Raw genomic sequence first — 242,072 nt, forward strand, 5'->3', positions numbered from 1 at the left:
AGTGACATGACCCTAGTTTGGTATGTTATTATATTTTGATCAGAGGTAGCTTGGTGGTAGTGGATCGAATGTTTAAAAAAACGTGCAAAACGTAAGAATGATTGGAAGGGGCAAATAAAAATAGAGTGGCTTCGACTCTCACCTTACAAGTTACACTTGCTTTTAAATAAGGATAACAATTAATATGTATGTCTACTGTTTTGACTTAAATCCCAGGCCTGGAATTCCACGGAGGCCTCAGCATCTTGCCCCTGGTCTTGCTTGGCCTTGATGCTCCTTCAACAGTTTACAAGACTTTAAGATTTTACAATGGAAGTGCCCTTTGCAAAATAAAAACGGCCTTGCCCTCTCAAAGATGAAATTCCAGGCCTGAAATCCAGTAGCAATAAAACTCTCTCCATTAATTTTGATAATCATGTTTCTGTCATTTTAACAAAATTTCTCAAAATCACCATCAATGTGTTTTATCCAATAACTATACAATATTTTTCGTGATGTGTTGTCTTCTGCCAGTCGCGCATAACAAAAACAAGATGATGTTTGTGTTTAAAATGTTGTGAATCCAAAATGCTGAAACCTCGTTAATTAAATCGCGGAGACAGATTATTGTTGAAAGATAAATACTGATTGGTCGGGAACCGGCTCCAAAAGTTCAAATTATAACTCTGATCCCCATAAAGCATATCGGGTACCAGGGGTCGATTTCACAAAGATTTAGGACCAGTCCTAACTTAGAGCTAGTCCTAGGAGACATACAAATTGCATGGTTAGTCCTAAGTTAGGACGAGTAACTGGTCCTAACTCGAGATAAGACTAGTCCTAACTCTTTGTGAAATCCACCACAGATTGGCTCACCCAGCCTTTCGAGTGCTTTTTGTTTCCCCCGATCGATGTAGAAGACAAAAACCAAGAGTTGCCTTCACTGGTACCCTTTCGTACATATATGGGGGTTTTGGGGGTTTTGGGTTGTTTTTTGTTTTTTTTTCGCCGGGACTGCATTCTCACAACTTTGGTTTGTCGAGGATCAAGCATACACGACCCGATATATTATGTAGTTGTGTTCGATAAACTAATCGATACCGATTCAAAAATCTTGCTGGGTGGAACGAGAGGAACTTGAAAATATATTATGTAGTTGCGTTCGATAAACTAATCGATACGGATTCAAAAAAAACTTGCCGGGTGGAAAGAGAGGAGCTTGAAAATAAGTGTTACTGTTTGTTTCTGATGTCAGTATTATTTTGGGGATACTGCTTTTTTTTACTGATGTTTTTTTTAAGGGAAAGATGTTTGTGAAGGAAATGTGATCTTTGCGCCTTTCTGTTATATGCATGCACGGTAAGCAATTTTTCCTGTACATCAAAATTGCCATCCTCAAAAAATGTCCAGATGATTTGTTTATGGCTTCTTCTTTTTTTAAATCGATTTGGAAGAACAATTTCCCCGTTGAAAACCACTTCGGACAGTAGCAATTTTGGTGTACAGAAAAAAAAAATTGCGCACTGTAGCGTGTTTTGTGGATGAACTGGCTTGGCTTGTACCGCGTTCGCATTTTGCCACGTTCGTGCAGTAAATAAAAAAAAATTAAAAAAAATTACGTTCTCATGATTTGCCACCTCCAAATTCTGGTTGGGCACACGATGGGTGATAGATCCAATGCAGATGTATTTTTTACATTTCAATATGATGATTGGAGATACAAAGCAAACCAAAGACAATTGCACTCGGTGTTTACTGCTGAGTTACGGCCAAAAACATTCACTGATCAACCGCCTCTTCCTGCCAAATTTTCGGGAAATCAAAAACATGACATGGTATTTCTGATGATATCCCTTCTCTGCTTGCAATCTTTGTGCATACTTGCATATAGACTGTTATCATGCGCGGGAAAAGGAACTCGACATTAAAAAAAACTGATTTCAGAACTGGTAGCCATCTTGTTTGGACCTGTTCAACTTTAACCATTACCCAAAGCGAGGGCAGGGGAGGCGAATTAGTCTGATCCCTTTCATGCGAATGAGAACCAGTGTTATTGCACACAAGAAACACCACCGAATGGCAAACGACACAAGCATGTACCAGGGCCCAATGTCATGGCTCTGCTTACCGTAAGCACAGAGTCGGCGCTTACAGAAGCAGGGAATTCTGTGCTGTCGGCAAGCACAAGGGTGAGCGGCGAATTTTGGCTTCTGCGCGCGCGGACTCCACGTTACTATAGAGGCATTCTACGCTTACAAGGCTAGCGCAGAAATTCGGCGCTTGCACGTAAGCGGAAACTATCGTGATCGTAAGCGCCGAATTCGGCAGTAAGCAGAGCCATAAAATTGGGCATTGGTCAGTCGATGTAATGTTAATCAATAGAAAGTAGCTGTGCTTTACGTCAAATTGCGCGATTGATGTATACAAAAAAAATATTAACTATATAAAGTACTAAATATTGCAAGTATTTTGCTGTACAATAATTAGTTCAATTCGGAAGGAAATACATGTATACGTATGACCTGTGTTCAGACTCAGGGGATTCGAAATATGATGTCACGACAAAAATATAGCGACTGTTTTATGAAGACAATTAAAAAAATAAAAAAAATAAAAAAGACGGTAAGTAATCCATTACTACCACAAAATGAACTGACAACCTTCGCTGGTTACTCGCGGTAGATAAGTCATTTACGAGAACGATTCAAAAATTGGGCTGGAACAATGACTTTCTAAGTCACAATTGTTAATTATTGTCAATTGTTAATTGCCATAATACGCATTCATTCAGAAAAATGTGTATGGGTGTTCATTGTCTCTAAGCCGGCCTCAGGTCGACCTACGATGTTCTTGCGCCCGCAACAAACCGTCGGCAACGCGTAGACAAAATATGCTCAGGTCACAACAACTGATAAATCATTGCAGTTGTGCTCAGGTTCTAAATAAACGCTGACTGAAAATTTCCCGATGGTCTTAGCTCAGGAGCAGTGTGATCCTGAAAAGTCAGTCGCCGACTGTTTTTTTTTTTTTGACGCAAGGTCGACCTGAGGCCGGCTTAACGTAGCTAAGCAAAAGTTTGCCCTAATCATGTAATAGCATTTGTTTCTATAGTCTGATTTCAAATTTAAGCGGTAACTTGGTATACACGTCATTGTTCCAGACAATATTGAAATCTAGAATGCCAAAAATTGGTGTTCGTATTGGTGTTCGTTTCACAAAGTACGTATTGGGCGATGAATTTCCAATGATTTAAGCCAAAGATTTTTTTTTCTTCTTCTTTTTCATGTTAAAAAAAAAATCAATGTGAAGTTAAAAGCATCTGGTCGGAAAGCGTAGCCGGGCACCAGCGAACAATTGACACAGGAAACGGACTTACTTTTGAATACGATTATGATCTTCAACTGAATACGCTGATGAAAGTATATATTTGCATATATGCAAATATATGCAAATGTATGCGCGTATGAAGTTGTTTATTACTGGATGCTGCAGCCATGTGACGTATGACGTGCTTTGTCGGTCGGCTTTGTACTCTATACTTAGTACTTTCTTACAATAATGAAATAAATATAACAATAATTTATCATTGTTACAAAAAATTCGACTATGTGAAAAGAATGAATAATATTATTGGTAATTATTGTTAACTATCGGTGTACTAATAGGGTACATGTAAAACCAAATAAAAAAAGACAATGTGCTTTGTCATACTACGCAACTGTTAAAGTGTTGAAGGTGTCTTATTGTCTCACATTTATATAAATCGTTGTTATGTCCTCATTAATTTAAAAAAGCCTGTATGATAAAGTTAGAAACATTTCAATATGCAAACTATGTACAGTGATTATAAATTAAAGATAATATACGTGATTGGTAAGGACAACAAAAACACAATTGTTTAATTATTTTAATTTGAAAACTTTAATTGACAGGTCTAGAGACCTAGAAGCATTTGTGGTTTGTTTAAAACAAATAACATATATTCAAGAAAAACTTTATCTGCCAAAGCTGAACGAAAAAAAGCAACAGGTGATTAACTGATTTTGGTTTTTAAAACCAATATTGAAGGAAAATGTGTTTGCATGCTGACTGAAACAAAGGGTTTAGCCCAAATTTCACAGGTTTGGTGTTTCATGTATAATGGCTGATCACACAAAACATGAACACTGCCTTCGACTATTTTGTTAGCTCTGCCAACTTGATCATACAACAGAAATTGTATTCTTCCCATGTAAAATCTTATTTCCGATTTGTTTTGCCCCTCAGAAAGCAGCAAAGTTTTGATTAAAGGCATTGGACACTATTGGTAATTGCTCAATGTAATTATTAGCATAAAACCTTACTTGGTAACGAGTAATGGGGAGAGGTTGATAGTATAAAACATTGTGAGAAACGGCTCCCTCTGGAGTGATGTAGTTTTCGAGAAAGAAGTAATTTATCCACGAATTTGATTTCGAGACCTCAGTTTTAGAATTTGAGGTCTCGAAATCAAGCATCTGAAAGCACACAACTTTGTGTGACCAAGTGTTTGTTTTTTCTTTCATTAATATCTAGCAACTTCGACGACCAATTGAGCTCAAATTTTCACATGTTTGCTATGTTATGCATAATGTTGAGATACACCAAGTGAGAAGACTGGTCTTTAGCAATTACCAATAGTGTCCAGTGTCTTTAAATAGCCCAAAAGTGTATTGAAGCCTCGAACGTGTGTCATGTGATGGTCAGCACTTGTACTCAACAACATTTTCTTATATTTTTGTCTAAAGGCCAAAGTTTTATGCCTGATACAGTCCCCTGTAATACAAGACTTTATAAAACCTGTTCTTCTGTCAAGTCTTGTGGGTTGATGGTGTGGGTTGACGGGCTGATGGGTGAGTTAATGAATTACCATACATTAGTGGCATCCATCCGTGAATAGCAATGGGTGGTCCTCCGGTAGGAGCAACACTAGCACATTACTAAAACAATAGTCTGACAACAACAACAGCCGTAGGGGATTACTGAACCCATAATTGAATTAACACCAAGTCTGGAGAACAAGACTGTCGCTAGCAGAGACACTTCCCAAGTGGGTTGGGAGCTCCCCCCCCCCCTCCCCCGAGCTCTTGCCCTCCACTCTCCCTTCCCCCTCCCCTCCCCAAGCGAGATTAAGCATACGATTCGTTGCATTAAAACGAATAGTCCAACCCTAAACGTCACGTGTGTGACGGTCAGTGTTGTACGTCTCCTCACTGGTCTAGGTCTCCACTCGGACCCACTGGCCGTTTTTTTTTCTGGACTTGATGCCCCCCCCCCACTTCTTAGTCTTGAAGTTGGTCTTGGTTTCGGTCTTAGCTCCATGGTCTTACACATGCTGGTTTGGGTATTGGTCTAACCATGGAGCTATATGGTCGAACCTCCATGGTCTAAGGGGGTGCACCCCTTAGTGACTACACCACTGGAAACGGTCAAGATGCTTGTCTGACAGTACTGACGTATATCTGCTTCTTCAAAAGCAAGGAGGTACCTATGCTGACCCGTATGGTCTCTCACAATGGGTGCGTTCGATTAGCTTCCCTTGGTTTACCCCGCGGTTCTCACTCGGCTGAGCCCCTGACAAGAGCTAAACGAACGACCACCCACCGTTCTTGCAGTGACGTCATGTACCTGATGGGAGCCAGCCCAAAGTGACCCACTCGACCACAGGGCATTGGGGGTTGACCCGGGTGAGCCCTTGGAATGACGTCAAAGCTATTATAATGCACCAGCGGGGGAAGACCGGGGTCGACCAAGGGAAGCTAAACGAACGCACCCTATGCTTTCTAGCTGTATCATCGTAACTATTTGATCTCTAAAACCTTCTTTCTGCTTCTGGTCTATCTATCAATACTTGATCGACACTTATGTGTATTCATAGTGTGCTTGGAATCTTCAATTTTTAGATGATTTTAGGGGGTGCTTTTGTGACAAGCACGGGACCATTGGGGGTACACTCCGCCCCCCCCCCCCATATCGTGCATGCAAGAAGTCAATTTTGGCCCAGGATCACCATGCATTAAAACCCTGTGAGCGAATAATAGTGCATTGACGGATCGCTGAACTCTTCCCTTCCCCTCTCGCCATTCCCCATTCCTCACCTGTGCAGACCATTAATTTGAACAAGTTTATTGCAACAATATTGACACAAAATAGTCGTAAATAAAACACGAACAATTTCTCGTGAGTATAATTTCACACGCCCACACTCTGCAGTGATTTTCTGTCTGTGACACGAGGTGATTAATTGGCAAAATGGTGTGTGAAACTTTGCGCCGCACGGGTCAACCACATGGAGGAGACAATGTGGTTGATAAAACATTAATTAATATGAATCATTTTCACCTTTATCGCACATTCTTGTCAGATATTTCAGTCAGAAGGGCTATGATTCAACAGCAGTAATATGTCTTGATAACAATAATAACCCACAATACAATTTACCCTATGTACAGTTGTCAGTTACTGTATTGGCCGACAAAGGTAGCAAAGGGTAACGAAAAGACCATCGATGTTCCGAAATACCACGACGTGTCGGTCCCCGAAATACCACTATACACAAAAAGGAATACATAAGTACCAACAGTGTTTCAAAAACCCATTGCGGTACTCAGCAACACTCCAAAAGCACTGATTAAAGTGCCCTCGCAAAGCTGATCATAACTACCCCTGTCGACCCGACAAAACTACGACCATAATACCCAGACGTTGACCCTACCCTGTCCAAATTATATTTACAGTTTTGGTGTTGGTCTCAAGTCAACAGTGTTGGGGCGTCACTTAATGAGACAGCGCCATCATTTTGATCTATCATTTTTCATTATCAGGTGAGATGATCCCAGGGCTACCCCCCAGACCAGACTGTCTTGTAAGAATCGCAGACACAATTGAAAGCAAATGAGGATATAAAAGACTTAAGATCCAATAGCCTACAAGTTTATGGCTGTTGGGTAAAGACATCTAATGATATTCCAAGACGCTGTGCTATTGTTGTACTAAATGCACAACAACGCATCCCTATTGTTCGGACGCTGACCCCAAATGATCCGACATCTTAATACTGTTCAAGTCTAGATAAGGTTGAGGGTTGAGTAAACGTCTTCAGGTTATGTCTCCAGGTTGCGTCTCCAGGACTAGAGGAGTGAAGGCACCCGATCGCAAATATTCAGAGTTCTTGGAATAATTATACTATACCATGACTATACTTTATCACCGGATTAGTTCGGATTTTATATGAGTTTTCGATCTGGATTGGGATGAAGCTGTGCACCGCTAACGAAGTCACATCTGATTCTATTCAATTCTATGTAAATCAATTTATTTTGCTAACGTTGCAGAAATTGAAAAGTTCACATTTAGACACACATTTGTAACGCCTGTAAGCACAAAAAACCTGCTAAGCAAATAACGAATATTGCTTTATCAGGAGAAAGGTACCGGCCAAACTCTGCATTGCAACTTTGCATTGTTGTGGCGTAGAGCCTGGTGCCCAATCAATTTTTGCTTTTCTTTATAGCAAAGAAATTTGCCAAGCAGTATTTTCTGCTTAACAGCTTTGTGAAAAAGGGTAACTGGTGACTACCCCATACTCCGACACCCCTATGTTCCGACAACACCCTCGTGATTTACATGTTTTAGGTCTGGTTTCTATTGGTAATTGACATAGAAAAGCACACTGACTTCTGGCTAGAAGAAGTCTTTTATTATTTTAGTGAGAAATTACCTCTTGCTCAAAAACTACGCTACTTCATAGGGAGCCGTTTCTCACAATGTTTTATACTATCAACAGCTCTCCAATGCCCGTTAACAGGTCAGTTTTTAAGTTAATTACTTGTTTTGAGTAATTACCAAACGTAAACGTGCACCTTTCCTTTAAACATAAACACAGAAGAGTTTCCGATGATGCTCTATATTCCCATTTTCAAAAAAAAAATAAAAAGGGCGATTTACACGCAAGGTTTATGGGTTTAAAGGCAGTGGACACTATTGGTAATTACTCAAAATAATTATTGGCATAAAGCCTTTCTTGGTGACGAGTAATGGGGAGAGGTTGATGGTATAAAACAGTGTGTGAAACGGCTCCCTCTGAAGTGCCATAGTTTTTGAGAAAGAAGTAATTTTCCACGAATTTGATTTCGAGACCTCAGATTTAGAACTTGAGGTCTCGAAATCAACCATCTAAACGTACACAACTTCGTGTGACAAGGGTTATTTTTCTTTCATTATTATCTCGCAACTTCGATGACCGATTGAGCTCAAATTTTTACAGGTTTGTTATTTTATGCATATTTTATGTTGAGATACACCAACTGTGAAGGCTAGTCTTTGACAATTACCAATAGTGTCCACTGCCTTTAAGGTAAGTTAAGGAGAATAGGGGTGTCTGAACATAGGGATGCAACCAAATTTCTTGATGTCCACGACTTCTGGTTTCATAAGAGCACCCCATCTACCCGTCTGGCAGTTGCCACCGGGCTCAGGGGTAAAATCACCCCGTGTTCGGTGGAGCGTGAACGGCACACCGGGCCGGGTGGGGTAGGTATGTGAAATGACCCCTGTACTCGGACGAGTGTCATCGAATTATACCGGGGGCGTGGTGGGCAGCCTCTGAAGTTCGTTTTCCCGTGGATTGTATGACAGTAAAGTTAGTTCGATATTGGATATTGGACATTCACATAGGTTTCTATAGCGAATATCAATGTTGCTTTTTCGGTATTGGAATGTCCAATATAGGTTTGTATAGCGAATATCAATGTTTTTTTTCGGTATTGGAATGTCAAATATTCAACATTTTTGTAAAAGGTAGACGATCACTGTACAAACCTACGTGAATGTCCAAAGTCCAATATCAACGGAGGCTCGTTTTTTTACCGAGATTTCGATAGAAGTTTTTTTTTTTTTTTTTTATTCAGTGGTTTTACTTGCTATACAGAAAATAAACAAAACAACAACTCCAAAAACACAAGAGGGGCAAATATGCACAAAGGACAAACAAAACAAAAGAACAACTGACTACTCGACGACAATATTGGCGTTCAAATTGCAGTTGATTAATTCATGCAGTACCTGCATCTGAGCAAATCAAAACGTATTTTTCATAAAAGTTTATCAACTATGGAAGTTTGCATATAAAATAGGGATAGAACAGAACTGGGGGACTTGCAATGCATAAGACTGTGAGTTCAAATCATACCAAGCTAATCACCGATTTCGCAACGGCTAGGATAGCATACATTATCGTCTATTATATAGTTACTGAATCACAATTTCTTGATTCGAGCAATTCCCAGTGTTTGTATGAAGGATTGCCTGTTGCAAGCTTGTTGTTCGGTTTCCCTATAGTGGGTCTTTGCTGAGATCCCTCGAAGGGAAGATAATAGGTTAATAAACAAACAAACAAACAAACAAATAAACATTAAATAAACATACATACAATCCAAACCCTGTTTATTTTCGACAATTGCGTAAGTTTGAACTCCTTGGTGTTTCTCTGCTTAAAGGCAGTGGACACTATTGGTAATTACTATAAATAATTGTTAGCATATAACCATACTTGGCCGACGAGTAATGGGGAGAGGTTGATGGTATAAAACCTTTGTGAGAAACGGCTCCCTCTAAAGTAATTTAGTTTTCCTCTAATTTGATTTCGAGACCTCAGATTTAGAAATTGAGGTCTCGAAATCAAACATCTGGAAGCAAACGCTTTCGTGTGACAAGGGTGTTTTTTCTGTCATTATTATCTCGCAACGTCGACGACCAATTATGAGCTCAAACTTTCACAAGTTTGTTGTTTTATGATTATGTTGAGATACACCAAGTGAGAAGACTGGTCTTTGACAAGGTGTCCAGTGTCTTTAAAGGATTGATGTACCCTTTGTAGAGCAAGATTTGTACCATGATGTCTCAGTGTGAATGAAGATGCAATATCATTTACATGTAGAAGTTTCATCTTAATTAGTCATCAAGTTTTTTAAGGGAAAAATGTAAAAATCACCGAGCAATCTTCTCATGAGTGTCGCGTGAATCCGTTGGCCATACTTAAACAAAGTTCGTCTAACCAACACACACACACTTTTGTCGTGAAATTGTTTTACTCATTAAGTTCTCAACTCCTACAGCACATAATAGCAAGTAGTATTTTAAAGCAGTCGCACAACATCGGTATTAAAACAGTATTATCCAAGGCCCACACTTCGTGTATCAACACTCATATATTTTATATATATATATAAAAAAACTGTGAAAATTTAGGCTCAATCGGTCATCGGAGTCGGGAGATAATAACGGAACCCCCCCCCCCCTTGTTTCCGCACGTTTCGCCGTGTCATGACATGTGTTTTAAATAAATCCGTTTTTCTCGATATCGGAAATTAATAATATTGTTTAAATGTTTTCTCAAAAAGTAAAGCATTTCACGGAATAATATTTCAAGAGAAGTCTTTCACCATTACCTTTTGTAAAACCCTGTAAGTTATTTGTAAATCTGTGCACTTTAAATTTGTGTTCTGTTCAGAAAGTGTCCAATGGCTTTAAGGGAAGCTTTATACCATCACTAAAAACCGTGTAAGTTTGTATTTTGTGTCGTACATTAAAAAACGCGTAAACCCTTCCAAGGTTGTGAAAATCCAGTGAATTTTCCAACTGAGCGGCTTCTAATTGTGTGGCTCTGTTATACGACCGGTTGTTGGTTTTTCCTCGGCATAATATTATGATGTGGATTACGGCCAGAATGATGACTCATAAATATTTATGATTATGAACCTTGAACGTCACCTCAGCAAACTCCATGCACTCTTGTTTTCTCCCTTTTCCCTCGTATACAAAAGGTTGACTCGCCAGGCAAACAAGTCCACAACTTTTCATATAGAGTTCGGAAAATGAAAGAAGTCGTTCCATGTGTCAGAAAATTCTAAACTTACATAAAATTGTTCTGTGAATGCCCGCACGGGTCGTATGTGGTTTTGCTATAGACACACAGGATGACCGCATCATAAGTTTATGACTTTTTTGATCTTTTCTGTTTGAAGTCAACCGACTGATTTTCACACACACTGGATACAAAAAAGAGAGGAATAAAAAGTGCCGGGAAACACAAAAGGCAGTCATTTCGTTTTGATGGGCAACAAGCGACGTGGTGTTGACTGAAATGTTATACGGGCGGATGGCGGGGGTATATACCACTCTGTGCAATGATTTTGGCATAGGAGTATGTGAACAACGTGTCCTCTGTTGCCCACGTTTTCATAAAACGAAATTTACTTGCAATTATTTTTTGAGATCATTATTTAAAGGCATGGATACTTTTGGTATTTACTCAAATAAATATAATGCTCACTTGGTAACGAGCAGTGGAGAGCTGTTGTTGTATAAAAACAGTGAGAAACGGCTCCATCTGAAACAATCTTTTTTTGAGAGCAGTCTGTTTTCTTTCTTTCAAATAATAATGAAAGGGTTCAGGCTGAAGCATTTTTGTTAGGCCGTTATAATTACTTCGTACAAGCCATTGGACCATTTCGGTAAGCAGTATTGCCAAAGGGCCCACACTTCGTGTATCACAACTTATATTTAAAATAACAAACCTCTGAAAATTTAAGCTTAATCGGTCATCGGAGTCGGGAGAAAATAACGGGAGAAAACCCACCCTTGTTTCCGCACGTTTCGCCGTGTCATGACATGTGGTTATCCTTAATTCTCGATATCGAGAATTGATAATTGTTGTAATGTTTTCTCAAAAAGTAAAGCATTTAATGGAATAATATTTCAAGAGAAGTCTTTCACCATTACCTTTTGTAAACCCTATAAGTTATTTGTAAATCGGTGATTTTTTTTTTCTGTTCCGAAAGTGTATAATGGCTTTAAAGGCAGTGGACACTATTGGTAATTACTCAAAATAATGATAAGCATAACACCTTACTTGGTGATGAGTAATGGGGAGAGGTTGATGGTATAAAACAATTGAGGTCTCGGAATCAACCATCTAAAAGCACACAACTTCGTGGGGACCGCCTCTCACAATGTTTTATACTATCAACAGTTCTCCATTGCCCAATACCCAGTTAAAACTTTTATGTCAATATCTATTTTGAGTAATTACCAACAGTGTCCAGTGCCTTTAAAAATATACATTTTGGGAACATCGACTGGTGACTGGAGACTTCGTTGGGTTTGTCAACATAATAATTCTCAACTTGACAGACTTGCATGTGAAGAAACCTGCACGGGTCAGGGACGTCAATCCGTCTTGAAAGGTGGGGGGGACATAACATTTACGGCGTGGGGTCCGGGGCCCGCTTTAGGGCCCCAGGAATTCTTTTAGGCCGTAGATGCTCTCTGGTGCAATCTAGGGAGTCTGAGGGGTGATGTTCCCCCCCCTCTCAGATGTTGAAATGTAATGCCTATTTCAAGCTATGATGCACCTATTTTTGCTATCATGGTTATTGCACCTAAAAAACAACTCAATTATAGCTTCGTAATATCCATATTGTTTCTGCATTATAATGCTCAGACGGCAGTTCATCCCTGGTGGGTATTAAAGATGGAGCCTGCTATAAAGCGGAACGCGAAGCCTTTTATGGCCTTGGGTCCGGGCCTAAGGGCTCGGAAATCTTTTGCATTCTAGATGCTCTGAGGTGCAATCTTAGGCCAATAAGAGGCATACAGAACGGAACAGAACATCTGTAAAATGTGAGCAGCAGTAGAACCTTTTGAGTTAACAGCATCTTCAGGTACGGATCTATGAACCTTGTTTTAGGGGGAAAATCTGTGAGAGAGTGAGCACGCGAGTGTGAAACCTTTACGGCATGGGTCCGGGCCCGCTCAATGGCCCGGGAAAATTGTGCATTCTAGATGCTCTGTAGTGCAATCTTTAGGCCAATAAGAGGCTTACAGAATGGAACAGAATATCTGTAAAATGTGAGCAGCTGTAGAATCTTTTTGGTTAACAGCATCTTCAGGTGTTGATCTATGACACAAATTTTTGGGGGCAAGTCTGCCAAAGAGTGAGCACGCAAATGTGAAACCTTTACGGCATGGGTCCGGGCCCGCTTAAGGGCCCGGGAAAATTTTGTATTTTTAGATTTTTTTTGTGGGAATATTGTGTTCCAGAGCTCCACAGTTCTAGAGTGCAAAACATGTGTTTCATGATAAAGGTGGTCAAAAGACACGGGGAACCGTTGATACTGTGTCCCCCACCCTTCGAAAATGGGGTGGAGGTTCACGTTCCTTCAACTCTTTCAGGGGGAGGTGCAAATCTGTCAACGATGGACCATTCGTGTGGGAAGCCTTTACGTCGTGAGGTGCGGGCCCGATTAAGAAGGGCCCGGGGAAATTTTGCATTTTAGATGCTCTGTGATGCAATCTAGTGCCAATTTTAAGGGGGGGGGGACATTTGATATAGTGTCCCCCACCCTTCAAAAAAGTGTGTCATCCTTTGCCCACAGGATTACGCCCATAGGGACACCGGGTTTCGTCTTACACAGTGCAAAACTTGGGCTTCATGATAAAGGTGGTCAAAAAGGTGGGGGGACATATGATATTGTGTCCCCAACCCTCCAAAAGGTGGGGGGACATGTCCCCCTGCCCCCCCCCCCCTGATTGACGCCCATGGCACGGGTGCAGTCCATGTTATCATAAATAATTAGGGATTAAGAATGATAACCAGCAGATTGTTGAATTGATGAGGTTATCAAATCGATCACTATCTTGCTGCATAGACAATCCGTAGCCCTGGACCCAATTTCATAGAGCTGCTTACACGAAGAAAATAGTGCTTAAAGGCAGTGGACACTATTGGTATTAGTTGTCAAAGACTAGCCTCCACAGTTGGTGTATCTCAACAAACGCATAAAATCACAAACCTGTGAAAATTTGAGCTCAATCGGTCATCGAACTTGCGAGATAATAATGAAAGAAAAAACACCCCTGTCACACAAAGTTGTGTGCATTTAGATGGTTGATTTCGAGACCTCAAGTTCTAAATCTGAGGCCTCGAAATCAAAATTCGTGCAAAATAACCTCTTTCTCGAAAACTATGACACTTCAGAGGGAGCCGTTTCTCACAATGTTTTATACCCTCAACGTCTCCCCGTTACTCGTCACCAAGAAAGGTTTGATTCTAATAATTATTTTGAGTAATTACCAATAGTGTCCACTGCCTTTAACAATCATCTACTAAGCAGAAATGGACAGGATACCAGTCGTAAACTGTATTATGAGACGTGGAGGATTGGCTGGTAACCCATTTTTTGACAGGAATAATTTGGCGTACTTAGCAACTGTTTATGGCATTTTTAAGCGGCTTATCAAACAGGGCCAATATGTAAGCTTTTGGTCAGGACTATAAGAGCAATGTTTTTATCACGACGTTTATTAAATTAACAATGAAAGTCTGGCACATAATTGTGTTCTTTCGATGCAAGATAAAACCTACAGTCTAACTTGAATACAGCTCAGAGCAGGCCCCTGGAGTTTCTTAACCCGACGGTTACCCCCAAACAACAATGAAATTCCCCAAAACTGCTGAGCTGGTCCAATTGCAAATATTGGCCCCATTTCATTGCTTAAGCCACGGAGATAGAAATGCTTAAACACAAACAATTAGATAAGCACAACAAAATTATGCTTACCAGAATTAGGTTACCAGCCAAATACTATGGACACATGTACAATTGTGACTGGTATCCTGTTGATTTCTGCTAAGCAGCTCTGTGACCCAGTCGAGAGCTGATGGTGTTGCAACTGACATGCATGTAAAAGGGAAAATTACACCATTAACAACTATAGCAACTAAGGCATCTCCTGTAAATTAAAATCCTAATGGAATCTAAACCAGATCTGTTTTGTTCCCCCCCCCCTTTTTTTTGGGGGGGGGGCCTATACGCGTAGTCTTTACCTTTTGTAGGATGGTCTCATTTGCAGAGTGGCGTAAACCAGACATTTCCATTGGGGTGGGGGTGCAACAATTTTGGGGGTCCATTTCATGTACATGAATCCATGGAGGAATTGATGTATCGAACCTTTGTGCATTTCTAAAATCGAATCTCGGAGCAGGGGCAAGATGGGCAAGAGTTCTGGGGTGGGGGGGGGGGGCACCCTCCTCTGGTCATTCACACCCTTTCCTCGTTGAGAGGGTATGGGTAAATGGAACAGGTTGTTATAAATCTGTAATAAGATTTGCAATTCATCAGAATTCGAGATTGACAGTGTCTTTTCCGGTTGATTTGACAGGCAGCGGTGCAATTTCTTCGACTCACGGAAACAACGGCTTACTGGGCCCCCTTCACCACAGTGTGAAAAGCCCGTGCTCGGAAGCCCAATTTGCTGAGAACGTCACTGGTGTTTGGTTGCGGGTGCTAACTTGATCATTCTGCCCCTCCCTTGGTTTTGGCTTTTCGATGCGTGAGAAAACTTGTGGAAAACTTCGGGTTTTTTTCTTCTTCTTTTTTTTGAAAGAATGTAATTTAAACACTTTATTCCAGAAATATTATTGCAAAAAAAAAAAAATAAATGATCTTTGTGTCAATGTTAGACCTAAACTGACCATGGACCATGTTGTCGAAATATAGAGGTTAAAATTGTCAGTCTTTACTCACCCGATACATGGCGTCGGTTGGAGACATTGGACACGTTGTGTAATGGTCAAAAGACCAGTATTCTTACGTGGTGTATCCCAACATAAATAAAACGCATAAAAACAATTAATCTGTGGTGTGGCAATTTGCACTCAATCGGTCATGGAAGTTGCAAGAGAATAATGAAAGAAAAAAACATTCTTGTTGAACAAAATTGTGTGCTTTAAAAAAAAACATAATAAAAAGCTTCAGGCCATGTGCCTCCTGCTTTACCCATCATTAATAACATTGTAGACGAAGTATGAATTAAAAGATACTTTTCTTTTTAAAAACTTACGCGTCACGACGTTTCGACCGAGCAGAGTCATTCTCAAAATGCTCCAAGATAGACTCTACTGTGTGGGTCGAAACGTCAGGCCACTCTACTATTTGCGTGTTACATTTATATTGGTCAGTTGGTCAGTGGTTGGTAAGCAGTTTCAACAGCAAATCCTATTCAAAATTTGTCTTTTTTTATTGAAAAAGAAATAAATTAGTCTGTCTTGCCACCATCCAACGTGAGGACCATGATTAACTGACGAATACCCAACAAGGTGTTAGCAACGGAGACTTTAGCAAACACCAAACTACCCAATATAATACAGTGGGTGGAGATTTTCTTGATTGGATGTGTTGTGTGGTGTGGTTAATTAACACATTGCTGGGTGATTTGGGTCACGTCACCACCGGATCTTGGGATTGTCCCCGTGTCAAAAACTTAAATCTCTCTTCCCTATAGAATGAATTCAAGTTTACTATATTGATTCACAAAATGGTCTAAAAATAGTCTAAATCTTGATTGATTGGATGTCATGGGTGTGGTTAATTAGCACATTGTTGATGATTATATGTCACCATCGGAGCTTTGGGCTATCCCAGTGGTCTGATGCGAGTCCAGGGTGTCTGGGCCAAATCTCGTAAAGCTCAAGAACTTGCTAAGCACAGAAAAGTATTGCTTACCTTATAACAAGATGGAGGATTTGAAACTTTGCATAGTGGAAGTATAACGAGGTTTGCGGTAGCACCATGTGTATATCTCTTTCAAACAGGTTCACCGGCGAAAATTACATAACGTATACGTTGATGTGTGAGTACTGGTGCCCCGCTGAGATTTTGCTTTGTCAAGCAGATATATTTTCTGCTTAACAGCTTTATGAAATTGTGACTTACTCATAAAGGCGCAGTGATGGTCAGATCCAAAAAATAGTTATGAGTTCTGATTTGTACTGATGATATTTGTATTTACCGTTTCATTTGGTGCTTGATATTGGCATGGAGTACCCCCCCCCCTTCTATTCTGTGGCTTTAATGTGTTCTTGAAATATGCAGTAACCCTTTGAGGAGGACCCCCGCTGCCACAAATCGGGCATGGTATCGTTTTGTTTTCTCTTTCTAATTTCTTCTTTTTTGTTGGGTACCCAATAGCCACCGTCACTTATAATTTGTGGACCTACCACCTACTTTCATAGAGCACACGCTTTAAGAAGAACATTTGGGAATAGGTTCACTGATAATGGTATCCATTTGAATAGTTATATTAAAAGCAGTGGACACTATTGGTAATTACTCAAAATAATTATAAGCATAAAACCTTTCTTGGTGACGAGTAATGGGGAGAGGTTGATGGTATAAAACATTGTGAGAAACGGCTTCTCTGAAGTGAAGTAGTTTTCGAGAAAGAAGTAATTTTCTACGAATTTGATTTCGAGACCTCAGATTTTAGAACTTGAGGTCTCGAAATTAACCATCTAAACGCACACAACTTCGTGTGACAAGGGTGTTTTTTTCTTTCATTATTATTTTGCAAGTTCGATGACCGATTGAGCTCAAACTTTCACAGGTTTGTTATTTTATGCATATGTTGAGATACACCAACTGTGAAGGCTAGTCTTTGACAATATTACCAATAGTGTCCGCCGCATTTAATAAACATTACATCTTTGACAGGGGTCTTGATGTAAGCTACACATCTTTCGATGTCAGTTTTGTGTATACTTTTGTATAACCCTGACAGCTCCTGTTCAACTTGTAATCCTCGTGTAAATATCTAAAATACTTTAAATAAATAAGTAAATAAATAATAATAAGAAGAAGAAGAATCTAAAACTAAGGCATGTGTTGATGCTGGATTGTATAGTTTTATTTTTTATATAAATGCCGGTGGTTCGTCGTAAAAGTTGTATTCCCTTTTATCTTTATTTTCTTGAATCATCCCCCCCCCCCCCTGGAAATTGTTACCATTATTCAGAAAATCAACATTTATTATTATAGTCGTTAGACTTGTTGTTAAGTGACGGAGAATGTTAAAAACCAATAAGAAATCAAACGTTATGATAATGAATAATAGACGCGGGTCGCGTTTTAACTTTGAAAAGATGTGGTAAGTTCCAAAAGGGGGTTTGCTCTGCCCTATTCTTACATTATGAACACTCAGCTATGTCTCTCAGCTATGTCTCTCAGCTATGTCTCTCCACAAGGATGAGAACACATAAAAGACCACCTTTCATTACCTCAGACCATGCTCAGACCATTCCCCATATAGGTCTTCAACAATGACTTTAAGAGTTTGCATTCTCCCAAACTGATCACCATTCATGTAGTCCCGACACCACACCGACCTTTGAACTATGCCGGTGAGGTAAGGCTGGCGGCGCGGGCAATGTCACTGAAGTTGCCCGCCCACAGACAATAGAGCACGACCCTTACATTGAGATCATAGTCCGCCGACTAAAGGCACCGTGCCGACATCGTGTTGTCTATCTACACACAAAACTTTACAAACTTTACACGCGCGTGCTGGATTTGGTTGACTTTTATTGGTTTGACGCGCTGGTCAGTTTGGGGGGTTGGTGACTGAACACAGGCCTGTCATTTCCGCCGAGTTCTATTGTTGACTTTGACTTTAATCTCTTGTCACGTTACCGAAGCTGGGCTAAAGTTATATTCCCTTACTACCAACCCACGCTACCAGTTCTCATCTGCTCTCTGCAAAGACAAGACGTCCTCTCTTTCTTAGTTTTTACTTCTCTAGATACTGAATTTTAAGAATCATGGTTTCATCCACGAAGAATCCGGAGCCTAAGGTAGCAGTGAAGGCTGAGCTTCATGGGGACGTGGGAGCCATTAGCCGGACCCGTAAGTCGACTAAGGGGAAGCAACGCCCTACCTACCGTCGTCGTGTCAAGCCCCCGTACTCGTATGCTGAGCTGATCACCATGGCCATCAAGGTAAAGAGTCAATCTCAATTTTAAATTTTAACTCTTTATGTTGCTTTATATAAACTATATTGGAAATTGTAGTTGATTGTTTAAATGAGAACGACCATAAACTGAGGCCTTCGGAGTCTTTCAGAGGTAAAATCAGTTTATGAGAGAAGCGAGCCATCCAAATTGTGTGTTCAAAAACAACGACTCGCAGCAAAACGGCACTCTTCTTTAAGTTTTGATATTTTTACCGAAACACAATTGTTTTACCCATGCCAATTATTTGCCAGTTCAGTTAAAAATGTTCCACGGTTCGGGGTTTCTTCGCTGTCCGCTAAAAACCAGTACAAATCATTGTTGTGCCTGACACTTTCCCTTTTTTTTTATTATGTTTAATAATATGAATGGTATTTGTTTTATACAAAAGTTGATGACAATAAAAGTTGTACAAACTTATATGAGAAATGATACAATTTGGAGTAGAATAATATCGGTTTAAAAGTAAATGGTAAGCAGACAAAACCTTCGGGCATTGTGGATACAAGTGTGTTTTTTCTTTAATTTTTCCTTGCCCTTTCAGTTGTCATAATTATGCATATTTCAGCTGCTCTTTGACAACTTTTACACTATTCTGCATGTCCGTGTCTGTGTCTGTATTTAACTAATTTTTTTTCTCACGATCTTTTCTCTGCAGTCCTCCCGCGAAGGTATGATGACTCTACGAGAGATCGTGGACCACATGTCCAGTTCCTACGAGTGTTTCCGCGGCACCTACATCGGCTGGAAGAACAGCGTTCGTCACAACCTCTCCGCCAACGACAGTTTCGTCAAGGTACTCCGGAACACCCAGAGACCGTACGGGAAGGACAACTTCTGGACAGTTCGATGCCCGAACTGCATGACTGGTTCAGACCACGAAGCTCCATGTTCAGACTGCGAGCATCCCACCGACAGCGCATCATCATCACCCCCGGGAACTTCACCGCCACACCCGGCGGGCTACGACACCCCGTCACCGGCACGGTCATCCCCAGACCCATCTACTACTGGCGACTGCCCCGTCTTCCGCTCCGCTGAAGTACCCCATTGGCCTAGCCCGACACCGGGATGCACGCCGAAGATGGAGCCCCTCGTCTCCCACCATATGGACAGCCAGAACTTCGATGATTGGACCCAGCTAGATGGTCTCTTCAGACCTGATACAGACTTCGATCTGGCCCTCTATAAAGATGGACTGGACTTTGCCGATTCCCATCAGGTAAGAATTACTTTTGAAATTATCCATCTTCAAAAGTTTAATTTCGTTTTGCTGCTGACTGACACCATGGATAACTTTTCCTCCATGCTTACACGCGGCTTACATGTACTCGAATTAATTCAAATACCTTTCTAATATTTGTTTTTGTTAAACCCAAATTCACTCCTGGAATCCCTTGTTGTCTGACAAGTTCACTTTTCAACAAAAAGCAACGTTGACACAAATGGAAAAAAAAAATTAAACAATAGTAGGTTGTTATTCAGAAAACCATTGATGCATGTTTGTGTCGAACAGTTTTGTTTATAAGCCATCATGGTTTTTTTTTTCAATAACCAATGTCTTTGCTTCTCTTTTCCACAATACTAAACCACTTCTCTTTCACATTCAAATTAATCATATAAATTTTAAATTCTCTTTCAGGCGTTTGAGTCCATCCCGGTTACACCCCACCACCAGCAGAGTCCAGACCTACCCCATCATCCATTCATCAAGACCGAGCCATCGAGTCCCCAACCCTGCTCATCACCCGATGTCCATCCCTTCAACAACCACCACGACGCCGGGGCAAACGTCTACCAACGCGGCATCCCATCTCTTCACATGACCCACTTCCCGTACTTCCAAACCAGGGAGAGAAGCTTCAAGAAGTCCGAGTGTCGCATCAGTGGGAACTTATCGTCACGCAGCGCCAGGCCCCAGAGGTCCGGCGGTGTGGCCGGCCACTGCTTCAGGGAGGCTACCGGGAGGCAGCCACGAGGAGACGGCTTCGGTCTTGGGTCCATTGTCGCCTCGGCCATCCGTGGGAGTCTGAGCTTGGATTTGGACGAGTCGGCCCTTCAGGCTATCGAGAGATCGGTGCGACTTCTTGACCAACCAAGATCCACCGATTTCTTTTATGTCTCACCCGCTGAACTGTCCACGAAGTGTGACTATAGTTTTTAGTGTCACATAGAAACTTACCACGAACTTTTTGCTGATTGTTTCCCTAACTGCTCTTCGTTGCCGAACTCATTATTTCATCACCTTTAAGGCATTGGACACGAATGGACACCCTTGTTAATTGTCTTAGACCAGTATTTTCACTTGGTGCACCCCAACATGCATAAAGAAACAAACCTATGAAAATTTGGACGCAATTGGTCCTTGAAGTTGCAAGAGAACATTAAAAAAAACATCCTTTTGATAATACAAATTTGATTACACCTAATATTCGGCAATTATTTTAAGCCAATAGTGTCCCATGCCTTTAAGAATTTTTATTTTGTTGCGGATTTTGTTTTTGCAGAAATCATTATTTTTATTGATTGTAGGATTGTAAAATATTTTGAAGAAATCATAAATTTTATGTATTTTGAGGATTGTAATTTGTTTTCTTTTCGAATCGAGGATTGTTATTTTTTTTTTGCTGAAATCATAACTTTTACCATTTGATGATTGTACATGTAACTGAGTCGATTTTAAAGTACAACAAATCAGTCCCGCTGCTTCCACAACTATTTATTATTTTCCTTACCTGTTAACTTGCCTTGAACTCAAAGTATTTATTACAGGATAGTTCACTTCAAAAGAGTTCACTTCAATTCAAAAGAAAACATTTCAATGGTTCTCAAACGAACTTTAAGACCAACATTAGAGGGTTTTAATCCAAACCAAATTGTATAAAAGCTTGATTTCTTATTTTGTTATATTTAAAGATAAATTATTCTATTCATATTTTTGATAATTGTTCTAGTAAGCTTCTTGATATTATTGGAGGATGATTGCAATAAATATACTCTTTCTTTCAAAAATACGACGATGTGTTATATCTTTAAAACTGGCTTCCTAAAATAAGTTCATAATGTTATACTTTAACATGGGGAGGGGCTGGGTAAAAACCTCGACAAAAATGTTCTCAAATTGGCTTTTGTTACACTTTTTATCATGTTATGATAATTGTTGATAATATATTGGGGGCGCCCTTTCCTAAATCTGGGGAAGTTCTTTCAGCAACAACACTTTCGGCCGAACACAAATGTGACCATCCACCACCAATGGGCTGTAAAGTTGACACTTTTACTGTTATGGGCTCAATGCATTTTTGGAGAGAGTGTGTAATCAGCTTCAAAATGATACCATCCACATTTAAATCAGACTTTTCTTGACGAAGTTATGATTTCTCAAAGCCACCTACTTTTTTATTCAGATTTCTCAAAGATTTCTTGAAAACCCAAACAATTTAATAGGCTCTGCAATGTACAAGTGCAACTTTACAGCCTATTGGTGGTGGATGGTCACAAATAGGGTGGGGACGGAGTGACGCCAGTAGACAGTGTATATAGAGAGTTGCGATAAGATGGCGTTCAGCTATCCGTGACCAAAGAAAACTGTGCTTGGGAAGTGGATAATTACTTGAAGCAAATGAAAACCTGAAGCAAATTGGTTTTGGGAAATTAGCACAGTTTTAGGGGGTGTGGGTGGTCTGGGATACAGCAACAATTCCAATCGGTTGACCTGCCAAAATCTTAAAAGAAATCGGAAGTTCAGTTGTCAGACAATGTGGTTTTTTGGTTTTCTTAATGCTGAGGGCCTTTAACTGATAATTTGTTTAGTTTTTTTGAAAAACTATTTTAGCAGCGTTGATTGCGATTGAATTTTATTATGTGTGCGTTCGTTTAGCTTCCCTGGGTCGACCCCGGTGTGTGTCGGGTTTTTTTTTCAGGACGAACGTGTGCAGATAATAACCCACGTTCGTCCTAGAAAAAAAAAAACCCACACACCGGGGTAGACCCAGGGGAGCTAAACGTGGTGCGCCCTTCTAAAGGACTTACATACCGCCCTCTTTGTGTCGGCACATGGTCCGTAGCCTGTCATGTAGTCTGGTCCCTCGAAGTGTGGCGTCAGATGTTTAGAATACCTACCTGTCTTCTTGGCCATGTTTCAGTTCAAAGGGCAGATGTTGTTGACGACTGCATGTGGATGCCTAACATTCACACACACGTTGCCAGGCTTCTAATTACCATGTACTAAATTTTCTTCTGCAAAAGATGAAGTCATCTATTTTGGTAAGTTGAAGACATTAATTGGGGTTTGTTTTGTCAAAGAAATGGAACCAAGATGCTTGTAGGAATGATCAAAGAAACATGTGGCTCGGCTACTTGTGTGGTTCTTTTTGTGCTAGTTTACATTATCGCGCCATTGACGCAAATCGGCAACAATCGTGTGCATCGCTCTTGAGGGCGCCACACAAGTGCTCTGGGCAGAGAGACGTATTTAGCTCTGTCTGTGGGCAATGCACAGCTCTGGCTCTGGCTCAACCGCACTTAAACTCCCATACTACCAATGTTAAAATGCTAATTAAACAAATTAAATCTCAGCCTCTTGAAAGCCAATCAGATATATTTTTCAGACAATTAGACTTTAGATATCTCTTCAAATTTTTCCAGGTCAGCAGTTTGGAATGTTTGCTAATTACCCCCCCCCCCCCCCAATTTTTCCAAAGTGGAAATTGAATTCATGAGGCAATCCCCCATTTCCGAGTCAAATAGGACCAATTTTAAAGCCCAAGTTCGTCAAAGCTCCTCAAAAGTTTAAACACAGAATCCCAAGGTTGTGACAGGTTTTTCAGGGATGAGATTGACTGTTCAGACTTTTGGCTGAATTCGGCCTGGTGAAGAAGATCAGACACTATTTTTTTCCACAAACAAAGAAATCCTGTTCAGTGGTCTACGTCTCTAGTGCTTTGGATAATGTTTCGATAAGCTCCTTGGAATCTATTATCCCGGGGGGGGGGGGTGGTTAACGGTATCAAAGTTTCAGATTTTTCCGTTAGTAATGACTCTCACCCCTGGTTTTTATAAATACACAATAAATACTGATTGCATGAACCCCAACAAGTTATTATTCGAAGGTCAATTTGGGTCTAACAAAAATATTAACCTTAGCGCATAAATGTTTTGTGGTTCACCATTCTTTGAGGGAACACCAACAGATTGTGGGGGCAGGTTCTTGAAATGTTTGTGCCCCCGCCCCCCCCCCCAACCCCCAGCTACGTCGCTGTGCGGCTCCTTTGTTGCAGGAGATAATGTGTGCCCCCCCCCCCATTTCACTTTTCCATTTAAGTTGATACAGTTTGTTTTGCGTTTAAAGGTGCTTCGCGAATACTGGCAGCAAATCAAAAGTTTTGTTTTGTGGGGGAACACATTTTCGGGGGTGTTTTTTACTGAGGTAATAAGCAAAAAATCAACACAGCTGACTTGCATAATGTAAAAGAAATACCCCCGAAATAATGGTCAAAAATATGTTTGTTCTCTAAAAAAAATAATAATAATAGTAATAATAATTTTTTTTTAAATAACAGACAAACAGATCCATAAAAGTACAAAAGATGGAGTCATCTATTTGGTAAATTAAAGCATTCTTTTGATTTTATTTTGTTCAAGATATGGAACCAAGATGCTTGCAGGAATGATTGAGTGAACCGTGCGGCTCGGCTAAATGTGTGGGTCTTTTTGAGCTAGTTTACATTATCGCGCCATTGACGCAAATCGGCAACAATCGTGTGCATCGCTCTTGAGGGCGCCACACAAGTGCTCTGGGCAGAGAGACGTATTTAGCTCTGTCTCTGGGCAATACACAGCTCTGGCTCTGGCTGCATCCGCACTTAAACTCCCATACTACCAATGTTAAAATGCTAATTAAACAAATTAAATCTCAGCCTCTTGAAAGCCAATCAGATATATTTTCAGACAATTAGACTTCAAATATCTCTTCAAATTTTTCCAGGTCAGCAGTTTGGAATGTTTGCTAATTACCCCCCCCCCATTTTTCCAAAGTGGAGATTGAATTCATGAGGCAATCCCCCATTTCCGAGTCAAAACAGGACCAACTTTAAAGCCCAAATTCGTCAAAGCTCCTCAAAACAGATCCATAAAAGTACACGCTTGTATGCTTCGTTTTTGAAAGGGTAAGGGCACTAAAACTTGTTTTCTCTACTGGAGCATTTCAAAGGCACACAGACAATAACAAAGGGGTTATATGGAGGCAGTCGCCTGCCTTCGTGAAGTATCAGAGCCCTGAATGTTCACACAGGGACTCGTGACAAGAATATTTCATCACAGGGCAGTAGCTTTACGTTATTGTGATTGCATAAAGCATGTGGCTATTTCAAATTCCAAAGGGCCCGACCATTCTTTAATCAAAGCCACTGTACTTCTGGAAATTGTCAAATCATCAAATGAAAGATAGAAGGGGCATAGCAAAATAATAATATAGTCAATTTGCAGAGAGCATAGCACGCAGTTTTGTAATTAAGTTTGCGTTCCACTGTTTAATTTCGAAACGGTGATTGTCTCAACAAATCAAAATGCAATCATACATAAAAATGCATCTACGGAGTTAATAAAAATATGGATTGAAAACGAGTTTCGTTCTGACCCCTGTCGGTCGAAGAGAATTCTGTGGTTTTTAAAAGTTATTGCTGGAGATAACAATTCCGAAAGTTCTTCACAAAGTATGGCCATTTTGAAGTTTTCGCGGTGTGCCATTTAAAAAAAAAAATTATGTAGCAAACCTTTTTATCTTGCATGATTTTAAACACAGTTTTAAACGTCTTTTGCGCAGGACAGTTTGGGAGCAAACTTTGAACACTGTGCGATCTTTGTCGCTCACATCCACAATTCTCACCACTTGTTGTGAAATATACTACATGAAGTTAAAGATAGTTTACGTCCAGAGGTTTAAAAGGGTAAGTCCGAAGTAGTGTTCTACTAGGTCTTAACTTCTGTCTGAAGTGAATTGCCGACAAAAAAAAACAGGTCTGCTCACGAACTGTACATTTCTTGCGACAAAGCGCAAAACAAAATTAAAACAAATTTAAAGACACTGGACACTATTGGTAATTGTCAAAGGTGTTTCTCAACATATGCATAAAATAACAAACCTGTGAAACTTTTACCTCAATATTGGTCGAAGTTGCGAGATAATAATGAAAGAAAAAACTCACTCGTCACACGAAGTTGTGTGCTTTCAGATGCTTTATTTTTGAGACCTCAAAATCTAATTCTGAGGTCTCGAAATCAAACTCGTGGAAAATTACTTCTTACTCGAAATATTTGTTACTTCAGAGGGAGTCGTTTCTCGCAATGTTATATACTATCAACAGCTCCCCATTACTCGTTACCAAGTAATGTTTTATGCTAACCACTATTTTGAGTAATTACCAATAGTCTCCACTGCCTTTAAAGAAGCCTTATGGCAAACAAAACCAAAGATTAAAAGGCACAGATTGTAATTCCTAAATGAGTAGTAAACACACATTCACCTCTTCTCAATATTGAAAATAAACATTTATTATATTCACTCCAGATAACGTATCATAATATTACATTAAACTCGATGTTCTGTTTTTACAAAAATTCAGCTGACACTGTGGTGAAAATTTATAGACCCGCTGTAATAAGTCTCTGTAGACAACGATAAAGACAGAGCAAGAAAAAGACACTTTGTGTGATATTCATGTATACGTTTGCACGATATAGAGTAATCATGAATAGACGTTAAAGCCATTGGACACTTTCGGAACAGAAAAAAAAGTTCACTGATTTACAAAAAAGTACAGGGTTTACAGAAGGTAATAGTGAAAGACTTCTCTTGAAATGTTATTACATAAAATGCTTTACTTTTTCAGAAAACATTAAAACAATATTATCAATTCTCGATATCGAGAATTACGGATTCAGTTTAAACACATGTCATGACACGGCGAAACGTGCGGAAACAAAGGTGGGATTTCCCGTTATTTTCTCCCGACTCCGATGACTGATTGAGCCAAAAATTTTACAGGTTTGTTATTTTATATTTAAGTTGTGATACACGAAGTGTGGGCATTATTGGACAATACTGTTTACCGAAAGTGTTGTACGAGTTACTCATTCTAACTTAGGACTAACTCTAGTCCCAACTCTTTGTGAAATCGACCCCTGGACACTATTGGTAATTACTCAAAATAACAATCTTACTTGGTTAACGAGCAATGGAGAGCTGTTGATAGTTTAAAGCATTGTGGTAAACGGCTCCCTCTGAAGCAATGTAGTTTTTGAGAAAGAGGTATTTGAACATTTTCATCAAAAACATAATGTGTTAAAGGTTGCAGGGGAGCGTGGGCACAGTACAGCAAATTGAAAAATGATTAAAAACTGTGCGGGTGTTGTCAATTCAAGTACGTTGGTAATTGTCGGAAGTTTTTCCTGTCGCAAGAACCCGGAGAAACATATTCAAACTTTCACGGCCTATTACCTGCTAAATATATCCTTCAACACAATCAATTAGTGTGTGCACGCAAGGGAACATTGGTAAAGTGTCCATGTCTTTCTTTAAAGCCATTGGACCCTTTCGGTACAGGACAAAAAAAATTCACAGATTTACAAATAATTTACAGAAGGTAGTGGTGAAATACTTCTCTAGAAATATTATTCCATGAAATGCTTTACTTTTTGAGAAAACATTAAAACAATATCAATTCTCGATAGCGAGAATTACGGATTTATTTTAAACACATGTCATGACACGGCGAAACGTGCGGTTTTCCCCGTTATTTTCTCCCGACTCCGTGACCGATTGGGCCTAAATTTTCACAGGTTTGTTATTTTATATATAAGGGACACGTTCCCTTTGATCGGGGAAGTTGGTGTATGAAAAGCGCTTGAAACCGTTTGTTCTAAAATGCATATGGTTAGAAAAGTAGTTTTAAAAGTAGAATACAATGATGCATAAGTATGCCTCGAAACTGCACGGTTTTCCTTTTACTTTGCGGACTATAACACGGTCGACCATTGTCTGGAGTCAAAACTTTAACTCCACAAAAAAACGTGCCGTTTTAGTTTTCGACGTAAACGGAGAACCACGCAATTTCGAAGCATATTTGTGTGGATTTTGTAATTTACATCTGTTTAACCATAATGCATTAAATAACAAACAGTTACACACGATTTCCATAGACCAAATCGCCCGCTCCAAGGCAACGCGTTCCTTTAAATACAATGCATAGTTACGATCAAACTCTTGTTGATGGTTGTTGAGTATTCTGTGTGACACGGGTAACGAAAAAGGTTTTCTCGAATGCTCCTATAAGAGTCTTGATTGTTTTCAAGTTTGATCGATTGTTACAACAACAAAAGTTGACAAGAGAGAAATAAATATCAACCGGTTGTACGAGCGAGCCAGCACTCGATGTAGGTCGGAATGATAAGCGCTCGTTTACATTTAAAGGCACTGGACACGTTTGGTTATCACTCAAAATAATTATCATCATAAAACCTTTCTTGACTACGAGTAGTTGGGAGAGGTTGGTAGTATAAAACATTGTGAGAAACAGCTCCCTCTGAAGTGACGTAGTTTTCGAGAAAGAAGTAATTTTCCACGAATTTGATTTCGAGACCTCAAGTTTAGAACTTGAGGTCTCGAAATCAAGCATCAGAAAGCACCCAACACCGTGTGACAATAGTTTTTTTTTCATTATTATCACACAACTTCTACGACCGATTGAGCTCAATTTTTCACAGGTTTGCATTTTATGCATATGTTGAGATACACTAAGTGAGAAGACTGGTCTTTGACATTTACCAATAGTGTCCACTGTCTTTAAAGGCACTGGACACGTTTGGTAATTGTCAAAGACGAGTATTCTCACTTTGTGTATCCCAACACATGCAAATACAATAACAAATCTGTGATGTTTTATACTATCAACAGCTCTCCGTTGCTCGTTAACCAATGAAGTTGTTATGTCAAAAATTATTTTTGGAGTGATAACCACTAGTTTCCAGTGCCTTTGAAGGCACTGGACACGTTTGTCAAGAACGAGTATTATCACTTGGTGTCCCAACATATGCATAAACAAATGTGTGAAAATTTTGACTCATTTGGTCATCGAAGTTTCAGGAGAACAATGAAAGGAAAAAACACCCTTGTTGCACAAACTTGTGTGCTGTCAGATACCTAAAAAGGGTTGAAGCCTTTTAATATTTGAGTGAGAAACTACCTCCTTCTCAAAAACTATACGTTACTTATAAGGGAGCTGTTTTTCACATTAAAACTATCAACAGCTCTCCATTGCTCGTTATTACCGAGTACGTTTTTATGCTACCAACTACTTTGAGTAATTACCAATGGTGTAGAAGAAGACACACTGAGCATTCAAAATGTAGAAGTCGGGTTACTATTTTGCAACAACAATGTTTGTATAAAAATGACCATTTAAAGGCAGTGGCATGGACACTATTGGTAATTACTCAAAATAATTATAAGCATAAAACCTTACTTGGTAGCGAGTATAGGGAGAGGTTGATAGTATAAAACATTGTGAGAACGGCTCCCTCTGAAGTGCCATAGTTTTCTCAACATATTTTTGCTTAAAACAACAAACCTGTGAAAATTTGAGCTCAATTGGGCGTCGAAGTTGCGAAAAAATAATGAAAGAAACAAACACCACTGTCACACGAAGCCGGTGCTTTCAGATGCTTGATTTTTAGACCTCAAAATTTAATTCTGAGGTCTCGAAATCAAATTCGTGAAAAATTACTTCTTTCTTGAAAACTACATTACTTCAGAGGGAACCGTTTCTCACAATGTAGTAACAGCTCTCCGTTAATCGTTACCAAGTAAGGGTTTATGCTCATAACTAATTTAAGTAATTACCAATAGTGTCCACTGCCTTTAAATAGTATAACATGAAAGGGCGAGGCGACACGTATACAACTTGCACCTCATTTTGAATCATTGGAAAATATTGCGTTCCTTCTTTTTTCTTTTTCTTTGTTTCCTTCTTCTTTTCTAAATGACGTCGTGGTGTTGACTTTCATGAATCTTCCATTCGAACAGGCTCTCGTTTAAATAAGATCCGTCACAGGAAATTAAAAAAACAAATCATCAAATACCGATTCCATTTCGAAACGAACACATGATAACAATCTCATTTATCATATATTTTAACGAGTGCGTGTTTCAAATTAGTTAATTATAATTTGTCTGTGATGTTCAGAGGACAATGCAATATCTATAAGAAATTGATATTACAACGACGAATATCAAATCAATCAGACCTCTTTACCATTAGTAGCTTGTTAAAAACCTTCCCTCGGTGTATACTCTTTATAAATAACATGTTTTGTACAATCCCACGAAAGCTCAATGGTGTGCCCGAAATTTACATTAAAATTGTTGTTTTAATTAAAAGTGGTTTTCTACAAAGCTGTTTTAACGTCATGGTTAAGTTTGTTTCCCCGACCGCGTACGTTCACCTCACAAACGCGTACGTACGAACGTTTGTTTTACTTTTCTTTTCCGTGCTAAGCAATCATCTGTTCCTCGCTGACAAAGTTGTACAAAATTGGTTAAACAAAATGTGCGTAATATCCGTATAGTGAAGCGTAGGTACGGGTTTTGGACGCTTTGAAATAAAATTCAACTTGTACCCTTTATAACAGCTTGGTAGTTTTCTGTATAGGTCTAATCCTTGCTCAAGGCAGTCGCATTATTCACTCCGAAAAAGACGCCTTTGTAATCCCACCGGTATACACTGTGCGTGGTGCGTGTAATCACACCGCACGACCTACCCGTATACACACTGTCACATCGTACGATTACTGTGCACAAGTCATCCGCACTCGTACCACTAACCGCATGCCGCGGCCTAACGGCCGACGCATGCGGATGTGTATGGGCCGTCGTGTCGTGCGATATGTGTTACGCACAGTGTATCCGGGTAGGTTTTGTACAGAGCGGCGGTTTTTTTTTTGGAGTGATAATTCGACTGCCTTGAGCAAAGCTTTATAGGCCTAATGAAATGTCAAGGTAATAACTCAGCCGAGATCTTGGCACCAATTCCTTCCTCGCCATTCCAGACTGGACTTCCCCGTTAATCAGAGACTGAATAGAGTATCCGAGCTACCGTAATATCAACGCATCTCAGTTTGATAAAGTGGAGAATCAAATAAGTCACTTTTTATGAAACCAGAAAACATAATTTGCAAATCTTAGTGATTTATCGGGCACGACACTCAGTGTAAAAACTAAACTATTACGTGTTTGGTCCTGAAATTTGCTGAAAATGTTAATAAATGAGTTCAACAAGAAAGTCTATTTTTTTTTTAAAGGTTACACAATTTTGTATTTTGTTGACATGTTCATATTTTTTTTCTTCAAAATCACCTTTATTACCCCCATGACAATCTTGTCGTCTCACCTATATTAGTTATTATTATTTATATCAGGCTTCCAGAGGCAAAAATATATCAGCGTATTGAACGCTGTGTCAGTAAAAGTTCCCGGATGGAGCAATATTGCTTCAATATTGCTCCATCCGGGCATTTTAACACTTGCACGCGCATCACACGCGGCGACTGATGCAACGCTCACCATGTTGGGTAAGTTCATAGAGCAATATATATAGCTCTATGGGTAAGTTAGATTTACGTGTATTAACGCCGCGTCGCCTAAAATGCGCACTTTTACTGCATAACGCACAGCATAGTATACAAATATTGACTGCTTCGAGTGCTATGGTTAAAACTATGACTCCCGAGGTGATCCCCGGAGCGTTCTATTTTCCCAAGGCGAAGCCGAGGGAAAATAGACCGCTACGGGGATCACCGAGGGAGTCATAGTTTTTAACCATTGCACTAATAAAAGCAGTCAATGTTTGTTTTATAACACCCCAAACATTTCAATCTGAATACTGTACTATTATTATTAAGTTACAGACCTGAATGCTACAATCCACGGACGACGCGAATACAGATTGCAAACACTTTTACTGTGCTGCATGTAGTGTCGTGCAATCCGAAATGGTTACAGACTATTAATTTATCATCCTCGTACACCCAACGGACGTCTGGGTACTGCACGCCGTGTGCTAGTCTTCGGACTAGCGCATGGCAAACCGACGCACTATCACACGGCCGTCGTCTAGCAAAACTAAGACATGTCATGTGACGCGCTCTAAACCAATGAGCAGGCAGAATACTTGCAAAGGGAGTTATAAAGTTATATATAAAAACGCACAGTGAAATGGCCCACAGTATGACGCATTCAAGATTTTCAATAGCATTGAAATAGAAACAAAACATAATAAAATTGAATTGAAAATCTGGAATCAGGTGAGCCAAAATAGTGTTGCTTTGATCAAGTCCTCAGCCTGATATAAATAATAATAATAATATTGGATTGATTTTTTCGGGGGATACAAGAATATATTGCACGAGCTATGACAATATTGCACGAGTCAAAGACGAGTGCAATATTGTCATAGCTCGTGCAATATATTCCTTTATCCCCCTCAAAGCCATCCAATATTATATAATTATTACATTTAATCGTCACATGGATACAAACACGAAGCCCTTTTGAGGTATGGCGGACGTGATAGGAGTGTACTGTTTGGTTTGGGTGTATACACACAAATTTACCCAAACATTTAATGGTGTAGCACTGTGTCCGCCATATCTCAAAAAGGCTTATTGGTGGGGTTTTTCCTTCAAGTTCTACCCCACCAAGTGTGTGAAAGCAGTGTACGACACCGGTGTGTAAAAGCACTGTACAATTTAAAAAAACAAAATTAAATGTTAAAACCTTTGTTTCCCAAAAATATTCTTGTGCATTCCATTGACTTTCTGGCAGGCAAGATAACAGTACACTGTATGTGAAACCTTTTGCATTTTTGGTCATCACTTTCACATAAATTCAAAAGTTAAGCAAAATAACAGGTGAACTAGATTTTAATGTGCCCCTTAATACACACCATAGTTAATTAAACCCAGATGCAATCTCCACTGTGCAATTGCTCCACAAACTTTAAGGAATTTATCTCTTCATCTATCTTCATCCTATGTAATAATATTGGGCTGCTTTAAAAAAAAACATTGCAGGGAAACCTAGCTTTGATTCAAGTCCAGACACGTGTCATCGTCAGAATTGTTTTGTGATGCTCTGCATTCCCCAACCGTACCCCCAACCGAGCGCGTACTGCTACATACGGCTTGTTTCGTAATTGCCGCCATGCTTATGGCCCATTTAATTACACGAGAACGGGACTTGAATCAAGTCTAAGGCCCAAGTCACACGAGCCAATTTACAGGCAATCCGTTCCAAGCAATCTCTATGAAGAAAAGGCATTCACATTTGAATTTTACACATTTTTTTTCTTGGGGATCATTGTTTGAAAAATGACCCATGTGTTGTCAAAGTAGTCCGTGCATTTAGTTGCCTCCAGGTTGCCTGTGAAAGTTGCCTCGTGTGACAAGGCCCTAAGGAAACCAGGGGTCGATTTCACAAAGAGTTAGGACTAGTCCTAACTTAGGAATAGTCCTAGGAGATATACAAATTGCATGGATAGTCTTAAGTTAGGACGAGTAACTTGTCCTAACTCGTGATAAGACTAGTCCTAACTCTTTGTGAAATCCACCACAGCCGTCGAGTTCACAAAACTCTTCCTAACTTATGATTAATCTTATGACTTAGGAAGAGTCCCAACCCTCCACTGAAGCATGCAGACCTTAAGATTAATTCGTTACTCGTCCTAACTCGAGAAAAGACTAGTCCTAAATCTTTGTGAAATCCACCACAGGCCCTGTTGTTCTATTGCAAATGTGATATCGCATGTCACTTGGTCTATGTGACATCACGAACTGAGTGTTTATACCAATACAAATTTACTCATCCACGCTCTCACGATATTACTCACAGTATTTAAACAATTTTAAATCCAAATCACAAATAATTCAAGGTGCAATAAATATTTGACAAAAGTAAACTGTTTATAGTTATAAATATAATTTGTTTATCTGAACTTATCAAACAATGGGAGACTTTTGGGACGCTTGGTGGCAGCAGACTGTCTTTTTCCCTCTTCTTTCCTTCTCAGCGCCTTGTATCCTTTGGCAATTTGGCGCTTTATAAATACTGTTTTTATATTATCAGGTAAAATCCATTGTTCTCGATCATGTGCGCACGGTCAGGACTACGTAAACAATGGAAATTTACCTGGTAAGTCTGCTGCCACATGGCGTCCCAAAGTCTCCCATTGTTAGGAGTGTAACAATTAACTAGTTTAAAATTTGAAGTAACTCACACACTATCCCTGTTACATATATCACATGACATATACAGCTGTTAAAAGTAAACTGTTTATAGTTATAAATATAATTTGTTTATCTGAACTTATCAAACAATGGGAGACTTTTGGGACGCTTGGTGGCAGCAGACTGTCTTTTTCCCTCTTCTTTCCTTCTCAGCGCCTTGTATCCTTTGGCAATTTGGCGCTTTATAAATACTGTTTTTATATTATCAGGTAAAATCCATTGTTCTCGATCATGTGCGCACGGTCAGGACTACGTAAACAATGGAAATTTACCCGGTAAGTCTGCTGCCACATAGCGTCCCAAAGTCTCCCATTGTTAGGAGTGTAACAATTAACTAGTTTAAAATTTGAAGTAACTCACACACTATCCCTGTTACATATATCACATGACATATACAGCTGTTAATAATATTATTTTACATAATATATAATAATTCTTGAAACCTCACCATGCAATGCCTCAAATCGTAATAATGCTGAAGTGCATTTTTATCGGACCTTTTTAAGAAGTCCCAATTTAATTTGTGCGTTTGAATACAATGTGTCAATCCGAGGGATGGCAACTATATGAACTGAAGTGTGGACCTGAAAGGCAGTGGACACTATTGGTAATTGTCAAAGACTAGCCTTCACAGTTGGTGTATCTCAACATATGCATCAAAATAACAAACCTGTAAAAATTTGAGCTCAATCGGTCATCGAAGTTGAATGAAAGAAAAATAACCCTTGTCACACAAAGTTGTGTGCGATTAGATGCTTGATTTCGAGACCTCAAGTTCTAAATCTGAGGTCTCAAAATCAAATTCGTGGAAAATTACTTCTTTCTCGAAACCTATGGCACTTCAGAGGGAACCGTTTCACACAATGTTTATATTATCAACCGCTCCCCCAAGGTTTTATGCCAATAATCATTTTGAGTAATTACCAATAGTGTCCACTGCCTTTAAAACAAAAGAAGTACATCACCCAAGAAAGGGTTTTTAAACACTATAAAATTATGGGCTTACATACACGTCGACACGGTGTTTTTACAAGTGTTGAAGAGAATATTTTTCTGAAGTGCACATAACAAAAAGAAGATTTTACGTACATAAATAATTATTACTAAATCGTACATACGTATATTCACTAGTGTGCGTGTCTTTTCGTTTTTTTTATGACAGTGTATTTTTTAATACGTAAACGTGTATAGTGACAAAAACATTAATACGTGCGAATTGGTACGTACGGAATAGTAACCCGTAAATTTAGAACATGTTCCCTATGTATGGAATAGCTTCCTTTTCCTCTTCCCTTGTTTTATTTGTTTTGCCTGAAAAAGACTTCCACAGTCTTTCGTGTGTACTATATGTTAAAAAAATTAATACTGTGTGGTCGAAAAAGTTTTACGTAAAAAATTGATCACTGTATGTGTTGTCATCTTCATACCGAACTTGATTATAAAAGAGTCAATAACCAGATTAAATAATTATTTTACAGTAATTTCAAACTTCTCCAAAACCCTGTCGTCCGTACTTATTATATAACCAACGTCACTTGTTTACGTCACTTCTGTGAACACAATGTTAATATCAGTGCGAAAATACAACGTGTATCAAAGTCTCTTTCTGTAAGTTTGATGTAAAACTAACGTGTTTCGCGTGCCTAGTCTTGCCTCGTGGCGTTGCTATTATTATTATCCATCATATAGGTTATATATACCCCAAGGTTTCTAAGTAAGATGCTGGTAATTTGATCTAGTGCAATCAGACGTTACCATAAGAGCTCCTTGAGAAAACCAATTTCTCGATATCATGTGGTCAATTTAACGTCTGCAACCGTGAAAGTGTCCCAGTGCACCATGTTTTTACTTCCCGTATGATTACATTGTTAAGAGCTTAACTTCGAAAACGCCCGTGCGAGAGGTGGATGTCTCAAGTCAGACTATATAGGCCTTTGTGCATATAAATGGCAAGAGGGTAGTCAGCCGTGATACTTCACAGAGGCAACGAACATGCCTTGGCGCCCTTGCCCTTTCAAACACGAGAAGTGGATGTCTCAGTCAGACTATAGGCATTTAGTGCATACATGCAAGAGAGTGGTCACGGAGCCAAGTGCAACGAACACGCCTTGGTGCCCTGCCCTTTAGCAAACGAGAGGTGAATGTCCCAGTCAGACTGTAGGCTCTAGTGCATACGTGCAAGAGGGTGAACAGACCTGATAGTACTTCACGGAGGCAACGAAGGCGATTGCCTCCATGCTCCCTGGTAATTGCCTTGGTGCCCTAAAAATGTTCCAGTTGAAACACACAATTTCCTCGTATGACCGGCCCTTACCGAGGAGAAAATGCACTGGTGCCCTCTTGCCCTTTCAAAATCGAAGTGTACGTGCCTGTGTGTGGTGCAAAGCAGTTCAGCTCGAAAGTTTTGTCGCCTGTTCATACCATAGGCCTCAAGTGGTTTCCGTAATAAGTGGATACAAAAGATATCAGTGCAAAAAAATGAAAGATTTGTAGTGTCACTATCCTATGTGTACAAGTGAGCTCATAGCCACGTTGAAGAACATTGTATACTCCCTGGTTCTACCGGTTCATTTGTTGAGGGTGCAGGTGATGGTTTCGGTCTGTTGTTCACAACATATGCATCAGACGATCTCTCAGCTCCACTTCTTCTTGATATACTCTGCTGGCGACGAGGGTCCGGTTGGTTGAACCTGCATTTGACGATTGATATCGCCAGCGTTTTAATGTGCCTCCGGTATGAAGGCCCCCCAAGGGTGTACACAAACGGGTTCACGCTGCTGTTCATAAACAACAGGACGTTGGCGGCGGTGTGCAGTTCGGTGTAGAGCGCGTCAGTCGGTTCGACCTCGGGGTCAAAGGCCATCCAGAGGTGAACAACGTGGACCGGCAACCAGCAGAGGACGTACAGGATGATGACGAAGAGGATACTGTTCACACTGCGCCTGCGCCGTATGCTGCTCCGTGGCCCCGCGGCTAGCATCTTTCGGCCCATCGTGGCGTAGCAGAAGATAATGATGGCTAAAGGGATGCAGTACAGGGAGGCCGTCTCGAAGGCGAAGAAATACTGCTCCCCGCTGGAGAGGTAGAACTCAGAACACGAACCCGATGCTGTCGGGCCAGCGACAAGGGCGACGGGAACCTGTATTAAGAAAGAAACTGGGGAAAAAGAACAAAGATCGTTGCTGTAAACGCAGTTGAGGTTTTCTTCATATTAACCAAGTCCACTTTAGCAAACACATTCTATGTTTTATACATCCAGGCCATGTGGAGGCATATTTTGTTCTTTCCTTTGTCCTTGTAGTTAAGGACCTCCATAAGACTTTGTATACAAAATTCATTGTGGAGCACCCAAGTCCTTAGAATTCCCCAGTGGAGACCTTAATTGTTTTCCCTTTTCTGTTTTGTTCTCGATCTCCATGAGGTAGTGAATATGAAATCACACACATAAGTGTAGCCTCCATGCAACTATCAGATAAGCGTTTCGCTGTCGAGAGAAATTCCCATTGCAAGTCGCAATACAGCGCGCCCCCAAGAGTTTTCCCGAGCGAGATCATCTTCAACAATTATTCAGATTAGACTGGGTTCCTGTCTTTATCCACAAGGATGGAGACAGGCTTGTGGTCTTACGTGCCCATTGATTTCATTTGATACAATTATTTCATTGGATAAACGTGCTTAAACGTTAGCTTTCCAAATCTGTGTTATGATTGGTCTGCTCCAAAGTGACGTGTAATGTCGGAGACAAAATGTGAACTGAAAACCTCCTTATCCCACGGAGTGGCAAGATTGTGCCTCAAATCGATTGAATTACATTTAGCGTTTTTGGTTTTTTTTTTTACATTCTAATGTGTGCCTAACGGTGACGAGGTTTGGTGATCGTCCCTCATACGGTTGACCTGTGTCACCTTGCACTCTGTGGTCACGTCACGGTTTTGAGGACCACTTTGACTTCAGGGTTCGCGTTTCATGTGATGGGAAGGCATAACAAGTCCCGGGAGGAAGTTACTCTCGAACGCTCCCCTCAAGAAAAACACTCACCGGAAGATGTTTGAATTCCTCTTGAAACTATTCTCACTTTAGCGCAACGAGATTTGTTTTCCCTCTCTCTCTCTCTTTCTTTTCGGGGTGGGGGGGGGGGCGGGACGCCTTCGTGGCGAGGGTTATTGCTCTGAGATGAACCCCAGGGCATTTGATGACGTCTTCCTATCCCCACCTCAAGGGACGGGACAAGATTGGAATGGTTAATATCCTTCTGAAATTTCACCTCAATGTGAAAGTGTTAAAGATGGTGTTAAATGAGTTGTGGAGCTGACAAGTATTCGCAAGCAGTGTTCATGTTTTGTGTGATCAACCAACAAATAACAAATTGTGAAAATTGTGGATTAACCTGTTGTGTGAGTCATGCAGGGGAAGCTAGTGAAAACCCATGCACAGTTTCCAGCATGTAGGCCTAATTGTCATTGGCTGTAACCAAAGTCCGCTGTTTGCTTTTTTTTGTTAGCGTTTTAAAAAAAAATTCCAATTTGACTCCATTTTAAATACAAATATCACATAAATGGTTCCATGTATGAACCCCATTATCAGTTAGCCTTCAAAGATGTTTTTATCAATTACCATTCTGGTTTCCATATTTTTTGGAAAACTGTGACGTCTATCTTTAAAAGAGAAATTGTCACTGAATGATAACTTGTCTACTTTTCGCGTATCACGTAAAATTAATCAGTTGCCAATTGTCTGTGGCCTCATTTCACAAATATGTGATAAATGGGTCCCAGTTTAGTAGGTCGCGTGCCTGTTCGGGTTTGTTTTTTGCACTTTGTATTTTGATGTCTGTGTGTTAAAGGGTGTATGTAACTTTTGTAGGACAAAAAACACAATGTCCACAGATTTACACTAAACTTACACAGTTTGAAGATGATGATAGTAGAAAGCTTCCCTGAAAATATTTTGTGCTGAGGTGCTGTAGTTTTTTGGAAATGAGTAAAACAATGTCATGAAAACAATTTTCGTCTCATGAGACGAAAATTATTTTAAGCATTTACAAACGTATTTTTATGACATTGTTTTACTAATTTCTCAAAAACTACAGCACCTCAGTAAGTAATATTTTGAAGGGAAGCTTTCCACTATCATTATCTTCAAACCTTACAAACCGTATTTGGAGAGGTTGGGTGTATAAAACATTGTGAGAAGTGGCTCCCTGTGAAGTAATGTAGTTTTCGAGGAAGAAGTAATTTTCTTGAGGTCTCGAAACCAAGCATACGAAAGCACACAACTTCGCGTGACAAGAGTGTTTTTCTTTCATTATTATTTCGCAACTTCGATGACCGATTGAGCTGAAAGTTTCACAGGTTTGTTATTTTATGCATATGTTGAGATACACCAAGTGAGTAGACTGGTCTTTGACAATTACCAATAGTGTTCATTGTCTTTAAATGTAATAAACCATTAACCAGTTTCACGTAATAAATGCACTGGGCACCTTTGGTAATTGTCAAAGACCAGTATTTGCACTAGGTGTATCCCAACATTTAATAAGCAGAAAATAACATGGCCACTGAAGTTGCAAGAAGATAGTGAAAGAAAAAACACCATTGATGCACAAATTCGGTGTGCTTTCAGATTCGTACATGAGAAAGGCTGCAGGCCTGAACTTTTGTTCAGATCCAAATATTTGAAGGAGAAAGTACCATGGTTGATAGGTCACCAAACTAACTCTCTCGTATGGTGCTTTGTTTCCGTAGGTATCTTCAGGCCTGATTCTTCACGGAGGCAACGGAGGGGAATGCCTCTATGCCCCTGACCATCATTGCCTTGGTGTCCTTGAAATGCCCCAGTAGAAATGTACAATTTCTTCATATAGGATGCTCTTTTACCAAGAAAAAGAAACAACCTTGGTGCCCTTGCCCTTTCAAAATCGCAGTATACAGGCCTGTATCTTCAAACCCTTTTTAATTTTGTTGTTTTGTATTTCATTTTGCACTTTTCTCACCATCACGGGAACCATAACATACACGCATTCTCTCTGGTCAACGCATTTCATCGGATCACTCTTATTAAAATGGTAATAATGACAGTTGGATGAAATACCACAGATACCTGACATCTGGTATTCCTCGGTGAATGACACTGATTTGTAGAAAACTATACAATGACAGTAGATTCTGAGACTCAACATAGATGTGCTTGTGTTTGGGACTTGTTGACATATTGTGCGTTTTTTTTTAAGTCCCTGGACAACTTTGGTAGTTGTCAAGTATTCTCAATTGGTGTATCCGAACACACGCATAAAGTAACAAATCTGTGAAAATTTTGACTCGATTGGTCGTCGAAATCGCAGGAGAATAATGAAAGAAAAACAAAAAAAACACCCATGTTGAACCAATGTGTGTGCTTTCCTATGCCTATAATATTATCAACAGCTCTCCATTGCTCGTTACCGAGTAAGTACTCATTTAGAGTAATAACCAAATAGCGTATACAGCGCTATTCAATCTTTGGTAGTTACCGATAGATACCCAGTGCCTTTAAAGGCGCATATAACAGAAGTTAGTGTTGTTTGTTTTTATTTTATTTCTATTTTTTTTTTTTAAGACAGTGGACACTATTGGTAATTGTCAAAGACCAGTCTTCTACTTGGTGTATCTAAACATAATGCGTAAAATAACAAACCTGTGAAAATTTTAGCTCAATCGGTCGTTGAAGTTGCGAGATGTGAATGAAATAAAAAAAATACCCTTGTCACGCGAAGTTGTGTGCTTTCAGATGCTTGATTTCGAGACCTCGAATTCTAAACTTGAGGTCTCGAAATCAAATTCGTGGAAAATGACTTCTTTCTTGAAAACTACGTCACTTTAGAGGGAGCCGTTTCTAACAATGTTTTATACCACCCACCTCTCCCCATTACTCGTCACCAAATAAGGTTTTATGCTGATAATGTGTTTGAGTAACTACCAATAGTGTCCACTGCCTTTGAGCTCATTTTCACAACGTTGACGATTGTAAGACTCATACATTGGTTATTATAGAAAGTGGCCTGTCTTTATTCAAAACTGCCCAGTCGGGGAACGGGCATTTTGTTTGTAGACCCATGTATCACGGGTGCGTAATTTGATTACCGCAATCAAATTAAGGCCTGATTGAACACGACCATGCACCCTTTCTTCGTTGACTTTGCTTAACCACACTATCGGATGAAATGTCACAGTTTTGTTATAGTCACCCACGTGTGTTTGTTTGAAAACGAGAATGGGATTGAAATAACACAAAAAACATGTGGACAGCATTTTCCCCTTAAAGACACTGGACAATATATTGGTAATTGTCAAAGACCAGTCTTCTCACTTGGTGTATCTCAAGTTTTTCTCGAAAAACTACCCTTTTAGGGAGCAGTTTCTCACATTGTTTTATATCAACAGCTCTCCATGTTTGCTCGTTTACCAAGTAAATTATTTTGTGCAAACAAGGGTGTTTTTTTCTTTCACTATTCTCTTGCAACTTATATTGCCAATTGGGTCAAAATTTTCGCAGATGTATCATGCATAATTATGTTGGGTAACACCAAGTAAGAATACTGGTCTTTTATTACCAAACGTGTCCAGTGCCTTTAAAGCCATTATACACTTTCGGTAAACAGTATTGTCCAAGTCCCACACTTCGTGTATCACAACTTATATATAAAACAACAAACCTGTGAAAATTTAGGCTCAATCGGTCATCGGAGTCGGGAGAAAATAACGGGAAAACCCACTCTTGTTTCCGCGCGTTTCGCCGTGTCATGACATGTGTTTAAAATAAATCCGTAATTCTCGCTAACGAGAATTTATATTGTTTTACTGTTTTCTCAAAAAGTAAAGCATTTCATGGACTAATATTTCAAGAGAAGTCTTTCACCATTACCTTCTGTAAACCCTGTAAATTATTTGTAAACTTTTTTTCTTTTTTTTTCTGTACCGAAAGGGTCCAATGGCTTTAAGTGCCGTGGGCTTGCAATACTTATTATATTGTGCAGGAGGACCGTAACGTTCGTTTGTTAATGTTCCGATCAATATTAACTCAACCATCTGTACTTGCCACAGGTGAACAAAGTACAAATAAAATAAAGTACACAATGTCTCGTTGCTTCTCGAAACTAACATAATTATGTTTTATGATTGATGACTTTCGAGTATAGCTTTTATAAAATATTGATGTTTATTATACTATGTGATAGAAAAGTGTAACAATGAACTCCTTGTATAAAACCATAAACCTTCCTGATATCCCATCCGTGTCGAAGAGATATCAATTATATACGTCCCCATTGAAAGTATTTCTTTTATGAATTTGCTCCCCTTTAAAAAAAAATGGACACTACTGGTCATTGTAAAAGACTTGCCCGCTAAGTCTGTGTATCTCAACATTATGCACAAAGTAATTTGAACTCAATTGGTCGTCGAAGTTACGCGATCATAATGGAAGAAAAATCACCCTTGTCACAAGAAGTTGTGTGCTTTCAGATGCTTGATTTCGAGACCTCAAAATCTAATTCTTAGGACTCGAAATCAAATTCAAACGTTTTAGTGGAAAATTACTTCTCTGTCACAATTTTGTATAACATCAACAGCTCTCCATTGCTTATTATCAGGTAGGTTTTCATGCTAACAATTATTTGTAGGTGTACATTTCCTTAAAGGCAGTGGACACTATTGGTAATTACTCAAAGTAATTATTAGCACAAAACCTTACTTGTTATCGAGTAATGGGGAGAGGTTGATAGTATAAAGCATTGTGAGAAACGGCTCCTTCTGAAGTGACGTAGTTTTCGAGACAGAAGTAATTTGATTTTGAGACCTCAAGTTTAGAATTAAAATTGAGGTCTCGAAATCAAGCATCTGAAAGCACACAACTTCGTGTGACAAGGGTGTTTTTACTTCATTCTTATCTCAAAACTTCGACGACCAATTGAGCTCAAATTTTCACAGGTTTGTTATTTTATGCATTATTTGTTTAGATACACTAAGTGAGAAGACTGGTCTTTTACAATTAACAATAGTGTCCACTGTCTTTAAGCTGTGAAAAGAGCCGGTTTGGTCTCCAGACGTTTCGAACATATTATACTCTGCTCGTCTTCAGTAGAAAACGCTCACTTTGAAAAAATAAAATATAAAAAAAATAAAAAAAATAAGAGACTTAAACCAGGAGCAAACTTCTTGAGAAGTATTTCAATAGTAACAACTACAATTTCTTGAAATAAATGTCCGAAACACACAAAAAGAATTAAATTGTCGAATCGCATCTTTTAAAGGAAAAAAGGCGCGAAATAACTTTGTTTTTTAATGTGTCTCAAAAAATGCCACCATGTATTTTTTTTTTCCCAATTACCTGTATCTTATGTGGACTATGGTTTGGAATGAACGTACACACAACCTTTTAAAAAAAACTGCGAGAAGCCAATGAGCTCAGGCCGAAGAACTGTTTCTTACCTTTGAAAATGGTTACAACTTTATGTGGGCCACTTCTGCTGAATTTGTTTTTGACCTTTAATGAAACATTGGGGTGAGTTCACTCTTACGGACACAAGGGACCGTGTGACAAATTGGACTCGGCCAAGCCCCATGGAAGCGTCTATAAAACAAGCCCATTTCAATATGTAGGCCTACTGGGTGTTTTTTTTTTGCAAATCAGTGAAGCACTTGCGTTTAAATTGCCAAACTGCTTTTTTCTCTGATGTGGGTGTCCAGGGAACATATATTAATCTGTCAAGACCATAATTAGAACACGAGTCGTGTCCCCCGAACCTAATTACACCTGTAACATAAAACGCCTTCCACTTGCGCCCTATTCGTATCACGATAGGAATATTTTTGTTAACGCATTTACATCGCGTACTAGCTGGAAAACTTGTTGGGATGGCGTCATGTTTTAGAAAATACCTTTTCTCGTCATGTCAAAATTTGTGGTGTATTTTTGGATTCTCAAAGCACGACGGCTTGAAGAGTTTGCTGCACAGCGCTGGAAAAGACGTCGGACCGGACCACTTTGCAAACTGACCACATCGTTAGTTGTTTTGCTGCATCAAGCAGCAATACTAGTCGACATTGCCGAAAGATTGCAAGTAATTTTTTTTTCTCGAAACGTACAAACTTACGACTAGGACTTGCATGTACTTACACGTACGTGTGTTCGATGTTAGATCGATTGACGTCACAAAAGGGGGTGGGCGGAGTCACCCCAAAACAACTTTATCTACTTTTTTTAAACATATAAATCGTTACAAACAATTACTCAAAAAAAAATGTATGTAGATGTTGGGATACACCAAGTGAGAATAATTATCTTTTGATAAATTACACAACGGGTTCAGTGCCTTTAAGGGTCAGAACCTCCGATAATCTCATACTGGTATTTAACTATATTTACCAAACGTGTTCAGTGCATTTAAGAACCTCCTATACAGACGCTGCACACAAAATTCCTTATGGAGCACGGCCTTCAGAATTTTCCAATGAAGACCTTCTTCGTTCTATTTTCTGTGTTGTTCTCGGTCTCCGAAAGGTAGAAAATAATATGAAATCATTTTTTTTTTGCCATGTACACCCGTCAATAAAGACACCTACACCAAGCCCTTTTAATGGGTGAAAGAGGCTAACGAGATTAAATGGTCAAGCGTATCGAGAACACGAACTTCTCCTCAAGGATTTCTCGAGAGAAAATAAAAAAATGTTTTTGTTGCGCTTCTTTTGATGATGCGAATGATCCAGTCTTGGGTGTCCGGGGAAGTAATTCATATGAAAATATTTATCTGCTGAATTTGACACCAAGTCAACTCAATAAATACCGTTGAGCTTTTACGTGATTTTTTTTTTCAATGTAGTCCTTAGGATTTTGCTCACAGGAAAATGTTAGCCTAACGTTTGAACCCCAATAGCATGCAGATTCTTTTTTGAAGGCTAAATGACAGCGCAGAACACATGACATTTTCTTAGAATCTTTCCCGTTATACAGCAAGTAGCCTACTTTGTCATGTATTTTTATCACGACCCTGAAAATTCAAACTCTGTAACCACCTATACATTGGCCAATCCATTACTTCAAAACCATAACATTTACCAGGAGGATTTTGGTGTGATGGGAATACGTAATTTGTTTGTTTGAATGATCTTCCCATCAAAGGGAACTCGGCAAACTCCCACAAGGGATATAAACACCAAGCTGGCAATAGCCAATCTCTCTCACAAACATTGGTTTAACGTCTATATGATTATGAATTACACAAATCAAGAAATTGTGATTCATTAATTAGACGGATATATATATTTATTCTAGTCATATGAAATGAGCGGTTAGCCGGGGGATTCGAACCCACAACCTTGTAATTGCAATTCCTGCAGTCTGACCACGGTGACATAAGGTGACCACGGTGACCTATGTGACCATGGTGACCACGCTTCATCCATGGCGTTTGCGAACGCGGGAATAACTTCTAGTTATTGCGAATAAACTGTTGCCGTCCCAGTTGCGCATGATCGGCTCGCGAAGGATTTCCAAGCAATTTGCGCGCTGATTTTGAAGGAATGTTTTGTCGCTATATACATGCACTGCAAATAAACTACAAATACTCAGATGTTAAAATTGACACCATTTTGTTGTCACAAAATCAAACGTTATTTAAACTTATTTCTTCCAACATTATTACAATTGTGTTATTTAAACACCTTCTGATGTGAATGTTGATTATCCCTTGGGTATCTATTATGTGCCAACACCTATGGTGTCAACCAGCCCCCCCCCCCACCCCCTAGTTACTTGGCATGTGTAAACTACGGCGGCGTGCCGTCCAAGGTTGCAACTTTTCTGTTAAGTTTACTCAGCTTCCTAGTTGCATTGCGGTCTATTTTGGCCACTGGGGCTGGTTGTATAAATCCATGCGAGTGTTTTTCTTAGCTCAAGTATTGACCATCTTGCAGAGCTTAAAGTGGTTCTCGATCTGCCATGCTGATACACGTGCAGCAAAATCCATTAAGGACCTGTTTTTCTTCTAGATTCTTGATAGAAACCTCGTCAATAAACTAGATACGAACGGTCAACTCATTGGTCAGGCAGCCTTCCAAGTGGCAATCCGGGTCGTTTCCGGGCAGGCAAGACACTACACTGTCCATAAGGGAAATCATCCATTTTGTGTCATAACTTACACCTAAATTCCGGAAATTCCTGAGTAAAAATGCAAAGGCCTTTTTAAAAACCACGGCTTCGGTTTGGATTCGGCATCAGGCTCCATTCTCTCGATGTCTGAAGCTCATGAGCGTGTACGCAAAGTATGCGCAATTAATTGTCAAAACAAACGCGGGCCAAGCTACCCTGAGCCGAATCTGGAGACGAAACCGTGGTTTCGAAAAGGGCCTCAGATGTACTGCAAAAACGTGGGTGTTAAAACTGAAACCAACGGTATTGTCACATACAAACTGTGAAACTTGAGGTTGTTGTCTTCTCTTTTTGTAACAGGGGTTGCGAAAAGATTGTCGTGTGTTCTTTTTGCTGGCAGTCAACAAAATAATCGTTGTTGTGTAAATAATTTATGATCTGCATTCGGGAGGATTAGGGAGCACTATAGTTGTTTCAGTGATCCAGATTGTTAATCTCCATCTTGTTGGGGTTGGCTGTTAGGGTGTTTTAATTTGTCCGTTTGTCCCTTTGTATTTATAGGCACATTTTTGAATTCTTAGTAATCTTTTTCTCCTGTCTCAAAGGGCCCAAAATTATCAGCTGTGCTGGATGGGTCACCCCCGTTTAAATGTTTTTTTTTTAAATTTATACCATAAAAAAAACAAATTAGATGAGATTTAGGCAATACAATGTACATACAAAGCCTGCAGAGTTTGCTAAAGGATAAAAGTGGTAACATTTCCAATGCCCCTCCCCTTTGGGTTTCCAACAACATGCACTGGAATATTTCAAAAGTACATAACATAACACCTGAATCGTGATTACACAAGGACCTCAGGTGTTGTACCTGGTTCCAAGCTGCACGACATGGATCCATGACAACTGGCAACCAATATTTTTTAACCGAATAGTGCTTTTATCTTTACCGAAGGGCATTTAAAAACACTTGACAAATGCTTTTTCAAACAGTATCAGTGCATGCAACTGAGGCCGGGACCTTAAAGGGGCGCATCGCCATCAGATTTGGGCGCTTTTTGGGCCGTACAAAGATTTATTTAGACATGAGTATGGTTTGAAAGATATTTGAATTGTAGAATGTAATTATACGCATAATATCCATTTAAACTCGGTGTTTTTTTTTTTTTGTTTTTTTTTTGGGGGGGGAGGTGGTGTATTTTCATGATAATAACAGGTATAATGTTTGATAAAATGTTGAACCAAATTTTGGACTCCGCACAAAATCATTGGAGGACTGTAGGTTGTATTTCTAAGAGGCAAACTATATGTTTAAGAATCACTACTCACTAATTAAAACACACTGTGGGCGTTTTTGTGCAGGAACAACTCTTACAAGGGATAAGGAGCAATTCCAAACAGCTACATGTTGAGATGTTAAAAGGCAGTATGCCCCTTTAACACCAATCCAATTTTACCGACCTACTATGGCATGGTTTATCTGGTTGACGCGTGTTCTATTGCACGGTCTCAATGTTAAAGGCACTGACTGGACACCTTTGGAGACCCTTCCCGCAAAATATGTAAATTGCACATAGCGCGTGCGCACTAACGTTTTGATTGGCAAAAAATGAGGGAAAATCGCACTGTTTTGTACACGGCTAATGCATAGATATAGAATTAAATAACTAGATCGGCCGCGCGTACATACGCGCCATTACCTGTGTAGAAAATAAAATTGTTCGCCATGGACGCGGTAAAAATTTTACGTTCGAAAGGCGACGCGCAAAAATGAACACGAGAGATAGGCCTTTGACGCGTTAAATGTCACGTGCTGACGGCAAAAAGTCACGTGCTGACGGCAACGCACAGCAAATGTACACGGGAGATAGGCAATGACAGCCCCCATGCCAGAACCCGCGTATGTACGCGCGGCCGATCTAGTTATTATATTATATATCTATGGGCTAATGGCTGCGTGGCGCAGACGCGATTGCGCGTCTGCCTAGTGCACAACCATTGATCTCCATTGTCTTCAGTATAATCGAGATCAATGTGCACAACTCTATGGTGTTTGCCAACCAACAGGGTCTGTACGCATGCGTGAATGTAATTAGCATTATTTCATGGGAAGGGTCCATTGTCAAAGCCCAGTATTCTCACTTGGTGTATCCAAACATATGCATCTAAATATAAATCTGTGAAAGGTTGGGCTCAATTGCATCGAAGTTGCAAGAGAATAATGAAAGTACAAACACCTTCATTGCATAAAATGTGTGTGCTTTCAGAAGCATAATAAAAAGCTTCAGCTGAAGTCAGTGAGAAATTACCTCTTTCTCAAAAAAACACGTTATTTCCGAGGGAGCCGTTTCTCACAATGTTTTATACTCTCAACAGCTCTCCAGTGGTTCTTATTAATTAGTAAGGTTTTTTGCGAACAGTTATTTTTGAGTAATTACCAATAGTAGTGTCCAGTGCCTTTAAATGAAAATTTAACTGAAATTTGACATTTGCTTCGATATCGTCCACAGGTGCAGCCTCCACACGTCTACAAGAATGGGCGACCTTGAAGTATATTCAAGTTGCCGAGAAAGAGAATAAATATGTAAGTTTTAACTTTTTTTTTTATATCAGCAATTCACCGAGAACGCCTCGGCAAATTGGCCAAAACGTGGTCAATGACAAAATTAATTGTATGTAGCAAGTCTATTTTGATTGTCAACATTGCTGTTGCATCTCGGAATGGATAGCTGGACAAATTAGAGTTTTAATTGATGCGCATGACATTTGAAACCGTCATTTTGATTCCACCTTGACTTTATGTAAATTTGCACAACATTAGATTCGGTTCAATTCATCTTTAGCCGTGCGACATCGGAATTCAATTTAGAAGAGTAGACACAATAGTAGATTTGTGCGAACGGTGCTGCGAATTTGAATGATGTTCCGGGGCCAGATCATTAAATTTATGAGCAGTTGCCTATTGGGTTTTTTTTAATCGCTTGACAACAACGAACAGTTGCTGTTTGCACATATGGTGAAAATGAATGGGTGTTTTGAGGAGCTTTCAATGGCACGGTGCAATGTGAACTAATGTCCCCTCGTTTGCTGACAAATTACCGGAAACGATACACGTTAACAATATATCTTTTAGTGAAAGTAGTTGAAAGCACTTTCATTCACTTGGCGTAACGAGTTGATCACCTGCATTAAATAAAATATAATTATGTGTAAATATTTCATTAAAGTTCTTTAGAAGATACAACAAGTGGTAGTTACCTAGCCATATTCCGGCGAACATTTTCAGTATTGTCTTTGGAGACCGTCTGCTTAGTGACTTTATAGGGTGAACGATGAGCTGGTAACGGTCGTAGGATAGAAATGCGAGGGTCAAGCTCGTTACTTCAGCGGTAACCTGCAAATGAAGAAAACATTTGCAAAACAATTACATCATTAATGAAGATACATTCGGATGGGTCGTAAAGCCGTTGGTCCCGTGTGATGTGTTACGCACAACGAACGTAAAATAACCCGGTATACACTTATCGAGAAGAGATCGATGGAGTTCGCCCGGTGTTCCTGGTTTGATTGGCACCATATTGCACCACAGCACATTGTGAACAATTACATGGTGCTATATGTATGGACCTCTCGTAATTCAAACGTGGTCTCGTAATTCAAACGTAGTCTCGCATACCTTGCAGGAAAACACTGAAGTGTTGAAGTACCTTGAGCGTCACTGAGAGAAATGGAGTGTTAAAATTATACGAAATTTAAAAATGTTTGCAGAAATTAGTGGTATTTTCACACTCTTTGTTGTATAAACGGTTGTTTTTCATATTGTATCTGTAAACAATTACATGTAAACTATTTAACAACAGCCAAATGTCAACTTGAAAAAAAAAATGAGAAAATAAAATAATAAAAAATGCAGGGATAGGTCTCGTATTTATTCATAACCCATGGGGTGCACAAACCTGTCGTAAAAACGGAGCAAAATTAACGTCGGCGCCACGAACGCTCATAAATACAGCGCCCTATAGGTTTGCATCACAGTTAATATCCTCATGAATTAGAGACACGTCGTGTACAAATAGAAAGTGGTCTCTTTAGGGAAAACAGTATGACCACTTTGGCTGGCGTTTGAATGAGTCTTTGGAATTTTTAGAAATTATTATTATACAGTTCTTGTAACGAAACCAATAACACCCTAAAACATTAACTTATTAATAAACACTGTAGCTCATAAGCCTGAGGAAACTAGACAAGTGCGCTTGCTATTTTTATGTGAACCAGAAACACGGGGTTTAAGCCTTGCCATGAGAAGTTCTGGGTTCTTTTACGTGCACTGACAATCCTAGCACACGGCACCTGCGGCTAAATGCCCTATCCGAAGGACACAACAGTTATGGTAGTATATCTTGCTAAAAGGATACAAGTGTCATGACCGGAACCCACATTTTACTGACCAGACACTCTCTAAATGCAAAGGAGTGAAAAAGCACTCTTTGAAGAGCCATTATGAGGGGCAACTCTTTTTCGAGTGGTCCTCCACTCTTTGAGATTAAAGTTTGCATCTTTCTGAGTGATTTTTTACTCTGTCCTGGAGTGAAACCCCTCTAAAAGAGTGAAATAACCACCACTTTTTTTAAAGAACCATATGGGGGACAACTCGAAATGTAAAGAGTGGTGTTCTTCACTCTTGTACATAGATAGCACATAATAGTCCGGTACTCTTATCCGCTCGGGCACACATGCCTCTTAAATAAGACACCGATGGAGAAAGACCAATTACAAAATATTATAAAATTTGATTTTTTGATCTTGATTAACATGGCAATATTATTTCTTTTGGTTCAACCAAAACAAATATTATGTTTTATTGATAATTTAGTTTATGCGATGGAGCTTTGCATGGGGTATTATTAGATCGAAGGGTTTTGCTTCGGTAAACGCCATTTTGCAAAAAGTTAAACCTCTTCGTCTCTGCTATGATTTATTTGTTGGTACTATCAAATTGTCTTTCTAACTATAATTTTCTTTCTTTTTTCCCTCATCCGCGCCGCTCGTGCCATCATGCTGATGGATAATAAATCGTTATCTAGTCGCAAGGTCATAATGTCAGCTCAGTCTTAGACTTGCCCTTGAATAACTTTGAATTGTAATGGTTGACGTGTCTGGGTTTTTAATCAATACACCACGCGGTGTTTGTTCTGACTTTGTTAGCTCGCCACAAAACGCATGATTAATTTCAAATATAGGCGGTAAACCCCGCTCGTGGTTGGACATGTATGATAGAGTATTGATCTGTTCTCCAATCGGATTCGTCTTAATTACGGGTGTGCCCACAAAGAATTCGTGTTTTTCTGACAATCTTTCTTGCAAACAAGACAAGCCTCACACCCCTCCCCCATGAGCAACACAAATAATGTGACTTGCAAGCCGAATTTTGACTACGGCAAAGTAAATACAGTGCTATAGTGGTTCCAGTAGAACTGTTGTTGCTATGTCGTCTCAGACGTTTGATGGAAAAGAATCGATCTTGGGAAATGTATTATCAACACGCCTTGCGTAAGCCCTGCATAGAGACCACGTGACCCTTATTTACATACACTACACTTACATATTCTTGTGTAAGTTTGTTTCTCGTTTCTCTTGTCGCTGTTCTCTGTTTGATGTCGGTGTGTTTTTGTGTGTGTGTGTGTGTGTGTGTGTGGTTTTTTTACGGCTGAACAAGTTTTGTGTCCAATTTCTCCATTTCAACAGTTGAAAAAGACAGTGCTAATGAAAATAACCATATTATGGTTCTACGAGAGTCCTTTGGCAAAGAATCCAGGATTAAAATTTATTGGGACGAATGAATGGGCCTTTGCATAAATGGAAATGCATTAATATAATTTAGTCCTAAATGCTATTAAAAAATGTAATCATCAAATTTAAACTGGGTCAATGCGGTTTGGGAAAAATAATCACGTATTTATGACTCGACGTTAATGGCACGAATTATTCACATCATTTTGCCTCTTCTATTGGTAGCCTGTTAAGTGCTGTGAGTGTATTTAGTCGTCCCCGCAATGCGATGCTTAGCCAGACCGGACGACGCGGTGCGCAGCCCCTGGGAACGAGGCCTGGGCTTGTTGTGACCAATATTGTTTAAGATTGTAATCTTTTTAAGGACACATTTAAGACGAAAACTCAGATTAAGAAATGATAACGGTTGGCCTAAATAGTCCTTGACTTTTATAATTATGCGCATTTATCCTGCATTTATATGCGCATTTTAAGGCAATGTCATGTTTAGTTGAACCGACCAGATAGCGAAACAAATGCAGTTCACTTTTGAAGGAATCCTTTAAAGGGAAGGTATACACGTTTGGTAATTACTCAAAACAAATACTAACTTACAAACTGACTCGGTGACGAGCATTGGAGAGCTGTTGGTAGTGTAAAACATTGTGGGAAACGACTCCCTCTGACGTAGCATACATTTTGAGAATGAGGTAATTTCTCACTAAAATAAAAGACGTCTACTAACACTGAGAAGTCTTTTATTCCTATCTAAAAGCACACACCAAGGGTGATTTTTCTCTCATCATTTTCTCGCAACTTCGATGACCAATTTCGCTCAAATTTCCACAGACTTGTAATTGTATGCTTATGTTGAGATACACCAAGTAAGAAGACTGGTGTTTGACAATTACCAAACGTGTATCTTCCCTTTAAATAGGAGTTTTAATGATTAATCTATTAGAGCAGTTCAAGTGCACTATAAGGCACTATAGGCAATCGCATCCGATTGCCTATAGTGCCTTAGTGCACTTGAACTGCTCTAATAGAAATGAACAATTTCCTCGTAGGGTGCCCTTTACCTTTGTTGGAATAAAAATAATTTAATAATAATTGGTTTCTCAAAATGCCGGTACCGTATAATTATGTTCAATAAATGATTCCATATTCTTTTTGTTTCTTTATCCATTTACACCAGTGGGTGTGTGTGTGTGTGTGTAAATTCAGTACTTATCCCAGTTCTGTTAAACAAATTAACAGGCATATATTACTTGGTGGGATTCGAACCCACGACCCTTGTCATACCAACTAGACCACCTAGATTGCCAGGTAGCTAAAGGCTGATCGAAGCTTATGTTTTAGCAGCGGGTACTTCAAACGATTTAAAGACACTGGACACTATTGGTAGTTGTCAAAGACCAGTCTTCTCACTTAGTGTATCTCAACGTGTGCGTAAAATAACAAACCTGTGAAAATTTGAGCTCAATTAATGGTCGTCAAAGTTGCAAGATAACTATGAAAGAAAAAAACACCCTTGTCACACGAAGTTGTGTGCTTTCAGATGCATGTTTTCGAGACCTCAAAATCTAATTCTGAGGTCTTGAAATCAAATTCGTGGAAAATTACTTTTTTTCTCGAAAACTACGTCATTTCAGAGGGAGCTGTTTCTCACAATGTTTTATACTATCAACAGCTCTCCATTACTCGTCACCATTAAAGGTTGTATGCTAATAATTATTTTGAGTAATTACCAATAGTGTCCACTGCCGTCAACAGACTATAGGCCTGAAGCCATTTTTATGCACCTGAAACCACACGTTTGTGCAACAACCCTTGGGTGTTTTTCCTTTATTTTTTGCTTGTAACTTCGATGACCAATTGAGCCAAAATTAATGTTCACAGGTTTGTTATTTTATGCAAATGTGAGGATACTGGTCTATGACAGTTGCCAATAGTGTACATAAAAACTATATTTTAATTCAAAGTGAGCCGTTTCTCACAATGTTTTGTAATATCAATAGCTCTCCGTCGCTCGTTAAACCGAGTAAGTGCTGATGCTACCAATTATTTTGAGTTATTACCAATAGTTGTCCAGCCGTCGATTTCACCAAACTCTTCCTAACTTAAGATTAATCTTAGGACTTAGGATGAGTTGAGTCCCGCATCCAAATACGTAGGACGCATTGAACCCATCCTAAGTTAGGACGGGTTACTCGTCCTAAGTCGAGTTAGGATTCATCCTAGAGTTTCGTGAAATCGGCTGCAGTGCCTTTAACAAGCAGGTAAAGTTCATTATTATTTTCGGGTTCATATCTGTTGATGGAACTAAGAACTAGATCTGTCTGCTTTGGTCAGCTCACGTTTGTCAAGATCACACCTGCCTTGTGGAATCAACTCCCACTTGATATTCGATAAGGAATGACATGACTGAAAAATGAACATTCTTTATCCTCGATGCAAATTTAACATCTATTAAACCATGACATCTCTAAAACATAATGTTTGCATATGCGGCTGGGGTGTCACGCTTTAAAATTTACCCAGACGAATCAACTCAACAAAATCGGAAACATTGTTTGTGAGTAGCTAGTACAACCCAAGAACGTTCACATTGGGGGAGTGTGAGTGCAAATAAAGAAAACCGTCTTAATTCAACGTATTTGAAGCGAATACTATTTGAAATACGAAGTGTTCTTCTGTGTACACACTACATCCGTGACCATTCCTTGGTTGTTGCAAGACTTGGCTGCAGATCTGGATCAGGCCAGGTTTGAAATGCTTTCTAGTTCGTGCTTGAGAGTGAAGTGGCACACCAACGTAACACTCCAAAGTATGTTATTGATGGGGTGATAAGGGAGACGTGAATTAATGTTTTGGTCAAATCATTTTCCTTCGACATTCACCGTCATCCTCCCTCTCTACACTAGAAAATAACCTCTCGGTCAGAATGGAAACCGAACCTTTCCGCCCCAGCCGTCGATTTTTACAAAGAGTTAGGACTCGTCTTATCTCGAGTTAGGACGAGTAACTCGTCCTAACTTAGGATTAATCTTAAGGTCTGCATGCTACAGTGCAGGGTTAGGACACGTCCTAAGTCATAAGATTAATCTCATTAGTTAGGAAGAGTTTTGTGAAATCGACGGCAGTGTTTAACGGGGCCTGTGGTCGATTTTAAGAAAGATAGTCCTAACTTAGGACTATAGTCCTCTGACTCTTTGCCATTTGGGGGGTCATTAAAAACGTAAGACTATAGTCCTAAGTTAGGTCAGGAAACTCGTCCTAACCCTTAGTTAGGACAAGTAACTCGTCCTAACTAACGAGCAACTCGTCCTCACTCAAGATAGTATTAGTCTATAAGCTGTATATATATATATAACCACCTTGGTTCATTTCTTGGTCAGTATCTTTCATAATCCGTTTTAAAATGCCCCGCAAATGGTTTAAGTTCACGTAAAACCCGGGTCAAGATCCCTTTGATACCACTTACCGTCAGCCTGACCCCATCGGGTCAGGCCCACTGGTGGTACCCGGAATCCGAGTTAAATTTTGACACACTCGAGTTTTCCATATGTCATAGTTTCAGTCTGGAAGAGCCCATTGATGGTGCTTAGCTCATGTAACCACCCCACCCCATCTTCCACTGAAACATTATATTTATGCCACACGGTCTAGAAATTAGCACCCATCACACTGCTTAAATCGATCGTGGCAAACAAATTAAGCACGTTCACGGCCGTGTATAAATTATCGGGCAGGACATTAACCCGATTGGTCCCTGTTCTCACACTATTAGAAACTATATGGCCAGCACTGACCTGAATTATGGTTTTATTACCTTTGCACGAACATCAAGATACATTGTGATGCAAAGGGGGGGAACCCCGAATATGCACTCAGAAAAAGAATGGTAAAAAAAAGTTATGTTAAATGTGTTAAGTGAAAAAATACTTAACATAAGTAAAAATTAATGAAAAATTTAAACAAAATGTTTGTGTAAATAAAAAACTACTCAAATAGTTAGTAAAACTAATAGTTTACATAACTTAGCAACTTTAAACACATATTATGCAAATTTTACTGAACTGGTTGTAAAAGTTTACATGGTGTTTAGTAAACCACGATATTTTACTCAAGTATTGTGCAAAATACGCAGCGTGTGACTTGTCTGCTGGGGTCGCGCTCTGCAGTACCACAGTGTAACCACACACAACGTAACGAAATGGATCTCATGAAAAAAAAACCTTCTTGAGTGGAACTTCCCTCATTTAGTTGAGACGTTTGAAGGTAAGTACTATAACATATTTCTGTATTGATGTTATTATCTGTAGTGATATACTATACACGACTCGTTAGCACGAGTTAGCACAGATAAAGGGACAGTTGAACGTCATATTTTGACTGACAACACTTTTGAACAGTGACTTGAATATCACAAATACATACGTAGGTCTGATCAATGGTCCCCGTATTGTGCACATAGTACACGTACAGCATGCATCGTTGAAGACCATTGTACACATGTACATCGCCACTGTGTTAAAGCACCACCACTGCATACAGCCACGGTGCATCAGGCCAATGATTGGGCTAACTTTAATCTCTCATTTGTTCAGAAGAACAATCAAATAACTTTTCAACATTTTGTCTTTACAAGATACTGACAAATGATACAACTGACTTAAAATGCAAATTCTGGGAGAGGGGAATCGCACAAACACATCTACCCTTTGTTTATTTTAACCTGTTAAAGGAATTATTCAAGAAATCTCCCCCCCCCCCCACACAAAAAAAAAAGGACGAAAGAAAAAGAACAAAAAGAAAAATCAGATAAAGATCAAGAAAAATCAAAGTTTTCAGGTAGCCTACTGTTATGTGGGATTGCATTATAGCACCAAAATTATCTCTCCTCCTGGGATCCTATCACCTTATTCCAGAACTGCAAGTCTCCATCATTGAACCTTTTGTTGATTTGTTTATTTTTTAAGCCCCTATGTATTTGTTTATTTATTTTATTTTATTTCAATTTGTATTTGTACTTTTTTAAATTTATGTGCATGTACATCATGTACAAATTGTATTGCACATACATTGCAGTACTGGAACGTTGTCTCTATTGATCTATAAGTGTTGTAATATGATAATTAAACCACTATTGATATAAAATAATGGTTTAATCTGACATTGTGTGTACCCCATCCTTAAGACAATCAGATTAAATCATTATTTTACAGCAAAATTGGTTTAATTGTAATATTACAATACTTTAAGTTCATTACAGACAATATACACGTGTCATACAATTTGTACGGCACCCCCATTGAAATTTAACCTATTGTGTTTAATATTATTCCCCTTTATGCAGGAAAACACAAGTTTGGACCAGTATTTGAAAGACATCAACAGGGACACCAGATCGCAACCATGCTGATATTAGGTGGGTCTGCACTGGCTCCACAGCAAGTGTTCGTAATTTTTGAGCAAATGCATTTGAACAGTCATCCCTTGTGAAAGCACTGGATGTGTGTTTCAAAACACATTTTGTCTTCGACTTGAGCTACCAGGAGGAGTGTTCTGGCGTTTGGGAGTTCATTGAATTGGTTGTGTTTGAACTCAAAGGCGGTGTGAAGAGCAGCACTATTCGAGAGTTCAGGGCTTACTGTTCATCTCATGATGCATCTGATTAATGTTGACCATTCCATAAGCATTGTAGTTAAAGAAGTTCTTGCACAAAATGTTTGCAAATACGTATCAAAATCATAAGAGATGTGATAGTTGTGATAGTTTGGATTTATGGAACAACCTTACAGTTTAAATAGGAACTCAAAGGTCAAATTCAAATTTGTATTCAACACCCTTCCAGTTTTGTCAAATTTGTCAAAATGTCAAATTCAACGCCGTTTTGATTGCTTGCGACAATGAGGATAAACCAATAATTCCCCATACAAATTGTTCAAACCCAAAATTGAATTTTTACCTTGGAGTTCTTCTTTAAGCTGTGTTAGCCTGGAAGTATTTATTCTGACCTTGCCAATTAATGTAATTTGACCATTCCAGAAGCATTGTAGTTAACCCTCTAGTCCCTGCACCGCCCGAGTTTCTGAAAACCAATTTTTCAAGATTCTTGCAGTAAATAACTGGAATCGTAGTTCAATTTTTAAAAAAGATAGCTTAATATTTATGCACAATTTTTTACCCTTTCGGTAATGTTTGTATAAAAGTACAAGCTCCCATTGGGAACAATAATTGGCTCTCGAATATTTTTTTGGAAGGATAAAATGGACACAATAGCTTTTCAAGGCTTTAATCTGACTCAATGCTCAAACTAATTAAATGCGAAGGCGTTAGTTTTCGACAATATCAATATTAATGATGAATAAATACAGTTTCCTTTGTGTTTACTAATTGGTATGAGCTAAATTATTTCATCGTCATTAGCTTCGATGAAATAATTTAGCTCATACTAATTAGTAAGCACAAAGGAAACTGTATTTATTCATCATTAATGATTGATGATATTGTCGAAAACTAACGCCTTCGCATTTAATTAGTATGAGCATTGAGCCAGATAAAAGCCTTGAAAAGCTATTGTGTCCATTTTATCCTTACAAAAAAATATTCGAGAGCTGATTATTGTTCCCAATGGGAGCTTGTACTTTTATACAAACATTACCAAAAGGGTAAAAAATTGTGCATAAATATTAAGCTATCTGTTAAAAATTGAACTACGATTCCAGTTGTTTACTGCAAGAATCTTGAAAAATTGGTTTTCAGAAACTCGGGTGGTGCAGTGAATGTTTGCAAATACGTATCAAAATCATAAGAGATGTGATAGTTGTGATAGTTTGGATTTATGGAACAACCTTACAGTTTAAATAGGAACTCAAAGGTCAAATTCAAATTTGTATTCAATACCCTTCCAGTTTTGTCAAATTTGTCAAAATGTCAAATTCAACACCGTTTTGATTGCTTAGCGACAATTAGGATAAACCAATAATTCCCCATACAAATTGTTCAAACCCAAAATTGAATTTGACCTTGGAGTTCTTCTTTAAGCTGTGTTAGCCTGGAAGTATTTATTCTGACCTTGCCAATTAATGTAATTTGACCATTCCAGAAGCATTGTAGTTAAAGAAGTTCTTGCACAAATTGTTTGCAATAAAGTATCAAAATCATAAGAGATGTGATAGTTGTGATAGTTTTGATTTATGGAACAACCTTACAGTTTAAACTGTGTTAGCCTGGAAGTATTTATTCTGACCTTGCCAATTAGGTAGATTTTTTGTAATTTTTTAAATTCACTGAAATTGTTGACTGATTATGAAACATACAGAAAACCCCATTTTGCACATGTGATGTTTTGGATTGTTAATATTATTACCATTAAATTTTTATTAAAAAGTTGTTATCTTGAAATTCATGTTGTAGTCGCCAAGTCTCAGTATTTATGATGTGTCCATTTATTACAGCCCTAAACTCCATGAAATAACACTTTGCTAGTATTCAACACAAGCATTGTGTATATTATTACCAGTTTTAAAGGCACACAGTTTACATTAAAAATCGGTAAAATCTATACTTCAAAATTGAGTAATTATTTTACATGAGTGGATTTATACCCAGCAATTCAGTAAAAAAAAATACCCAATATTGATGTAAAGTTTTACACAACTATTTACATTGTAAAGCGGTAAAGTCTTACGTCACAATTAAGTAATATTTTACATGAGTGGGTTTACCCAACAATTCAGTAAAGAAAACTACCCAATATTTATGTAAACTTTTACACAGCTATTAAGCAAGATATTACCCAACGCCTGTTGGGTAAAGTTTTACCTAATAGTTATGGTGTTCGCCCACTACATCTAAAACAGGTAATATTTTACACAAGTTGTGTAATCTTTCCTCTGTGTGTGGATCTAAATCTATAGTCAACAGGAGAAAAATGACTACTTGCTTGACTCGCTTGTTGTCAATATGATGCGAATTCTGCAGCAAGTTGACACGAACTACTTTAAGCTGACGAAGCATAGGAGTCAAAATATCCATGTTCCGGGTCAGCAGATTGACCCAGGAATGGATCAGCTGCCCTTGAGCTTCTCTCACGAAGGGCCACAAGTTCTTGTAAAGGGCAACTTTTATGGGGAAAATTCCGTCTTGACCTAAATTGTATATCTAACTATACCAACACAGATGAACCTTCTCGCTAAAATGTAAACTTGGATTGGAACCTTGCAGAGGGCACCACGGCAAGTATTGTGGGAGTTTAATTCGAGGCCTGGGTCAGGACCCATCAGGGATTCGGCATTCGGGTCAAGTCTGACACTGGATTTTTGTATTTATGTTGAGGTTTTGTTAATGAAATCTTGACAGGTTTTACGTTTTGTAAGGGGAGAGGAAGATATGACTCTTCTAAAGAAAAGAAAACAAATTATGCATAGTTGTTTCCCTTTAAAATGTACGCTCGCAAAACAGTAAGGGTGATGGCATCAGTTTTAATTTATAGTCTACGGCACGTTTGTTGAAAAAGACAAATGTCCTCAATTTGCCTCTGCTCTTTTTGCTCATTATTTGATGCCAGCCATAGGCCTACGATCAATTATGTTGAAAGGAACACGTTGCCTTGGATCGGACGAGTTGGTCTATAAAAAGCGTTTGCAACCGTTTTTTATTAAATGCGTATAATATTGGAAAGATGTCTTAAAAGTAGAATCCAATGATCCACACAAATTTGCCTCACAATTACGTGGTTTTACGTGGTTTCCCTTTTACTGTGCGAACTAACACGGTCGGCCATTTATGGGAGTCAAAAATTTGACTCCCATAAATGGCCGACCGTGTTAGTCGACGAGGTAAAAGGAAAACCGTTTAATTTCGAGGCATGTTTGTGTGGATCATTGTATTCTACTTTTAAAACATCTTTCCAACCATATGCATTTCACTACAAACGGTTCCAAACGCTTTTTATAGACCAACTCGTCCTATCCAAGGCAACGTGTTCCTTTAAGAGAGTCGTGTCTGGAAATTGATACATGCTCTTGTTTTAGTTGCAATCAAAACATTTTTATGGTTTGCAAAACGTTACCGGTGCAGTTTTCCAAAATGCGGGACGAGTGTTTATACCCGTTTTTACGTAGCCTCATGCGTGACTTTTGTGTCATTTGCGTCCATGTACAAAATTGATTGTTTAACGACACTGGACACTACAGGTGATCATTCAAAAATAATTGTTAGCAAAACGTACTTGGTAACGAGCAATGGAGAGCTGTCAACGGTATAAAACCTTGTGAATTCTCACTCGCGTATAATTATTTAAATGAGTCAAAATGATTACAGATTTTGTATATTATGCATTTGTTTTCATGTTGGGATACACCAAGTGAGAATATTGGTATTTGACAGTTACCAAAGGTGTCCAGTTCCCAATAATCATGTTTGTGTTTGTGTGGGTTTTTTTTCTTCTTCTTTTTGTATTATTGGTTGGGTTGTCTTTACAGGCAGTGAACACTATTGGTAATTACTAAAAATAGCTATCAGCATAAAACCTCACTTGGTAACGAGTAATGGGGAGAGGTTGATAGTATAAAACATTGTGAGAAACGGCTCCCTCTGAACTGACGTAGTTTTCGAGAAAGAAGTAATTTTCCACGAATTTGATTTCAAGACCTCAAGTTTAGAATTTGAGGTCTCGAAATTTAAGCATCTAAAAGCACACAACTTCGTGTGGCAAGGGTGTTTTTTCGTTCATAGTTATCTCGCAACTTCGACGACCAATTGAGCTCAAATTGTCACAGGTTTGTTATTTTATGCATATGTTGAGATGCACCAAGTGAGAAGACTAGTCTTTGACAATTACCAATAGTGTCCACTGTCTTTAAATATACCAATTTATATAAGAGGTAACTTTTATCTGATATGCAATGTTGTGTCCTACAAAAATCTGTTTCACTATTTGATTCATGTTTCAAACTAACTCACATCAGAAACCTGCAGACAACATTTTATGTCTTTAAATGTACTGTACACCTTTGGTAATCATCAAAACCAGTGTATCCCAGCATTATGCATATACAATGAAAAATCTGTGAATATTTTGACTCAATTGGTGATCGAAAATGCAAGAGAGAATATTGAAAGAAACAATACCCTAGTTGCACAAATCTGTGCGCTTTCAGATGCCTAAAAGGGCATAAAGTCTTGTATTAGATTCAAATGATTTTGTCGGAAATTACCTCTTTCTTAGAAACTACGATTATTTCAGAGGGAACCGTTTCTCGCATTGTTATATCTAGCGATTGCCCTGAGGTTATTTCATTTGCTATGCTTCATGTCCAACACAATGTTGGTTTCGCAATTTAATTAAACATCGGGAGTGAACATAGGGCTGAACAAGATCGGGACACCATGACTTAATTTCGAATTAACCCACATCGAAACAGAAAGGTGCGGAAAATCTTTGACAAAACAGATTAAACCGAGATTTGTTTGTCATGTATCGATTGAATTCACACAATTTTGATATAGTGCGTGTTTAGTGGACAGGACGTCCCACAGGATTGGAACGACTAATACGACTAATACCCCCCCCCCCCCCCCCCCCACCGACCCTGCCAGAAAGATAAATAAATAGATACAACAACGGGTGTTATTATTATTCCAATCGGATGACAGTGACGTCATTTTATGACGTCAATGGGTCATTTACTCTTCACGGAAATATTTTCAAAATTGAAAAACGTTCTTGTGAGGCCGAGTAAAACAAAATAAAGTTGATCGTCTGGATTTTTCTCAAAAACAGGAGGAGGATGCCTTTTTATTATTATTTTGTATTTCTTTCAAAGTTGGCCGCCAAGCAATTTATTTTTAAACTGGCCACAAATTCTTCTAATTTATGTAGTTACACGTTCTTAAAAGATTTAAAAAAATTATTTTTACAAAAATATGTATTTAACAAAAAAAAATTGAAAAAGGTTTCGGCCTCAAAGTAGGGGACAATCAACTCAAAACAATTGCTATCATAATAAGTAAATAACGACCAATGGAGAGCTGTTGATAGTTATATAAAACATTCTGAGAAACGGCTCCCTCTAATAAAACGCATAATTTTTGAGAAAGTATTAATTTCTCACTTAAATAATTATTTGAATTGAAAAAAGACCTCAGCTGAGGTCTTGAATTTAAGCATGTGAAAGCACACAACTTGTGCCGCAAGGTTTTTATTTTTTATTTTAATATTCTCTCGCAACTTCGATGACCAATTGATTCCAAATTTTAAGTCTATGCATGGTTTGTAATTTTATGCATAGCTCTGTTGGGATAAACCATACTGGTGTGAGAATAATTGGTATTTGACAATTACCGAAGGTGTCCAGCAGCCGATTTCACGAAACGCTAGGATTAATCCTATCTCGAGTTAGGACGAGTAACCCGTCCTAACTTAGGATGGGTTCATTGCGTGTTAACGTCTACGGCTACGGAACTTAATGGCAGTGGACACTATTGGTAACTACTCAAAGTAATTATTGGCATAAAACCTTACTTGGTAACGGATAATGGGGAGAGGTTGATGGTATAAAACATTGTGAGAAACAGCTCCCTCTGAAGTAACGTAGTTTTCGAGAAAAAAGTAAATTTCCACAAATTTGATTTCGAGACATCAGATTTAGAATTTTGAGGTCTCGAAATCAAAAATCTGAAAGCACACAACTTCGTGTGACAAGGGTGTATTTTCTTTTAATATTATCACGCAACTTCGACGACCAATTGAGCTGCTCAAAGTTTCACAGGTTTAGTATTTTATGCAATTGTTGAGATACACCAAGTGAGAAGACTTGTCTTTGACAATTACCAATAGTGTTTGGTGAAAGAGTTGTGACAGTGCCTTCAATCAATCAGAGCCTTGGGCTATAGAGTGGGAGTCTTAAGCCGAGGTTTGGAAAAGGCCTTTGGTCTCGGCATGCCCTGAGTAGAATACGGCTCACCTTTTACATCATTCATGGTAACTGCATGTACTCATGTAACCCAACCTGTAACCATAAACCGTTGCTCTGCGTTGCAATCAAGTCTAGTTCCAGGCAACTTGATGTTCGTAAATTAAATTAGACAGTGGAGCTTACACATTTGATTTTTTTAGGCATTGCATGTCGATGTATCAAAGGCCTATATTAAGTTTGGTTTATGGTATAACACCATATGCCTAGCCTATATCTCTTTTGCTGTGTGGATTATGTTCTTTTGGGAACTCGTCTTGTCATGTATTCTACTGCCGCGGAATATATTTTTCAGATATCGTGAAACATCTCACAATTCATTGAAAAGAGCTGGCCTGCCTAGCTGGGCGGAAAATTGGCCAGGACTGCTAGTTCGCTTGTGTAGTGGATCGAATAGTGATTTGTCGTTATTAACTTCAATGTCGCGGAGTGAATTCTTAATTGGTCTCAATGTTGCAACTAGCACGGTCTAGTCTCGTGTTTTTTTAATCCCCGGACAGAATTGACTCGAATTCTCCGATTTAGTTTCGGATTATATTAATTTCAGGAACGGGACGATACGGTCAAGTCATTGACTTAATTGGTAGCATTTTGTGCAATCATGAAATTTTGATTGTTTTTTTGCTTGTTTACTGTCTTGCTCAAACCATATAAAGGAAATGAGAAGTGTTCTTAATCGCAGTTATCGATTTGTGTATTCCGTCCATCTTGTTATTTCAATCTCGGGCAATGACACGTCTTATGAGTAAAGAAGGCCCACAGCCCGTATTGTATCCCCAGACTTTAATGTAATCTGTCTCGCTCGTTCATATGACTTAACCCGTCAGATGCAAGGAGCTCGATTTCACAAAATAATCCGAAGTGCGAATCAATCTTAACTACTGTTAAAGTCACTGACACTATTGGTATAATTACTCAAAATAATTAAATCCCTATTTGGAGAGCTGTTGATAGGTGGTGCTGAGAATACGGGTCTTTAATTATTACTAAAGGTGTCCATGATCCCCAGTGCCTTTAATTGCTATTAATGCTCACTGTGAATAGAGATGTATGTACTATAATTTACCTGTAGATGTTTCAGCTCTTTTAGTAGTCAAGTTTTTGAGAAAGCGAACATCACAGAGCAATGTTTTCAGGAGAGTCGCGTAAGTACGGTTGTACATGCTAAGACAATGTTCGTCCTTTGAGACGAAATTTGTTTCGTGACATTGTTTTTACCAAATTCTCAAAAACTACAGCACCTCATCAGTAAGTAGTAGGGCCTACTTCAAACCGTGTAAGTTTAATGTAAATCTGTAGATATGATGTTTTGGTCCCACAAAAAGTATCCAAACCCTTTAACAACCCAGCCTATGGATGACCAATGGGAGACTTTCTGGGACGATAGAGGGCAGCAGACTTACCGGGTAAATCCATTGTTCTCAGAATTATGCGCATGTTCAGAACTACGTAAACAATGGAAATTTACCCGGTATGTCTGCTGCCACCTAGTGTTGGAAAGTCTCCTATTGTGCTCGTGTCATAGCACCGAGACGACTCTGACTCCATAACCGACACGGATTTAATTGGACACGATTTTTTTTTTCTCTTAAAATTAATTTCTATGCTTTAACTATTGGGGCAATAACACATACAAAAATTAACTTATTATTAACGCACTGGTGGTTATTAATTCGTGACATATACTCCAATATTTAAAACTTCCAGGGTTTCTTCGCATAACAATACTCATATTTGTATGGGTTTTTTTTCGACCCAGTTTTTACTTCTTCTACTATTTCCTTTTTGTAGTTGCCAATCGTACCATTGTATTCAATTGTGCTGTAAATGTTCCAAATTGTATAAGAAAAGTAACCTGAATTATTAAGTGTGTCCAGACGAGTTTGGCTAGCAAAAATTTCACAAAGTAAATAATTTGATTTGTGAACACACATAAGATCCACGCCTTTTTATCGGAACAATTGCAAGAGCTCTGGTTTTCCGCATGGGACAAAAAAAGAAGAAAACAACTTTTGGTGTTAATGCAGTATAGTTTTCAACAAAGGGATAAACCATTTTTATAAGTGTTCTTTCAATATCATCGTAAAAAGCAAATGCACTTAATAAAACGACAATCTTGAGAAGATTTGTATCAAACTATTGCTCTTGCGAGATAGACAACTGGGGCTGTACTCACCTTTAAAGACACTAGACACTTTTGGTAATGGTCAAAGACTAGTCTTTACTGTTAGTGTATCTCAACATATGCATAAAATAACAAACCTGTGAAAATCTTAGCTCAATCGGTCGAAGTTGCGAGATAATAATGAAAGAAAAAAAAACACCCTTGTCGCACCATGGTCACACAAAGTTGTGTGCTTTCATGCTTGATTTCGAGACCTCAAATTCAAAACCTGTGGTCTCGAAATCAAATTTGTGGAAAATTACCTCTTTCTCGTAACCTACGTCACTTCAGATGGAGCTGTTTCTCACACTATCAACCTCTCCCCATTACTCGAAATCAAGAAAGGTTTTATAATAATAAATATTTTGAGTAATTACCAATAGTGTCCACTGCATTTAAAAGTTTTGACATTTACACTTAAAGTTTTAAACTGTAGCTGGCAGTGTAAAATAATTAATTAGTTAGTTACTAGTGAATTAACCATTTTAATGTTTCTTATGGTGTCTCTTCATATCATAGCAAACAAGCAAGAACAAATTTCACTTGTCCCTGACACTTTGTTCAGCCTGCACAAGTTTCACTTGTCCCTGACACTTTGTTCAGCCTGCACAGGTGCGGACCATTGGTTTCGCAAGCGTGCGGATACAGATCCAGATACGATAATAGTACCCGTCACATCAGCGGCGTGTTGAAGTTTGTTTAGCAAACTATAGGTATATTTGACTTGAGTGAGTACCGTCGCATTCATCATTAGTGTCTTTCTGACCTACATGGACATTAGAGACCCCGTGTTTTATACACTGCATTTTCGCATCGTTTTGCTTGCAAATGACTAACAATTTTCTATTTATATCAATCACGATACCAGTGAAAGCAAGTCCGTGGGAAATGTTTTTGATCTGGGACAAAAATACAACTAAAAGTCTGCAGAACAGTATCCGTTTTTGTACGATGTGTATGAGCTCCCGTATCCGTTGCTGGCGTGTCTGCAAAATATACGCGTCACGTGAACACACAAAGTGTTGACGTATCGGTATCTGTATTTGTATCCGTACACTTGCGAAACCTCGTTTTGACCACAATGCGTTTGTTAAAAAATCCCTTGGCTTGTGGTCAAGTATGCCTACACTAGCTTCAAGATATGATTTATTTTTAAGGGGTGCAATTTTTGTTTAATTTATTTTATAATATACAGAAGCTCAGGTAAAGAAACAACTTCTAGCGGATGTGCAAAATTAATATAATTTAAAACAAATGGTTAATTTGTTGGCCTTTTTATTGCTGCAAATAGTGCGTTGTCTCTATAACTGTTGGCTACATACAGCATTTGTTTCAATGATATAATTAAACGCATGGAAAGTTGCACTTCAGAACTTCAAGTCATAACACATTATCTGCAATATTAATTGAAAACAATTTCGCTCATCCAGTTACCTTAATGATTCACAGAAGGCCGCGAAGCCAATTAAATAGAAATAACTCATTGGTTAATTAGTTTTCAATGACTATTTTTTATCGTTATGTCTGCCGTTCAGCTTTCGAGAAAGACGCTTCTTGAGTCGATACGTCAGGCCATTGAAGGCACTGGGCAATGTTGGTAACTATACTCCAAATAGAAACTTACTTGGAGGGCTGTTGGTGGTATAAAACATTGTGGGAAACAGCTCCCTCAGAAAAAAAAACCGTAGTTTTTTGAGAAAGAACAAACTTCCCACTCAAATGTTTGAATCTAAGAAAAGACCGAAGCCCTCTTTTCGCTCGATTGAGTCCAAATTTAAGCAGTTTGCAACATCTATATTATTATTCTATTTAATTTCAGATAGTCTTTCTTGTAATGAAGTTTTTCGAACATGTCTCGCAATGCGTTGATTAATTGAGCTATTATTAACGGTGGTCATCAAAATCAATGGCCCTTCGCTTTCTCTCAAATAAGCCAACGACAGGCGTCAGAGCGCAGCAGAACACGTTTAAGGCACTAGCGGACACCTTCGGTTATTGTCAAGACGATCATTCTCACTTGAGATATACCAACATATTATGCATAAAATAACAAACCTGTGAAGATTTTGACTCAATTAGTCATTGAAATTACAAGAGAATAGTGAAAGAAAACACACTCTTGTTGTACAACAGCTCCCCATTGCTCGTTTAAAGGAACACGTTGCCTTGGATCGGACGAGTTGGTCTATGAAAAGCGTTTGAAACCGTTTGTTATGAAATGCAAATGGTTAGAAAGATGATTTAAAAGTAGAATATAATGATCCACACAAGTATCACTCAAAATTGCACGGTTTTCATTTTACGTCGCGAACTAACACGGTCGGCCATTTATGGGAGTCCATAAATGGTCGACCGTGTTTGTCGACGAGGTAAAACGAAAACCACGCAATTTCGAGGCATATTTGTGTAGATCATTGTATTCTACTTTTACAACATCTTTCTAACCATATCGATTTTATAACAAACGGTTAAAAAACGCTTTGCAAAGACCAACTCGACCGATTCAAGGCAACGTGTTCCTTTAACAAGTTTGTATGGCCAACAATTATGGAGTAAATTAATTTGGAGTAATTACCAATAGTACAGTGTCATGCATGCTAACATTTATTTTGAGTAATTACCAATAGTACAGTGTATTCAAGCATGAGCTGATGAATGTAGTTGTTAAAATAAATGCACACGTGTGGGTGTCACGTTTTCACTGACCTAGTTATCCATTTAGCCACTGTACCGCCCAGCCGCATATATAGCGATACACTGTATGCGGTACGAGGAAACCTCGCTAGCTTGTGTTTGTAGAAAAAAAGGAACATCAAAAGAAAACTCGATAGTCATTAGTAGGTCTACGCATTTGTTAATATATCTAGTTGTTATAGATCGTTATTAATTCTCCCTTCACAGTTGACTTGTCGAAGCTAATGATGATGATATAATTTAGCTCTTACGAAAAATAAAACGCTCATCAGTAAACAGGAAACTGTTCATATGATGATATTGTCGAAAATTAATGCCTTCGCATTTAATCAGTATGAGCATTGAGCCAGACAAAAGCCTTGAAAAGCTATTGTGTTATGTGTTATGTGTTAGGGTAACTGCTACCTCGTTCCCAGGGGTGATCGATCTCGCCGCGCCATTTTTCCCAACATGCTCGATCTAATTCATCCCGAGAGGTTATAAGTGACGAGGGTATCGATACGGCGCGCTGCCCATGGTTTAGGTTGGTGTTATACCGTTATGGATAGTTTTTTTTTTTTTTTTTTTTTTTTTTTTGATTAGTAGGGTTAGTGTTAAGGAGGTTCCGGTATATGGTTAGGATGTGGTTTATACTGTAAGGGATGGGTTTAAGCCGTGTTAGGGTGCTTGCGTTAGGTTTATGTATAAGTTAGGTTAAATGGTTACGGATATAGTTATGATTATAAGTAGGGTTTAGTAGGGTTTATGTGAGGGATATTTAAATGTATGTGTCATTCAGTAAGGATGTTTGGGTGATGGGTTTGGAGAGATGTTACCGCATGTCTCGTATTCTAGATTACTGGTTCTGTAGAAATTTACCTTCGTCTTCCGGGCAAGTCCCGGTCTTTGCTCTTACTAATAATATTATCAGCAGGACCAGCAGTGTGAACATGCCTTCAGCTATAGGTTTTCATTGATCCTTGTTTAATTGGAACGGAACATAATAATAACTCCGGGATATTTTTTCTGGAGTTTTCTCTCACGTAGCTCACGTGAATGAACTATTTTTGCGATCATCGTGTTTTGATACCACCATACAGTAAATAGTCACCGTCTGGATAAACCAATGGTCTTACTGTTGACGGTACCACGCTGTAAAAACAACCATTGCTCATTTCAAGCTCTTACGTGTCAGACTATATAGCCTGAATAAATGACGTCACACTTCGAGGCTCGTCGTGATTTAAAGGAACACGTTGCCTTGGATCGGACGAGTTGGTCTTCGAAAAGCGTTTGTAACTCTTTGTTATAAAATGCATAATGGGTAGAAAGATGTTGTAAAAGTAGAATACAATGATCCACACAAACATGCCGCTAAATTGCCCGGGCTTTCTTTTACCTCGTCGACAAACACGGTCGGCCATTTGTGGGAGTCAAATTGTTGACTCCCTTGACTCCTATAAATGGCCGACCGTGTATAGTTCGCACAGTACAAGGAAAACAACGCAATTTCGAGGCAAATTTGTGTGGATCATTGTATTCTACTTTTAAAACATCTTTCCAACCATATGCGTTTTATAAAAAACGGTTAAAATCGCTTTTTATAGACCAATTCGTCCGATCCAAGGCAGGTGTTCCTTTAACGAAAATCGAAACTATGAACAAACCAAATTACACAGTCTCATCAGGCTTTCAATAAAAAAAAAGGCATTAAACCAGTCTAGTTGTATGAAGCGGGTCTGTTTTTATCCCTATATGATCGAGATTACAATCATTCAAGGCTGGGTTAGAATGAGAATGCGTGTATAAATAGTTTCATTGTGTACGATGTACAGAAGATTAATCAGTGTACAACATGAAGTCAAACTACTCTGACTGATTGATACATCTCCTATAATTTACTTACATATTGCAGGTATATTGGGATATTGCATCCTAGACTAGCCGAGAAGTTTGTCCCCATAGTATCCGCAGCAGTAGGCAAGCCGTCCAGGAGCAAAAGGGTCAGGTCAGTCAGAGCTAGGTTAGCGAACGAGTAGTTGATGACGGTGTGCATGTCCTTGTAGCAGAACACGATAAACATGACCAGCGCGTTTCCGAAAATTCCCACCGCTGACACCACCGATATGAGCACCGTTAAGAGCACCATGACCAATTGGCCGAATACCTCGTCGGATATATGCATGGTAGTGTTGTGTGTGACGTTAGGCAGCATACTCTTAAGCCCGTGTGTGGCCAGCGTGCATACATGGAGTACCCTTTTATTGGCCGGTTGAAGCAGACACCCTTGTGCTCACTTGACGACCTGGAAATGCCTGTCTCCAATTGATCAAACTGGAGAGAAAAAGCATATTTACAATATTATATGTTGTTTTATTATTATTATTACAACACGAACCAAGTGGAGACACTCTCGGTCGTCCCCCGTCCCCCGTTCCCCCCCCCCCTCCCCGTACTGTTTAACCAATAACTGACGCGTGTCAACCTATTTCTGTGGTAACCTATTTTCATGGTCCCCTATTTTCTTGGGTACCCTATTTTCATGGTAACCTTTTGTTGTTTTAGAATTACAACACGAACCAAGTGGATACACTCTCGGTGGTCTTCATCTCCAATAATATTTCACAACTGATAACTTAATTTAGTGGTACCCTTATTTCGGGGTACCCTATTTTCGCGGTTAACCAATTTTCGTGGTACCATATTTCCGTGATAACCTTTATTATAATTACAAAGCAGGTCGAAGTCTGTGTTGACCAGAAAGCAACTTGGTCCTGAGAGTTACAGATGCCATACCTTCTGAAATTCTTGTTGTATATACAGGAACTGTGGCATTTTAGGGTTGGTTTCATGTTTTCACGGTGTAATAGGCGCCACAGGTTTTGAACAACAAATGCTCTATGTTATTTATAGTGTCTAGTTGGTATGACATCGCTCTAGAAATACAAAGGTCGTGTGTTCGAATCCCAACCGAGAAGTATGCCTGTGATTTGTTAACTCGGGAAAGTATGCCTACTAAGTATACAGTTCTATTTTATACATCGTTGTATGGGTAAAACCAAAATGCTATTCTTTATCCCCAATGCAAAATTTACCATCTATTGGGATCTATTTCAACACAAACCAAGTGCGAAAAAGGCGATTCTGTTGAACAAATATTTGACGCTCGGTAAATCTCAGTTAGGAAAGACTATCATACCAAGACTCTGGTCTTAGGCTACATTGTAAACGGGACGGTAATTTTTATAACCATCGTGACATGTGCTTTAAAGCGATGGACACTATTTGTTAATACTCAAATAATTGTTAGCATAACAAATTTGGTAACGAGCAACGGAGAGATGTTGATAGTATCAACCATTGTGAGAAACCTTTCTCTGAATTAGTAACGCAGGTTTTGAGATAGAGCTACTATTTCTCACACAAATTTAGGAGACTTCAGGCCTGAAGCCAATATGATAGACATCTGAAGACACACAATTGCGCAGCGAGGGTGTTGTTTCTGTCAACGTTCCCTTGCAACTGCATTGACCAATTCAGTCAAAATTTACACAGGTTTGTTATTTTATGCATATGTTGGGATACACCAAATTGCGAATACTGGTCTTGGACAATTACCAAAGGTGTCAAGTTCCTATAATGGTGACTAGTAGTCTAATGTTGATCCATCTTAATTACAAAGCGGGTTGATGTATCTTGTTGATAAGAAGACAACTTTCTCCACGGGTTGCAAATGCTTATACCTATCTGTCCTGCTGTAGATACAGATACGGATTCCGGAAGCCTCATCAAGTTTCCCTTGGAGATGTAAAATTATCTAGACTGGGTCGGTGTGGTCAATATGGTGGGTAATTGAGCGACGAGCTAATTTAAACTGGTTGCTGGCTGTTGAAGATCAAACACGAAACGGAGGTCGATGACGGGGCAGCAGCAGCAGAGCGGACTGGAACAAACTCGGTTTGATTACGCGGTGCTTTAAAACATTCCGTCATCAGCAAGGAAGCGAGTATATGTATATACGCCTAGCGCGGTCTGTATTTCCCGTCAATAAATGTCACCAGTGAATTGACCAATGATTAAACGAGTGTAATTTTACCTGAAGTTTCTTTGTGCAACGGTGTAACCGAACCGCCGATTGGACCGGTTATCCTGGCGTGTTTATTATTCGAGTGAATTGACCAATGATGGAACATGTATATTTTACTTTGACTACTTCCTCCGCTTCAAATCGATATAACAGAACCGCTGATTGGACAGTTAATCCTGGCACTCAGATTATACAAGTGAATTGACCAATGAAATAACAGGTGCAATTTACTTGAGTCTTCCTCATTAAAAGCGATACAATCAAACCGCTGATTGGACAACCCGGCACGGTTATTCTTCAAGTAAATTAACCATTGCTGGAGCGGGTACAACCTTACTTCCCGCTCATTTAAGTCGATATAACCAACCCCCTGATTGGGCAAGTAGTCCTGGCATGGCTTTTATTCAAGTATATTGACCTATAATGGACGAGTGTAGTTTACTTGACATCGTTCTCACTCAAATCGATATAACCGACCGCTGATTGGACAGGTTATCCTGACATGGTCATTATTCAAATGAACTGACCGGTGATGTAACGGGTTTAATTTACTTTCATTACGTTTTCCTCATTCAAATCGATCTGAACCGAGCCGCTGATTGGACAGGTTGTCGTAGCGTGTTAAATTATTCAAGTGAATTGACCAATGATGGAACGGGTGTATTTTACTTTGACTATACGTCCTCCGATTTTAATTGATATAACAGAACCGCTGAGTGGACAGGTAATCATGGCACTAGTATTATTCAAGTGAATTGACCAATGAAAGATCATCAGGTGTCGTCCTCTATCAAAGTTATATAACCAAACCGCTGATTGGACAACCCGGCACGGTTTAATTCTTGAAGTAAATTGACCAATGCTGGAGCGGGTACAAACCTTACTTCCTCCTCATTAAAATCGATATAACCAACCCGCCGATTGGACAAAAATATTCCTGGCATGGTTAATACAAGTGAATTGACCAATGGCGGGGATGGATACAATACCCTTCTTCCTCCTCATCATTCAAATCGATATAGCCGAAGCGCTGGTTGGACAGTTTCTGGTATAGAACTCAATTTTGTGGATATAACATTTCGGGAACGAATGGAATTTTGTTCGCAATGTGTTTTGTTCGTGCAGTATCACTTTCGTTTAATTTCAAGCCTATTTATCATTGTATAAGCATACAGCGACCGTGAGGGAAGGAACCTAATGCATTGAAGCCATGATCAAAAGCAATATATTTCCTTGGGGGATACCAGACTGAGTTAACACAAATATCTTTATTGAAGATGATGTATCATGATCTTCAGATGCCTTCTGTAACTTTGTATGTGTGTTCTCTGAACACTTTATATGTCATTGAGTATCGACTCGTGAAAGGTCTGACGTGATTTTCCGACCAATATAGGAGCTCAAGGGTTTTGATATACCTTTTGTAGGTCAAGTTTGGCCATGACATGAATCCCTTCTTACTATTAAAGGCAGTGGACACTATTGGTTTAAACCAAAAAATCTATTAGCATAAAACCTTACTTTTTAACGAGTAATGGGGAGAGGTTAATATTATAAAACATTGAAACGGCTCCCTCTGAAGTAACATATATATTTTTCGATAAAAAAGTAATTTCACCACGGATTTGATTTCGAGACCTCAGATTTAGAATTTGAGGTCTCGAAATCAATCATCTGAAAGCACACAATTTCCTGTTACAAGGTTGTTTTTTCTCTCATTATTATCTCGCAACTTCGACGACCGTTGAGCTCAAATTTTCACAGGTTTGTTATTGTATGCACATGTTGAGATACTCAGAGTGAGAAGACTGTCCAGTGTCTTTAAAAGAAGATGTATGTAATACACATTTTCGTAGTTTCGTCTATAGTTTCAGCTTCATTTATACTCGTCAATTTGTTTGGAATCCACAGAGCAATTTTCTAGGGAGAGTCGCGTTAACCCGCTGACATGCTAAACAATTAATGTTCGTCTCCTGAGACGAAAATTGTTTGTGTGAGGGAAGCTTTCAATCAGTACCTTCAAACAGTGTAAGTTTGATGTAAATCTGAGGACACTCAGTTTTGTATCAACCTCTCCCCATTACTCGTTACCAAGTTACTCATTTTTGAGTAATTACCAATAGTGTCCACTGCCTTTAACTTAGGATTAATCTTTAAGACGCAATGAACCCATCCTACGTTAAGACAAAAGTATCCCAACCCTTTAATAGAATGTGTTTTTGAAAATGGTTTTTACCACACTTCAGGGATTGATGTACCAACATACGAAAGGAAGTCAAACATTATTTTAAAAATCGATGTTTGTTTTTCGCCGTTTGTCACGTTTTTTTTTAAATGAGAAAATAATATCCATTGACAAATACTGCCGGGACACTTCAAAAGCAAACTGTCGTTATTAAGTTCGCTGTACTTTCTATTATTCACTGCCGTCACATTTTAACTTTTTTTCAGCTATTAATTACAATGAGAATACCAACAACAAGCTCTTGAATTACCGGGAGTATTTTATTCCGAAATAGTTTCAGAGTAGAACTAGAATACTTTAGTGAGAAATTACATCATTGGTAATTGTCATGCCTAATAAAAGGCTTCACTATTTTAATATTTTGAATGAGAAATTACCTCTATCTCAAAAGCTCATTTACTTCAGATGGATTCTTTTCTCACAATATATTTTGCCATCCTCAGCTCTGCTCTGCGCAGCGTTGCTCGGTAGCAAGTAAGTATGTTATGTAATATTTTGAGTAATTACCAAAAGTGTCCAGTGTGTTTAACGCAAAGCTGCACGTCACACCTGACGGGACCAATATCATATCGAGCAACTTATGAAGAAAATGTTGCTTATTAAAGGAACACGTTGCCTTGGATCGGTCGAGTTGGTTGTTTGTAACCGTTTGTTATAAAATGCATATGGTTAGAAAGGTGATTTGAAGTAGAATACAATGATCCACACACATTTGCCTCAATATTGCGTGGTTTTCCTTTTACTTTGCGAACTAACACTGTCGGCCATTTATGGGAGTCAAAAATTTGACTCCCATAATTAATGGCCGACAGTGTTAGTCGGCGAGGTAAAAGGAAAACCACGCAATTTCGAGTGATACTTGTGTGGATCATTATATTCTACTTTTAAAATATCTTTCTAATCATATGCATTTTATAACAAACGGTCCCAAACGCTTTTCAAAGACCAACTCGACCGATCCAAGGCAACGTGTTCCTTTAAAGGCAGTGGACACTATCGGTAATTGCTCAAAATATTTATTAGCATAAAACCTTTCTTGGTGACGAGTATTGGGGAGAGGTTGATGGTTTAAAACATTGTGAGAAACGGCTTCCTCTGAAGTGCCAAAGTTTTCGAGAAAGAAGTAATTTTCCACGAATTTGATTTCGAGTCCTCAGGTTAACTTGAGGTCTCGAAATCAACCATCTAAACGCACACAACTTCGTGTGACAAGGGTGTTTTTTTTTTCTTTCATTATTATCTCGCAAGTTCGATGACCGATTGAGCTCAAATTTCCACAGGTTTGTTATTTTGTGCATTGTTGAGATACACCACTGTCTTAATGTTCTGCCTGTCTAAAGCAAGCGTGAGAATACAGTCACAGATGAAATGATGTTAACTTTTTTTCTGTCGTGCATAAATTTGTTGTGCTTAGCATAGTTCTATGAAATTGGGCCCCTGTGTGTCATGAACAATGTTTTTTATTTTCTCGTACTGTACCCGTAACTTTGCTGGAATTATTGGGCGGTAAGTCTATACAGGAACTAAACCTTAACTTGTTTTTATCATTTATTCCTTATGGTTTTGTAGGTCAGATTTTTTATTTATTTTATTTATTAATATAATTTATTGTTTTTATTCCAGTGTTTTGTTTTGCTTGATTTGTTTTATTTAAATGTGAGACGTTAAAGTTTGTTTTAAAATGTGAAAGGGTTCGGGGTTGTGACACAAGACTTATCATTTTAGTCAACTGTACTTTGTGAAGTAAGTTAGTGATTAATTACAATTCTTTGCGCGGGGTCCCCATCAGATCTTCATGTCTGCAGACCCAGCTGGCCAAGATCATTAATTTTAACACTGATTAAGTTGTTTGTTTTAAAAGCAATGTAAAACTACTGAACACTACTGATATTTGAGACCTGTGATTTAAAGGGAACAAAATCTGGGTCATTCAATGCACTACTTTGTTATTCATTTATAGATTTTATTATGTTGCCAGTCAATAGTTAAAAATCGAAGTTTCGGGTAGGTGGGTCAAACCACTTTCGTAAAGAAAATTGTTTGACCTTGACTTATCTGATCAGCCCTGAAGCTCATAATATGCCACCCACGAGCAAAGTCACATCAATTTCCTCGAAGGCCTTTTATTTTTCTGAGGGTTTTTAGTCCATTGTATGTTTTTTTTTCAATTGTTGTCCCTTCCTCTTATCGCTGCGGTGTTTTGTTGTGGGTGTAGTTTTTTGTTTTCAATTGTCTGGTTTTGCTTGTGTTTTAGTGATTTCTATTGTGTGATTCTAAAATGTTTCAGTGTAATCTCCTTTTTATATTGTATAATTATATTTGTATCGTTGGCAGGGGTCTGGTTTTACACATCTTTTGATGACAGTTTTATACTTTTGTTTTAACCTTGACAGCCCCTGTACAACTTGTAACTATTGTGTATGTCTAAAGATTAAAAAAAAAAAAAAATAAATAAATAAATAAATAAATTAAAATAACTGGGTTACTCATTATGCGGCCAACTCGTCCTTTCTTCATCAGTGAATGACAGATTGTTAGTGTAACACTGCGCCAGTTATTAATAATAATAATACAAAATACAAAAAGTTAAATTTCTTTCTATATATGAAGTTCTGCTGGATAAACTGAATGCATGTTCCATTGTCATTCATGCCAGTTAATACTTAATTTCTTCCTTCAGCTCGATCGTGAAACACACTATAGCTATTCATGTGACATGTTTCGGCGGTTTGTAGTGTATCAGAACATGAGAGAAGCGAGGATGTCCATTCTATAGCCTTTTAAGATTTTTAAGATATGGTTGACATCTATATAGGAGAGCTATGTTTGTTTTCGGTGTAATACAAACAAATTAACTCAAACCTAACCGTGTCATATCTCAAGATGGCTTTTGTTTTAATGCAAGTTTGCCCCAAAGCAAGGATAAAAGCCACTCTGGGTAAAGGGCTACAAGGAAGAGAACATAGAAATGCAGAAACTCAGTGGAGCTGAAGGTAGGAATTGCTATTCCTCTTAAAAGATGGCAGATCATAGGGTGAAGCCGGGAAATAGGCAAGGAGTTCCAAAGAGATGGATATATTCTGAGGGGCTGAGATTCCGATGTGCAGTAGAGGGGTGATGATTGGTCTGTCCGGAAATGATTGGGTGGTTTTTTTTTTTTAGACTGTAACCATCAGCAGGGTCTTCCCAAGAGTAATATAGTTACACCAGATTCCGTGTTCCGGAGGCAGGACCCATTTCCGAGACAAGCTGACCCGTAATGTGGTTAACTTTTAATTTTTACTTTGATTATGCATCAGTTTGATCAATTTCTTCGACTTTTTGACTCCGGGTCATGTATAGACCAAGAAAAGAGCCATGGCAGGGCAGACGGGACCCGTATATGTGTGTCAGAGGTGTAGAGTACAGGTGCCATTATACGAAATATAAAGTTATACAAAAAGAGTGGCTATAACCATCACCCAATCTGTCGACTTTTTTTTATCATTAACAGTCAGTTCAGGTAAATATATTTTGACATGTGCTCACGGTAAAAAAATTATGTTTGTTTATACTTTAAGCTCTTATTTACAGCTTCACCCCACCAAAATTATTTGAAAAAAAAACTTGTTTATCACTACAAAGTATCATCCTTGGCCATTTTTGAACGTGTAGTTGGTGCAGCCATTAATTTTGAACGTGTTCTATTAAGAGATTTGCATCGGGGGTAAAGATTTTTTTTTTCGATGTGTGTTAGCACTGTATGCTCAGTACTTTCCCGAGTCCTGTGAAAAAAAACATCAAAAGGCATGTTACTTGGGTGGGATTCAAACCCACGACCCTTGCAATTCTAGAGCAGTGGTAGTTTTAGATGCTCACCTTCAGCTTTTAGTTTCTCATTGTCCGACCCACTTTATTTTTCAAATCGTATTTTTAAAATCACATAGGTGATGGCTTTTAGCAAACTAAAACAAGATTCATCAGCACACCCATTTTGAGGCTTACTGTAGATTGGTACACCGTAAACACCACGGTGTGTTTGACATGGGTGTTGTCACATAATATATTATATCGTAACAATAATCAACATTTACAACAAAAGAGTTCTAACAAAGAGTGCTAATTATCACTACTATTACTTATCTCTGCCAACACAATTACGTTGGGGTTTACTGTGTTAATACAACATAAAACAAAATTCTGGTGTTAAATGTGATTCTCTCTTGTGTATCTATAAAGTAATAACTATTGCTCATTTATTTTGAAAGTTCGATGATTGTACTTCATATTTAAATTTATTCTTTTTGAAAAGGCAAGACTTTGTACAAGCTTAGGCTTCTTGTCTGAACTCCCCCATACTATAATTAAGTTCCCATCACCGTAAACAAACATCCGTACAATTTACGGCACTTTACCTGGCAGCTATAGGGTGCCAGGTAAAGTGCCGTAAATTTCACGGTGGAAGTTTTGTAAATTGTCCCCTGAAGGAGGTAGTTTACCAAACTTCCACTGGGAAGTTTACGACACTTTACCTGGCACCCATAGCTGCCAGGACTCGGTGCCGTACATTTGACGGATATTTGTTTACAGTGTAGTTTTCCTTGATATTGTACTGCATAATGGTATGGAAATAGAGCTGAACATGAGCATGAATGTGACGACAGCACCCATGGTGTTAATTTGAACACCCAAGTATCTGCTGTTAACTTTCTGGAAGAGGCTCTGTAAAACGTAGATTGAGGGCACTGATGCGTTTGTTTAAAATGTTCCCCGTGCTCATTTTGTTTTTTTTTACAACCCACTGTATTTTCCAAATCGATTTTCCTCTCGTGACATTTTGCGAAACCTTGAACAGTCCGCTTCACCAGGCTACACTGAAATGGCGGCAAACAAGCTAAGCATATTTAATCTTACCTGCTTAGTAGGCTTTAGCGTCCGCTCCTGGTTAACCAATAGTATTTCCAAGGCCCAACTGGCTGGGCGAGATACCTGCATTCGTGCACGTCTTACACATCCATCAACTCGTTCACATTATCGCAAGAGGTTTTTAGATCACTTTAATCGAAGTCGCATCTCACAGTTTAATATTTCCTCAGCTTGCTAGCTTATAGATGGTGTTGAGCTTTCTCCTCTTCCCCGCCAAGAATGTATTGCATGTAAAGGTCCACCACTCGGGACTAAATCCAAGACTTGAGTATACGTTCTAGATTGATTCCTGACGTGTAACCCGTCTACTGCTGCTGTGTGGTGGGTCTGACGCATATTTTATAGCCAGCCAATTCGCAGCTATAGAAACTTCTCAAACGGACCCGCGCGTAGTTGCAACCCTCCGTGATGTGGGATTGGATGGGTGGTGCGCACTCCGTGACGTCATCACGACAATCACCAATGTAATGGCATTACCATGGTGCCTCCACTTTTACCATGTATTGAAAATGAAATACGCACATGTAAACGATTCTAGCAACTGAATGCCTTTCGAAGTACAGTTAAAGACACGGGACACTATACTAAAAAAAATACACATTGTGAGAAACTCTGAAGTAACGTAGTTTTTGAGAAAGAGGTAATTTCTCACTCAAATAATAATAAGAGACTTCAGCTGAAGCTTTTTATTATGCATCTGAAAGCACACAAAGTGATGCAACAAGTGTGTTTTTCTTTCATTATTCTCTTGCAACTTCGATGACCAATTGAGCCCAAATTTTAGTTTGTAAATATTCTATGCATAAATATGTTTGGATGGATGAACCAAGCGAGATTGGTCTTTGACAATTCCCAAACGTGTCCAGTTAAAAGTCCACATTGCAAAATGACATTTTGTGTTTTACTCACATCAACAGTTATAATTTATCACAACAATAATCACGACATGACAGTTAAAATCCGTCTATAAATCATTGTACAGTTATGATTCACCATGTGTGTGTTAACGACCATATCTGTCATCATACCGTCGATTATACAGTTGTACTACAACAACAACAAAATCGAAACTTTTTAAAAATTGACTTTGTTTAAATGTCTGGAATCCTGACTCTCGCTTGGGTCGGTGAGCTGTGGTTTCCGGTAGACATATCCCGTATAGTATAGGGACATGCCAGCACGAATATGGAGCCTTTTGGACACAGATTATTATAGGCCTTCATCGTGGGTGACAGACATTTTGTTCTTCTTCTTTTCAATTCAAATCTATCAAACCGAGGTTGGAAGGATAAAAAATGATCAGGCCCCGTTTTTGTTGAATGTGATCGGTTATCCTGTAGTTTTAATAAATTTTGTTTCATTGTAAAACATGACTTAAAGGGAAGGTGGGCCTATTTATTTTTGAAACATTTTACTTCGAAGTAACGCGGTTATCCGTGAAAATATATCAGTTTTTATGTCCCAACATCATTTGAATCCGAGAAGCTTTACCATAGTAACGCTCCACATATTGTGTATTCCTATTAAGAGATTATTCTTCCTGCGTTGATGTCATAATGCTCAGATTTTCGGAGATATCTCAAAAAATGCGACCACCTTTTGAAATTTTCATATGCTAGTTTATTGTAAACTATCGACTAGTTTAAAAAACAAAAGAATCTGATAAACTCTACCTGTATCCTAAAGCATTGGAACTACTTTTTGAAGCACAGTTCATTTTGAGCCTCATAAACAATTTCGCATCTTTTTCATTTCAAGATAAGCTTCTATAAACACGGCATTAAAGGTAATGGTTGGGCATAACTAACAAACCTGCCATTTTGTTGGGAAATACATCTGTTCACACTTTATTTCGATCCATGTCAAAGTATTTTTGTTACTTGTTCCGTCGGCTGGCTAGACGCTGAGACCAATTAATAGAAAGTCAGTTTGTATATCGATTGCCCTTCAGCAGCGGTGGCATGCACTTTAATAATTTATTTATTTATTTATACATATATATTTATTTTTTATCAATTTATGTACCCTTTTTAGTGGTCTTTCTCTTTCTAACCACGTCAATAATTTGAAATCCCCCAAAACATCACGTTTTACTTAGAAATGACATCGTCTCCATTTCCTCGAGAATGAATCTGGCGGCGACATCATGAAACATAATCACACTTCATAATCATTGTATCGAGTAGGGATCAAGTAATCGACTCACCAAAAACCATTTTTTTTGTGAGTGTGTCGAAATACCTGGATATACGTCTCAAGCCGTACTCGACACCCATACGACAAAAAGTAGTAATTGCAAAGGAAGTGTGACGTCACAAAACTGTTATTAAGGGTTTCCAGTTTCAACACAGACTTGCGTCGGAGGCATTTCAAGTCACGAGTTTGGTCAATTTATTGACACCCGAGCAATAACATCGCTACGGGCGAAATTGTTTTGAGGGGTTTTCAAGGTGACAAAAATTTATGGTCATCAAATTTCTCTTCCCCGATTGTTTTTCTTTGGAAATCGACTGTTGATGATAAATTGTAAATGCGGAATGGAAACGATTTTAACATATAGTGCCATTAGGACAAGTGTAGTTATCCCCTCTGGAAAGTATTGCCATGGTGACTACGGAAGATGGGAAGAGGACACTTTTGTAAGACAGTGAACTCGTGTCATTGAACCTATTCTTAATCTATTTTCCAAGTTAGTTTTTAAGACAGTGCACTAAATCAACACTGAAAATTGGACACGTTCGATTATAGCTTCCCCGGGTCGACCCCGCGGTGCCCATTCGGTCGGGTGAGCCCCTGACAAGAGCTAATTGAACGATCGCACTCGCCCTCTCGTGGTGACGTCATGCAACTCGGGCCAGCCCCCAGTGACCAGTTCCACAAGCAGGGCCCTTGGAGCTGACCCGGGTGAGCTCCTGAAATGACATCAAAGCTATTCGAACGTACCGGGGCAGACCGGGGTCAACCCAGGGAAGCTAATCGAGCGCACCCACCGATTCCCCACATCGAAACTGTGTGCAAACTACTTCTGACAGCGCCCTCTTTTGATGAAATATTCTCCTTCAGCCAATGTTAAAATCACATGGGGACATGCAGAATCTTCGGCGGCGGACAAAGTTCCCTGCTTGAACACCGGAAATTTCTTCCTCAACAGGCACCAAGGAAAATTAATAATAAGTGAGAACGCGAAAACAATTATTATTATTTTTGTTTTCCTTATGATTGGAGAAAGGATAGGCCAAGTTAGCCCTTTCCCAAAAATGTATACACCAAGACATCAATGCGTTTAGATTTTGGTAGGTCTGACGTGGGATATTAGATGACGTTAAGTAGGCCTTCATGAGTGAAAATAGTTGTCTGCCTATCACCAAAATACCGTCTTCTAGACCCATCCCTCCCCCTTTAGATGTGTGGAATAGCCCAGTTTAGGATACCAATGAATAAGACTCCCCCATCAGGTCATTGCACTTTGGATAAAAAGATTATGATAGTCCTTGGAGGATTGGTTGGTATCTCCCGTGAGGTTATGAGCCACGTCACACACAATATGCAAAATATCATAAAAGGTGGGTGAAAATCGATCAAACACCCACCTAGCCCCCCTCAGTGTGAAATCCATACAACATAAATAGCGACCTCTGTTGTCATACATCTTCAATTTTGCTGTCTTAGCCTAAAAAAGACAGTGGCACGCATGCTTGGATCGGGCGAGTTAGTCCATTCATTTGAAAGCGTTTTGAAACCTTCAGTTTTCCCCAAAGATGTTTTAAAGGCAGTGGACACTATTGGTAACTACTCAAAATAATTATTGCCATAAAACCTCACTTGGTAATGTGTAATGTAGAGAGGTTGATGGTATAAAACATTGTGAGAAACGGCTCCCTCTGAAGTGACAGTGATAGTTTTCGAGAAAGAAGTATTTTTCCACGAATTTGATTTCGAGACCTCAAGTTTAGAATTTGAGGTTTCGAAATCAACCATCTAAAAGCACACAACTTCGTGTGACAAGGGTGTTTTTTCTTTCATTACTTTCTCGCAACTTCGACGACCGATTGAGCTCAAATTTTCACAGGTGTGTTATTTTATGTATATTTTGAGATACACCAAGTGAGACGGCTGGTCTTTGACCATTTTACCAATAGTGTCCACTGTCTTTAAAAATAGAATACAACGATCCACAAAATATGACTCGAACTTGTATGGTTTTCTTATACGTCGTAAATGAACACGGCCCACCATTTAGTGGAGTCGTAGAGGAAACATTAGGTTTCCCCGTCCATGGTGGAGTCAAGTTTTTGACTCCTCAAAATGGCCGACCGTGTTGTTAATTCGCAAAGTAAAATGAAAACAGTTTTTTCAAAGGTATGTTTGTGTAGATCTGTATATTCTACTTGTAAAATATATTTCTAACCATATTTTTTATATAGGTTTCATAACAAACAAATTCAAACGCTTGTCATAAACCAACTCGAAGGCACCGTACGTGTCCCTTTACTCCGTTGCTATTATTAAGCTCCTGTGCTTGGTAAATTGAGGGCGTTTTTTCAATTAAAGGCAGTGAAGACCGCAGAATTAGATTTTGTGGTCTCGAAATCAAGCATCTGAAAGCACACAACTTCGTGTGATAAGGGTTTTTTTTTTTTTCATTATTAGTATCTTTTAACTTCGACGACCGATTGAGCTCAAAATTTCACAGGTTTGTTATTTTGTGCATATGTTGAGATACACCATGGATACACCAAGTGAGAAGACTGGTCTTTGACAATTACCAATAGTTTCTAGTGTCTTTAAAAGTTTCAGCCTCTTTTTACACTTCGTCACATTATATAAAACAGCTCATCTCCAAACTGATTTGCCATGGGAAGGGCCGACCTTGCATTGAAGGTGGAGATTGCCACTTGTTCCATCAACGTCGCTGAAAACAACACCCTTTTAAGTCATGATTCAAGTGCACTGAAATTCCATTCACCGATTTATAACTTTTATTTCGTGTGAGTATATAGTTTAATAAAATGGAACTTTATTTCAGAATTTTCGCATTAGCTACGTTATAGAAAATGTGTCAAGTCACTTTATGTTAATATTATTCCATAATTTAAATTTTATTCAAAATGTACCTGGCCTATTAAAACATAAACCAATTCAAGGTCGGTACCTTTAGTTCAACACCTTGCATCCTTTATCAAATTTAACGTTTGTTTGCATTATATAGTTTTCTTAGACGTATGACCTAAAATGATAATTATTTGTTGTCTACTATTCCATATTTTTCAAACGTACCAGGGTCTGAAATTTTATTTCAAAATTTTGGCATCATCGATGATAAAAAATCCCATAGTTTTCTAAACTATGCAATTTTCATATGGCAATATAATGTGTTTCTGTCTAATAAAGCTGTAACAAAAAACATATCTGCCAGGCCCTTTTGGTTTAAAAACTCATCGTTTCAAATATGCAATTTTAAAATGGTATTTGCGGTTTTCTATAGTGTTAGCTAATAATGTTGCATTAAAAATATAGTTCAATCATTTTACATTTACATCAACTAGTCTATATGTAAATCTATCTTTAAAATAATTAATACCATTACTGATTTCAGAGGTAGAAGCAACAAGTAGGGAATGCTATTTCGGCGAATGATACTTTAAGTACAATACACAATACGTAAGCTAACAATATTGCATTAAAACTATAGTCCAACTATTTTATATGCATGCTCATCTAGTGTGTAAATCTATCCTTGAAAAAGTAATCCCGTTTCTGCGGAGGTGGATAGAACCATTAGGAATGCTATTTCGGCAATATCACTTAGTACAACGCACAATTAATATACAAATGTACTGATGACATCTGCTAGTCAGTACTGAAATTTGCATTTATATTTTGTTCACATATATAATAATAAAAGCTTCCGATCCAAACCGGACCTTCGTCAGAGGCATAGGCCTATACAAGCAAAAACAAAAACTGATCCACTTTTAGCACAAACAAAAAAAAACGCACAGAAAAATTATAGCCTTTTAGTTTGATCTTTGTTAAGATTGTCTGTGTGAATAATGTGCCTAGTGCTCATACTCATGTACCTCATGGAGACCGATGACAAAACACGGACTGGGGTGCTCTTTAACCAATCTTTATGTGTGAGAAGTCTATGGGAATAAATAGAGCTATATATATTGACTAGAGAGTAACACCCCGTTATACAGGCACTATAGCTCTATGGGGACAATACAATAGAATTACAGGGATAGAAGTCTTCAAAGGGAATATTGTATACATTTTTGAGTGTGTCTTCATTTTGTGTGTATTTTTTTTAAATCTTGCTTTTTTCGTTGTATGGTTTGCTGATATGATTGTTTTATTTCGTCCTTTGTCCTAGTTACTAGTATGTAATTGTTAGTAACTAATTCCTGTATGTTTTTTTCCCTATTGATGTAGTTTAAACTAAATGAGGCACCAAATGATTAGCTGTGCTGGATTGCATACCGTCATTGTACATTAGTCACAGGTGAGGGTTGTAAGTCTAAGAAAGTGAAGTTCTATATTGTGAGTTTAAGATGATGAAGTTCTATTTGTAAGTCTAAGATAGTGGGGGTCTTTTTTGTAAGTCTAAGATGGTGAAGTTCTATTTATAAGTCTAAGACAGTGAGGGTCTATTTTTGTGAGTTTAAGATGGTAAAGGTCTATTTGTAAGTCTAAGATGGTGAGGGTCTATTTTGTAAGTCTAAGATGGTGTTCAAAGTTCCATTTGTAAGTCTAAGATGGTGAAGTTCTATATTTTATAAAGTCTAATATGGTGAAAGTCTATAGTCAAAGACAAGTGATGGTGAAGTTCTATTTGTAAGTCTAAGATGGTGAAATTCTATACTTTATGGTGAAAGTCTATAGTGTACAGTATGTCTAAGATGGTGAAGTTCTATAAGATGATGAAGTTCTATATTGTGAGTCTAAGATGGTGAAGATCTATGTTGTGAGTCTAAGATGGTGACGTTCTATAAGATGATGAAGTTCTATATTGTGAGTCTAAGATGGTGAAAGAACTATTTGTAAATCTAAGATGGTGGGGGTCTATTTACCAGTAAGTCTAAGATGGCGGAGTTCCATATTTTGAGTATAAGTTCTATATTGTAAATTTAAGATGGTGAAGTTCTTTATTGTAAGTCTAAGATGGTGAAGTTCTATTTGTAAGTCTAAGATGGTGAAGTTCTATATTGCAAGTCTTATATAGCGAAAGTCTATAGTATAAGTCTAAGATGGTGAAGTTATATACTGTAAGTCTATAGGGCTAAGGTGCTGATAGTTCTAGGTATTGTAAATCTAAGAAGGTGAAGGCATATTGTAAGTCAAGTAAACAATTTTAATATTTCAGGATGATAACCTTTATTTGGAGTCTAACCCTCAATCATCAGGCATGAGTCTCTTTTCATAAAGGGTCTGATAGAAAGGACGAGCTTCTTCAATTGCATCAAGAACAATCTGTGGGAGTTGAGAGAGATCTGCAGACTTGGGCTCTCCGGTAATCCAACCAGTACTCTTCAGGGCAGCCTCATAAGCTCCATTTGCTTTGTGAATCGTCAGCAGTGACTGAGAATTATGCCATGGGATCTCTTCAATGGGTTCCCACTTCAGAAGGGACTCTCGGAACGGGAGCCCCACCGCCTTGCAGAATAAACGCAGCATCTTTTCGGGGTCACGCTGGAGGTCATCTGCGTCCAGGATCACCAAATGCTGCCCAAGGACCTTCTCGATATGGTCTGCTAGGGCCACTAAATCGCCGAAAGCGTACCCATCAAAATTGGCGAAGATTTTATACGTTTGGAGATACTCTTCGGGGGAAAAATTGGTCTTTGCAGCCAGCTTCACACCCGATGCGATTGTCTTCTCTGGGTTGCGAATGATGAAAGCATGGGTGAAGCCGTCTGGAAGTTGATCGTAGTGACCAAACATTCCAGCCGCGTGGTCTTTGATAAACACAAGATCCTTGTTGGGGTAGTCAGCCTCCATCTGGGATTTCACATTCTCAAAGGTCAGCGATTCCTCCACGGGAAACGGTAGCTCGACTCCCATTTTTCGATCTGGACCGAAGGCGCATGCACCGGTATACATCTCATTGAAGACTTCAACGTTTCCATAGTTACCGAAGCTCATCACCATGGCTGTGGAGAGGGAGCGAGCACAGGTCCACAACGCAAGACGTTTCGGTTTTGAATCGGCCATGGTGAAACTGGCTCTCAGGAGTCGCAGGTTTCTGGAGGACTGCAAAGACAAGAAGGAGGCTAATTTAAGACAGAAAAAACCACTGAAGTCATTGTAATATCTCTGTAATGTGTTATTGTAATTTGTTGGGTTAATAATAATAATAATAATAATAATAATAATAATCATTTATATAGCGCCATCTATCTAGACAACTAATCCGAGGTGCTGGAGAGGAAAATAAATCGAAACAAAGAGGTGGTGAGCTTTGAAAAAATCTCACGCAATCTCTAGACTTGGCATCTCTGATGGGGGGGGGTTCCGTGGCTAAGATGCAGAAGAATACTTTTTAAAAATAATCATCCCCAACTGATCTAAACATTGAGTCTAATTTATCTTCCAGCTCCAAGTCTGTCAATAAACATCATTTCCTTCACCAGGCTGCCCTGCCCTGCCCTGCCTAGAGCCCTCCCCAGGCTTTTTTATCAAGTGCATTTTATATTATTGTATTAAACTGGAATTTATGAAAGAAATCAAACCAAAGTACCAGTACTCTAAGTCTAATGAAACTTGTTTTACTGTGTTAGTTATGCCCACACGTACCCCCCCCCAAAAAAAAAAATATATATAAAAAAAAATTAATACATGTATAACATAAAAATAAACAAATAAATAAATCAATAATTATCATCATCATGAGGTTTTTTACCTCGATTGTCTTCTACAAATAACTGCCCAGTTAGTTTCATGCTGATGCCTTTCAAAATGACGGGAATAATTCCCAACATTACATTGTGGTCCCGTCTCCACACCTAATGCATGGCCGATGGACAGACAGTGACATAATCCCAATAACGGCCCAATTTAACTTGGCACTCCTTCCTACATGCATGGTTGAATTTAATGGTTCCGGCCTAGCCCCATCCTTGACCCCAACACCCATCTAGCGTTATGCCGATGTACGGTGTGAACAATTGTTGCTCTATCCATGGAGGCTCCATCCTAGTTGTTGCAACTAGCTAGCTCCACCCATCTATGGAGGTAGAGTAGAGATCCATCCATGGTTGGATTTTTCATTTGCAACGCAACACAAAAAGGGGTTCCGAGTCGGTGCATTGAACCCAATAGTAAATGGTGCTAGGGAGGTTGACCCGACCCCATCCCATATACAGATTGATTGTGCTAATCATATCCCTACCTCGATCAGAAGGAACTGGAATTTTCTGGAGTTATCTGGCTTCTGCTTGATGTCTGGCTTTTTGTTGATGATCGAAAGTGGCTTTCGCCCTCTGTTGGATGGATTCTGTCAGTGTCATCACGCGTGTGATGTGCTATCTAGACTGTAGAGATCCCATGGAGCTTGAGAACCACAATTTTGACGATACCATTATGATTGGTGGGGGAGTCAATTTTCAGTTGTATATTTTTTAAGTTGAAAATTAACATTTTTAGAAGAAAACATTGTTTTAATATCTTATTTATTAAGTAAATCTTTGTGTCTTGATTTGATATAATGCAATTAAATGTTAATTACAATTATGTTCAAGGTTGGACCCCTCTAAACTAAAGCGTTTTACACACGCTTCTACCAACCTAGCTGTTTTGAACTGGTCCAACTCATGAAAAATGTAAACAAAATCTCAATCCGGTGCGAGCCGGCCATGCGCCAGCACTAACTGGAACTAAATAAAATCTCCTTCTAGTCTCTTGTGACCATCAATTTTCATTAGAATGCATTATCATAATAAATGATGATGTAAACATTAGAATACGAGACGATGAGGGACGTATTAGGTTGCATTTGATGTAAGGTTGCGGCTCCACTCGCCGGCTAATTTTCGAGCAAGTTGGATTTTACTTTTAGGCCTACTGAATACTTTCGGCTCTTGCAATCACAAACGTGGTGGGTAAGTTTGTCTATCTATATTTGTTTTGTTCAGTGTACGTTCAGGGCGTTTGTGTATTTATTATCACTTTTATCACCAGCAGTTTCTATCGCAATTTGCATTGTACTTAATACCGTCTGCACGGGAACGACAGTTGTCTGTCTCGACTCGAGTCCCAAGTCTAGACTGGGGCGTTTCTCTCCCTCGGGGATGGACTTTAGATGAGCTTATTAGAAAATGCATTAGCTCTACACGTTGTGCACAGTTCTTGGCCACACAATTTGTGTCTCACAAGTGGGGCTTGGATCTGGATAAGCCTCAAGTCATGGCATAAATAGAAAATAGGGCTATTTCAACAACTGGGGCCGGCTCTGTACTAATTTTCTAATTTTCTAAATTGAAGTTTTGACTTTTTGCATTTTCGACCACAATAATTATAGACCTTTATGAAGTTCTGTATTGTGTTCGAAAGGGCAATGTCAAAAAAAAAAAAGACGGGGGGGGGGGGCAATCTACATTAGTCATTAACAGATTCGTGGCTGTTGGCAAAGGACCTCGCAGGCTGATGGGTCCTTTATCACTGCCACAAGGCCATGATCCTGCATGGTTTGAAACGGCGTGGCCATTGAAGATCGATATTCTTGACTTTTTTTTGCATTCATAAATGCGCTTTTTTTTTTAAAGCATTATTAATAGGAAATCTGTCAAATTTTCTGTAAATTTTCAATTCCTGTCACTCAGTGTTATTTCTTTAGATAGGCTCCTTTTTGCTACATCGGGTAGTGTGTATAATTGATTTTGTTTTATTTAAATGCATTGTGCAACACAAAGCTAGCACGCCACGCCTATAGTTTTAAACACTTCTCATCGTGTTTATATCGCATATTGAAAGGCAGTGGACACTATTGGTAATTACTCTAAATAATTATTTAGCATAAAACCTCACTTGGTAACGAGTAATGGGGAGAGGTTGATAGTATGAAATGTTGTGAGAAACAGCTCCCTCTGAAGTGACGTAGTTTTCGAGAAAGAAGTTATTTTCCATGAATTTGATTTCGAGACCTCAGATGTAGAATTTGAGGTCACGAAATCAAGCATCTGAAAGCACACAACTTCGTGTGACCAGGATGTTTTTTCTGTCATTATTATCTTGCAACTTTGCAACCGATTGAGCTCAAAGTTTCACAGGTTTGTTATTTTATGCACATGTTGAGGTACACCAAGGGATAAGACTGTCTTTGGCAATTTAAGCATGACCACATATAAAAAATATTTATGGCAGTAATTTTTACTTCTACCATGGCAGAAGGCCATGCTTTTACTGCAACCTAGTTTATGGCTTTCACTGCACCTGCACCATTTGAAACTATTTATTTTTTTTTGTGGTTTTAAACTGCAAATATGTGTTACTTCAAACTTACAATAATTGCTAGATTTTCTAAAAAACTTTAAGAAATTAAATAGACTATATTTAAAGTTTTCTTTTTAAAACTATCTTATTTATGACAGATCTATTTGGAGTGCGCACCTTTGAACAGTTGGTCAACATTGACTTATCACGATGGCGCCTAAACGTATTGCTATTTGGAGTCACCCGAGGTCACTTTCTACTGCCTTGGTGATGAGCCTCGGCAACTACGGAAAAGTGGAAGTCTTCAATGAGTTTTATGGCGGCGCTTATGCCTTTGGCCCTGAAAAGAAAGTGTCTTCCCCGCCCCCGCTACCGATTCCACCTGAGAAGGACCTGACCTACGATGCTGTCAAAGCGTTGCTTGAGACCGACTATCCCGATCAGGAGCTCATCATCTTCAAGGACCATGCAGCCGCTCTGGATAAGAAATACGACAAACTCCCTCAGGGTTTCGTCCACACGTTTATCATCCGAGACCCGACGAAGATGTTTCTCTCAAACCAGAAGATGGCCGAGAAGAGCGGCATGACGATTGAAATGTTCATCAAGTTCTCCGAGACGATGTTCGGGAAGAGTCACGGATACGAAGCTATGGTGGATCTGGTCAAGTACATCGAGGAGACGCTCAAGCAAAAAGTGGTGATTGTAGACGCTGATGACCTCCAGAGCAACCCCAAGAATGTGCTAGGAACCTTCTGTAAGGCTGTAGACATTCCATTTAGAGATACTCTGTTGAGCTGGAAGCCGATCGCCGAGATCCCCTGGCACATCCCGAAGGCACTACTGGCCTTTAACAAAGCGACCGGTGCGTATGAAAGTGCACTGAAGAGCACAGGATGGCTACCCCCTGACCCTAACACCGTGGATCTTACCAACATTCCAAAGGTCCTGTTTGATGCAATAGAGGTGGCCCTCCCGTTTTATGAAACGCTGCATGCCAAGCGACTGAACTGGACTTAATTTTTCATATTGTTGAAATAATTTCTTTGTCAATCGTTGCGAAACACGTCTTCTTAACTGAAAATGCAAACTAGTACAATTTGTTTTACTTTCTATTCACATCAAAAATGGCTTACTCCATTAGCCTTTATTCTGTTGTAATGTTGTTCAAGTGCATGATTTAGCAACGTTGTAGGTGTGTTTGTTCTTCATGACCAATTTCACAGAGAGCTGATAAGCTCTAAGTGTTAAGTAGGATTTGAAACTTTGTATTGTGGAAATACGATATGGAAACGGTTTGCGGTAACACCGTGTAATGATTATCTCTAAATGAGTTTGGGTGGTTCTGAAAAGAACTAAATTAGGTTTCAACTCTAGTTTTGATCAGTATGCTCTGATCGTCTTCTGGAGAATTTATCAGCTTGCTATCAATGTTCCTCATAAGATTACAATAGGATGATCTGGCCATAATCTAGATACCTGGCCAAAGTACTGTGTTGTTAAGTCTTTGTGATCAGTCCACACTTAGTTACAGCTTAGCAAATAAATGGGTAGAGTAATTGTACATGTATAAGAAACATGTAATAGGGCCTACTCTCTGTGGAATTCACAGCTCTGTGGAATTCAGGAGTAGGCCCCATTGGTTTGGTGTAGTGTAGACTCGAGTGTCTGTGATAATATTAACTTCAACTCATCAAATTTTAAAGTGTTTTATTTTAGTTTGTTTGCAAAACACTTCAGGACCACAAGCAAGTTTTTTTTTTCCAATAGCCACCTTGGAAAATTTCTGGAAAACAGGGTCTATAGTTTGGATTCAAGTCTGCCATGTTTTGTTAAACCTTTCTGCAAGTGGTGATGCAGCTTTTCATGCAGTAAAAACCAGGCTGGTGTGTAAGAGATTACACATAGGTAGACACATTCAACCAGGGGACTTGTAAACAAACGAGGACAATGGAAGCTTATTGCAAAAAAAAAACACAGCATAACAAAAGAGGGACAGCAGAAGGTCCACCATTGCAGGCGTACACACTTCTGTGTGGGTATTTCTTTTTCAATTTGTCAAAACAGTGTGTAAAAAAGTTAACTAAACTATCTATCTATCTAGTGTTTTTTTTTATTTTGTTGTAATTAATGCATTGAGTGCCTACTGTATTGTATGTTGCGCTTTATAAGCATTATTATATTATTTTTATTATATAAAGTGTTATAAATGTACCCATAATTTGACACGCGCTCTTTTTGTACAGAATTAAAATCCTCTAAATATTTCATGCGATTCTCAGAACACAATTAAAACACAAAAATGTATGTGGTGGGGGGGGGGGGGGGGGGGGGGGGTTAAACCATGGGTAACCTATTGTGTTTTCATTTTGTTCTGGAAATCTCAGGAATTCTTAAGATGATATTAGGGGGGTACTTCTGTAAAAAGAGAAATTAATAGTGTCCTAAAGTATCGAAACATTTATAATAATCTTCGTACTATCAAGCACAATGTTTTGTTTTTAAAATAACAAATAGTTTTCAAAGATATAGAATATTTATTTAATATATGTGTTGTAAAAGGAAATATTTGTAAGTTAGTTTACTTGCCTCTTCAATTGCAAACAATTTTGTAGTTCTTGTAGATTTTTATTTTAAAATATTTTTATCTATATTTTAATAATTTATTTGCCGAAAAATCAAAACATCCTCTAAAGTTCTTTCATTGCAGTTAATGTTAAGATCATAACTAAATTATCACATTGTTGAATGTAATCATGACAAAATAAAATAGTGTTCCTATAATCATTTGACTGAATTCAAGTGACTTGTAGAGTTTTTAAATTTCTTATATGTATTGAAAAAATAAATATTTGTAAGTTAGTTAACTTGCCTATTAAAGACAGTGGACACTATTGGTAATTACCCAAAATAATTATTAGCATAAAACCTTTTTTGGTGATGAGTAATTGGGAGAGGTTGATGGTATAAAACATTGTGAGAAACGGCTCCCTCTGAAGTGCCGTAGTTTTCGAGAAAGAAATAAATTTTCACGATTTCGATTTTGAGACCTCAGATTTAGAACTTGAGGTCTCGAAATCAACCATCTAAATGCACACAACTTCGTGTGACGGGTGTTTTTTACCTTCATTGTTATCTCGCAAGTTCGATGACCGATTGAGCTCAAATTTTCACAGGTTTGTTACTTTATGCATATTATGTTGAAACATTGTTGGAAGTAAACATGACAAAATAAAATAGTGTGCCTAAACATGTGACTGAATTCAATCGTGTCTTTTGAAGTTGTTAAATTGCTTGTCCGTGCCACCCTACTGCCCTTGTATTTGTTTATTTTTGAGAAAGTGTACGTTTTACACGGAGGTAGTTCCATGATTTTTATTAACCAATATTTTGAAAAAGGCTGTTTAGTTTGGACTAGTGGGCCGGTTGCACTTCACAAAATAGACAAATATTTTGTACACAAAACTGATGACAATGTATGTATATGCCCTCCATTATTTCTGAATAACAATTTTTGTTGAGGATAGTTTGATTCATTGCTCGGTAATTATGACAAGTTTACACAGTCTGGGGGTTCATTGCTTCACTTTCGAGGAGACTTCTTGAAAGGCTTGGCCGATGGTCTGATGGGATGTAGAGAAGTGCTTAATGAAAACCGGGTTTTGACATATATTTAGGAGTGTGTTACTTTATGGGTCCAAATGGTTGACCTTTGAAAAATTAAAAAGAAATCAAAAGTTCAGTTCTCCAAAAATATACGTTGTTTTTCAATGGGCTGAGAGACTTTAACAATTGCTTTTAAGCATGTTTGAATATTTTGATGTGGAGTTTGCATCATCTGTGTCTGTATTTTTACCAGAGGTGAGTCTGCCGCCACCTATCGACAGAGTAGAGACAACTGATAAAGTGATGGGTTGATGATAAAAACAACAGTCGGTGGGTTGTTGACTTGTACATAGTAGTAGCAAAAACTACAATTTATGCGCTGTTGACACGTTGTGTCAGAAGCTGTGAGATCGCTTTGTTGTGATTTAGACCTTCTACTTCATTCCTCCACGGTTTAAACATGTTTTTATTTCAGTTGGCTTGATTTACTGGGGACGGATCCAACACATACAACTTTTTACAAGTTCGATCAAGGAATTGAAGGAAGCAGCCATGTTTGATCAACTCAGACAGAAGTTTCATCATGTCCAGCAAGATCTGTCAGCAGGGTAATTAGGCCTTTACATAATAAGCATATACTTTTTACAATACTGTTGTCACACTGGGCTAGTACAGACCATGTACATACTAGGTGATATTCTGTGTACGGGACCTTCTGTACATTTTGTATAAGAATCCTACCTTCATGCTCAAAGTCAAACAGGGCACCACAGCAAATTAATTAGGACAAAATTGCTGTGCGAGCATGCTGTGATGTGGGTTATTTTTAAAGGCAGTGTCACTATATGGATTGGAAAAGTTTCCGTATGGCGCCACCACTTTTTCATTCGAAATAAAATAATATAGTATCTAATTTACCTGATTGATATATCCCTTTTTGTAAAAATGAGTGAAAAAGTGGTGGCGCCATACGGAAAGTTATCCTATGGATTAGTATTAAAAATTGCTCAAAATAGTTGTTAGTTTTGTTAGCACAAAAACTTCCTGGGTAACGAGTAATGGAGAGCTGTTGATAGTGTAAAACATTGTGAGGCTCCCTCTGTCTCTGAACGTTTTCAAGATCTGAGTAGAGCAAGTAATTTTCCACGAATTTGATATCGAGACCAGGCATGGGTATGATCAGCTCAGTCGGAGCATGGTCGGAGCTAGAATCAGAATTTGAGGTCTCAAATTCAAAAGCATCTGAAAGCACACAACTTGTGGCAAGGATGTTTTTTCTTTCATTATTATCTCGCAACTTCAACAACCAATTGAGCTCAAATTTTCACAATCACACGTTTGTTATTTTATGCATTTAGTATAGATTCACCAAGTGAGAAGACTGGTCTTTGACAATTACCAATAGTGTCCACTGTCTTTAACTTAAACATATAAGTACTAAGGCCTGATACCTAGTTCAGTAATTTTCAACATGTTGAAGTGAATAAATTTCTAACATCATTTCTTCTATATCATTTTACAGGTTGAAGACCCTGAGCACCCGAGCGAAGGAAGTCAAAATACCTCGAAGGTATGACCAGACAATTTTTGTCCCTTTCATCAGAAGAATCACTGATTTTGTATTTGTGCCGAACGTTTCCCATCCAATATGAGTTTCCAGCCAGGGGTCCATTTCATAGCTCCATGTTCACAAAGAGTTAGGACTAGTCCTAACTTAGGACTATTCCTAGGAGGTATAGGGCCTACAAAATGTATGGCTCATCTTAAGTTAAGTCGAGTAACTCGTCCTAACTCATCCTAAGTTAGGTAGAGTAACTCGTCCCAGTCTCAAGCAAATTTAGACCACAGCCCCAGGCCAGTAATTTTAGCATCAGGCCAGTAACTCATGACAGGAATAGTCCAGCTGTCTTTCGTTTTTGTTTTAAATTAGGCCTAAATGTCGACTTTCAGCTTGATGATGATAAATCTCTTTTCAAGTTTCAGCTCTTTTGAGTATTGAAATAATTTTTACCGTTGTAAATGCAAACGAGATTTAGTCTTTAGTGCCCGGTCAAATTAAAACTGTGTAGGTACTTTTGTTTTTTCTCTTTTAAATTTTTGTATAGTAAAAGAATATCTGGTCCATTCCAGTAAACAAATTCTGTGAAAAGCACAACCTAGAATCATCTTTTAAAGATCAGTTGTCAGTTTTGCCTTGTTTGTAACGTGACACACTTTGCTCATCAAGTAAGATTGCTTTGCAGTTGTATCAATCTTAACACTTAGTTGTGAAATCAAGCCTTAATGTGAAGGGGTACACAGATTACTGTTATATAAAATCTGTGTCTATTTTTACTAAGTTTGATTTTGACTGTACTCTTAAAACACCATATGGCCCCAGGTTATGAAAGGTTTGTTTCGAATGCCCTTTTAAGTTCTTCTTTTCATTTCCATTTTAAAACAGGGAAGAATTGTCAGCTTTGAAGAAAGATAAGTGAGTATGATTCGACGTCCGATATTTTGATTTCAAAACTTCATGTTAACTTAAGCCTGTTTCATACTTCCTGCAAATGCGAATGCGATGCGAGTTTGACGTATATATGACATCACAACTCTTCTCTTGCAGCGGTATTCGCAAGTGAGTTGAGCAAAGTTAAACTGCTGCAGAGTATTTGTTGCGAATTTGTGACGTCAACATTCGCTTCGCATTCGCAGGAAGTATGAACCTGGGGCCAATTTCGCAAAGCATTAAAATTCATCGCAAGACAAACTGTCAGTATTACTATAGTGATTTGTATTGTGACATCACACTTTACATAGCAACTACGATTGATTTGCAGTTACGATCAATCTTAGTTCTGTGAAATCGGCCCCAGGCTTTACTTCATGTAACCATTCTAATGCTTTCTTTGGGACCACTGTTATTCATCTAACATCCTAGTATTGATGGCTAGACTCGATTGCAGACCTCCATGGTTCACTTAATATTCGTTTTTCTCTCTCTCAATTCATGTAACTAGGAACCTACATAAATAAAATAATAAAACCAGCTCTTATAGCGCAATTCCAAAAAATGATCAATGCGCTTTACACACAAAACAATAGCAAAGTTGTGCTTCTAAAATAGATCCCTCTGCACTGTCTCATTGTTTGCATCTAGTTCTTGAAATCTATAGGCCTAAAAGATTTTTTTAAAGGCAGTGGACACTATTGGTAATTGTCGAAGACTATAGCCATCACAGTTGGTGTATCTCAACATATGCATAAAATAACAAACCTGTGAAAATTTGAGCTCAATCGGTCATCAAAGTTGCAAGATAATAATGAGTTGTGTGTGTTTAGAGGGTTGATTACGAGACCTCAAGTTCTAAATCTGAGGTCTCGAAATCAAATTCGTGGAAAATTACTTCTTTTTTGAAAACTATGGCACTTCAGAGGGTGCCGTTTCTCACAATGTTTTATACCATCAACCTCTCCCCATTACTCGTTACCAAGAAAAGTTTTATGCTAATAATTATTTTGAGTAATTACCAATAGTGTCCACTGTCTTAAAATTTGTATGGACCTGTTTTGATTGATAGTGATACTGTAGAAAATAAATGTAACTTGAATCAGGGCCAGATATCTTCCTCCAGTTTGGGCAGTTCATGAAGCCAAAATCATGAGATCAAAATCTATAGCATTCCATTTTTTTATATATTTTTTTTCAAGGTATAGTCCATAAAAATATGACATTTTTTTTATCTCCCCGAACACAGTCGTCCAGCAGTACCCCAAGTCTGCAATCATGACGCTGGAGCAGAGCTTCTGGACAGGTATGAACACAATAACCGTACATCATTCAGGCCAGATGATACCTCAAATTCCTCCATGCCCCTAGTTGTTGCCTTGGTGCCCCTTGTAACACAGTAGAAGTGCAAATTTCCCTTTCACATGTGCCCTTTAGGCCCTACTGATATTGAAACCAAGAATTTCTCATCAATGAACATAATCATTACAGGTGGCAAGCCTGAGGAAACCTGTAAACAAGGGTGCTCGCTATGTGAACCAGAAACACCAAGGTTAACCTCTACTCTTCCACGATGAATGTGTTCTGGGTTCTTTTACCTGCACTTTCAATCCTAGTACATGGTACCTACATGTATGGCTTAATGTCCCATCTGAAGGACAAGGCAATTATGGTTAGCCATCTTGCTCAAGGAAACAAGTTCTACAACAGGGACTCAATTCCACACTTAGCTGGTCAGAAACACCAGAGCTTGAGTTAAGCCCGGTTCATACTTCCTGCGAATGCGAACCGATTTGGATTGAATTCGACGTCACAACCCCTTTTTTTTACGCTGTGAATATTCGCAAAAGTTGAGCACTGTACAACTGCTGCAAATTATTCGTTGAAAATTTGTGACATCAACATACGTATCACATTCGCAGGAAGTTATGAACCAGGCTTTAGGATTGGGTTTTCAGTCTCTACCGGACATGAGAGTTTTCCCTGGATTATCTGGGGTTTTCCTTCCATACCTAAATTTGAAGCTTTTTTAGAAATTCCTTGATTTCACAACCATATAATAAATGAAATTAAACAAAATGAAAGTGCCGGACCACAAAATAATATTCCCTGTGCTGTTTTCTTTGTAGGTATCAGCGGATATGGAGTGAACTACATCAAGAGATTGAGGCATCAGCTGAAGAGGCTTCGGTGAGGACATTAAATATTATTACGTTTGTAAAAACCTTAAGGCGTGTCGTGGCGGAGCAGTCTAGTTCAACGGACCCAAGCTGTTGTGTTGTCAGCAGCAGAGTGTGGTTTCAAGTCCCAGTCATGACACTTGTGCCCTTGTGCCCTTGTGCCCTTGTGCCCTTGTGCCCTTGTGCAAGGCACTTGACCATAATATTGCTCAGTAAAAAGTTGGGAATGTATTGCATTCTGCTATACAAGCCAAGCTCCTAGTGGATGATACCCATGCCTAGATCCTTACAGACTGTGAAGGGGGACAGCCCCTTTCAGCCCTAGGGGTAGATGGCAACATGCCCTCTGGTGGCAGTTGATTTAGGTTGATAGCCCAAATCAGCTAAGTGTAGCCCTCGCGCTGAAGTGGCTTTCCAGTTTTGTGATGTTAAGTGATTTCTCATAAAACTATTTTTTCACTCTGTATGTGGGTTTAGTCCTGGAATCTTTGAGAGGGCAATGCCATTTTGTAACGGGTGTTTATTTCCATTGAAAACAAATCTTTTTAAAAATCCAATAGGTACTTGGAAGAGGCACTAAGGCCAAGACCAGTTCCCAATTTCATAGAGCTGCTAAGCACAAAAATTTGCTTAGCATGAAATTTCTTCCTTGATGTTGATAAAAACAGGATTACCAACCAAATTTCCATTTGTTGCATATTGCCTGTTACTGGTATTCGGCTGTTGTTTGAATCCTTGAAAACCATGTAGACATTTGGTTGGTAATCCTGTTTTTATCAAGGAAGAAATGTTATGCTAAGCAGTTTTTTGTGCTTAGCAGCTCTTTGAAATTGGGCCCTGTGCAACAGAGGCAAATGTGGCTTCCGTCAGTTTGCTCTGTCAGTCGAGGAAACTTTGTCTAATTTCAACCCAAAATTTACAGAAGAATTCAGATACGGCACCCATCCTGCTTGGACACACCAGAACCAACCCTTTTTCCCAAAAAACTAAAATGTATTATATTTTTACTGCAGGTGATAGATTTACACATCCAACAGGTGTTCTTGAATTATGAGCGGAGAGCTGAACCGATTGTCCAGTTCCAGAAACAGCTTCAAGATCTACCAAGAGTCGTTGAAAACATCCAGTACCTTACAGCTTCAATTGGTGAGAAAAACCAAATGAAATGCTCTCAGAATTTTCTTTGTTTAATATTAATTTATACAATTTTATTAATTTTTTCCAACATAACAAAGAATAAGTGATGAAATTTGCATTTTATTATAATAATTAAGAAAACACCAGGATATTAGGATAATTGAGTGAGGATCGAGGTCTCCAAGAAGCATTAGCTTGTCGAGTAGAGACCCCACTCGTCACAAAGAACAATACAGCAATATGAGAACACTATTACAACTTAATTACAACTTAGATATTGGTATTGCTAGTATAAAGTAAACTGCAGGTTGGAATAAAAGTTGGCCTGCTCAGACAAATACTTGCTAATTAATTGAGTTTTTAATTTCCGCTCGAATAAAAGCAAACTCGGTATATCTCGAAAAGGTATTCAAGGATTTCCACAGAATAGGCCCTTCATGTTTGACACCTTGTGGAGTTAGTGTTGTACGAGCATAACCTATGTCACCCATGACGTCAATTACATGTAGGATTACCCACAGAGCCTGTACTGGACTTTACGCTTACAGCCCATAAACTCAAATGCTTACAGTGCAGCGGTCAAGCGCACCTGGTGTTTTTGGTCAGCAGAGTGTGGGTTTGTGTCCTGATCATGACATTTGTCTTCTTACTGCTTTATCGTTCGGATATGACATAAAGCCATTGGCCCTGTGTGTTGTGTTAAATACATAAAGAAACACAGTACACTTGTCGCTAAGAGAAGGGGTTCATTTTTTTTATTGCCTTTTTACAGGGAAGTTAGAGGGTGAGTTCGAAGAGATGGAGTCGATGCTCTCCGGATTCCAAGATCTTATCGACCATTGCGAACTTCTCCGGAACAAACAAACGCAGACGGCAGAGCTGGCAAGATACACTCAGCAAAAAATGTATTTACCATATTTTGTTCAATTACCGGTAGTCTTTGTTTTATTTTATTCAATTAGTTTATTCCCTAGCACTGTCTGGCCATTCAGCCATTTACCATATTTTATTCAATTACCGGTAGTCTTTGTTTTATTTTATTCAATTAGTTTATTCCCTAGCACTGTCTTGCCATTCAGCCCGGCCCTTGCATGGCAAAACACTAACAGCCATGTAAGATCATTTCTGGGTTAATTGAGGGCGCTTTTCCCATTTCAAAGTTGCAAAGGTCTACTACATATGTATGGATGTGGCCCATCTCTGTCCTCTTTTTACTCTTTGATCATCACATCATTTTTCAAGTTTGCCATGAAAGGGTTGCACGGGTCCTTAGTGATAAACTTTGCACAGGTCCTTAGTGATAAACTTTGCACGGGTCCTTAGTGATAAACTTTGCCAGTCTGCAGTATGATATCATTTGATAATGCATCTACACAGTGCAGTCCACCCTCCTATTGTTTGTCCATTCAATATCGCCAACTGTGGTTTTGAACGATAGATGAACTGTGCGAAACTGCAATGTGACATCAAGTTGTAATGCCTACACAGTGCAGTCAGCCCCCCCTACAGTTTGACCTTTCAGTTTCAATCAGAAGCTATGCAAGCCCACAGTATAATATCATGTGGTGATTGTATCTACACAGTACACAGTTAACCCTCTTACTTTCTGACCATTGAATATCACCGCCTGTGGTTATGAGTTAATACAAACACTAGACAAGACTGCCATATGATTTCACAGGGTGAATGCATCTAAACATACACACACAATGTAAGGTTTTGTTGGTCTTTGTCAGCAGTTATAACTGTTGTTAACACAATGACAAAATAAAAATGTGGCTCTGATGGGGTTTTTGCCTTAATTTTTTGTTTTTCATTTTTTTGTGTTTCAGGAAAGAAGAGGAACTAATGAAAGGTAAGGAATGTTTCTTGAAAACAAAAAGGAATGAGCCATTTGCGAGTTAGATTTGAATAATGTCTGGTACCGGTATTATGACTTGCTACATGTAAGTCACAAGTAACCTTAAATTTGAATTCCTCAGACTATAGAGACAGTTGCTATGTCAAATGGTTCAGGGCAAGCTTATGGCAACCTCCAGATAAGCAGACCCTGGCACCATTGTGCAATACACATCCATTCAGAATTGTGTATGGGTGTTCACCGTGTCTTACGTAACTACGCAAAAGCTTGCCCCGAATCATGTGACATAGCAACTGTCTCTATAGTCTGATGATTTCAAATTCAATTGTTATACCTCGGTAACAAACTGTGAAGTTTGATTGGTCGAAAACCAATCATGTGACGCGCAACAAAAACGCATGTTACATGGCTCGACGGGCCGGGTAACATGAAAAGTGATGTACACCGGTGTACATCACCTTGATCGTTCCCAGCGTTGGTCGATTTCCAGCTCTGTGTTGAAACGTCTGCGGGTTTCGAGGGAGTTGTTTCTTGTTCGTCTGCTCATTAAACAATGAACGTTGTAATAATGTTTGAAGATGACAACAGAACTTCGAGAAGAGGAATAACAATTATATAAATATAAAGGTATAACAAAACAATTGTTGCACGCTGTGACTGGGGTCCATGGGTTTTGTACACCCTCGGTAGCAAATGGCACCCTCGGCTTCGCCTCGGGTTCCATTTCGCCCCTCGAGTGTACAAAACGCCATGGACCCCGTCACAGCGTGCAACAATTGTATATTGTTTACCTCGGTAACAAACTGTGAAGTTTGATTGGTCGAGAACCAATCATGGGACGCGCAACAAAATGCATGTTACATGGCTCGATGGGCCGGGTAACTCGGGCTCCATTTACCCCCTCGAGTGAACAAAATGCCATGGAACCCGTCACAGCGTGCAACAATTGTATAGCGGTAACTTGCTATCAAGCACGTCACTGTTCCAGACAATATTCAAATCTAACGCGCAAATGGCTTTTTGAGTTGATACCTTATTGTCATTTCAAGGATTTTACCGATTCTTCCGTTTCATTGATTCACCAATCAACCTTTTTTTCTTTCACTTCTTCAGGTCGTCTTCAAGAGGAATATGAGCAAAGCGTCCGCCTCAAGGAAGAATCCCAGAAAGCTGGTAAGATGGAGAGGCAGAAAGCTTTCCAAGACGTCTTTGCAGCCGACATGGATCATTACAGAACGCATGGTGAAATGCAACGTAAGTATAACCTTAAAGGCAGTGTAAACCTGTGGTGTTTCTGTTTCTCTCTTTTGTTTTGGTACCATAACAAGCTGCAAAATACTTCAATTATATTTTGTCTTACTCTTAGCCATTTACTCTGCACAGCAAATTTTGAAATAATTTGGGTCGAACTGAGAAGATTTTACTCGAGCGGGACTTGAACTTGCAGTTTCTAGCCCTAATGGTGGCAGTCTCCATATTTCACCCAAATCTTTGTTTGGGGTAACAGTCAGAAGCCATTTAATCTGACTGCAGTATCCTTTTAAGCCTCTAGCCACCGAGCTAGCTCTGGATGGTGTAGTGGCAATGCAAAGGTTGTGGTTTCGAATCCCACTCAAGTGATTTGCCTGTTTTTTTTACAGAACTCGGGAAAGTGCTGATTATACAGTGCTTGAAGACAGTGGACACTATTGGTATTATGTCAAAGACCAGTCTTCTCACTTGGTGTATATTAACATATGCATAAAATAATAAACCTTTGAAAATTTGAGCTCGATTGGTTGTCAGAGTTGCGAGATAACTATGAAAGAAAAAAAACACCCTTGTCACACGAATGTGTGCTTTTAGATGCTTGATTTCGAGACCGCAAATTCTAAACTTGAGGTCTCGAAATCAAATTCGTGGAAAGTTACTTCTTTCTCAAAAACTATGTCACTTCAGAGGGAGCCGTTTCTCAGAATGTTTTATACTATCGACCTCTCCCCATTACCAAGAAAGGTTTTATGCTTAACATTATTTTGACTAATTACCAATAGTGTGCACTGCCTCTAAATACATATTGGTCTGAGGTAAAAATCAATTTATACAATCCATTTTTTTTCTGTTTTCATTATCGCTCAGGTGTGGTCTCTGATGGTCACCGGACCCCGACAGACATCAGCTCAATCGAGAACTTTGAAATCTCCGTGGACGACCAAGAACAGGAGGCTCTGGATGATTTCTTAGGAGGTAGTGCCCCAGGAGCTACGGGGAAGGGAGAGGAGGCAGGAGATGATGGGGAGGAGGAGGATGATGGAGAGATGGAGATTCTTGAAGTAATTAAGGAGGAAACAGAACAAGACGAAACGGGGGAGAGCAGCGGAAGTTTAGACAAAGGAAAAGCAGGTGATTTAAAAAAAAAAATTCAAATTTAGATTTTTTAATTTAATTTGAGTAGCTTATCATTCTACAGCCATGAGCGGCAGGCATGTTAGTGTAAAGGGAAAACTCAGTTGTATACCAGCTTCTCCGGGTCTTCATCATCATCCTTATAATGCTCTGTATCCGTCATGGGCACGGGGGATATAGAGCCCCCCCCCCTCCCCCCAACCAAAGCAATTTGATGCAGATTGCCACTGGCTGCTTGTTTGCTTGCTTAACTGCATCATCTAAATTCCTTTTCTAATGAACACTCGGAACTACAGCATGTCTTTCCTTATTTTGTCTCTCACAGAGGAAGATGCTCATTCTGAGGACGCCCCATCTCAAGACCCCCCTCATGAAAAGCCCACGGTCAACGATGCAGAGGAAGATGCTCAACCTGAGGTGGCCCCATCTCAAGAAACCACTCAGGAGAAGCCCACGGTCAACGATGAAGAGGAGGCCAGTGAAACGACACATGATACAACTCAAGAAGATGAGGAAGATGACGAGGATGAATTTGACACTCCAGATGAAGGTTCAGAGAAGGAATAAGATGGTGTTTAAACAAAACTTTTTAAAGGGTGGGTATCATCATCATCATGATATTCCCACATACCTTGCACATGTAACATGTATGTAACATTGCCAGGAGCGTCACCGAGTGACGGATATGCACGCTATATAAGGAGCCACTAATATTATTATTTTTATCATCAGTCAGCATCATGCATTTCTGCACCGGCTACCTGACTGGCGAGAAGCTTATTGAGCTGCCCCTTCTGCCGCTTCAGTATACCACCCAGTATACCTTTGGTAACTACTCAAACAAAATTATGACCTTAAATATTACCTGGCAAAAAGCACTAGGACCTGTTGATGTTATCTTTTAAGGTGAGGAAAGAAATTCTGTACGAGAGGAAAATAGTGCATTAAAGACACTGGACACTTTTGATAATTGTCAAAGACCAGTCTTCTCACTTGGTGTATCTCAACATACATGTATGCATAAAATAACAAATCTGTGAAAATTTGAGCCCAACTGGTCGTTGAAGTTGCGAGATAATAATGAAAGAAAAAACACCCCTGTCATACGAAGTTGTGTGCTTTCAGATGTTTGATTTTGAGACCTCAAATTCTGAATCTGAGGTCTCAAAATCAAATTCGTGGCAAATTACTTTTTTCTCGAAAACTACATCACTTCAGAGGGAGCCGTTTCTCACTATTATGTTTTATACTATCAACAGCTCTCCATTACTCGATCATTACCAAGTAAGATTTTATGCTAATAATTATTTTGAGTAATTACCAATAGTGTCCACTGCCTTTAAAGTTTGGAAGTATAATTTCTTTTTTACTCTACTGATGTGTTTTTAGCACTGTTCGTTCAGTGCTTTACTGACTTCTGGGAAAAAATCCATAGATGTTGGATAAATAAAGAAAAGTTCCTCTGTGTTTTTGTATTTGCGTAAGATTCAGAAAGATTGTAATGTCTTGATTTTATGCATTCATGCAAACGACTCTTACATCACTTGCAACTAATAAATATTCAATAGAGAGTAAGATATTATGCAATGTTCACAAAATTTAACATGGATTTAAGAGGTTAATGTTTCAACAAATTTTGTTTAATTTGAGTGTTGTAGGGGCCTACACTTTGTATTTGACACAGATGTGTAGTTGTATGTACATAAATCAAAATGTGGAACAAGAATTATATAAATATTTTACAGAAATAAATATGTTATAATGTATGATATGTTTGTTTTGTTGTGTCATTATACTGGGCACGCTCGATTTCGCAGAGCACTAAGATTCATCTTAAGATGAGTTATCAGTTATTTGTATTGTGACATTAAATTGATTCTCATTTTATTGAGTCAATCAATCCTTGGAGCTGCTTTTAAGCAGCTCCAAGGATTGATTGACTCAATAAAATGAGAACCAATTTAATACTGTAAAGTGTATAATGACTTAAAAGTCATTATACACTTTCGGTAAACAGTATTGTCCAAGTCCCACACTTCGTGTGTCACAAAGTATATACAAAATAACAAACCTGTGAAAATTTAGGCTCAATCGGTCATCGGAGTCGGCAGAAAATAACGGGAAAACCCACTCCTGTTTTCGCGCGTTTCGCCGTGTCATGACATGTGTTTATAATAAATCCGTAATTCTCGCTATCGAGAATTGATATTGTTTTAATGTTTTCTCAAAAAGTAAAGCATTTCATGGAACAATATTTCAAGAGAAGTCTTTCACCATTACCTTCTGTTAACCCTGTAAATTATTTGTAAATATGTGAACTTTTTTTTTTTTCTGTACCGAAAGTGTATAATGGCTTTAAGCAGAAAAATATCTCACATAACAGTTTTCTGCTTGGCTCAAATGAACTGCAGAATACCAATCATAAACGGTACATGAGACATGGTAAAACCAGGGCCCAATTTCATGGCTCTGCTTACCGCCAAATTCTGCGCTTACGATCGCGATTCCCCGCTTCATGCAAGGGCCGAATTTCTGCGCTAGCCTTGTAAGCGTACAATGCATAGTAACGTGGAGTACGCATGCGCAGAATCCAAAATTCACCGCTTACCCGTGAAATTCGCTTGCCGTAAGCACAGATTTCCCTGCTTCCGTAAGCGCGGATTCTGTGCTTACGGTAAACAGAGCCATGAAATTGGGCCCTGGTTGGTAACATAATTCTGGTGACTTTTGGTGCTCTATGATGGACCGCGCATCATGATGGCTGCCATTTTGCTTCTCATCACCCAAGAGTATTCGGGGTAGCTAGCGATTATTAAAGGCATGAAAGGCAATTGGTAATTGTCTAAGCCAAGTGTTCTCACTTGGTGTATCCCAACATATAAATCGTAAAACAACAAGCCTGTGAAAACTTGGGCTCATTTGGTCATCAAAGTTGCGAGAAAATGATGGAAGAAAAAACACCCTTGTTGGATTAATTTGAGTGCTTTTCAGGAATAAAAGACTGGCTAGAAGTCTTTTAACAGTGAGAAATTACCTCTTTCTCTAAATCTATGCTACTTCAGAGGGAGTCATTTCCCCCCGTGTTTTATAATATCAAATACTCCCCAATGCTTGTTGTTTGGCTGGTGCTGCATTCTCCCAAGGAGTTGAGATGGTTTTAGGGTTGCTAACAAATTTACTGGTACAAGCAGAGGCTTTCGTCTATGGAACTAGTGGCTGGAGTTGGTCCATTTGAGCTGAGGTTTGCTCTAGTAGCGTGTGAGTTGGGCCCAATTTCATAAAGCTGGTAAGCAAAAAATACTGCTTAGCAGAGTCAGCTTAGCAAAAAAAAATTCTTTGCTAAAGAAAAAAGTTGGAGCACCAGGGCCCAATTGCATAGAGCTGCTAAGCACAAAAATTAGCTTAGCATTAAATTTCTTCATTGATAAAAACCGGATACCAACCAAATTTACCTGTGATTTTCAGGATATAAGCAAATAACGGCTGAATACCAGTAACAAGCAATATGCAACGAAAGGAAATTTGGTTGGTAATCCTGTTTTTATCACGGAAGAAATTTCATGCTAAGCAGATGTTGTTTGTGCTTAGCAGCTCTATGAAATTTGGACAGTTGGCTCACCGGTTTTAAGTGAGATTTTTCTGTTAGAAAGTTCCTAATGCTTACAGGCTTTATGAAATTAGGCCAGAAATTTTGCAGAGTGCTGATAAAAGAAATTAGTTGAGAGTAAAATTTTACTTTTTGCTATAAGTGGCATAATTTTTTTATTATATTCCTTTTTCAAGACCTTCCGCCAAAGGAAATGCACCCCAAGGACAATTAAAAGCTACAGGGCCCACTCTTTCTGTAAGCCCTAAGCACAAAAACCTACAGAGCACAGACAAATTGTGCTTAACAGTAATATGTTACCAGCCAAAATTACATTGCATTTACTCATTTGTTGCTTAGCAAAGAAATTTGGCAAGCAGAAGTTCTTACATAATATGAATGGTTTCAAAAAGTGCCCTGCTGAGTGGCGAGAGAGGGCGCCATGGTAAGGTTTGACTACAACGGCTGTTTCCTGTGTGTGTGGGTGTGCGCATGCTTCGTGAAATTAAATAGCGTACCTAATAAAATGGCGGACGACATGGAGGATGCGGAGCTGACGATTGACGGTAAAGTTATCGACAATTTACGAGTCGTTGACTTAAAGCAGGAGCTGAAAAAGAAGGGTTTGTCTATAGGTGGGACTAAGAGTGTCCTGGTTGAAAGATTGCGAGCGGTAATTATCCCTCCTATTTTTTATTTATGTCTGTTTTAATTTAAAACGTTGGGACGACTTTTCGTCGTGCTACCCGCTAAAAATGTTTGACCTCTCCCTGGTGCCCTGTATTGATCGTTTTCTGAATTGGAAGGTGCCGGATACCAGTCAAGTATATTTACAATTTCTTTTTACAAAATACTTGTGCCCAAACTGAAGTATTTTCGTTGTAGTTAATAAGTTTACATGGTTTATCACATTTCATAGCTTTCCCCTTCTATAAATGTAACGAAGCTAAGAGTAAGAGTTTTAAATCATCAACCAGTCCACTCATTCATGATTTTCGAGGGATAACTGAGCATGCTGAGTCAGTGAGTGAGTGACTGATATTGATAACAATTATATGAAAATTAAAAGTGATATTCTTTTCATATATCATAGTAAAGAAGAACACCAACAAAACAAACGAGCAGCAATCCCTGAGCTTGTCTTTTGCACAACATTGTTTCAATAAAGCATTGGAAAACTTTCTGTGTGGTGCAACCACTTTTTCACTCCTTAAAAAAAAAAAAAGGGATATCTCATTTTTGAGGGAAAATTAAATACTATAGTATTTATTTCATATATCGAATGAAAAAGTGGTGGCGCCATACGAAAAGTTATCCATAGAAATAGCCAATGGTCCCCTCGACAAATGGGGGTAAAGGTTAATAAAAAGGATGGTTCTATTGGACAGGTCATCACAGTTCCTGGTGCTCAACTGCTAATGTTGTGGGGCGGCAATAGCCCACCTTGTTGAGCTGTTAATGACTCCGTTTTTAACATCGGTCTCACGACTGTCGCCGTAGAGACTAACTTAATAGAGACCGATGTTAAAAGCGGAGCCATTAACAGCTCAACAAGGTGGGCTAGGGCGGCAAGGGACAAGAGTCCAGTGAGATCAGTGTACCAGTCACTGTTCAGTTTTTCAGCAGAGACCGAACATTTAAAACACAAAACACATTTTTATAATATATTTACATAAAACTTACACAGTTTGAAGAAAATGAAAGTGAAAGCTTTCCTTATTACTTAGGCCTACTGAGGTGCTGTACTGTAGTTTTCAGAAATGAGTAAAACAATGTCACAAAAATAATTGTTGTCTCAGTTTTAGCATTATGTAAAAAACCAGTTATGGTATGTTAATAATATCATAACTGGTTAAAACATTTTTAAATACAAAAATAATTTTATGACTATTTAAAGGGATGCTTTCTACTATCATTATCTTCAAACCCTGTAAGTAAAGTTCAATGAAAATCTGTGGACATTTTGAGTACCCAAACACCTTTAACTGCTGGTATTTTACAGTTAAATTTATCTGTATTTGTTTTGTTTCTGTAGCAAATGTACCTTGAGCAATTGCAGCAAGAATCAGTTGGAGATGGCAACAAACAGGTGAGAAACATCAAGGAGATAAAAAAAAGAGACAAAAATTTCTTGTTGCCCAAAAGTAGTTACGGCCTAGGGTCCAAGCTGTTAAGCAGAAAAGACTGATTGACAGATTTCTTCGCTAAGCAAACATTGAGTGGGGCACCAGCCACAACAATACAAACTTAACGTAAAGTTGGCTGGTAACCTGTTCCTGCTAAGCAATACTATTCTGTGCTTCGTAAGTTTTTATGCCTACAGACATTATGAAATTGGGCCCTTCCTGATGTTTAAACCCTAGCAGAGTCTTTATCAATGCTAAGTGAGAACACAAAATATGTACACAATTTTATTACTAGTGTAACAGAATGGAAATGAGGTGAGGTTTGAGGTAGCCAGTGTTGTAACCACTGTGGGCGGTGGTTGGGGTGCCTGCCCAGAACTTAAACATTTCGCCCAGCACTAAGAGCAAAATACAGAGTACTGCCCAGCACAGATTTCCCCAAGATTGCACTCTGCAATGTTTGCCCAATATCTAAACATGCATAATTTTGTTGAACAGCTCGCCTTTGACGGGACTAAATTGGATTTTAGAGCCCACCACTAAAATGGTCTAGCTACAACACTGGCGGTAGCACCTAGTGTTCATCTTTTTTTGAGTAGTGTAGGTTTTTAAAAAAAACCCAACACAACTACAAAGAGATTTGCACATGGTGCTACCGCAATCCGCACATGATTATACATGGTCTCCCACTATGCAAAGTTTCAAATTTTACTTTGAAATTAATGAAAAGAGAGAAGCATAAAATGTTTGCCAGTACTTTATTTCAAAGGCAGTGGACACTATTGGTAATTACTCAAAACAAATTGTGACTGTTTTTACTCGTGCAATGGTTAAAACTATGACTCCCGAGGTGATCCCCGGAGCGTTCTATTTTCCCAAGGCGAAGCCGAGGGAAAATAGAACGCTACGGGGATCACCGAGGGAGTGATAGTTTTAACAATTGCACAAGTAAAAACAGTCAATATTTGTTTTATAACATCCCAAACATTTCTAACTATTATTATTAAGTTACAGACCTGAATGCTACAATCCATGGACGACGCGAATACAGATTGCAAAAACTTTTACTGTGCTGCATGTTGTAGAGTGTCGTGCAATCCAAAATGGTTACAGACTATTAATTTATCATCCTCATATACGCAAAGGACGTCTGGGTACTGCACGCCGTGTGCTAGTCTTCGGACTAGCGCACGGCAAACCGATGCACTAACACACGGCCGTCGTCTAGCAAAACTTAGACATGTCATGTGATGCGCTCTAAACCAATAAGCAATAAGCAGGCAGAATACTTGTAAGGGGTGTTATAATATAAAACATTGTGAGAAACGGCTCCCTCTGAAGTGACGTAGTTTTTGAGAAAGAAGTTTTTTCCACAAATTTGATTTTGAGACCTCAGATTTAGAATGTGAGGTCTCGAAATAAAGCATCTGAAAGCACACAACTTCGTGTGACAAGGGTGTTTTTTCTTTCATAGTTTTTTCACAGGTTTGTTATTTTATGCATAAGTTGAGATACACCAAGTGAAAAGACTGGTCTTTGACAATTACCAATAGTGTCTCAAAAGAGAGCATTCAGATTATTAATATTGGTTTCTTGTTTTTGCCATGCAGATGATGGATGAATCAGTTGCTTCCAACTCATTCATCAAGCAATATCTACAACAGCAGCAAGAGCTGCTCAGTCAACGACAGCCCGAAAAAGGTTGGAATTTGCTTTTCTTTATTATGAAGTAACAGTTAGGTGGGCCCTGTCTTCTCTGCAGGGTGAAGACCTGGTTGGTGGCTGGCAGCTGTTAATAGACAGAGCTGGAGATGGTGTCCAATTATAGCGGCTAGCCACCGGTAAAAGGTCATAACTAAGCAGTGAAGACCGACTCCCCACACTGATATTCCCATTTATAAATGCCTTTTAAAGAAATAAGGTCAGAACTTGAGTTTTTTGTTTTCGCCATTGTCAGTGGTAAAAAAACTTGTCATTATTTTTGTTTGAGGTTGGATGTTTATTATCTTTTGATTTAGAACATGAAGAAGAAGAACCAGAACACTGTGCGGAAGTACCAGCTGCGCTGGCTGATCAGGTCGAGGAGCTTCACCAGTCCCTCTCCAGGAGTCAATCTCAAGAAGACGACAAAAAGAAGCCCGAAGAGAAAAGCGCAGACACCACCGCCGCTGAAGAGAAGGACGAGTCTGTCACGTCGACAGAGCCCGCCAAAAAAATTCCAGACTCAAGTTCAGCGGTGACGGAGCAGAAGGCGGAGGTTGAAGGCAAAGAGGCAGCTGCTGAGACGAAAGTAGAGGAACCTAAAGTCGACGGAGAAGCTGGAGAGAAGCAGACTAAGCCAGTGGCTGAAGTAATCGGTCAGAGTGTGGATGATGTACAGAAAGCGCCATCAAAGGAGACACCGGTTCAAGAAGAATCGAAAGAGAAAGCAGAAGGAACGGATCAAGAAGTCGCTCAAGAGAAGAAGACACAGGAGAAGGCGTCAGAAGAAGTCGCGGAAAAGGTTGAATCCAGTGATGCGGCACCTAAAGTCACTTCAGAGTCTGTCCCAGACAGCCAACAAGTAGAGCAGGTAACGTCTCCAAAGGAAGAGAAGATGGAAGTCAAAGATGACTCTGAGGAGACGGAGAAGCCAAAAGCGAAGAAGCCAGAAGCATCTCCAGAGGCAGAGGACAAGCAGGTATCCAAGAGGGAGCTGGAAATGAGCCAAGAACAAGTGCCAACCAAGAAACCCCGCCGCTGGTCGAGAAAGACAGAGGAGGACACGGCGGAGAAGGCTGAGGGTAAAGGTCATAGGTCAAGTATCAGGAGACGATCGGGGACTCGATTGTCAGATCCACAAGAACAGGAAGAGAAAGATGCACCCAAAGAGAAAACAGATGAGGTAACCATCTTTATATACAAATGCAAGTAACGTGTCTGTTTGTGTAAGAACATTTTCTTAATCCATATTTTGGGTCCGTGATCATACTATGGGGGTTAATTTTTAAGTTCTCTTCAGATTTCAACTTTTTTTTTTACATACTTTTTTTTCTCACTGATTCTGCAGAAAATCAACCAATCTGTCCATGTTCTGATGAACAAATTATTTGAAAATTTCCCTGATTATGGAAACTTTTTCCCCAACTATGTTGAATGTAAATTTAAGTATCTTACTGATTGTTGTACAAAATCTCCCTGATTGCATTTGATACAAGTAAAGGCAGGTCTTATCTACAGAAATTTTCCAACGTGAACGGGTTAAATGTCTTTTGCAAAGAATAGCTCTCTAACCCCGCTTCACTTTTTCAATCTCACATTTCTCTTTGTTAAGAAACCCGAGCCGTCTAACACTCAGGAACCTGTCAAGGACTCCACTGTAGTAGAAAAACCTAAACCTGATGCTGAGAAAGAATCTGAGGATAAGGAGAATGATGAGCAACCAGACGCAAAGAAAACTGCACCAACAGAGGTACATTATATTGACCAACCCATCATTACATTCCAGGGTTATGTAGTCGGGGTCCTCCCCATGCTCAATCTATTGTATTGTGCCGATAAGGTGTGCTAAAATGCACAAATTTCAGCAAATATGCGGGAAAAAAAATTTTTTCCTCGTTATAATTTTACAAAAAAAACATCAAGAGAATACCTAAGAATGCTCCAGATTGTAGGATGTAGCTTTTAAAACCAATATAGACACCAAGTAGAAAACATTCCGAGAACCAATTCAGCATGCTTCCGCCAAACTTACAAAAGATTGCCGGCAATGCCAAATTAATTTTTTTTGCTGAGAAATGATTGATGAATAATGTTCTCCAAACTGTTATTTGAACAAGAAACCTTGCTATGCTTTCAGGATACTAAGGATACAGAACAACCCATGGAAACGGCAGCAGTCAGTAAAGAGGAAGAACGACGTGATGATGGAGAGCCACGGGATGACGGAGAGCCGCCACGTGATGAGAGTTACTACACAGCTGAAGATACATCCATGGATCAAGGAACCACAGATCCTCCTAAGAGGTGAGTATTCAACACTCTCTGTCTAGTGTCTTGAATAAGGGAATCTAAGAGTAGGGGTGCATTTTTGAGGTAATAATTTTCAACTGCTTTGGTTGAACTGTCCTTTGTTGATCACTGCCAATTGATCAGAACAGATGGTTTACAGCCTGGAAATTGGCCGTTTTAAACAGCCTTTGGCGTGGTCCTTTATTGCACAGCCACTAACCTGCAAGGATTTAGACCGCCGTTTTAGACTGAGTCCATAAAACTTATTCCCTTTCATAAATACCTTTGTGTTAGTAAACATGCCTGTAAAGTTGAGACCTCATCTGGCGGTTTAGCTATGACTCGCCAGAGACTCTGAGATGAATTTCTTTTCATTACTGAGCACAAGCTTGGAACTTGTTTTCGAGCCAAATATCTGTACCTCCTTACCAACTTAAATTGGCTGCGAAATGTGTGTAGCGCCCTCTTTTGGTACAGTTTCCTCAGGCCATGTTTAACACTCCTTAATTGAAAATGGATTAAATTACTCTTTTCTGTAACTGCTTTAAGCTCATAAACTTGTTTAAACAGGTCGTAAGCCAAAATGGCATGTGGTGATGAATATATAATATTTTAAAAGATAGGTTTTGTTTTGTAAATTAAACTGAAACTTGCGTCTGTTATCAGTGCGGAAAGCGAAGTCAAAGATGAAACTGACGATGCTAAGGAGGAGCAAGTTCCCATGGAAACTGATGCTCCAGTCCCCAAGGTAGTAGAGGAGGAGGTAAAAGAAGAAACGAAGAAAGACGGAGACGATGAAGGTTCGGATACCGTAGATAAAACGGTAGATGTTGGTAGCAAGATTGAGAAGGTAAGTCTGGGTGGGAGAATTGGATTTTTTTCCACGTCTTATTTTGAATTTTTGGCAGGATAGTAATAATAAAGACTTTGAATGCGCACATATCCACCCTACTGGGTGATCAAGGCGCAGTACAAAAAAAACAAAAAAAAAAACAGAGTTAGTCCTTGAAAACCTGTGACATAAGATAAGTTTTGAGGAGAGATTTGAATTTGGAGGGACGCAGACAAGATCTAAGATTAAGATGAAATAGATTGAAGCTTTGAATCTCTGTGTACCAAAAAAATCACATGCAAATCAAATGCTGTTAATGTACATAAAATACTGCATATCTAAAGTGAATTGAGAAAATAGTTTCTCTTGATTGTTGGAGATATAAATTACATACATTGCAGAAATTTATGAATTACAATGTGAAAAATGGGAAACGGATTTGATTGACTTTTTACTTTTTAACTTGTAATTTTTGGCATAGAAGAGAAGGTTACTGGTGTTTTGGGTAAACCTAAAATACCAGTTACCTACTCCTTTATGCCAAAGTTTACTAATGTTCTTATTGGAAAAGTTTCTATGAACATTTGAAATGTCTTGCATAAGGCAATCATTTTTAGTTCGTTCTCAAAAATGTCCCCAAGAAATTGTTCAGACGGTAAAGAAAAAATTACCCCAGTGATTTGAAAAGTACTTCCCCAGTTGCGGACAAAACTTTGTACACAGAAATTGTTTGACTCGAAAGAGAAAGATTTGCCAATGATGTAACATGCCTAACCTAATTACACTTAGCTCAAGGGGCCTATGAGAACCAACGTCACCTGGGGACAAGGTTGAACGCTGTACTCTGTGGATGTTCCTGTTAATGCGCCCGAGCGCACCGACCCTAAATTCAGTCCCTCTGACTGTGAGTAGTACCATAAAAGGAGATATGAGTGCCAGGATAAGAGATGGACCAAGTTGCTTCGAATAACTTTGTTAGTACGTCTCAGTCTGAATAGAGTTGTACAAAGAGGAGATATGAGTGCCAGGAATTACACTCTGCTGAGAGATCAGACAATTTACTACGAATAACTTTGCTAGAACGTCAACATCTGATTAGAGAATTACCATAAGGAGATACAAGTGTGAGAATCGGAACAAGTTGCTCTAATAACTTTGCTAGAACGCCAAAATCTGAAATCATATGTCAATCCTGTTAAGGACTTGCTGAACACTGTCTACCTTGTTTCATGGACTTGTACTTTAGCACTGACATCAGAAACGGCTCACTGAAACATCGGCTAGATCTACTTGGACCTATCGGAAGGAAAATGCCAAGATTCAGTTTTCCCGAACTTTTCTTGCTGTGTGGAATCCTGCAATCTGGTCTTCAGTAAATTCTGTGTGAACACTTTAAATTGATCGATCACAGAATGACACGGAGAAAAAAAGCGTTTCTTCAAACATTTCTGAGTTTCTGATGGGAGAATTTTTACAAACACTTTTCAAAACGACCTCGGGGATATCGTCATAAACAACCAGAACTCAATTTGTTGACAACAAGAAGAGAACTTATCGAAAGATGTGGTTGAACTGTCAATTTTAAATATCACAATTACAATATCTACAGAAAGGAAAATTTACGTTGCTGTCTTCCAGGATCGCATTGTAAGAACTTGACACTTAACTTTGAAATGAGGAACTCTTCACACCATCAAAGACATCAGTATTCACCTTATAAGACATAATGTCTTGAAAAATTATGCATATAACCATTAGGACTTCAACAACAGCCAATGAAAACACTTTGCCTGCTGATGAATATGCAATTACTCAAAGGACAGGCAGCTTTGAACAACATGATACAATGGAGGCATTAGAATACTGTATGCCATCTACTGAATATTCATACCCCTGTGACATTTGCATACTGGAAATCATTTGCATACAGAAATATCTGCATTCAACTGTATTGTACTGCTTAGTGAATAAGTGAACTGGACCCTCAGAATCTGGAAACGTTCCACTGTTATCTGATGATTGGCACTTTGGATGAGGACCAATGTAACCTGGCTCCCATACTGATGTTGCCCCTACTGCTCTAGACATTTCTGTGGATGTGGAGAAGCTGGTGATGGAGGTGTGATGGTCTACAGGCTATTTTTTCATGCCCAAAGTTGCATAATCAATTTGGGGTGGGGAAATTCATAGCCCCAAGTTCTGTGAAAAAAAAACACAAACTTGTCCCAATAATGGCAAACAACTAAAAAGAATTTCAAGTTTTGACTTGAACATGATGTTCTCATTAAATAATTTGTCCAAAAAAAACAAAAAAAAACAGAAGACAACATCTTTCTGTAGAATTCTAAATATTGACGAAAGAATTATTGGTCTCCCAAACTTTGCAAACAGTGAAATGATCCCCAAACAAGATTCTCAAAATTTTGTCGATTTCAAATATTTTATCAATTGTCGTGACATAATTTCCATTTTTAATGGTTAATTGCTTAATGCTTTATGTTTTTATTTCTTGACTCTTCGAATAACTTCAGGAACAATCTGACGAGACTGAAAAGCCTTCCGTAGTGACGCCTGCTGCAGTGAAAACTAAACGCTTTGGCCTCGGTTGTAAGTTTCTCTTGGTGTTTCAAAAAACAGCTCCAAAAAAAAAGTGAAACTGTGTAGATAGCAGGGCTGATACTTCACGAAGGCAACGAAGGCGATTGCCTTCATGCCCACCGGTCATGCGGGTCCAGGCCTGGAATCTCACAGAGGCCACGGCCTCCGTTGCCCTTGTCTTGGCCTTGGTGCCCTTTCAAACATTCCCATAGACTTTAAGATTTTCCAATGGAAGTGCCCTTTTCAAAATGAAAATGGCCTTGCCCTCTCAAAGATAAAATTCCAGGCCTGCTGGTCATTGCCTTGGTGCCCTTCAAATGCTCCAGTAGAAGTTTACTGTTTCCTCTTAAGGTGCCCTTTACCAAGGGAAAAAACGCCTTGGTGCCCTTGCACTTTCAAATTGAAGCATACAGACCTGAGATAGTGTTTTCTCGTCTTAGTAATAAAACCTCTGGTCCAGTAAAAGTTTTGAGCTACAAGCCCAACAGTCTTGTGGATTTTTTACCCCAAATTCGAGCCCCGAGTTAAGCCTGGTTCATACTTCCTGCAAACGCAAATGCAATATGATTTTTCGACGGCATAAAGTTCGCAACAAATAATTTGCATCAGTTGGCCTGTGCTCAACTCCTGCGAAAACATTCACTACAAAAGCGGCAAATGACTTCAAAATTTGTATCGCATTTGCATTCAAAGGAAGTATGAACCGAGCTTTAGGTGTAAATTATTGACAAAAGTTGTCAAATTATTGATGTCACTTTTTTCTTGGTATTGATAGCTTCAAAAGAGAAAGACGAAAACTCAACGGATAAGACGAGTCCGGGTGGTGCCGCTGCTCCGACCTCGAGGAAGCGACGATGGGGGAGCACTAAGAATGTCACTCAAGTCAAGAAACTCAGCGTCAACATCAGCACTGATATACTCAAGGTAAGCGGCATTTGAAACTCTGCATGGTCCATAGAGTTATATATAAGGACTAGAGGGCGCACTGGCCTAAATATGCGCCCCAGCATGCGCGCAGGCAGCCATTTTCTAAGTTGACAAAACAGGCATCTCACAGCGTGTGTTTGTGCGGCCGTTTTGTAAGTTGACAACATAGTATCGTGTAGCGCTCAATAAACAAAAACTCCCAACATGTACTTCGTGTTCAACGCATGTACAAAATGGCGCGCGTACTTCCTTGAGGTCCCGTCGCGTTCGTGCAAGCAGCATCACCAGTGCGCCCTCTAGTTCTTATATATAACTCAATGGCATGGTCCAAGAATTAGCAATTCCCAATTTCATAGAGCTGCTTAAAGGCACTGGACACTATTGGTAAATGTCAAAGACCAGTCTTCTCACTAGGTGTATCTCAACATATATGCATAAAATAGCAAATCTTTGAAAATTTTAGCTCAATTGTTCGTCAAAGTTGTGAGATAATAATGAAAGAAAAAACACTCGTCACATGAAGTTGGGTGCTTTTCAGATGCTTGATTTTGAGACCTCAAAAGCTAATACTAAGTGCTCGAAATCTAACTCGTGCAAAGTTACTTCTTTCTCGAAAACTACATCACTTCAGAGGGAACCGTTTCTCACAATGTTTTTTACTATCAAACTTTCCACATTACTTGTTACCAAGTAAGGTTTTGTGCTAACTATTATTTTGAGTACATACCAATAGTGTCCACTGCCTTTAAGCACAAAAGGTAGGATTTAAACACACACTCTTGTTATTCAGCATCCTGAATCTGACTCTTCAACATCTGTTTGAAAAAAGCACCATCTTAACCTCTCCTCATTTCTTTATTAGGAAATGATGCCAGAGATGAAGCAAACCTCCATTGACGCAGTTGTCATGGAAACGGACGAGAAGAGTCCATCTTCTTCAGAGACTTCCGATGAGGAAGATGCCACGCCCAGAGAGCCGACGATCACGCGCACCATCACGCAGACTATCAAGAAGACGCAGGCAGGGAGTGACGCTGACTCGGACAGGGAGGAAGGGAAAGAAAATGGGCAGGAAAAAGAGGAAGAAGGAAAGGTTAGAAAGTCTCTCTTAGTTGGCTTGTTGTCTGAAGATTTCCTTTTTTTGGGGGGTAGAATTACAAAAATAACCTATGATTTATGTTGGGGTTTAAACACTCGGTGCTTACCACTGGTCCACTGAAAATAATGCCATTCATAAATACCATGGATGGTTTCGCTATTCCTATTGGTGGAGAGCGCGTCACGTGGGTGTGTATAAACCTTTGTTTATGACCGGTAAAAAGTGTTGAAACTTGGGCGTGACATGCGAGCTCGCACCTGTTCTTATACGACAGTTTCTTCATTCCTATTGGTCGGGAGCACCGGCCGGGACAGTTGTGCCACATCATGCGATTGGCGCGACGCGCGCAGCATTCCCTTATAAGGAGTTGTTTACCCGAGGGCGGCGGATTGCTTTACCATTTCATATCTCGAGGGGTGTTGTGTTGAAAGAAATCATTGAACAATCATAATTTTTGCATTTATTTATATTTTTTGATCAAAAGTGTTGATGTTTTTTGACCGAAAAGGTATTTATGAATGGGAATCAAAGTGTGTTGCAACAAGTGGTTTAAACCCGCCGAGGCCTGGTTCTTGATAATTTACCTTTACTTTGTCTCTGTAAAATTATCAAGAACCAGGCCTAGTTGGGATTAAACCACTAGTTGAAAACCTCTTCACCACACATTGATTCCCTTATTTAAAACACCTGAGGACCAGTCAAACGTTACCCTTAGTAGTCTGGCTGGCTAGTTCAGTGATAAAAAGCATCCCATTTAATATAAAGTATGGGCTTGTGGAAAAGCTGACGGACCAGTGAAATGACAAGCTAACTGGTCCTGCAGTGTTTTTAGTCTGTAATGTGTATTCTATAAACTCTTGGCTTTAGTCAACTGTACACTATACCCTAGGACTACTATACCCGGCCTTTGAGGTTGTATTTACATTAAACTAAAATGATAAAAACTTGTCTTAACAATTTTTCAGGTGACCTCTAGTAATGAGGACAACCAAGATGGAACTAAATCTAGCGATGACAGTGACAGCAGTGACAATGACAGTGACAGTGACTCTGGCGACGACAAGGCCTCAAATGATGACAACAATGATGAGGAGAAGACGGAAGAAGACGAGGAGGCCTTGGTGAAACGTCGAGAGATGAGAGCCAAGGAGAAGGCAGCGAGGCAGGAACAGAAGGCCGCCAAGCTTAAGGCTAAGGAAGAGAGGGCCAAAGGTGAGGATAGAGCTGTCTTGAAGATCAAGTGAAGAATGTTTAGAAGGGTACACAGGACTGCCAAAATGTGCGCTTGAAATCACCTTTCTTTGCTGACAGGGCAAGCGCCGAGGTTCTCAGGCATGCAATTCTTCCTCGGATCAGCTAATTACCTTTTTTTTTTTTTCTCAGTTTTACCATTCCATATTGAGAAATACTGTACAAAATAAGTGAAATTTCCTCTTTTTCGGTGAAGCTCCTCTTTTTTGGTGAAGCTACAGTTACATGCCTGGTTTCTGTACCAACTGTGATAGAGAAGATGCCTAGTATCGTGGAGAAATAGCATTCTTGAAGATCAAAAATGTTTAGAAAGATAGATAGAACCTAGTTCATACATATTGGGCTCAATTTTGTGGCTCTGCTGCTTTCTAAAAAGAAATATAAATAAATGTTTGAGTTTCCTTGTTTCTCTTCTAGAGTCCCTTTTGGCCAAGAGGACGAAGCTTCGTGAGGTCGTGCGAACCTCCATCGACGATCCGGTACGCGTTGTGGGCAGACCGAGCAAGCCAAGCCCCTCCCGTCGGCCGGAGAGTCCGATCGTTCATGTCATGAACCTGGTAAGACCCTACACCCTAAATCAGCTGAAGGAGCTGCTCGGGCGCTCCGGTAAGCTGGAGGCTGAGGATGGCTTCTGGATTGATAACATCAAGTCACATTGTTATGCAGTGGTGAGTTTTTCCTTCGTGGTCTTGTTTGAATAATCTTGATCGAAAGATTGCTTCGGAAGCAAATTCTTGATGTCGTTACATCACATGAAACTTGAAATTGAAAGTAGCAAGTGTGCTGAGCTTTGCAAGTAGTGTAGTTATTTATCAATGAGTGAAACATACTAATGATCTCCGAATGCAAAACGTGTTTTTTTAAAACAGGGTAAAAATATAATGCCTTTCTGGTTTTTTTCCTTCACTTTTTTATTGTGACTCCAATGCTTACATTGGGCTTAACAACTGGTTTTTTATATCACATGTATCAGACGTGTATGTTGTGTCCCATAAAGTGTGGATACTTGTCCGTGACAATTTTTAGTGTCGGTATTGTGCTTGAAATGAGTTTATTGTAGTTGAAATAACAAACAACAACTCTATTACAACCCCTATTTCTTCCTCTTCCTATGCCGTCATTATGTGTGTTTTTTTACTTCCCCAGTTTTCATCACCTGAAGAAGCGGTAGCCTGTAGGGAGGATCTTCATGGGACTAAATGGCCCTCTAGCAACCCCAAAACCCTCCGTGTTGACTTTGCCACTCAAGATGAGGTATGGTGGCAATATTGGAAGGATTAAATTTAACACCGATAAATACATGAAAACTACCACTCCACAACGTGCCTAAATGTTACAATAGGGATAGTTTGTTTTAAAAGTTTTGTCAATGTTTTACTTTTTACTTTGTTGGCCCTTTAGAATGTGTTTGTACTTTTACCTGTGTTCATATTTTTATTATTGATGAGTGGCTCTTTTAGCCTCGTTCCTATTGCTTCTGGTCATTTTATCTGTGAATAAAAATACAATATAAAATAAAATAAATAAAGTTATAAAAATACACAAACATTTTGGCCAATACACTTCACTGCTTATGCATACACTTGGTTACCTGTTTATGTTTGTTGTGTTGTCATTTAGCGTACAAGAAAGACCATCAGGTCATTAACTCGGGGATGAGATTGTTCAGACTTTTGGCTGAATTCCGAGGCCTGGTGAGGAAATCAGACAATATTTTTTCCACAAATAAAGAAATCCTGCTCATTGGTTTACTTCTCTAGTGCTTTGGATACTGTTTCCAAAAGCTCCTTGGAATCTATAACCCTGGGGGTTACCAAACAGTATAAATGCCATCATTTCAACATACCTTTGAATTTGTATCCAAGTTTCAGACTTTTTTTGGTAGTAATGACTCTTACCCCTGTTAACTATTGATTGCTTTTGTAAAAATAATGTCACAGACTTTTTGTAATAGCAAAGTAAATATTTCCATTGGAATAAGAAAAGGGCAAGGAGATCTGCAAAGAAGTTAATTTGCTGAACACAATGTTTTACATTAAGGTTTCTGGTCAATACAATGATCCTCTCTGGAATTTTTGTCCTCAGCACCATTGCATTGGATTGTATTGGAAAATGTGCTTTATAGATGCTTGTATTTATTAGTATTGTTTGTCCTATTCCCTGTTGTCGTCTTTAAAAAAATGCAACTTTTAATAAATTTTTTGTTTGAACTATCAGATGGACAGACACACGGGTAAGAGCATCCCTAAACCGGAGCCCAAACCAGAGCCCGCCGCGGTGGATCGGGCCAAGAGGGAACGCCGTGTATCGGAGCGAGAGCGGGAACAAGATAAAGAGAGTGGTCGAGACCAGAGAGGGGGTCAACCGCCCGTAAGAGAGTGGGATCGAGACAGAGAGAGAAGTCTGTCGAGAGAACGACGACGCCGTGAACGAGAGAAGAGACATGCTGAGCAAAAAGGTACCCATCAGCGCTTTCCTAAAAGCCCGGTTCATGCTTTCCGTTTTCGCAGTTTAACATATTTCAACTGTTTCGTATCACATTGGTATTCGTAGGAAGTATGAACCGGGTTGAAGTCTTGTTACTAATAATAACTGGCAAACCGGTTCTGTAACGGGTCCCATTGGAGAATAGGGAAGTGCTTTGGCATAGTTCAACTTTTAGACGGACAACACCATTAGTCAGTCTGTTCCTGCCTTTCCGACACTTTTTGTCTGCAGTACCTCAAGCGAAATTATACTTTGTAGTTCACTGGATCCAAGCTCTGGTGTTGTCGGCAGCAGAGTTTGGTTTCCAAAACCGGTCATCACACTTGTGCTCGTGAGCAAACACTCGAAAAGTGGGAAGATAATACATTCTGCTCTACCAGTCAGGCTCCTAGTGGTTGATACCCATGCATATATTCTTATGGACTGTGAAAAGAAAGGGGTGACCCTGTTTCAGCCCCAGGAGAAGGTGGTAACGGCCCCTGGTAGCAGTTGATTTGGGTGACGGCCCAAATCAGTTAATTGAGCCCTCACCTTAAAGGCACGGGATACTATTGGTAATTGCTCAAAATAATTGTTAGCTTAAAAACAGCAATGGAGATCTGTTGCTAGTATAACACATTCTGAGAATCTGCTCCCTCTGAAGTAACGTAGTTTTTGAGAAAGAAGTAATTTTTCACTTAAATATATGAATTTGATTTTGAGACCTCAGATTTAGATTTTGAGGTCTCGAAATCAAGCATCTGAAAGCCCACAACTTCGTGTGACCAGGGTGTTTTTTTCTTTCATCATTATCTTGCAACTTCAACGACCAGTTAAGTTCAAATTTTCACAGGTTTGTTATGTTGTGCATATGTTGAGATACACCAAGTGAGAAGACTGGTCTATGACATTTACCAAAGGTGTCCAGTGTCTTTAAAGTGGCCCTCTGGTGATATCTCTTTAAAAGATTTCTTTTAATAACTTTTCTTGGCTTTATTTTATTTTACAGTAGCTAAAGAAGAAGTTGAAGAGCCTCCCGCTAAGCTCCTTGATGACCTGTTCAAGAAGACCAAAGCAACACCCTGCATCTACTGGCTACCACTGACTGAAGAACAGGTTGATAATTTGATTTTTGTTTACAACAAATCAAATACAACAAAGGGTTGTATACATATTTTGTTGACTCTGATTTTGAAGCCAAATAGTCTCAGAAAAGCAAACTTAAAGGGAAGGTACACTGTTGGTATTTGTCAAAGACCAGTGTGAACTCCATTGGTCAATTGGTCATCGGAGTTGGGAGAAAATGATTAAAGAAAAAACACCCTTGTTGGACAAATTTGTGTGCTTTCAGAACGGAATAAAAGACTTCTAGATAGAAGTCTGTTATTATTTAAGTGAGAAATCACCTCTTTCTCAAAAAACTACGTTACTTCAGAGGGAGTCGTTTCCCACAATGCTTTATACTATCATCAGCTCCCCAATGCTCGTTACCAAGTCAGTTTTTAAGTTTATATTTGTTTTTAGTAATTACCAAACGTGTATGTTCCCTTTAACCACTGTATAAGGCAAGTGTCCATATAGAGAGAGAAGACAAGGAAGGAAGTTTGATGCTTATATGTCGGAGGAAAACCTCAGAGAATTATTGTTTTGTCATTGAATTGGCTCTGAGATGGCAGCTCAATGATGTCAATGCATAAAAAGTCTGTCAGAAAGGAAGGAAGTTTGACGCTTATATTTCGGAGGAAAACCTCAGAGAATTATTGTTTTGTCATTGAATTGGCTCTGAGATGGCAGCTCAATGATGTCAATGCATAAAAGTCTGTCAGAAAGGAAGGAAGTTTGATGCTTATATGTCGGAGGAAAACCTCAGAGAATTATTGTTTTGTCATTGAATTGGCTCTGAGATGGCAGCTCAATGATGTCAATGCATAAAAGTCTGTCAGAAAGGAAGGAAGTTTGATGCTTATATGTCGGAGGAAAACCTCAGAGAATTATTGTTTTGTCATTGAATTGGCTCTGAGATGGCAGCTCAATGATGTCAATGCATAAAAGTCTGTCAGAAAGGAAGGAAGTTTGACGCTTATATGTCGGAGGAAAACCTCAGAGAATTATTGTTTTGTCATTGAATCGTCTCTGAGATGGCAGCTCAATGATGTCAATGCATAAAAGTCTGCCAACTCTTACTGATTCTGCAAAAAGTGCCATGAAACAAAACCAATCTGTCCATGGTTTGATGCACAGATTTGACAATTCTCCTGATTATGGAAACTCTTATGTTGAATGTTATTATAAATATCGCCCTGCAAATACAAAAACTCCCCTGATTTGCAAAACTAAATGGAGTTGTGCTCATTCAGAAGTCTGCTGAAGACGAAACAAAGTCCACCGTCTGAAGTGCTGATCCCCCTGGTTCATCTCAGAACCACCATCACTCAAAAGAGATTTAGCGTCACTGCAAAACTTTCTAATTCTATTATCCTTCAAACCTTAGGGTTTTGGTACCCTTTTTTTTCTTCTCGAAAACTACTCCACTTCAGAGGGAGCCGTTTCTCACAATGGTATATACTACCAACCTCTCCCCATTACTCATTCCCAAGTAAGGTTTTTATGCTATTAATTATTTTGAGTAATTACCAATAGTGTCCACTGCCTTTAATTTAAATCTGTGGGCATTGTGTAAAAAGTACCCAGACCCTTTAAAGTCTCATCTGTTGCTGCTCTTCTATTTCATACAATAGGTTGAAGTAAAAACCAAAGAATACGATCAACGTGAAAAGGATCGAGAGGAACGTCGACGGAAATTAGAGGAGGAGGACAAGCAGAGAGAGAAGGAAAAAGCCAGAGCGCAAGTGCGAGGCGGACGGCGTCGTAGCCGCTCCCGAAGCAGGAGTCGAGGACGAAGACGTTAGGTGTGGTCTTCCCCAAAGCACACCCTGTGTAAGTAAGTATGTACTAAGTGGTCTAGAAGTCACTTCTCTCACTTTCGTTTTTTGGATTGTCCATGTCTCGTGAACCTAATTTTTAATTGCCGCATCATTCAATATTTTAGGTATCATGAAACTTCTTTAGACCTTTATAAGTTAACCTTTTTTCTTTCTTTTTTCTTAACTCCTGGCATTTATTTTGTTTGAGTGTGGGGTTTTGTGTATTTTGTTTTGTGTTTTCATCCCATATTTGTTCTCTTCATGAGTAGAAAAATAGAAAAATCAATAAAAAATTCAATACCCCCAAAATATTCATCTTATTGACTGTTTATTTTCTCTCTTAGTCTTTAAAACCATGCATCACAATTTGACACAAAGGGTAAACTCCATCATTGTTAGATTCAAAAACAATCGAGATTCAGCCATCTTTCTTTGCTATTGCCTGTAGATGAAAGCAGAATCCCTCAATCCTGTGTGATTTGTATTTTCTATCATGTTTCCCTCATGCATGTAATTACCCCCCCCCGACTCCTTTTTGTAGTGCTACTGCTGTTCTTTATCCTCTCTTCTTTGCACTACCCTCTAAGTGTCCTTTTTTTTTTGGCAATCAAAAAGTTGCATGTCTGTAGCAGAGTGTCAGCCTTGGAAAAGGTAAATAACTCTGCTTGAGTCAAATGACGGGCTGTCATCAATTTGTGAAAAAAGTACAGTTGGATTGTGATGGATTTTATGCTTTGTGTGCTTTTTATGACTTACCTCTGTTGGCCTGGACTTTCATCCCTGCAGCTGGGAAGGTAAATTTACATTTTACAGAAGTGCATTTCTGGGGGAAAAAATCAAAGTAAATACAAACTTTGTGAAGTGGGTACTATTAAGGTCGGTCTCTGTGATACAGAGCTCATGTCCTCTAAAGACTGCCTTGAAAATCTTGACCCTTTTTTTTTGCTCCTCGTGTCTGCTTGTTTTCTTTCTAGTCAGTGACTTTTAGACCACATAGTTCGGACGAGTGAACCATTTTTTTTTTTAGCTGTCATGGTTTGTATAGAAATGTTTTTTGGGGGGTAATGGTAAAAATTTTAAAATAAAATGAGGTAATTGCTTTCAGATCTTGTTTTCCAAAATATTTTTGTCTATTTAGTAGATTTAACTTTCTGTCCCATTTTAATAGATTTTGTTTGCAACTAGGAAAAATATATTATTTGTGTTAACCCATATACCCGTGTGTGTTAAGTACTGTATACTCGGTACTTTCCCCGAGTCAGGTGATAAAACTGACCAGTAAGACATCTTCTCTTGAATGCTGGAGGCCGTGCGTTTAAATCCTGCCCAAGAAATATGCCTGCAGATTTTTTTTTTTTTACACAGGATTCGTGGAATGTCCCGAGTACATAGTTCATAAAGGGAAGGTATACGTTTAAAATTAATGGCAATAAAAACCAACTTGGTAAGAAGTACTGCAGCTTTTGAAAAGTAAACACATTGTGAGAACCATTTCACTTCCGAAGTAATTTGGTTATGGAAGAAGTTATCAGTTTTTATTCCAAAAAATTGAATACGAGAAGCATTTCTGTCAGTATTCCAGTTGCAGATTATTGTTCCTGCACGGAAATAACCCTTTTCAGGTTTTCAGTGATATCTCATAAATGCCACCATCTTTTTGGAATGAAATTTTCACAGTTTTTGTTTGTATACGTCCAAATTAATATAGTATTAAAACAATTCAACAGTTCTAAAAAAAACTTAAGATATACGCTCCCTTTTACACACATCAGTGTATGAGTAAACACAAATATTTTTCTGTTATTTGTTACAAATGGTTGGGCTGTCAGGTAAGGTGTACGTCCCCCATGGAAATCCGCCGTGGTTGTCTTTAGAGAAAATCAGTTGATGTCGTAAAAAGGCAGGACGAAGCATAGAATTGTGGCATTTAATATGACCTAGATATTGAATGTGCCGTGATGTTTTTGATTTAGGGATAAATTATTTGTACTCCAGAAGACTAGGTTGTTGTCATTTATACTTACATAGTTAAATTTTTCAATATTGGCTGTGTGCTTCATGAATTTGTGATTTAGAAATTTAATTTAATCTCAACTTAATGTTTTGATAATCTGAGAGGCATGGTTAACTATACTGTCAGTTTTGTTTTCTTCACCTTTTAGGGTCGTCTAGTATTTGGGGTCTTACATTGATTTTTATGTTTTACAGTAAATTATTGTTTTTGAGAAATACTAAAATTTTGGTCAGCTGTCGTATGAAACCTTAGAAACAATTATGTAAATATCCATCAATTGGTGAATTTTTTAGCTTGAAGAAATTCATTTTTATTTTTTAGAAGCATATTGAAATAAAGAAAATGAACTAGAGAATCAAATGAGTTCCACTTTAAATTTTTAACTTCTCTTTATTTCGCAGTTCCCTCAGGTAAATTTGCAAAACTTTGAACAATGGGCAAGTTCGAGCAGCGACAACTAACTTGTCAATTAGTCAATGTTCCATTGTAACCTATGCATGCAATACATCCTGTGTACCAGGCAATATCACCCAATGGTCGACAATCAACTATAGTCTCTTGTTCGAACTTGCTCAATGTATAGTTGGTTTGTTGAAGTCATAGGTTTGAGTTTTGCTCTCATTCGAACTGCCATCTATAGAAGACAGAAATAACTATTATTAACCCTTCAGAGACATTAGCAGTCCAAAAAAACGGCTGAAAGTTCATCTTTGAAAGGGCAAGGAAACTTTCATTTTGCTTAGGGCACTTCCATTGGAAAATCTGAAAGTCTATTGGAATTGTACACATAAAAACTCATTTGGTAAGGAGCAACTACCGAGAGCTGTTGATGGATAAAACATTGTGAGAAAAAACTCCCTCTGATGTAACATAGTTTTTTAGAAAGAGGTAATTCTTCACTTGAATATTTGAATCAAATGAAAGACTTCAGGCCTGAAGCCTTTTTTAGGCATCTGAAAGGATCTAAGGTGTCCAGTGCCCTTAAGACGGTCAAAGGAAGTTTGGACCGTCAATAACTTCATTGAGAGTTAATACTTGTACTTTTTCATTCTGCAGTTCAACTCTTGTCTGTATTATCAGGAAATTTTGCTTTGTTTATTGAACTTGAGAAATAAAAATGTAGAAGAAAATACAAGTGCTTATTGTTGTTTCCATTATTTGTCTTGTGTGTGTTTATTGCAATCCCTGCATACAACCCTTGATACTCATTATGGGATAGCTCCATTTAAAGGCAGTGGACACGATTGGTAATTACTCAAAATAATTATCAGCATAAAACCTCACTTGGTATCGAGTAATGGGAAGCGGTTGATAGTATTAAACATTGTGAGAAACGGCTCCCTCTGAAGTGACGAAGTTTTCGAGAAAAGAGTATCTTTCCACGAATTTGATTTTGAGACCTAAAGTTTAGAATTTGAGGTCACGAAATCAAGCATCTGAAAGCACACAACTTCGTGTGACAAGGGTTTTTTTTTTTTTCTTTCAGTTATCTCTCAACTCCGTCGACCAATTGAGCTCAAATTTTCACAGGCTTGTTGTTTTATGCTAATGATGGGATACACCAAGTGAGAAGACTGGTCTTTGCAGTTACCAAAGGTGTACAGTGCCTTAAAAGAACTATGCCAGTCTAAAACATCATTTTCCTCTGCAGTGGCAACTCGCACCTGTTATCTTCACGTTATCCCTTTTCCAAGCAGTGGACTTATAATTGGATCTTGCTCAAACCAGGGCCCAATTTCATAGAGCGACTAAGCACAACAATTTGCTTAGCATGAAATTTCTTCCTTGATACCAACCAAGTTTCCATGTGGTTTTCAGGATAAGCAAACAACAGCTGATTACTAGTAACAAGCAATATGCAACAAATAGAAATTTTGTTGGTAATCCTGTTTTTATCAAGAAAGAAATTGCATGCTAAGCAAATTTGTGTGCTTAGCAGCTCTATGAAATTGGGCCCTCTATAGTAAGGCTGCTGACTTCAAACCCAATTAACTCATCATAAACACACCCACTCGGTGATAAGGGTGTATACTTTTTGTTGTCAAACTCAAAAGTTCTTTCAATGCAGCTTTCCCTTCAAAACTCAAAAGTAAAACTGAGAACTGGGCTTGCTCTATGCTGATACCTAAAAGTAAGCGACCGAACAAACTGTGAATACTCCTGAGTTGATAAGTATTTCTTGTGGATTTTAAGTGATGGGCAGTCAGGTTGGCTCATCAGTGGTTTCTGTCCCTGCATTTAACCTCTGTGGACCCCGGTTTGATACCTGGACTGGAGCCTTGTATGTGGATTGGGCTTTTCAGTCCCCGTCTGACTGACTGCTAGTGTAGGGGGTTTCCCCTAGCTCCATGTCTAAAACTAGTTGTATTCCTCATTGGGCGTGTCCTCTTTACAATAAGTTGGTGTGAGGTTTCCATTACGATGCCTTGCCGACTAAATAATTCAAAATTAGAAGAAAATCATTGATTAGCGATTTTCAACCGCAAAATAAAATCCTATTCTCCAAAGTTAAACACCTATCTCCCCCCCCCGCACCGTTCACCCCGCCCCATCCTATTTCACCTCGAGTATTGCGCGTGCGCAAAGCATAATACTACATTCTGCAGACGGTTTTGAAAATGGCAGGGAAAAAGAAGCCGAAAATTCGCTCCAAAGGGAAGAGCAAAAAGCCAATGGTAAGAATATCTTAACTGTCGAATCACTCCAATATACCGTTTGCTATTAGTTATTTTAGATTAACAAATATGTCTTTGAAATCGGAGATAAACGGGATATTTTTGCTGTCTTTATGCTCACGGTCCCACGACGGTCCCACGAATGACTACTGCAGTGTGGGCACACATGACACAGTTCGCCCCATTATTAAACAATGCATGTTATCATCTGTTATGGGGCGTATTTTTATCTGATTGAACTTTGACAAAGGCGTGTTTACTGTGTTGTATACGTTGCCATGCCACTTTGGCATTTCAGATTTCGCCGTGTTTTATCTATTTCCTGACAAAATCATTGATTTGATCTATCTCACTTTGTTTACATGTAATGGCAATATATGGCGCATTCAGACAGCATTTTAAAGTCTTTAAGAGCTCGGGAATAGGATTTTTTCAGCAAGTTAAATTAAAATGTGGACAAAATAAACAAAATTGGTAAATTCAACAATTCTAATTTCTAATGGAATTCAGGATCAGTTTGCACTTTTATTCAAAAAACTTGTTCACTCATTTTTACTAAAGGAAATATCTCATTTGACTTGAGTACATTCTATTTTAATTCATAACGAATGAAGAAAAAGAAACACCCTTTTTTATTATTTTTTTATTAACTTGTCGTTTGGTTTGTTGTGGTGGGATAGGCTGAGAATCCCTTGTTTGTACCTCGTTACTAAACATGGTTCTTGACCAGAATTATAAACCTGTGCAACGTGTGGTACAGTAGGACTGTTTTTCTTATTGTTTTTTTATCTTTCCACTTTGACATTTATAATTTATAAAATAATATATAAAATAATATTTATAAGCATAATAATTTCAAACTAAACAGACCTCAAACAATTTTGTGCAAGGCTGCACACTGTTGTTACTTGTGAAAATAATCCTAACCCTCGATTACGACGACGGTGGAGCCAGTCGTTGGGAGGGAGGGTTACGATTGTCGCAACTAGTATTTAAACAAAATTCATAAACTAGTGAACATTTCTTTGTGTCAATTCAAAAACATTGCATAGCCCATTCAAAAACTGCACCGCTCAAAAATATCTCTGTGCGTACTGGTTTTGTCTGGTATCTGGGTATACTTAACTGAGTAGGACTACTGTGTTTTGACAATTTTAAATGCGAGCAGAACATCAGTGCTATGTTAAGATTCATGAATGATCAGTGAACTGAACATAGTTACTGAAAGCTTGGGGCATCGTTGATTGACTCGTTATATCTTTTGCTTTTAGGCCCATATAGGGTCGGCTCTCTTCCCTCGAGCAATGTTTGCTGCAGTTCCCCGTTCCCCTGAGCCACCGGAAGATGTACCTGAAGAGCGTCCTCTATCTGCCCTCTCTTCCGCCCTCCTAAATGCCTCTTTGTTAGGGCGTGTCATTGCCACGCCCCCTGATAATAACACCTTGAAGAGCACAGGAGAACTCGGTGCTTCGAGAACGCAAGAAGGGAATGTTAGCATGGAGAACAGCATGGCTAGGAGCAGTATGTATGATTATTACGATAGCGAAGAAGATGAAGGAGAAGACATGGATCAGGGATATGAAGATCCTGGGTAAGTGTAAGGCGTGTTATGGGTGTAGCGGTTGAAAATGCATATGAAATGGGTACATCCAGTAGGTTAATTTGGGTGCCAGAGAGGAAGGGAGGGGCTAGGAGTAGTATGTATGATTATTACGACAGCGAAGAGGAAGAAGGGGAAGACATGGATCAGGGATATGAAGATGCTTGTCTTAGGCGAGTGAGGGGTCAAAGACGCGGAAACTGCATAAAAGTTGCTAAAATGCATTATCGGCAAGGTATTTTACTTTCTACTTAATTTAAAAAACTTATCAAGAATGTAGTACGTTGTTATACGTATCAAGCAGCCATATCAAGGAAATTTCATAGATTATTGAGGAAGACATTCAATTCCCATAAAAAAGTAGAAATGAAAACGATTTTCTCGCGTCTTTGTGCACAAAACTAGGCACAAAGACACCCCAGCAGTGGCGCGCAGCGCATGGCGGCGCCCAGCACTTGCGCGCCTGGATCGATCTATATAGTGTTTCTGTTAAACTGTGCATTGACATTTTCGTATCCGTAGCCTTATGAAACCTCTCTAAAGATTATTATCCTTACCTTTTTTTTCCCCGAATGAATTTTGTCCAATGAAATAGTCACTGTCATTTTTCTCACTGTCAGGTATTCCAGTATCCCACTTAATAACCATCAGAAGCGTAACACCATCAGTAGTCGAGCCAAGCTGGCCACACCCAGCCACTCGGACTCCATGCACAGCAGCGACGATGATGATGAAGAAGATGGAGAAGAAAGTGCCCCACCCTCTGAGAGACGTAAAGAGCAGATGGATTCGTCTTCCCAGCAGAGGTTTTATCACACTCTGGAGAAGGGGGAGGCGGAGAGTCTAGGAGAGGAAGAAAGGAGACGGGGGAAGACGGCAGACCTGAAGAAATCAAAAGAAATCTTGAGAAAAGAAACAGCTGCTGCAGCAAAAGATGTGGAAGATATATACTCTAGGAGCAGCAAGCATAAGAAAAAAGTGAGTTGGTAATTATCAAACACCGTCAATGTCAGACTTGTTTAAATAACCGATACATCGAAATTGGATATAGAGTATATATGGAGTATACATACGTACATTATATCAAGTATTTCCCGTGTGCAAGATGAAGCCTAAAAACAGTTCTAAATATCAAAGACTGCCAGTTCAATAGGGACGCATATACGTATATGTACTGGTTTTCAGTTTGATCCTTCGCACTTATTACCAGTCTAAACAATATCAAAATGCACCGTCTCGCTTCCCTTGTTTTTCTTTTACAACAAAGGTGAGACATGATTTCCTTTGCTGCCTCCTCTTATGTACATGCATAGGCGAAGAGAACGCCCGGGCTCCGCACATTTTTGAGACATGCTCCAGATTCCAATAGTTTTCATTGACCCTCTCCCTCTCTCTCTTCCATTTTATCTTGTAATATATCTGGCCGTTTTTTAATACTAACGTTTTCTTTTCTAACCCCAGCTTTATTGTTTGTAAAATAAGTTAATTGCTTTTTAAAGGCAGTGGACACTATTGGTTTTTACTCAAAATAGGTATTAGCATAAAACCTTACTTGGTAATGAGTAATGGGGAAAGGTTGATAGTATTGAACATCGTGAGAAACGGCTCCCTCTTGAGTCATGTAGTTTTCAAGAAAGAAGAAATTTTCCACGAATTTGATTTCGAGACTTCAGATTTAGAATTTGAGGTCTCGAAATCAAGCATCTGAAAGCACACAACTTTGCGACAGGGCTGGGTGTTTTTCTTCATTATTCTCACAACTTCGGCGACTGATTGAGCTCAAATTTTCACAAGTTTGTTATTTTGTACATGTGTTGAGATACACCGAGTGAGAAGACTGGTCTTTGGCAATTTGTCCGGTGTCTTTAATTGCTTTCAAAGTTTATGTGATGTATTTTGTAAGTTTGATGTAGTTTATAACTATTCCAACCCAATGATCCTTGTCCTCTTTTTCTCTCAGAAACCAACCCCACGACTGTCGGCAGACCTTTCAGAGAGCAGTAGTTTAACCATGGTAACAAGCCCACAAGAAGATGACTTCTCTGACCTCATCACGCCGCCTCCCCCATGGAAACAGAAGAGCAAGAAAAAGAAAAAAGGTTTGTCCTGTGATTGTATCTGTGTCCTTGCTAGTTTGTTAATCACACCAGCCACCATGGAAACAGGGGTAGCGACCTGCATTCAAAAGCTGGGCACACAATTGCTTCAATCTATGGGACCAATCATGAAGCAATATCCATCTATGTGTTAGGCAATGTGCTGTTGCTGCTTTTAACTCTTTCAGCAGTTCAGTGCCACTTTTTTTCCCTTTTTATTTTACAATTTGAACCTAAGATGCCCAGCTTTTAGAGCTTTTTTGAAATTATGTATGACAAAAGAGTCTCTCACCACACAAACTGTATCATACATGTAAGTAGGATTTGAAACTTGGCATGGTGGAGGTACGTAATAGCAAGGTTTGCAATGGTTTGTGGTAACACCATATGTAATGATAATCTCAAATGGGTTGAGGTGGTTCTGAAAAGAACCGTTGGTTTCAACTCAACGTTTTGATCCGTTGAGAAAGCTGTATCTACTGTTTTGTGTATTTCTTAAAGGCACTAGTAAAGACACTATTGGTAATTGTCGAAGACCAGTATTCTCACTAGGTGTGTCTCAACATATATGCATAAAATAACAAACCTGTGAAAATTTTAGCTTAATTAGTCGTCGAAACAGCAAGATAATAATGGAAGAAAAAACACCCTTGTCACACGAAGTTGTGTGCTTTCAGATGCTTGATTTCGAAACCTCAAAATCTAGATCTGAGGTCTCGAAATCAAATTTTTTGAAAATTACTTCTTTCTCGCAAACTACATTACCTCAGAGGGAGCCGTTTCTTACAATTTGTTATACTATCAACAGCTCTCCATTACTCGTTACCAAGTAAGTTTTTATGCTAACGATTATTTTGAGTATTTACCAATAGTGTCCAGTGCCTTTAAGTGATATTGAGTAGAAGAGTGGTACCCTTGATTGTGTTTCCTTTCAAACCTTGACTAGGCCCAGCTGATTTGATTGTTATTGTTTTTCTGAAACATCAAGTTGAAACCTGTTGTTCTTTTCAAAACCACCCTAACTAAATTAGAGACTATCATTTACGTGGTGTTACTGAAAACCTAGTCCTGGCGGCCTTACACTTTCGTATTGTACTACAGTGACGTCCTGGATATCAGGGCCCATTTCTGGGGCGGAAAATTTTCAAAGCTTTATAACTCAAATCTTACCTGCAAGAGGGCACCAATTTCAACAGATTCACATTCCATGGCAGCATATATTTTTCTGCGGTGGGTTTTGATCGTCAAATATTCTTCACAAATCCGTCATTTTCATGAAGAAATGCAGCTCCCAACGTTGAGATATTCAAATTTGTGTTCGTACTCTCACAGTCTGCCGTGTGTATGCAAGACGCACGACGCGCAAATCTTGAATTTTGTAGGGCTACTGCAAACCTTACTATGTTGATTGTTATTGATTTCTGCCAGCAGGTAAACTCAGCCCAGATAGATTAACAGAGGAAAATCTCACTGGCGATAGACTGACGTCCCAAGATTTCACAGACGGCCTTGTCGCGGAGCCTGTAAGAATCACTAGTACTTTTTATATAACACCCAAGCAGATCCTTGCCATTTGATTGGAGGATTGTCCGTCACGTGATAGCAAATAAAAGTACCATTGCACGCTGTCCATCCGAAAAGTACCATTGCACGCTGGCAGCGTGCAATGGTACTTTTCGGATGGAATGAAAAAGCTGAGTAAAAACATTACTGCGTGCGCGTGTCTTTGGTAACGCAGCAGGTGTTACTGCAAGAAGGCATAGTAAAATTACTAGCATTCGGCTTCTACAGTTGAAATTGTTTGTTTTGAAAGTTGTATCTTTCAATCAAAATGACAAAGATCTACTTGGATGTTATATAAAACAAATAATGAATGTTTTTCATTCGTGCAATGGTGCGAATATGTTCATTCGTTGAAAGCTGGAATGTTCCACTCAACTCGGCTCCGCCTCGTTGAATAGAACATTCCATCTTTCAACTCATGAACATATTCGCACCATTGCACTCATAAACATTCATTATGTGTATAATAAACCACGGCCCAACTTCCTAGAGCTGCTTAAGCAATAAACATTGCTAATAAAAAAAATTGCAGCTAAGCAAAAATAAGCAGGATACCAAATATGATACATGTCCTTGCGACATGGTATTTTGGCTGGCAACCATATTTTGATAAGCATAATTTCATTGTGCGTTGCTACTTTGTCTGCTTAATTAAGCAGCTCAATGAAATTGGGCCCACATCAGTTTAGATTTGTTCAGAATTGTTTTGGTACTGCCCACAGTATTGTTTTTTTGGAACACCTGGATCAAACATTTTTGTTGTTGAAATATCATTGTCAAATTAAAACTGTGACTGAATTAATTTAAAGACCACAGTTGCATAGTATCATTCCTCACCTTTCACCTGGAAGTCCCTACTTCGAATCATGTCGGAGGCACTACGTGGATTGGGTTGTCAGTCCCTAACTGACTAGGGTTTTTTTTTTTCCTGGAATAACTCCCCGGGGGTCTTCCTCCCATCTAAATCTGAAACTTCTTTTCTTGTCTTCTCTTCATTTATTGGAGTTATTGGACAGTACAGTGATTAAGTTTCTTGTCTTTTCTTCATTTATTGGAGTTATTGGACAGTACAGTGATTAAGTTTCTTGTCTTTTCTTCATTTATTGGAGTTATTGGACAGTATAGTGATTAAGTTTCTTGTCTTTTCTTCATTTATTGGAGTTATTGGACAGTACAGTGATTAAGTTTGATTTTCTGAGAGTCCTTGGCTTCACAATCAGAAAGCAGAATAAAATAAAATGAAATAATTGAGATGTCCTTGTTCTTCTTTGACAGATTATCCAGAGAGTCGATGCGACGAATGCCACTGCAATGAAGCGACCATCCCCGGTGCCAGCCCCAAGAAGTTCCTCCCAACAAAACCAAGATGACTTGGGTAAAGTAGATCAGTGACAAAGCAATTGTTACTATCCTGTCTGTGTTTTCAGTTCTGTATCATTTATTTTCTTTAATAGTAATCCACACTTGAAATAAATATTTGAAATAAAACTTGCTTCCCTTTAAAGGCAGTGGACACTATTGGTAATTACTCAAAATAATTATTAGCATAAAACCTTTCTTAGTGACGAGTAATGGGGAGAGGTTGATAGTATAAAACATTGTGAGAAATGGCTCCCTCGGAAGTGCCATAATTTTTGAGAAAGAAGTAATTTTCCACGAGTTTGATTTCTAGACCTCAGATTTAGAACTTGAGGTCTTGAAATCAACCCTCTAAACACACACAACTTCGTGTGACAAGTGTGCTTCTTTCATTATTATTTCTTTCATTATTATCTTCCAAGTTCGATGACCGATTGAGCTCAATTTTTACAGGTTTGTTATTTTATGCATATGTTGAGATACACCAACTGTGAAGGCTAGTCTTTGACAATTACCAATAGTTTCCACTGCCTTACAAGGTAACGCGTACTTTTGGTAATCATTCCAAAAGTTAACGACCAAAAACGTTTCTTGGTAAAGAGCACTGGAGAGCTGTTTTAGAACTGGCCATTTTGAAGTAATGCTTTTGTAGACATACAGGAAATTTGTCACCCAAAAATTTGAATCTGAGAAAAGCTTCAGACATAAAGCCCTTTTCAGACATCTGACAGCACACGATGACTGGCCTACACCTTAATAGTATACCATTTACAAAAGGTATCAACTATTATAAGTCAACCTTTTTCGGGAAATAAATATTTCAATTTGTTGCCAGCAAAAAACAAATTAAAACCATAGAATCATTCTAAAGAGCCCTGAATTCATCTCAAACATTTACATGAACTAATTTTGACACTTCATCCCCCTCAGATGAATACTCACACATCCAGCGTCCCGGCGCGGCCAACTCCAGAGACAGCCAGATCACCCAGGAGGAGGACTACCTCAGGAGGACCAACTCCCGCCTGGAGAAGGAACTAGACATGGTCCAGAAGGAGAGGAGTCAGCTCTTAGAGACTCTCCAGCAGCAGGCCCAGACGCAGTCCATGCTCCAGGGTAGCATCAAGAGCTTGTCACCTCCTCCTCACCACCAGAGGAGGATGGGTGAGGATGGAGGGACGGAGATGGAGGAACTGAGGGCAGGGATGACGAAGCTGAGCTTCATCAAAGGTGGGTCAACTGCCGGGAGAAATAGTTCAATGGCACTCCAAGGTTTGGTCCCACTCTACATTCAAAACCTGTTGACTCCCCATACTACAAGACTGGGTCTTAGATTCACCAGCAACATGCTCCTTGTTCCTCGGTCTCGTCTAGCCAGCTACGGGGACAGGGGGTTTTCCATTACAGCACCCAGGCTCTGGAATTCACTCCCTGACAACCTCAGGGAAATACATAACATCTAGTCAAGACACACCTGTTCACACTTGCTTTCCCTAATAACACTATGAGAATTCCCTCTTTTCCATCTTGACAAGATGCGCCTTTATAAATGCTGTGTAATTAATTAATTAATTAACTATAAACTTTAAAGGGCACGTTCATGTCGACTACAATGTGATCGAGTATGACAGCTCAAGCTTGTTTTTTAAGATTTTGGGACCCAAGTTATTTCGTAATTTAGGCGGATCCCTAGCTAAATGGCAGCGACAGGTGGAATGGCAGGATGCCTAATGCCACCATTACCATCTTTATAACAGCTAACGGTTATACGGCTTCTCTGGATATTGTCAAAATATGGAGATTGCAAACAATAGGGCTAGATAGTTCAGTTTGTTGAGAGTCTGCACTTTGAATCAGAGGGCGCAGGTTCAAATCCCGCTCTAGTCATTATACGTCGTTCATTTTCTCTCTATGATTTAGATGATATGGAGAGAAGACTAGACGAGATGCACCAACTCTGTGATAAGCTACGTCTTGAGAACCAAGCCATTAAGGAGGTTAACGACCGCCTCCATTCAGAGAATAAGACACTCAGGAACCTGTCCGAGTCAATCAGGGATGAAGGTAAGAAGTTCCTACTCGGTGTAGTATGTTGGGGCGAGACTCGAACACACACTCTGTCGATCAGAAACACTTATGTTTGAATTTGGTGCTCTTCAAGAGATACGGTAGGCCATTTTGTGATGGAGTAAAAAAGTTTACTCTACAAAATGGCGTGCAGTGTTAGTTCACGACGTGTAAGGAAAACCATGCAACTTTGAGCCATATTTGTGTGGATCTTTATATTCTACTTATAAAACCCCTTTTAACCATATGCGTTTCATAACAAACAGAATCAAACGCTGTTCAAAGACCAACTCGTCCTATCCAAGGCAACGTGTCCCTTTATCCAATCGGCCATGACACTTCCACAGAGATGGAGATAGATGCCAAATAACTTGCTGCAATGACGCACTTTTATTTCTTTGTTTGTCTTTGCCATTTGTCTTCAGATCACACCCAGGGAGTTCTTATGAGGCAACACGCTGAGGAGGTGATTGCCGAGAATGACCAGCTCAAGACGATCATCCATAAACTCAATATTCAATTGAGTAGATATCAGGCCAAATACTCGCCTCCAGGGGTAAGCTCTCGGTATTGTGCTGGAAATATCTTATAATAGATGTTAAAGGAACACGTTGCCTTGGATCGGTAGAGTTGGTCTTTGAAAAGCGTATGTAACCGTTTGTTATAGAATGCATATGATTAGAAAGATATTTTAAAAGTAGAATATAATGATCCACACACGTATCACTCGAAAATGCACGGTTTTCCTTGTACCTCGTCGACAAACACGGTCGGCCAGTTATGGGAGTCAAATTTTTGACTCCCATAAATGGCCGACCGTGTTAGTTCGCAGAGTAAAAGGAAAACCACGCAATATTGAGGCAAATGTGTGTGGATCATTGTTTTCTACTTTTTAAACATCTTTCTAACCATATGCATTTTATAACAAACGATTACAAATGCTTTTTAAAGACCAACCCGACCAATCGAAGGCAACGTGTTCCTTTAAACTTGCATCAGGGATAAAGGATAAAAACAAATTGTTTTTACCCATACATTGTTAATGCTAAAGTAAATGCTTGAATAAGTAGCAAAGGTTATAACAAAATCATTCCATGGACAGCTTGCAAAATGAGTTAATTTATTTAATTTGACATAACTCCTCTTAGGAATGATCAATTTCTTTCGTTATTTTGTTTTCTAATCACCAGGAGAGAGTGCTTGTTAACCATATGTTTTACTCAATTTGTGAGTGTCATTCTTTTTTTCTGTTTTTTTTAACATCACCTATCCCAGTCAACTTCTTTTTGACTCGCCCTGTATTGACAGGTGGTGTTTTGAAATACCCCAAAAAAGCTTATCAATGGTTTCCATGTGCTTTTTTAACGATTGAACAATGTGTGGTTGTTAATGATTAGAAAGATGATGCGCACGGATTACCGTCTAGGGGCAGGACGCCGCGATGGTTAACAGAGACTAAATACTTATCCCCACTCATCTTGGCATACGAAGAGGCACTTAAGGAAAAGGTGAGTTGTAGGGATACGTACGACGAGGGAACAGGAAGAACAAGAAATAATAATGTTATTACCAGACATGCCAACTAGTACATGTTTCCCGTATTTCGTATGGGTTTTTGTAAAAAATACTGGTGTACGGGTTTTGCAAAAAAAATACGGTTTTGAGCATCGCCACCGCAAAAATACAATTTTATCCCCGTTGGCCATCGTGCCCTTTTTTAAGTCAAGTTCAATATTTGTTTATTGACACAAATAAGTTGTCGGCCGACTACTTACACTGTATGGCTGATAATGATTATCCAGTGAACTCTATTCTATGGGGTATTCCTTATTCAACTTTCATCACACATCGAGCGCAACGGAGATTCCCTCGCATCCAACATTGCACGCACGCTAGTAGCACAAACCTGCATTGCATACTACACGCCAGTTGATCTGACGTCCCGATTTCACAGGGAACCAGTCTAACACAATTCATTGAACAACTGAGGGCGCTGTTGTCAAATGCCCTTATATGGTATCGGTAGTTTTGTGAACCGACAGACGAATCGAGTTTGCATAAGAATTTGCCAAAATAAAGACGCAAAAGGGTTGACAAGGGTTTCTATATGAATAGGATATGATTTATCAATATCTTTAAGATATGATTTATCAATATCTTTTTTCATACAAAACCTGTTCAATTTTTGTTTTCTTTCTTTTTTTTCCTTTTGTTCTTCTTCAAGTTTTAATTTACTGGTTTAATTAGGCTGTTTGATAACTTAATGGCCTTCACACCTTCTCTATTTTGCCTGTCTCGAGGCTTAAAACTACGTTTACGCATGTTTTATAAAAAATACAGGTTTTTGATGCAAAAAAACAGGTTTTGGGGTTTCAGAATACAGTTTTGTGATCCCAGAGGTTGGCATGTCTGTATTACCCCTAGGCTCGATTCTACAAAGCAATACAGCACAATACAATCAAACTGTATTGTCCCTGCATGGGAAATTCATTTGGCCTTATTGCTCACATGAAAATACAGTCACCAGTAAAAAGGTACAACGTTAAAAATGGGATAACATACAACATAAAAATAGTGAGCCTTATAAATACAGAGTTAAAAAGTGAACCACGGACAGATAAAAGGGCATTAGACGGAAAAAGAACACTAAACAACAACATAAGTAAAAATGCACTTACAACAAAGGCGTTTAGATACAGAATGATACAGCAACTCACCGTTCAGCTGGCCATTATATAATTGAATAGCAGCCGGAACAATTGAGCTGCCATACCTCCGGGTTTTGATGGCTCTTTGAAGAAATCGATTGCTTCTAAGGCTTTTCTTGAATTTCAAGTGAAGTGGGTGAGAGCTGTCGGAACTAATACATTTGCAAAACACTCATTTGAACAGGAGTTGTTATACTGTGATATCACACTTTGAAACGCAGCTAAGATCGATCTGAACTCTTGGTGAAATCTTGATTCCTTGTAACATCTCAGCTCCCTTATATTTCTCAGCCTGTGCTGTGAATTATGTAGCGCCAACAAGCTTTAGTCATCAATCACAATAACCATCTCTACCCTCAGAGGTTCCCATTTACCATGGCTGAAGAGAAGCAATTGTAGTGAAGTGTCCTGTTGAAGGACACAGAGTGTTAGGACCAGAGCCCAATTTCATAGCGCTGCTTAACGGTAAGCAAATGTGCGTGCTTGCTGTAGCAGAAAAATTTGCTTCAACCTTAGCGTATTTCACAGGTTAGCAGAAAAATTGGGCGGCCGTATTGCGTGTTTACCGTGGATTTGCATTGTGACGTCATATATTTTTGTGCGGCACGCACCGGAAGGTTAGCATGCCTTTTCGTGTGCTTACGGTTAGCAGCGCTATGAAATAGAAATTGTATAGTAAGCACAAAATCGATAAGCAGCATATGAAATTGGGCCCAGGATCCAAATCCCCATTTTGATGTATCATTAGCCACCACAACGTTAGTCTGATGCACTAAACTTATTGAGCAAGAGTGGAGCAGGGGATTATTTGGCTTAGTATTAAATTGAACCCTGGGGAGTAAATTGTCATCGATTGATTTCAACACACCAGAGGGTAGGCTGGGGGCACGGTACCAAACCTCGCAACCATGGGCAGCGCGTCGTATCACGCTAGCTCTGCGCACGTCTCTAACCCCTGGGAGGGAAACTCCGATCCGTGTCTTTGATTGGCTATCATATAGGTGCAAAATTTTAAACGCTGTGCATGTCCAATTTTTTTTTGTCACGCAACACTGAACGCCAAGGCAAGTTTATGACTTTTATTACACACAGCGCATCACTTATGTTATATCCCTTATATTTGGTCTATTTTGGAGTTACACTTCCAGGGGTTATGATCGAGCAAGGCATGCCGGGATAAAAAATGTCGCGGCGAGACCGATCACCCCTTGGAACGAGGTTGCACGGTACCCTCTCCCCTCTCACCTCTCTCCTCCAGATGAGCTTGCCTCCCATGGTTATTCTGCCACTGGCTAACACAGTTTCTCCTTCTGTACTCTTGATCCAAGGATGAGGTCGTTCAGATGACCCATGATGACCTCAGCCGATTACGGAGGTCAGCGGAAGAGGTCATTCATGAGAACCAGAGGTTACACATGAAGCTGGAGCAGGTTGGACAGCCGTCGTCGGTCACTTCAGCGGAATGGTAAATTGGGTTACTAACCAGTCTTCACCGATAAAATGTCGTCGGTACATTTGAAACCAGTCCTCGCACTCGCAAAATTCTCAATACATCTTGAGATTTTGATAATTTACCCAGTCCTTACAGATAAAATGTCTTCGATAGTCCTTTCTGTTTTAGTTGAAACCAGAAACTCAAACCCACAAAATTCTCAATAAATCTTGAAATTCGATAGTCCTTTCTGTTTTATTTGAAACCAGAAACTCAAACCCACAAAATTCTCAATAAATCTTGAAATTTTTGATAATTAATCCAGTCCTCACAGAAATTTTTGTTTTCGCTAGCTCTTCTATATCATTTTAAACCATTAAATCACCAACAGTTTTTTTACTCAAAATCTGCACTTTTTCCATGCCGGCATGGCAGATTTTGGGGGGATTTGGGGCGAAAAACTCAAACTTAAAAAATTTCTCAATAAATCTCAAACTTTGGCATATTTAAGCATTCCACCCAGATAAAATGTCTCCAGTAGTCTGTTCTGTATCATTTGAAACCATAAAAACACTGTGTTTTCCAAGATTGTTTGTAATTGGAAAATAAAAAGTCAGATTTGGGGTCAAAAAACAGTTGTTGATTTTATTGTTTCAAATGATACAGAACGGACAACTAAAGACATTTTATCTGTGTGGATCTATTGTAAATTTTCTGGTATTTGATAAAAAAGTTGCATGACTTCAAATGTGCACAACACTTATTTAATAGCACCCAAGGACATCGACTTCAAAATGACGCTACCAAGATTATTGTTACATTGGCATATTGTAAATTGGGTCAATGAAGGGGGAAAGAGAATGTGAGAAAACGACTTGTATAATCTTTGACTATTAATGGTTTCTTTGTAGGCATCGTATTCAGGAACATGCAAGACTAGTCTTGGAGGAGAATCAGGTGGTTCTCAGTCAACTTGAAGTCTTACAGCAGAAGCAGAAGGAGACGCAAAAAGCACACTCAATTGAAGGTAGGAAAAAAACACCTTAAGGCCCGGTCACACAGGCCCCGAGAACGAAAAACAAGATTGATAAAAATGCACGCGCTCGATTGGATGATTGAGTGTGGGCGTATGCTGCGTGGTGCAATTCAACCAATCGAGGGCGTGCATTTTTATCGTTCTCGTTTTAGTTCTTGCTATCAGGGCCTGTGTGGACCGGGCCTTTAGTCAGAGCTTCCAACTTTTCCTGATGGGACAGAAAGTTCCCTGAAAATAAGCCGTTCTGTCCATTTTCTTCATCCTCGTGATTGCAAGCTCTGTATGGCAGCTCTGTGGAAGTGTTAATACTCGGTCTTGGTCTTGATCTTAGACATTGTTCTCTGTTTTAGAGGAAGGGAGGGATGTTTGGTAGGTCTTTGGCTTGGACTCGTTGCAGAAGTCTGGGCCTTCTTGATCACTGACATTGACATCTTGGTATTTTTCTCAGAGAAGAGGGGAGGTAGAAGAGGTTTCAGAGAGGAAATCTTAGTCTCAGTCTATTACTTTCTTATTTTTACCACAACACTGACTATTTATAAGAGGGTGGGATTCATCCTTATATTCAATGGATTTGATTTAAAAAAAAAAAAATTCTTCAATCCAAATAGTTTCCAAACTGAGCAAGTGTCTTGCGATGGAGGAGGCAGAGAAAGGTGACCTTGAGGCCCAGCTGACAGACTTAAAACATCGATACAGCGCTCTCAAGCAGCAGCATAATCGTTTCGTCGTAGATGCAGAAACCAAGATGCCCATTCAGGAACACATGAGCTCATTGGCAGAGTACAAAAGGTAATTGGGGATACTGGTAAATTGGATGCTGTTGTTACTGTGTGCAACTCTTCCGTGTTTCCGCGGAATTCCTTGTTTAAAAAAAAATGATAAGTGCTAAAAATAGAAAAACCGTATGTAAAATACATGGTAACAATGCACCTAAGAGCATAATAAACCTCAACATTGTCTAGGGTACCATTGTGGGTCTCGTGCCCCGTGAAATTTCAGCTGCCTCGCTCCACACTTGTGTGTGCCTTTGAAGATTTTCCCCTTTTTTTTCAACGGGCAGTTGCATGCCTGTGTATAACACTAACAGTAATATAAAAAAATATAAAAAATGTGATTGATTATTTAGTAAAGGGCAGGAGCAAATGTTTAACTCACACTGTAGGACCAAGGAAGATGCCTCCCAATCCTGACATGATCATATGCCAAACAGAACATCAATTTATTCTAGTCCAAAGGTTTAGTGTTCCAAATTAGCCATTGCAAATTACATTTGAATAATTTGAATATAAAATGACTTGCTTAGTTCAAGTGACCAGACTAGAAACTGCTACTATGTCATTATGGTTTTGGGCAAGCATAGTCAACAAACATGCATACGCACTTTTGATGAATGTGGATGGCACCTTTGTACCAGGCTTTGTGACCATCTGGAGGTTGTTCATGTACTTGCAACGAACCAATTAGCAACACTGTATTTTAAGTCTGGGGAATCCAATTGGAATGTTCACTTGTGACCAAATTAAGTCATTGTACTGATCATTATGGAACATTTAACCGTTCAACAATCTTGTTTACAATCTTGTTAACAGTTTTGACATCCCATGATAGGTTGCTTTGTTTCCAACAACACTTGTTACAAACTATGGCTTTGTTTTAGCTTTGCATTTATGGCTTCCCATAGTTTTCAAACCATAGTTGGCAAAAATTTGGGCTGTGACGTTGCAATAGAAAGGTTTTCTTCCGATAAAACTCACCTTAACACTCATAAATCTAGATTAACTTATGGCAAACACGCCTTCTCACACTCTGCTGCTGAACTTTGGAACAATCTCCCAATTAATGTTCGTAAATCTTCTTGTGTTGTCTTAAGAAAAAACTTAAAACTTATCTCTTTCCTAAATAGTAGACGAATGATTTGTTTCTTGCAAGTTTTATTTTATCCTTTTCTTTGTTATGCGCTTTGATCATGTTTGGGAAAAGCGCAGTATAAATACCTTTTATTATTGTTTTTTAATACCACTGCTCCTCAAATACTAACATGTTCTATGCAGTAAATGTTATGCTTGTGGTACACTGTGAACTATGAACTCTTTTTCCCTTTAGGGCTCTGGAAGAAGAACAGCACAAACACCAGTCTGAGATGCAGAATGTAATGATGAAGCTGTCCTCAATCCAGGGGGAGAGGAAGAGCTTATCGATGAAGATGGCCGATAGTGAGGCAGAGAAGAGTCAAATGCAAGGGGAGATTCGGGCAATGAACAGAGCACAAAAGTAAACAAACTTTTTTTATTTATAATTATTTAGTACTTTACTGATGAAACCTCTGGATTTTCCCCTCATCGGATATGCTGCTAAAGATCAACTACATTGGCATTAACAGTCTCATTTACCACTCTTTAAGTAAGTAATATTATTCTGAACTGCTTCAAGTTTACACTCCATCAAGGAATCTTCGATCAAGTTCCATGCTTCTCCTCATTGAACCCAAGTCTTGACACTCATGGGGTGCCAGGTCTTTTTCTTCAGCCGCGCCACGCATCTGGAACTCTCTACCACTCTATCTTATGTCACAGGTTTTCACTGACTAATTTTTTGTGTCTGTTTTTCCTTGTGTTGTGTTTTAGTTTTTTGTTGTGTTTTTGGATTTTACTGCGCCTTGAACACCCAGCAGGGTGGATATGTGCGCATTACAAGTCTTATTATTATAAGTTTCGCATTAGCTGAAATTTTTGAATTCTACTTACTGGTTTCAATGTGACTCTTATCAGCTTTTATCAGTTATGTATTTGTTTTATAACCAAGGTCGTTCATTAAAATTTCATACTCGTTATAATCAAAAGGTTGGTAGATGAAAAATAAGTATAAGTTTTAACACGTTTTAAAGTGAATGAAAATCCACAAACCGTTTTTTCAACAATAACTCTAAATTTGACATGTAATCCTTATCAAACTGCATGAACTACCTTATGGTCCTGAGTCGCCAATAATTCATTCAAGTTTGTATCTTTATCTCATAGAAAGCACCAGCACACCATCGGGCTTCTTAAAAAGGAGTTGGAACACAGCGAGAACAAACTGGCATTATCCAATCAGCATCTTAACAAGGTCCTTGAGATTGCAGAGCAGACATCGGTTGAGAGAGATTCCCTCGCAAAAGTGGTGAGTGTCACTGAGGCGGGGGGAGAAGTAAATTGACCTATTGAACAATGTACATAAAATATCAATGGGAGACTTTTTGGAGCGCTAGGTGGCAGCAGACTTATCGGGTAAACGTATTGTTCTTGGAGCATGCTCAAATGACGTTAACAATGGAAATAGCTTTCAAAAGTCCCCCATTGTGTTTGGGCAGACCTCATGTCAACTGGGTATATTTCACCGAGTCAGTACAAAAAATGTTTTCTCTCGATTTCATAACAGTGTTGTATTGACCCAATTCACCAGGGCCCAATTGAGCTGCTCAGCACAAAAATTTGCTTAGCATGAAATTTCTTACTTGATAAAAACAGGATTACCAACAAAATTTTCATTTGTTGCATATTTCTTGCTACTGGTAGTCAGCTGTTGTTTGCTTATCCTGAAAATCATGTGGAAATTTTGTTGGAAATCCTGTTTTTATCAAGGAAGAAATTTCATGCGAAGCAGATTTTTGTGCTTAGCAGCTCTGTGAAATTGGGCCCTAATGTCATCATCAGAATCATCTTGGATGTGTCATACTGGTGGGCAGTGTCACTCTGTGCACAGTCAGTGAAGTGCAGATTTTAGGCCACGTAGAGTTTACAGGTAAACCTACGCTGCGTTTGACGTGCGTGTAAGGGGTCAATAGCATATGAAAAAAGCTCCTTGCAAAGACAAGGTATACTGTTGCCTGTAGGTTTAACCAGATTTTAAACTCCAGTGGTAGGTAAATGCTATTTTAGGAGATACAATTTTGCATTGGCACACAGATTATCTGATCATATCTTTAGCTAACCATTGTAGCCCAGCCTAAAGTTCACTTTTCTGAGAATCCATGGCTTCTAGCCAGAATTAATAAATTAATAACTACAAAACTAATGAAAGAAACTGGAGAGTCCCAGATCATTTCATATTCCATTTTGGTAAAGACCATCTTTAATTGATTTTTTTTTTCACTAAAAGGCAAAGAGTCAAGAACAAGAAAAGAAGAAAGCTGTGAACAAACTGTTGGAGGGTAATGTCACTATTGGACGACTGGAGGAGAAATTAAAGGTACCATCCAGTTTCGTGTTCCTTTTGAATCTTGTTTTGTTTTTCAGACTTGGTCAGGGATCTCTTTCCATCATCAGTAGCCAGGGATTTGAAGTTATCTCTCATGATTTCAGGGTAGTCATAGGGGTTTAACCAGGTTTCAAATGAGTGCAAAGAATGAAGCGCAAAGTGTTGGCCAGAGGAGGGTCTGGGGTGTCTTTTAGACTCCTTGTTTTATCTGTCATTTTCATGTTAATGTAAAAACCCACTTTTTAATTTACCAGCAAATTTTGACAACCTTTCACCAAATCCTGGATAAAGCCTTGACTGAGTGGTCTAAGGCGGTAAACTAAAGTAACTGTTTACAGAATGTGTGGTCAAATCCTGGCCTGGTCAGTCGCCACAGTTTTGAGCAATTACTTCTCTCCACATAAGAGTCAGTTTAGTAGATCTGGCGCTGTAGACTTCGATATTATTATTATTATTATTATTATTATTATTATTATTATTATTATTATTATTATTATTATTATTATTATTATTATTATTATTATTATTATTATTATTATTATTATTATTATTATTATTATTATTATTATTATTATTATTATTATTATTATTATTATTATTATTATTATTATTATTATTATTATTATTATTATTATTTTTATTATTATAAGAGTGCAAATGGATACCAGCAAGAGCTTGGGAATATTGAGCGATGGACTGGCGACCTGTTCAGGGGAGTAGTAATATTCTCAAGGACTCTAGATGACTCGCATTGGGTTGTTTGCCTGAAGGCCAAGACAGCAGCTGCATGATCCTTGAATCTCTGTGATCATATACTCTCAAAAAATGTTTCACTTTACAGTCATACCATTCAAAAGCAGACCACAAGCTCGGCAATCTATCCAGTCGTATGCAGGCCCAGGATTCGTCTCATTCCAGCCAGCTCAGGGAGTATGAGCGGGAGATGTCCCATCTGAAGGTGTTGTTACAAGAGAAACAGGACTCACTGGACTCCCTAGCTTCTGATAAAAGGTAAGCGATGAGCAATTGTGAAGATCCCTTTTAAAAACTCTGCAAACCATATTTGTTTTCTCCGGTGCTAATAATTTATGCCAATGTGACACATAGACATTAACTTATTTGCTTTTTCTTGTAATTCTGGCATTTTTTTTTTCAGGAAAGTTGAGGATCAACTTGAGACAGTTTGGCAAACTGCGACGTCCGATAACCGACGGATGAAAGCTAAGCTACAAAAGTCCTTAAAGGTGCCACACCGAGAGAATGGAAGCCTAGGTGGCGCTTTTGACTATGAGTCCGATAACAGAGGCCTGATCTCATCAGAGAGTGACTGATGAGAGTGACTGAGATGTGACTAGTTCCTGAAATGTGCAATGAGTGTGATGATGGTATTTGCCACCACCTCCAAGGCGCCAGTCTGTCTTGTGACATCGGTCTCATTCTGACTTCAAGATGGCTGCTTTTCTGTCCGCTGATGTAGGAGCAGCCGAGAGATTGGTTGATCATAAAGATGACCTCTGTTCAGACAGGGTCAAAGGGTTTGGGTCCTCCAGTTTGGTACCTGAAGTTATTTCCTAAGATATTCAACAGGTGTTTAACATACAGAAAGGGCCGGCCATTTCAAAAACGGAAACACTCAACTTTATTACAAAACATTGAAAAATGCTGCAGAAATTGGATGTAACTTTTACTCTTTTTATGCAAATTTATACAGATCTATTGACAGAAAAAATACTCATTTTAGATCTCTGTTGAAAGTGTGTGAGAAATTAATATCCAGTTTTGTTCAGGATCTTCTATTGGCTGAAGTTTTAGTTGGTGCCTTATGTTGCGTTTCAGTTGACGAGCAGGCTGGTCTGGTAAGCAATGTGTTAAACCAGTGTCAAAAAGAAGGGGTGGGACAGGGGAATGACAGGGGACAGGTTCCCCTTGGTGTTGTGCTTGATGATGTTTTCAATTTATACTGTGAATCTTTTCTGGAGTGTGTTAAAACTATGGTATTTAGTCTGAAGTTTAATGGAAATCTAAATGTTATTTATTTCTAACTGTTTTGTACATTGTAGGTTTTTTTCGGTAAGTTGTTTGGAATGCACCCATCTCTTTATCAATTTATTATTTTAACTGGTTCATCATGAAATGATAGAACAAGCATTTGGAAGAGTTGCAGCACGCGCAGAGGAAGGTTTGTTGGGCTGGTTTGTTCTATGTTAAATTCTAATGCTATCAGACTATCTTTGAGATAAAAATAGTTATGATTTTCAGTGTTCCAGTCTGACAGTTATGAAGTAGAAACTATTTTGATAGTAATGGCTCCTTATTCTTATATGGCCCTCAGGTCTGTCAGGTAGTGATGCTCATGGCACTCTAACACTATTACCCCTGGTCGCTGTGTCCCTGGGAGTGTCAGCCTTGAGCAACAAATGCACTACTCTGCTAAATCAATCAAAAGAACCATCTCTGCCCTCACAGGTACCCCCCCCCCCCCCCCTTGGTGGAGAGAAGCAATTATAGTGAAGTGTCATGCTCAGGGACACAAGTGTCATGACTGGGATTCAACTGGAGCCCTTTATATTTAAGTTACGGTTTATGTGAGAAAATCTTCCTAAGCTTGTGATGAGGGGATAGTTAGTATCGTCGGCTTCTTACAAGGCTCATTTAATTCCAATGTTTTGCAAAGATATTTTACAACATTGTTTACAAAAAAGTGAATTGAAGAATGAAATAAATACAACTTTTATAAAAGAGAAGCGTGTTTGTGTATGAATTTGTTTTATTATTTTTATTTTGCAATTCTTCATACTTATCATCAGGTTTACTTTAGACATGTTTAGACCACACCTGACCATTTTTAAAAATTATTTAATCTTCTTTTTTGGGGGGGTGGGGAGGGGGTAAACAAATTTTTGACAATGAAGGCTAATTCCAAGTTCAATTCAAAACGGTTAAATAAATAGATAGTTACAAATGGGATGCGAAGGTCAATCGTAATATTAGTAAAATGGTGCGTTCACTGGTTGCAGCGTCAGAATTGTTGGCCCTCTTGTTCCTATAGGTGTCTGCAAATACAGTTGGTCTGTCGGATTTGTGAGTTGATCCGTGTTTCCCCACCCCCCTTTTTTAAGAAATGCCCCCTGTAGTCTTTGTGCCCCGCCTACCTCTAACTCTTCCCCCACACATAGCATAGCTACCCCATGCTACTATGTTGCTACTATTCTGTTTACTCTAATATTAGTCAAATTGCTTCAGCAGGAAGTTCTTAGTAATAACATAGACAGAAATCAATTAAACACCCTTTTTTTGTTAAAAAAGTTTTAGCAGTGTAACCGTAGCCACAGCCACCGCGAATGGATACGGCTTCGTTTAAACTAGTCTGGTCCCTGTCATATTGTGGCAGCTGATTGCCACGTTATTGCATACGTAGATGTAGCGGGAGCCCGACAAGTTGTGGCCGTCGACCCCACTTGTTAACTGGTGCTCGATCCCGCCTTATAACAATGCGTACAATTACATTTGAGCCTGTAGTGTGAGAACGTTTGTTATGTCAGTCAAGCGCAAGTGTGTGATACTGTTGTGTAGGAAGCTCGAAGACGAGTTAATTTTCCCCCAGCCCAGTTGCCGAATTTTCTATCAAATTCTTACAGCTGGCGACCTATTTACAGTAGAACGAGTAGGACTCAATCGATCAGGTAATAAAAAATGTGTAAATTGTAATGCGTATTCCCGTTTGTACACCCGGCCGCGCGCCGCAGCCATTGGTAGCTGCGTGAACGAAGAAGAAAACACAAAATGTTGCATTGAGGATAGACTAGACTAGAGGAGTGACCACACAACACTGAATGACCATTGAGTTGAGGTTGAATGATGACACACACACTCGTGACACTGCTGTCATAATCATCAGTCGGGTCGGGGCCTTAAATTTTAACCTGTTTGCTCTGGACTGGAATTAAAACGATTGTTTTCCTGTTGGGTGGAGTGTTGTTCGTCGTCTCGTTCAGAATAAAAGCAACTTTTTTTAATTAACCAAACTAGTTGCGATCACGTAACCCTCCTCCTAACTTGCTAACTGCTAAGCTAACATAGTAACTAATCCATTTCATTTGTTGATGATTTTGTTACTTTTATAAGCGGTTCTGCTAAAAGCCTACAACAAGCTGACAAGTCCAGAGCGCTGACAACACGCCGACAACAAGTTTTACTTTACTTTTAAATACCCCCAAAACGGCAAATAATCCATAGATATATTAGAACTATGTGCGCTTTGTAATATAAACATAAATATAATGGACAAACTTCACGAAAAGTGTGAATTTTTAACCAGAAAAAAAACTTAACTTCCACGGAAAGCGGTCGGACGCCATCTTGGCTTAAAAACCATGTTTGGACCAGTCCATTATGATACGGGTAGATTAAGCGCTTATCAACAACAGAGGGCGGGCGTCATGTGAAGACCTTCCCTGCAGTAGACCTTTCCGCAAATACCATTGCGCAAGCGCAAACTGTTGAATGAGGTGCATGCTGGTCTAGCTAGTGATCAACTTTGATAGCTAGCTAGACCAGCATGCACCTCCATCCACGTCTATCTGGAGTGCGTTTTAATTATTGTTAGTTAGTAATTACCCCGCCTAGGCAGTTGCAGGCATTTTCCCATAATTTAAGGCCTCGGCAGTTGCAGGCCAATCTAATTTGCATTGTACCACAAAAATAGTATACTTTGGCCATTGTGTGTCATCACCGTTTCCTGATTGGAGAATTTTCCGGGACCTCATCTTTTGAGAGGGCATTTTCCATTTAAATTTACGAAGGATGCTGCCATTTGAAAATCTTATTTTAAAGGTATACAGGAAGCTTTTGAAGGGGCACCAACTCCGACATCAGGGCCAGGGGTAACAGAAGATCCATGGCCTCTGTATAGTTCAAGGCCTGAAACTGTCTAGTACTCCTAGAACTATATGAGGTTTGTTTGCTATTGTCTCCATGACTGATAGCGGAATGAACCTAATTGGAAGGAGTAGATAACCTGTCTTGTCATGCAATACAATCCAACTTCCAAGAATCCATACAGCATCATTGTGATCTATCCATGTGAATACCCAGGCATCACCCTGGACTAGACACTCTTATACAAGCAGCATATTGACAATAAGCCTGTGCTACTAGTGTCAAAGTCGCAACTATTGATTGCTCAGTCGAGTCGCAACTACTGTTTTTCAACTAGTTGATATAGTACTTGGTTAATCGTGCAGCCATGACTACGACAAAAATAGTTGCGACTACCTGCTTGGTGAACACCGATTGTACTTACAAAACACAATCACACACCAGTGGCAGTGGGTGACACAATCCTTCAATCGTTTTACCATTAATTTTAATATATTTTAGTCAAACATCCATCTTGGGAAAAACTAGCTTAGTTGCTACTAGTGTCCAAGTCACTAGTCGCTAGTAGAGTAGTAAATTTCACTAGTCGACCAATAGACCTCAGGTAAAGTGAGAACCAAAAACAAACTTTTTTTGTTTTACTTTTAAGTTCTCATGTCAAGGAGTACCAGTGCCACGCTCCGGTCAACTGCGATTAGTTATTATGCCAATTTTTTCTCATTGGCAATGTGTAAATCAAGATGAATTAGGCTCCAACATGTATTTGTACCAATATTCTTATCAATAATAATTTATGAATCTATCAATACCAACAGATCCAATGGTCATAGTGTGAAATCCTGACAGTCTTGTATAGTCTTTCACAAAAATGTCTATGGAGGGACATTTGCAGTCGGCAATGAAGGCTGTTGGCAAGGCTATCAAGCTCGACGGTGATGGCAACAGTAGGGTAAGTGATCATTTCGCTATATTTATCATTTTAAATAAATAGAACCTTTAAGCTCTTTATAGTGTGATGTTATTGTTGACGGCGCAAACAAGGTGGCCAGCGCCTACTCTACCCTGAGTACATCGGAAGATTAGTTTCTCCGGATTTTTCTGCTCTCCAGGCTTGAGATTCAGAGAATAGCACAAGACAGAAGAGAATGGGAAAAGCTTGTGTTCGCCTGCTGTTTAGCCGACTGATGATGATGATGATGTTATTGTGGCCATAGCTCAGTGGCTAAATTAATAATTTAATAATTTAGGGGGCTAATCATCCTTACTCGCAGCTAAGAGCTGAATTGGGAAGGACGCGGCTACAACGTGTTCGAGAAGTAGGCATGCAAGGGTGCCTTTGGCTGCCAGCCACATCAACCCATTATGACCACGGAGCACAGCCAAGATCGAAAGTGTTTGATTTTTTCGAAGGGAGGAAAACTGGATGGTCTGGAAAACCCTTGTGGCACAGCAGAGAACCAACGCACAACTCAACTCACATATGGCCCTGTCCGGGAATTGAACCGGGGTCACCTTGAAGAGAGGCGAGCGCTTTACGCACAAGCCAACCATGCCACCCTGAATAACCCTAAATACTATCCTGACTACAATGTAGACGATAGTTTGTTAAAAGGTACTTGTAGGGTTGATTATCAAAAGGTACATGTAGGGTCATAAATTGGTAAAAACTCTGAAAAGTAAGAATCATAAAAACTTTCTTGAAATTCCTTATTTTAATTTTATCTTCAGGAGGCATACTTCAGGTATCTTGCCTGCATTCAGTACATCTCACAAGTACTACTACAAGAAGCCAAAAATCAAGGTGAGTCAAAAACACAAACCACTCAATTTTCTTGATTCAATAGTATTAATGATTGCAAATGGTCATATATGCGAGGGTGTAAATGGCCAACCCTGAAAGTAAACCAGTCTTTTCACGTTCTGATGAACAAATTTGTAAATCTCCCTGATATATTGGAAATGTTTTCCCTATTATGTTAGTCATCGAACATGAAACTTGTCCATGACGGATGCTTTACTTGAACTGCTTCTCTTCACCCATGGGTAAGCAAGGTTGACGTTGTTTATGAAAAAGACTTTGGGGCGCCACACAGCCCCAGGCTGTATCAGGGAGCTGTGAAAGATTTAATGAATAATCAGCCCAATGAGCAGGGCACTAAATGTAAAGCGTGTTGATACGCCATTGTAAAAAAAACTAACTTTATTATTGACTGTTGTACAGAATCTTCCTGATTAAGGGAATCAATGTGTGGTGAAGAGGTTTTCAACCAGTGGTTTAATCCCAACGAGGCCTGGTCTTTGATAATTTTACCGAGACGAAGTCGAGGTTAATTATCAAGAACCAGGCCTCGACGGGTTTAAACCACTAGTTAAAAACCGATTCAACACACTTTGATTCCCATTCATCAATACCTTTTCGGTCAAAAACATCAACACTTTTTGGTCAAAGAGTAAAATAAATGCAAAAATTATAATTGTTCAATGATTTCTTTTAACACAACACCCCTCCAGCTATGAAATGGTAAAGCCCTCCGCCGCCCTCTGGTGAACAACTCCTTATAAGGGAATGTTGTGCGCGTCGTACGTATCGCGTGATGTGGCACAACTGTTTCAGCCGTTGCTCTCGACCAATAGGAATAAAGAAACTGTCTTATAAGAACAGGTGCAAGCTCGCATGTCACGCCCATGTTTCAACACTTTTTACTGGTCATAAAATACACACTCACGTGATGTGCTCTCCACCAATAGGAATAGCGAAACTGTCTGAAGGTATTTATGAATGGAAGATACACATGTTGGTGGCTCTACTGCCCGTATTCGTTTAGTCATTTGGTCTTTATACATGTATATTCCAGTAGAAAATGTATGGAAAGATACCTTGTTGATCAGCCTTGTATTGAACAATTCCCACTTTCATAGATTATCCAGGCATAAATCAGGGTGTAAAGATAATGTCTTTTTTTTTTCTGTACCAGGGTATCAGGGATCAGTGAAGACAAAAAGTACTGAGAGAATGGTCAAGTTGGCTCAGCAGTGCATGGACCGAACTTCAGCCATTATGGAAGTCACAGGTAAAAACATTGGAAATCTGATCAAAGAAGAACCAAGCACATTTAACACTAAGCGAAGGGGTTCACCCTAGTGCTTCTGGCAGTGGCTGCCGTGTGCGCAGCAGCACCGTTTAAAGGGAAGGTACACGTTTGGTAATTACTCAAAACACGTATTAACTAAAAAACTGACTTGGTAATGGGCATTGGAGAGCTGTTGATAGAATAAAACATTGTGGGAAACGACTCCCTCTGAAGTAATGTAGCTTTTGAGAAAGAGGTAATTTCTCATTAAAATAATGAAAGACTTCTAGCTAGAAGTCCTTTATTCTTTTCTGAAAGCACACAGATTCGTCCACCAAAGGTGTTTTTACTTTCATCACTTTCTGGCAACTTCGATGACTGAGCCCAAATTTTTACATGCTTGTTATTTTATAATTATGATGGGACACACCAAGTGAGAAGGCTGGTCTTTGGCAATACTTACCAAACTTGTACCTTCCTTTTAAACCCTTATAAGGTGCTACATAAATCGGTCTCATAATTCATAAAAACTTTAAAACGGATCTTAACTCTTCAGTGCCAAGGTCGTACATATACAATCTATTTTATGTATTCTGAAAACACAAAGAGCGTAGGGACGCCACCAGCTTTAGCGCTAGATGGCTCAGTTGGTTGAGCTTGTAAACTCCCCTTAGGTCCCAGGTTCAAATCGGGCCGCTCTTGTAATTTTGTCTCTGTTCAAACCGAAGTTAATTTGTGTTTGATTTATAATAATAACAAAACCAAAACTTATGTAGTGCCCCGATCATGTAAACACGCTCTAGGGCGCTAAACATGAGAAAAAATGGACAAACTAAAAAATAAGAAAATACGGAATTATAACAACGGGAGTAAAAAAATTTTGAAAACATTCAGCCAGTTAGTAAACAAACTTAATAAATAGAAATTTTATTCTTAGCTTATGGACATACAGATAAGCTTTCCCCACCACCTAATGCCCATGGGTCGCAATTGACAGGTTCAAATCCCACTCATGCTATTGTTTCTTTGCTCCAACCAAAAACACTTTGTGTTTGATGCTTAGCAAGGGACAGACAGATAAGCTTTCCGCCCATAGACCATAGCTCACAATTTGCAAACATGCTCTAATTATTCTTTCTTTGCTCAAACCAAAATTACTTTGTGTTTGATTCTTAGCTTATGGACAGACAGATCAACTGTCCCCACCACCTGTTGCCCAATCGGGTCGATTTAGTCCCTCCATCACCTTCAACTCATCGCCACCCCCAGTGCCCAAGACGGTGGAACAACAACCAAAGCCCGCTCAAGCCTACAAACCTCCGTCCGCCTTCGGCCTGGTGCCGCAACATACTGAGTACTCATCATTAAGAGCTGGTCAGGGAACGGCCACTTCACTGCCAGTCCCTATGGGCTACAAGAGACCAGTAACAAGGTTGGTCCAGTCTGTTTGTTGTTTATACTAAGAGAGGGTTGTGGTAACACCATGTGAATACCTCTTTCGAGTAGAGTTGGCTCTGAAAAGAATTGTTGGTTAAAGGATTCGGGTACTTTTTCAAAATGTCCACAGATTTACATTAAACTTACAGAGTTTGATAATAACGATGGTGGGAAGCTTGCCTTCAAATATTACTAACTGAGGTTCTGCAGTTTTTGAGAAATGAGTAAAACAAGTCACAAAATAATTTTCGTCTCAAAAAGACAAAAATTATTTTAGCATGTAAAATCCCGTTAACCAGTTATGATATTATACCAAATAGAGCATAACTGGTTAATATATTTGACATGCTTAAACTGAGATGAAACTTACTTGTTCTACTCATTTCTCAAAAACTACAGCACCTCAGTAAGTAAAATTTCAAGGGAAGCTTTCTACTATCATAATCTTTAAACTGTGTAAGTTTAATGTAAATCTGTGGACATGGTGTTTTGTGAATTAGGAAAAAGTACATAGACCCTTTAAGGGCTCAACGTTTCGGTCAGTATGCTCTGATGGTCTTCAGGAGAATGCTGGATGCTGCTTAAGTACTTAAGCTTGATGGTGCACAAAAATGTTTGATGTTTGTTGTTTGTTTGTTTGTAGAGGTGATCTTTGTGTAAAGTGAACTCTGCTAACTCCCAAAAAGGTGGTATAGACAATCTCTCTTAAATACAAACATTGGTTTAATGTCTATGATTATGAATTGCACAAATCAAGAAGTTGTGATTCAGATGACACTACTTATTCCAGTTATTTTGAAATCAGCAATAAGCTTGGTGGGATTCGAACCCACATCCTTGTGATTGCAAGTCCTGCTGTCTAACCGCTGGACCACAGTTAGCTTGGTAGGATTCGAACCCACATCCTTGTGATTGCAAGTCCTGCTGTCTAACCACTGGACCACAGTTAGCTTGGTAGGATTCGAACCCACATTCTTGTGATTGCAAGTCCTGCTGTCTAACCACTGGACCACAGTTACAGTCACAAGGTTACAATTCACCTTTCCAATAAGATGTGCTTATAACATTGCTGCATTTGTATGTAGACACACTATACATTTGTTGCACGCTGTGACGGGGTCCATGGCGTTTTGTACACTCGAGGGGGAAAATGGAACCCGAGGCGAAGCCGAGGGTGCCATTTACCCTCGAGGGTGTAAAAAACCATGGACCCCAGTCACAGCATGCAACAACCGTTTTGTTATACCTTTGTATAATTGTTATTTTTCTTCTCGAAGTTCTGTTGTCATCTTCAAACATTATTACGACGGACTATTCGTTGTTTAATAAGCAGACGAACAAGAAACAATTCCCTCGATCCCGCGGTTGTTTTGTACACAGCACTGGGAACGATCAAGGTGTACATCACTTTTCATGTTACCCGGCCCGTCGAGCCATGTAACATGCGTTTTTGTTGCGCGTCAATCAATCAAACTTCACAGTTTGTTACCGAGGTGTAACAATACTGGTTGGCGAACGCAATATAGAGTTCCCCAGGCAGAAACACAAGTATGTATGCGTCACACCACTATCAGCTCTAAACAAAAAGGCGCGATGTTTCCTCATTTTGCCAACCAGTGTTAGTGTGCATGCGCAATTTGCAATAGTTTTCATAGTGAAAGTCTCTCAGGCCTTGAACTTTGCTTTTTGAAGGGGCACAGCAGTTTGCTTCTTGAAGGGGCACAGCAGTTTGCTTCTTGAAGGGGCACAGCAGTTTGCTTCTTGAAGGGGCACAGCAGTTTGCTTCTTGAAGGGGCACAGCAGTTTGCTTCTTGAAGGGGCACAGCAGTTTGCTTCTTGAAGGGGCACAGCAGTTTGCTTCTTGAAGGGGCACAGCAGTTTGCTTCTTGAAGGGGCACAGCAGTTTGCTTCTTGAAGGGGCACAGCAGTTTGCTTCTTGAAGGGGCACAGCAGTTTGCTTCTTGAAGGGGCACAGCAGTTTGCTTCTTGAAGGGGCACAGCAGTTTGCTTCTGGTAAGGGGCACTTCTATGAGGGCAATGTAAATTGTATTGGATCCTTACAAAGGGCCTGGGTTATGCTTTGCACAAAAGTGAAGCGACTTTTCTCACGACACAATTGGGAAAAACAGCGTTGCTGAGTATTGTGCCACCAAAATTAGCTTCTCCTCCGCTTTCGTGTGAAGTAGGAACCAGACTTTTCTTGGTTTTTATATCATGAATTGTGGTCAATAAATCAAAGTGGTATATTTTTTAATAGGATGAAGAGTTTGCATTTATCAATTTAAAATTTGTATTTATTTTTTATTGACCAGAAACGACAAGTTGACACCATTGGAAGCCGCCTATTTGGAAAATCGGCGCTTAATGAGCGCTTACCAAGCCAGGCTACTGAAACTCATGGAGACAAGCAGGGGACGAGGCAAGCAGAACAAGACCAATCTGGTAAGCAAATTTTATTCAATACAAAGACATAACATTTCTAAGCGGTAGTACTAACCAACATAATACAATAAATTGGGTCAGAGGAAAGGTACATGGTTGAATGTTTATTCTACTTATTTATTTATATTGTTGTATCGTAAACATGGGTGTGATCCCTGTCTACAAGGAAGTTAATTGTTGTACATGAATGTGTCCTGACTGCGAGCATGATAATCTTCCTACTTTGAACTGATTTCCTATTTTTGTTGCTAGCCCCTGGGAAAAAAAATGAAACAAATTGTAAAACAAATGTCTATTCAAGCATACACATTTATTTATTTATTGTTTAAAATCTTCTCTAACATCCCTGTCTACAAGGAAGTTAATTGTTGTACATGAATGTGTCCTGACTGCGAGCATGATAATCTTCCTACTTTGAACTGATTTCCTATTTTTGTTGCTAGCCCCTGGGAAAAAAAATGAAACAAATTGTAAAACAAATGTCTATTCAAGCATACACATTTATTTATTTATTGTTTAAAATCTTCTCTAACATCTTGACCAGGTGTAGTCCAGAGAAGTACAACAGCTTTTACAATTGCCATTTAATGTCTGATTGTTTATATTTTTTACATGTTTTTTTTTCTTATATTTTTAATACTGCTGGTCATATTGTTTGTAAATATAATAAAATAAAAACTGTCATTAAAAAGATGTGTTTTCCACAAACCACTGGTCGTAAAGATCTAAATAAAATTTGAATGATAAAAAAATTATTTAAAAATATTATGATTTTTTTATATAAAAAAACAAACACCACAATAAACCAACCAACAATCTCCCCAGCCCTTCTACTAAGAAGACTGATAGAGACCAAATATACATTATGAGGGGAAAAAGAAATAGGTCTAAAGCAAGAGTAGTATCAATATTAACAAATGCCCTAATATCAATATCAAATTTGATCAATGTGTGATATAACACAGAATTTTCAGTAAAGTATATAAATGGAAATAACATGCACATGATGTTATTTCAAACCTGTTCCTTTTGTAAAAAAAAAAAATTAAAAAAGATGGGCAAATGATGCTTTTGTTTTCATTATGATAAGCAGCGCGTCATATTTTTTTTTAGACTGGAAAACCATTATAACAACTCAACTGTAAAGTTCAGTCAGTCAGTGTGACTGACATTTTTATTCATTAAGCTCTGAAAGCTAGCCTGTGGAACCGAGCTGGCACTATATTGCCAATTAATTACTGAGTAGTACAAACTTATGAGGTAACAGAAAGCATTGGCTCAGCTTGGCAGCAGATTTTTTATTAGAAGTGATTGATCTCCCTTTAAAGGCACTGAACACTGTTGGTAAAAATTGTCAAAAGAATAGTTAGCATAAAAACTTGCTTGGTAAGAAGCATTGCTGAGTTGTTGATAAAGTAGCCCCCTCCCCATTAATACATTGTGAGAAATGGCTCCCTATGAAGTAACAACGTTTTTGAGAAAGAAGTAATTCAGGCCTGATACTTCACGGAGGCAACGGAGGCGATTGCCTCCGTTGCCCCTTGCCATTGCCTTGGTGCCCTTGAAATGCTCCAGTAGAACTTTACATTTTCCTCATAGGGTGCCCTTTGCCACAGAGAAAATGCCTTGGTGCCCTTGCCCTTTCAAAAACGAAGCATACAGCCCTGGTAATTTCTCACACATATAATAAAATACTTCAGCTGAATGAAGCCTTTTTATGTATCTCCGAAAGCACACAAAGTAATGCAGCAAGGGTGTTTTTTTTATTTCATTATATTCCCTTGCAAATTCGGTGACCAATTGAGCCCAAATTTTCACAAGTTTGTTATTTTATGCATGGGGATACACCAAGTGAGAATAATAGACCAAACGTGTCCAGTGCCTTTGAAGGGAAAGTACATGTTTGGTAATTGCCAAAGACCAGTCTTCTCACTTGGTGTATCCCAACATAAGCATAAAATAATAAGCCTGTGGAAATTTGGGCTCAATCGGTCATCGAAGTTGCGGGAAAATTATGAAACAAAAAACACCCTTGTTACTAGACGAGTTTGTGTGCTTTCAGATAGGATTAAAAGACTTCTAGCTAGAAGTCTTTTATTATTTTAGTGAGAAAATACCTCTTTCTCAAAAACTAGGTTACTTCAGAGGGAGTCGTTTTCCAAAATGTTTTATACTATCAACTGCTCTCCAATGCTTGTTACCAAGTCAGTTTTTAAGTTAATTATTTGTTTTGAGTAATTACCAAACGTGTCCAGTGCCTTTAACGCATATAATACAACCTGTATTGGTTAATTGACGATCGCTGAAGCAGACAATGGACTACAGACTGATGATGAGATGATAAAGCTGATGTAATGTCTGAACTCATTAGGGAGTCCTGATTTACGTTAAAAGGTTTTCAACCAAGGAGGGAAGTGAACTTGATTATAGAGGTGTGCAGCATTTAGGATGTGTATTTGTCCTCAATGCAAAACCACGGCTTTGTTTCCATTGTTTGCTCTTAAATTTTGCATTGACTTTCCAGCAGGATCAGTCAGCTTTTCATTTCATTGTTCCGTCAGCGTTCGCTCTCTGCTGGTTCATAATTTGTATTGACCATGGTTGCTTTTCAACACTGAACTAACCTGCTGGACCACTTAGAGAGAAGTCCGACTGGTCCTCAGGTGTTTCAACTGCAATTTGGGACAGCGGACCACTGTTAAGGGAGATTACTGGTTGCACAAAGGTGTACTGCAGCAAATTGTATAATGCAATCTGTCAATTTGAAAGTCATGTACAGCAGTCATGGAGCCAACATGTTCATTCAGGTTAGGTTGTGAAGAATTATAGACAGTTGTCTTACACCTATAGTAAAACTACCACCTGTAGAGTAAGCGGCTGAGTGGACAAGCATTGTGAGATGTATTAGACGGAAGCCAAGCATTGTGAAGGGGTTATTCAGTTGCTGCAAACTATATATCTGAAATTATCTGATGAAAGTCGATGTATACACGGCACATCGTGTTTGAAGAATTATAGACAGTTGTCTTACATCTACAGTACATACTGAAAAACTACCACCTGTAGAGTAAGCGGCTGAGTGGACAAGCATTGTGAGATGTATTAGACGGAAGCCAAGCATTGTGAAGGGGTTATTCAGTTGCTGCAAACTATATAACTGAAATTATCTGATGAAAGTCGATGTATACACGGCACATCGTGTTTGAAGAATTATAGACAGTTGTCTTACATCTACAGTACATACTGAAAAACTACCACCTGTAGAGTAAGCGGCTGAGTGGACAAGCATTGTGAGATGTATTAGACGGAAGCCAAGCATTGTGAAGGGGTTATTCAGTTGCTGCAAACTATATATCTGAAATTATCTGATGAAAGTCGATGTATACACGGCACATCGTGTTTGAAGAATTATAGACAGTTGTCTTACATCTACAGTACATACTGAAAAACTTCCACCTGTAGAGTAAGCGGCTGAGTGGACAAGCATTGTGAGATGTATTAGACGGAAGCCAAGCATTGTGAAGGGGTTATTCAGTTGCTGCAAACTATATATCTGAAATTATCTGATGAAAGTCGATGTATACACGGCACATCGTGTTTGAAGAATTATAGACAGTTGTCTTACATCTACAGTACATACTGAAAAACTACCACCTGTAGAGTAAGCGGCTGAGTGGACAAGCATTGTGAGATGTATTAGACGGAAGCCAAGCATTGTGAAGGGGTTATTCAGTTGCTGCAAACTATATATCTGAAATTATCTGATGAAAGTCGAGGTATACACGGCACGTCGGGTCTGCCTTTAACTTGTTCAGTGGCTGTCCAACAGGACCGGTTAGCTTGTCATTTCACTTGTTTGTCACCTTTTTAGCCAGCCGGACCACGTGGAGTAAATTTTGATTAATCCTCGGGTGTTTTAACTGGCGTTTGGCCAGCGAACCACTGTCAAGGGAGACTGCTGCACATGTTAACACGGACAACTTCAAAAATGGCTAACACATCAGTATATGACACACATCTGTTTGATCTCGGCGCCATGTCCATCTTCAAAGTAATCTGCTTGTTGTTCAACGCAGCGGCGATCGTCGGCAACAGTTTAGCGTGCGCGGTGTTCCTCACCCAACGCAACTTTCAGAGCTGCTCCCTACTGCTCTTTCAGCTCAACCAGTGTGTGGTCGACTTGTGTACGCCGATTATCATCATCCTGCAAGTAGTCATTCCGAAAACAGAATACTTTGACCAGAGTCTGGCGTCGCGTTTAATCTGCTGGCTTTGGTCGTCCCACTTGGTCCTCTCAACCCTTCTGTCCGTTTCAATCGTGAATCTGAGCCTCATGTCGATGGAACGCTACTGCGCCTTTTACTATCCCGTAAAGCATCGCTTGTGGTTCACCTGTGGAGGCAAGGCAAGGCTTCTGATACTCCTCAACTGGCTAAGTACTTCAATTATTTGTGGAGTGACTATTATTCCCTCGAAAGGTGTCGACGAACAATCAGGAAAATGTGTATTGTACAGATTCAGCATGTATGCATTTTTTGGTGCCTGGTCTATCTGTATCTTTGTCATTATTTTCCCCATGATAGCAGTTATCTGTTTGGTTCGGATCTACGTTAGATTTAACCACCTCGCTAAGAAACGCGGCGTCGTCCATGGAGCTGCCATACAAAACGCTAAATACAGTCTGTTCGTCACTATCATAAGCCTGTTTGTCTTAACCATGGCAGTGGAGTTACCCATGAGTACATTGCTCTTCATTAACAGATTTGAAGCTGTCAATTGGACCAACGGAGTCGTACGTTTTCTTGTCTATCTGTCGATCTTTTGTTTGACTCTTAAGTGTCTAGGTACCTCGCTGATCTACTCCGTTGCGAACAAACGATTCCGAGATAAACTAGCAGTATTGCTGTGGAAACACAAGAGAAAATTTGTTAGGAATAAAGTGTTTCCATTGGACACCCTTTAGCTGTTGGACAGTTGCAGGCGTTAGTTGTAGCCGTCTTTATTTTGGACGGCTGCCGTTGTGGATGGGATGCCATTGTTCCACGGGCTGAACAGAAATGCGCTATGTAGACAACATCTGATCTGAGAATGGTCAGTTTGTGATATCACCGAACTTAAAGCAGGGGCACTTGAAAAAGACAGGCTACCTTATGCGCGGAATTCGGCGGTAAGCAGAGCCACAAAATTGGGCGCTGGTTGTCATCAAAAAACAACAAACTGGTCTAGCCTTTGCATTATAAAGACACCTTTGGCAGCCAGAGCTGCAAGTTATAGACTTGGACACTCTTCAAGTTTATATACTTGATAAAATGCTTGTACAGTTTTGTCGCGGAATAAATAACAGAAATCAAGAGACTACTGAGATCAGAAAATAAGTGTTTGTTAGTTTTACTTATTAGCATGGAAAGGTAGGGAATTATGCTTGGTGGATCAACAAAACTGAAGGTAGTGGTGCTGGCGGATTTCCATCCTCCCTGGGTAGTGATTTAAAAGCAGATTTGTTTTTCCAGAAAAACCATAGCAATTATAAGCCTTTTTGAGGTATGGCGGACGTGATAGGAGGGTACTGTTTGGTTTGGGTGTATATAATTTACCCAAACCTTATCAAGCCTGGTTCATAATTCCTGTGAATGCGAATGCGATACGAATGTTGACATCACAAATTCGCAGCAGTTCAACAAGCGAAAGGAGGGTTGTGACGTCAAATTCACGTCAAATTCGCTTCCCATTCGCGTTCGCAGGAAGTATGAACTGGGCTTAAGTGTTGTAGCATTGTCCGCCATTGGTGGGTGCTGTTGATTATTTCAAGCCTGCTGTTGATTGTCACACTTTTTATTTGATAAGTAACTCTTACGACACACGCATCCTGCATTATATACTGGTAGTGTCACTCACAAAGGGATTGTATGTCCTGCAGTGGATGACGCCAACCAGCAGGACCAGCACAAAATCCTCCTCTATTGTTTACAGTTATTTCTACCTCCAAGGGTAAATAATTAGTAGGTTATGGATTTGTTTCTACACCAGGCGGGTGATATGTAGATTCAAGCCAATAAACAGGAACATAAACAACAGTAAACAGATCATTCAGTATGGAACGTGTCAATCTTTGGAAGTGGCATTATACTGAGTGGAGTCTGTGTTGAATGTGGGCCCCCTGCTTATTTTCTCTTTGTGTACAAAAAGTACTTACGAAGCGCTGCAAGGAGGCATGCCTTTATTTTCATCTTTTTTACAAATTAAAGCAAATTTTGATTGGCATTTTTGGCCCGAACCCGAAGATGGGATCCAAGATCTAGCGTAAACAAACAAAGTTCAAATGAGAGCCATTGTTGTGACATTGACATTTACTCAGCACTGTTTGGTTTCGGAATCGTAAGAGATCATCCTTAAATCATCCTTAGTTCATCCTAAGATCATCCTAAGACCATCCTAAGCTGTTTAATATCCTCAGTCTCTAATCACACAATCTTGAGTTGGAGATGGTTTCCAATTCTGCATCTGCAGAAGGCTTCTTGCCGCTCGCACAAGTCGCGAAAGTCATGGATACTCTCAAGGCCTCATTTGGCAACTTGGCTGATTTTTTGCAGGAGGTAAGTTTGTAACCTTCAGAATGAAGATTTCAACAGTGCTTTTTATCATTGAATTGTCATTTTAAAGTTGATATATACAGTATTGGAAGAACTGGCAAAATAGTTGAGACAGTGTTCGTGTTGTGTTTGATGATCAATGATATCTAATATAAAAACAAAACCTTGCGCTTAATCTGTTGTGTGAGTCAGGAGAAAATAGTGAAAAAGCCATGCAGTTTTTGCATAGTTAGCTTATATAATCATTAATTTGAGTGGTTACCGTAACAACTGAATTCAGCTGTTGTATTTTTTATGTTCATTTTTGTAGGTTTTCAGATACAGTTTATTTGAATATGACTTCATTTCAGAGAGAAATATTTGACCCCAAAAAGAAAATTCTGGTCTGAACTTTGATATTTGTCATTTTTTGGACTTCAAAACCAATTAGTGTTTTTTTATCATCCATGTACATGAGTGCAAGTGTAATGGCTGTCATATTCATTAACCTTTAAAGACACTGGACACTATTGGTAATTGTCAAAGACTAGTCTTCACAGTTGGTGTATCTCAACCTATGCACAAAATAACAAACCTGTGAACATTGCGAGATAACTATGAAAGAAAAAACACCCTTGTCATACCATGGTCACACGAAGTTGTGTGCTTTCAGATGCTTGATTTTGAGACCTCAAATTCTAAATCTGGGGTCTCTAAATCAAATTCGTGGAAAATTACTTCTTTGTCGAAAACTATGGCACTTCAGAGGGAGCCTTTTTTCACAATGTTTTATACCATCAACCTCTCCCCATTGCTCGTAACCAAGAAAGGTTTTATGATAATCATTATTTTGAGTAATTGCCAATAGTGTCCACTGCCTTTAAAATATTGGCTACAATTACCAATAGTAATCAGTCAGCAAACTCTTTATGAAACTTAACCTCAAAATTGAGATGACCTTCTTAATCTTAGTAACATGTTTTTTATAAAGAAAAGGGACACGTATACCACATGATCATGCGCACACTGACAAAACATTGCTCCTCTAGAAACACTCCCAAAACCGATTTGTCAGCCATCACTGCTCTTCTGTTGTAATGTGTTGTGCGTACATGCGTCCATGGTGATGTGTGGCTCTTCGGGAAAATGCAAAATATAATTATTGAGATTTTCCCCCCCCCCCCTTCCTGTATTAATCAATCATTTGTAATTTTTAGATTAGTGGCTCTTTTTAAAAGAATTTTGTTTATGATGCATCGTCCAACTGAGGCGGACGACCACTTCAAGGTCAGGGGTCAGGGATCGACCCAAATCAACTATCACCAGGGCCATGTTGCACCTACTCTTGGGGCTGAAACAGGGTTACCCCCTTTACAACCCATAAGGATGTACATGTAGGCAAGGGTATCATGCATCCACTATAACTATGACCATGACTAAGCCTGTGTTTAATAGAGCAGAATGCATTACCTTTCCAAGAAAACGTTGATTGGTATGATGTTTGTTCTTGCTGCTCCATTAATAGGCAGACTGATGGACACTTATTGGAGGCCCCAATGGTACAAACTGCTTGATGCGGAAAACCACTTATTGGCTGCCCTAATGAAACCATCAGAAAGCCTTGCCCACTCAAACTTTAAAGGGAAGGTATACGTTGTGCAATCACTCTTAAAATCAATGGCAACAAAAATGATTGGTTAGGAGACCACAGCAGCTTCCGATAGTAAAGCATTTTGAGAAACTTTTCACTTTGGAGTTATGTTGTTAAACAAGTTTTTTTGCCCCAAGATTTGAATCTGAGAAGCATTTCCGCCTAACGCTTCTCAGATTGTGTATTTCTACAGGGGTTTATTCTTCATGTGTTTACAATAATCCAAATTTTGCGACATCTCAACAGCGCGCCCACCTTTTCCGAAATGAAATTTTTGTGATTTTATTACATCCCCCAACATTATATAGAATTAAAACAATCAAATGGTTCTTTGCCTTTAACACGGTTTTGCTCCAACGATCCATGATTTGTAGATCTATTGTATAGCCTATTGTTCCAGGCAGCCTCTATGATGCCGAATTTCAACAATTTGACAATAATTTAAAAACAATTTAGAATTATAGAATTCAAAAATTAAAAGCTGGTTTTCGTATTTAGGCTTTTCGCGCAAAAGTTGTGCACCGCGGCCATTGCTGAGGTAACATTTGCCGAGTTTTGTGCACAGAGACATAAGGAAATCATGTTTCTTTTCTCTTTTTATTGAAATGTAATGTCTTTCTCGACAATCTATGCGATTTCTCTGACATGGCTGCATGATATGACAATTTACTACATTCTTGCTATTTTTTTTTTAAATTAAGCTCAAAGGAAAATACTGAAATTCTGACAAAATCTCATTTTAGTGACTATTTGATGCAGTTTCCGCGTCTTTTCCCTCTAATTCACCTAAGACAAGCACCGTTTTCAAGATGATTCGGTTTCTATTTAGCTGCAAATTTTGTGGTCGGTGATCTACATTAGTATATCATGATGGCCTGTTAAGGAAATCGTGTAAGTCGTCGAGGAAAACATTAAATTTCCATAAAGAGTGAAAAGGACCATGATTTTCTCATGTCTTTGTGCACAAAACTAAGCACATGTACACCGCAGCAATGGCGCACGGTGCTCAACACTGCACGCCTGAATTGGTGTATAACTTAAAAATGCAAGAAGCTAAAATTTAGGCCAAGCTTTTCAAACGATTTTATAAGCCATTACAAAAATTAGAAAGGCTCTGCTATGATCTTAAAGGCAGTGGACACTCAAAATGTCTCAAAATAATTAGTAGCATCAAACCTTACTTGGTAATGAGCAATGCAGAGCTATTGATAGTATAAAATATTGTGAGAAATGGCTCCCTCTGAACTAGTGGAGTTTTTTTTTATAAAGAAGTAATTTACCACAAATTTGATTATGAGATCGCAAAGTTAGATTTTGAGGTCTCGAAATCAAGCATCTGGAAGCACACAGCTTCGTGTGACAATGGTGTTTTTTCTTTCATTATTATCTCGCAACTTCGACAACCAATTTAGCTCAAATGTTCACAGGTTAATGCGAGATACACCAAGTGAGTGAGAAGACTGGTCTTTGACAAATACCAAAAGTGTCCAGTGTCTTTAACGTGAGGCCATAAAATGTTTTTGTCAATTTGGTTGATAGAACCTATTGTTACATGTAAGTGCCTTACTCAATGGCACAAGTGTCATGACCTTGATTGGAACCTACACTCTGCTGATCTGCTGCTGAGATGGCTGACAACACCAGAGTCTGTGAACTAGGCCACTTATGACCATGACAGGCCTACCTTTAAGTTGAAAGATTTTGGCAGCGCATAACATTAGAAGTAACGTGGCCATCTTGATGTGTCATCAGAGGCAGCTTTCCTTAAGCATGTTTAAACCATGATTGTCAATGTGTCACCTACATTGTAACCATAATAAAACTTGAAGTCGTAACCTCTATTGTTGTAAAGCCTTGGAAGTAGTGGGCAATCAAAATCATGTCATTTAAAGGCACTGGATACTTTTGGCACTTGTCAAAGACCACTATTCTCACTTGGTGTATACCAACATATATGCATACACATTTGGCTCATTTGTTCAGCGAGGTTGCAAGAGAATAATGAAAGAAACAACACCCTTGTTGCACAAATGTGTGTTTTAGATGCTTAACAAATTGTTTTGACAGACCTTAAAGCCATTGGACCTTTTCGGTACAGAAAAAACAAAAAAAGTTCACAGATTTACAAAACATTTACAGGGTTTACAGAAGGTAATGGTGAAAGACTTCTCTGGAAATATTAGTCCATGAAATGCTTTACTTTTGGAGAAAACGGTAAAACAATATAAATTCTCGTTAGCGAGAATTACGGATTATTTTTAAACACATGTCATGACACGGCGAAACGCGCGGAAACAAGAGTGGGTTTTCCCGTTATTTTCTCCCGACTCCGATGACCGATTGAGCCTAAATTTTCACAGGTTTGTTGTTTTATATATAAGTTGTGATACACGAAGTGTGGGACTTGGACAATACTGTTTACCGAAAGTGTATAATGGCTTTAAGTCTTATAATATTTGAGCTGAAATTACTTCTTTCTCAAAAACTACGTTCAGAGGAAGTCATTTCTCACAATGTTTTATACTATCAATAGCTCTCCATTGTGCGTTACCAAGCAGGTTTTTATGCTAGTTTTTATTTTGAGAAAAAAACACTAGTGTCCAGTGCTTTTAGTGTGTCCTTGAAGAATTGGGTAATTATTGGAAAATACCATAAATATGAGCAGTTGGTGTTTGAAAGCTTGCTCTATTGAAGGTTAATACTTACACATGTATCACAAAGAATCTTGCTGAGCAGAGAATACTGCTTAAAAATTCAGCCACAAATAGTATGACTTGGTCTTTTGGTTAGCATTTTTTTGTTTAGCTCAGATAACTTATGCTTTACAGGGCCCAATTTCATAGTGCTGCTAAACAGTAAGCAAATTTGCGTGCTTACTGTAGCAGAAAAATTTGCTTAAGCCTTAGCGTATTTCACAGGTTAGCAGAAAAATCGGGCAGCCATACTGGAGTTTACCGTGAATTTGCATAGTGACGTCATTTTTTTTTCGTGCAGTAGGCACCGGAAGGTTAGCATGCCTTTTTGTGTGCTTACCGTTAGCAGCGCTATGAAATAGAAATTGCACAGTAAGCACAAAATCAGCCGCTAAGCAGCGCGATGAAATTGGGCCCTGGTTTCATAAAGTAGGGTTCCTAGGCCCAGTGTCATTAAGCTGTTTGACAGAGGGAAAAATGCTTAACAAGTTTCTTTGCTAAGCAAAAAAAATTAGTGAGCCACCAGTTGCAACAATTTGTCTGTGCTTAGCAAGTTTATTTGTGCTTGATGGCTTCATAAATTGGGGTCCCTGGTCTTGAGTCATAGAAACTACAATGAGGTGTTACAGACCTATTAGGAGATGACACATTGTATTCTTCGCAAGGACACAGTGTGTGTGTGTCATAACCCACAGCTGTTGATCTTGCGTAGTTCCTAGAGTTTGGGAGAGTCACCTGGTGTTTTGACTGCGAAGCTGTCTCGTCATAAACTTACTGTTAAATGTACTTCTAACAGAGTACAGGGCTCCTGTACATGTACATGTGATGACCTTTTCAGGCGATTGTACAGTGTTATCCAGACCCAGATCTTGTCTCCGCTAGTGAGATTCTCTTTGAGAAAGTTTAAGTTTTCATCTCGAGAGCCAAGTATGTGTTCTGGAGACGCTATGTGTGATAACACGTTTCGATCGGCTTTGACTACATGTAGGTGTCTTCATTGAGAGAGGACGGGGGATACATTTATGTTGGATATTAACTACATGTAGCTGTGATTCAACCCTGAGGAGTGTGCGTGCTTTTCATGCAGCCTCGAGGTGGCTGGTTGGCAACATTGGGGTGAGGATCGTAGGAGTCGTGTTGGGAAGGAACTTTTTCACCAAAGTTAAAATGTACCCGATAGATCTTCGTTCTTCAGTTTTTAGTTTTGTATGTTTGAGGCATCCCGTTATTTGGATCAAAAAGGTGCATTACATGTATTTTCATTATGAATTCACATCATAGAGCTGCACAACTCTAGAGGGAAAAGTTAAACATTTTCTTCTAGGGGATAAAAGTGTTGACTGCCTTAAGTGCTGTGGCTAAAACTACGTGTACAACTTCCAAGTCGATCCCCATAAAGACTGTAATGTGATGGTTTTGGCCATTTTTGTTCCGCAGAAATATTACGCCTGAACAATTTTTAGACTGTCTTGACAACTAAATAAAAACAGATTTTTTCCTGAAAGATAGAAATTTTTATTGATGATTACTTATTCTTGTACTTGTTTTTTCTCTTTGTTTCTTCAGAACCTTGCCTTACAACGGAGGTTAATGGAAAATATGGCCATAGCAAGAGCAAGAGAAGCAGCGGTATCCTTTAAAGGACACAATTTACATTTCTATTTTTTACTTTCTATTTTCTATTATTATTTGTTTTTATGGCTGTTTCAAATCAGATTTACCAGATGGGTTGCAATACGCGTCACCGACCGTCATCTTTTATTTATTAACAAGGGAAAGTGCACGCGTAGTGCGTACGCGCGTGCACTTGTTCCTTGTTAATACATCAAATATGGCGGTCGATGCCGCGTATTGCAATTAATTCCTCTTTAGTTGCCACTAAAATTGTTTCTCTCTTTATCAACTGGTAATTTAGTTGATGATTTCTGGCCTTTGCTAAATGTTGGACTTTTCAACAAATTCTAATAATGAGAAAGTGACAAACTAATTTTTACAAAAGAGCGGCGTTTAGCTCAAATGTTTTATTTAAGTTTGATGTAGCATGGCAAAAATTCAGTGCTACAAACCATTTTTCTGAATTTGAAGTTTATCAACAATTCGTTGTATTGCCCTACTTTTGGGGTGAGAAAATCGTTTAGACACCGCAAAATCAATGTTTGTGTGAGAGAGATCGGCTGGATCTTGCAGATTTCCCTTGACAGAAAGAAAGATAAAGATCATCTAAAAAAGAAAACCAAACAAACAAGTGTGACGTTTAGCTCTGGTCTCAATTTAGAGATCTTTTTGTAGTTTGACCCTTGACCTGTTGAGTGACCAGCTCGCTAAGAAGATCCATGAGCGCCACCAGCGTCTCCAGGAAGAAGCTGCGAGGCGGTTCTCGTCCACCGGAGAGCCCACTAAAATGGAGATTGAACTCCGACAGATCTACGCTAGCGTCATGGAGTTTGAAAATAACGAGGCAAGATTTTTAAGCTCAACTATTTGAAAAGCTTAATAAGTCTAACTGCTTAAAGACACTGGACACTATTGGTAATTGTCAAATACCAGTCTTCAAATCAAATTCTAGGAACATTACTTCTCACAATGTTTTATACTATCAACCTCCCCCCATTGCTCGTTAGCAAGTAAGTTTTTATGCTAAAAGTTAGTTTGAGTAGTTACCAATAGTGTCCACTGCCTTTAACAGTATCTTTGTGAAAAATTAAATTTATTTACAACGTAGGTCAATCGTCTCCTCATGAAACCTCAAAATGCAGAATTATACTTTTTGGCATTGCATTGTATCAGCACTTTGTAACAAAAAGTCAAATCGTAAAGTGGCTGTACGAGAAAACGCAACACTACGTTTTGTGAAATTCTCTGTTGCTAATCAGTGTTGTAACTAAGTAGGATTTGAAACTTTGCATGGTGGAAGTAAGATAAAGAAAAGTTTGCGGTAACACCATGTAATAACAATCTCTAAATGAGTTGGGGTGGTTCTGAAAAGAACCGTTGGATTAACTTGACGTTTCGATCAGTATGCTCTGATCGTCTTCTGGAGAATGCTGGACTCTGATGCTGCATGCTGCTTAAGTACTGGGCGGTGGATCAGCGGTGATGCATGAAGGCGGGAAATAGAGGCGGGAAGTGAACTCGATGATGCGTGGTGAAACCTGTTGTGGAGCCTTGGGTGGTGTGTGGGGGGTGTGTGCTCACTGAACCGTGTCAGTAGGAACAAGCACAGGGGATAGTGAGGGTGTGGGGCCTAGGTGACTGAGGGTATAGATGACCCAAAGCAGTCTAATGGTTGGGGGCCTAGGGGGTGTTGTAACGAAACCATTATGTTTTATCACTAAACAAAATTTGATGTCGAAGAAAACACCCAAAATTATTAAAAACGTTGATTTTCCAAAATGAATGAGTTTTTAAAGAATTGCCTCTTACATGTCTGAATGAAAATGTTGACGATTTGCAGTCGTCGTAGACAGTCAAAATTATTCGTGATTGTAATTTTTCTTTGAAGTCCTGGCTTCTTGAATGGAGGGAAAAGCTCCGTGAGGCGCCCAAAGATCTGAAATTCATCCACTCCCTTATCAGCCACATCCTTGCCTGCCAAGATCATCCCTTCACACAACTCCTTAAGAAGTTTCAGTTTTCTGTCTACCAGAGTCTTCTTCCACTCATCCAGAAAGATGCAGAGGCCCTTGAGCAGATCAGAGTACCTTACAAGATGGTTGAGCCTCTCGCTATGTCAGGTACTACCACTTATTACTGTTAGCCACCATTATTATTGTTGCTTTTTAAAGGGTTGGGGTATTTTGTGTACGACATAAAACACAATAAAGATAATGAAGCTTCCCTTAAAATACTACTGTGTAAAATCTTGTTTGTTTTCTCTTAGCGAGACAAAAATTATTTTAGAAAAATTATTTACACAACTCTCCTGATAGCATTGCTTTATGGTGTTCACTTTGTGTCATAATATTTGTGACCCGCTCTGTGAAAATGAGTCTGATGTAGGCAATTTCAAGAATTGAGTTATATGCATGGCTGGAAAGAACACATCAGCAGTAATTTGGTATGTGTCTAAGCTTTCGGGGTGTATCGCGTTGCTGAGTTACTCCCGTTTGAAATTAGCCACTACACCATTTTTTGTGAAAAACGAATTACAAGTAAAATGATATTTTAAACTACCATTGTGTGCAAAAGGATACAAATTAGACATAAGTATGATCACAAAATTGTTGTATTCATAGCTTTATTGCCTAAAAGTAAGTGTTCTAAAGGTTAACCATGCAACTAAAGATCTTTAAAAGGAAAAAAAGATTTTTTTTTTTTTTTTTTCATTTTCCACATTAAACTGTCCATAACTTAATATTGCATTGGGCGACATGTGACTCATTTTCACAGAGTGGGTCACATTTTACAACTAATGAAGCTGAAACTTCTTCAGGGAAACTGTATTACATATGTACGTCTTCATTCACGTTGAGTAAGGATCCATGTCAAGGCCCAAAATTTGGGCTACAAAAGGTATCAAAACCTTTTGGTGCATGATCATAACACTGATAATATTGTTTATCCCCAACCCAATGAAGATATATATTAACATCTAGTTATTATCTAAAATAAAGAAATTAGTACAGACCAAAATATAACAGTGTAGATACTCTCCTCATTCCCTTAAGATGTACATGTAGTAGAAGCCATACCAGACAGTCAGACAGTACAAGTTAAAAGGTTAATCTTTCCCCAGTGTCATACCGAGACATCTTTTTACAAAACGAGGCTTAAAGGCAGTGGACACTATTGGTAATTGTCAAAGACTAGCCTTCACAGTGGGTGTATCTCAACATATGCATAAAATAACTAACATGTGAAAATTTGAGCACAATCGGTCATCGAAGTTGCGAGATAATAATGAAAGAAAAATTACCCTTGTCACACAAAGTTGTGTGCGTTTAGATGGTTGATTTCGAGACCTCAAGTTCTAAAAGTTGAGGTCTCGAAATCAAATTCGTGGAAAAATACTTCTTTCTCGAAAACTATGGCACTTCAGAGGGAGCCGTTTCTCACAATGTTTTATACCATCAACCTCTCCCCATTACTTATCACCAAGAAAGGTTTTATGGCAATAATTATTTTGAGTAATTACCAATAGTGTCCACTGCCTTTAAAGGGTTTTGATACCTTTTGTAGATCAAGTTTTCGGCCATAACACTAATCCCTACTCACTTAGAATGAAGATGGTTGTAATATAATTTACCTGTTAAGTTTCATCTTCATTAGTCGGCAAGCTTTTGAGAAAAAAAAGTGAAAATCACAGAGCAAGTTTTCAGGAGATTTGCTTATGCCATTGGACCCTTTCGGTAAACAGTGTTGTCCAAGGCCCACACTTTGTTTACCACAACTTCTATATCAAATAACAAACCTGTGAAAATTTAGGCTCAAACGGTCATCGGAGTCGGGAGAAAACAACGGAAAAACCCCCCTTGTTTCCGCGCGTTTCGCCGTGTCATGACATGTGTTTTAAAAAATAAATCCGTAATTCTCGTTAATGAAAATTTATATTGCTTTGCTGTTTTCTCAAAAAGTAAAGCATTTCATGGAATAATATTTCAAGAGAAGTCTTTCACCATTGCCTTCTGTAAACCCTGTAAGTTATTTGTAAATCTGTGAACTTTTACTTTTTTTTCTGAACCGAAAGGGTCCAATGGCTTTAAAGTCAGTGGACACTATTGGTAATCACTCAAAATAATTATTAGCATAAAACCTTTCTTGGTGACCAGTAATGGGGAGAGGTTGATGGTATAAAACATTGTAAGAAATGGCTCCCTCTGAAGTGCCATAGTTTTCGAGAGAGAAGTAATTTTCCACGAATTTGATTTAGAGACCTCAAGTTTAGAACTTGAGGTCTCAAAATCAAATATCTAAACGCACACAACTTCGTGTGACAAGGGTATTTTTTCTTTCATTATTATCTCGAAAGTTTGATGACCGATTGAGCTCAAATTTTCACAGGTTTGTTATTTTATGCATATGTTGAGATACAACAAGTGAGAAGACTGGTCTTTGACAATTACCAATAGTGTCCACTGCCTTTAAATACGCTGTAGATGCAAGAATTATTTTTGTCTTGGGAGTCAAACATTATTTTTGAGACATTGTTTTACTTGTTTCTCAACAAATACAGCACCAATGTGAGTAGCATTTTAAGGGAAGCTTTCTATTATCATCAAATCGTGTAAATTTAATGTAAATATGTAAGTATGATGTTTTGTGTCCTACAAAAAGTACCCAACCCCTCTAAAGGGTAGGTACACTATTGGTAATTACTCAAAACAAATATTAACTTAAAAACTGAGTTGGTAACAAGCATTTGAGAGCTGTTGATTATATAAAACATTGTGGGAAATGACTCCCTCAAATTTTTGAGAAAGAGGTAATTTCTCACTACAATAATAAAAGACTTCTAGCTACAAGTCTTTACAAATTCTTCTCGCTAGAAGTCTATTATTCCTATCTGAAAGCACACAAATTCTTCCAAAATGGGTGTTTTTTCTTTCATCATTTGCTCGCAACGTCGATGACCGATTGAGCCCAATTTTCACAGGCTTGTTAGTTTATGCTTATGATGGGATACACCAAATGAGAAGACTGGTCTTTGACAATACCAAACGTGTACAGTACCTTTAATACGAACTAGGAGTCAGCCCGAGACGTCAAAGTATCAATCAAGGCATAATCACAGAGATTGTTTGAAGGCCATTGACCAAGGCACCTTGTATGTTATACAGCGTAGTTGGCCAGCACCCAAACATGATGTCATCATGTCTTATTAAACTCTGAGTAACGGGTGGTCCCTTGTAGAGTGGGAGGGAGGGCGTGACATCACGTGAGTCGTCCAAACTTCTGTGACATAGGTCTCTGGCGACCTTGATGACTGGGGGAAAATAATGCCCTGTGCCAACTCATTTGTTCACAAAACTCGCTAGAGGGGTCTGTAATTTTTTACTTGCAAGGAAAATTCAGTTGTGTTTTAGTTTCTTTAGAAACATAGTGCACGGATGTTAAAAGCACTGTACACGTTTGGTAATTGTCAAAGACCAGTGTTCTCACTTGATGTATCCCATCATAAGCAAAAAATAACAAGCCTGTGAACATTTTGGCTCAATTGGTCATCGAAGTTGCGAAAAAATTATGAAAGAAAAAACACCCTTGTTGGACGAATTTGTGTGCTTTCAGATAAGAATAAAAGACTTCTAGCTAGAAGTCTCTTCTTATTTTAGTGAGAAATTACCTCTTTCTTAAAAACTACGTTTCAGAGGGAGTTGTTTCCCACAACGTTTTATGTTATCAACAGCTCTCCAATGCTTGTTACTAAGTCAGTTCTTAAGTTAATATTTGTTTTGAGTAATTACCAAACGTGTACCTTCCCTTTTAAACTATTTCTGTGACATCACTCTATTGATGAAAGTATAGATTTGTTTTTTTATCTACACTTAACTGACCAATCTAATCGTTGCTTAGTTCAACTTTAAAATTACCGTCTTTCTAAATTGAAAGATAATGTGATGTGCAGGACACAGCTTGAAAAAATGTTGCATTTCAATTTCCAAAAAGAAATTCAGTTAAAAAATTTACTTGAGTGAAAACATAATTGTAAACTGTTCAAAACATACTTGATAATGTTGCAAGCACTATAAAATATGCCTATAGATATTGCAAAATAGTAATACTGTAAATGTGACCAAACAAAGGTCAAAGTTCAGGGTTCACCAGGTCATCCAATACTGGTCTGCACCTGGTGGTTCCAGGACTTCCCACTATTTGATACGGTACCGTTCTTTAATGTTGTCATTGTGTTATCTTTCTTTCTGTTTAAGATTCCAAGCCGAGAGTCATCCCTACAGATAGTTTTGCCGCTCCTGAAGATCTTGATGAAAGTCTAGATGAGGACCTGATGCGTCGACTCAAAGCCTTGAGGACATCCAGCCACATCGACCAAAGAGAATCTCTGTATGGTAACATGCTGGCATCGTCTTCCTCGCAAGACAAGGAGGAGGAGGAGGGCGATTTGTGGGATGAGCTGAACTCCGGGGATGAAACCCTGGAGGATGGAATCAAGGAGGAGACAAGGAAGGGAGATGGTGAAGAAGAAGCTCCATCAAATCACTCAGAAACTACCTCAGTTAAGAGTGTAGGTGACTCGGGTGATGAGAAAGAGATCTTGAAGACCCGTTTGCCGAGTAATGAAGAGCTGACAGAAGGTGGTGAGGGAGACGCAGCAACACATGATTCCCCATTGAGAAGTCGAGAGCCTTCAGTTGGGGAGTCGGGTGAGGAAACCGATGTCATACAGAACAATCTTCAAAGTGATGAGGAACAGCGAGATCTTGAATGTGATATTGAAAAATCAAGAGAACCTTCAAGGAGTTCGGAGAATCTTGAAGAAGAAGATGGAGAAGATGTTTTTGTAGAGACTGATGTCGTTCATCGGATGAGGAGTATCAGTCTAGAGATCCAAGACGATCTTGCAGACGCCCTGACAGAGGGCGATAAACTCACGAAGATACTCAAAGACCAGGTCGCAGAAGACTCGGCAGTCGCGGAAGGAAACATGAATGGAAATATAGAAGAAACAAACGGTATCAACAGTGGCGATGAGTCAGATGTTGCTCCTGATTTAAGAACTGAAGATGTTTGTGATGATGACTCGGAGACGGCAGGGAAGCAGAATGTTAGTAGTGAAGGGGTACCTGAAGATACTCTTGATCATAACCTCAAATCAAACTCAATCCAAGACACAGACACTTGCTTGGATTCTGATGACCAAAGTCATGATTGCTCAACACATGGAGAAGACGCAGTGAGAGAAGACCAAGTCTCTAAAGATGCAGACTTGTCGTCGAGGGTTGATGAGAGGACTGAGGAGAGACAGGAAACTAAGAAGACAGAGGAGGAGGAAGCTGAAGAGAGGATAGCCCGGTTACAGGAGGAGGCGCTACAGAGGCATCTCAAGCACATCTCAAAGGATATTCAGAACTACTTAGGTAAGATGTCTTGATAATAACAAATATACTTAATGGCCCAGTGGTTAAAGGCAGTGGACACTATTGGTAATTGATCAGCATAAAACCTTACTTGGTAACTAGTAATGGAGAGAGGTTGATAGTGTAAAATATTGTGAGAAACGGCTCCCTCTGAAGTGACGTAGTTTGCAAGAAAGAAGTAATTTTCCACGCTTTTGATTTTGAGATCTCAGATTTAGAATTTGAGGTCTCGAAATCATGCTTCTGAAAGCTCACAACTTTGTGTGACGAGGGTGTTTTTTCTTTTATAGTTATCTCGCAACTTCAATGACCAATTGAGCTCAAATCTTCACAGGTTTGTTATTTAATGCATATGTTGAGATACACCAAGTGAGAAGACTGGTCTTTGACAGTTACCAATAGTGTCCACTGTCTTTAAAAGCGTCAAATTTAAGTTCTAGTGGTTTAGTTATCAGAGGGGTAGTTCGGTCGTGAAAATTGTGTCCTAGTTAAAAGGCAACATTAATCAGAAAGGCAAGAAAGAACATTAAAACAAATGAATTTTAAAGATGGCCGGGATTCATAAAGAGAACCTAATAACTATGACTCAAGAGCCTTTTAATCCAATCTTTTTATGGAATACTAATTAAATAAAAACTTAAAATCTGTAAAACAAATAAGACGCTCATAAATGTATAAATGTTTGTTTGTGATGCAGATAAATTACAGTCCCTGTTAATTGCTGTGTATGAGGAACTAGACAGCGCCCTCGCCAAGGAGCAGTGCATAGCCGTCATCGAGAAACATTTCTTCCACTACATCTGGCAACCACTCCTTACACTCTTCAGGTAAACAGGTTTGATTGTGGAGTTCTTCTCTGACCTTTTAATTTACAATAAATCAGACCTGTATGCTTCATTCTTGAGGGCAAAGGCATTTTCTATTTGCCATTTTCTATTTGAGGAAATTTTAAATTTCTGCTGTAGCATTTGTTGGAGCATGGAGAGGCAATTGCCTTGATTGCCTCTGTAAAGCATCAGGCCTGATATTAACTACTGTCAAATAAACGCAGGGTATACTTTTGGAAATAGTCAAGAACCAGTATCGTCACTTGGTTTATCTCAATATATCTATACATAAAATAACTAATCTTAGAAAATTTGGGCTCAATTTGTCATCGAAGTTGCAAGAAAATTAATAATGAAAGAAACAAACACCCTGGTTGCATAGAATTGTGTGCTTTCAGACTCCTGAGAACTAAAAGCCTCTCAGATTGTTTCGTTCTCTGAAACTACATTACTTCAAAGGGGGCTGTTTCTAATATCAACAGCTCTCCAGTGCTCTTGACCAAGTATATTTTGATGGTTATTGATTGTTCAAGTACTCTGTGTCTACAGGAACTCAAATTGTTACAGTAAGTTGTGAATAAGCGAGTCATTATACCTGACTGTAATCAAATGAAACTCGCAAATGGCTTGATCAATACATTTCATGCTCTTTCAAGACCAAACCAAGGTCTTGCCACCTTGGTTTGTAGTTAAACGCATTCTCAATTCAGCACATGTCATGGCTTTTTAGGCCCAAAATTAAGTTTTTAAGTTTTCTTTTCCTCAATTGAACCTCATGCTCCTTCAGGCGATCAAATCTCAGGAAAGAGATGGCTGCGGCAACAGCTATGACCAAGTACCAGAATGCCTTGCCGGAGAATATCGGCATCATCGGGAAGCTGTGCCTGACAACAGAGGGCGCTGTTCAAGATGAGAACTCGTACCCGTACCAGCTGGCTGTTGAGGAGTTGAGGAGAATCAGTGGCTACTTCAGCCCTCTTGATAAACTGGAATGTGTCGGTGAGTCATGACGGGAAAACTCCATTAAAGGCACTGGACACCTTTGGTAATTGTCAAAGACCAGTATTCTCACTTGGTGTATTCAACAGTTAGCATAAAATCACAAACCTGTTCACGAATCTGTGAATATTATCGACTAGTAGTAGTTTGGTGACCGAAGGTGCAAGAGAGTAGTGAAAGAAAAAACACCCTAACTGCACAAATTTGTGTGCTTTCAGTTGCCTGAAAAGGCTTCAGGCCTGAAGTCTTTTAATATTTGTGTGAGAAATTACCTCTTTCTCAAAACTATGTTCCTTCAGAGGGAGCTGTTTCTCACAATGTTTTATATTACATTAGCTCTCCATTGCTCATTACCAAGTAAGTTTTTATGCTAACAATTATTTTGAGTAGTTACCAATTGTGTCCAGTGCCTTTAAAAGGCCAGAATAAAACATCCATTTCCTCTGGCAACTCACACCTGTCATCTCCATGTGATTCCTTTTTATGTCGACCTGGTGAAGAAAATAAGACAGTATTTTTTTCCACAAATACAGAAATCCTGCTCATTGGTCTACTTCTCTAGTGCTTTGGATACTGTTTCCAAAAGCTCCTTGGAATCTACAACCCCAGGGTTAACAAACGGTAGAAATGCCGTTATTTCACCAACATACCTTTGAATTTGTATCCAAGTTTCAGACTTTTTTGTTTGTAATGACTCTCACCCCTGCCCCTAAGGGGTTTTCCTCCCACATCTAAAACTAAACAATTCTTCTAGTTTCCTATTCAGCCTGTTGTCGGCGCTAATCGTGCCGTTGGATGTGTAATCAAATAAATGTGTTTTTGTTTTTTCGGTCTCAGTAAAAGCTTCACGAGCCATCATTACCTGCGTGGGAGACTTTTATGAAGCTCAGGGTCAGGCAAGAGAAAATGCTGAGAATGCTGTGTAAGTTTTTCCCCCATTTTTCAGATCATTTTATATAACACCCAAGCAGGTCCTTGCCATTTGATTGGAGGATTGTCCGTCACGTGTAAGCAAATGTAAGTACTAATGCACGCTAAGTCACTCACCGTGCATTTTTTCGTTCCATCCGAAAAATACTTTGTCACGGTGAGTAAAAACATCACTGTGTGAGCATCTTGGGCAATGCAGCAGTGTTTCTGCAAGGCACATATTTAGGCATCATCGAGTCTCAAAACAGACACTTTGTTTGTTTTGAAATTGTATCCTCCAATCAAAATGGAAAAAAGATCTACTTGGATAGTATATAAAACAAAGAAGTTGGGCCCAGATGAATAGTGTTGTCCACCATGACAAGATGTTCAACAGTAAAGTGATGTCGGAAGCTTTGCATGGTTTGATCAATAAGAATTAACTATAAATAACATATCGGTTTTCCTCTTACTTCTCACCTTCAGAGGTTGTGACGACCTTCTACCCATCCTTAGCTTTGTAGTCATTAAGTCTGCTCTTCCTCATATCGTCTCAGAATGTAGCGTCATGGAGGAGTTCATTCATGAAGGGTAAGATAGTCCCCTGCCCCCCATATCTTAGAAAAATAAAAGTCTTGGTTCCAACAGTCTATAGAACCTACTGACATCAGGGTTTGCCCTTCATCGTTTGAAGAGAATTTTGACCGGGTCCTCGGGTGTTTTAACTGGCATTTGGTCAGCAAAGCACTGTTTAAAAAATAATAATAATAATAATAAAACTTGTAATGCGCCCATATCCACCCTGCTGGGAATTCAAGGCGCAGAGAGAGGAGAGTGCTGCATATTAAGATTTATCCAATGACCATTTCATCATGGGTCCTGTGTTTGGTAAATTTCCTTTTTTGACAACACTCCGTTAAAACAAAGCCCTCTTGGCCACTCTTGAAGAAAGTCAATAAGTAATGCATTCATTTTACAAACTTACTCGAGTATGATTACCAGATTTTAACTTATTTAAAACTTCATGAAGATGTGATATATTTGTAATTCTTTCTTCACAGATATCTGTTTGGCGAAGAAGGCTATTGTTTAACAACCCTGCAGACATCGTTAGGATATGTACTCAAGCTTGCCGAAGATTAACTCTTGTCCATGAAATACAACCGAAGAAAAGCCTAGAATACCTTAGCAAGTTCAGGTCCCATTTTCATAGAGCTACTTATCAATATAAGCACAAAAAGTAGCTAAGCATACTGAAATTACGCTTGTTAGAATAAGGTTACCAGCCAAACTACGATGTAACAAGTACAATATGTGACTGGTATCCTGCTCATTTCTGCTTAGCAGAAAATTGTTAAGCAATATTTTTTTGCTTAGGCAGAGCTCTATAAAATTGGGCCCAGGCGCTTTTGTGTTGTTAATTTGCCGTTTCAATTACTCATGATGAGTGGTCTGTGTTTCTCTCGAATGCATCTAGTCCATTAATTTGTCAAATGTGGCACTAAAGGACGACGAAATTAATACAAAACTGTATTTGCTTTGAACAAAAATAACTCACATAATTTAAAGTGCAATAATAATTATTATGTTAATGATTAGCAAAGTTTATTGGCCAAAAAAACTTACTTATCGTTAAACCACAACTTAAGCAGATTTGTTCACATTGAACAGTGTACAAAACTTGCTTCATCACACAACCTAACCCCCATTTTGAAAAAGTGATGTAATCGTAACGTCGCAATTTGAATAGAGAAACAGTGCTCTAGGGCTATGTTGATCCAGCTGGACTAGCTAGTCGAACCATGCAGCTTTCAAGTGACATCTTGGAGTGCGCTCCAGGGTTAACTAAAGGTTGACTATTTTGACTTGACCCCAGGCTGGTTGACCATTGCTTGACTACTGCGGTCAACCAATTGAACCAGCCTCATGACTATGGTTTCTTCCGCAGTCCTGATAGCCCGTTTCATGCTAACATATGTGTAAAGCGCAGAAGTGAACCAGTGACACATAGCGGCAGGCAATGGAGTGTTGAATACCGTGGTACCAATAGTTGACTAGGCTTCCAAACGAGTCGTTGGAGTGGGTAATCATTGGTCAATCATGGGTCCACTAAATGTTAGCCTGTACATCAGACGTCACCCTTCGAATTTTGTGAAAAACGCCAGAGACCGGACCTCAGCCGGCGTGGACCTTTGACCTACATTCATTTCATATAAAGTCAAATTCTAAGGCGGACGTGATAGGAGTGTTCTATTTGGGCATCTATGGAAAGATCACTGCACGTTTACCTAATGATATCATTGTATCCAATGGAATAACTGGATCTGAGTAGCAGGTACCTGTCATTATCCTTGCGGATAAAGACAGGGGCCCAGTCTAACTAAATGTGTGCACTCCAATTTGCTCTAGATTGACTATGGTTATTTCAACTGGACTCTAGTCACCCCACCTGGACTTGTTCCCTGTGAAGTTTTATTTTAATTTAAAGGCGCTACATATTTGATTCTCTTCTATGACGTGTCACAAACGTACCTGATGTCCAATAATGGGATATTCATCAATAATATTAAAAGGAATAACTAGTTCTTATATAGCGCATTTTACAATAACGTAATAATGCACTATACATTAGTGCCCTGGTTATAGGGCCCCATAACATTAATGTGTTATCTTTCTCAGCTCCCTGGGGAGAACACGGCCAGAGCCGCATGCCCTTCAAAGAAAGGGAGCTTCACATGGCATGAAAGAGATCAATACCAAACAGAGTTTTTGTTTTTTTTAACTATTGTACATGCCCATGGCACTCCAAGGATATTTCAAACACAATATCAACCTCTCCCCACGCAGGATACCCTCCTGGGTGAAGAGAAGCAATTATCAAGGACACAAGTTTTGTACGACTTGGATTTAAACCCACTTCCTGATGACTTAACCACCAGAACTTGAATTTGATGCTCTAAAACCATTAGGCCATTATACCGTACATTGGGTGCGTTCGTTTAGCTTCCCTGGGTCATCCCCGGTCTGCCCCGGTGCTTTCGAATAGCTTTTGACGTCATTCCAGGGGCTCACCTGGGTCAGCCCCCAGTGCCCTGCTTATGGAGTGGGTCACTTGGGGGCTGGCCCCAGGTAAATGGCGTGACTATGAGAGCGGTGAGTAGTCGTTCATTTAGCTCTTGTTAGGGGCTCACCCGAGTGAGCACCGCGGGTAGACCCAGGGAAGCTAAACGAACGCACCCAATATGACTTGATTGGAAGTATCTTTTCATAGTCTGTTGCATCAATCAATTCGTGTAAGCGCTTTTTACAAAATAAACCCAAGACTTCTCCATCTGGTTGGATAAACAATATATAGAATTTGTATATTAAAAATGATATGTCATCTTGCCAAAGCAACTTCATGTGTGATTTATTTTATATCCCTTTGTGTTTATAATTGTATAAATACAACAAATTGTTTTAAAATAAAATTAATGCCTGCCACAAAAATGTCATTTTATTTCTTCTTCCTAGTGGAATATGAACAGTTCAGCATTAATTTTGGTTAATTGACTGTAATGAGTGACCATATTAATTGATCCTACAAGAGTTAACTGAGTTCAGGTAAATATTTGACATAATATGTGCTCACGGTAAAAAAAAAAAATGTTTAAACTTTGTGGGTGGAAGGGCCTTTTGGTGCAAGTAAACAAAATTGCATGTTCAATTCAAAATATAGATGTTTTAGGCCAATTTTGGTGTCTAAAAAAAAACTGTTTTTAGCTCATATTCTTTACAGCTCCACCCATCGAAATTGTTAAGTATATCATCCTTGGCCTTCCTTGAGGAAAAAAAACATTGCTTTATTAAGTTTCACCCATGTGCAATTTTCGCATCATGCATTGGAGTATAGTTTTCTAGAACTTGCAAAGTCGACATTTTTAACCTATTTTTGGACCCCACAATACCAAATTGCCAGGGGTCTCAGAAAAGTTTCCTTTTTTGGTTGTGATTAGGGCCAACATTGGTCTTTTCATATTTGGTGAGACAAACTTGGGCCATTGTATCTTGTTGTGACAAAATTAGACTTGTTTCCCCAAAACGTGAAAATTCCTTTTGAAGGGTCATTTCACATAGTATTTGACAGTGTCCATGGTCAAATATTATTACTTTAATGGGCCCCTTTTGAACGTGTCACTAGTTAAGTTGGTGCGGCCGTTTCTGAACGTACTTGGTGCAGCCCCCACCCCCCCCCCCCCCCAAACACGCCCATTACTTAGTAGTGGCCTCGATCTGCATGCATGCTGCGCGTTGTTCACAAACGTCCGGTCCGCAGTCGTATCAGGGGTGCATAGAGTCCGGAAGAAACATCGTGCCCCGGTGACCGAGTTGTTCTGTTCATCACATTTTTACCGGGAGAACGAATGACAAGATGCCGCAACTTCAGCAAACAAAGCACCTTGTAACTGGTACGTATGTTTAATATGCAAAGATGAAATTTAAGTAAAATTTCATTACTATAATTGTTTATTTCCTGTGTATTTACAATCACAATCATAGTGTAATGTCAATGTCATATCCGTAGACTGTCCTGACTGTAGGCGCACACAAGTGCACTGGAAGGACGTGCAGAGCACCGGTAATTCAATCACACAACAAGGCAATTCATTGAGTGTGGGAAAATTCGAGTTACGTTGTGATAAAACTAAACCTAAACATGGGATTTCAGTGGGGTTTTGGATTGGTTTTCTTTAGGCAGACAATTCGTGGCATGGTCGTAAATTGTCAGTAAACACTAAAATAGGCAAGTATTGGGGGTCCAGCAGTATTGCATGGCGAAAAAAAAACAAAAATAGAAATGACACCGCAACGGTCTAGTGCCACGGTATTGTATTATATTTATAAATAAGACCGGAAGAATGTGTATGGGTTAGGTACTGATACTGTATGGAAGCAATGACATTACACTTTTTTTCTCGATAATATGACTGTATTTTTAAACTGCCAAGTTTTTAGTTAGAGTGAATGCCTCATCAAAAGTTATTCATAACGTAGGTCTAAGTGGGGTACACATATCCTGTGATGTTGTTACCATTGATTTTTGCCAAGTTAAGCGCACTACTAAAAACTGTTAAGTCTATTTATTGCAATAATTGTAAACCCCATCCGACCATTTGGGAACAGATTTTCAAGAGGGTGGGGGTTTAGGCCACACAGGTGGGGCTGATTGGGGTTATGATTATCGCAACTTTTTTGTACTCTAACTTATTATAATGGGTGACAAAGTGGCAGCACTGCAAAGACTAATCAATTTGCCATAATATTAGAATAAACCTAGGCCTATAGTCTTAAACTTTTTTTTTTTTGTGGCAAGTCTGTCTGTACATTATATTTTGTTTTCATTTGTCCAGGGGACCCTTTGCCGCCTCTTGAGCAAGGAAAGGTTCGTCTCTATAGCAACGGATTCTGTCCCTTTGCACACAGAGCAAGACTTACTCTTGCAGCTAAGGAAGTAACGTGAGTTGATCAGACATTTAAATAAATGTAGGTTCATAAGATTGGGTTTGGTCGATGTAATGCTGATTTGTGGGCAAAATTATCTAGAAAGATACAATACCAGTTACATGTGAAAGTTTCAGCTGAGTGCAGTGTCTATTAGACCATAGAGTAAGATTAGACGGATAAACAGCAAAAACAAAATCCATTATTTTCACGAAGAATGTCAAATCTCATCCATATTGTGTAGGCCTAGTTTAGCAAGGTGACCCAATCATGCCACTCTGGCCTCAGAACACCTAATCTGAGAAATTATTCATGCATGAATCGTTCTAACAGTTTTGAAAGTGAAAAGTTTCTCAAGATGCATTATGCTATCCAGCTGCTGTAGACCTACTTCTTACCCAATAGTAAGTTTTTATTACCATTAATCATTACCTATATTGGTAACCTCTGCATTTTGTTCTCTCTTAATGTAAATGGTCAGGTACCACATCATTAACATTAACCTGAAGCAGAAACCAGAATGGTACTTCACCAAGAACCCTCTGGGCTCCACGCCGTGCTTAGAGAGCGATGAGAAGATCGTAACCGACTCTGCCATCATATGCGACTACCTCGATGATGCCTATAGTAGCAATCCACTCTGGCCAGAAGACCCTTACCAGAAAGCCCGAGATAAGATGGTCCTAGATTACCACTCCAGCAAGGTATGTACGAGAAGAAATGTTGTTGGAAGATCATTTCACTCATTCATCGTGAGACTGTTGTGCTTGGCCCAATTTCATAGAGCTGCTTAAACAAACAAAATTGCTTAAGCAAAAAAATCCTTGCTTGGTAAAATCAGATTACCGGCCAAGACTCCACTCAATTGTTATGTTAAACAAACAACCGCTAAATACCAGTCATAAGCAATGTATATAATGGCATGAAATTTTGGCCAGTAACGTGTGTAAAATAAGCGAGCTGTTTTCGTGCTTAAGCAGTTTTTTTTGCTTAAGCAGCTCTATGTAATTGGCCCCTGGTCATTGGGGTACCATGATGGATGCATCGGCTGTCAGGGATCGTAACGGTTCTCGGTCCTTTTACGTGCCTACAAGGACAGCAATGTTTTCGGCCTGTCGAGTCGCAGATGTTGTCTGATCAGAACTTCCTTTGTCTGCTCTCTGTTGCTTACCCTCAACTGTTTCTTGGAGGATAGTTTTTGGACAGGGCAGCGTGAAGTGACACATGATCGTACCAGGCAAGCTTGCGAGGTTTCACTGTTGAAAGGAGTGGTTTCTGAATGACTGAAGTTTTAGTAAAGTGTCTTGCTCTAGCGTCATGGCGAAGATCCCAACCCCACCCTTTTGACCCACCCATCAGAACTCAATTCAAATTGCACAGTTTACTACTTACTAGCCTGGTGGGCTTCTTTACAAAAAGCTTAATCGCATGCAAGTAGACAAACACATTTTTAGTGGAATTTTTTTCATAGATTTCGTGTGACTTTCATTTAGGTAAGTCCAGCTTTCTTCAAGTGCTCCTACTATCCTGTCAAAGGAGAAGAAGAGAAGTGGTTCCAAGAATATCTGACTCATCTCGCTGTGATTGAGGAGAAACTCAAAGAGAGGAATACACCGTTTTTCGGAGGTAAGTTTTTTGTTTGATTTGGTGGATAATCATAATTCTGTTTAGGGATCTCAAACTTTTTTCCCCACAACTCTGCTGTTAATTCCCATAACCCCCTCCCATCATTCTTCACTAGATCCACCATAGCTTGGAAAGAAAAAAACGATGAAAGACAAAATTACTTTTGTGCAGTATTTCTATCTTGTGTTCTATTTTGGTTTATCTTATTTCATTGTCATTTCTCCTGTTGTTGTATTTTTGGCATGTTCTTGCTGTATTTCTATCTGACTAAATTCAATCAATCAATCAATCATTCAATCAACTTCATTTGTTTCCATTGTTTTCTTTTGAAGGATCCAAGCCCGGGATGTTGGACTACTTGATCTGGCCTTGGTTTGAACGTCAGGTCGTGTTCGGCGATAAATTCCCCTTCGATAAGTTTCCAACCGTAAGTATTATTTCTACATTTATTATTTATTATTAAGAATTACTTGAAAGGATTGGGCTAAAGTCATTGTGTTAACCCTGGTACTGGATATCTTTGCATTGCTAATTAGCATTGACAAGTCATGATCCTTTTCAAAACTTCTGCTGTGGCTCCATTAATTTGTTTGAAAAATCAAAGTATGAACCTTCAAACAGGTGGACAGAGCCTAAGCCAGAAGCTAAGCAAGAGGCTAAAGCCAGAGTCAAAGCCTATTGCCTATTGATTGATGTTTAGGCCTTATAGACCTTTTCGCAAATACCGGGGCGCGCGCGTAAAGCTTGGAATTAGGTGCATTGTGGTCTTGCTGGTATCCAAATTTGATCCATATCTATCCCACAATGCACCTCATTCAACAGTCTGCGCTTGCGCATTGGTATTTGCGATAAGGTCTATGCACATGATGTCATTTCAGCAGGGCGCCCTCATTCAGAGGTCAAAAGGAGGTTGTTCATTAGCCAATACTGTGCGCTGCGCATACAAATCTGTTTATTTTGATTGTTTCATCACTGTTTTACCTCTAAAATGGTGGCTGGATGACGTCAATGCATAAGGTCTATGGGGAAGATTGAGCTGTGAAGCATCGACTATATTCTAATGAGAACTTAATTACCAATGAAAATGTTGAATGTGTTTGTACTAACTTATAATAAGCATTGTGTTTTGTTTACAGTCATTCTGAAAATGTATTGCATTGACTGAAATTTGTTGATGATGATTTTGTATTACCTTGTGAACTGTACCATATATTCTGTTTTGCAATTTTTTAAATGTTTAATTGTGAACTGGAATGTTTAACATTTGTTTTGTGATTTTTTATTTGTGATGATTATCAGAGTTCTAAATGAGTACATTATACAATTGTTGCACGCTGTGACGGGGTCCATGGCGTTTTGTACACTCGAGGGGGAAAATGGAACCTGAGGCGAGGCCGAGGGTGCCATTTCCCCTCGAGGGTGTACAAAACCCATGGACCCCAGTCACAACGTGCAACAACTGTTTTGGTTATACCTTTGTATAATTGTTATTCCTCTTCTCTAAGTTCTGTTGTCTGTGTCATCTTCAAACATTATTACGACGGTATTCATTGTTTAATAAGCAGACGAACAAGAAACAATTCCATCGAACTCGCGGTTGTTTCGTACACAGTGCTGGAAATAGGCCAACGCTGGGAACGATCAAGGTGATGCACACCGGTGTACATCACTTTTCATGTTACCCGGCCCGTCGAGCCACGTAACATGCGTTTTGGTTGCGCGTCACATGATTGGTTCTCGACCAATCAAACTTCACAGTTTTTTACCGAGGTATAACAAGATTTGATGGTTACTTCAACCAGTGCAGTGTATCATAGATACATATACATGTTGTTGAATGGTCTCAACAAGAATTTAATAAGTTGAATTCATTGCAGTTGTCATTATTATTTTTATCATTTCAATTGCCCACTCTCAAGTTACAAGAATCTTGAGAACTCAATATTCTTGCTAACATTTGGCCTCAACCCTACCAGGTCGCTCCAGGTCAGATTGTAATGTCTGACCCAGTGAAAGCACTTTTTGTTTAGACCTATACAGACTGTCCCAGTCCTTTTGAATTGTTTACCTTTGTAATTTGATAAAGAAGGATTTGGGACTGTAATTTGTAAGGGTTACCATATTTCAAGAAACATTTTGATGAAGTTAAAAAGTTCCCATCCCATTATTGTAAGCATATCATTTGAAACCATTGAATAGTATGAATCTGTGGAGTTGACTGTGTACTGTATATAGATGTATTCATTCCATAATATCGTTTTGTAGGCTGGCATAGTTTGTATATAAATTAAAACCATGGGAATGATATTGCGAGGGCAAGAAAGTAGGAGGGTTGACTGTGTACTGTATAGGTGGTATAGATCAATTAATTATACGGTATCATTTAGCAGGCATAGCTATCAATCAGTTTATCAAATAAAACCATGTAAATGATATTGAAGGGTAAGGAAGTAGAAGGGTTGACTGTGTACTGTATAGGTGGTATAGATCAATTAACATCAACGGTATCATTTGGCAGGCATATCTATCAATCAGTTTATCAAATAAAACCATGTAAATGATATTGAAGGGTAAGGAAGTAGAAGGGTTGACTGTGTACTGTATAGGTGGTATAGATCAATTAATTATACGGTATCATTTGGCAGGTATATCTATCAATCAGTTTATCAAATAAAACCATGTAAATGATATTGAAGGGTAAGGAAGTAGAAGGGTTGACTGTGTACTTTATAGGTGGTATAGATCAATTAATTATACGGTATCATTTGGCAGGCATGTCTATCAATCAGTTTATCAAATAAAACCATGTAAATGATATTGAAGGGTAAGGAAGTAGAAGGGTTGACTGTGTACTGTATAGGTGGTATAGATCAATTAACATCAACGGTATCATTTGGCAGGCATATCTATCAATCAGTTTATCAAATAAAACCATTTAAATGATATCGAGAGAGGGCTAGAAAGTAGGAGGGTTGACTGTGTAGTGTATAGATAAATGAACATTAGCAGACTGGCATAGTTTATCAATCAATCAGAAACCATGTGAAAATTACTGAATAGTTAGACAGTGACAATGTGAGTGAAAAACATTTGTGTGGAAATATTAATATCATTTGTAAAGCACGTCCCAACTTACTTGTTTTTGTTGTCCCTTGTAGTTGACAGCTTACCGTGATGCTATGAAGCAAGACACAGCAGTCCAGCAAGCAGCACTACCAGACTCACTGATCCTCAAGTTTTTCAACAACTACATCAACGGTATCTATGACTTTGATATCGAGTGAAAAAATATCGAAGACCAAAATGAGAATAATTATTCGTGTGCCTTCAGTAGAAGAACACTGCTCTCCGATGCCTTAAAGCCATTATACACTTTCGGTAAACAGTATTGTCCAAGTCCCACACTTTGTGTATCACAACTAATGTATAAAATAACAAACCTGTGAAAATTTAGGCTCAATCGGTCATCAGAGTCGGGAGAAAATAACGGGAAAACCCACTCCTGTTTTTGCGCGTTTCGCCGTGTCATGACATGTGTTTAAAATAAATCCATAATTCTCGCTATCGAGAATTGATATTGTTTTAATGTTTTCTCAAAAAGTAAAGCATTTCATGGAACAATATTTCAAGAGAAGTCTTTCACCATTACTTTCTGTAAACCCTGTAAATTATTTGTAAATCTGTGAACTTTTCTGTACCGAAAGTGTATAATGGCTTTAAAGGTACTGTGCAGGATAAATAGCTATAAAAATAATGTTTTAGAATATGTAGAATTGTTTATCTCAAAGAGCTGTTTTTATTAACTCCATACCAGAATTAGATATATATTATATCTATCTTTACTATTCCAGAACTAGTTTTTCTAAGAAATACTTACGTCTCGACATGGCAGTTTGTTGGAAAATTACTCATGAAAAAAATTATTATCTGACAAAAGAATAAATGCTGTTATACAGCATATACATGTACTTGTAACTTTTGTTGGTGGAACAAGCCTCCCCTCCAAATGTTAATTATAGGAGTCCTAAATGAATCATTATAGGACTCTTCAAATGGTTTGCAGTATCGTTTCCGAAATTATCGTTTCCTGCCAGATTGTCCAATAATAGCCATCGAGTGATAAGCGCAAGACACCGCAGCGTTCTATAAGCCTCGTTTTGTGCCAACCACGAGTGTAAACACATGGGAAAGCTGACGGCCGACGCATGCGGATAGTGTACGGGGGCATCGTGCCGTGCGATGTTACGCACAGTGATTATACAGCGGCGGTCTTTTTTCGGAGTGAATAATTCGACTGCCTTGAGCAAGGCTATACCCACACTCACTCACTCACTCACTCAGTCGACCAAAGTTGTTGCGTTGCAGCATGTTTGAGTCGGGCTCTATGTCTGACACCCCACTCTATCCTGCTACAGCTGATAAGCTCCTCCTTGTTGACTACTCCTGCGTCTTCAATCAGGGTCTTTAGCATGGTCTTGGTGGGTCTTCCGGGCCGCGCCTGCCGTGAGTGGGCTCCCACACGATGACTTTATTTTATTGGCTGGTAGCTCTGGGTGCCGTAATGGTAAAAACAAATTATATTCTTTATCCCCAAACCAAAACTAACATCTATGAAATCAGTGCGATACCCGCTGCTAACAAATAGGATTCAAACTGTCTCTAGCCACTGGGATGCAGCTCAGTGGTCTAATAGTAAGACATCAGGGCCCAATTTCATAGAGCTGCTAAGCACAACAATTTGCTTAGCATGAAATTAACAGGATTTCCAACCAAATTTCCTTTTGTGTTACTTGCACTCAGCTGTTGTTTGCTTAAATCCTAAAAATCACGTGAAATTTTGTTGGTAATCCTATGTTTATCAAGGCAAAAATGTCATGCTAAGCATATTTTTGTGCTTACCAGCTCTATGAAATTGGGCCCTGCTCTAGCAATGCAAAGAAAGGTCTCAGGTTCAAATCCCACCCGAGTGATTTGCTTGTGGATTTTTTTGCCATAGATTTTCGGGAAAGTACTCAGTATACAGTGCTTAATCGATGTGAGGGTAAAAAAAAATTGTACTCTTTATCCCTGGTGCAAAACTAACTTCTATATTGAAATTAAATGTTCACTCCTTGAGAGAAATTTTGTACTTCATAACTAAAGTAGAAAACTCAGGAAATCAGGGGGGCAATTCCAAGCAAACATGGACATGACACTAACAAATCTTTCCACTTAGAAGTTATAGCTAAAATATGAAACCAATTTATTTTGAGTTGTTGACAAGGAATAACCCCAATTTTACCAAATAAGAACTCAGCTTGGGCTCCATGTAGGCGTGGCTACATTGTCTGGAAAACTGTAATGCGACTGACCGTAATGTGACTGACCATGGTTTTGCCATGTATACCTCAAAGGTCAAGTTGCTGACCATTTATAAGTATCCTGTTGGATATTCATGTATAAGAGTTGTGTGTTACTTACTATTAGTAACACTTTCACAATCTTTTTGATAGAGGAGATTTTTGAATTGTGACAAGTGTTTTTTTTACCATGTCCTTTTCTTGCAATGCGACTGACCGCTTTTTACAACGTTATAACATCCAGAGCACAAAGCCCACAACATTTCTAATATTATCAATTCAAAGCTTTGGTTGTCAAGTACAAATCAGTCTATAAACTTAGTGGAAAGAATATCTCACACAAAACTTTTAGCACCGCGATCGAGAAATGACACTGAAAAGTGTAATGCGACCGACCGTGGAATTGCCCAGGGGTATGCAGGTAATGTTGAAGTTATATAATAATTAATAATAAATACTATGAAAGACTTGTAATGCGCACTCATCAACCCTGCTGACTGTTCAAATGATAATTGTATTGCAATTTTATATGATAATTAATCTTCCAAGTTCTTTCAAATTGTAAAAATCTTGTGTTCAATCTTTGTAATCAAAGTGTAAGACCGGGACCTTTGCCCCTGCCCTTCCCCCACCCATCGATCATAACGGTTCTAAGAACTGCCTCACTCATTAGTTGTTTACAACATTATAATCAAAGACAAAGTTTTATTTTTGTTACTTTTTTAAACCTGTATATTTAATTTTTTGGAAACTGTTCAAAACATTTCACCTTTCAATTAAATTAATTCATTTCTTGAATGACGTCTGCATTCAAAATACAGACAATTGTATTCCATTGACAACTGAAAGCATTAAAGTCACAAAAAAACTATGACTGTAATAATAACACACAAAAATACCAAAATACAGCAAATACGAACAATTACAAGTATTTGATTTTATTCTTTCTTAGTTTTTCAAACATAGAAATATAAAAAAATATAGTGGTTGTTCTTACGTTCTTACACTAATAACCCATTGCAATGACAACCTACTAAGTGCCCAGTGATCGAACCACACTTATCTATATAGAAAACTATTTTGTTCAATCTTGCCAAAAGATATTAATTCCAATATTCGGATATTTGAAAACGTTATTAGATATTTGTTTTCTTATAAATGTGAACCTTACTGTTTGTTCTCTGAGAAAGATAAACCATACAATCTACTTGCTATTTTATTCCATTTTAACGTAAAGTTTAAGACTTTTATGAGGACTGTTACTATTTGAAAATGTGTGATCAAATTATTTCTTAAGGCAGTGGACTCTATTGGTAATTAGTCAAAATAATTATCATAAGACCTGTCTTGGTAACGAGTAATGGGGAGAGGTTGATGGTATAAAACATTGTGAGAAACAGCTCCCTCTGAAGTGACGTAGTTTATGAGAAAGAAGCAATTTTCCACGAATTTGATTTCGAGACCTCAGATTTAGAATTTGAGGTCTCGAAATCAACCATCTGAAAGCACACAACTTCGTGCCACAAGGGTGTTTTCTTCTTTCATGAATATCTCGCAACTTCGACAACCGATTGAGCTCAAATTTTCACAGGTTTGTTATTTTATGCATATTGTGGGGCATACACTGTACCATAATTTGTTAAGTTCGGCTAAATTGAAACAAGGTCTTTGGGTTAATTTCCACTTGGTGTTTATCTTGGTCTTAAAAGTCCCACTGTGCTGTGCATCACAGTTAAAGCCAGTGGACACTATTGGTAATATTGTCAAAGACCTGTCTTGAGTCTTCTCACTTGGTGTATCTCAACATACAACATATGCATAAAATAACCAACCTGTGAAAAATTGAGCTCAATCGGTCATCAAAGTTGTGAGATAATAATGAAAGAGAAAACGCCCTCGTCACACGAAGTTGTGTGCTTTCAGATGCTTGATTTCGAGACCTCAAATTTTAAACTTGAGGTCTCGAAATCAAATTTGTGGAAAATTACTTATTCTCGAAAACTACGTCACTTCAGAGTGAGCCGTTTCTCACAATGTTTTATAACACCAACCTCTTCCCATTACTCGTGAGGTTCCCAAGTGAGGTTTTCAAGTGAGGTTTTATGCTGATAATTATTTTGAGTTATTACCAATAGTGTCAACTGCCTTTAAACTGAATTTAACCTTGGAGCCCCTCTTTAAAATCATGCATGTACTTTAACTGTGTTGGCATAATGACAATTAACAACCTTCAGTTGGCAAATAGAGTCTTTTTTTCTTTGACTGCTTAAAAAAAGAAATGTTGATACTATTAACAAAAACTTTTAGCCACAGTAGTAACCTTTGTGATTTCAAGTTGTACTTCTCTATTTAGGTGTTGATGCATGAAATGGAAAGAAATTCCTGAGCATATATTTTTTAACACTGTTAACTTTGCTAATGAAATAAAATATTATGAACATCTCATGCATTGCTTACGACATTTCATTTCTTGAAAGATTGCAACATTTCTCTTTCAGGGTTGGCCCTAGACTTGTGGACAAGTCGTTAAATGTCCGTCGCGGTGATAGCGTTCCGACTCTCCCCGAGATTCCTGTGGTTTTTTGTGAGACTGCTGGCCCGCGAGACTACTGCTCTCCATGACTATGGTCCCATTTCTTTCAGGGTTGGCCCTAGACTTGTGGACAAGTCGTTAAATGTCTGTTGCGGTGATAGCGTTCCGACTCTCCCCGAGATTCCTGTGGTTTTCGTGAGACTGCTGGCCCGCGAGACTACTGCTCTCCATGACTATGGTCCCATTTAGTTAATGGGGAGTAGAAGACGGCAACCAGCAGTTTGCGCGAGAGCAGTGATCTCGCGAGAGCACCGTCACAACTCGACTATCTCACTGCGGAAGACCATTAACGACTTGTCCACAAGTCTAGGTTGGCCCTGACAATTTATTTTGCAAAATTCTGGGGCATTCACTAGACCTACAACGTAAATTTTATGATGTTTAGCTAAATTGAGCAAGGTCTTTGGAATGGTTTCTACTTGGTGTTGGTCTTGGTAAAAAAAAAAAAACTGCCGTGCAAGCTAGAGCATTCTTTGGTCTTCTCTTGATTTTTGTTGGTGAAATTATACATGAAATAGTTCCATATATATTTTGTTGGATGTACCGACACACCAATTGCGTGTATCAGTCGGACGTGCAAGCTTGTACGGGGAGAACAATGCAAGCATGCAACTTCTCCTAGGATCAGCTGATTTCCTCTTTTTGTAATCTCAATTTTACCATACCAATTTTTTAAATACTATACAAAATCATTGACATTTTGAAATTTCCTCTCCTTTAGTGAAGTTACAGTTGCATGCCTGACCATGGCATAAAGCATTTCAAATTGCTCAAATGAAGCTAAACCAATCCCCTATCCCTCCCACTTGTAATAAACAACTTGCTGGATCCCGTTTGGTTACACAATTTAGTCTAAGTACAGCATGGGTCGTCAACTAAATCCATGTGGATCCACTTTGATTATACCCACTGGCAATTCATCGGCTAATATACTAATGAATTATTCACTGGCAACTCATCGGCTAATGTACTTCTGAATTATCATCCGCATCAGAACTTAGCCCTGCCTCCTCCAAAACATCACAACTCTCTTCGCGTTCCACTGGCAATGTAACAGCCACTGCCTTACATGGTGACTCCTCTGGATAAAGAACAGCCAATTCTTCATCGTTTAGCCCGTTCTTCAGCATGATGTAGTCTAGTCTTTTACGATATTCCTTGAGGTCTTCCATAAAGGTTGGGATTTTCAGGTTGGGAGAGTCGAGGTCCGCATGACCCTTTAGGTTCTCCACATCTTCCAGAGCGACTTTCCCGAGTTTGTACAGGGTGTGGAAGTCGATGACGTGGCGATAGCGTAGAACCTTTAAGGCACCTTCCAAGTACACTTGGTCTTTCTTAAAACATCCTGAAATTATGAAAATGGTCATGTCATCTGAAGATATTTTTGTGTAAGTACAGTGACAAGTTAACTGGAACATAACTGAATTTGTACTGTATTTAATTTTGGGTTGAACAAAGACAACCCCACTAGAGAGGACCTTGTAACCTTTGGATTTATGTGCCAGCATTTTACCAACTGAGCTTTCTAGCCTTAAATGTGGGTGATCTGCCTACATACATTATGTCAATATCTTTGTTTGGGTTGCCAGTCGGAGGCCACTACGTACTGTCTTTAAAACACCCAGAACTGTGCATTGAAACTTTCACCAGCTACTACATGTAGGTTCACTCAGCGTTCATGTGGAGTTTAATTTGTTCTTCTTGCTGGTTTGAAACACGTGTCTTGCATTAGAAAAGACTTCCAAGGATTGTGATGGTCGTAATCTGACACGTGGTGCAAAAGAGCTTTTCCTGTTCAATGGACAAGTTTATGAGAAACATTGACTCCAAGGAAAAACTGCTTTGATAGTTTTCTCAACCCAACAATATTGTATTATTGTAACTCCTCTGTAGTGTACAATTACAGAAGTTTAGGTGGCTGGCTGCAAATCCTCAAGAATTCTACATTTGCTGTAAGATCTCAGACATAATAGTTTGTAGTCCCAGGCCTGGAATGTTGTCTTTGAGAGGGCAAGGCCATTTTCATTTGACAAAGGGCACCTCCATTGAAAAATTGAAGAGGCAACAAGGAAGAGTGAGACTAGCACTGACCTGGTTTAGACGTGTCGACCTGACCACGCTTTGCTCTCAGGCAATACTCCCATCTTATGTCGGGATCCTCGACGTACACTCCCAAATCGGCAAACAAGCCGACAAAAGACATCTTGGAGGCAGTGTAGGTGGAGTAGTACAACATCGCTGAGCGGAACAAGACAGGCTCCTTGCGGAGTAAGACGCTGTGAAGACTTGCGATGCCTTCTTCTGTTGCTTTGACTGGACCAATTCGATGACTTCTTCGAACCTTGGCTGAACTCCACGGGTGTTCGCAGTTGTTTGCGCTTCGGATATAATGAGTGCCTTGATAAAACACAGAAGAAGAGAATTATGGAAAGTTATAAATAGACTTATTCATGGCAGAATATCTCGGAATAGGAGTGAGTGGCCCCAAAGCTAGTTTATTCAATTGGCTACCAAATTCTACAAAAGAAATATTGTGATCAGTAACAGGAAAGTTAAAGCCAATGGCTAGATGTCATGGTGCACTTGTGACAAACTGCACGTTCACCAACAAACTACACCAGTCTTGCGCAAACACACAATTAATGCAAACACTTTTGTGTTTTAAATTTAAAAATACAACTCTAAAGATTAATGGTTGAAGTCACTCAAATGATGCGAGGTTGAACAAGGAAAAAATTACTAGAGCAGGACTCGAACCTGCAACCTCTGGATTAAAGTACCAAAGCTCTACCAACTGGCATGTCTAGCCCTAATGTTAGTAGTCGCCCTATTTTGTCAGCGTCTTTGTTTGGGGTGCCAGTCATTCAACCTTTGTCACTGCAGTATACACCAAAGTTTGTGATGCAACCTGGAAAATGGCAGCACAGGTTATACTTCAAATATTTACAAACAAAAATAAATGACAAGATGATATGTATCCCATACCTATTTCATGCCTCAACAAACCGTCTGACCACTGTGACTTCAAGATATTCGGTCTGACATTAAGCGTCGGCCGGCCGTTCATTCTCGTCATCAACGCCCTGGCCACCAGCGTTACACTGAGGTTGAGTGCCACTTTGTTGACGAGACCCTCCTGGGCTAGGTACTGGTGGAACATTGACGTGAACTGGGAGGTCGTGATGGGTCTCCCACCCGTTGAGGTTTCAAACTTCTTGTAGGTCTTAAATCTTTCAAGGGTGACTTTGAAGATTTTTATAGCCTGTGGAGAATATAAGCAGAAATAAAAACAGCATTTAACCTATGGTCACTCGCTTTTAAATACTTGAGTTTCAATCTGAGCATGAAACGTTTCTCAGATTGTTCTTCCTGCACGGACATTTATAACTGCTTCAGATTTTCGGCGCTACCTCAAGCACTTCCACAAAAAAAATTAAAATTTGTACAGGTTAGTTTTATTGTATCTCTACATAATTTCTATAGTGACTGAAACAATCAAATGGTTCAAATTAAATGTGCCTTTAAAATTTCAAAGGTTTTTTATTTCATTGTTCTTGTTGGGTCACATGAAGTGCGGATACTGGTCTTTGACAGTTACCAATGTTGTCCCCGTGCTTTAAAAGTACAGCAGAAACAGAGTGTGGGTTTGATTTTGATACCCGGTCAAACGCTGGGGAGGTGCATTCTGTTCTACTAGCCAGGCTCTAGTGGATGATTTGATACCCATGCCTACATCGTTTCGGACTGTGAAGGGGGTAACCCTGTTTCAGGAGTAGGTGGCAACGTGCACTGTTTGCAGTTGATTTGGGTCGATAGTCCAAATCAATTAAGTGTAGCCCTCACCTTGAAGTGGCTTCTGTGGCATTGAGATATTAGGCGATCTCTCAAAAATAAAAAAAATGTAAAAAATACATAGTTAAATTTTTGACCCACCGATTGAATCAGCTTGTCGGATGCCTTCCCATGTCTTTGGAGACATTTAGCAGACGGTGGAGTCTTGTACGTAAACTGTGGATTGTAGGAGTAGTTGCTGCTGAAAAACTTAGCCTTCTCCTCCTCAACATTGTCAGGTGTTATGGCAGCCAGGAGAGGGACACTCCTTGGTTTCTTTGGGGGCTTACCAGAGACATTCCCCTGCTGTGCCGACCCCGGCTTCAAGTCTACATTATTGGCAAGCTCTTTTTTTGTTCGATTCGGCTGGCTCTTTGTAGTTTTACCACTACTGGTACCGCCTAAGTTTTTACGACAAGGCTTGATGGCTGATTTACTGCTGTTACTTTTTGGGGTGTTTTTAGTAAGAGTTGGTAATTTCACGCTCCTCGCAGGAGTGGATGAAGTCCTCGATGACATGGAAAGTGTCTCGTCAGTGGAGTTGGACCTCTGTAGTCTGGTGACCCCTTGATTTGTTGTCCTGCTTCCTGCTGAATGTTGGGGCCTGTAAATTCCAGATGCAATTCTTGAGTTTAAATTCAGACCACTTTCGAGTTGTATGGTGCCCGACAATATTCTGTCACATTTTTTGTGGGAAGCTGGTTGAAAACATACCACACTGACTTGCTCGAGGCTCATCTGTGATGAAGAAACAAAACAAAAAGAGGGTCTCCCATGAATAAAAACACTGTGCTTACCGCTTAAAATTACAGTACCCGGTATGTACATTAGTCCACATACTTGTCTTTTAAAATGTAACTCTCCTCCGGGAGGAGGCCAAAGAGGAGGGTAACGTTATTGCAACTAAAGTCTAAAGTATAGTCCAAAATACAATATAGGTTGCGATAACAATAGTTGCGATAACGTAACTCTCCTCACAATGGCCACGTGGCCGTATCCTCCTCTCGACAGCCGTAAGGGTCGAGGGGAGGGTTACGTTATGCCAAGTAATTACAATCGTGGTCAGTAGTAAGTAGGCCTATTCTGTATAGATGTTTGTTCATGGGTTATCTCCAGTTACGTGTGTGACATATGGAAGCCTTTTTGAAGTAAACTTCTGGGAATATTTAATCTGCTTTTGAGGTTTTATTGGTTGTATTATTATACAACCAAATACTATACACTACAGAGATTGTACTGTTACTAGTAGTAAACAATACACCCAGTGACTTGGGTGCTAGATTCTTTTTTTTTCTCGAAATTTTTACATCGAAAAAAGGAATCCTAAGCGCCCCAGTCACTGGGTCTAAGTACAACATTAGTAAAAATTTATCTGATAATTTCATTTTACATGAAAAAACGTGTGTTTCCGAGTAAAGCAACTGACATTAAACAATTAAAAAACTCAGCGATTTTAGTTTTTATTGGCTGAGCTTTATTTATTAAACGTTTAATAACTCTTTCTTTGAATTGAAAAACTTCTAAGAAAGACATAATCTGAGTGATAGTGACTGATAGGCTATGCCTATAATAGGCCTATATATAGGGATAGTATAAACAGTGAGTGAGAATAGACTTCGAGCTTGGTTCTGTGGCTACTCGTCCGTTATAATTGTTTAATCTTGTTTGTATTAATTTATATCACCCACCGGCACTGGCATCACGATATCCAACTCTTCCCCGGCATACGCACCGGGTTCTCCCCGGCCGTCCAAGCCGTTGTCAGGTGCGAGCGTCCGTTGTCGGGCTCGAGTCGACCCATGGGAAAGTGCCTTCCGACGGCGACGCATTATCTGAAAACCCTTCGATATTTGTTGGACTAATCAGAGTCCAGATGGTGGGCTGTCAACCTTTGAACTAAAGAGGCTAATTTTTTTTTTTAACTATACTAATATTATTGCAAAAATTTCAGTTTTCAGCCCGGACTTTTGCTGCTTCTGCGGGCCGGGCGTGTTTACACGACTAGACTCTGTGCTAGTTTGTTGATTTGCAAACATTTTTCAAAAGAGGGCGCTCTTCAAGTCCACCACTATTTTTTCACCGTTCGACCTCCGTGGGCCTAATAATTTCAGCGGCTAAGCAGCATGCTTACCAGAATAGGGTTACCATCCCAAATACCATCTAACAAGTTCTATATGTTGCTTTTATACTGCTTATTTTTGCTAATAAATTTGTAAGCTGTGATTTTTAACTATCCCACATCCGCGCTTTTATTTAGCATGGGAGAAAACATGTTCTTTGAATTGACCTCACTCTTTGGGGCGGGAGAGGGGGGTGCGCGTTGTCGCTTAACTTGAAACTTCATACTTGACTTGAATAAGAAAGTGTGGGCGACTCTAGAAATATCATTGGAAACATAAATTTCACCTTCATTATAGTATCAATATATTGATCTTTTATTCAAAAATAAAATTAGATTTTTGTTGTTGTTCTAGATAATTTTATGAAACATAATAATCATTGTGCGATTAACAGGAAGATTTTGAAATTCAACTACTGAGTGCACTCAAACTCGCTCCATGTGTCGCCAAAAGTCTCCTTTTCGGACACAGCCTAACTAACTACACGAAACTGTGGAGACTTGAATAAGAATAGTCTTTCTTCCCAGGTAGTTTGCCCCAAAAATCCTTGTGCCAGAAGAGCATTTTCAAAAGAAATCAAATATAATTTTAATTACAAAAAATAATCATCATTTTAGAATTCAACAGGATGAAGAACACTCTTCAGTTTAAAATCATACAAGAAAAAAAAAAACTGGAAAAAAAACCCCAAATCCGCAAGATTGGATTTAATTGTACAAAAGTAATGATTCGGGGTTCTAAACAAAGTAAATTTGACATCAGCAGGATTAGAAATAATATAAAGACTGCCAACATTAGTGCTTAAAGGAACATGTTGCCTTTGTTTAACACGTAATTATTCAACATTTATCAGCTTCCCTAGTGGTACTGGTTTATTACTTGGCTGTAAAAAAAAAAAAAAAATAACACAGACCTGAAATCACACAGGCCATGGTGGTCCCCGTTTGCTTGCCTCTGGTCTTTGCTTTTCTGCTTGTCCTTTCACAATATTTCAGTAAACTAATGATTTGTCAATGGAAGTGCTAAAATGCGATCACTGTGGTCCAGTGGTAAGACTGCAGGACTTGCAATTACATAGTTGTGGGTTCGAATACCCAAAGCTAACCCCTGATTTCACAATGACTAAAACAAGTATTGTTGTCTACTGAATCACAATTTCTTGATTTGTGCAACTCATAATAACAGATGCTAAACCAATGTTTGTTTGAGCAAGAGGCTGTTGCCAGCTTGGCGTTTATATCTCCTAGTAGGATTTTGCAGAGTTCCGTTGAAGGGAAGATCATTGAATGAAAATGGCCTAGCCCTTTTAGAGATGAAATTGTAAGCCTTCTAATACTCCAAGAAACTATGGAATGGGTGTTTCAGAGTTGCAGATCCCTTCAAGTCCAAGAGCTCGATAAGAACTAAACATTCCAAGATGGTTCCAGACATTTGGGTGACTAAGCTGGAGGCAGCTCTCATTGTTCCTGTGTGAGAATCCAGAAATATATCTTGAGAAAGCATAGATGGCTAATTCGGAAAGGCAAAGCCAAGTTATTGAGATGGTTTGTGTCACTTACTAACCCCTATGTCATTTGGTAACATTTTCCAGCGAGTTGATTGGCCAGTATCGAACCATTCACCTACACAGGTTGTGTACAATGATAGCACAACTGTGAACAGATTTTACTGTGAACATTTTGTGTTGGTCGTGTATGCATTCAGCAGTACTATCAATCATGTCACTAATCTCAGTATAAATCACATTCATAAATACCCCAGACAGTTTCGCTACTCCTATTGGAGGAGAGCCCATCACGTGGGGGTGTTTAAACGGTTAATAATGACAAGCTAGAGCTGTTTATGACCCACTGGCTTCCGCGTGTCAGACGCCCGCATTCGCCAATATTATCACGTGGAACATGCAATTTAGAGCTATTAGTAACTGCGCGTAATCTATTTCTAAGCGTTTGTGTAATCTATTTCTAAGCGCGCGCGCGTTATCTATTTCTGAACGCGCGTGCGTACACACAACTTGTGCGCATCAAACAGATTCTTCACAAAGTTATTGAAAAAAATACTCCAAACCTCGAATTTTCAATTGTCAAAGTGTTTTTTAACAAAAGGGCATTTATGAATGGGAGTAAAATAGTAGTGACTCGTTCTAAATCGTCCGTTTAAAACCTTGCAGGATCGTCCCCTTCGGCTCGGGCCTTTATCAGACGGCAATGACCCTGCCGGTTTAAAACGGCCGTTAAAGACCTTATTTATACACAGTGTCAGAAAAAAAACAGACTAATCGAGGCTGTCATAGCTGAGTGGTTTAGAGCATTGAATTCAAGATGTGGTTCAAATCCCGGCCATGGCACTTGTGTCCTTGAGCAAGATGCTTTATCGAACTATAATTGCTTCTCTTCACCCAGAGGTTTGGGTACCTGCGAGGGTAGAAATTGATATTGTGTATGAAAAAGCCTTTGGAGCGCCACTGCAGCTCAGGGCTGTTTACTCAGGGAGCTGAGAAAGATTAAAAAAGAATGTATTGGCTTAATGTAAAATGCATTGAGACGTTATTGTGAAAGGCGCTATGTTATAAGAGTTAGTTATTATTTTAAATATTATTAATCACATTACCTCCTGTTGCGATTAAATCATCAACAATCACCACTCGCTGTCCTTTGCTAATGGAACCAACTTGAGCTTCCAAAACATTCTGATAAAACAAAAACAATTTTGGAAATAAATATTGGTCCAGTATTTTCAGTGATGGCTGGCCAGCTGGCAGAATACTGTGCCAAAAAATAAAAATTGTGCTTGTCTGGGCCAAACTTCATCAAGCATCAAGCCTGTACGCATAGAAACTTACTAAGCGCAGACAAATACTGCTTAACAGAAACCGGCTAATGTGGTTAATATGCTGCAGATCAGACCAGGAACACCGGGGCAAGCCCTTTCTCTCTGCGAACTAAAGTGCACTGGGTTCTTTCTTATATGTGCAATACACAACACTCAGGACCTTAAATTTTACGTCCCATCTGAAGGACTCAACAGTAATGGTTAAAGACACTGGACACTATTGGTAATTGTCAAAGACCAGTATCTCACTTGGTGTATCTCAATATATGCATAAAATAACAAACCTGTTATAATTTGAGCTCAATTGGTCATCGAAGTTGCGAAATAATAATGACAGAAAAAACTACCACGAAGTTGTGTGCTTTCAGTTGTTTGATTTCGAATTCTAAATCTGAGGTCTCAAAATCAATGGTGTGGAAAATTACTTCTTTCTCAAAAACTACATCACTTCAGAGGGAGCTGTTTCTCACAATGTTTTATACTATCAATCTCTCCCCATTACTCGTTACCAAGTAAGATTCTACACTAATAGTTATTTGAGTAACTACCAATAGTGTCCACTGCCTTTAAGTGTCAACCATGATTAGACCCACACCCTGCTGACCAGAGCATGAGTCCGTTGCTCTCATCCGCACAGCCACGACACTCCACATTATGCATTTGCCCATTGTATACTTACGTCTCCATATTCCAGTGTGTATGACACTTGCAAACACTTCCCTGGTAGCTTGCCCTTCTTCCTGACAGGGACAAATGAACATCCCAATTGGACTGCCATCATTGGTCCAAATAGAAAGCCTCTTGCATCTAATCCTGTAGGGGTTTGAATGAGGTAGTATGTGTGCTAAGTAAAAAAAAGACCCAGCATTTTTGAAACAATACGGTGTTCATAATTTACTTAAGGTGCACCCCAGAAAACAGAGCATAATCCCATTAGTATTTTGACAGCCCTCAAATATTCCATCTGGACAGATTTGAGAACCCCAAAACAACATGTTAAAAAAAAAAAAGTTTTTGTAAAATTGTGTTCACATTTTACTCCTTCCATTTTATTTGTTTACTTGATTCTACCGTGGTTTTGTTTATGGATGACCTTGGATTAAAATCCAAAAAGAAATTTGTGCTCACCTCAACCCTGCTTCCTCCTTCTCTCAGCAATTCCAAAATATTTTATGGATTTGTCATTGACTTGAAGCGTTCAAATGAAAACATTACTGTACGTGCTTTCACTAAACACAGCACTTGGAAAATAAAATGTTCAAGCTTTCAAAAGTTAACAATTTACAACACGGGCTGTGTGATTCTTACCAACAATAACATCAACAGAGCCAAATTTCTCTTTGACGTGTTCAACCATCATGGAAATGGTTTCCGTTATTACGGATACATCTTGAAACAGCGGGAAAATGTCCCTAAAAAGCAAGACAAACAAGATTAATTAAATTGATTTTTTTTTTCAATATTTAACCACAAGGTTTGGCACCCCCGAAAAGCGATAGTGACAAAATGGGGAGCCCAACACAAAATTCATTCCCCAAAACAATCATTAATGATTAATTTATTTACAATCAAACTTATTTTGTTTTTATAAACTAAACATTTTCATTCTTCGATTTAAACTAGAAAATCAATGACATTTTTATGATCAATTATGATCAGCGACAAGTGCAATGCCATTGCATTAGATTGTTATTAGTTAAGTGGTCGTTCGGTGTGTGCATGAAGTATGGTGTGTACATGAAATATGGGGTATTATACGTTACTATTTGTTCTTGTTTGGCCCTACCTGAACAAAATACCCGGTTTGGGGAAGTCTGGCACGGCATTGATGGACTTCTTTATTCTTTCTAGTCTCTGTTCTGACATGATTAACGAATTGGAGGTGGAAATGTTGTAGTCGAACGTTCTCCTCCGAGTAGCAACACCGCCCTCTGTTGATTATATTAATCGGGTACCTAGGCGACTCGAACTGCGGAAGTGTGGTTGTCATGATAGAAAGCATGCTGACCATAGAGTAGAGCTGTAGCTCTATTATCGATGATGCTGACACAACTAAACCTACACAACATGGGAACGGTAATAACAAAAATGCACTCAAAAAAGGCTGAGAAACACAGTTTTCATTTAGAGTTACATGAGTATGGCACATTACTGGAAAGTTTGAACAACAGTGAAACATCGGATAGAGAATACTATCGAGGTAAAACATGTAATGAGCTTTTAAAAAGACCTGTTTATGGACGTATTTGTACGACTGACAGCGACGGCGAGACTGTGAAAATATTGTCGTCTGCTCCGGGCCGAAAGACCGCTTTTATATTCGGCCCAGAAACTGCGTGCGGTGCGCTGCTCGCTAAGAAACCGTACGAACTACTACTTCATTTGGGACTTTTACCAGAATACATCCACTTAAAGGTAATTATATGTTAACTAAAACATGTTCTATACTAATAATAACTTGTCAAAGCCTTTTAATTTTCAGCATCCTAGACTAGAGTACACAAGCCGAAGGTCACGGTGAGAACACAATGAAGAAATTTCAGTTTTATAGAAGTGGGAGTAAAACAAATGTACACGGTTAGGATTCAGGATGCACTTGTCATCAAATTCCAGATATTGTTCAGAAATTACACATTGTAATTGTATAGTTTTTTTATAATTCTTTACCTCGTCTTTACAAATATTAACAAACAAAAAAATCTGAACAGTAACAATTTTTTTTTTTTTTTAATATTTAACAGTTTGATTAAGTAAACCACTGAATTGCTTTTATTTATTCTAAGGTGATGATTGTTTACTATGTGGAAACTTTAATTTTGAAATTGTTTTATTGTACTTTGTTTTGGTTTGTTTACATTGTTAATATCTCTCTTATCTATCGGGGCCCAATTTCACAGCTCTGCTTACCGTAAGTAGGGAGGCCGGCACTTTTCATGTTTTTTTTTACGAACCCCACAAGTTTGGTACCATTGTAAAGAGAATTTAAAGAGAAATTCAATGGTGTAAAAATCAGCTTCATAGCTGAAAGAATAGAGAAGTTATGGTAATTTAAAGTTCAAAAATAGGCGTTTTCTGTCTGTAAGTAGGGAGGCCGGCACTTTTCATGTTTTTTTTTAAAGGAACCCCACAAGTTTAGTACCATTGAAAAGAGAATTTAAAGAGAAATGCAATGGTGTAAAAATCAGCTTCATAGCTGAAAGTATAGAGAAGTTATGGTAATTTAAAGTTCAAAAATAGGCGTTTTCTGTCTGTAAGATTTTACTGACGCAAATCCAAAATCACAAAATTGTATGTTGGGTGGCAATAACAAAAATAACTTCAAATTCATCATACATGAACTAAATTACCTTAAAAAATAATTTGGAGGTCTCCTTTTCTGTAATCTTCCATTAATTGGTATGTGTACAGCTGCTCCTTTTCGTCATATTTGATGTTGAACCAAGATGGATATCCAGGGACCTATTAACAAAATTGTTATTTTAACAATTTTGTTAAACAAGAATGTGTGCTTACATTGTACCAGCCTTTATTTTCGTCAATATATGCTAGCCACATGGAGTCTTGCTCCTCATCTGATATATCTGACTCCGAAATATCTGTATATCTGCATATTAATTGTACAAAAAAGGTAATTATTAATTGTACTTGATTTGTCAGGGCCCTTGAAAAAGTTCATCATAAACCATAGATGGGAAGCAAATTCATCCTCTTCAAGTCTAGAGAAAATAAATAAAACAAATTATAAATAAGAAAAATTTAAGTTTGTTTTATTTATTATTGAATTAAATTTAAATGTTTATCATCAACAATGTCATTAAATGGTAAAGAAATTGTGGTATAAACAATGTAAACAAAAAGTATAGGCCTTACAACACATGCACTGTGTTGACTGTTGTCAACAAAGCCTGAATAAAATTCCACTCACAACTGCAACGATGTTTTTTGCGTTTGCCATTAAGGCCGAGTTATAGTCGGTCGCGCGATGGTCGGGCGTCGGAAATCTGGACGCGCGATCATAAAAAGACACGGTTTTTAGGCCTCAGTCTTAGGATTGCGCGCAAGATTTCCGTCGCGCGACCGACTATAAACCGGCCTTTAGACCTCCCCATTAAAATCGCCCATGCGTCCATTTTGCGCCTTCGTTAAAAAAAATAAAAAAATGTATCCTTTATTGGTGAATGTATAAGTGTTCAGAAAAACATAGTTTCATATAAGTTTCATCGACTCCTGATGTGTGTATTTTGGAGTTTTTTAAGTAAAAAACATGGTAGAAAACTGTACCTTTTTTGGCCTCTTGCAAACAGTCTTGTTAAGGAGTCACCACATTCGCGAAAGTTGGCATGTCACACATCAAACGAAAGAGCTTGCTTTCTTCTACAAAATGATGACATCATCTATGCAAACCCCCCTAAATCTCGCGAGATCTAGCCTAAAACGCGAGTTGGCATTAGGACCAGAAATCAAGATGGCCGCGCCCAAGAGTTGACGAGTCGGTAAGTCAGCGCTGATTAAGCGGGATTTTCTTGAAATAATTCATCTCATAAACCATACCCATTGGGACAAAAAATAACACAAATGAAAAGATCAATCTTTCATCTACTGAAATATTGTTTAAATTCCTACTTTTGATGAATGAAAAGGTCAACAAACGCTGATTATAAATTTTGTTTTGTACACGCTTACAGATATAAATCTGAAAACAGTCGTTTCACTGGCCTCCCTACCGTAAGCACAGAATCTGCGCTTACGGAAGCAAGGAATTTTGTGCAATATGGCAAGCATATTTCACGGGTTAGCGGCGAACTTGGGCTTACAAGGCCAGCGCAGAAATTCGGCGCTTGCAGGTAAGCGATTTCGGCGGTAAGCAGAGCCATGAAATTGGGCCCTGTGCTGTAGGTTAGTGACTGTGAGCTAACATATAATGTGTATAATTATTATATAATTTTTATTAATTACTTAAATTTGTTTTACTGTACTTAGCTAACTGTTATCAAGTTCATAAATTCCAATGCAGTATATTTAACTCCAAGAAGTCAAAAGTCATCTATGATATTTGGGGGAAAAAACATCTCACATCTGAACCCTATTGAATTATTTCTTGTATATTTTGTTTCATTTCAGGTTTGTATCAAGAAATCCAGGTACTGGATCATCCTTCTGTCTGAAACACTAAACACGACGGAAACCCCAATTCTAGCTGCCACATGGGATGGCTTGAAACAGTTCATCCAGATCTTCTACCCTGCTGCTCTCGAATCAGTTCTTACCCACTGGGACACCATCAAAGCAAACCCAGTGGAATTCTTCGAGCGGGAGGTCGACTTTAAGTTCATTTCAACACTGAGTGACACATCGGGTCCTCAGTATATGAGCTACGAGAAGTATCTCTCACTGCCGAAGCCCCAGACAGCTTGGCAGACGAGGCTCTTCCTTTACTGTGAACTACGGATGTTTGAATTATTCACTGGTGATGGACTGACGTGTAGACAGGATGGAACAAAAGGAGAACGGGAGTACGTCAGTACGAACTATGACCTCTCGCAGATTGACCGAAGTAACTGGGTAGCTGTACCTATCACGGTGGATGTCCCTCTCGATGTGAGGAAACAATATGGCTCTACTTTGTAGCTATTACGTCAGTGCCGGTGTCCCTGGGAACTCCTTCTGCTGGAGATTCTTTCCCCCATATGGTACATTAACATCGGCTGGAGGAGGAGGATTCAAAAGAGGGCGCTGTCAGAAGTAGTTTGTACATAGTTCGCCACATGGGTGGACAGAATCTCCTGCCAAACCGGCCTGGATTTAATCTTGAGAGGGCAAGGCCATTTTACAGTTTGCAAAGACACTTTCATTGGAGTTCTTTTCAAATACTGAAAAGTAAAACAATTGGGCATTGTTCCTGATTAGCAATTTGAATGATTACATTCCAGCTGAGTTATTCATTGCATTCACTCATAATGTACAGGTATGATACCTCAATCTTGGACAAGCCTTTTTGAGTGGCACCAAGGCAAATTCCAGGGGCATGGAGTGTGGTGTATTTGATGTGGAACTGAAGACAATAAAGTTACACACACTGTGCAAGAAGGAGCACTGTTGGTAATTGTCAAAGACCGGTTTTCTAACTTGGTGTATCTCGACATATGCATAAAATAACCAAGCTGAGAAAATTTCAGTCGAATTGGTCGTCGAAGTTGCGAGATAACTGTGAAAGAAAAAACTCCCTTGTCACAAAATTGCGTGCTGTCAGATGCTTGATTTCGAGACCTCAAGTTCTAAATCTTAGGTCTCAAAATCAAATTCGTGGAAAATTACTTCTTTCTCGAAAACTATGTCACTTCAGAGGGAGCCGTTTCTCACAATTTTTGAGTAATTACCAATAGTGTCCACTGCCCAAAGGTTACCAGGCAAATTACCATGTCACATTTTCCAATTGTGTTTGCAGTCGACTGGTATCCTACTGCCCATCGCTGCTAAGCAGAAGTTTGCTAAGCAAAATTGTTTAGCAACATTTTCAAGTGGCTACATGTGTACATGTATATGAAATTGGGCCCTGGGGTGGATTTCACAAAGAGTTAGGACTAGTCTTTTCTCGAGTTAGGACCAGTTACTCGTACTAACTTAGGACTATCCATGCAATTTGTATATCTCTTAGGACTAGTCTTAAGTTAGGACTAGTCCTAACTCTTTTGTGAAATCGACCCCTGGTCTGACTGGATTTCTGTCTGAAACTATGATTGGTGCAGTGGTTTAGTGACACAACACTATTTATGTTGTGCCTTGTGCATGTTGTGCCTTTAACGTGAAAAGTGTGTGCTTTGTTATATGAAACATTGTGCAGATATTTATTGCAGTTTGTGCTGCACCTTCAAAACTCATAGCTTTTGCTAAAAACTTGTAAAACGCTGTGCCTTGGAAAAGATGTGCATTCTGGTTTAAACTTGACACCCATAATCAGGTAAATGCCTTATCAATGTTGGGTGTGTTTGTATTTGTTTGGTTGTATGTTTGTTTGTTTATTTATTTATTTATTTATTTATTTATTTATTTATTTATTTATTTATTTATTTATTTATTTATTTATTTATTTATTTATTTATTTATTTATTTATTTATTTATTTATTTCCTTTGTGGGGCTGTTATTCTAGGAGTTAAACTTAACTTAGTAGTTATGGGCATTTATGGACCGTTCCGGTGTGGCGGTTTCAGTCTTCCGCCGTGTTCAGCTTTCCGGGTGACGTAGTCGGACATATCAAAACGCTGTTCGAACGGTTTTAGCTTTCCGGCGTGTTCAGTTTTCCGGGTGACCTGTCAGAGCGCCGCGAGTACCCTGGCGAGTACTGTAGTTCTCTCAGCAGTGACCCCCAAATTGTTTATATTACGATTCTTTTCTGTGTAGTCACATAATCTCTTGCCCCATCTTTACATGTATTCATTGGTACAACTTTAGGCAGGTCACACTCTGCTTGCATAAAAAACAACTCGTACGATCCACGCGTTTGCCGCTAGTTGTACTCGACTCGTGGACGCCGCCATGACAGCTACCGGAGGGTAATGGAGAACTCAATACGGCACTAAAAATGGACTACTTTCGCTTGCTGTGCGCAGGCATCGCATGACGTAATGCTACCGTATTTGGTCATTCGGAAAACTGAACACAGCGGAAAGTTGAAACCGCCACACCGGCTTTCCACTAAGCTCCGCCCACCGCGCACATGAGAAAGACACGTGTACGAGCACTCCCAATGACATTCTGCACGATTCTGCCGCACGTGCCAAATATACGCGCACGCATGACCGAGTTTGTCCGACCACATGATATTGGGTGAACGCGCACAGTTTGATTGACAGGCCGGATCGGTCCATTTCAAGGGAAGGTACACATTTAGGAATTGTCAACGACCAGTCTTCTCACTTGTCGTATCCCATCATAAGCAAAAAATAACAAGCATGTGACACTTTGGGCTCAATCTGTCATCGAAGCTGCGAGAAAATGATGAAAGAAAAAACACCCTTGTTGGATCAATTGGTGTGCTTTCAGATGGGAATAAAAGACTTCTGGCTAGAAGTCTTTTATTATTTTAGTTAGAAATTACCTCTCTCTCTCAAAAACTACGTTACTTCAGAGGGAGTCATTTTCCACAATGTTTTATACTATCAACAGCTCTCCAATTGCTCGTTACAAAGTCAGTTTTTAAGTTAATAAGTGTCTTGAGTAATTACCAAACGTGTACCTTCCCTTTAAAGTATATTAATTTTGTTTGGCTGGACTACTTTATGTACATATAAGGAGCTCTATTATGTGGGCACAGCCGCCGCTTTAAACCATAAGACCTAATAGCATTATTTTGGTAAGGTTGAACATAAATTAAATGTTTTCAGATTTGCACATAACTTTTGTATATAGGTCTCTATGGATGGCCGTAGTTGAAATCTTCCCCTTGAAATATGTTTTTTTCTGAACCGCTATGCTCTGAGATGAGTAAAATAATGTGGTTTGATCACGATTTGATATGGTTTGAACTTACCTCCATGGTTTGATCGTACCATGAAGGTAGCATGACCATACGATTTCGAGTCTACTCGTACTCAACAACGTGCTCAATGGTGAAATTTTGTGGATCCGTTCTTACGAAAGGGCGCCCTCTTGTGTTGCCGTGAGAGTACCGTCATTAACTGTGCGTCACACAATAATTATCCACTGTTGTTCATTATAATGTCATTGCATCATTGTAACGTTGTATTTGTTCTGAACAATAATAAAGGTATCTGGTTTGAATTAATGGAACACTTAAGATCCTTCTGAAGATGAGTTTGGTTAATAACTGTATTTGTCCGCAAGTAATGATGTTCTTTCACCACTGAACTGAACGCAACAGAAGAAGCATCTAAGCACAACAGAAGTATGCTTACCAGAATAAGGTTACCAGCCAAACTACTATGTCACACATGTACGATCTGTGACTGGGATTTTTGCTTAGCAGACACTTATGTAATAATTTCTGCTCAAACAGCTCCATGTATTGGGTTTGGCTCAATATCTGTTTCAATCTGTTTCCTAAAGATTTCCTTTTTCGGTAAATTTAAAAAACGAAAGGCCCCTAATTCTTTGTATTGTTAAAGGACTCCTTTGCCTTGGATCGGTCGAGTTGGTCTTTGAAAAGCGTTTGTAACCGTTTGTTATAAAATGCTTATGGGTAGAAAGATGTTGTCAGTTGAATACAATGATCCACACAAATATGCCTCGAAATTGCACGGTCTTCCTTTTACCTCGTGGAAAGACGTCGACTAACACGGTCGGCCGTTTATGGGAGTCAAAATGTATGACTCCTGACTTCCATACATGGCTGACCGGGTTAGTTCGCAAAGCAAAAGGAAAACCACGCAATTTCGAGGCAAACCTGTGTGGATTATAGTGTTAAAACATTTTTCTACAAATGTTTTTCAAAGACCAACTCGACAGATCCAAGGAAACGTGTTCCTCTAATTGACTCGCTTCAAATACAGACAAAGGTGGTTGATGACCTAAAGTAAACCTTCCAATAAAGTATGGTAAATGTTGGCATTGGTAGAGCTTGTAATTCGGTTACTTTGCAAGTCCGGTAAAAAAAATAAAAATTGACCGGATCCCGAACAAGAGTGAGCAAAAGGGAACCCAAAATTTATATTTGCCATTCATTTTTAAGAGTGTTTGCCAAACGTATACCTTCCCTTTAAGTATGAATTCATTTGGTAAATATTAGCCTTGGTAGATCTGAAGAAAAATGTTCCGATCCCCCAAAATTTATCAAAAGGGTGTTTAATTCATAAGCACGGGCAATAGCTTTAAACTTCATATAAACCGGGATATTAATATATTCCAATGGTGTCAGACCACCTTGCAGGTCAATTTCAACAGTAAACTATACTTCAATTAAAGAACATTCACCACCCTGAAAGCATTTCACCTGGGCCTTTTCAATTAAGAACATTTATGCCTCAAGAATCATCTCTCTCCAACCATCCACCAAGAGAATTTCTTAAAACAGTATTGGTTTGGCTCCGCCGCGAGAGAAAGATGGGAGTCGTGGCATGCCGAGTAATGTTTTTTTCCTTTAGTGCGGAGGAAGGTGCAGCAAGGTGATGGTTTAAAACTGCTTATGGAAACAGGCTTTGAGGGATGTGCTGGATTATACGGGGCTATCAAGAGTTGTAGTCCCGCTTGCAGAGAGAGAGTGGAAGAGGGAGAGAGGGAGAGTAAAAAAAAACCTGCCTCACTTATGTGACTCAATCATCGCTCGCAGCAAACCAGTTATTAACCAGATCTCATTTCTGGCGTAATCTCAGCCTCGGGGTGGTGCAGAATCACTACCCCCCGTTAGCGGGCTGGTTTCCCCCAGCTTGCCGTGAAATCACGCTAAGATTAGGCAATCAATTTGCCATGGTAAGATAGATTGGGCCGTCCTGCGGTTGAAAAAACACTCATTTCTTTAACGGTGTGTGGGGGGAGGAGGGGGATGGGGGAAGACGGTGGCTTCCCCCCTGAGCTATTACAATTGGAATATGGGTGTGGGGAAATAATCTAGGTTAAAAAACTGACAGGAAATTATTATTTTAAAGGTGGATCTCCATTGGGAAATGAAAAGACTTTTTTAACTGAGTGATATTTTGTTGAATGTTTATTTAATAATGTGTAGTAGGTTTCATGTATTGCTTTGCCTGGAGGAAAAGTGTCGAGCTATACCCTAAACATATACACAGATATCAGTTTATGAATCATCGAAGGTCTTGGGTCCTGTTTGTTATATTCTTTCATTTATTTCCAAGGAACCGGACACCATCCTAAACATTCCCAAACACCTAGTTGTTGTTTTACAAAAACATTATGTATATTAGATTTATATCATAAATGTAATAATTATAACCCTTGGTAACATTCTCAAATTTAACCTCCACAGAAACAAACCGATAAGTGTCTCTGAAAATAATTACCTTTTCCCCACAGGTAAGTTTTTATTGTATATACCCTCATTTAAAGGCAGTGGACACTATTGGTAATTAGTCAAAATACTTATTAGCATAAAACCTTACTTGGTAACTAGTAGTAGGGAGCTGTTGATAGTATAAAACATTGTGAGAAACGGCTCACTCTGAAGTGGCGTAGTTTTCGAGAAAGAAGTAATTTTCCACGAATTTGATTTCGATACCTAACATTCAGAATTTGAGGTCTCGAAATCAAGCATTTGAACGCACACAACTACATGTGGGTGTTTTTTCTTTCATTATTATCTCGCAATTACGACGACCGATTGAGCTCAAATTTTCACAGGTTTGTTATTTTATGCTTATGTTGAAATACACCAAGTGAGAAGACTGGTCTTTGACACTCCAATATTGTCCACTGTAGGATTAAAACAATCGAACGGTTCAAAAAATCAAAGATTATGTTTAAGACAAAAATAAAATACAAAGCATTCCTCTTTTCCCTTTCCCCGCAGAGTCCCAGACACAATGATTGATGACAAGTCAAACTTGGCAACTTGTGAAGCGAACTCGACCGTCCTCTAGAGGGCCATGAGAATAAACTGTTGTGATACCCTCGACATAACTTGAGAACCGGAGTCAAATCCAGGTGGAATATCAAAGGTATGGATCAAAACCATTGTTTCTTGTTCATTGACGTGGGGTTTAGTGTGTCACGCCCTCGGGTTGAAGGCTGATGTTGAGGGGTTCACTGCAAAGTGTAATTTGTTTGTTTCAGATGGTAATGACCCAAATGGAGGAGGAAAGAAATATTTCTGCAGTGTGCTGTTCGTATAAACCACAGGAATGAGGGGTACATTTGGAGATGGGGGCATTTTAATAGTGAGTGACCTCATTTTGAGTCATTTAATCGGCATCGGTTGTTGAGGATTGCATGGTTAATGACAGAGGGGTGATAAGACAAAAGTCTTCGGAAAGGAAAAAGAAAAGGGGGGAAAATAAAATATAAAACAACAACAACAACAACAACAACACGAGATAACTGAACTAAGGCATTATTTTGAATCTTTATTCTTTGGATTAGGCATGTGTGATTAGTTGATACCAATATGTACGCATTTACTCTAAAGTTAAGTATCGAATTTGTAAAGCTTTGCTAAAACATAAAGATTTGCCATCAGCACAGTGTGACCGAAGTTTCTAGTTTCCTATGAGGACAGGTTTTTTTCACTTGGGGCTTGCTGAATTGTATTGTGGACAACAAAACTAACTTGTAAAAAGCACTGTTAAGTAGAGCTTTTGATATTGTACAATTATTGAGAGAGAGAAACGATCCACTTTGAAGTTGTGTAGTTTTAGAAAAAGCGATAATATTTTCACCCCAAAACTGGACTCTGAGAAAGGCTTCGTACATAAACCCTATTATAGCTTTCTCATAGAGGCATTTCCAGTGTATTTGTTTCTTGCATTTTTTTCTTGCAACTTCGTCGACCAGTTGGTCCTAAAGTTATACAGGTATTGAGATACACCAAGTGAGAATACTGGTATTTGACAATTTCCACACTTTAAACTTTAATGGAGAGCATCATGGGCTGGTGAGAGTACAAAACAAATCCTCTTTATTCGCTTTATCGTCTGCAATGCGTGCTCCCTTAATTCTTTATCTGATAACATCAGCACGGTGAATAATTACAGAAGTAAGCCAACCGAAAAACAGGCTTTGATCATGTTGATAACAAAAATAATCCTGCCTTTTCACAATTTAGAGTTAGAAAGATGTTATCAGCCGAATGTGCCAGGGTGCTAATTTTTGTCATAGAGAAAATGATTTCCACAAACGTAAGTTTTTGTCAATAATTTTTTTCGGAGGAGATTTGTTTTTTGAAGTGAGCCGACTTTGTTGATTTTGTGATAATGGGTGGAGATATATTATTGGCAATATGGTGGGTGCCGTTCAGTTTCCCATTACACAAGAAACGATTAAAAAGGAGAAACTATTGGTTGTTCCCTCGCACAGAATGTGTGCCTTTACAAACACTGTTTATGGGGACTTTAGTCATTTATGACTGGCTGAAAAGGGGTACACCATTTTCTACGAGTAGGCCTACGACCTGGGCCCATAATTTCATAAAGCATGTAACTAGCACAAAAACTTTCTAAGCAAACAATAATCTTGCTTAACAAACCAAGGATACCAGTCAGAATGCCATACAGTAACCATTGCTGCGACTGCCACTTAGATCTTGCTTAGCCAAGAAAATTGCCAGGCAGTATTTTCCGCTAATGACATTTTTCCCAGGCCGGCGCGATGAACATTCTTTAATATCCACCGTTCTGGTTGTAGCTTGAACTATGAACTAAGTGTAATTTTTCTACGGTAGGGCCTATACAAAGCAAATTGCCGGCGTAGTAAACAAACATGCATCCAAATTATAAACACGTGAGCGTCGACAGACTTTTTGTTTAGGGCTTAGTTTCATAGAGCTGTTCGTGCTTAAAGGCAGTGGACACTATTACTCAAAATGATAATTATCAAAACCTTTCTTGATTACGAGTAATGGGGAGTAGTTGATAGTATAAAACATTGTGAGAAACGGCTCCCTCTAAAGTAATGTAGTTTTTGAGAACGATATAATTTTCCAAGAATTTGATTTCGAGACCTCAGATTTAGAATTTGAGGTATCAAAATTAAACATCTGAAAGCACACAACTTCGTGTGACCATGGTGCGACAAGGGTAATTTTTTGTTTATTTTATTTATTTTAAATCTTCGGACATAATTCATCTTTAAACTTTTATTTTGTTCACTGAGTGCATTTTTGTAATTTTGCACACAAGCACAGCTGTTCTACAATATCAAACCCACGTAAAAATAAACCCCCAAGACTGCCCGTACAACAAGTTAATTTAACAAGAAGTAAGTTTAACCAAAAGTAAATTAAGTTAACAAATTGAGTGCAACATCATATAAAAAGCTGTATATCGGGGTGAGCATCATCCATGTTTGCATTGACAAACTTTAACACAAATAACACTCTAAAATATTTAATTTCGTAAAAAAAAAAAAGAAAAAAAAAAAGGCAAAACACGAAGAAGGATGGGGGTGGGGTATTCAAAAATGAAAATGTTTCCCTAAGGCGAATCACTTCATCACTGTAGTCTCTTTACCAGAAACTATTTCCACAAGGATGTTTTCCATCTGTTCCTTTCCAATGTTTTCTCGATCCATCTATGTCTTGTCACTTCATGGGGATTTATCCTCGGAATCCTAGAGGACCAGACTTTGACCCAGATTGCTTTAATCCCATTAACCGCTAAAATATGAATAATTTTTATCCCAGGAGAGTCTTATTTTTTTGTTGATTATTCCTCCACTTTACGGCATTGGCGAAGGAGTGTTCTGGACTTAGTATTTCAATGGGATTATCATAGAGTAGTAGTATCATCAAGTTTGTGATTGCTGTAGGGCTGACTCCGAGGGTCATGGTTTAAATCTGTTTCAGCGGTTTATCATAGGGAGGGTAATGAAAATTGCTATCGTGTAAGCCATTGCGTGTGCACTGCCCTTAAAAAAATGGACTGTGTGTAGGCCATGGATTGATGCATTTCCATATTGGGTTGGATGAAAGGGGCAATGTTGTTTGTGTTTGGAAGCCAGAACATGAGCTTTTTAGATTACAATTGTGTTCTACTTCTCACAGTTGCTGCTTTTTAACGAGTAGGCTCTGTGTTCAGCTGAAACTTTATAGCGACTTTTATTGCATCCTTCCTGGTATTTTTTTTTCAATTTTTTTTTTCCCGCTGGACGGTTTAAGTTTTGGGGTGTAGACCCGATCCGGTCTAACCTTTTTTTGCGTTCAGACGCACAAAAGTTTAACCCGAACCGGTCTAAGTTGAGTTAGACCAACTTTAGTACGGCGTGTGAACGACCTATATTTAAAATAATCAGCATTACGTTGACGAACCAAACACAACCGTCTACCTTTAAATCATATCGGGCAGGAGGAGGTATTTAACCGCACTGAACATTTCCTCGAATACGCGGTCACGTTTTTGAATGTAACTTCCACCTGATACATTTTAAAGTGATTCTCCTCGACTACTACGAAGACTTGAATCAAATATCCTTTCTACAGCAACCAATGATGTATATGAATTCACAAAATACATATGATGTCGTCTGTAATGAAGCCATAAGTATCTACCGTGTGTGCCATCCATATCAATGGTTTAACTAAAATACAACAAGTACATTTTATTTCTCCATATTTGACTCATGTATCAGCCAGTATAGTTGAACGACAGTGCCCACAGTTTATGAATTTAATACACTGAAACTCTTTTTAGAGTTTATTCATCACTTAACAAACTTTAAAGACACTGTGGACACTATTGGTAATTGTCAAAGAAGCCTTCACAGTGGTGTATCTCAACATTATGCATAAAATAACAAACCTTATGTGAACATTTGAGCTCAATCGGTCATCGAAGTTGCGAGATAATAATGAAAGAACAAAAACCACTCTTGTCACACTAAGATGTGTGCTTTCAGATGCATTACTTCAGAGCCGTTTCTCACAATGTTTTATACTATCAACAGCTCCCCATTACTGTTACCAAGAGAGGTTTTATGTTAATAATTATTTTGAGTAATTACTAATAGTGTCCACTGCCTTTAAACATGTTTACAGGATGAAAATGCCTAGTATCATTTTCGACATCTGCTCAATATTCAACACACATGCACACACACACACAGAAATATGTTGAAAAAGTGGGTGCAGAAATTCTAAATACTGTTTTTTAGTGTGCTTTCAATAACATTCTGCAATTTTCTTTACGAGCGGGTTTTGTTACAACTTTTGACATAAAACATTCCGTGTCTGACCCTTTCTACCAAAAAGTTCACGGGTCATACCCAGTTGTTTCAACATGTTTTGAACAGTAGATTATTATGTCAATTGTTATATTGGTGAACTCGGAAAGGAAAGTTGCAATTTAAGATGTTCGTGAAACCCTAAATTGCACACATTTTTGTTTGATGATGTAATTTCAATCCTATTGGTATTTTCCCCCCAAACCAGGGGCAGTTCCAGGCCCTTGTAAATAATTTGTTTGTTTTTGAAACATGATTCTAAACAAGCATATGCGAAAAACAACTTGAATTCACTTTCAGCTTTTTGGAGGCAGTGTACTTTTGGTAATTGTCAATCCTCACTTGGTTTAAGCCTATAAGCATAAAATAACAAACCTGTGAACATTTGGGCTCAATAATTATTGATCATCGAAGTTGCAAGACAAATAATGAAAGTGTGAAACGTGAAGTGTTACCTATGTTGTAGCAAAGGCACTGGTATTCTCATACCCCACCCATTTTTCCTGTAAGCAAAATGATGAGTTTGCTAAGCATATCGATGTGAAGCGCTGGTATTGGGATAACATTCATTCCCCCCCCCCTCCTCCTCTCCTTGCTAAGCAAAGTTATGCATGTGCTTAGCATATCGCTGTGATGTGTCACAGATGTTGGTATTCCCAAAGCAGTGGTGTTTCCGTCCTCTCCCCCTCTCCCTTCTTCTTGCTAAGCCAATTGATGCGTGTGCTAAGCATATCGATGTGAAGTGTGTTGTAGCGTTCACAATGGTGTTCCCCCATCAACTTAAGCTTAGCATTGTGATGAGTTAGTGAGTTATGCCTGTGATTTTTTTATACAGTTACCGTGTTTATATGTGTAAAACCAAAAAATTATATTCTTTTTTTCCGATGCAAATTTCCATCTATAGTGATTTGATGTGGGTTGTAACATTCACAATGCAGTGGTGTTCCCCATCCATGCCAAGCTATACCTGTGCTTAGCATATCAATGTGAAGTGCCTGTCACAAGGCAGTGGTGTTTTCCTCCCCCACCACAACCCCTTCTCCTCATCATCATCAGCATAGAACATCCTCTTATCAAATTATGTCAAAATCTGCCCGTAATTTCAATCAGGTAAATTGCTAGGGAGTCGGGCACACAATAGTATTGGGCACCACATTAATGGACGACCACATCCATCCAAGCCCCCCCCCCCCCCCCCCCCCCCCAAACTGCTAATCTTGTCAGTTCCAATAGTACTGTCACCCCGCGTTAAGTCATCACCTTGTCTACCCATGCGCGATGGTTAGACTAGCCCCTAGTGGTTTCAGCGATGATGAAAATCTGAGCAGACAATTAATGTTGAGGTGATTATTAATAAGAGTTTCCCGCGTGTTTTGTTCCACCCTTTGTTTGAAGCGAACGGTTGGTTGCGTGTTGTTATGATGTTGTTTGCTTTGCAGTAATGGAACATCAACACCCCTTCCCTTGATAAATGACCTTTATAGGGGTCACTTGACCTGTATTGGGGGTTAACTTAAACCCCCAGCACGGAACTGAAATGTACTTTTCCGCACTATGCGGCCATGACGCATATTCCCATTGGACCAGTTTCATAGAGCTGAAAATACTGCTTACAAAATCACTGCCTAGAAATAATAAGCAAGATACCAGTGTACAATTGTACATGGTATTTTGCCTGGTAATCCTTGTAGCACATTTTTTTGACTTAGCTTATATTTGTGCTTAAAGGCAGTGGACACTATTGGTAATTACTCAAAATAATGATTAGCATACAACCTTATTTGGTAGCGAGTAATAATGGGGAGCTGTTGATGGTATAAAACACTGAGGAACGGCTCCCTGTGAAGTGACATATATAGTTATCGAGAAAGAAGTAATTTTCCACGAATTTGATTTCGAGACCTCAGAGTTAGATTTTGGGGTCTCGAAATCAAGCATCTGAAAGCACATTAAGGGTGTTTTTTCTTTCTTAGTTATCTCGCAACTTCGACGACCAATTGAGCTCAAATTTTTACAGGTTTGTTATTTTATATGCAATATTATGTTGAGATACACCAAGTGTAAAGACTGGTCTTTGACAATTACCAATAGTGTCCAGTGTCTTTAAGCAGGTCTGTCCAGTGTCTTTAAGCAGGTCTGTGAGACTGGGGTATATTTAGCCCTGGAACTTTTGTCAAATATGTACATACTCATTTAGAGTGCACTTGTGCCTCATTGATATTAAAAATATACGGGTGGATCACTTTCTCGTTAGTAGTTTGAGCATTATCAATTAAATGAGGAACCGTTACAACAAATTGGAATCCGCGCAGCGAACTACTAGACCAAACAGGCAAATGTCCAGATAGACCTGCCCTTTAAGGATGCGCATTCAGCAAAGTCCCAGCCTGTTCCGTCTGGGTCGGAGATACAAGCCTCTCACTGTTCACATGATGCCCTATAATTGGTAGAACCAAATATGACTCATTTTATTGATGCGAACAAGCAGCTATAACGCACACGGCAGCCTCAGCGTCCCGCTCGCGTCGCTCACCCCGGAGTTTTAGACGTCAAACTTTATCAGCGCAAAAATTGTGGATGCGTGTGTAATAGTGATTAGTGTAGGGTTACCGAGTGAAATGAACATTGTAGTTGGATGTGATTAAGACTACCCGACTCCCCCACCTCGAGTGTCCAAAACACATACCTCCTTCTTATCTTGTGGCCGCACCTTTTCAACCCCTCCCCCCTCCCTAGTAAACAAAGAACCAACCGTAGAATGATACCCTTTGTCCCAAAGACCTAGGCCCAATTTCATAGAGCTGCTAAGCACACAAATTTGCTGTAAGCGTGAAATTTCTTCCTTGATAAAACAAGACTACCAACCAAATTTCTATGTGATATTCAGGATAAGCAAACAACAGCTGAATACCAGTAACAAACAATATGCAACGAATACAAATTTGGTTAGTAATCCTGTTTTTATCAAAGAAGAAATTTCAAGCTAAGCAATTTTGTTGTGCTTAGCAATTTTGTTGTGCTTAGAAATTGGGCCCTGAAGTGACGTTTCCCGTCGATGAACAAAACAATGGAGAACAGACAAGCGCGGCGCACATGATCAACCTCGTTTTGACTTATAAACATTTGGGCCCTATTACCCCAGTGACGTTACGTGCATTTATGAGGTCTGCACTAAACCTCCTAATTAAGTCGTACGTATGAGATAATAAAACGTACGTACGATATATTAGAACGTACGTACGAGATAATAAGTCCTAACCCTTATCATAACATTACCATTGACTTATTATCTTGTACGGGACGACTTTTTTTATCCCGCACGTACGACTAATTATCTCGTACGTATAACTTATCATATCGTACGTACGATTTTATGTTTCATACGTACGACTTTGATCTCGTACGTATAATAGTTTATTTTTCGTACACTTATTACTTAAATTGGGGAGGACTATTTTGTTTATGGTGACAGCTATACGCTTCGCTTTCACATTAATATTACACCGGTAACATGATTTTTGTGTTGGTACTTTGTCCTTTCCAGCATCGCTGTCTGTCCCTGACGTTAGGCAATCATCATGTTTGCTTCGCTTAAGCCTATACATAGATACCGATTAGAGAATTAAAATTAACATCATATTGTAATTATTTTTGCAGAAATTATTGCTATGTTAACACCATAGTTATTTTGCAGAGAATGGTGTAAGTGGAGATTTTTGTATCTAGGCATACAGGCCTATGTGACAAAACCCATGGTGTCAATTTAATACCTCAGTGTTTGCAGGGTAATTTGCCCATTGTGTAATACTGCAGTGGGCACAATTGGTAATAATATTACTCAAAATGTTTATTAGGAAAATTCAAGTCTCTTCTCAAAACTTATCTTATGTCACAGGTTTTCAATGACTAATTTTGTTGTGTCTGTTTTTCTTTGTGTTGTGTTTTGTTTGTGTTTTGTTTTTTGGTTTTACTGCGCCTTGAACACCCAGCAGGGTGGATATGTGCGCATTACAAGTCTTATTATTATTATTATTATTATAAAACCTTACTTGGTAATGAGTAATGGGGAGAGGTTGATAGTATAAAACATTGTGAGAAACAGCTCCCTCTGAAGTAACTAGTTTTTGTGAAAGAAGGAACTGTTCACTAATTAATAGTTTAAAGGCAGTGGACACTATTGGTAATTACTTAAAATATTTATTAGGAAGCATAAAACCTTACTTGGTAATGAGTAATGGGGACAGGTTGATAGTATAAAACGTTGTGAGAAACGGCTCCCTCTGAAGTAACGTAGTTTTCGAGAAAGAAGTAATTTTCCACGAATTTGATTTCGAGACCTCAGAATTCGATTTTGAGGTCTCGAAATCAAGCATCTGAAAGCACCGAACTTCTTGAGACAAGGGTAATTTTTCTTTCATAGTTATCTCACAGCATCGACGACCAATTGAGCTCAAATTTTCACAGGTTTGTTATTTTATGCATAAATGTTGAGATACACCAAGTGAGAAGACTGGTCTTTGACAATAACCATTTATAGTGTCCAGTGTCTTTAATTTATACGGGTGCTGAGTGGAATGTTTTAATGCAACCTATTACAAAGGACAACATTGAAACAATTAATGTATTAAAACTATTTAATAGTATGTGTCTTTGATTCCCCAATAAAAACAACAAGGAAACTTTCCTATATGCTGCACACTTTCATTACGTACCAAAACGAAGGTTATTGATTTACATTCCGACCATCCTCACTCCCCACTAATGAATTACTTTCATCTTGATGACCATAATTATTTCCCTGTTAATTGGAATTAAGTGTCTATGAGTAAATTGTTTGCACATGGGAAATGACTTCCAATCAATATTGCATCACAACCAAAGAGACAAAAGAGCGTGTATCCTGTCATTAACAAATAGCAATAATGGAAAGCAAAAAGGTCATTGACTCACACGAGTTATAGGTTTAAAGGCACTGGACACTATTGGTAATTACTCAAACTAATTGTTAACTAAACAACTTACTTGGTAACAAGCAATGGAGTGCTGTTGATAGTAATAAAACATTGTGAGAAACGGCACCCTCTGAAGTAGTTTTTTAGAAAGAAGTTATTTTTCACTTAAATGTGTGAATTGAATTCAAAACCTCATTGCACACAAGTTGTGCGGAGCAAGGGTGTTATTCTTCCATTATTATTATCCCGCAATTTCGACAAACAATTGAGCTCAAATTTTCACAGTTTTGTTATTTAATGCATATTATGTTGAGAATGGATACACCAAGTGAGAAGATTGGTCTTGACAATATTACCAAAGGTGTCCAGTGCCTATAAAGGCAGTGGACACTATTGGTAATTCCTCAAAATAATTATTAGCATAAGACCTTACTGGGTAACGAGTAATGGGGAGAGGTTGATATTGAACATTGTGAGAAACGGCTCCCTCTTGAGTAATGTAGTTTTCAAGAAAAAAAGAGATTTTCCACGAATTTCATTTCAAGACCTCAGATTGAGAATTTCAGGTCTCGAAATCAAGCATCTGAAAGCACACAACTTCGTGTGACAATGGTGTTTTTTCTTTCATAGTTATCTCGCAACTCCTACGACTGTGCGGCACCATAATGTAGCCCGAGCTCTAAACGACCAATCAAGTTCAAATGTTCACAGGTTTGTTATTTCATGCATATGTTGAGATACACCAAGTGAGAAGACTGGTCTTTGACAATTACCAAAGGTGCCCAGTACCTTTAACCAATAGCAAAAATGAAAAGCATACGCTAAGGTCATTGACTTCTAGAGCCAGGCTTATATAAGATCATTACTGAATAGAACTAAGACCTGCTGTGGGTTTTCATGCAATTTCTAAGTGGTCTTCCCCTCTAATTTAAATCATCGGTTAATTACATTGAATGGCTCCAGGTGTGATGCTTAAAGGGGAAGTATGCCTTTAGTTTTTGGAACCGTTGGATTGGTTTAATCCTATATATGAATGAAAATATACAATGAAACTAGCCTGTGAAAATTTCGTTTCAAAAAGTGGTCGCAATTTATTTGTTTAAAGGCAGGGACACTATTGTCAAAGACTAGCCTTCACAGTTGGTGTATCTCAACATATGCATAAAACAACAAACCTGTGAAAATTTAAGCTCAATCGGTCATCGAACTTGCGAGATAATAACGAAAAAAAAAACAACACTCTTGTCACACGAAGTTGTGTGCGTTTAGATCCTTGAATTCGAGACCTCAAGTTCTAAATCTGATCGTCTCGAAATCAAATTCGTGGAAAATTGCTTCTTTCTCGAAAACTATGTCACTTCAGAGGGAGCCGTTTCTCACAATGTTTTATACTATCAACCTCTCCCCATTACTCGTCACCAAGAAAGGTTTTATGCTTATAATTATTTCGAGTAATTACCAATAGTGTCTACTGCCTTTAAGATAATATTGCCGAAAATCCGGAGCGGCTATGTCCCTGCAGGAAGAATATTCCGTCCTCGCTATACACAATCTGAGAAGCTAATCTGGGAACAACGTTTCTCAGAAACATGTTTTGGGCGATAAAAAATTATATAATCACAAATACATTTAAGTGAATTGGTTCTCAAAATGCTGTATTGTATATCGAGAACTGCTGTGCTCAAGTAATATTTTTTGCAATTAATTTTGAAGAGATTACCCAAGCTATATATACGTCCTTCCCTTTAAATCCTTTAATAACACCAAATAGCCCGGGGCCTATAATACTTAGAGCCTCTTCGCAGATTTTCTATCAAATAGCTTGAATTTACCCCCCCCCCCGGGATTTGGTTTGGTCGATGATTGCATATTATTATTATTATTATGAGCTGAGAAACAAAACAATTAGTTTGAAAACGCGGACGTGTAAACCCCTAATTTTCGACGTGGTGTTAATCCTTTCCATTTTGTTGTTGCTAATTTTCTTTTGTAAGCATGGTAATTTGATTTCCAGCTGACGTCTATGTGAATTTCAGTTTAAGGCCTTATTTCGTAGAGCTGCTTAAGCACAAAAGCATAGCTAAGCTTACCCAAATTATGCTTTCCTGAATTTGGAAACCAGTTAAAATGCCGTATCACATGTGCCATCTTTGACTGGTACCCTGCCTATTATTTTTGTTTTTGCTTAGCAGAAAACTGTATTTAGTGCTCAAGCAGCTCTATGAAATATTCGGCCCAGTGGATAGGTTCATTTTGCTGAAAATCCATGTTAATTGTGTATAAGGTTGAAGCTTTTTGCAAAGCATCCCTTGTGTCATTTGTTTACACTCTACTCCCGGGTCAGAGTTAAAATCTAACAAACTGTCTGTCTGTCTGGTTGTCTCGCTTTCTTGTCTGTCTGGCTGTTTTTTTACTAGCTAATGCTTACCAAAACGGCCCGTAGTCCATTTATTTATTAATGTTTACTCTTACTTAAAGATATGTTTTGTTTTACTCCGTAATACATGTAACTGTCGTTATTCTTTTATGTGAGAGGATGGAAATAAATGTATTCTTAAATTGAATTGAATTGAATTAATTAACATTGCCGTTTTGTCAATGATTCGTAAAATTTCAGATTCGGACAATATCAACCCAAATGAATCAACACTGCTCTCCACGCTCACGACTGCATGCCTTGAACAATCCACTCCAATACTCAAGACGGTCTTCATCATGCAGGAACACACACCGGTAAGCGACTCTAGTTTTGTTCCCCACAGCTTTATCGGCAATCCGATTTTGAGGTCTTAAAGTCACCTTGAAATATACTATTTTTTCTTTCAAACATAAGAGTATATGCTTACGAACAATAAAACATTTTTTTTAGTAATTGTTTGTCACGATTCATATGTTTAAAAAATATATAAAGTTGTTTGGGGGGCTGACTCCGCCTACCCCTTTTGTGACGTCAATCGAGGCAGACTTTGCCTGCAATGCGTATATTAAACACACGTGCAAAGTAAATGTACGTCCAAGTCGTGAGTTGGTACATTTCAAAAAGTGTTTTTCTGCATTCAGCAGCAATACACCTGGTCGGCATTGCCGGAAAAAAACATTTTTGTTGTTGTTGAAACGTACAAACTCACGACTTGGTCCGTACATGTACTTTGCAATTGTGTTTACTCTACGCATTACAGGCAAAGTCTGCCTCGATTGACGTCACGAACAGCGCCCTCTCGGGTCGGGGTCTGCTCTTAAATTTGTAAATAACATAAGAACTGATTTGTTAAAACCTTAGTTAACTGTTTATTCACATTTCACTCATCAAAACACATATATTAGTGACAAAAGCTTTACCTTAAAAAAATACCACTTCCAGGTGACTTTAAAGTCTGTCCAAAGTAAATAACACGGTCATGTGTGAATCAGATGGTAAAGGTTTCACACCCAGCAGCTGACTTAAAGATGGCTGTTGTCTTGCGTCTTTTAAAGCCGATGTATACCTTTGGTTTTTGGAACAGTTCGATCGTTTTAATCCTACACATGTAAATGTAGATGTACACAATCAAACTATCCGAAATATTAACTTCAAAAGGTGGTTTTGTTTAATTTGAGATATCGCCGGACATCCGGAGCGAATAATATGTCCACACATGGAATAAGAGATCCTATTATATGAATACACAATCGGTAACGCTCCTCGTATTACAATTTTGGGGCATAACAAATGTATTTTTTTTAAATTTATTTCGAAGTAAAGTGAAATAATGTCTCTAAATGCTTTATAGTATATCGCAGGCTGCTGTATGGCTTTTAACCAAACGTTTGTAATGCCACCTTTTTTTTTTAGTGATAACCAAAAACAAACATTCCTTTTGACTTTTCAGAAACTAATGTTCGAACTTTCTCAAACATTTATATTGCGTTTTGTATACTCTCTCACAAACACAAGGAAGAAAAAGAAGGGGGAACCCAAACGGGTAAACAATACGAAGACTAAACAATAGGAACCAACCACGATCAATTTCTATTATTTCATTAAGTCCCCCATCTCCAGAATCTCCATTGTAATTCCAATTATTAAGGCGATCAAAAACAATATCGGCCTCGTTGAAGATTCTAAACCCACTTCCCAGAATTGCATTATCTCGCGTTCACAAAACAAGTTTGGAATCCAAATCCTAAATCATATTATTTACCAAACCGATGTGACCGGGGTTACCCCTAAAATAGTCACAGTATAGTCAAACATTGCAAACGATAACAAATCAAGAAAATAATGCACACAATATTTGACGGCGTGCTTTCAGTCAGATGCCTGAGAAAGGCTTTAGGTCTGAAGTCTTTCTCAGATAGAAATATTTTAGTGAGAAATTATCCCTCTTTCTCAAAAAATACGTTACTTCAGAGGGAGCCGTTTCCCACAATTTTTTATACTATCAACAGCTCAACTTTGCACGTTGCCATGTAAGTTGTTATGCTAAAATAAAAGTATAGAGATGTGGATGTCCATCACCAATATCTAAAAAGCAACATTGATATTCGCTGTACAATCAATATGTGAATGTCCAATATCCAGTATCGATGTAAAAGGCATAAATTCACTGTACAAACCTATGGGAATGCCCAATATCGAATATCGATGTACAAGGTATACATTCACTGCACAAACCTATGGGAATGTCCAATGTCCAATATCTAAAAGACAGCATTGGTATTCGCTGTACAATCATTATGTGAATGTCCAATATCCAATATCGATGTAAAAGGCATAAATTCACTGTACAAACCTAAGGGAATGTCCAATATCCAATATCGATGTACAAGGTATACATTCACTGTACAAACCTACGGGAATGTCCAATGTCCAATATCTAAAAGGCAACATTGGTATTCGCTGTACAATCATTATGTGTATGTCCAATATCCAGTATCGATGTAAAAGGCATAAATTCACTGTACAAACCTATGGGAATGCCCAATATCGAATATCGATGTACAAGGTATACATTCACTGCACAAACCTATGGGAATGTCCAATGTCCAATATCTAAAAGACAGCATTGGTATTCGCTGTACAATCATTATGAGAATGTCCAATATCCAGTATCGATGTAAAAGGTATACATTCACTGTACAAGCCTATGTGAATGGCAACTATCCAATATCGATGTAAAAGGTATTTCACTGTACAAACCCACGGGAATGTCCAATGTCCAATATCTAAAAGGCAACATTGATATTCGCTGTACAATCATTATGTGAATGTCCAATATCCAATATCGATGTAAAAGGCATACATTCACTGTACAAGCCTATGTGAATGGCAACTATCCAATATCGATGTACAAGGTATACATTCACTGTACAAACCTATGGGAATGTCCAATGTCCAATATCTAAAAGGCAACATTGATATTCGCTGTACAATCATTATGTAATGTCCAATATCCAGTATCGATGTAAAAGGTATACATTCACTGTACAAGCCTAAGGGAATGTCCAATATCCAATATCGATGTACAAGGTATACATTCACTGTACAAACCTATGGGAATGTCCAATATCCAATAGCTAAAAGGCAACATTGATATTCGCTGTACAAACATTATTTAAATGTCCAGTATCCAATGTCGATGTACATGTACAAACCTACGGGCAAGTCCAGCATTCGATATTGATGTGCAAGGTAGACAATCGCTGTACAAACATACAAATGTCCAATATCCAATATCAAACTATACTAATCACAGTCATAATTATACATATTTTGAGTGCTACCCACGGTGTACAGCGCCTTTAAGAGGAACTCTGGAACTGTCTCTTCGATATTGATGTACAATGTGGATAATCTCTGTACCAACATTATATCCAATATCAAACTATACTTAATCACTGTCATTAGTATAAATATTTTGAGTACGGTGTACAGTGCCTTTAAGAGGCACTCCGGATCTGTCTATTTGGTGGTTAATGAAACAGGTATTGATGGAAACCGTCTATAAAATCATTGCCCTAAAAGTGGCGTTGAACTTGGGAGCAGCATTCGACGATAGAGTAGATCTTTCCGTAGGAGATTATTAGTCTTGTACGAATAGAGACTGGGGCTAGGGGGTGATGATAAAGATGCGACGGGGTCATCTTCTTCTGTGATAGCCGCTTGAGACCATCGCTATTCGGTGGAATATGTTGTGTATGAAGAGCAGATATTTTGTCTGCAAAAATAAGCAGTGATATTGTTTAATCAGTTTGCATGGTCCGTCTGGATCCGGCGAACCGGTTGAACTGTTTAATCTTGTGTGTAATTTAGGATTCAGATACCAACTTGAACTAACTTAAAGATGCGTTGGCGAACAAGCTATTTGTTGGGGATTGTCAGACTGATTAATGATGAACATGTCGTGTACATGTACATGCATGATGTTACACAGCACCCGTAGTTTATGTCTACAGAGTCCTCTTTTCTTGATGTGAGTTTCAAGCTTTTGAAGCACGTGGGCCTGACCCTCTTGTTTGGTGAGTTTGACCCGGAAACTGTTCCAAATTGACCTAGATACAAGTCAAACTTAAACGCCTAACCCATACAATGGTCTGGGCCATACTGGGACGTTTTAACGGGACCCGACGTTAAGTGAATTTGAATACTTCATGTAAATTATGCCATATGCTTAATTTTTGATGGCAACCTTCATTGTAACCATTTTCGATTCGAACAACGAACGACTGGTTAGGTTTAGTTGTAATTGAAAGAACTGCGGAGCAGTTTTCTTGTACCATTATTTAAGACATAATATTTATCAGAACCAATACGAAAAGTTTTGATCACGTTCAAACTTCAAAAAGACTAATTTAATTTCATCACCTTTGATCACAACTGATATCTTTTTACAAAACCACGTTTGTGCGAATAGAAGTGATAAAATGTTTCTCAAAATGCTAATACTATCGAAAGCTGCTGTAGGCATCTAACCAAAGTTGATTTTATTCCATTCATGTTGAGAGTGATTACCAAACGTATTCCTTTAAACCATGAAATCTAAATCTACATCCATGCTTAAAGGCAGTGGACACTATTGGTAATGATCAAAGACTAGCCTTCACAGTTGGTGTATCTCAACATATGCATAAAATAACTAACCTGTGAAAATTTGAGCTCAATCGTTCATTGAAGTTGCGAGATATTAATGAAAGAAAAAAAACACCCTTGCCACACGAAGTTATGTGCGTTCAGATGGTTGATTTCGAGACCTCAAGTTCTAAATCTGAGGTCTCGAAATCAAACGTGGAAAATTACTTCAAACTATGGCACTTCAGAGGGAGCAGTTTCTCACAATGTTTTACACCATCAACCTCTCCCCATTACTCGTCACCAAGAAAGGTTTTATTCTAATAATTATTTTGAGTAATTACCAATAGTGTCCACTGCCTTTAAACCATCGAGCAAGGCTCTTCCTTGCTCTGTGGTTAAACTTATTTATGGATTGCTGTACCAATACGTCATAGTTTATTGCCCATGATAGACATGCTCAACCTGTGTGCTCAATCATTTCTAAACCCCCAATATAATTATGGTCCAGAATTCTCAAGTGACAATCACGGAACTAGGCCATACATTATCCTCGTAGGGCACCTGTTTCGACAATTAACCCCAAATGCGCCATTGTCACCTGTTGCAGGATCATCATGGGTTGACTTTTCCCCCGTGGGGGATTCCCCTGTTTGCTTTTGCCGAGTATTTTAATCGCCAGGCTATCATGTTTGTAAACTTTCAGCGATTAAAGGTACTCGACACCTTTGGTAATAATATTGTCAAAGACCAGTCTTCTCACTTGGTGTACCCCAACGTATGCACAAAAAATAACAAATCTGTGAAAATTTTGATTCAATTGGTCATCAAAGTTGCAAAAGAATAATGAAAGAAAAACACCCCTGTTGCACAAATTAATTTGTGTGCTTTCAGATGCCTTATAAAAGGTTTCAGGCTTGACGTCTTTTAAAGTATCTCTTTCTCGAAAACTATAAGTTACTTCAGAGGGAGCCGTGTCTCACAATGTTTTAAACTATCAACAGCTCTATTACTCGTTTTGAGTAATTTTGAGTAATTACCGATAGTGTCCAGTGTCTTTAACTTAACAGGATCGGCAGAACCAATTTGTGTTTTTTTTTCCTGGTGTATTAGATCCGGATATCCCAAAACAAATTAAAGTATCAGATTACATCTAACGACTATATGGGTCCAAATCCAGACGGAGTTTGGTTCAGATTACACGCGGACTAAAGTTCAACAGGTTTAATGGATTTAGGTCACATTAATATGATGGATTAGGTCCACATTTTGCTAAGCAAAAGTCTCGTGAGATCGGCATATTTATGGATCACAGCAGTCGTAATGACATGTGGGCCCAATTTCACAATGAGATGTTCAGCTGAAAATATTGTTTGACTGACTGTTTTGCTAAGCAAACATTGAGTGGGGCACCAGTCACAGGAATGTAAACTGAATGTAGTTTTTGGCAGGTAACGTGTTTCTGAAACCCTTGCCAGATTCAAATTTTTGGGTGAAAATTACTTCTTTCTCGAAAACTTCATTTACTCCAATCTCTAACAATGTGTTATTCTATCAACATCTCTCCAGTGCAATTGACCAAGTAAGTTTGTTAGGGTCATTATTTGCTTCCCTGTAATGACCAAATTTAATCTTAATACAAAAACAGATCTCTATAGAAAGTTGTCTTTTACCTACCTTGGACGTTTGTTTAATAAATGTGAGTGCCTCACACTTAGTTATGACGTCACTCATCGTGAAGTCTTAATTTGAACCATTCCATTAAAAACATTTTGTTAGAACACACTTTCGACCCCATTACATACATCAATTTTCTGGTGTCTAAAATTTGTCAAAATACCAAAATAAAAAAAACATCTGTTTCCAGTTTCAAAGAAACCTAAACCTGGATGTGCGGTTTCGGAAAATTACAAAATTTGATTTTTTTTCTGTTCTAGAAAAACAAAATCCGGGTGAAGAATTAACAGTTGAAGGAAAGGTCAGATATCTGGAGCATTTTGCAAAAACAACTTACTACTTGACCTGTCTAAATGTCACATGACACGTTGGTTCACGGTCAGACCGCATAACTTGCATATAGACGAACATTTCCATGTATCAGAAATAATGTTTTTCTTGATATGAAAAAACGTGACATTCCAAGACTAATTGAATGCAAAGATGGGACTATTTTATTCAGAACAGCTGATTGAGTAGCAAGGGCGTATGTCTACACCATGTAATCGATAACGTATTACTCCTTTTTTCAAAAGACCAAAATATTATGTCAACCTGACCCGGATATGAATCAGGCCCCCTTTCTGACCCGGGAGTTTTTAGAGTAAAATTCAATGTAACATTAATTTCTAGAACAAAACAGACAAATGACGCAAGAAACAAAACATGTACAGACTCCTTTTTCAAAACTTTGAACTCGCTACTTCCAAAATTGTAATCCTTCAATAATTTTATTTAAACGTTTATCATTATTAAGCAGTTTTTAAACACAGTGAAAAGTATATCCAGTAATTTTTATCAACAGCAAATGTACAAAATGTAGAACAATGTAGACTCCGTACCTTGGAATTTGGAATTATTACAATATTTTATTACACACATTTTACTGACTTGGGAATACCGAGAGAATCAGCAAAACGGGTAACTTGATGGGACTTAGTTTCACGATGTCGACATTCTAAAATGAAATGTACCGGGAAGACAATATTTTAATTGTCAACATCTTGATTTCATGATGTCGACATCCCAAGATGAACTATATAGTAACGACGACATCAGGATGTCGGCATCCCGAGATAGATCACCTCGAAATGTCGACAATTAACGTTTCTGATGTCATGATCCTCTATTTAACTATTTGAAGATCTCAACATGTCAAATATACTTCAAGAGCCCATATCTACGTTGAGTTTGCCACAATGGTGCTCTGTGGCGACCATTCGCAGCCCCTGGTGCTACAGAGGGTCATGAAATATATGTGCTAATTTCATCGTTAAATAAAGTGACAATTTCGTGTACAATGCACAGCAACAAGACATTGTTAAACATAGTAAATATTTTATACAATTTACAACCAAAACATAACTTTCGCTCTGATTTAAAAAAGAAAAAGAAGAAGATCCAATCATTTTCAAATATTCGTTCTTATCCATTTTTGTATTAGCAATGCGAAAAATACCGAACAAATTAGAACAAAAATGATGCAATTACTGTTCGTCCAAATTATATAAAAAATGGTTCACAAAATTATCTTGAACTTTACCAACAATTAATTGTGTAAGCATTTTTTTTTACTTTTTTTTTTTACAATCATACATTTTAATCGAATAATTTACATATAGCTGCTTTGTTTGTGTAAGTCGAAGTTATACTGGCATGGAGCTGGTACACCTTTACAAGTAAAACCAGCTTCCCCGAGTATAAATGTTGCTTGGTTTTTGTGATTACGTTTTTGTAAATATTTAGTTTGGTTCTTTTCGACGGGGAAAACTGACATTCTATTACTCCATTCAACTAGCCTTTCAATAGGTTTGTGTGCTTTCAATGTATGAATATTTTAAGATATTGCGTAGTTTATAATATTTACATTTTTTTTAAGGATAAAAATACAAAAGAATACACCATCAGTATCCTTTGACTAAAATATTCAATACAATGAATTTTGTTCTCTTGGTTTCTACATTATTTGCTTTTTGAATCACAGTCTTTTTAAAGCTATAAACAAGAAAAATATATTTTACTTAGACTAGTTAAAAGTTCTTGTTAAATATTGAGTTTTTTAACTGGTCAGTTTATCTCCTTGTTTCACAAGGAAGACAAACAAAAAGCAGAGTTCGGTTGAAATTATTTTTATATTAAATTTTCCCCCGCGACGCAATTAATTTGTACAGAAATATCTTATCAGGCTTGTCAGTAAAAGGTTACCGGCCGAAAAACCATGTCAAACGTACAATTTGTTTTCTGCAAATTGTTGCTAATTAAAGTTGGTGGTTTTTTTCTCTTGTTTCCAATTTTTCCAATTTTAAAGTGCATTCAACTCAAAATTAATAAGTTTTCTGCCTATTGTTGCTGTGATTGCATGCTTAGTTTTATTTTAAGCAAATAACAAAGATTAATATTTAAACCGAAACCCTTTTTCCCAAACCATTTGGTCCCGGGCCCTTTTCGCATCACCAATGCATAGTAAGTCATCAAACTAAAGGGCCAGCCATCAGCAGCATCATCCGATAAATTAAGAAAGAAATGAATACACAATATAAAACAGTAGCAGTGTGCCGTTTAAATTATGCCCGTTTCAAATGGCTTTACCTAATTGCATATATAATTTTTCATAATTTGTAGCAAGAATTACACATTTTGTTTACAACTTTTAGAGGGCCATTTAGAGTTGCACCTATAGATGATGACATTGGCCATATACGAACTATCATACAATACTTTTAAATCAAGAAAACTGACCAATAGAATCCGTTTAAAGGCAGTGGACCCTATTGGTAATTACTCAAAATAATTATCATCATAAAACATCATTTGGTAATGAGTAAATTTCCACGAATTTGATTTCGAGACCTCAAGTTTAGAATTTGAGGTCTCGAAATCAAGCATCTGAAAGCACACAACTTCGTGAGACAAGGGAGTTTTTTTTCTTCCATAGTTATCTCGCAACTCCGACGACCAATCAAGCTCAAATTTCCACAAGTTTGTTTATTCACATGTTGAGATAAACCAAGTGAGAAGACTGGTCTTTGACAAAATACCAATAGTGTCCACTGTCTATAAGAATCTTAACTGGGCCCGATGGAGATACAATCTAAAGATTTAAGGCAACATTACATGAGTAGGATTCGAAACTTTACACACTGGAGGTACAATAAGAAGTGTGTCAACAGTAACACCATGTATTGCACATGAGTTAGTTTTGAACTTTGTTGTACGCTGGAGATACATACAATGTACACTGTTATAGGGTTTCGAATGATTGATGGAGGTATCAATCCAGTGAGGTTTGTGGCGACCCGATTTACGAGAGATAGGATTTGATACTTTTTATTAGTGGAGAAACAATGGGAGACTTTCTGGGACGATAGAGGGCAGCAGACTTACCGGGTAAATCCATTGTTCTCAGAATTATGCGCATGTTCAGAACTACGTAAACAATGGAAATTTACCCGGTATGTCTGCTGCCACCTAGCGTTGGAAAGTCTCCTAAATAGTATTTTGCGGTATTTTATACACCATGAAGTTCAACTTTAAATTTCTTATACTGTGTACAAAGATATTTTAACTTGTCTATCCTCATGTGTGAATATCTTTGCCCGCAACCCGGTTGCTTGTGCAATAATTGGTAGGCCTAATCTCTTGAAGTAAAAGAGTGAAAGTTTCACTCTCTTGTAGAATGGTGAAAGAGAGTGAAAGTCAATCTGTACCACTCTTTCTGAGTGAAATCGGCACGAACTTCACTCTAAATCGAGTTGTCCGCAACATGGCTATTTGCAAAAGTGGTATGCGGGTGGACAAATTTCACTCTTTCACATTAATGGCAGTGGACACTATTGGTAATTACTCAAAATAATTATTAGCATAAAACCTTTCTTGGTGACAAGTAATGGGGAGAGGTTGGTGGTATAAAACATTGTGAGAAACAGCTCCCTCTGAAGTGCCATAGTTTTGGAGAAAGAATTAATTTGCCACGAATTTGATTTCGAGACCTCAAGTTTAGAGCTTGAGGTCTCGAAATCAACCATCTAAACGCACACAACTTCGTGTGACAAGGGTGTTTTCTTCTTTCATTATTATCTCGCAACTTTGATGACCGATTGAGCTCACATTTTCACAGGTTTGTTATTTTATGCATATGTTGAGATACACCAAGTGTGAATGCTAGTATTTGACAATTACCAATAGTGTCCACTGCCTTTAAGCGAGAGGGTACAGCGGGCATCAGTTGACCCCCAAACTAGGATGACAAAGTATCCGTGCTGTACCTACCTCAATACACCTGTTGTTACTGTATAAAACATACCAAGGTCCAACAAGATGTACCTCGTGACCTCATGCTTCCAAACCCACCACCCACCCCTTTCATGACAAGCATCTTTGAGCAATCGCAA

General features: G+C 38.8%; 12 protein-coding genes and 1 long non-coding RNA gene across 18 annotated transcripts; 9 read left to right on the top strand and 4 right to left on the bottom strand.

The window, feature by feature from the left end:
* The first annotated feature begins 18,652 nt into the window (after positions 1-18,652).
* LOC117288951 (forkhead box protein O4-like) lies at positions 18,653-21,005 on the top strand. The gene is made up of 3 exons (XM_033769827.1): positions 18,653-18,829; positions 19,500-20,063; positions 20,484-21,005. The coding sequence occupies exons 1-3, from the start codon at positions 18,653-18,655 to the stop codon at positions 21,003-21,005; spliced, it is 1,263 nt and encodes a 420-aa protein (XP_033625718.1).
* Positions 21,006-23,012: 2,007 nt separating this feature from the next.
* Positions 23,013-48,879, top strand: LOC117288784. Of its 2 annotated transcripts, none has more exons than XR_004518908.1 (3): positions 23,013-23,107; positions 25,665-25,788; positions 48,808-48,879. It is a non-coding gene; the product is annotated as an uncharacterized LOC117288784 (long non-coding RNA). The 2 variants fall into 2 exon arrangements; XR_004518909.1 differs by lacking the exon at positions 48,808-48,879 and adding an exon at positions 39,922-39,943.
* On the bottom strand, positions 35,074-70,972 carry LOC117288783 (G-protein coupled receptor 54-like). Its single transcript, XM_033769619.1, has 3 exons — positions 70,794-70,972; positions 49,556-49,691; positions 35,074-37,333 (listed from the first exon to the last, which is right to left on the bottom strand). The coding sequence occupies exons 1-3, from the start codon at positions 70,968-70,970 to the stop codon at positions 36,699-36,701; spliced, it is 948 nt and encodes a 315-aa protein (XP_033625510.1). The 5' UTR covers positions 70,971-70,972; the 3' UTR covers positions 35,074-36,698.
* Positions 70,973-85,080: 14,108 nt separating this feature from the next.
* Positions 85,081-89,618, bottom strand: LOC117289494 (branched-chain-amino-acid aminotransferase-like protein 2). Of its 3 annotated transcripts, none has more exons than XM_033770636.1 (2): positions 89,516-89,618; positions 85,081-88,377 (listed from the first exon to the last, which is right to left on the bottom strand). In XM_033770636.1, the coding sequence occupies exon 2, from the start codon at positions 88,336-88,338 to the stop codon at positions 87,520-87,522; it is 819 nt and encodes a 272-aa protein (XP_033626527.1). In that variant the 5' UTR covers positions 88,339-88,377; positions 89,516-89,618; the 3' UTR covers positions 85,081-87,519. The 3 variants fall into 3 exon arrangements, with proteins under 3 accessions (XP_033626527.1, XP_033626526.1, XP_033626528.1); XM_033770635.1 differs by lacking the exon at positions 89,516-89,618 and adding an exon at positions 89,204-89,420; XM_033770637.1 differs by lacking the exon at positions 89,516-89,618 and adding an exon at positions 89,027-89,190.
* A 359-nt stretch (positions 89,619-89,977) lies between these two features.
* LOC117289547 (branched-chain-amino-acid aminotransferase-like protein 2) lies at positions 89,978-92,875 on the top strand. Of its 2 annotated transcripts, none has more exons than XM_033770694.1 (2): positions 89,978-90,224; positions 91,713-92,875. In XM_033770694.1, the coding sequence occupies exon 2, from the start codon at positions 91,765-91,767 to the stop codon at positions 92,572-92,574; it is 810 nt and encodes a 269-aa protein (XP_033626585.1). In that variant the 5' UTR covers positions 89,978-90,224; positions 91,713-91,764; the 3' UTR covers positions 92,575-92,875. The 2 variants fall into 2 exon arrangements, with proteins under 2 accessions (XP_033626585.1, XP_033626586.1); XM_033770695.1 differs by having other exon boundaries at positions 89,978-90,220.
* Positions 92,876-95,504: 2,629 nt separating this feature from the next.
* Positions 95,505-106,226, top strand: LOC117289765 (dysbindin-like). The gene is made up of 11 exons (XM_033771030.1): positions 95,505-95,768; positions 96,683-96,730; positions 97,604-97,633; positions 98,898-98,954; positions 99,778-99,838; positions 100,842-100,974; positions 101,738-101,870; positions 102,798-102,820; positions 103,940-104,080; positions 104,945-105,208; positions 105,537-106,226. Exons 1-11 carry the CDS (start codon positions 95,713-95,715, stop codon positions 105,776-105,778), a joined length of 1,188 nt encoding a protein of 395 aa, XP_033626921.1. The 5' UTR covers positions 95,505-95,712; the 3' UTR covers positions 105,779-106,226.
* A 3,097-nt stretch (positions 106,227-109,323) lies between these two features.
* On the top strand, positions 109,324-129,576 carry LOC117289015 (apoptotic chromatin condensation inducer in the nucleus-like). The gene is made up of 16 exons (XM_033769914.1): positions 109,324-109,470; positions 110,833-110,886; positions 112,534-112,624; positions 112,942-113,807; positions 114,237-114,374; positions 114,762-114,928; positions 115,580-115,763; positions 118,277-118,352; positions 119,119-119,267; positions 120,133-120,363; positions 121,335-121,581; positions 122,038-122,288; positions 122,767-122,874; positions 123,838-124,078; positions 125,096-125,202; positions 126,825-129,576. The coding sequence occupies exons 1-16, from the start codon at positions 109,324-109,326 to the stop codon at positions 126,993-126,995; spliced, it is 3,228 nt and encodes a 1,075-aa protein (XP_033625805.1). The 3' UTR covers positions 126,996-129,576.
* Positions 129,577-131,623: 2,047 nt separating this feature from the next.
* LOC117289641 (centrosomal protein of 89 kDa-like) lies at positions 131,624-152,514 on the top strand. Of its 2 annotated transcripts, none has more exons than XM_033770853.1 (18): positions 131,624-131,699; positions 132,971-133,290; positions 133,920-134,277; positions 135,260-135,398; positions 136,824-136,918; positions 138,234-138,333; positions 139,248-139,547; positions 140,238-140,381; positions 140,810-140,940; positions 141,782-141,892; positions 144,421-144,557; positions 145,436-145,551; positions 146,169-146,349; positions 147,664-147,831; positions 148,578-148,719; positions 149,698-149,787; positions 150,638-150,807; positions 150,953-152,514. In XM_033770853.1, the coding sequence occupies exons 1-18, from the start codon at positions 131,643-131,645 to the stop codon at positions 151,125-151,127; spliced, it is 2,934 nt and encodes a 977-aa protein (XP_033626744.1). In that variant the 5' UTR covers positions 131,624-131,642; the 3' UTR covers positions 151,128-152,514. The 2 variants fall into 2 exon arrangements, with proteins under 2 accessions (XP_033626744.1, XP_033626745.1); XM_033770854.1 differs by having other exon boundaries at positions 136,827-136,918.
* An 868-nt stretch (positions 152,515-153,382) lies between these two features.
* LOC117289618 (VPS9 domain-containing protein 1-like) lies at positions 153,383-185,576 on the top strand. Its single transcript, XM_033770820.1, has 15 exons — positions 153,383-153,479; positions 155,490-155,623; positions 156,403-156,475; positions 157,650-157,745; positions 158,922-159,177; positions 161,495-161,624; positions 174,104-174,166; positions 174,855-174,995; positions 176,040-176,271; positions 180,403-181,569; positions 182,267-182,396; positions 183,184-183,395; positions 184,233-184,317; positions 184,791-184,895; positions 185,366-185,576. The coding sequence occupies exons 2-15, from the start codon at positions 155,543-155,545 to the stop codon at positions 185,445-185,447; spliced, it is 2,853 nt and encodes a 950-aa protein (XP_033626711.1). The 5' UTR covers positions 153,383-153,479; positions 155,490-155,542; the 3' UTR covers positions 185,448-185,576.
* Positions 185,577-188,625: 3,049 nt separating this feature from the next.
* Positions 188,626-194,838, top strand: LOC117289267 (glutathione S-transferase omega-2-like). Its single transcript, XM_033770309.1, has 6 exons — positions 188,626-188,752; positions 189,695-189,800; positions 190,267-190,489; positions 191,279-191,411; positions 191,744-191,838; positions 194,570-194,838. Exons 1-6 carry the CDS (start codon positions 188,716-188,718, stop codon positions 194,693-194,695), a joined length of 720 nt encoding a protein of 239 aa, XP_033626200.1. The 5' UTR covers positions 188,626-188,715; the 3' UTR covers positions 194,696-194,838.
* Positions 194,839-199,612: 4,774 nt separating this feature from the next.
* LOC117288785 (uncharacterized protein KIAA0895-like) lies at positions 199,613-205,158 on the bottom strand. Its single transcript, XM_033769621.1, has 5 exons — positions 204,863-205,158; positions 203,277-203,912; positions 202,329-202,605; positions 201,435-201,740; positions 199,613-200,688 (listed from the first exon to the last, which is right to left on the bottom strand). Exons 1-5 carry the CDS (start codon positions 205,001-205,003, stop codon positions 200,306-200,308), a joined length of 1,743 nt encoding a protein of 580 aa, XP_033625512.1. The 5' UTR covers positions 205,004-205,158; the 3' UTR covers positions 199,613-200,305.
* A 1,300-nt stretch (positions 205,159-206,458) lies between these two features.
* On the bottom strand, positions 206,459-210,050 carry LOC117289263 (adenine phosphoribosyltransferase-like). The gene is made up of 5 exons (XM_033770304.1): positions 209,913-210,050; positions 209,435-209,538; positions 208,806-208,939; positions 207,905-207,983; positions 206,459-206,760 (listed from the first exon to the last, which is right to left on the bottom strand). Exons 1-5 carry the CDS (start codon positions 209,990-209,992, stop codon positions 206,624-206,626), a joined length of 534 nt encoding a protein of 177 aa, XP_033626195.1. The 5' UTR covers positions 209,993-210,050; the 3' UTR covers positions 206,459-206,623.
* A 113-nt stretch (positions 210,051-210,163) lies between these two features.
* On the top strand, positions 210,164-214,286 carry LOC117289385. The gene is made up of 2 exons (XM_033770487.1): positions 210,164-210,541; positions 213,248-214,286. The coding sequence occupies exons 1-2, from the start codon at positions 210,164-210,166 to the stop codon at positions 213,752-213,754; spliced, it is 885 nt and encodes a 294-aa protein (XP_033626378.1). The 3' UTR covers positions 213,755-214,286.
* The last annotated feature ends 27,786 nt before the right edge of the window (positions 214,287-242,072 follow it).

The sequence above is a fragment of the Asterias rubens genome, chromosome 4 (genome assembly GCF_902459465.1).
Source record: "Asterias rubens chromosome 4, eAstRub1.3, whole genome shotgun sequence".
Taxonomy (NCBI): Eukaryota; Metazoa; Echinodermata; class Asteroidea; order Forcipulatida; family Asteriidae; genus Asterias; species Asterias rubens.

What these genes read in the sequence shown, in the direction of transcription:
- LOC117289385 (XM_033770487.1), top strand. Translation starts at nt 210,164, where the DNA reads ATGATGCTGACACAACTAAACCTACACAACATGGGAACGGTAATAACA. An exon ending in CAGAATACATCCACTTAAAG is followed by an intron (nt 210,542 to 213,247) that starts GTAATTATATGT and finishes GTTTCATTTCAG; the next exon opens with GTTTGTATCAAGAAATCCAG.
- LOC117289494 (XM_033770635.1), bottom strand. Translation starts at nt 89,260, where the DNA reads ATGGGTGTTGGGGTCAAGGATGGGGCTAGGCCGGAACCATTAAATTCA. An exon ending in CATTAAATTCAACCATGCAT is followed by an intron (nt 88,378 to 89,203) that starts GTAGGAAGGAGT and finishes TTGTCTTTGCAG; the next exon opens with TCCTCCAGAAACCTGCGACT.
- LOC117289765 (XM_033771030.1), top strand. Translation starts at nt 95,713, where the DNA reads ATGTTTGATCAACTCAGACAGAAGTTTCATCATGTCCAGCAAGATCTG. An exon ending in TCAGCTTTGAAGAAAGATAA is followed by an intron (nt 97,634 to 98,897) that starts GTGAGTATGATT and finishes CCCCGAACACAG; the next exon opens with TCGTCCAGCAGTACCCCAAG. An exon ending in AGATACACTCAGCAAAAAAT is followed by an intron (nt 101,871 to 102,797) that starts GTATTTACCATA and finishes TTTGTGTTTCAG; the next exon opens with GAAAGAAGAGGAACTAATGA.
- LOC117289015 (XM_033769914.1), top strand. Translation starts at nt 109,324, where the DNA reads ATGGCGGACGACATGGAGGATGCGGAGCTGACGATTGACGGTAAAGTT. An exon ending in ACCACAGATCCTCCTAAGAG is followed by an intron (nt 114,929 to 115,579) that starts GTGAGTATTCAA and finishes GTCTGTTATCAG; the next exon opens with TGCGGAAAGCGAAGTCAAAG. An exon ending in TAAGGAAGAGAGGGCCAAAG is followed by an intron (nt 121,582 to 122,037) that starts GTGAGGATAGAG and finishes TTTCTCTTCTAG; the next exon opens with AGTCCCTTTTGGCCAAGAGG.
- LOC117289618 (XM_033770820.1), top strand. Translation starts at nt 155,543, where the DNA reads ATGTCTATGGAGGGACATTTGCAGTCGGCAATGAAGGCTGTTGGCAAG. An exon ending in CAAGAGCAAGAGAAGCAGCG is followed by an intron (nt 174,167 to 174,854) that starts GTATCCTTTAAA and finishes TTGAGTGACCAG; the next exon opens with CTCGCTAAGAAGATCCATGA. An exon ending in TGAGCCTCTCGCTATGTCAG is followed by an intron (nt 176,272 to 180,402) that starts GTACTACCACTT and finishes TTTCTGTTTAAG; the next exon opens with ATTCCAAGCCGAGAGTCATC.
- LOC117289547 (XM_033770694.1), top strand. Translation starts at nt 91,765, where the DNA reads ATGGCGCCTAAACGTATTGCTATTTGGAGTCACCCGAGGTCACTTTCT.
- LOC117289267 (XM_033770309.1), top strand. Translation starts at nt 188,716, where the DNA reads ATGCCGCAACTTCAGCAAACAAAGCACCTTGTAACTG. An exon ending in TAGATTACCACTCCAGCAAG is followed by an intron (nt 190,490 to 191,278) that starts GTATGTACGAGA and finishes ACTTTCATTTAG; the next exon opens with GTAAGTCCAGCTTTCTTCAA. An exon ending in CCTTCGATAAGTTTCCAACC is followed by an intron (nt 191,839 to 194,569) that starts GTAAGTATTATT and finishes TGTCCCTTGTAG; the next exon opens with TTGACAGCTTACCGTGATGC.
- LOC117289641 (XM_033770853.1), top strand. Translation starts at nt 131,643, where the DNA reads ATGGCAGGGAAAAAGAAGCCGAAAATTCGCTCCAAAGGGAAGAGCAAA. An exon ending in GAAGCTGAGCTTCATCAAAG is followed by an intron (nt 139,548 to 140,237) that starts GTGGGTCAACTG and finishes TCTATGATTTAG; the next exon opens with ATGATATGGAGAGAAGACTA. An exon ending in AAAAGCACACTCAATTGAAG is followed by an intron (nt 145,552 to 146,168) that starts GTAGGAAAAAAA and finishes CAATCCAAATAG; the next exon opens with TTTCCAAACTGAGCAAGTGT.
- LOC117288951 (XM_033769827.1), top strand. Translation starts at nt 18,653, where the DNA reads ATGGTTTCATCCACGAAGAATCCGGAGCCTAAGGTAGCAGTGAAGGCT. An exon ending in TGATCACCATGGCCATCAAG is followed by an intron (nt 18,830 to 19,499) that starts GTAAAGAGTCAA and finishes TTTTCTCTGCAG; the next exon opens with TCCTCCCGCGAAGGTATGAT. An exon ending in ACTTTGCCGATTCCCATCAG is followed by an intron (nt 20,064 to 20,483) that starts GTAAGAATTACT and finishes ATTCTCTTTCAG; the next exon opens with GCGTTTGAGTCCATCCCGGT.
- LOC117288783 (XM_033769619.1), bottom strand. Translation starts at nt 70,970, where the DNA reads ATGTTTATCGTGTTCTGCTACAAGGACATGCACACCGTCATCAACTAC. An exon ending in TCCCAATATACCTGCAATAT is followed by an intron (nt 49,692 to 70,793) that starts GTAAGTAAATTA and finishes CTTCATTTGCAG; the next exon opens with GTTACCGCTGAAGTAACGAG. An exon ending in GTTCGCCGGAATATGGCTAG is followed by an intron (nt 37,334 to 49,555) that starts GTAACTACCACT and finishes CTTTTTCCCCAG; the next exon opens with TTTCTTTCTTAATACAGGTT.
- LOC117288785 (XM_033769621.1), bottom strand. Translation starts at nt 205,003, where the DNA reads ATGCGTCGCCGTCGGAAGGCACTTTCCCATGGGTCGACTCGAGCCCGA. An exon ending in ATATCGTGATGCCAGTGCCG is followed by an intron (nt 203,913 to 204,862) that starts GTGGGTGATATA and finishes TCTTCATCACAG; the next exon opens with ATGAGCCTCGAGCAAGTCAG. An exon ending in GGTCGACACGTCTAAACCAG is followed by an intron (nt 200,689 to 201,434) that starts GTCAGTGCTAGT and finishes TCATAATTTCAG; the next exon opens with GATGTTTTAAGAAAGACCAA.
- LOC117289263 (XM_033770304.1), bottom strand. Translation starts at nt 209,992, where the DNA reads ATGTCAGAACAGAGACTAGAAAGAATAAAGAAGTCCATCAATGCCGTG. An exon ending in ACACACTGGAATATGGAGAC is followed by an intron (nt 207,984 to 208,805) that starts GTAAGTATACAA and finishes TTGTTTTATCAG; the next exon opens with AATGTTTTGGAAGCTCAAGT. An exon ending in TGATTTAATCGCAACAGGAG is followed by an intron (nt 206,761 to 207,904) that starts GTAATGTGATTA and finishes ATTCTCACACAG; the next exon opens with GAACAATGAGAGCTGCCTCC.